This window comes from Aspergillus oryzae, chromosome 3, assembly GCF_000184455.2.
Source record: "Aspergillus oryzae RIB40 DNA, chromosome 3".
In the NCBI taxonomy this organism is placed as follows: domain Eukaryota; kingdom Fungi; phylum Ascomycota; class Eurotiomycetes; order Eurotiales; family Aspergillaceae; genus Aspergillus; species Aspergillus oryzae.
Window position 1 is genome coordinate 4,086,728 of NC_036437.1, and position 212,191 is coordinate 4,298,918.

At 48.9% G+C, this 212,191-nt stretch overlaps 65 protein-coding genes and 2 non-coding genes across 67 annotated transcripts; 30 read left to right on the forward strand and 37 right to left on the reverse strand.

Moving 5' to 3' along the window:
• Positions 1-353: 353 nt before the first annotated feature.
• AO090026000362 (peptidase family M20/M25/M40 protein) lies at positions 354-2,747 on the forward strand (the record flags this gene model as incomplete). Its single annotated transcript, XM_023236096.1, has 1 exon — positions 354-2,747. One exon carries the CDS (start codon positions 354-356, stop codon positions 2,745-2,747), a length of 2,394 nt encoding a protein of 797 aa, XP_023091008.1.
• A 1,569-nt stretch (positions 2,748-4,316) lies between these two features.
• On the forward strand, positions 4,317-7,217 carry AO090026000361 (Sec62 family protein translocation protein; the record flags this gene model as incomplete). Its single annotated transcript, XM_023236097.1, has 3 exons — positions 4,317-4,461; positions 6,424-6,980; positions 7,035-7,217. The coding sequence occupies 3 exons, from the start codon at positions 4,317-4,319 to the stop codon at positions 7,215-7,217; spliced, it is 885 nt and encodes a 294-aa protein (XP_023091007.1).
• A 3,991-nt stretch (positions 7,218-11,208) lies between these two features.
• On the reverse strand, positions 11,209-12,504 carry gprD (the record flags this gene model as incomplete). The annotated part of the gene is made up of 1 exon (XM_023236098.1): positions 11,209-12,504. The coding sequence occupies one exon, from the start codon at positions 12,502-12,504 to the stop codon at positions 11,209-11,211; it is 1,296 nt and encodes a 431-aa protein (XP_023091006.1).
• Positions 12,505-15,630: 3,126 nt separating this feature from the next.
• Positions 15,631-16,101, forward strand: aspf13 (allergenic cerato-platanin Asp F13; the record flags this gene model as incomplete). The annotated part of the gene is made up of 1 exon (XM_001821773.3): positions 15,631-16,101. The coding sequence occupies one exon, from the start codon at positions 15,631-15,633 to the stop codon at positions 16,099-16,101; it is 471 nt and encodes a 156-aa protein (XP_001821825.3).
• Positions 16,102-16,338: 237 nt separating this feature from the next.
• Positions 16,339-18,092, reverse strand: AO090026000356 (NADPH-adrenodoxin reductase; the record flags this gene model as incomplete). The annotated part of the gene is made up of 3 exons (XM_001821772.1): positions 16,339-17,211; positions 17,272-17,706; positions 17,787-18,092. 3 exons carry the CDS (start codon positions 18,090-18,092, stop codon positions 16,339-16,341), a joined length of 1,614 nt encoding a protein of 537 aa, XP_001821824.1.
• Positions 18,093-18,470: 378 nt separating this feature from the next.
• Positions 18,471-20,702, forward strand: AO090026000355 (uncharacterized protein; the record flags this gene model as incomplete). The annotated part of the gene is made up of 3 exons (XM_001821771.3): positions 18,471-18,641; positions 18,700-18,891; positions 18,945-20,702. 3 exons carry the CDS (start codon positions 18,471-18,473, stop codon positions 20,700-20,702), a joined length of 2,121 nt encoding a protein of 706 aa, XP_001821823.1.
• Positions 20,703-21,083: 381 nt separating this feature from the next.
• AO090026000354 (uncharacterized protein) lies at positions 21,084-21,746 on the reverse strand (the record flags this gene model as incomplete). Its single annotated transcript, XM_001821770.1, has 1 exon — positions 21,084-21,746. One exon carries the CDS (start codon positions 21,744-21,746, stop codon positions 21,084-21,086), a length of 663 nt encoding a protein of 220 aa, XP_001821822.1.
• A 1,672-nt stretch (positions 21,747-23,418) lies between these two features.
• Positions 23,419-24,033, forward strand: AO090026000352 (uncharacterized protein; the record flags this gene model as incomplete). Its single annotated transcript, XM_023236099.1, has 2 exons — positions 23,419-23,623; positions 23,882-24,033. The coding sequence occupies 2 exons, from the start codon at positions 23,419-23,421 to the stop codon at positions 24,031-24,033; spliced, it is 357 nt and encodes a 118-aa protein (XP_023091005.1).
• Positions 24,034-27,646: 3,613 nt separating this feature from the next.
• Positions 27,647-28,156, reverse strand: AO090026000351 (uncharacterized protein; the record flags this gene model as incomplete). The annotated part of the gene is made up of 1 exon (XM_001821768.1): positions 27,647-28,156. One exon carries the CDS (start codon positions 28,154-28,156, stop codon positions 27,647-27,649), a length of 510 nt encoding a protein of 169 aa, XP_001821820.1.
• A 3,164-nt stretch (positions 28,157-31,320) lies between these two features.
• On the reverse strand, positions 31,321-33,622 carry AO090026000349 (DUF726 domain protein; the record flags this gene model as incomplete). The annotated part of the gene is made up of 2 exons (XM_023236100.1): positions 31,321-33,072; positions 33,584-33,622. 2 exons carry the CDS (start codon positions 33,620-33,622, stop codon positions 31,321-31,323), a joined length of 1,791 nt encoding a protein of 596 aa, XP_023091004.1.
• Positions 33,623-33,640: 18 nt separating this feature from the next.
• AO090026000348 (uncharacterized protein) lies at positions 33,641-34,231 on the reverse strand (the record flags this gene model as incomplete). The annotated part of the gene is made up of 1 exon (XM_001821766.1): positions 33,641-34,231. The coding sequence occupies one exon, from the start codon at positions 34,229-34,231 to the stop codon at positions 33,641-33,643; it is 591 nt and encodes a 196-aa protein (XP_001821818.1).
• Positions 34,232-34,596: 365 nt separating this feature from the next.
• sec17 (alpha-soluble NSF attachment protein SEC17) lies at positions 34,597-35,731 on the forward strand (the record flags this gene model as incomplete). Its single annotated transcript, XM_001821765.3, has 5 exons — positions 34,597-34,629; positions 34,693-34,816; positions 34,896-35,202; positions 35,263-35,437; positions 35,492-35,731. The coding sequence occupies 5 exons, from the start codon at positions 34,597-34,599 to the stop codon at positions 35,729-35,731; spliced, it is 879 nt and encodes a 292-aa protein (XP_001821817.1).
• A 452-nt stretch (positions 35,732-36,183) lies between these two features.
• AO090026000346 (small subunit rRNA maturation protein TSR1) lies at positions 36,184-38,687 on the reverse strand (the record flags this gene model as incomplete). Its single annotated transcript, XM_001821764.3, has 3 exons — positions 36,184-38,004; positions 38,057-38,526; positions 38,594-38,687. The coding sequence occupies 3 exons, from the start codon at positions 38,685-38,687 to the stop codon at positions 36,184-36,186; spliced, it is 2,385 nt and encodes a 794-aa protein (XP_001821816.3).
• Positions 38,688-39,083: 396 nt separating this feature from the next.
• AO090026000345 (WDR46/Utp7 family protein) lies at positions 39,084-40,752 on the forward strand (the record flags this gene model as incomplete). The annotated part of the gene is made up of 2 exons (XM_001821763.1): positions 39,084-39,719; positions 39,778-40,752. 2 exons carry the CDS (start codon positions 39,084-39,086, stop codon positions 40,750-40,752), a joined length of 1,611 nt encoding a protein of 536 aa, XP_001821815.1.
• A 285-nt stretch (positions 40,753-41,037) lies between these two features.
• On the reverse strand, positions 41,038-42,056 carry AO090026000344 (urease accessory protein UreG; the record flags this gene model as incomplete). The annotated part of the gene is made up of 3 exons (XM_023236101.1): positions 41,038-41,581; positions 41,732-41,791; positions 41,884-42,056. 3 exons carry the CDS (start codon positions 42,054-42,056, stop codon positions 41,038-41,040), a joined length of 777 nt encoding a protein of 258 aa, XP_023091003.1.
• Positions 42,057-43,188: 1,132 nt separating this feature from the next.
• On the reverse strand, positions 43,189-45,786 carry AO090026000343 (LIM domain-binding protein; the record flags this gene model as incomplete). The annotated part of the gene is made up of 5 exons (XM_001821761.3): positions 43,189-43,722; positions 43,779-44,045; positions 44,100-44,387; positions 44,448-45,361; positions 45,480-45,786. The coding sequence occupies 5 exons, from the start codon at positions 45,784-45,786 to the stop codon at positions 43,189-43,191; spliced, it is 2,310 nt and encodes a 769-aa protein (XP_001821813.3).
• Positions 45,787-48,731: 2,945 nt separating this feature from the next.
• On the forward strand, positions 48,732-48,820 carry AO090026t00005. Its single transcript has one exon. It is a non-coding gene; the product is annotated as a tRNA-Asp (tRNA).
• Positions 48,821-51,992: 3,172 nt separating this feature from the next.
• On the forward strand, positions 51,993-54,857 carry AO090026000342 (ATP-binding protein; the record flags this gene model as incomplete). Its single annotated transcript, XM_001821760.3, has 1 exon — positions 51,993-54,857. One exon carries the CDS (start codon positions 51,993-51,995, stop codon positions 54,855-54,857), a length of 2,865 nt encoding a protein of 954 aa, XP_001821812.3.
• A 580-nt stretch (positions 54,858-55,437) lies between these two features.
• On the forward strand, positions 55,438-56,658 carry AO090026000341 (DUF4050 domain-containing protein; the record flags this gene model as incomplete). Its single annotated transcript, XM_001821759.1, has 1 exon — positions 55,438-56,658. The coding sequence occupies one exon, from the start codon at positions 55,438-55,440 to the stop codon at positions 56,656-56,658; it is 1,221 nt and encodes a 406-aa protein (XP_001821811.1).
• A 585-nt stretch (positions 56,659-57,243) lies between these two features.
• On the reverse strand, positions 57,244-63,984 carry AO090026000340 (uncharacterized protein; the record flags this gene model as incomplete). Its single annotated transcript, XM_001821758.1, has 1 exon — positions 57,244-63,984. One exon carries the CDS (start codon positions 63,982-63,984, stop codon positions 57,244-57,246), a length of 6,741 nt encoding a protein of 2,246 aa, XP_001821810.1.
• Positions 63,985-65,403: 1,419 nt separating this feature from the next.
• On the reverse strand, positions 65,404-66,713 carry AO090026000339 (PAPA-1-like domain-containing protein; the record flags this gene model as incomplete). The annotated part of the gene is made up of 3 exons (XM_001821757.3): positions 65,404-65,670; positions 65,768-65,874; positions 65,933-66,713. The coding sequence occupies 3 exons, from the start codon at positions 66,711-66,713 to the stop codon at positions 65,404-65,406; spliced, it is 1,155 nt and encodes a 384-aa protein (XP_001821809.1).
• Positions 66,714-67,987: 1,274 nt separating this feature from the next.
• Positions 67,988-69,217, forward strand: AO090026000338 (peroxisomal membrane protein PEX14; the record flags this gene model as incomplete). The annotated part of the gene is made up of 1 exon (XM_001821756.3): positions 67,988-69,217. The coding sequence occupies one exon, from the start codon at positions 67,988-67,990 to the stop codon at positions 69,215-69,217; it is 1,230 nt and encodes a 409-aa protein (XP_001821808.1).
• A 1,371-nt stretch (positions 69,218-70,588) lies between these two features.
• On the reverse strand, positions 70,589-74,813 carry sec31 (putative protein transport protein (SEC31); the record flags this gene model as incomplete). The annotated part of the gene is made up of 8 exons (XM_023236103.1): positions 70,589-70,633; positions 70,693-70,991; positions 71,040-73,764; positions 73,824-73,910; positions 73,934-74,197; positions 74,237-74,366; positions 74,425-74,541; positions 74,605-74,813. The coding sequence occupies 8 exons, from the start codon at positions 74,811-74,813 to the stop codon at positions 70,589-70,591; spliced, it is 3,876 nt and encodes a 1,291-aa protein (XP_023091002.1).
• Positions 74,814-75,301: 488 nt separating this feature from the next.
• On the forward strand, positions 75,302-75,818 carry AO090026000336 (RNA-binding protein; the record flags this gene model as incomplete). Its single annotated transcript, XM_001821754.1, has 2 exons — positions 75,302-75,622; positions 75,678-75,818. The coding sequence occupies 2 exons, from the start codon at positions 75,302-75,304 to the stop codon at positions 75,816-75,818; spliced, it is 462 nt and encodes a 153-aa protein (XP_001821806.1).
• A 2,598-nt stretch (positions 75,819-78,416) lies between these two features.
• On the reverse strand, positions 78,417-79,615 carry AO090026000334 (putative mitochondrial dicarboxylate carrier; the record flags this gene model as incomplete). Its single annotated transcript, XM_023236104.1, has 3 exons — positions 78,417-79,121; positions 79,190-79,242; positions 79,480-79,615. The coding sequence occupies 3 exons, from the start codon at positions 79,613-79,615 to the stop codon at positions 78,417-78,419; spliced, it is 894 nt and encodes a 297-aa protein (XP_023091001.1).
• An 864-nt stretch (positions 79,616-80,479) lies between these two features.
• Positions 80,480-81,983, reverse strand: AO090026000333 (DNA-directed RNA polymerase II core subunit RPB3; the record flags this gene model as incomplete). The annotated part of the gene is made up of 4 exons (XM_023236105.1): positions 80,480-80,504; positions 80,830-81,210; positions 81,279-81,847; positions 81,930-81,983. The coding sequence occupies 4 exons, from the start codon at positions 81,981-81,983 to the stop codon at positions 80,480-80,482; spliced, it is 1,029 nt and encodes a 342-aa protein (XP_023091000.1).
• Positions 81,984-83,091: 1,108 nt separating this feature from the next.
• AO090026000332 (NUDIX hydrolase) lies at positions 83,092-83,718 on the reverse strand (the record flags this gene model as incomplete). The annotated part of the gene is made up of 2 exons (XM_001821751.3): positions 83,092-83,519; positions 83,667-83,718. 2 exons carry the CDS (start codon positions 83,716-83,718, stop codon positions 83,092-83,094), a joined length of 480 nt encoding a protein of 159 aa, XP_001821803.1.
• Positions 83,719-88,063: 4,345 nt separating this feature from the next.
• On the forward strand, positions 88,064-90,005 carry AO090026000330 (arginyltransferase; the record flags this gene model as incomplete). The annotated part of the gene is made up of 10 exons (XM_023236106.1): positions 88,064-88,115; positions 88,181-88,225; positions 88,300-88,401; positions 88,500-88,528; positions 88,604-88,932; positions 88,982-89,215; positions 89,266-89,363; positions 89,428-89,493; positions 89,547-89,815; positions 89,880-90,005. The coding sequence occupies 10 exons, from the start codon at positions 88,064-88,066 to the stop codon at positions 90,003-90,005; spliced, it is 1,350 nt and encodes a 449-aa protein (XP_023090999.1).
• A 350-nt stretch (positions 90,006-90,355) lies between these two features.
• cbpA (putative calcineurin binding protein) lies at positions 90,356-91,216 on the reverse strand (the record flags this gene model as incomplete). The annotated part of the gene is made up of 1 exon (XM_001821749.1): positions 90,356-91,216. One exon carries the CDS (start codon positions 91,214-91,216, stop codon positions 90,356-90,358), a length of 861 nt encoding a protein of 286 aa, XP_001821801.1.
• Positions 91,217-94,985: 3,769 nt separating this feature from the next.
• AO090026000327 (KH domain protein) lies at positions 94,986-98,313 on the reverse strand (the record flags this gene model as incomplete). Its single annotated transcript, XM_001821748.3, has 5 exons — positions 94,986-96,412; positions 96,466-96,790; positions 96,839-97,300; positions 97,432-97,713; positions 97,786-98,313. 5 exons carry the CDS (start codon positions 98,311-98,313, stop codon positions 94,986-94,988), a joined length of 3,024 nt encoding a protein of 1,007 aa, XP_001821800.1.
• A 4,581-nt stretch (positions 98,314-102,894) lies between these two features.
• Positions 102,895-105,375, reverse strand: AO090026000326 (uncharacterized protein; the record flags this gene model as incomplete). The annotated part of the gene is made up of 1 exon (XM_001821747.3): positions 102,895-105,375. One exon carries the CDS (start codon positions 105,373-105,375, stop codon positions 102,895-102,897), a length of 2,481 nt encoding a protein of 826 aa, XP_001821799.1.
• A 533-nt stretch (positions 105,376-105,908) lies between these two features.
• On the forward strand, positions 105,909-106,866 carry AO090026000325 (putative pyrimidine 5'-nucleotidase; the record flags this gene model as incomplete). Its single annotated transcript, XM_023236108.1, has 3 exons — positions 105,909-105,983; positions 106,143-106,641; positions 106,700-106,866. 3 exons carry the CDS (start codon positions 105,909-105,911, stop codon positions 106,864-106,866), a joined length of 741 nt encoding a protein of 246 aa, XP_023090998.1.
• A 404-nt stretch (positions 106,867-107,270) lies between these two features.
• Positions 107,271-111,394, forward strand: AO090026000324 (putative dynactin; the record flags this gene model as incomplete). Its single annotated transcript, XM_023236109.1, has 2 exons — positions 107,271-107,693; positions 107,855-111,394. The coding sequence occupies 2 exons, from the start codon at positions 107,271-107,273 to the stop codon at positions 111,392-111,394; spliced, it is 3,963 nt and encodes a 1,320-aa protein (XP_023090997.1).
• Positions 111,395-111,911: 517 nt separating this feature from the next.
• On the reverse strand, positions 111,912-117,670 carry chsE (chitin synthase class Va; the record flags this gene model as incomplete). Its single annotated transcript, XM_001821744.3, has 4 exons — positions 111,912-111,943; positions 112,008-117,247; positions 117,309-117,497; positions 117,558-117,670. The coding sequence occupies 4 exons, from the start codon at positions 117,668-117,670 to the stop codon at positions 111,912-111,914; spliced, it is 5,574 nt and encodes a 1,857-aa protein (XP_001821796.1).
• Positions 117,671-121,315: 3,645 nt separating this feature from the next.
• On the forward strand, positions 121,316-126,769 carry csmB (putative chitin synthase; the record flags this gene model as incomplete). The annotated part of the gene is made up of 4 exons (XM_001821743.3): positions 121,316-121,614; positions 121,677-125,288; positions 125,342-126,615; positions 126,672-126,769. 4 exons carry the CDS (start codon positions 121,316-121,318, stop codon positions 126,767-126,769), a joined length of 5,283 nt encoding a protein of 1,760 aa, XP_001821795.1.
• A 1,086-nt stretch (positions 126,770-127,855) lies between these two features.
• On the reverse strand, positions 127,856-129,628 carry AO090026000320 (HET domain-containing protein; the record flags this gene model as incomplete). Its single annotated transcript, XM_023236110.1, has 3 exons — positions 127,856-128,424; positions 128,504-129,026; positions 129,080-129,628. 3 exons carry the CDS (start codon positions 129,626-129,628, stop codon positions 127,856-127,858), a joined length of 1,641 nt encoding a protein of 546 aa, XP_023090996.1.
• Positions 129,629-130,076: 448 nt separating this feature from the next.
• AO090026000319 (uncharacterized protein) lies at positions 130,077-133,787 on the forward strand (the record flags this gene model as incomplete). Its single annotated transcript, XM_001821741.1, has 1 exon — positions 130,077-133,787. One exon carries the CDS (start codon positions 130,077-130,079, stop codon positions 133,785-133,787), a length of 3,711 nt encoding a protein of 1,236 aa, XP_001821793.1.
• Positions 133,788-134,802: 1,015 nt separating this feature from the next.
• AO090026000318 (ATP-binding mismatch repair protein PMS1) lies at positions 134,803-138,320 on the reverse strand (the record flags this gene model as incomplete). Its single annotated transcript, XM_023236111.1, has 6 exons — positions 134,803-134,812; positions 135,000-136,290; positions 136,762-137,844; positions 137,953-138,039; positions 138,129-138,225; positions 138,288-138,320. 6 exons carry the CDS (start codon positions 138,318-138,320, stop codon positions 134,803-134,805), a joined length of 2,601 nt encoding a protein of 866 aa, XP_023090995.1.
• A 545-nt stretch (positions 138,321-138,865) lies between these two features.
• AO090026000317 (serine incorporator domain-containing protein) lies at positions 138,866-140,489 on the reverse strand (the record flags this gene model as incomplete). Its single annotated transcript, XM_001821739.3, has 4 exons — positions 138,866-139,591; positions 139,648-140,236; positions 140,307-140,386; positions 140,439-140,489. The coding sequence occupies 4 exons, from the start codon at positions 140,487-140,489 to the stop codon at positions 138,866-138,868; spliced, it is 1,446 nt and encodes a 481-aa protein (XP_001821791.1).
• A 737-nt stretch (positions 140,490-141,226) lies between these two features.
• AO090026000316 (putative MFS transporter) lies at positions 141,227-143,296 on the forward strand (the record flags this gene model as incomplete). Its single annotated transcript, XM_023236112.1, has 6 exons — positions 141,227-141,307; positions 141,406-141,702; positions 141,733-141,841; positions 141,878-142,518; positions 142,621-142,752; positions 142,931-143,296. The coding sequence occupies 6 exons, from the start codon at positions 141,227-141,229 to the stop codon at positions 143,294-143,296; spliced, it is 1,626 nt and encodes a 541-aa protein (XP_023090994.1).
• A 1,173-nt stretch (positions 143,297-144,469) lies between these two features.
• Positions 144,470-145,516, reverse strand: AO090026000315 (putative GATA transcription factor (AreB); the record flags this gene model as incomplete). The annotated part of the gene is made up of 2 exons (XM_001821737.3): positions 144,470-145,180; positions 145,286-145,516. 2 exons carry the CDS (start codon positions 145,514-145,516, stop codon positions 144,470-144,472), a joined length of 942 nt encoding a protein of 313 aa, XP_001821789.3.
• A 2,942-nt stretch (positions 145,517-148,458) lies between these two features.
• Positions 148,459-150,859, forward strand: AO090026000314 (1-phosphatidylinositol 4-kinase LSB6; the record flags this gene model as incomplete). The annotated part of the gene is made up of 2 exons (XM_001821736.3): positions 148,459-149,952; positions 150,005-150,859. The coding sequence occupies 2 exons, from the start codon at positions 148,459-148,461 to the stop codon at positions 150,857-150,859; spliced, it is 2,349 nt and encodes a 782-aa protein (XP_001821788.1).
• Positions 150,860-151,373: 514 nt separating this feature from the next.
• Positions 151,374-154,190, reverse strand: AO090026000313 (uncharacterized protein; the record flags this gene model as incomplete). Its single annotated transcript, XM_023236113.1, is given in 9 exon segments — positions 151,374-151,458; positions 151,545-151,678; positions 151,778-151,828; positions 151,892-151,959; positions 151,999-152,255; positions 152,312-152,574; positions 152,646-153,400; positions 153,406-153,545; positions 153,574-154,190. Coding segments are annotated over 9 exon segments (2,370 nt in total).
• Positions 154,191-154,896: 706 nt separating this feature from the next.
• On the reverse strand, positions 154,897-155,731 carry AO090026000312 (uncharacterized protein; the record flags this gene model as incomplete). Its single annotated transcript, XM_023236114.1, has 3 exons — positions 154,897-154,929; positions 154,964-154,991; positions 155,058-155,731. 3 exons carry the CDS (start codon positions 155,729-155,731, stop codon positions 154,897-154,899), a joined length of 735 nt encoding a protein of 244 aa, XP_023090992.1.
• An 865-nt stretch (positions 155,732-156,596) lies between these two features.
• AO090026000311 (uncharacterized protein) lies at positions 156,597-157,400 on the reverse strand (the record flags this gene model as incomplete). The annotated part of the gene is made up of 1 exon (XM_001821733.3): positions 156,597-157,400. The coding sequence occupies one exon, from the start codon at positions 157,398-157,400 to the stop codon at positions 156,597-156,599; it is 804 nt and encodes a 267-aa protein (XP_001821785.3).
• A 3,529-nt stretch (positions 157,401-160,929) lies between these two features.
• AO090026t00004 lies at positions 160,930-161,019 on the forward strand. The gene has a single exon. It is a non-coding gene; the product is annotated as a tRNA-Leu (tRNA).
• Positions 161,020-161,703: 684 nt separating this feature from the next.
• Positions 161,704-165,291, reverse strand: AO090026000309 (uncharacterized protein; the record flags this gene model as incomplete). The annotated part of the gene is made up of 3 exons (XM_023236115.1): positions 161,704-164,498; positions 164,553-164,771; positions 165,003-165,291. 3 exons carry the CDS (start codon positions 165,289-165,291, stop codon positions 161,704-161,706), a joined length of 3,303 nt encoding a protein of 1,100 aa, XP_023090991.1.
• Positions 165,292-167,609: 2,318 nt separating this feature from the next.
• AO090026000307 (flavin-containing monooxygenase) lies at positions 167,610-171,040 on the reverse strand (the record flags this gene model as incomplete). The annotated part of the gene is made up of 5 exons (XM_023236116.1): positions 167,610-167,871; positions 169,364-169,992; positions 170,074-170,679; positions 170,776-170,807; positions 170,866-171,040. The coding sequence occupies 5 exons, from the start codon at positions 171,038-171,040 to the stop codon at positions 167,610-167,612; spliced, it is 1,704 nt and encodes a 567-aa protein (XP_023090990.1).
• Positions 171,041-173,046: 2,006 nt separating this feature from the next.
• AO090026000306 (uncharacterized protein) lies at positions 173,047-173,565 on the forward strand (the record flags this gene model as incomplete). Its single annotated transcript, XM_001821730.3, has 1 exon — positions 173,047-173,565. One exon carries the CDS (start codon positions 173,047-173,049, stop codon positions 173,563-173,565), a length of 519 nt encoding a protein of 172 aa, XP_001821782.3.
• A 240-nt stretch (positions 173,566-173,805) lies between these two features.
• AO090026000305 (fungal specific transcription factor domain-containing protein) lies at positions 173,806-174,261 on the forward strand (the record flags this gene model as incomplete). The annotated part of the gene is made up of 1 exon (XM_023236118.1): positions 173,806-174,261. The coding sequence occupies one exon, from the start codon at positions 173,806-173,808 to the stop codon at positions 174,259-174,261; it is 456 nt and encodes a 151-aa protein (XP_023090989.1).
• Positions 174,262-174,339: 78 nt separating this feature from the next.
• Positions 174,340-174,902, forward strand: AO090026000304 (fungal specific transcription factor domain-containing protein; the record flags this gene model as incomplete). Its single annotated transcript, XM_023236119.1, has 2 exons — positions 174,340-174,350; positions 174,500-174,902. 2 exons carry the CDS (start codon positions 174,340-174,342, stop codon positions 174,900-174,902), a joined length of 414 nt encoding a protein of 137 aa, XP_023090988.1.
• A 1,005-nt stretch (positions 174,903-175,907) lies between these two features.
• Positions 175,908-176,810, reverse strand: AO090026000303 (enoyl-CoA hydratase/isomerase family protein; the record flags this gene model as incomplete). Its single annotated transcript, XM_001821727.1, has 2 exons — positions 175,908-176,529; positions 176,620-176,810. 2 exons carry the CDS (start codon positions 176,808-176,810, stop codon positions 175,908-175,910), a joined length of 813 nt encoding a protein of 270 aa, XP_001821779.1.
• Positions 176,811-177,625: 815 nt separating this feature from the next.
• On the reverse strand, positions 177,626-178,583 carry AO090026000302 (uncharacterized protein; the record flags this gene model as incomplete). Its single annotated transcript, XM_023236120.1, has 3 exons — positions 177,626-177,672; positions 177,753-178,438; positions 178,564-178,583. 3 exons carry the CDS (start codon positions 178,581-178,583, stop codon positions 177,626-177,628), a joined length of 753 nt encoding a protein of 250 aa, XP_023090987.1.
• Positions 178,584-180,128: 1,545 nt separating this feature from the next.
• On the forward strand, positions 180,129-180,920 carry AO090026000300 (uncharacterized protein; the record flags this gene model as incomplete). Its single annotated transcript, XM_023236121.1, has 4 exons — positions 180,129-180,153; positions 180,184-180,205; positions 180,293-180,386; positions 180,441-180,920. 4 exons carry the CDS (start codon positions 180,129-180,131, stop codon positions 180,918-180,920), a joined length of 621 nt encoding a protein of 206 aa, XP_023090986.1.
• A 433-nt stretch (positions 180,921-181,353) lies between these two features.
• AO090026000299 (FAD-binding oxidoreductase) lies at positions 181,354-182,851 on the reverse strand (the record flags this gene model as incomplete). The annotated part of the gene is made up of 2 exons (XM_001821724.1): positions 181,354-182,519; positions 182,593-182,851. The coding sequence occupies 2 exons, from the start codon at positions 182,849-182,851 to the stop codon at positions 181,354-181,356; spliced, it is 1,425 nt and encodes a 474-aa protein (XP_001821776.1).
• Positions 182,852-184,704: 1,853 nt separating this feature from the next.
• AO090026000298 (uncharacterized protein) lies at positions 184,705-185,300 on the reverse strand (the record flags this gene model as incomplete). Its single annotated transcript, XM_001821723.1, has 2 exons — positions 184,705-184,940; positions 184,997-185,300. 2 exons carry the CDS (start codon positions 185,298-185,300, stop codon positions 184,705-184,707), a joined length of 540 nt encoding a protein of 179 aa, XP_001821775.1.
• A 2,233-nt stretch (positions 185,301-187,533) lies between these two features.
• On the reverse strand, positions 187,534-188,227 carry AO090026000297 (med21 domain-containing protein; the record flags this gene model as incomplete). The annotated part of the gene is made up of 2 exons (XM_001821722.1): positions 187,534-188,118; positions 188,186-188,227. 2 exons carry the CDS (start codon positions 188,225-188,227, stop codon positions 187,534-187,536), a joined length of 627 nt encoding a protein of 208 aa, XP_001821774.1.
• A 264-nt stretch (positions 188,228-188,491) lies between these two features.
• AO090026000296 (uncharacterized protein) lies at positions 188,492-189,600 on the forward strand (the record flags this gene model as incomplete). The annotated part of the gene is made up of 2 exons (XM_023236122.1): positions 188,492-189,439; positions 189,550-189,600. 2 exons carry the CDS (start codon positions 188,492-188,494, stop codon positions 189,598-189,600), a joined length of 999 nt encoding a protein of 332 aa, XP_023090985.1.
• Positions 189,601-189,654: 54 nt separating this feature from the next.
• On the reverse strand, positions 189,655-190,355 carry AO090026000295 (kinetochore Spc24 family protein; the record flags this gene model as incomplete). Its single annotated transcript, XM_001821720.3, has 3 exons — positions 189,655-189,832; positions 189,883-190,280; positions 190,329-190,355. 3 exons carry the CDS (start codon positions 190,353-190,355, stop codon positions 189,655-189,657), a joined length of 603 nt encoding a protein of 200 aa, XP_001821772.1.
• A 293-nt stretch (positions 190,356-190,648) lies between these two features.
• On the forward strand, positions 190,649-191,298 carry AO090026000294 (mitochondrial fission 1 protein; the record flags this gene model as incomplete). Its single annotated transcript, XM_001821719.3, has 4 exons — positions 190,649-190,667; positions 190,735-190,753; positions 190,809-190,902; positions 190,969-191,298. 4 exons carry the CDS (start codon positions 190,649-190,651, stop codon positions 191,296-191,298), a joined length of 462 nt encoding a protein of 153 aa, XP_001821771.1.
• A 679-nt stretch (positions 191,299-191,977) lies between these two features.
• Positions 191,978-193,501, forward strand: AO090026000293 (putative RING finger domain protein; the record flags this gene model as incomplete). The annotated part of the gene is made up of 3 exons (XM_023236124.1): positions 191,978-192,085; positions 192,159-193,213; positions 193,267-193,501. 3 exons carry the CDS (start codon positions 191,978-191,980, stop codon positions 193,499-193,501), a joined length of 1,398 nt encoding a protein of 465 aa, XP_023090984.1.
• Positions 193,502-193,941: 440 nt separating this feature from the next.
• Positions 193,942-195,633, forward strand: AO090026000292 (amidohydrolase; the record flags this gene model as incomplete). Its single annotated transcript, XM_001821717.1, has 2 exons — positions 193,942-194,123; positions 194,226-195,633. 2 exons carry the CDS (start codon positions 193,942-193,944, stop codon positions 195,631-195,633), a joined length of 1,590 nt encoding a protein of 529 aa, XP_001821769.1.
• A 205-nt stretch (positions 195,634-195,838) lies between these two features.
• On the reverse strand, positions 195,839-197,366 carry AO090026000291 (putative aminotransferase family protein (LolT); the record flags this gene model as incomplete). Its single annotated transcript, XM_001821716.3, has 3 exons — positions 195,839-196,559; positions 196,648-197,239; positions 197,294-197,366. 3 exons carry the CDS (start codon positions 197,364-197,366, stop codon positions 195,839-195,841), a joined length of 1,386 nt encoding a protein of 461 aa, XP_001821768.1.
• Positions 197,367-198,123: 757 nt separating this feature from the next.
• AO090026000290 (uncharacterized protein) lies at positions 198,124-198,983 on the reverse strand (the record flags this gene model as incomplete). The annotated part of the gene is made up of 4 exons (XM_023236125.1): positions 198,124-198,136; positions 198,244-198,302; positions 198,359-198,519; positions 198,722-198,983. 4 exons carry the CDS (start codon positions 198,981-198,983, stop codon positions 198,124-198,126), a joined length of 495 nt encoding a protein of 164 aa, XP_023090983.1.
• A 1,346-nt stretch (positions 198,984-200,329) lies between these two features.
• Positions 200,330-205,305, reverse strand: AO090026000289 (uncharacterized protein; the record flags this gene model as incomplete). The annotated part of the gene is made up of 4 exons (XM_023236126.1): positions 200,330-200,628; positions 200,693-204,530; positions 204,610-205,045; positions 205,214-205,305. The coding sequence occupies 4 exons, from the start codon at positions 205,303-205,305 to the stop codon at positions 200,330-200,332; spliced, it is 4,665 nt and encodes a 1,554-aa protein (XP_023090982.1).
• Positions 205,306-207,747: 2,442 nt separating this feature from the next.
• On the forward strand, positions 207,748-208,902 carry AO090026000288 (putative alcohol dehydrogenase; the record flags this gene model as incomplete). The annotated part of the gene is made up of 3 exons (XM_023236127.1): positions 207,748-208,082; positions 208,108-208,549; positions 208,606-208,902. 3 exons carry the CDS (start codon positions 207,748-207,750, stop codon positions 208,900-208,902), a joined length of 1,074 nt encoding a protein of 357 aa, XP_023090981.1.
• Positions 208,903-209,318: 416 nt separating this feature from the next.
• On the forward strand, positions 209,319-210,121 carry AO090026000287 (uncharacterized protein; the record flags this gene model as incomplete). Its single annotated transcript, XM_023236128.1, has 2 exons — positions 209,319-209,897; positions 209,921-210,121. The coding sequence occupies 2 exons, from the start codon at positions 209,319-209,321 to the stop codon at positions 210,119-210,121; spliced, it is 780 nt and encodes a 259-aa protein (XP_023090980.1).
• Positions 210,122-212,191: the final 2,070 nt, after the last annotated feature.

Here is a 212,191-nt window from a genome sequence, read left to right on the forward strand (position 1 = left end):
CTTTCAAATCCCATTTGATACCACATCTCTTTGATTCTCCCCAGTTGGTGATCAATGCACTATCTAGTAGACACCGTGGGTCCATCCGATACTGCAATGCCCATTATCCCACCGTCTTTTGTGGAGAAAGAAGACCTACTTCGAACCGCACTTTGTGCTCATTTCGTCATTCGTTCAACCACGCACTGTTTGCGCCAATTGTACACTCCCTACTAATCGCCTCCCCTCGTCTCAATAGTGATTCGGCTACATTGGAGCGCATGACAAGAGGACTATCGCCCATCTCGATTCGCACGAGACCCAACCAGTTTTAGGGCCCACGAAAAAGATAGCTGTCAATCGAAGGCAGCAGAATGACAGTGAACACCGAGCCTCCTAAATCATCGGTCAGCGAGCGCAGAGGTCAAACCCTAGCCCCGTTACAAACCAACTTCAGCCGCCCCAGCGCCCGGCCGACTGTGGTCGCAACTCGTCCTAATCGGCCACGACCGGAGTACCAGAATGATGGCGAGGCAGGCGAGCGTGTTCCATTGCAGACCCCGGTAAAGCGACAGTCCTCTAAATCCGGCCTGCGTAGCATCTTCAGCCGTGAGAAACTACCCCACAAAGAGAGCACCGACTCCAAGCTCTCTGAAATCGAGGAAAGGCAGGATCCTGCGGCACAGGCTGCCCCAGATCTCGCTGTGCCTATTTCACCAACGCTAGCTACACCTAAAACAGCGTTTTCTACTCCGACAGTTATGACTTCGCCGATAGTGGACCCTCATCGGTCCAAGGCCTCAAAGTCTCGCCAGAAAACTAGCGAGGACAAGCCAGCGGCGGGTGAGATAGGCTGGAAACCTCCACCGCTTTTCCAGGCCTACCCACAGGCAATTAAACATGATAATCTCCCGACCCCTTCTCTATCTGCGGAATCCATTTTGCGCATCCAGGCCACAACTTCTGCGAAACAAAGCAGCACTCAGAACGAATCACCTCAGGCAGAGAATCCAGCGGCCCGGAAGAAGGAGGCCAAAGAGAAGAAAAAGCACATGCGCTCCTTGTCTGAGACTATCGGCAAGAGTGACTGGTCGCCGAAGATCTATGTGTTGGTAACAACCGGCTATATCTTGCAGTACGCTGGTAGCGGAAAGTATGATCGGCTCCCGGAGAAGATGTTGCAGCTAGGTCCCAAATCTGTAGCATTTGCGAGCGATGCGATCCCGGGGAAGCATTGGGTTTTGCAAATTTCTCAAATAAACGATGAAAATAACGCTACCTCAACCGACACGCACCGCCATCTATTCTCCCGCTTTGGTTTCCACCGTTCCCATGCTAGGCGTTTAACACGGAGTCTTCTTCTGGTTTTTAACACCCCGGAAGAAATGAGTTCGTGGCTTCTAGCTGTCAGAGCTCAAATCGAAGCGCGTGGAGGGAAGAAGTATGTCTCAGAGAGAGCGGTTGACGACGACACGGAGCATCAACTGGAGTCTAAACCCAGCACCCGACAGTTGGTAAAGAAAGACCCGAACCGTTTCTCGCAAGCGTATCTACATCCTCAACCAGTGATTGGTGTTGATGATAAAGAGTTCAGTGATCAATCTCGCCGAAGCTCATATATCTCATACAATCGACGGTCAATAGTTACTCAGGCTACTCCCGAGTCGCGCTCCGAATCAATGTCCACGACCCAAACGGAGGTAACTTCGCCAGTCAGTGGCCAGACACGTTTCTACTCTATGGGAATGAAGCCTGAAGCAAATGGGGCTAGCTCACCTCCGAATGGCAGCGCTATCTCGACGGTTCTATCTCCGCTAGATGGCCCGCCCAGAAGCCCAACGTTCTCGAACTCTACGAAGCGAGAGTCTGTGTACCCTTCGAATGCGCCAACAATAGCAGAAACCTCGGACCTTTCTGAGCCCCAGCAAACAGTGCCTGATCCCATCTTGCGGAGCGCTTCCCCCCCAGCTCCGAACTTCAGTGTTCCCTCTTTCAGCAAGAGATTTACGGCGAGAATGGGGCAAGGTCAGATACAGCAGGTTCCTCGGTTTCCCTCCACTCGCAGAGACGAAACAGACCCAGATGAGGCCAATCCTATCTCTGCATTCCCGTCTCCACCGCAGTCTCCGATCAAGAGCATCAGCAGCGTCGCAATGAGCGAATCGCATGAACAAGTTGTACCTTTCCGTGATTCCCCGCAGAGGAGGTCTTTACGCATATCCAATTCTGAAGATTCGCTCGGAGATTCTAGAAATTTGGACCCAAAACTGCAGCATGCTTCGCGCATTTCGAAGATCACCGGCGCAACATCAACTGCTTCGCAATCCTCGCGACCACCTAGCATTATCGAGCATGAGCCTGCCCGTTCACAAATCCCACAATCACCCCCGGAGGCTGGTTATCAAGCATCTCGTCGGGAACAGCAACGCCACAGAGTTTCTGTTTTCCCCACAGTCACACCAAATCGTCCTTCGACTGGACCCATGCTGCGTCGCAAGAGTATGCCTGGACTTTCAGTTGGACCGCCAGCATTACCTCCTCCTGACTGCCCTTTACCAAAAATTCCTTCTCCAATCGAGCCATCGCTTCCTGAAATAGCCGAGCAATTTCCGGACCCGCGTGTGTGCATATCACCGCCACCATCCAAAGGCAGCCGACTGCGTCGGAAAAGCCTGGCCAGTGCCGCACCTCGTCCTGCTCACATGCCTCTTCCACCGGCAACCCAGAGTCTTGGTTCTCGTCATCCACGAACCGTCAATGGCATATAAGCCATTGACCTCTGCTGTTTTTACTCAGCGATATCCCAATCCTTGATCACCGCATATGCATATAGAGAGCGACCTCTCTTCTTAACCATATACCATTATTCTCCTTTCTCGTCATTCATCACTACGCCAGAATCATTTTCTTCTTTGCCGGCTTTGATAGCCAGCAGTGTCTAACCAAAAAGCTTTATACCATACCATACTGCATCAGCGCTTTACAGTTTCGAACTTCATATAGCATCATGGCCTCTTTTCTTTTCTTTTCTCCTCTCCTTTATTTGCAAACCGCCCTCTCCTTCTCCCTCTTTTTCTTGCTCTCGAACCATTACCTTTATCTCCATAATAATTCCGTTATTCGCGAAACGTTTTTCTCTTTTATTCCTCACAGCGATGAACGAATCAGGATATCCCACGCTGTCAATTGCTTACTGGTTATATATGACTGATCTTCTTTTTGTGTTAACCGTGCCATGCTATACTATGTATGCCATGTTCCTGTATATATCGCTATATACCAGGTTTTCAGTCGCGACGAAGGTCGCTGTCGATGCTACTATTTTCAATCAAATCCTCTGGAAGTGAAGTTTCTTTTTGTCGAGTATAATTGATAAGATCCTGTGGATTTCGTGAGTTACAAGAAGCTATGAAGTGAATTTGTGACACGTAATACCGAAGAACTTTCATCTGAATATAGTCAATATATACACTCATCGGTGAAAATATATACAATCCTATAAAATAAATCCACTGATATACATTGCTCAATATAAGCGTACATTGGGTATCAAATAAATATAGCTTCGTGTCACAGAACGGCTTTCAAACGTCAGATTATGTGGGTAGAACATTGGTATCAGATCTGGCATCAGATACTCATGCTTTAAGAAGGGACACCTTCATATTCCCACCCATGGATGATTCTCTTGCCTCGTCTTGAGTTGCGCCTGTTGGTGTTACACTTGACGAATAGTGTCAGGGCGGTGATGATGCAAATAACGATGGCTGCGATAGCAGACACCAAAACTGTTTTTTTCTCCAGCTGCTTAGGATCCGACGCATATGGACATTTAGCACCAGGCCCACCAGTCACCCAACATGACGTAATATCCCGAGAGTTGAAGTCTAGCCAGACCTCACGTTTAGCGGGATCTGGAGAGGCGGGATCGATGATGCTGCTCGGTTGAGTCAGGAGGTATCGGTAAAGATAGGTATTTTCTAAGCTTGTGCGAGGAACTCCCATAGTCGTGTTGTCTGGGCAGGCCTCCGAGTAGGCTGTGCTGTAGCTATGTGCAGCACTAGATATCGTCCAGTTATACGGTAAGTTCGCAACTCGGCAGACTACACGCCGCACATCCGTACAGTTCGCAACACGCCAGTGACCGCTTAGTGACACGTCCATAATCGCACATCGGTTATGTTGGGGCGAATCGATATTGTCGGCCACATCTGCGCCCTGGGGTTCCCCCTCAGCCCATGCCCATGTAGAAGATAGAGAGATATTCTTATACGGTGCGACTGCCTTGTCGGCGGTCATGTTGAATAGGGTGTTATTGAGGATTGGTGTCAACCCACATGCGGTTAGATTCGCAACCCTGTCTGACAATTCACGCAAGGCATAGGTCTCATTCAAGCCTTGAGGCTGAGATAGGCTACTCGAAAGCGCCCAAGAGGAGTTCGCCTGAGATACCTGGGAAGCATCTGTGTCATAGATGCAACGGTAATCCAAGCCTCCTTCATCGGTCGGAGGCGCGGGTACTAAGGATGCTAGATATTTTGGAGGAAAAATGACCTCACTTTTACCCGCGGTCAAGTTATAGTCCTCGAGTTGTGGGTCCACAGAACCATATTCAAGAAAGAGACGGCGCTCTTTTGCAAGTTGCACATATTTTGAGCCCGGCCAACCATCCGGGGTACTTTGTGTACCATCCGAGAGTTCGTAAGTCGTGAAATATTCGGTAATAGGCTTGTACCCATCATCGACTTCATACCAAGACTCGTTCAAGTTACTGCGTTCGTTGGCCAGCTGTGATGGTGTGTAGATATAGTGAAAAAGACGGTTATCCATCAAAACATCAAGTCGTTCAGAGAAAGACGGCAGCCCGTCACCCGATACTCTTGATGCAGGCTGTTCCGGGGCGGCAGCGCTAGCAGCAACATGCAGGTTGAACGTTAGGTATCTGATGTACACATTCAACTGAGACGTTGTGTCTTTGAAGTAATCCTGGAAGACATCGATGAGACCGGATAGATCGAGATTCTCTGAGCACAGATAGGGGCCTATCTCATAGACCGGCCATCCTGGCGAACTGGAAACGACGGTAGCAGTGCTTTGAGAAGCACTGGCAGTTGCAGTTGGAGTCATGGTCGGTGTCGTAGAAACAGTGACAACGGGAATATTCTTTGGGATAGCTACTGGACAAAACGTCCAAGCCCGCGAGTCCACCGACCAGTACAGATCGATGAGAAAGCGTCGGTATCCAACCGATAACAGATTGGATATACATTTTTCAGCGGACTGCGTCTCGAATACATTGTTGCCAAAGCATGCCGCTGTCACGGATACACCAGAGCTTGTGATATAGTTGATCGGAATCTGACCGGAAACATCTCTCTCGCTCTATTATGGTGTTTAGCTAACTTTTTCTTTTTCTTCTTTCGCTGTATACTTCCCCGAAGTGGGCTAGGTAACTTACCAGAAAGACCGTTTCCCATTTCGTATTGATGAGGGATGACTGGTCAGGGTTGTAATTTAATGACATGGAGCTGCTGAGATCTTATGCGCATGGCAGATGAGCAATGCTAAAAAGGGTCGCGCAGGGGCAGCCATTAAAGACAAGAGGGAGAAGAGAAGAGAAGGGGGTAAAGGAAATGAAGTAAACGAACTGATAACACGAGCGATGACGGAGATTCCTCCGCCGCAGAGAAGGCGGTGCGGCGTGGCTTATGACTTTACCCTTTTGAGAAGGAACATTTATTATCTGGCCACTTCTAAAGTTCCCGTCGATCCTCGAGTTCCAACTACGACCATATTACTTCGTTCTCTCAGTCGCTGGACATATTTTCTCCCATCGAGTTCGAGGAAATCCTCGAGGTTTCCGCCCGCACTATCATTAATTGATTCCCACTTCATCTCCGTCTTTCACATTACTACAACATGGCGGCGCCCGGCCAGCCGTCTCCCCAGCAGATTGCCGCCATGCAGCAACAGTTCGCTGCTGAGGCCGCAAGGCGTGGTATGACTCCGGAGGAATTCGCTAAACAACAGCGCGAACAGCTGAATGCTGAAGCTGCGAAGCATGGCATGTCCACGGAGCAATACGTCCAACAACTGAGAATGCGAGCTCTCGCTGCTCACCAGAAGCAGGTCGAGGCCCAACGACAGGGCCAAGGATCGCCACAGCCAGGACAGCCAGGACAACCAGGCCAGCAAGGCCAGCAAGACGAGCAAGGCCAGCAGACACCACAACAGCCTCAACCACAACAGACTACGCATCAAGTCCCTGTGAACCCATCGAATCCCCCAGACCCTAAAGCCATCGCGGTTGCGCAGTTCTTGCGATCTCAGAACCTGAAGCCGAGAACGTGTATCATGGATGGACAGAGGAAGGACATGTTCAAAGGTGCTTATCCCATCAAATCTAGATCCGGTTGTCCGCAACACGGCTGATTGTCCATGCAGTGAAACGTGCCATTCGCGCTCTGGAGTCGCCCGCGTACGCTAAAGCAGCCGCAAAGAAGAACTCTTTACTCCCTCCCGTAACGGACCGTGCATCAGCAGAGAATGTTTTCAAGCTCCTCCCCCTATCGCTTCTTGCCTTGCGCGTGTCGAAAGTCGATCCCCATGCGGGTCACAACCACGCGAAGCCCAAGAACCGAGTCAAGGGGCTGTGGACCGTCAAGATTGAGCAACACCAGGAAACAGACCCTATGATGCACTACGTATGGCTATATGAGGGTCCGCAATGGAAACAGAAGGCTATGGCCGCCGCAGTGGTGGCTGGTATTTTCGCCGTTGTTCTCTTCCCATTGTGGCCCATGGTGATGAGACAGGGTGTTTGGTACCTGAGTGTTGGTATGATGGGTCTACTGGGGTTATTCTTTGCCATGTCGATCTTCCGTCTTATTCTGTTTTGCGTCACGGTCTTTGCTGTCCCTCCTGGTCTCTGGTTGTTCCCGAACTTGTTCGAGGATGTTGGCTTCATTGACAGCTTCAAGCCCTTGTGGGGTTGGCAAGAGGTATGTATTTTCTCGACTTTGTGCTTATGACTTTCTCTAATATCCGTACGACAGAGTAAGAAAAAGAAGAAGTCTAAGAAGTCTTCCGGCGACGCATCCAAGTCCGCCAAGTCTCCCGTCTCTCAACCAGCCGACTCTGCCCCTTCAGCGACCACAACGGCAACCGCGGCCCCAGATACTTCAAGTGCCGTGAAGCGCGATCTGGCCCCTCGAGTTGAGGAGGTGACAGACGAGTAATGGTATAGATCTGGCCACTTTGGGCTTTGTAGGTTCTTTTTGCATCGTATTGCACTGGATCATTGCTGCTAGGGATAAATTTAACATTCTGCATCTGTATGCTACCTAGTATTTATTGCTATCTTTGTTCGTCAGGTATTCCTTATCACCTGTTTGAAGGGTTTATTTATGTTGGTTCGGGTTATGGGCGAAATGATTTCAATTCCGTATGAAGGTTTCAACATACAAAAAATGAAGTTCTGCTTTTACATAAATAGCTTCGACTATTCATACAATTTTGGTGAGGGTGACAGTTCCCTAAGTGCAACAAAATTGTAATTTAGTTTGACATTACCAGTAAACCAAGTTTTGCAAGTGGTTTCCTTCGACCGCACTCTTTGGTCTATAATACCTTAACCTTCCAATAGCCAGCCGGCAAATTTCCAAGTTAGGTACTTAAAAGATGCATATCATATTGACCACGGTCTTACATGTATATCCTTTGGAGGCTGATCGGTTCTCAATGCAAACAAACATTGATAATAAGTGCTAACGCTCTCAATCAACTGTCGAAGCGCTCACCTAGCTAAGTATCTGGATATCAAGTTGTTACTGCGCCATAACACCACAAGATTGCTCCATTACACACTAATATCGAAACTTAAACGGCCTTAGTATGTGAATATGTATAAACTAGAGTAGCCGCAGAAAAAATGTCGTTTAGATGTCTGTCAGCTTTGTGCTTCAATCTCAATCACCCTTCAACTATTCCCGATTTGTATCAGATGGCAACCAGTGAGCTACTGGTAGATTACTACGAGTACAGATACATTAGTTTTGTGAAGTGGGCATCTATCACGGTGTAGTAGTATCACCTAGCTACCGTGTTTACATATTCACTAACATAATCCTTCATATCGTTCGGTTTTTATATTTTTTTTCTAAAATTAGTGAGAATAGGCCCAACTCCTTATCCTAATCACAAATGAATCTTTCCGCTAGTTAGTTCGACACCCAAGCACGTTCTTATATTCTTTACTAGCTGGCAATTCACCCTGGAAGATACGGCGGCGCCTCACCTGTTCTTAGCAGTGAGCTAGTCATGAACCAAGATATCTGGCATGTCTTTTATTCCCTAATAAAACTCATGATCTTGATTGCAAAGGCCGATATTGGCGCCACCCTTGAGAAATGACATATGTCTATTTGATCAAGCCCTTGATTGTGAAAGCTTCAATCCCCGAATCAACCGAGCTGAAATACCTACAATGTATGATATCAAACGTAAATCATCGACTGAATATGGCGGCACATGATACAACATAATACTCCACTGCCTCGCGCCTGATGAGAAACCGGGATATGAAGGACTTTGGAAAACATAGTCTGAAGTTGCTTGAGAAGTATGTACTTCGGGGACGATCCTGGGAGAGATTGTATTTGATTTGTTGCACTGGCCTTTAGCTGAGTGTGAATTGCATTCTTTCGAGCAGTATTTGAGCCAGACAGGAATCTATTCGTAGTGGAAACAAACCCTAGGACTTTTATTGATGAGGAAGTCGTATGTTCGAGATATCATCCCCGCAAAGTTGGATTTTCTCAATGCAGTAGGACAAGTGGTGGATCATATACTTGAGCCAAAGGAGGCATGGTAATAGTTATTGTGTGTCATGTTTGAAGGGTATTGATATGGTGATCTGGTTCAATAAAATCTTTTGGGAGATTCTGTTCCTCACCCGAGCTGGCATCACAGCGATCGTAAAGCTGCCCACGCAAGCGACCAGCAGCACTCTGCACGATCAATAGCGATACAAGTGGTTTGCTAAGGATGGTGATATAGTAACAATGTGGTGTATGAGTATTCCCGCGGAGAAATATCAGTCGGCCGATAGGAAATTTATGGGGAGGACTTTTGTAGTACGTACTTAATAGTCAGAAGTGGAGTTGTCCGACCCAAAAATTAGATGAAATTGGTTAATGAAAGGGCAAAACTCAGACTGGTCAAACTCTACATAGAACTATGAACAATTCGGGTCTCAAAATACTCAACATTTCTTTCTGTGAAGCTCACTTTTGCTTCCACATGCGAATATGCGAGGTCCAATCCGTACTTATGTCACCAAGACTAGTAGTCAGACTCGTCATAGATTATACTCACACCGTTGATGCATCATCTGCTCGTCCTTGACAAGATAACTATGGTCGATCAAGTCGCAGATGGGCATATTCCGCGAGCTCGGGGAAAAGAAAACTGCGTGCATAATTCTATTCAGTTGACATCTCACCAACATTTAATCAAATAGACCAGTATCACCATTAGTCAAAGGAAAGTCCAACCCACCAATAAAACACTTATGACATTAATTTCGAATAATACCTGTTCGAAAGCTGGTCTTTCCCGTATAGCCCCATCACGTTCAGCCAAGCCCCATCAAATACGAGCGATGGCTTCGCAACTATAAGCAGCACATCATAAAATTAGATGGGATCAGCCGCTTTAATTTATGCTTAGGGCACTTCCCTGTTTCATGCGTCCTTACGGAGAGTAGTTTACTTATTACCAATACTTGGGTGGGTCGATGGTCGAAATTCTTGTTTCCCTCGTTCGCGTTGAATTGCGTTAGTCTAACTTTACCTAGGGGGAGATACTAATTAGTATACTAGCCCGGGAAAGGGTGTAGGTGTTCTAGAAGTCCAGGGGTTAGTCCGACTAGGGCCTTAAAACTTAGACTAGAGCCACGGGCTCCATAAATTGGAGATGGCTTAAAGGGGAGAGGATCGCACGTAAAATCTCGTATAAGTTCCAAAAGGGGTTTAATTGAGTCCAGAAGGATATGAGTCCATGTGAATCACCAAGTAATTGAGATTGTGCTTGTGAGTTCATGTAGAAGAGCTGCGTGGGCTTGGAGAAGGAGAAATGTGTCGAGCAATGACCTAGGTACCTAGGCAAGTCCCTGCTTTGTACTAATTCGATCGACATCCTCAGGCACTTGGGGCTTTTCCTTTAGGTTTCCATGTTATCATCTCCTCGGCTTATGATCGACTCGGATGAATGGAACGTCAAGAGGCGTTTATTGACTGAGCACTATTTTGAGACGGATGTATGGCTTGCATTAGTCTAAGTAGCTTTGTTTACATTTTACTCACACTATTGACTTCTTAAGTTGAATGAGGAACGGCTACTATGGTATACCCCGTGCACGTCCATAACCGGGGTACAATGGACGGATACTCCGAGTCACCGAGATCGTTATGGAGCCGGGAAGAACTGCCGGGTTCTTTCCAGGAGAAGAAATAGCCCCATTGGGAAGGTCAGTACGAGGTAGATGGGTCGCGCATCCATGTTGATCAGCCTGGCCAGATGCGAACTTGTGCAGCGGTAGGCCCTCTGTGGGGAACTGGGACCAGTGCGCATCCCGTGTTGCGCCTTGGATGATTATGTATACCATCCATATGGATTGTCATTCGTACGCAACATATTCCGTATAGGAGGGGGGCTTGAAGGGATCGTTCATTGGTCGTCGGCAGTGGGCGCTACCAGAGTTCAAAGGACCCCTTTTGCGTGTAGGCCGTCGTGTGTCGGGTGCGATCCGACAATGTGGGCCCAGAACACGAATAAATTCAATGGACAAGCTTTTCCCAAAGTGGAGAGTGGTTGCGCAGATCACCATGCCGGATGTGCGATGGAAACGTTTGCCGAAGATTCGGCCCGGTACTAGACATTGTATGACAGATTTATACAAATCATTACGTACATTCCGGTTGAGAAGATCATTAGGGAAGAAAAAATAGCCAAAGGAACATGCTGGGGTATCATTAATAGTACCATTATAATCAATTATGAAATGATAGTCGAAATGAATGTACAGGGGAGAAAGGTGCTTAATGTAGGGCACAAGGGAGGGGAGGGAGGGATTGAAAAATAAATGAGACAAAAAGGAAAGGAAAGAAATGATAGTACATATGTTGAAAAGTCTGTTAGTGGAGATGTGAGTCTCGCCCAGCGCCCACATCATCCACTATTCCGTTTATTTCCGTGAAATTCGTCCGGGTCCGCTGGCTCGTGCGAGATCTCGATCGTAGTCTCCTGGTACACTCCGTGGCCCAGATCGGCCATTTCCATGTCGCCATCCTTGCGCAGGTCTTCAGTGGAGTCCCCATCATTTATCGTGTCGTTTATTGTCTGTAGACCACGGCGTAGCCGAGACCCCATACGCGGCTTCTTGTTCTCTCTTGTGGTAGTTGTGATGTGTGTCTGGTATGCGTTCGAGTTGGAGTAAGCGTACATCTTATCCGATGTGCTGATCTCCGTATCAAGCAGCAAGTGCCGCCGGGTCAACGTGTACACTACAACGTCTACCAGGCCTGACAACGCCATTAGGGACCCAGCCACGGCGAAGTACCCTCTGCTCTGAACGATGTGTCTGGCTGTTGACATACGGCCTGCTGCCAGTGGAAGGGATAAGACCAGGTATACAATCGGGTAAATAACCATGTAGATGACGACACGGTTTAGTCGTTTCAGACTTTCTTGGTGTCCTTGACGGAGCATTGCTGCCTGCTTCATACGACGTCGTAGGTGGAAGAATAGCATGCCGTAGAAGACGACTGTTCCAAATTCGGCAAGAAAGATCCATAGATAATGAACCCAGAGACGTTCCGTCTCGTGTTCGGGGCCAAGCCAGCACTGGAAAATTAAGAATGTAAGTACGTATTCCCTCTGTCCCTGCTTTTGTTGGGAATTACAACTTACCCAACCGGCCTCGGAGATTACGAAAGTCTTGGAACCAAATAACCCCACAGGGATTAATCCTAGCACGATAATGAAGGCCCATAGTCCTATAACACAACACACAAAGGTCCGGTGTGGAAGTTGCCGTCCTCTGAGTACGACGGCACCGGTGTGCATCGCAATTGCCATGATAAACAACCCACTTCCAGGATCACCAATCTGAATCCACCAACCTTGCAGGACGCAGGCCGCACTTGGATAGTCGACATGACCACGCGAAACCCAGTAGAGGCATAGCACGAAGGCAGTTGCTTGTTGGATATCAATCAGAAGAAGATTGTAAATCAACACGACGTATTGGTTGGCGGCGAGGGGACGTTTATAGTAACGTTTCCAAAAGATGAAACGGTAGGTAAGGAAACTTAACAAACAGAACGATGCAATAAAAGAACAGAGGGCGACCACCCCCATAGCAATAAACCCCGCTCTATCCCCGCCCGTGAGAGGCTGCTGTGTTGCATTTTGCCGTTTCGTAAGGTGCGTCTGAGCATCCTCACCATTAAGCAAGTGCAACATGCGAATGAGGGCGATCATTGTTCATCTCTTGAGGTGGAATGGTTGGGCAAGAAGTATCCGCGCCTAGAAGTCCCTGGGAAAGAATGAGGGTATATAACCGCTTATCATTGAGGTTTGGGGACGGTTCCTGACCCAGAATTTAGAACATTTTGTTGTCCCGGCTAAGCTCCTCATCAAAAGCTTTTTGATCCCAAGCTTTGGCCAGAGAGGGCTTCAACTCGCTAGATATATGGGGCACCTCATGGTTCCAAGGTTAAACATCTTTTGGTACGTACTTTGGAGTACCGATGAACAACCCATAAAAGCATAGTGTGGGTATTAGTCGGGTATAGTTTTACTCGGAGTACACAGCCTGCAATATGCTGATCCACAGTTGGGGTCAGTGGGCCCTTCCCCTAGTCAACTATGGTGCCCAGAAACTTGAAAGTAAGCAAAAGTTTTCGTACATGATCGGCATTCCCAATGGCTTGGATCAGGAAGATCCCGGTATAGTGTAAAGCCTCTAAGGGACAACTATCGCACAGAACCACCTGCGTTAGAGCACGAATTGGTGGCCATATGGCAGATCCTGCACGAAAAACGGCGCCCTCGTGAGCATGCGTTAACCCCTGTGGGTACACATCGCAAGGTCTGTTGTCAATGGCGACGCCCCTATGCAGAGCTATGTCTTGTCAAAAGTAGGTTGTCAGGAGACCAGCCTTACCCCAGAAAGTTTCAGCAATTGATATTTGGAATAGCTCGAGGACTTTCGAAAGTGCAGTCATAATGACAGAGCATCTGCCCCTCATGGCCGGTTTAACGGAGTGCGATCATTACTACCTTTGAAGTTTTAGATGCAAGCTAATTAGGCCCAGTAGATCAATATATCCTCCGATGAGAGAGTAGGGATCGACAGTCAGCGGAGCCGAGTGCCTTACTAGTAGACCTGGAAAGCCTCGGTGTACCTATCGGTACTTTGTAACGATCGCACGAATTAGCTGAGCACGTCTACCGAAAGACTGGGACTGGATATATGATCCGTAAGCGGTAAAATAGTCAAAAAAAAAAAAAAAAGGAAACGTACACGATAATAGAAAATGACATCCATTGTATCGTTCAAGTAGAAGCTTACACAATAGGAAAGAAACGACGGTGCTAAAAAGCTTCATCGTGCCAAATGATGTGATAAATGCGCAACCTGGGAGCCTGAGGCCATTTATTGTCGCCAAGTTCCAACAGGTTCAAGGTTCAATGTGTCACGGTGTGTCGCTTTTTTACCCGACACGGAGTACATGCTAAGGTTTACTTTCTATGGGGTAAACAAGCTCCCCTGCAGGTTTCGGTCTTTCCTTGCCGCTGCAAGAATCACGCTTTTACTATAACTATCTAGAGTATAGTATCACCCCAGGCGCAGAATAGAATAAGGGAATCGTTTTTCTCCTTTCTTCTCTTCTTTTCTTTTTCTTTTCCCTTCTGAACTTAAAAAAGAGGCACCTTATTGTCGTTTGCTGTGAGTTGCTCTCGTTGCTGAAAGATTTTCACGGGATCGACCATTTATAAACTTCTAGTCCCCAAAGCCAGGAGATATTCGCACGACAAGATTCTTTCCAACCATACATTCAATGCTGTCTTATTCTATCGATTGTTCAGACCATGGTTCGTTATATTATTGACGAAACTTTAATACCTATGGAAAGTACCAATCGGGTTCTTGAAAACGAACCATGGGTTTCCATTATGGCAGGAGTCGGAAAACGAGGATGCTTCCTCCGACAGGATAGCAATGATCAATCTCAGGCTTAGGGGGATTATATAGGTACACTTCTCGATCATTGGGTCTGTCGGCCTCTCCCGACCATCCATCGGTGATCAGAATTGCCGAATCCGGCAGTTCGGCACTCCCCTCGACGAACATGTCTGATGCAACTATGCTCAATAAATCCGTGAAAGGATGCTTATGGTAGGTCACGCTGAGATCCTTTTCCACCAAATATGACGTGGTACCACATCGTCGATAATGACAGCATATATGAATTGCCGGATTTATTCTTACTTCCGAGTAATTCATGCAAGGCCCTCAGTGAATATTGAACGGTATGATTGATTTGTCTTTGCAGACTTCAGGCGTCCCAAGCCTGCATATTTGAGACATACAGATACGATTAAGGCAACAAAGGTATAATTAGTTATGGAGAGATACCATACCCAATATATTGAAGTGCCACGCATTTTCATGAGTTTGGTGGCAGCTTTCTTGGCACAAAGATACTAACTGCCTTTCAGGTGAACCGTGAATCAGATCTCACCGCTCGAAGCTTCTTGAGCTCATTTACTACTAGTAGTAAGTTCTTCTCTGGATTAGAGATATTAATCAATAATCCACACTTAACATGGTCCGACATGACATCACTGGCGGCAGGGGAGGAGGCTGGTATCTCACCATGTGCAACCCTCGGAGTTGTCGGGTATACTTCGTGCCCATGGATCCGAGGATGCGGGATAGGAATGTCCAATTCCTTGGCTTGTTGCGTTGCATGACTCGATCGTATCACGCCGTCGATGGAACCTATGAATAGAAGTGGCCAACGGAGTGATCGTCGGTGTCATCCCGCATTAGGACAAGCAGAGCTAAAACGGACGCCTAAAGCTATGGCCTAGTATCTGTATGTCTCAATTAGGGTCCAAAACAGCATCATCTGACTGGCCCGGAAAACGGAAAATCCCCCAGTGACTGCGCCCCCGCATCGATCTCCGCCCACCGCATGAATCAAATCCCATCAATCCATCAGCAGATGAGGAGACTGTCTCACTTTACCGTGGGTATTTCCCCGCCGCTTCTTGTCTGCGATTGCTCCGGTTTCAAAAATATGTCCAGGAAGGTTCTATCAGGATGTCTCCATTCATGGTAACCGAACTATACACGATACCGATGTAGTATCTCGGAGACGGTGGCGAGGCAACCGCCTGTGAATGCTTCGATATGTCCTTGAAAATGGGTATATAAACCCCCTCGGAGTCCCTCGAAGAGGATTTACAATCACAAGCAACTCGAGAACACTCTCCAAGACACTGAAGCCAGAAACCTTCCTACCACCTTCCTCTCAAGCCGTCTTCAAACGACCATCTTTCAGAACATCCATCATAACAATGAAGTCCTTCACTGCCATCTCTCTCCTCGCCCTCTTCTCCTCGGCTTTGGCCGCACCTGTTGAGCAGTCAACCGACGCTTCCACCGCCGCTACTATTTCCGTGTCCTACGACCAAAAGTACGATGTCAGCGGCAGCTCTCTGACTACTGTTTCCTGCTCGGACGGTGTCTACGGCCTCATTTCCCAGGGCTACAGCACCTTCGGATCCCTCCCGGGCTTCCCTAATATCGGAGGTGCTCCTACCGTCGCCGGCTGGAACAGCCCCAATTGCGGAAAGTGCTACCAGCTCCACTATGCGGCCGGCAACGTTGACAAGTCCATTTACGTGACTGCCATTGATGCGGCACCCGGTGGCTTCAACATCGGCCTGCAGGCCATGAACACCCTGACGAATGGATTGGCCGAGCAGTTGGGCAGAGTCAATGTGGACTACACTGAAGTTCCCCGCTCGAACTGCGGCTTCCCTTAATGGATGAGGTTATCTGATGGATGGTCACGATGAATCATGAGTTACATGATCCCAGTATCTAATTTTATCTTCTGATGTCTCTACTTCAGCATGTGATATAGCATTAATGCGTTACGCGGGATAATATAATCAAAGAACGTTGCATTTGATTCTGAAAGTGGAGATGGTATCTTCGTGATCTATTGTGGTAGTTCTATATAAATAGTGTAAGGGGTCTATCGTAGTGTACATGCGTCCTTATTGCACAACTTCAAGCATCTCCTCCACTCTGCCGAATTTAGAACGGATTTTACCGATCTGCTGGCCCCGCTCACGTTCGGCAGCATCAATACGCTGCCAGTCCTCCCATGTTGTTGCCCGCAAACCACGCTTCTCGGCCTCGGGGCGTACTCCCTCCCAGCCAAGGCCGGTGCTGTGCCCGGGACCATTCAAAAGAGAGCCCTTACCTCGGTGGCTGCTCAAATCAGCAGCCACCACATCTGCCGTCGTAAATGCGTCTGTCATGGTCGTCGCGATAACGCCGGTGGGTCCACGCTTGACCCAGCCAGCACAGTATAGACCCGGTAGGTGTGAGATAACTGACCCATCAGGGAGTTGTTCGTTATCCCCCGTATTCGTGGGGCTTGTGACTCTACCGAATCCGTCGTTGGGGATGACACCGCGTTTCGTGTCAAATTGAATCCCAAGGTCTTCTAGTCCAGGCAAAGGGAGTGATTTGTATCCAACACTTCGGAAGAATGTATTAGCGGGAATGTTGACCTGCGCTCGCTGGCCGTTGGAAAGATACTTGGGCGACACTTTAGCACTAGTAATATATGGATCCGCCGGGTCTAATTCATTGCGGGAGAATTTGACGTGTGACAGGCGGTATGGATGAATTGGGGACCAGTTGAGGCACTCTGGCGAGAGAAGGAAATCTAATGACCAGGACTTGGCGGATGTTGCTGGATCGTTACTGGATCCCTTTGCGAGGAGCTGGATGAGCCGTTTCTGGGCTCTAGGGAGGGCATTCATGACATCGTCTGGTGGGAATAGTTCCTTACGAACTGGATCGAACGACACACCCGGTAACTGGAGCAACTCACGAAGCTCCTTGATTGTGAATGCAGCCTACACAATGTCAGTAAAAATATGCTGCGCTAAATGATGTATCTGAGCTCATCAACATACCTGCATCGGCCCTCGACGGCCAACTACGTGAACTCGTTTGATCTTGCTCTTGGCCAATGCCTCCACAGCATAATCTGTTATGTCAGTCTTGCGCAGAGTATCCACATCTGATAGTAAGATTCTTGCTACATCTAGCGCAACGTTGCCCTGGCCGATAATCACAGCGTTTTCACCGGATGTCAGGTCTGGTGCTAGGTCGCGGTGCTCGGGAAGACCATTGTACCACCCGACAAATTCGCGAGCTGAGTATACATTCCGACAGGCTTTCTCTCCGGGAATACCCAACTCTTTATCCTTCGGAGCTCCGTATGAGAATAAGATAGCATCATAATGCGGCTTAAGCGCTTGTAGAGGGAGATCCTCGCCCAGTTCAATATTGCCGATGAAATTGAAACGGGGAGATGCGGCAACTTCGGTAAATTTCTCCTCACAATTCTATGGGCCGGTCAGATTAATCCATCTATATAGCAAGATCGGTGGGGCACAATATTTGTGAACAATTAGCCACGACGTACCTTGACTTCCGGATGGTCTGGCGCTACCCCATAGCGCACCAGCCCGAAGGGCACGGGTAATTTTTCGTACATATCTACCACAGCATCGTCCACTTTTGCCAACAGTCTATAGGCTGCATAGAAACCGGCCGGACCCGACCCCACAACAGCGACGCGAAAAGGTTGATTAGTCTGAACGGACTGACTGTTATGACGTCGTTGCCATACTGGTTGCGGTAGAAGACGATGCGGCGAGCGGCGGAGTGGAGAGCGGCTGATCTGCACCGTGCATTGCGAACAGATGTAAGGCACACGCTGGAGGTTCATTGTGCCTGAGACGGATACGTGGTGGAGTTCGCAATTAATTGATTGATCTGATTGACTTTCCCCGAGATCGATAAATGGCCATGACGGCAGTGCACGTGATCCTTATCGGGACGGTTGCCGCGCCGACTATCGTGATGTTGACGATCCGGAGTAGATAGAGAAGGGCTTTTGCACGGGTCAGCTCGCAGGAGCTTCTCGGACACTTTCCTCCTCTGACATTCCATCGTTCCATGGTTCCGTCCATTGTTCCTACATACTTCATCTCCCCCAGCATTCTTTTTGTTAAGGTTATTGCGTCTACCGCCACTCATCTCCCCGCTCTCTCGCGTGGGTGGATGTATTGATATAGACAAATTAAGAGATTCTTCCATCGCGACAATGGGAGAGTCGCCTCCATTCCTTTATGGCACCCCTTCAGCGTACAGATTTGATGGACCGACGGATCGCCCTTTCAACCCAAAGGCTGTGACACAGGCGAGCTGGACTCGTCCACCGTCCAAGCCCAAACCAAAAGGGCCACTGGTGAATTTCAATCGGCATCCGGACTCTGTAAGTGTCTACGATATCTTGTGTAAGACATACATACTGACGATATGGTACGCTGAAGTATTGTAATATCCCCAGTGGCAAGTCCAAATGGACCCCAATGCACCCAAACACTAAGAATAGGGTGATCTACGGGCGAAAGGTACAGCTTGGGCTGCGCATTCTCCAGCTGATTGGAGCTCTTGGGTCTCTTTTTTGTGCCATTGTTATCAAGAATGCTGCTGCGGCCCTTATATGGATTGTCCGTGTCGGAGTAAGTACAGACCGAGTTTGATCTGGTTAAATGTTGCCCTAACATTTTATTAGCCGGCTGTGGCAATTTTACACACTCTTTATGGTATCTATCACCTCTGTCGCTCAATTACACGACCTGCTGGAACTCAAGCCAGCTACATGTTATTTTGCGGGACCTTCGACCTCGGCTTGGTCCCTTTTTACGTGTTTGCGGCATATTTAGGCTTCAACCAATACACTGACAATGCATACCATTGGAGTACTTTGCTCAGTCCCGACTTTGAGGTCTCAACCAAGATTGCCCAGGCCACATTCCTGCTGAGTGTCATAAATGGCGGATTGCATGCAATTTCTTTGGGCATTTCGATCTTCTTGGGTCTCATTTTCCGCAAAATTACCCGTCTTCCCCCAGATCTGAACCCATTGGAAGATAACTTGACAGCCCGTCCTCACAAACGAAACAAGTCCGAGATTACCAAGAAGCATACTAGCAGCTCTACTTTAGATTCCACCATGTCGGGCGAGACGCTGATCGGCGCACCCCGCACTATGTCGTTCATGCACACGCGGGCCAAATCATCCGAGGGCGGTTCTAGTACCTCACCGTTAGACGCGAGGGAAAATAGATTATCCCAGATGACCATGGCTTATGACCACGATGAACTTCCTGTGCCGCTGATGCCATTTGGCCGACAAGCAGACACTGCGGAGCACATGATGTACCAGCTTCCGGACCAGGACGAAGACATTCTCACGAGGCCTACAACCAGAATTTCCTACGCTTCACCTGTACGAGAGCGATCTCCAGATGTTCCTAGCCGATCTCAGTGTGCGAGTCCAGCTTCGGAAAATTGGATTGCTTTTCCATCTCGATCCGCTTCACCGGTGGAAGAAGGCCAGAAGGAAAATCTCCTCCATCGCGACCCCTCCTCTGTGTACAGTAGAACTACCAACACGCCAGCCTCTGGAAATAGTGGACCCTTGGATTGGTTCAACAATCAGCGTATTGGATGGGAACTTGAAGATACAATCCGAGAAGACGTACGGGGCGAATATGAATCTGTCCCTATACGGGAATACTATGGAAATGATGATGAGAATCATTATCTTCCACAACGGGACAGATTCTACGATAATGCCGAAGAGGATATCAGCGACCATCCCATCCATATCTTCGAGGACCATAGCGAGGTTAGGGAATCTTCTGAGTCGTTACGCGTCAATCCTTTAGCGCTGAACCCACCTACCCCGCAGCCTGCCTTTGTTGAAACGCCTGATGATGCAACGCAAAATGGCCGTATGGTGCTTGTGGATATCCCTAATCTCTCCCCTAACCCAACAGCTTCGCCACCTCCTGTTGACAGCCCGGAGAAGAGCGGTCGGTTTTACGGTGAACTTGAAAGCAAGACTGGACTCAGTATTCCCCGGAATGTCAGTAACCACGATGAGGACACACGCGGCTTAGGGCGAAAGAAGAGCAAGCTTATGAAGCGCAGAAGTCAGAAGATGAACACTTACGGCGCTCTCAAGCAGCATGACGACGCGATCAATGTCAATGAAAACGGGCTTGTAGTTCCGCCTCAGAGCCCTATGACAGTCGAGAGCGATCGCAAGGGCCGTGTTGTCAGTAACTCTGGAGCTGATATCGGTCCTAATGTAAGTGGTGGATCAGCTCTATCATATGGTAACTACATTGCGGGGCTTGGAGTTGGAAGAAGACGTGATGTCAGTGGAAAGGTTGCGGAGGAAGGTCGAGGTGGCATGAACAAGGCCACAGACGAGAAGCAAACCATACGAGCTGCTGGATGGGCACGTTTTGCTGGGCTGTAGTGCTTTGGTTTAACGATGAGGCGCAAAACAGATGTTTTTCGGTCATGGGACTAATGCGATTTGGGAATGCGTTTGGTATGATGGAATTTCTTTACGATGCTTGATGGATGTTTATGCTATGATACTCCCTTGATACATATATGTAGTAACGTAAATATTGCATGAATTCATAAGAATAAATATGCACTCGTCTACCTGATCAGGTAAACAGGACATCAATTCGAGGGTCTTCTACCTCATTCTTGGATGATTTTTAGAGCTTGTAAACAACGCCGGACTCCTGTATAATATTCCCGTTGTATCTTCAAGAGAATTCCGCTCGAAATCACGTTTGGCGATAGATTCCAGCCCGGCCTCTTCTTAAACAAGGGATGTGGCCGTTCACCGGAACCCTAAGGCAGGAGGGACATACCTCCAGCCACTGGTGTTGTGCTTAGCAATAGCATCGTATATCTCACGCTCCAACCTTAAACTAGCCTGCTGGTGATCTGGGAACTGATGGTCGCAAAACTTGCCCAGCAGCAAACTATATGTATCGTCTTTCGATGAATTGTCATCAGTAGTCACCTTAGCTTCCCCACGTTTCGTAATCCGTAGGCAATTCTCTAGGAACCGAAAATACTCGGGCGAGTTGAGTCTGATCTTCCCCTTCCATTCTGTCCAGGGCGCATCCTCTGTTGTAACCTCAACATACCATTTCACTGTCTTTGTCTTCATGTGTGGGTTCTTCCTGTAGAATGCATCAAGTCTTGCTTGAATATCATCAACCAACTTTTGGTCGGCTTCCTCCTTGCTCGGTGGCTTATCCGGGTATGTCTCGCCGATCTGAATGGAGTAGATTCCAGGGCTGTGGTCTGTAGGTTCCTTTGTACGCTTCCCTTCTCCCTCCTTGGCACGCCGTAGACATTCCACCAGAAAGCAGTTATAAATTTCTTTATCGTCAAGTACTTTGATGACCCACTTGTATCTGACTGTAGATTTGAGCTTGATATACCACATCACTTGTGTAGACTTGTCGGTCCCGTGCTTCTGTGGTGTATTCATGTTGTATGTGGATACTCCAAGTGGTGGTAGGTGTCCATACTATTATATCGTAATAGTGGAGGGGGCGTTGTTCGTATAGAAATTATAAGCATGCGTAAACAAACGGAATCGATAATCTATAGCAATAAGCTTCGAAGCCTGAGTCGGCTATATATTTTATCCAAAACCTAAGCCCTTGTCTGCAAGAAGCAAGAAGCACCCTTGACAACGAACCACAACACAATGGCTTTCTTATTGCATATAATGATGGACAATGACCTAAAAACAAAAGGATCTCACACAAGCCTACATCTTTGTAATCGCCTGAAGTCCTTCTCAATCTTATCCCTAATTATATTCAGTTGCAGTTACACAACCGGGTTTAACTGAAACGCAGCCCTAACAAACTTCGGCTTCTCATCTAGTGGGCACTTACCCAGACTAAGAGACAGTATAAAATTGTCACTGTTATCCCTATGTATAACCGTGACGGCATCACAGTTTGTAAAGTTGGCAGCATCCATGCTTATGAATCCTGAACATCGTTCCAGGAATACCTTCGCTGGAATAGATGGCGTGCTGGGAGGAACGTGTCTTGTAAGTATATATCTATTTCGTCGGAGGTGCTGTCTTGGACTTAGACTAAGTGTTCAATTATGCTGCTGCAGAGTTTGTTAAAGTGGTGTTTCCATGTTGTGCTGAATGTAGTGTGAGCTTCATTTTCGTTTTGGGCCTTTGGTTGCTATGCAGAGGTGGATTATGGACAAAGAACAAGGCATTACGTTATAACAATGAATTATTAGGCTCAAACAAAGAACAGCATCATTCACTCTTCCAGGCTGGCAGCTGATCTATTTCTATTTGTCCCCCTTGCCTTCCTCCTCCAGTTTTTCTTTCTTTCCCCTCCATCTTCTTAGATCCCCTTCAACAATCAAACTTTTGTAGCCCCAGAGGCACTTGATCTCACTGCATCACGTTTGGTCAGAGTCGGTGTTGGATAGCTCCCTATGCAATGGCTGGACTAGTCATCATGACACCCATTTTAGTGGGCTATCGAGAGGGCCGCTATCTTTCGGCTAAAGTCAGTGGACCTCATCTTATTGCCATATAATTTGCTAATCCATATTCTGTGGAAAACTGCTTAGGTTGGGGCGGGCGCCACTACACCTGAGGATATTGTTCAACAGGTGGCTTCTAATTTAGATTTCGTGGTGCCGGACCACTTTGAGCTGTACGAAGGAGATAAGCTACTCGACAGAAAGACCGCTGTGCCAGGACCAATCAACGACGGCACTGTGTTCCAGTTGATGCTCTCGAATTATGCAAAGAGGATGTATCTGGAGATACTCAGTCAATGTTCTCATACTTGCATTCACAATGGGCAACGGAGAAAACTCCGAGACGTTGCGGCAGAGATACAATAGAGCGAGGTTACTATCTATTTAATGATACCCTTGTCCTCATTCTATTGCTAAGACAGACATCTAACTATCTACACGCAGCTCACCTCTCCATACGTATATGCAACTGAGCTGCAGACATACTTCATGTTTTGATATATGACTTCCCCTTGACATTGTAGCGGGTGTGCAGCCAGTAGACGTGCCAGAATATCGGTATGCTACTAATGAAGATCCGTGCTTCCCCGTACCGTCACTGACCGAATTATAATTAAGACTCTTCCGGTACAAATATGTTGCTAGCTGATGTCCCGCAAAGTAGTATGCTGCAGCAATACCTTGTTGACGGGATGATTCTCGGAGCCTTAATCCATATTGGGGATCTATTCACCAAGAGTCCTGAATACCAAGAAAGAATGTCCACGCGACATATCCTCAAAATTACATCCCAGACAGCCCTTGAAATGAAGGAGACAGTGGTTCAGAACGGTGAGACACGTGAGTTACATGCTAAAGAACGATGCGACTGGGCAATCCGTAGTACAGCCGCTGTATTGAACCCCTTCCGCCTAAGTTTACTCGCGTGTGTTGTGGTCAAACCCACGGATACATTTGAGCAAGCATGCACTCAGCTGATGCTCTACATGGTTATCTAGCAGCACAACCGCAACAATACAACTTACGACGACCTTCCCGTGTATGGGATGTGCACTGATGGCATCGACTATATCTTTATGACGCTGACCCAGGATAAAGTAATTCACAAGAGTCGGTTTTTCACGAGATCCAAGAGGGACGATTCCAAGATCATTTTTAGTTATCTGGTCGGTCTTCTACAAAAGATAGTGGAGGATGTCGAAATACGCGAGCCGAAATCGAAAATCATACACCAAGGGGCAGACTACTGATCTTCCTCGTCGTCTGAAGGTCTCTTATCCATTGGCTCTATCAGTCTATTGTTTTGTTGTTTTGTGCTAGCACAGTTTTATTCCAATCAGACGAATCTGACAATGAGTCCGTTCCGTGACGGAAGGTACACGCCGGTTCCTCGGAAAAGCCCCTTTTAGCAGACCGGAAAGGTAACAAAAGACGAAGGAAATAAAGCCGGTGATAAGAAGACTACGGCATGAGTCAGTCTTCCTTTCTCGCAGCGGATGGACATACTTGGTTTTTGATGGCTCTAGTTACTTTCTTTTCAATGAAAAGTCACCGGTTTAGTACGTGTGCGTTATAGTACATACATGTCTTCATTTAGGACAATTCGTAGACAAACGAAGATTTACATGGGAGGAATATCGCGGATCCTATGCGGGGTCTGACCTTGAATGTAAGTCGACTGCCTGGTTGTGCTACGAAGGGCGTCCGAGCCGGTATGATCGTAGATCGAAAGACGTCTTTATACTTCTTTGAAAGCTTCTGGGGTTACTGTTTTACAAGAGAAGGGATGATCTCTGAACCTGATGTTATAAGGAGATGAACCATGATCAAACACTAATATAAGGGACTCTCAATAACTCAGGCCCTCATATAGCTTCACCCACAAGGGTCTCAGGCAACATCTACAATATCAACCTTGAAGAATAACCTGTAATAGACTACCCTACTCTATACATGGCAATTAATAACAACTTATTACATGCACCAGAATATCAAACTTGCTCAAATATTCAACCTTGGTATTCTCTACTTAAAATATCAAGCATACTGTCCCATCAAGCTCTCTTTGTATTTCTCCGCGTAGTACGCCCTTGGATACGACGTCACATACAGGTCTCTCATCCACCGGGAACTCGCCAAGGTAATATTATATGATGTTAACCTGGTTACTGTTATCCTTGTGTGTGACCGTGATGGCTTTGTATTCCACAGTATCAGTTTATCCAGGATTTTCAAGTATCGTTTCAGGAATGCCTTCCTGTCACGTAATTGACGAGCTATGTCTTGTGGGCTTGTTTCATCACAATTCCAGCTATCATTCATGTCGGCTTTGATCTGAATATATACCTCTATCTTGTCCAGATTCTCGAGGCCTTGTTTAAGCCCATCACGGTATGTGTAACGTTTGTGATCGGTTACTCAGGTCGTCTTTAAAGAGATTGATAATGAAGACAACGGTGTGGAATACAAAGACATGGTTGTATATGATAAAAAATACCTTTGTTTTCAAGACTAGGGGACGACTTTATACTACAATACAGATCTTGAGGTAGACTTTCAATAATGGAATCTCCTGTACTGTATGCCTTAATTTTATTAAGGCTCGGATCTTTCCATCGACCTGTTATGGATGGTTTATATTACTCTTCGGAGAATTAAACCATCTTTGTAAACTTTTTGGAGTAAAACTGTAAAGGCATGGCGGTATTAGCCTTACTATCTGGCTTTTTCCCGCAGCTGTATGCTTTTCTTGAGATTCCCGGGTCAGGAAGAAATAAAAATTGATTATTTCATAGAACTTGCATAAATTTAGATGTTTTAGGGTTATTTTCATGAGCGGAATCTTCCTATGCAATGGCAAGTAAGCAGAGCTAGAATACAATACCCGAGTCTGATATATTCCTGGTCATGGGAACTTCATACTTACTCTTACTTTCAGGCGTTTTGCAATCACATATAGATGTCTTACGGCAATATATGGGTGTAGCCACGGGAGAAAGGTCGGTGGGTTTGCTCCGGCATTCCCAGGCTCTTAAAATATGGTATTTCCCCTCTTTACGCCAATAAGGGGGAGTAATGCAGCTTCTGTGTCTTGGAAGATATGGAGTATAAGCTTGAGTCTATTCTTTTGTCTAATTTCTGGTGTAGCATGCACCATGTCGTCTCAGACAATGCCTTGCTTTGGGTGCCTGTAGCTAACTCTAAACGTCGTTATCTTTTTACATAACCCGGGAAGGGTCTTTGGTTAAGCAACCATGGCGGGGTGCACTTTCATACTTAACAGCAATGATACAGATGTGCTAATGATATAAAAATTCAGAAAATGTCGAAAAATCATTTGAAAACGCAGGACCGCCAACTAAAGTACGCGGGGCTTTTCTATATAATTGGGTTTTCACTTTAACCGAGTTACTATCCTGTAACCTTCTCACTATTGACTATCAGAAGCCCTAAGAACACAGTTTGCACATTGGTTAGTGTTGCCTCTCAACCGAAAATAAAATAGTAGACCTTTCCGAATACGCATATAGATGACCGGCACTTCTCCCTGCTAACTTTTACAAGTTTAGACTGCGTATAGTATGCGAGTTTGTCACGATTGCCGGCACATCTTACCTTGATGTTGGAACCTCAGTCGAAACCGGAGTCCTTTAGTATCGTTTCCCATCAATGCTGACCATTCTACAAACGAATTTATTATACTTATAGAAGTACACGTGAAAAACTGAAACCCTATAAAGACACTGTTTCACAGAAGAACAAAGACTTATATTTCTTACATTATTCTCTACAAGATCACCCCAGGACAAAGAGCCGTCTTGAGAATAACATAAAGGAAACTGATTCACAGGCTTACCAGCCACTGTTGACTCAGTAGTATACTTCGTGTTCAAACCAATCGTCGGATGTATCGCTCACGGTTTGATGTGATACAGTATGGCTGTCCTCGATTTGAGGCCTACCTAGAGTACGAAGTTCTTCCTGTGACCTCTTTTTGGTATCAGGTGCTGATTTTCCGAGGAACAGACCTTCAAGGTAGTTCAACATGGCCTCCTCCGCCTTTTGTTGGGTTGGCCTTTCGCGACTGGACATTTTCGTCGAGAATATACAACCAGGGGCCGTGTACGTTTCATTTCTGTGCTTTTCTGTAACGCTCACATGGAGGATCCCTTGCTTGATATATTGTATGACATGGGCTGCATTTTTCTCTGTCTTATCGCGGTCTTTGCGGTCGCACCTTGTATCGTAATCAATTATTCTCTTCCCATGGCGTAGTAGATTGACCTCAGCATAGTATACCTTCTGTAGAAAATTCCAGGAATCCATTGTGGTTGAATTCTGTATGAAGCGCTTTCTGAAACTTGCTCAGAGTGACCCTCATAGGTAGCCAGTAGTGGAAGTGTAGGAAAGTTATAATAACCGTTCACAAGACTGAGGAACCTCATTCCTTATAAAGTAGTTGAAGATAGCTATCAATGTGGTAAATTCCATTTACTATATTCATTCATTGCACTAAGGGCATACAAGATACAAAACTGTCTCAACTGCTTACTTGAATGTCAAAACAATTGCAGAGGATTTTCGGAATACGCCTATGTTAATAGATTTAGAGGAACTTGAAATTTATCCGATATCTGGGTTATCTGGTATTCGTCATAATCACTATTAATCATTTCATAAAGAACATTCATTAATCCTAAAAGAAAAGATCGAAGTGATTGATACTACATAGAATAAAGAAATTGTCTCATGATTTCAAAACAAACCGACAAAAGAAACAAGACAAGGCAATACCTCTCCACATCCCCATTCCTCACCAATATGCCACCATACCCGCGATTCCAGACAAAAGACTGCTTCTCCTCATAGCCAGCAATCAGTCGTGTCTTCAGGCAGTTCATTATCTTCTAATTGCCGAATTCGAGGTGTTGGAGGGGTTTCAAAGGGTGCAGGGGTGTCTTCGCGATACAAACCTTCTTGGCGAGACTCGGCTCTCTGAGCCAACCATTCTCGGGAACGGCGCCAGAATTCTTCAAGTATATCTAGAGTTTCTGATGGAGCCTTCCACTCTTTGTCCAGATGTTCCACCATCTTTTTCTTCGCCTCTTCCTTGGTAGGTTCCCTACCCGTCGGGTACTGACCTATCCAAAAGGGGTAGCATATTCTTTCTTCAGTTCTATCCTTTGGTACGATGCTCACTTCCATGATGCCAAGCTCAATAATCTTTTTGGTTATGGCTGCGAATCTTGTCTTTTTCTCATGGTTGTTGCCATCCGCTATAGGATCAAAGTTGTGTTCAAGGCTGCTGTTGACTCCCGAGACATCAATCTCGGCCCACCAATTGTTGCCTTCAAGGTTTATTTGAGAGGCCATTGTCTGGGGTATTTTGAATGGATCTCCTTGTGGTAGCTCTCGAACCTATTGGGGAGGTAACTATAAACATATGTATTGAGCTCTAGGGAACAGGGTGTTGACTTGTTATCATAGTCCTCTGAAGCCCTGAAGGAGGTTATATACTCCAAAAGCAGGCTCGTAAGACCGGGTTTGAACAGGAGAGTATATAGTCCTTGAGAGCCAAAACAATCGTTTCGACTTTCTATTCAGTTGCCCGAAACAGTCCTAGAGATGTCTCGAGACAAGTCCACTCAAAGATGAGATATTTCTCTTAAAGATGCACACGTAGGAGGACGTGTCTGTGGTCGCTGGTGTTTGAGTTGTTTTCTGAGAATCGCTTGTAGGAGTAATCTGAGACGTACGTTGGCTTTATATATCCTTGATATCGTTATTATCCGTCTTGTTTGGCAAATGTAGACGGCGATCTTCTGATAACTTGTAGGATAATGGCAACTTCCATGGAAATTCAGTACGAATATTAACAATCAGAACGGAGTAATCCTTGGGGTGAAAGCTACAATGCAGGCAAAAAGCAAAATGATCGAATCCGCAGGGAAATCACCGTCTAAGATCTCTAGTTACCGGAAGATGACTTGCAAGTAGCTCTGCAGTATTACTATATGCTATAATCTTAGAAATACTCTGCAGTTGATTATATTAAGAGCTCACAGAGGTCTCGAACTTAGATGCTACCACTTTGAATGCTAGATACAATGTAGTACACTACTAGATGTCCCTAACAATGCTGATGGCAGAAGGAGTACACAGGTTGCATGACTAGTAGTGTGCAGCGTATAAATTCTATCTTTATCCCTCTGTCTTCTTGTCTCTAGTCTTTGGGAAGGCATATGCCATGTGGTCGTCTGAATGGACAGTCCCTTCGCGTCGCAGGTTAGTCAGGGCTCATCATATGCCATAAATAAATGCCAGAGAATTCGTAAGACAGCTGACCCGGAGTAGAACAAATACTGAGCTGTCAGCAGGTCATCAGGTACTGTAATAGGGCACGGAAAGATTGTCAGTGGGACTTTCAAGCTCATTGTGGGTAAGGGCATCACCCCTGTAAAACCCGAGGAGCCCAGCTTTTATTCAGTCAGAGAAATACTCAAGTCAAGACTAAGAATGAACCTACTGAAGTACCGATAGGCATAAGCAATTCATCCATAGTTAGGATGGAAGACCTCTAGCCTTTACACCTGTAAAGATCAGGAGGATCGAAGTGGCGATACCATTCTATATCACCAGAATAGGATGATACTCTTTTTCATGAATAAAACACATAATAGTAAGACGATGATGCAAGAGGTACAGTGGAAGCTTTGTCACGAGATCATCCCCGGAGATATGGTAGAGTCCGAAGGTGGGTGATACAGGCACCCTGTCAATGAGAGATTCCTACATGCCGCCGGTGAGTTGAATGATGCTATGGGGAGATGACCTCGACAGAATGAGTATCCATTATACAGTTAGAATCCCTTTGAGTGTATCTCTGTCTTGGTAGCTGCAGGTACTGTGCTTCAATGTACTGTCCTTGTCCTTTGCCAAGGGGACGTCGGATGTCAGCTTCGATCTCGACAGACCACCCTTTTGCTTCAAAGTTGTCTTCGGCGGAAAAGCGGCAACTTGACATGCATGACATACACGGTATGTTCTAACAGCCTCATAAGATGGATTTCTGGTATCAAGAAATTATCTAAGTGGTTTTTCACGAGCATGAGATCAATCAATCCGTTTCGATTTCTAACCTAAACAACCTCCATACCCCCTACCCATCCAAACACTCATACAAACGAGACAGAGCGACAACACTGAGCTGTTTAATCAAAGAATGCCATCATTCTCATACATCTCGACCTCGTCCGTACGGTTTAGCGAATTAAACAATTTGAAACAATGGAAATCAGCCTCTCCTTCGCTTCCTCCACACTGGGCTCCGAACCTTCCTCATATTCTCCCATTTTCACACAAAAGTAGTTGACTTTATGGTTCTTGTTCTTCTCAGAAACCGTGGTCTTTGCGTGATTCCACAGCAGCCCGTTCATGCAGCCGTCCACTACTGATTTCAATTCCTTGGGATCTTTCTTAGCGTCCTTCAAAGCTTTGTCTTCGCCCACGAGATTAGGAAGTTTCATTCGTGCGAACAGCTTCACTTTTTCCTTTTCAGGACTGGAATTCGTTACCTGCGAGCTCATCTTGTCGAAGTCCTTTTTCGGTTGTAGGGTGATAAAATAGCAGACAAAAAGTCAATTGAAAGCTGGGAAGGATGCAAAGGACTGTCTTGGAAACATGTCCAACGATATCAAGGTCCTATTTATACCTGAGGGATTCGCTTCGTGCCTACCAGAGCCTAACGCACACGCGGGGAGACATCCTCAATCACCGAGTACTCAAGTTTTGTCCTCATGGCTCGATTGAAAAATCAACTGGAGACATTCCTGCATTGCAACTATCTCATGGAATTTACATTCGGGGTTGTTCTGTATCCCGTCCTCTAGCGATACGTCGTTCACGGGAAAAGACCGTTTCATGGAAGTTACTTGGACGGTCTAACCATGGGGATGGGCAACAAACTACCTTATGGTAGCTAACACAATGTTTTCTGAAGAATGCCCATGTAACCGGCAAGCATCAATGGTGAGTCCACAACGGTTACATGGAAAATGTCGGCATGGACGGCTGGTCCAACCTTGTATTGGCATTTATCTAATGCACCTTATATAGTTTGGAACTTAGAAGATTTGGGAAAGGTCTATGTGTGCCTTGTTTCTACCTTGGGGTGGCGAAGAGTAGGGCGGTTTCCAGAAGGCCAATTCTTTGGAATTGGAGTAGGCCATGATCCCTTATACACTAGCCCTGAACACAATGGATTTATTCCGTTGGGATGCGGTACGTCATGTAAACATGCAATGTAATCGTGATGTTATAACAACAGTAGATGGTGGAAAGATAAAGTAACTTTGCCCAGGATGAAGCATCCATTGATGTCTGATGATCTATAACGTACGCAACTGAGAATCTCTGCTTTGTTCCTTGCGCTCACTTTAAAAATCACTTTGTTTAACCGACATGAGAACATTATTTGTTCAATCTCATCCCTTATATTCCTTTTCCATATCAGTTATTGATTGCTGATCCCGGCGCCCCTACTCGTTGTGACGCAAATGCAGACGCTCATGATTTCTCTCTTCGACCTGCTTCTGCAAGCGATTTTCCTCATCTTTCAGCTCGCCGCTCTCCAACTTCTGATGTGCCGAGTCACTGCCCTGAATACCTGCTCGGCGCTCATTTCGGATCCGTTCCTGTTCTTGTCTCTGATCCTTGGCGGCCAGTGCAGCCTCCTCGCGTTCCACCTCACGCACATCAATACTCTCCAGCCCGATCCTGCTGAGGATATGTCCGACCAGGAATTGGTACCGCAAGTGACCACTGATGATGTCGCTGGCGTCCAAGTTCTCAACACCGGCTACATCTTCGACGGGTTGTAGTCCCGCAACACCCAGTTGAAGACTGCTTGTACGATACAATAGAGCAAGCACAGCATCGTTCTCTGAGTAAACATTGACCAGTCGTCCGCTGACTACGTTTCGCATACGGCGCCAATGTTGGGCATTAGAAGGAGTCGCTGAACCCATTAAAATTGCAGAGTCCACGAGACCGTATGCACCGCGCTTGGCCAAGCTCTGGAGGCAGGAGAAGATCACCCGTGAGCCTAAGGAGTACCCTATAAGAGTGACTGATCTCTCGCCCTGCACCTTGTTGATCAAGGCATCGGCAAGAACCTCCCCAGCCTTGTCAGCCCGAACCTTCGCAACACTGAAAGGATTGTCGGCTACACGAGCAACCTTGAGCAGACCTAGAGGCAGAACCACCGCGCTCAAGAGGGATGCAAAGAACGTCTTCTTCAGTACTTGTTCACCGGCAGCCCATGCAGCGCTTGTTACCAGGAGATCCATTGCATTTCCGAGGTTCATCAACGGCTCTGTTTCCCAGCGGAGGCCAAAGACCTCGGAATCTGCGCCAATAACACGCCATGGAACGACAAAATTGTCTTCCTCCGTAACCCAACCCGTGATGCCGATGGTAACCCGTAGTCGGTGGTCCTGCTTAGCAGCTTCTTTTTCATCCTGGGGTCTATGCCGAGAACCACGGACGGGCAGAAACGCGAAGTCCTCCACTTCACGGGCATATTTATCCACCATACGCCCAGTCATTCGGCCTCCATAAGCACCGAATAAACCGCCAACGATGACACCACTTCCTGCAAGAGCACCCAGGTACCCTGCAGCTGCGGTAGCACCAAGTCCAATGCCCCCCAGGACAGTCCCCAGCCCAGCTGCAACTAGGGGCGCGGCAAGTCCACCAGTGATGCCAATGAGCGCTGCACCGGCGACTGAAGCTATACCAACCTTCCACTTTCTCGAGGAGTCGCTTTTCTTCCCATGATTTTGTGTTTCCGCATTCTTTGACAACTCAATGGCAGTGTCAAGTAATATACGTGCAACCTTGACCTCATCACCATTGAGGATCTTAACATCCAAATGTAGACTAGATGCGACGTACAGCATCAACACTCGCGAGCGAGCATTGTAATGCTCTAGGCTGAGCAACAATAGAAGCAGCGAATGGAGAATCAAGAGTCTTTTGGCTTCTGGAAGCTGAAGAAGAGGAGTTTCCACGGGAGGATAAACATCACGCAGCTTTTTTAATGAGCCCTGGTCTTCAGGCACTACAGGAGCTTGTTGTTGAGAGGCTTGCGAGCTAGTACTGGCGTGCTGTTCATCATCATCGTCATCGTCATCACCCTCGCTTTTGTTAACAACTTCACCAATCCGAAGGATAACCGAGTCCCTCCAGTCATCAAAGCTTGTGAGCGAGGTGGCCTCGGCTTTCAGGTCCTGCGCAGTAGGTTTAAAGTCGGATTGGTTGGTCGGATTCCCTTGCTGATCATGTGATATTGAAGCCGAATCGTTTTCTTTGTGGTCGGGAGAAGGCTGATGACTGTGTGACGGCGAACCATGAAAATTCTGCTCGATTGTGGCTCTCATTTGTTCCAGAATCGCAGCAACCAGCATTGTCAGGTCTGCCCGTTGGGACCGGTTCAATATAGTAGTTAGGTCTTGGTTGCCGTCATTCTTCGGAGCCGCAGGGGCGGCCGACCCGAATTTGCTGGCATGTTTCTCTTTCAAATTCTTCCACATTGATAATAGAAAAACAATGGGACCGGTGAAAAGTATCTATGGCTAGAAGATGTTGGGCAGACCAGCCACAAACAGTTTTGCGACAGGTTGTTCGAGTTGACAAAGAATGTAACGTTGACGCCTTCAGGGCGATGAAGTCACTATGCTGCTGACTCAGCTGCCCAGAGAAGCGCTGTCATCCACCTTCACTGATAGATGCCTCGCTCACCAGCATTCCCAAGGCTGAGCAGAGAAATCCGCGATTCATCGTCACCTGGAGAATCTATTAGTTACCTGTTTCCACGACGAAGAACTTGCCCTTCGTCTTGGAAGCATAGCCAAGGGCATTTCCGTCCCATGCATCTCCATCCGGGCGATCATTTCTCTCAGATTCAACGCGTTGGATCCTCTTATTTCGGCCAACCACTCGTTCTTTAGCTAGAGCGTCCTTCAGTTGTTCCAGTCCAATTGTATTCTCCTTCAATGCCTCAAGGCTTTCGTCCCGGATGCTCTGCAGCGGCTCGACACCCGTCACGTCGGCACGCTGTATCTCTTTCACGAAATGGATTTGAGACTCAAGGGTCTCAAGCATCTTAGCTTCCTCCTCTTTGGTAGATGGCAGCGGAAGGGCTGACAGGCGGAGTAGGTGATGGAGTTGCGCCGGCGTGACTGTCGGCGACGATTGTTTCGCGGTCTGGTCAGGGAGGAGAGAACGGACGGACCAGGATGGCTTCGCAAGTAGCGCATCGACGTCTACCTGCTCGGGTTTGGGGCTATAGAAACGGATTCTGCGGACTTCAGCCAGGTTGGAAAGTCGCGAAGTCCGAGGACTGATCCGTCTGGACAACTGAGAAGCCGTGGAGCGTAGACAAAGCATTGTCCCTTGATTTGTCGTGTAAACGGATACCCGAAGCCAAAATGATAAATGGTTCCCGTAGACGTTCTCAATGAGTAGAGATTGAAAGAGCTAACCCAGTCGAGGTTAAAGTAGAAAGGTCATGAAAATAAACATGTATTGAAATGAAGCAATTAAATAAATTGAACGCAAACCCGCCCACCGCCTACGTGAGCGGGCGGCAGATCAACTCCTAGTCCAACTTTCCGATTCCCCTCAGCCTAACTATATAATTTCATCTATCAGCGTCACAACCCCTCCTGATAAATTTTAGCCTCTAGTGCCGGAAACTGACCTCCATTGCATTGCTCTTACTTTGTTGCTGGGGCCGACACAGCTTACCCAACATGGCTCAAGACCCTCGTGTTCTGCTCCAGAAAGTAAGTTCAAAACCGTTACCTACCCCGGAATGATGATCACTGATGTCCTATGGTCACATACAGGCAGACAAAGCCCTGCAGGGCGCCAGCAGTGGTTTCAGCTTCTTTGGTGGACGGTCAGAGAAATACGAAAACGCAGCAGACTTGTACACGCAAGCTGGAAATGCATTCCGGGTTCAGAAGCAGAGTATGTCCCTCCCCCGCACCGCTTAATGTCCGGTGCTATGACGTGCAGAATATTGACCCGCGCCTTTGTGGGAATATAGACAAGGAGGCCGGTTTAGCATTCGAAAAAGCCGCCTCTATCCAAACACAGAACCTGAACGAACCTGATGACGCTGCCAATTCATTACAGGAGGCTTTCAAGGTCTACCGCAAGTCGGACCCTGAAGATGCCGCCCGTGTGCTCTCAAGCGCTATCCAACACTATGTACTAAAAGGCAACTTCCGTCGTGCTGCCACTCAGCAGCAGTATTTGGCAGAGGTGTATGAGGTGGAACTGGGTGATCAGAAGAAGGCGCTGGAAGCCTACGAGAAAGCTGCTGAGTGGTTCGACAGTGATAACGCTGAAGCGTATGTCGTCAATCCCCCATTCTTCCACAATGCTATTTACTAATTTTTCTGGTCGATTAGCCTTGCAAACAAGCACTATCTCAAAGCTGCTGATTTAGCTGCCCTGGAAGGCGACTATTACAAAGCTATCGAACACTACGAGAGAATCGGTCGTTCGTCCATCTCTAATAACCTGATGAAGTGGTCCGTCAAAGATTACTTCCTCAAGGCCGGTATCTGCCATTTGGCCACTAATGTACGCGTCCCAATCATTTCCTTAAGATGCCCAGTATATACTAACCATGTCTAGGATCTGGTTGCCACCAACCGCGCCCTAGAGAACTACCGTGATATTGATAACACTTTCGTCTCAACAAGAGAACACCAGTTGCTTATTGACCTCGTTCAGACTATTGAACAAGGTGACCAGGAGGCCTTCGCCGACAAGCTCTACCAGTTCGATCAGCTGAGCAAGTTGGACAAGTGGAAGACAACCCTGCTACTCCGCATCAAGAACAATATCGAGGAGCAGGCAGAGGATTTCTCTTAGATAGCTATATCCATATCTCTTTTTGCTAATTTGTTTCACATATACCTCCCCACATAAACTCTGAAGTAGCGCCCCTCGCCACTTGTTGGATGTTCGTTGCTATCATGATTATTACCTCAGTTTTACGGTTCGCTACATGTCTTGGTTTTTGGGCTTGCTCGTAAATATACATATTTCAGCTATTTCGGATAGGGTGTTACTGCGCTATTAATTCATTCAATACCCATACGAGGAAACCGGATCTCAGAAAAAGAAAGATCGTAACTCATTAAAGCTTGACCTGATCTACTTATTGAAATCTATATGAAATCCTAATGCTTTTAGAACACCCCTATCTTTCAAGAGGTGAGAATCGTCAATTCATGCAACCGACTTTGTGGTATCATATCATCTTTCCCTTTGAAACCGCCCATATCAATCCTAAATCCCAGCGGCAAGAACACAAGAAACCCTTAAGCAGTAACCTCTTCCAGAGCGCGAGCCTTCCGAGGGAAGACCCGCTTGTACAAGCTAATACCGATCGAATCTTGAGGGTTGATCTTGGCATCGAAGGTAGCCTTGAAGTAACCGTGAGTACCCAGACTCTCCTTGATGAAACCGCTGCGGCCTCTCCTGGTCCACAGCTGGAGGGCCTTGAACCAGCTGATGTCCTCTGGGTTGAAGAACATGTAGCGTACCGTGACGACCCTCTTGTGGATCTTGTACGGGTGACCGGTGAGGATTGCGCGCTTGGCGACAACGCGGGACGTATCGGGTGCCACGACTGTGCCGGTTGCGATGAGTTCCAATTGTTCGACATCTGGTTGCTCGTCTCCGTCCATGACCTCAGGGTCTTGGACGGTCTTGTTCTTGAAAACAAGAACAGGGACGGCGCCCCAGGTAAGGGGTCCAATCCATGTTGCTATGGCACTGCGGCCAGGGTGGAGGAAACGATCGAATTTGTGTACGTTGTTTGGGGTGTTGTCGTTCGAGGAGAAGATAGGGTTGACGACCAGGCGGCGAGGTCCGCACTGAACAATGAGCTCTTCCTTGGACTTCAGCGGCTCTTCAATGTTAGAGGTCAAAGTCATGTTCACGTTAACAACGGTATTCTTGTGCTCGTGACGGAGGAGGGAGAAGAGGCACAGCGGCTGTGGCTTGTTGCGAAGAGACGTTGACACGGCACGAAGGTGTACGTCCACGCGGATACCAGGGTTAACACCACCGATAAGGGCCTCCCTGACAGTCCTGTTCTTGGTACCCTTGTAATCAATGATCTGAAGCAGACGACGCCAGTCCTCTGGTTCGTGGGGTCGGTCTTCCCTTGTCTCCCAAGGACTGGTCTTAAAGTTCTTCAGACCTCTGAAGCGTGCTAACCGTTCTCTAGCAAGAACATTGGGGTGAAGTTCGATTTCATCGGGGAATTCCAGATCCTCCTTGGCTTCCTTTCTACGGCTAGCCCGATATTCCTCCAACTCTCTTTCCTCGTCTTCGGGTGACGGGTCAACAAACATCTCTGACTGGGGGTACTCGGTAGCCCCGGCTTCCGTCATCGCGTCGTGGTTGTCTGGGAAGATACCGTCTTCGGGCGCTCCAGCTGTGTCCATCGCCATTTCCTCATCCTCTCCATCGCTGAGGTCTGATCCGGAAACGGAAACATCGTCCAAGAACCATGCGGATTGGTACTCTGATGTACCCTTTGGTAGCTTCTTGGGTTTGGCAGGGATGTGAGAATCGTCGTCAGAGAAGTAATGGTGTTCATCAAGTAGGACACCCCTTCGTTCCTCCTCGGGGATTTCCATGTCATCATCCTCCATTTCGATCTCTTCCGGTGCCACAACAGCAAGATCATCGATGTCTTCAGTTGGGGTATCCAAAACTTGGGAAGATTCACTCTCATCAACATTCATAGCATCGTCACGTTTGCCTCGTGCTTGCGGCAATGGAGCTGCTGTAATTGAATCGATCTGGAAATCACCCCAGCCGGGGATATGGACTAAACGGTCCGCCTTCAGTCCTCTTCCACGTACAACACCGGTCACGACAACATCATCCACAACTTCTGAGTTGGTCTCGGGCCAGGCGACGTTTTCAATGAGCATCCAACTACGCTCATCGCGCCAGCGGATACCCTTGGGCGTAGCGGTACAGAGAGAACGTATGGCGTTTGAGCATTCTTGTCTAGAATCCACAGAAAGAACCTTCTCCACGGATGGGAAGAAATGGTTGATGAATGACTTCAGCGAAGAGGCGACCTGTGGGCGTTTCTTGGGTGGGTTGATCTTATCAAGTCCCTAAGCAGTCTAGTTAGCACCATAACGCTAAGAAGCAGGTAAAATCCCATACCTGAACAACCGCAAGGACATTGGAGATACCCTGGCCCTCAATCGAGCGCAGGATAAGTTCGCCTTGTTCCTGAACCTCAACTTCCGACGAGAGAGCCACAACCACAAAATCCGCCATACGACACACATCCAGCGCATTCATCAAATCAAACTTCGCGGGGATATATTGAACACTCTGTCGGAAACGGTCGATGCGCACGCGGGAGATGGTGTCGTGGGAGACCTCGCAAGAAACGTCCACGCTCTCGTTCAGGGACCGTATGATAGCGGCAACATCGATGTCGGCCGACAGCGGCACAATGGCGACATGGCGGGGAGCGCCACTCTGGCCGGAGAAGATGCTGGTCGCTTGGGCCTTCTCCTGGTGCTTCACTTGCTGCTTCTGGCGGGCTTGATTCCTCCGGTCGAGCTTCGACATGAGTTGTTGATGAGGGGTCTTGCGCGTGCCCCGCTCTCCTCGTTCAACTTTGCCTGCAAGACATCAGCAATAGGTTCTAGACCATTAAAATGTAAAGTAAAAAATGCGGTCCGGTCGTACCCTTCGCCTTCTCCTTCAGTGCACCCTTAGACGCATGCTTGGTCTTGAATGGCTTGTGGGAAGTTTTGGTGGTGGAACGGTGATGGTGCTGCATCGCTTGGGTGGGCGCCGAATTGGCACCGCTGGACCCTTTGAAACGGAAGGGGAGAGAGTCCAGTGTGAATTATTTACAGAGAATGTAAAATAAAAAGCGAAACTGAAATATTATAAATCGATACACAGTAAACAGCCCAGCAGGTCCCCAGTGGGCAATGAGATCGCCTGGCGGTCAGTTTGCAGAAAAAAAATCCGCTGTGGTGGACAAGCGAAAGGGAAAAAAAAGTCTTGGCATGAATTTTCCTGCGAAAGACCCGCAAAACCTCCGGATCGTTGCTCCAACACTTTTCTTCTTACCTTTACGCTTTTGATTGTTTTGCTCGGCTTTTTCACTTGATAGCTTTCCTAATTTTACCTATTTTTCTCACCTTCACTCTCCTGTATCTTTCTCCAGATGGCGGATAACCCGTCAACCAAGGCCGTCGCGCCGGCCAACAAAAAACGCAAAGAGAGTAAAGCACTCATTGAAGCGCGACAGAAATATGGACGAGGAAAGGCAATTCCGATGCAAACCGTGAGGGACAAGAAACTGCGCGCCAATCTCAGGGCCGTCGAAAACAAATTCAAACAAGCCGCGCTTAAGGCAAAGGATGCGGAGATTCTCTTGGAGCACGAAGCCGGTTTCCTCGAACCCGAAACAGAGCTGGAACGGACATACAAGGTCCGACAGGATGATATCAAAGAGGGCGTTGGGATCGAAACAGCGAAGAAGGGCTTCGAATTGCGACTGAATGACTTTGGACCCTACCGCGCAGACTATACGAGGAACGGACGTGACCTACTGTTGGCTGGCCGGAAGGGACATGTTGCGACGATGGACTGGCGCTCAGGACGACTAGGATGCGAGCTCAATTTGGGAGAGACAGTTCGGGACGCTCGGTGGTTGCACAATAACCAGTTCTTCGCCGTGGCCCAAAAGAAATATGTCTACATCTACGATCAAGCTGGAACGGAAATTCATTGTCTCAGCAAGCACCTTGAACCGCTCTTCCTCGAATTTCTTCCGTACCACTTCCTTCTTGCTAGTGCTGTGAGTATCAACCCTATCCGGGTCAATAAAGCTTGTCTAACGATCATGTTTACTATAGCAAATGAGCGGCCACCTTAAGTACACCGATACTTCCACCGGACAAATGGTCGCCGAACTGCCCACCCGTATGGGCGCTCCAACATCATTAGCCCAGAACCCATGGAACGCTATCATCCATGTCGGCCACCAGAACGGAACCGTCAGCTTATGGTCTCCCAATTCCCAGACGGCGCTGGTGAAGGCCCTCGTTCACCGAGGTCCGGTTCGTTCCATGGCGATGGACAGATCAGGCCGGTATATGGTTTCAACCGGCCAGGATATGAAGATGAATGTGTGGGATATTCGCATGTACCGCGAAGTGCACTCATACTCATGCTACCAACCTGGCGCCTCCGTTGCGATCAGTGACCGCGGTTTGACGGCCGTTGGCTGGGGCACCCAGGTCAGCGTATGGCGGGGTCTCTTCGACGCAGCCGCCGCCGATCAAGGCAAGGTTAAGAGTCCATACATGGCCTGGGGCGGAGATGGCCAACGTATTGAGAACGTGCGCTGGTGCCCCTTCGAGGATGTGCTCGGTGTCACCCACGACCAGGGCTTCGCCAGTATCATCGTCCCCGGCGCCGGCGAACCCAACTTCGACGCTCTGGAGGCCAATCCGTACGAGAACAAGAGACAGCGCCAGGAGGCCGAAGTGCAGGGTCTGCTCAACAAGCTGCAGCCCGACATGATTTCCCTGGACCCCACCTTCATCGGAAAGCTAGACACCATCAGCGACAAGAAGAACCGCGAAGAGCGCGACCTCGACCGCAGACCCGAAGACGTCATGGAGAAGCTCAAGAACCGTGGGCGCGGCCGCAACAGCGCCCTACGCAAGTACCTGCGGAAGAAGGGCCGCAGGAACGTCATCGACGACAAGATAGTCAAGGCCGAGATGCTGCGCAAAGAGCACCAGGCCCGTGCAAGGGACAAGCTCCGTACCGAGCGGGAGGACCTGGGCCCTGCGCTAGCCCGATTCGCCAAGAAGGAGATCTAATCCAGTCCCTGCTTTTTGGTGAATTCATGGATATTGCTTTTTTGCTTCTTTCCGTCAGGAGCTTTTCATATACCCGATGCTCTCGTAAGAGCTACAGCTCTTATTGGTTTTGTTCACGAACGAATTAACTCTGCATTTGTGAGGCGTTGGTCAAGGGTGTGGAATATGGGATTTCATAAACAAAAAAGTTTTCTTTCATCTTACGCCTTTTCTATGTAGTGAATAGACCACCAGCAATTGTACATTTAGGAACATGTCTCATACGAGAAAATCATAGATCATAATCTACTGCTCATCCACACTCCCAGAACCCCTAGTAGCCCCAGCATTCCACCTCTCCAAGCTCAGCTCATAAGCACCGCTTCCCTTCCAGGCACTAATTATCAAGTCAATAATATTCTGCACATTCTTCCCATTCTTCACCTCGGCAAACACAGTCGGACCCCCTTCCCTCATCTTCCTCGCATCCCTATCCATAACATCCAAATCAGCCCCAACAATATGCGCCAAATCACACTTATTCACCACCAACAGATCCGATCCCGTAATTCCCGGCCCACCCTTCCGGGGCACCTTATCACCACCGGCGACATCAATAACATAGATGATGAAATCAGCCAGCTCGCGCGAGTAATTGGCGGCCAAGTTATCACCCCCAGACTCGATTAGGAGGAGATCCGTCTGGAACTGCTTGTGGAGGGATTGCAGCGCAAGGAGGTTGGCGCTGATGTCCTCACGCACGGCGGCATGCGGGCAGCCACCCGTTTCGATGGCGCGAATGCGCTTGGACGCGAGGGCTTTGTGGCGGTTGAGGAATTCGGCGTCTTCGCTGTTGTGGGGTAGAGTTTTGTGTTAGCGGGGCATGTTTTGATTTTTTTTAGTAATTCGTTTTTTTTATATTTTTTACGTTTTTTGTTCTGGGATGGCTGAAGGTTTTTACCGGGTGAAAATGTCGTTGGTCACTGCTGCGATGTTATACTCGTCTCGGAGAGCTTGGCATAATGCGAGCATTAGAGCTGTTTTTCCGGATCCGACGGGTCTGTTTGTGATGTTGTTAGTGTCTTTGATTGAAATTCTTATGTTGTCTTTTTTGTTTATGCATTGATGTATGTGTTTGTTGAGAAGACGTACCCGCCGATACCGATGGTGAAGGCGCGATCTCTCCAGTCGCGGCCCTCGATCAATGGCATTTCACGGTTCACATAGGAACCGGGTCCGTCGAGGATCTCATGCGAGTGACCGTGACCACCGAAGTCATCGTGGGAGTGGCTAATGCCTTGATCATGGGAGTGAGAATGCGACATTTTAGTGGGGGGAGGGGGAAAGTGTATCGTTATAGTAGAAGGGTATATAGTCGGATGTAGTGATGAATTCGGTGTGGAGGGGTAGTTAACTATACTGGCAAAGGAGGGGCGTCCAGTTATTTAATCATTGATTTAGAGTTGCTGTCGGCCATGGACGGCATTCGTTCGCCGAACCAGCGGAGACTGCCGATACCACCTCCAGGCTCCATGACAGTTCTCTTCATGATGGTTTTCTTCTAAGCGAGGTAGCATTCCGATTGGACCCATGCTGACATGAATTGATATGTCATGGGATTTGATAAGAATGGATCTCCGAGCGGGTTCAAATAAGATCATTAAATGTAGGGCTCCGCAATCCATCCCCGAATGTCGATCCGCCGAAGATCTCCTTGGCCAGCAAGCTACCCAATATGCAACATGTTTCGTGTCCAATCAACTCGTCTAACTGTTATAGTGATAAAAGTACCAAACAAAACGAAATGAGTCAATCAATCAATAGAGCCATAACTACATTATCTCTTCAGGTACATTCCCAAACGGCGCGGTATGCAGTGTCAAACGTACAGCACAGACGAAATAGCAGCAAGAATTATTTCCAGAGAACAGAAGCCCAACGCCAGACACATCAATCGCCAATGGAAAGACATGGATATCAATAGAGCGGTCCGAATGGTAGAAAATGACCAGTAACGCTATTGGGAATCGAGCTCAGCGTCCCGCAACATCACCTCCATAAGATACAGAGGCAGAGCAAAGTCACAGGACATGAACTCCGAGCAAACAAACCACAAGCAATAAATTGGATGGTGTACAGCGGGAACGATTCGTAGTAGGCGATATAGACTTCAAGGAGGCCGGTGCCTCGCACCGCCAACAGAAATCGTAACGAACAGCCATACCGTATCCATCACACTACACCGACAAAAGACCGCGCATAATTGCAATGACAACGATAATCCGATATGTTCAATGGATAGGGGCCCCAGAAAAAAGAGAAGATCAGCATCGCAAAAGGTATCCAAAAACGGTACGCCAGTTCCCCGTCTCTTGAGAGAAATGAAAATGTAAAAAAAAAAAAGAAAAGAAAAGAAAAAAGAAAAAAGTGCGAACAAAGCCCATTGCAATAACTCCTCTAATTAGCAGTGCCTTTCTGTCTTTTACCACCCACACGTGGGCTGGCTTTTACCGTCTTTGGTCCCGGGGGAGCGGTGCCGTTAACCTCCGGAGCGCCGTCATCGTTTTCCATCTTGACCGTACTTGCCCGGCGTCGTTTATGACTAACATTCGGGCTAGCACTAGCGCTCGTGCCCTGGCCAACATTAGGTTGCATTTGACCCTGTGGCACCATACCTGGAGGGCCAGCAAGGTGGCTTTGCGCCGGGCTTGGATGGGCCGAACCGCCCAGATGAGGTGACCCTTGGGCGCCCGGCAGACCAAGGTGCGCCATGGCTGGAGAGGCAAACTGGTTGGGTACATTCATGTTGGGGCCTCGCGGGTTCTGCCCAGGCTGCATAGCTGGATTCATCGGAGCTGGCATAAACCCGGGAGTTGGCGTTTGAGTCGGCAGGCTATTAACGAGGTTACGCAGCGCCTCAGGGGCTGAAAGTTGGGGGTTCTGCTGGGAGTATTGGAATAGCAATTGCATTTGAGATATTGTTTCGGCGACCTAGGGCGCATCTGGGATTAGCTATATCACCAAAGAGACCACTTTTGGAAACTTACCTCTAAGAAGCTCATTACAGCAAAAGGTACACCATTGGCGGTCACCATAGATTCGGGCAAGGTAAAGGCAGGCTGTTGGGCCTGTTTTTGTTGAGCCCGCTTGCCCATATTCTTAGAGACTTTCGGACTTTGTTTTTGGTCGGCGGCCTCCAATGCTTGCAATTGGCTGCGAGGGAGGTACTCAGTATAACTCGTGACCTCGATATCAAGCATTTCAATTTTGTTGTTCATATCGAAGTGCGCCCTCAATTTCCCGTTGGTAAAAATCTATTTCCAAATTAGCGACCCGGTGTGCGATAGTCTTTACGTGGAGGAACACACCTGCGTATCGTTGACAAACCAATAAATGAATGAGGTTTTTTGACTTTCGACTATATGACCCCCATTTGGCGAGTCCCTCTCCCGCGCATTTTCAACAACCATTTGGATGTGACGAATTCCGCTTGTGAACTGGGTTAGGTAGTAGCGCGCTAGTGCAGGAGTTGCGATCTCGAACTGTTTAGAGCCGGTCTGCGGATTCCATACTCCTTGTCGCAAAACGCCAGAGGGGGAGTAGAATTTATCCACGAAAGACTGCCAGTATAACAAGTCGTGCGCCTCACCGCGGCTCTGTGAACAGTTAGTATTAATTTTTCAGAACTGGAATCTAAGCATGTAGGTAGTACACACCGTGAAATTACTGAGCTGTTCCGCAAATGTATTAAGGCATAGTATCGTCGCCCCTTTCATGTTCATCCGTTGCTGCATCATCATCGCATTCTGCTGTTGCTGCGCCTTCAATTGAGCCTCCTGGGCTGTCATCGGCGGTCCCTGCTGCTGCTGACCCTGCTGCTGTTGTTGACCCTGTTGTTGACCCTGCTGACCCTGCTGTGGCTGCGGCTGCGGTTGAGACTGGGGCTGCTGTGGTTGCGGTGGCTGTTGTGGCTGTTGCTGGGTTTGTTGCTGTGGCTGCTGCGGTTGCTGCTGCTGGCCTTGCTGGCCCTGCTGACCCGGTTGCTGGGATTGCGGTAATTGCTGTGGTGGTGGATTGGGCGTTGGCTGCGGCTGCGGAACGGCAGGCTGCTGCGGCGGCTGAGACGTAGGTAGGTGTTGCTGAGGGGTGGGCTGCGGGGTGGCACTTCCCTGATGCGGCGGCGGCATCGGCTGCGGTTGAGGGGTGACACTTTGGGCATCATGTACATTTTGAGGTTGAGGAGCTGGGCGCTGCTGTGGAGTCTGCTGGCCTGGTTGAGGCGTCTGCTGTTGCACTTGTTGTTGGGCCTGGTGTGCTTGCTGGGCTTGCTGCTGTTGGGCCTGTTGGGCCTGCTGGGCTTGCATAGCCAGAAAATGCTGCTGTTGTTGTATATTCTGCGGCTGTCCATGAGGCATCTGCTGAAGTTGCATTTGGGAGATGACCGGACGCATCCCAGGATTCTGCATGGCTGCCAGCTGAGCAGCATTCAATGGCTGCGTACCATTCGGCATTGACACGGGGAGCCCTCCATGCCGTTGCTGTTGTTGCTGTTGCTGTTGCTGAAAGAGCATCCGCTGTCTTAAGAGTTGTTGCTGCTGTTGTTGATGCATGAGTTGAGGGTTATTGGCGACTGCAAGATAAAGACACGTATCATTAGCCGTCAAATCATATCATCGTGACGTTTTGTAGGCCATGTTCGGGACAATCGGGCGTTTGAGGGACAGAAGAAAGAAGAGGGAAAAACTTACATTGTTGCGCAAAGTGTGGTTGTTGGAACAGATGCGCTTGCGCTGGGTTCAGATGAGAGAGAGCATGAGCCTGTACAGGACCGCCAGGCGCGGTTGTTCCAGCACCTGGTGGCATCCCACCCATCATTGGTCCACCCTGAGTGACCTGAGGGCCTCCCGGAGCTGATACTCCGGGATGTACTTGCTGTACCATTCCGGCACCGGGATGAGCATTTGGGTGCTGACCAGGGGCCAATGGGTGACCCGGGGGAATACCGGGATGCTGCGGGATCCCTTGATGGGCAGGAAATGGCTGCGCCATCATCATCGCTGTACAACGAAGTCGCCGATAACGGGACTCCTAGAAATCGATGGACAGGGGAGAGCGAGAGACGGCGAAGGGGGAGGGGAGCTGGGAAAAAGAATGTTCTAGGAATCAAGTGAGAGTTTGAGAATGGAGAGGTATTAAGGCGAAAGGAGGGAATTCAGAGAAAAAAAAATTATTAAAGATTGTCACAATATCGACAGTCGGTGATGAAGGCGAGCGTCGGACTCGAAGCAAAGCGCGCTTGACGTGGAGGCACAACAGGCCGCTTTTAGCGTCGGAGCGGAGGCCAAGACGCAGCTGACGGGTTACTGAGCCAGCGTCTGGTATCGTCCAAAGCCAGATGAGCGCAGGAGCATGGATCGAACCCGGCCTAATCACCTCTGCCCGCCAGATCGGTCGGCCCCTAAAAATGTTCAATGTTAGTTGTCGGGGGCGGTCGGGGGAGGGTGGGAAAGTTGGGAGAACGGGTGTGGAAAAGGAAGACACGGGTAAGAAGATAGATAAGTGGAAATGGGTTTAGGGAGGCCGGAGGTGTGGAGGGGCTAAAGGGCCAACGAAAGAGCAGACGGCACCTGTCGCGATCGCCAGTTCAATCCCTCACCCAAGAATTTCCAATCCGGTGGGCACGCAAACACCGCCACGAGTTAACCTGGAATAGCGACGCAGCGCAACTGCCGTGGGTTGATCAAGGCAAGAACTAGGCTACGGGGGAACAAGAAAAAACAAAAAAAAAATCAGAAGAGAAAGAAAGAGAGGCAAAAAAGCAGGAAAAAAGGGTCAAAGATTCATGGGCAGATCTGCTGGTCCTGAGGCTTTTCTTCGATTCTCAATCCAATCGTCCGGCGCGAATCATGCGAGACGCTAGTCCTCTTTAGGCAGGACTCACGTGAGATGATCCGCCCGGGAAAAACTTTTTTACCTCTTTAATTTTTTTTTCTCTATTTCTTTGTCGTTCGATTTCTTCTGCGCGAATTTTTTTCTCTTCTTCTCCTATTCTTCGACCTCTCGAATTCTTCTGACAAGGTTTCGCCCAAGTTACAGATCAACCGCATGCTTTGTTCGATAATGTCTGACCACATGCAACGATCGCACTGTCATTCCTGACGTGGCCAATGAGCACGGATTTTGCTCACCTTTCACAGCGGTCAATCGTACCACAACTCGACTAACAAAACAAAGATCAGGTCATATTAGCTGATCCTTCCGCGGTATAATGAAGGTCAGTTTTCAGTCTTCCTCTCCCATTCTTTCTCCCCTATCTTCGAAGATGACAAAACACACCTTTCTTCTTTACTATCTCTGAATCGCCCCTGACGAGACATTCGGACCTTCCTTTCCCGGTTGGTCTGCTACTTGCCAGTATATTTTGTCTGAGATTCATCATATACTATACATCGCTTCATTGACTTGATGTGCACTGTTCACTAACGGTTTTTGAGCAGAATACAGGTCCATCTTTAATTCATCGTGCTAGTCCATAAAGAGAAATATTCTAAAATAGCTGGGAATACTTTGAACAATGCAACATTTACTAAGAAATCAATTGACCGTTACCAGATGCCTGGCCCGTAGCCCTAGTAGACCTTAAATTTTATAGACCGTAATAGAGTTGGGCGCATTCAAGTACCTTCATCCTTCATCCTTGGCAATCGTGGTATTTACACTGTCACCGCTGGAAGTCCACGAAGAATCCTTCTTGGGGCTAGAACTTCACCTCGTCCCGAATATACCCAATTTACCTGATAATAAATTCACATAAGTGTAACAGATGTTGGGAATTGCAGGCCGAAACAAAGGGAACCGCCGAGAGTTCCAAACTTTGACAGGAGCAGAAGATATAATAGAACAGACATAAATTCAGGGCTGTCACCAATTATACAGCTCGACCGACTTGGCTGATGCTGCTTTAAACTTATCCATAAAATCTAAGTTTGTTCAAAAACTCTAGCAAATAACGCTGTCGAAGATATACAAGTACTATATTATTAGGACTTACTACCAATGTTGTGCCTCATGCTCGATACCCTACCTCAGGGAAGGAACAAGACGGATCGGAAGGATCAATTAGGTGAACATAGCCTTTTCTCTAGCATAGATAAACCCTGGTATAGCATGTTGTGAAATATGAAGGACGGAGAACGGAAACATAAGGTGAAACTATAATACAGAGAATTACATAAACCCAGAAGAATTAACGAGTAAATGAAAATGGCATTAGGAGGAAATACAAGTGAAAGGCACTTTATTGGACGGACTCTTTAATGATCCCTGATAATCTGACGACTATTAAGAACGGGGTTAGGGAGGCGTTATTGTAGATCATGTAGATCACCCCGGCTCTTTCTACCAAGGGCTTTGTTTCAACAGCGTCGGCACGCCTTCTGTCATTCAATACCTCGAATACCAGGCAGAGACAATGTCAGACATATGCTGAAACCAAATATATTCAAGGCAGTACTTCTCAAATTAAATGAAATTGGCTCAGATCGTAGCAATGATGACGTCGTATCTGCTGATGCAAGATCAAGGAGCAGCCGGAAACTTGGCCCAAATTATTTACACAGCCAAAAGCTGTGTCGTTGCAAGGAAGATATCTGCATCATGACGTTAGGTAGGTAGCTAACTGTAATGAGCGCAATAATCCCCGGGCACAGATGACACGGTGTGCTCCATACTGAAAAAATTAGCTTGTGTCCCGCTGAGCGTACCTCGTCCTGGTAACTCGTTATTGATGAGATTGTCCAGTACACTCCACCGGAGAACCCTCTCACCTATCCTCTACAGGGGTATGTGAAACGTTAACAGAGCCACACGGTGTCTTGAGCATACGGGATCAAGCGTTAGGAAGTTTCAGCTAATTCAGATAGATAAGAACTTGGAATCCAGTCGTAATGCATATAGTTTTACTTTATAGAACCAAAATGAATGCGGCCTTTCAATACAAATCCTCGATGGTCTAACGGTCATGATTTCCGCTTGTCATCCCTCACAGGAACAAGCGCGGGAGACCTGGGTTCGACTCCCAGTCGGGGAGATTTCTTTTTTGGGTTAATTTTGCTGTTTTTGTCCTACATTTTCCATTGGGGAATTTTTGCCTCAATCTCGACACTACTGGAACAAGAGTTTGGTGTCAGCCGGATTCTTGCTTTGACGCTGAGCTGAATTCGCAACCCTAAGAGGCTAAGACACATATCGCAGACTAATGTGTGCAACGCAATCCTTCTTTGGACATCTTTGTTTTCGTATACCCAGAGGTACTTATAAACATCTGGTCCCTTGTCAAGAAGTTGTCAGATACGAATTTAGGAGTAAGGGCTAATTTGACCTGTGCCCAGGATCTTTTAACAGATCCCTGTAGTATATTCCGGCGAGAGACAGCGGCAAGAGGAACTCAGCAAGGGCATAGGACGATTGAGGGGCTTCTTCTTCGAAATTATAGTGTAATATTTAATTCAGAAACTGACAATTGTTTTATTATCTCATTCACTGCCATTATAGAAAGCACGACCTGTTCTGAACATGTAGAGGCGTCAGCATTGTCAAGCAGGAGCCCTAGGGAATGCAGACATGAATAGTCATGCAATCAAGCCTTGCCGTTTTAGTACATTGTCTCTGGGGGCAGTTGAGAACAGTTGCAAGTGGCCTTGAAGTAAATTATACCATGCCATTAACGTTTTATCGAGCTATTGAAACTTGTTGATTTAATCAATGCGACTGTGCTGCCCTTCACGCCGTATATACAGTTCAATAAGAACATCGCCCATGATGCCATACATATATACTACACTAACAGTATTCTTATGCCAGACATGTCGAGTCATGATGAATAAAATAGAGCATTATCCATTCTGTATATATCAACCTCATTGCTGTAGGACGTCTAATAATTCTCACTGTTGGTATATTAACTACAACATCCATGGACCCGGTATCAATTGATATATTTGGATCAACTATAACGTTTACTCTTGCCGTTGTACAGATCCACAACTAGCGGAGATTGAGAGCTCCCTTTGACCAATTTGAAGCATGATTACTACGGCAGGCATGAACTCGGCACATTTTAGCCCTTATCTCATATCTCTCTTCTCAACGGGCTCCTGCCCGGCCTCCTCTAACCGGATCAAATGCCGCATCGCATTTTTCCGAGAAGTAAGTAATGATATAGAATCTTCTGCGTAGCTAAGTTTCTAGCATCTTCAACACTTATTACTAGACATTCATCTCGGTTCTCTGCCTTCGACTTGGGTTATTTCATTCATGAACTCTTTGGTAGTACTGCGCATTGCCTATTTTTCTAGATTTCATCCTCAGAGCCTTGGGTAAACGAGCTTGATGGACGGAAAATACCGCCGACAAGGTGCAGAATATGGACTACACGAAACATTACAAAAAGCAGTTAGAGTATATGCATCTTCAATAAGCTTACAGAACTCAATCGTAACTTATGTTCTATATACCTGAAACTCAAAAAGCAGTAAAAGCTCTCACCCCGGGTGGTATTTCGGCTACTCAGCCCTGGGGCTGGCTGGAATCATTCTGCTGGGAGCATTTTGCACCTGGTATAGTATCTGCTTATCGCGAGCTAAAGAGTAAACAACAACAAGCTCTAGTTTGCTTATGAGGGCATAACCGGGTAGCTAGCCATAGACTTTCTTGCTATATTTCTCAACAACCTCTGTCGCCCTATCAGCAAAAATATGCTGAAGATCTCGAGGAAGCAGTTGGAACCACAATGCATGAATATCAGGTCCATCTAGGCCTACCTATCAAGGTATCCGCGGACATGCCCATAGGAAGCGGCAGGTTCTGGTGTTGGCAAGGGGGTTGGTACAAACGCCCGTCTAATACTATGTGATAGAACCATATTTGCCATTTATTTTGAGATAATGCTATCCAAAAATCCATCAGAGAAAGACTCCGTAATTTCACAGCAATATACATGCACGTCGGTTGAATAACAGTTATTTTTTTTAAAAAGAAAAAAAAATTTTATTTGTATACTCGGACAGGAGGGCATTATAGCTATGAAGAAGTCGACCATTTGATAAGACCAGAATGTTGGGTTTCACCACATTTGTCAGAAGAATTGTGCTACGCGTGCAAATTATACCAAGTCCAATGATAGAGTGTCAAGATAGTTTGAGAGATAACTCCTCTGACGCTTGGCTAATTCACGTGAATAACCAAACTACCTGATAATTTAGCTGTAGATATAGTACTTATAAGTTAGTGGCAAATATGATCTAATGGCGACAAAGACAGCATTTATTCCAGGGGGGAAATGGTCAATATGATCAATATGGTCACTATGGCTAGATAGCCAAAGGACTACTATTACTGCTTTCTGTATAGTTCACGATCTAGAAGGGCTCAGGCTTGTATAACCACAATTTGAAAGTTAGACATACCAATGAACCAAAGATCTAAGATGGTAACCGTTTATATAAAACCATGAACAACCGACTCACCATTATGCCTGATATCAGGATATTTGGTGCATAATCACTTTTTCTTCTTCCATTGACTACAGTCATAAAATAAACTGATCTAATCATTGTGCGACTGGCAATGCTAGTCAGAATGTCGCCTAGTTCCTTTCTAAACCGTTCATTCTAGTCACACTTAAGCTCGAGCATATATTCCCAAAGATCGTGGCGTCGTTCAAGGTATCGATCTATTGCGTCTCGGGGGAAAATGTACTCCATGCCAAAGACAGCTGTCAGGGAAGATTCTCACCCCCATACCTCCAATCCCGATGAAAGAGTCTTTACAACGTTCCTAGCCGATGGTTGAGTTGTATATGTATTCACCGTCATCGGATAAATGGCAGTCTGGCACTCAGTTCAAGCAATGGCGAAATTGGAGGCCGAGAGTTGCTTGATACCACTTCATATCCGAGACATTTTCCCCGGGCACTTAAAATCAAGGCAGCAGTGGGAAATCATTAGGGTTGGGTATATGAGGTTGTAGAATTAAACAAAGAATAATAGAGTATTAGGGCTGCAATGACTAAGCAGCAATAAGTGCCGAAAATACGTACAGATCACATGATATCAAACTCCGGCGACCGCCCGAAAGGAGCAGTTATTGAACTGTTGTTTCCACCGACAACTCGACTGATACAACTACTCGCTGCCTGCGGTCGAAGCAGATCCAGCATTCATTAAATCCAGTGGCAAATACTGTCCTGGATGTATTCGTCAATGCAGCGAGGCAGGCTGCTTTCGTCTGTTGCACGACCCTGCCGATTTATTGCGCGCCGCCGATATCCCGCAGTTGTCTGCTCGACTCCTCGTCGATTCCATCTTTCACGAGGATGGCAATCATCAGCTCCCCCAGACCCTGAAGATGCACGCAGTTCCTCTCCGGCAAGTGTCACCAGTGATATTCCGACCCTAAATGCCGAACACACCGTACCCGGACATGATGCCTCGTCGATTGCATCGCCCTCTGCAGAGCGTGCCGGGAAAAAGGAGTCAAGTCCATATGGGTCGGCCGTGCGAAGAGCGTTGAGGAACAGGAAATCGCTCAAGGAATGGGCTGCGCCGGCTGCAACTATTCCTTGCTGGTTTTATGAACGTAATACTGTGGCCAACGGAGGCGAAAGTCATGCCGCTTCAGATTTTCCACAACAAGTCAAGATAAGCAAACCGGAACCGGAGACGGTCAGGGAGACAACTGATGGCATGGCTCATGGTGGTAGTGGTGATGGAGAGCCGTCGGAATCCAGTGGTGTGCCCGATACCGGGGAGCGGTACGCTTTGACCGAGGCGTTGTGGGAGGAGCTGTGCGCATCTGCGAAGGCGGGCTTACGACTTCCCCCTGCAAAATATGCGAAAGAACCTTCGGCACGAAAGTCCCATCTCGTTCTTCAGTACCCCGGTGCAGATGGCATTTTGTTTCTAGATGCGGTTGTAAAAAGGCTAGCGCAGGAACTTGGTGCGGATGTGGTGACGCTCAATGCTCAAGATATTGCGCAACTATGCAGCGAACAGGACCTAGAGGATGTCGGTACGACCTCTCCTATTAGATCTCTTGGTTACGATGTATACCGTCCAACGGCTCCGGAACCCTGGCAAGACGACAGCATGGGCGAAGGAGATGATGAAGCTGAGGTTGAGATCTCTCCGCGCAGTTTGCGATCTGGTCTGAAGGGTCCAAGGTTTATCACTATTGAAAGTTCTCGAGAGGCAGGCGACATTCCTCTTCCCGGTATACTTGGTCTGAAATCGTTAGTCTCTGCGTTCAACGGGCCTGTGGATGGCTCGGGAGCATCATCAAACCCCACGGATCGAGCAGAGGACCGACGGCTCCAACTCATCAATGAGCTCATTTCCTCCGCTAGTGGGCCGAAACGGAAGTCAACCACCGAAGTATCTTTGGACAAGCCTACGGAATCTAGAGCTTCTGAAAACAAACCACCTGTCCGCGATGTGATCGTGCAGATCCAGGACTATGGAGAAATTCAGGCTACTCGCGAAGGGGCTAGATTTATTTACTTATTGCAAAAAGCTATTCAAGACCGTAGAAGGGATGGGTCTCGTGTTCTATTTGTTGGAACTGCCTCACAAGACGCCGCTTCGGAATCAGATGCATCAAGACTAATGCAAAACGCATTTGATGACCAATTCTCTCAAATGCTTGTCATCACACCTGCTATGGGATTAGAAGCAGCAGAGAAAATTTTCACGGATGACCGGAAAAGACGAACCTTGGATATCAACATCCGCCATATTCAAGATATGCTTCGGACACGGCTGGACAATACTTCCACCCTCGAAGATGACATATTCCGAAACCGTGCTTGGCCTCTGGATGCGTCCGTTGTGAAAGAGTCCGGACTTGATGAACGGTACTGGCCCTACAGCCAGGTGCATTGGGCCACAACACTCGCACTTGGAAGTCTTGGCTCCGACGAACTCTTTGGTTTCCAGCATATTCAGAAGGGCATTGAAATGATGCAGAGAACAGATCGCATTAAGAATGACTGGATGCAAGAGAAAGCACCCAAAACGAAGCACACGGAGACTGGTAATGATCGAGAGCGGCTGTTGAGTTCCTTACGCAAAACCTGCAATTCACACGAGAAAAAGTTGCTGAATGGGGTTGTCGACGCCAAAAGCATACGTACTACATTCTCTGATGTTCACGTCCCTCCAGAGACCATCGATGCCCTGAAGACGCTCACATCGCTTTCTCTCATTCGCCCGGAAGCTTTTACCTATGGTGTTCTCGCTACGGATAAGATTCCCGGCTTACTACTCTATGGGCCTCCCGGCACCGGTAAGACTCTCCTTGCCAAAGCCGTAGCTCGTGAGAGTGGAGCCACCGTCCTTGAGGTCAGTGGTTCCGAGGTCTATGACATGTATGTCGGTGAGGGTGAGAAAAATGTCAAGGCTATCTTCACATTGGCCAAGAAGCTGAGCCCGTGTGTTGTATTCATTGACGAAGCAGATGCTATCTTCTGCTCGCGGACCGGAGCCAGCAGTCGCACATCCCATCGGGAGCTCATTAACCAATTTTTGCGAGAATGGGACGGTATGAATGACCTGTCGGCTTTCATTATGGTTGCCACCAACCGACCATTTGATCTCGATGATGCTGTTCTGCGGCGTCTCCCTAGGCGACTGCTCGTGGACCTGCCCCTTGAACAAGATCGACTGGCCATCCTTAAGATCCACTTGAAGGAAGAGAATCTCGATAGCTCTGTTGACCTCGCTGAGCTAGCTCGCCGCACTCAGCTCTATTCTGGATCCGATTTGAAGAACCTTTCCGTCGCCGCGGCTCTAGCCTGCGTCCGGGAGGAGAATGACCTGGCGGCTCAGCACCAGGGCGACGAGCCCTACCAATACCCAGAAAGACGTACGCTGACCTGGAAGCATTTCGAGCGTGGAATGGAGGAGATCAGCGCCTCAATAAGCGAGGACATGTCGTCACTCTCGGCGATCCGCAAGTTCGACGAGCAGTATGGCGACCGCAAGAGTCGGCGTAAGAAGAGCCCTGGATGGGGATTCACACCTGCTAGCACCGAGGAGGCTAGTTCCGATGCTGCGCGCGTACGGACATGACATGACTACAATATGGGAACATTTTAGACGGTTTGGTGTTCATTCTTGCGACAATAGGATTTGGGATCTCACGCGACGACTTTGTATACTATTAGCGATATGATAAACCTGTATCAATACATACCATAGGCTGAAAAGTGACACATAATTTGCTGAATTATATACTATTTATATATCCCGTCATCGTCAGAAATGCATCATGAAGCCCAACGGTGGCTGTTAGTTATAATATCCTCAGCCCTATCAGATCCGCAGACGATTTCGGCGATGACATCGACGAGTAAATCTCCACCTTTTTCGTCGTCGAAATCATCACCCGACCAACTCTCTCTTCTCACCCCCTCTTGAGAGTTACTTCGTGGGAAACCAGAAGAGGGACTCGAGAGACAAGAGTCTTACAATCTACTACTTATTATCATTAGAATCACCATCAACAACCCAATATCCCTATACTAACCAACTCATTTTCTCCTCACGCAACAACTCCACACGACCTTTTACCCCTCACAAAACGCTCCGCTAAACCACCAACACAAACCTCCACACACACAAAAATAACCCCCCAAAAATACATTTAAAAATGGCCACCGAAGCGCGCGACTCTGCAATCCGTGAAGCAAAGCTTTACGTCCGCGAAATCGTTCGCAACGACTGGACTTTCCATCCCTCTACCGACGCGGGCGCACCAGCTTCCGCAACCCCCACGCCGCCTGAACAGGAAGTCACAGCATGGCGACTGCGCACATACGACAGCTCCGCGTCGGAGCTGGAGCCGCTTTCTTCGCCTACGATCGCCAGTCCGCCTAGCGGGTATGACTCTGCGCAGATTGAGAGTCCGATTTTGTCGCCGGAGGGGGACGAGAGGACCGAGCGGAGGCGCAAGCGGCGCAGGCAGATGGAGGAGGAGATGCGGTGGAATGAGGGGCTGAGGACTTGGGTGGAGCGGCGGGATGCGTGGACGTGCGCGAAATCGAGGGAGGAGATTATTGCGAGGAGGCAGCTGAAGCAAGCGCAAGCTCAAGCGGAGGGTACTATTATCAACGAGGACCAGGGTGCGTCGTCTGGGTCTGCTTTTTCGAGGCCGGCTTCGTCTTCTTCACGAGATGAGGAGAATCTTGCGGCGAAGACCGAGGCCTCACTTTCTGTTGCGGAGAAGGAGGAATCGGGTCCGTCGTCGGTGTCTGCTCAGCCCCAGCAGGGTGAAGATCACAAGGAATCTACTGAGACGGGGGCCACAGAGCCGGAGATTGCTCTGCAACAAACAGCGACAGATGATGCTACGGGTACTGTCGCGAATGCTACGACGCCCGCTCCTGCACCCGCTACCGCTGCAGCTACCGCGACTGCCTCTTCAAAAGCCCACCAGGGCTCTGAAGACCCCTACGTCCCTGTCGTACCCTCACTGATCTCCACCTCTAACCCCATCCGCGCTTCAATCACCCCCGCCATGTACCCCTCCATCTACTCAAAGGTCGTCGTGCAGGGCCTGACCCCCACGGTCCCGATCAACCTGGCCGACGTCACAAAGGCAATGGTCCAAGGCTGGAAAGCAGACGGCCAATGGCCGCCCAAACCAGCCACCACCAACCTCGTGCTCCAAGATACCGCGACGGTGCCCAAGACCGCCGAGGACGGACAACCATCATCGCCAGAGTCGAAGAGGAGATCGGGCGTTGTCGGCGCGGTCCGCAAGGTACTGCATTTCTCGGGGTTCCATCCGCATCCTTTCCATCGGCGCTCGAGTCATAGCGCTCAAGGGGATGTTAGCGGTGCTGTGAACACCGAGACTGCGGGGAAGTAGATTTGATTTCTTTGTCGGTTCCTAGTTTACGATCTTCTCTTTCTTCTTCCTTCTTCGTCTTTTACTATTGCCGTTATCTAGTTCTTTTGGATGCTGTCATGTTATGGTCAACTACGCGTTCTCTTCCCCTCCACCTCATCTACTTTTTTCTTTTTTTGTGAATGTCGACATCTATCAGTGTACTATTGATAATATCTGGGATATGTACGATTGACGTGACGTCAGAAGCAATGATCCTACCCCTCCCTTGAATGTTCCTCTACGTGTATGTATAATGCGAATGATCTCCTTGCATAAACACCGAAGACGCATGTTTGGACGTCATGCTTGACGAATGAAAGTGGTCATTAGTCAATTCATTGAATGCGCTTCCTTCTATTCAATCACCCATACAAACAAACAAACACTAAAGTACATACATACATGGTTCATGCTATGAGTTATGATATGATTTCGGTAGTTCATCAATTCCATCCAACCTAAAAACACCATGTGCAGACCGTACCAAGCAAACCAGCATACGCCTCTTATTAACAAAATGCGCCATTATTAGCCCCAATAGATAATGGTGGAAGTGGAATTCACTTAATGGAAAGTATCAAATGAGTCAAGAGCCCGTAGCGTATCCAAGAAATTCCGAGCAGCATCGTCGAGAATCGCCAAGGGGAAATTCTCCAAGTTCGCAGCCATGGATGGCTCTAGGTTTACCTCCTGCGGATGGTGGCCGCCGCGGCGAGTAAAGTAGTATTTGCCTTGGTGTCTGGACCAGCTCTCGTTGATGTAGGTCCGGAGTTCGCGCGTTGCGGAGATGCGGATTTCTTGGAAAAATTTGGGGGCGTTGGTAGGTGTGTTCTCGGTCGTGAAGATGTTGGATGGGTGGGGGATGTTTTCGGGGTCGATTATGAGTAGCTGGTCATGCAGGAAAGATGTGCTGAACAGTATGAACTGCCGGAATGCGTGTATCTGAGATATGATGTTGTCGCCTACGTCGGTGGATCGATCAATGTAGTCCACTACTCGCAGGGACGACGTTATCATCTCGATGAAAGAAGCAACTGTGATTACCACTGGAGGTTCTTTGAGCATGTTGGCATTATCAACGATGCTGTGCAGAGCATGATACGAGGACTGGAAGACTGAGCCGAAAATACCCACGACTGATGCAACACAGTCCGTATCTGTGGCATCTATATGGAAGAGCAATTCTTTAAATGTGTGTGATATAGTCTGTATGATCGGTTGACTCAGCAGCCATGCACCGGGGTTGCTGAAAGCCGTCTGAAGATAGGCTGGGAACACAGACTGCAACAAGGTAGCCCTCAGGGTTGGCTTAACCGGATCTCCCGCTTCATAAGTATGTGCTATGGAAGTCTGTAACTGGTCGACAAGGTAGACCTGCTGACCGTCTATAGCAGCTCGCTCTGATATGCCCTGAACGAACATGATCAAGGTTTTTGCGACCTTTTCAGATGAGAGCTTCGGCTCGTAGCCCTTCAAACGTGCAACAATGTACGTCGGATCGGTTGAAGGCAAAGGAAACGAGGTTGGATCGGTAAAGAACGGGTCAACGGGACAGATATCTCTCGTATGCTGCTGCAAGAAGCCGACAACCCGGTGGACAAAGTCCACATAAGCCCCCTGTGCACTTGCTGCGCTGCTGCCCAGTTCCTGATAATTTGCCTTCATTGAGGACATCATTGTCTGGATGAGTTCACGGTACTCTTGCTTCTCAGTCGAAAGCGCTCTACTTGCTGTAATCTCCAGGTCTTGGACGTGTGCGCGCATATTTGACAGTAGACTTGATATTAGAGACAACCGACGTTGACTGAGTTGTTCCAGCGTGATTGAGTATCGACCATCCTTTCTATCCGCAGAAAAAGGTAAATTCTGCAACAAAGTGTTGTTCGAGTCGCAATTCAACAATGCCTCAGTCAAAGAGTGTTGGAATTTCAACATCGATACTCGTTCAACTAAGCTCGACATCCACATCCCCAGGACTTGCATTTTGCATTCACACATGAATCGAGCATCTTTTTCAATGCAGCTTGCCAAGAACTTAGGCGTGAACTTTCTAGTTTGCGCCGTCTTTCGAAGCACGGCCCAAGAATCACCATCGTAAAGGCTAAGATAATTATCCCAATGCCGGAAACCATTTTTCACAAGCACTTGGGCGATAGAAGTCCAACAATCGACAACATTTAGGAGAATTGCGTCTTCCGGGCAGTGGTCCTCACCAAAACTGTTAGATACAAGCTGGGATACCGCTGGGTGAAGGACCTTCTCCATGTATTCAATTCCTTGGGGATGAGTGGCGAGAGAAAACTCGTCCCCGTACATTGCCTCGATATCGGCCCAATCTCCGTACTCTTGGCTATCTTCATCCACTGGCGCTGGCGGGTTTGCTGATCCAGTAGCAGAGGCGGAGCTGCACTTCTGAACATAGGCCTTTAACAACTGCAGAGCCTCTGACACTGTCGTATTGACACGAGCAAGTCTAGGGTCGAACAGCCCCAATACTACACTGATAGGTGACTTAGAAATCAGTCTATGGGCATGCTCCAGTGTTGGGGCTGATTGAATTGCATTCTGTAAGCTATTCAGGGCGGTCTTCAGTAGAGACTCGATTTGTCTCTGATTCTGTGAAATCGTCCGTTCGATCAGCTGGTGAGAAAATTGATTGTCCTTTGTGTTTTGCGCTTCTATCTCTCTTCGAGCAAGCATGTGCTGTTTAATGAATTCACTAACAAAGTAACTATGCCAATCAGCAAATGCTTCTAACCCAGATACATCCTCATCTGTGGACAACTTGAAGCGCACAAGTCTGGCCCATGATCGAATGCTGATATTGCAAGTTTCGCGGTGCGAATTCGCAGGATGTACAAGGTTCTTTATCGCCTCTAATCGAGGTCGACACCCATCTGGGACCGCGAAGTATAACGTGCAAAGCAGATCGTGGTGGTTTCTTAAGGCATCCAAATCTGCCTGGTGGATAGGCTGTTCTTTTGGGTATACTCGGCCGTGGTTTGGTAATAGACGCCAAGCGAAATTCCGTACTTTCTTCTTATCATACCTCTTAGACAAGGAGCGTAAGCCACTAGCAATAATCTTTAAAAAGATGTGGAAGCATGGATCACTCGGTGTGACGTCAAGGGATGGGTTGTGGTCAAGCTCATCTAAAAACGAGGGAGATGTGTAGTTCTCTTCCTGTTTCAGATTATACAAAGTGTTTCTCGCAAAGAAATCGTAGAGCGTATCTAAGATTAGTTTGCAATCCCTCCACCCCCAGCCGTTGATAAGATGAAAGCATCTGTGAAACAAAGCTCGGCAGTAAGTGTTGTAGGAGATAGATGCTGAAGTATTGGGCTCATAGCTTTCCAAAACAGGGCACAGCAATTGTTTCACTATTTTCCAGTTGTTGCAAGTTTCGCTGAAACGTGATCCAATCCGGGCGATTCCAAGAGCGTCAATTTCGCCCAACGGTAGTGTAGTAAATAGCCAATGCCACCCGCTTTCTAAGCGATCGATATTCTTTGTATTGCTCTGGTCGCTGATTGCCAACAAAGAGTCGGCAATGAGCTCTTCAAAGAAGCCTTTCAGTGTTTCCGTACTGTACAATACCTGTCGAACAATGATATAGGCCTCAACGGCTGGGTATTCGTCTCGGACCCCTTTGTCGCGTTGTTCGCAGACCTTGTTATTTCCGAGGAATTTGCGAATATTGATTTTTCCTACTTCGCTCGAGATAACTGCAAAGGCTTGCCTAGAAGCTGACCTCATGAGTTCCAAGACCTCTTCTGTCACGCTGTCATTAACAAGGGTATGACAGGCTACCTGGTATGTTAAGTTGGCGAATACGACGTTGTAAGAAGCAATTCTTGTACGATACTCCGTCCCTCGACCTGTCGGCGAGACCATGGAGGTTAAATTATCATTGACCTTGGAAATAAGCGCATGGGCCCTCGTTATAAAGCCTGTTCTATCGATAGGATCGATAAACGTTAGAGCCTCCGTAATGTACTTGACCAGGGTCCTGTATATAGTGTAGGTGAGGTTGGGTGCGTTATCAGTGGCCGCCTCTGTGGACATTGTGTCGCTCTTTTCCATTTCCTCAAGCATGTCATCAAATGCAATGCCAAGTTCAGAGGACACAGCGTCATTCCAAGGTCCCCACCGAAAAGTTCGACCCCTAACATTTGCAGTAAAAATGCCAGCGTTTTGGTCGAGATCACGCTTGCCGATCTCAAGCGAACGATTGAATTCCCCACTTCCAATAAACGAAGATTCGTGGAAAAAGGTTCCCAGGCACAGAGGCGTGATGCTAAAATCCGTAGAGTACGAGCGTTGAAAGCCGCTTAGTCCGTCCGAAACTCCTTTACTGGGGTGTGCATCTTTCCCTTGCGCCCTAGGAGGATCTAAATCTGTGGACAGGATAAGTTGATTCGTACCTTCAGTGGTGCTAACATCCAATCTCATAGGAATACGTTTCTTCAACTTCCGCTTGATTTGAACTGGACGCTTTGGGAGCGATACGCTCGCATCATTCGACTCGCGAGTGAAGGTGCTTCCCCGCGCCTTAGCATGAACAGATGCTTGACCACTGTCGACAAGAAATCGATTCAGTATTATATTTCGGTCTACAGTATCGGGCAAGCGTTTTTGCCAAGTATTTTGGTTGAGTAGGGAAAGTGACCTTTGAAAGGATGGAGCTCGGGAAACGTTAAGACTGGCCATTTCAAGCCCGACAGGTCTTGGGTCGTTTCTTTTTAGGGAGGAAACAACAACGTTTCTCCGGACAAACCAGTTGTTGCCATACTGAATACGCTGCATAGGCTTCTCTGAAATGGGGGGCGCTGTAGTAGGTGGTGGAGCTTCCGGAGCTGGCATCTGACTCTGGACGACATTAGTATCGCCCTGTTGTGTCGCTGGTCCAGCAATGATGGGGTGGTCTTTGTTTATTTCCCCAGATACGTGGTTTCCGGCTCCAATTTTCATATTTGAGGAAAGGTCCGCCAATGGTGGTCGCCTGGGGGGCTTTGCATGGGGCCTGGGTAATTTCGACTGTCGAATACGCCCGGCGCGCCATTCACGCAGCGATGTGTTAGCATCTTCTGTGTCCAGGGCTGAGCTCATCTTGATGACTTTGTTTGAAGGACTTCGTCTGCCCCTATCCTGACGAGACCGTGCTTTGCGAGCAGCAACTCTGAGGAACTGTGGCTGCTCGTTTCGAGGCCGAGAAGCAACATCGGGAGCATCCAATATACCAAGCTTCGGAGGAGTGCGTGAGGATTGTCTCTTCTTTTCCCGCCTATAGATGGGATCGGTAAGCCTAGCTTGTTTTTGAAGGCGAGGCCGCTTAGCATGACTGTCGGAGCGAGTAAAATGGCTCTCAGGCCTTTGCCGTTTTTGGCCTCCCTTTTGGCTCCGAGGAGCTGAAGTCTCACGCGTTGCTGATGGAAACATGTAATCAATGCGATTGTCTTCTGGAATGTCCTCGCCCATATCTTCCGCTAGGAATGAGTCATCGAAACCGACCAAGTTGGCCAGTATCTGCCGCGCATTGCTTTGGCCATCATTGTCGTCATCTTCATCTGCATCACTACCATCAGAGTCAGCTAGATGCCATAGTGATGCTAAATGCTCGACCGGATTCGACGAAGTTGAGGGACCAGTTCTCTTGGTTATCTTTTTAGCGACACCCTTGGCGTTTTCTGTTCTGGAATTCTTGTCGCGATGCCGCTGTGTAGAACTCAATTGTGTATCCTTCTGTCTTTGTTGGTCTAACCTCAGCCATGAAGCCGGAAGTACACCTTTGATTCTTCGTTGAAATTCACGAACATCCTCTTCAGGCTCCTCCCCTTCGTCTTCTTCATCCTCTCCATCATTCTCGGAGGCGGAATGAGAATGATGAGAGGCTATCGACCGGGCATCAGCAAGCTCTCGATCAACGGGCCCGTTGCCTGTGGTGGTGGCATCTTGACCTCTCCGCCTCCGGACTGTGCTAGGCGTGTTTAACGTTGGCGGCGTGAACCCACGAGGGAACCGAAACTCAGTGGGATTCCATGGGGCCTGCGGTGAGGAATTACTTCCAGAGCGTGGCGGACTAGGCGGTATGTCCCAAGCCAAGCTATTGTTTAAGTTAATAGGCGATGTACGGTTGTTTATTACCACTTTAGGCCGAGACTGATGCCGTGATGAGTTCCGATGATCGTCTGGCCTTAATACTTTACGCCTCTTGGGCCCTCTGATTTCGTTCTCAGATAGGTTTTGATTGGGCGACTGCGGCTGACCTCCATGAAGATCTTGAGTTGCTCTTGCCGCAGAGGTAGAATTTCTTTCTGCTGGAGACGAAGGGGCATATTCGAACTCCGCAGTAGGGCTGCTCGAAGGTGGCAGGGTGCTATCAAAACTCTGGCTTTGACCTTCAGCCGCAGCTCGCATTGCTTGCTGGTATTGAGCGATGCGCACTGGTTTAATTCCTCTTGCCTTCATGAGGGTTTGATATTTCGCATCCTCCAAAAGATATGGGTGTAACTGGATGGGATTGCGCTGCCGCAGGGACCTTCGTGCTGGTTGAGACATCTCTCGCAATATATCTTCCGGGATTTCAAGAGGAGGGAGCAACGCCTCCACGTTACTCTCTGGCGGTGGATTCTCTGTATTCTCTTGATCATCTTGATCATTTTCGCCCAATGCCAAAGAGTGGAGGGACGACAGCGGCGAAGACAAAGGCGAAGGGTCGGCATTCTCGTTATTCTCCTGTTGCTCGCCAGTGTCTGGCACTTTCGAAGTAAGGCCAACCGACCTCCGAGAGATAAGATGGTCCAGCTGTAGTTCGTCTGGTGAAGAGCTAGGTACGTCCCATATGTCTTTGGGTTGTTCTCTTAACGGGGTCGCCGGTGGGCTTGGTCTTGGGCTTGGTCTTGGAGTAGCTGATAGCGTCGGGGATGGATGCGGCTTTCTCCTACGCGTGACATCCCCATCTTCCGATAGCGGTCCTTCAGCGATATTCCTAGCTTCCTTGTCGGGCACCTCCTTGGCCGTAGACTTTGCTTCCTCGTTTGCCTGGACAGACACATCGTCGAGATCTTGACTGGATGTGACAGGTCGAAGATCACTGACAATGCCGCTTTGGGGGCCATGGTGCTCCTCTTCCTCGGTGTCTTCGTCCTGGGGCCCCTGGCGAGTCGTATCGAGCGTATCAGGCGTCGGAGATGCTCCAAGCTCATCGTCACTACTCTCAAGATCCTGATTCACCTTTTCCGGGCTGCCCAACCCATCATCCTCGTCTGAGTCCGGTACAAACCCTCGTTCCCGCCATGATTCCATTGGTTTCCTTGGCGCTGATGGCCCATCTCCTTAATACCCCATTACTTCGTAGGCGTAGGCTGTAAACAAGGGATCTTCGCGCCCCCAGATACTAATTAGAGATAGATATCACCACTGATAGAAAATAAGTTTAGAGCGGTTAGTTACCAATCAAGTGGTGGCCAATTCAGAATCGCTCGAAAGTGGATGTCGGGAAGACGCGTTGAAAATGTGGGGAGACGCGACGGAAATTATTCATGGCGGAACTTTGGCGATTGATGCGGTAAATCTGTCAATGACTTCCTACTCTGGAAATCCTCCTTGGCTTCACTGGTCTCCCGCGAAACCGCCTTAACCAAAGCAAAGAAATCGTGCTGGACATTTTTCAATCTACATTTTCTTCTGACAGTACTATGAGTCGAAACTGGATCCCGGCGCTTGTAGCCATTGGAGTGGGAGTCTTTTCAGGTCGGTACTGTCCAAAATGCAAAAAGCCAGGACCTTTCACTAACATTCGCTCATTCACTGCAGGCTATTATACCTTCCAACCTTTACTGAAAGATTTGCAGATGGAGAAAGCAGGTTCCCAGCGGTACGTCGCTTTACCTACGCTAAGGATAGCTCGTCCTTCACCCCGTCCATAAGCTGATACGACGCCGTTGGATATATTCAGACTACAACTAAGGGAGCGAACTATAGCCCCTGATGGCGTTCAGACCCCAACTACAAACAACAAAGATGACTCGAACGCTCCAGACTCCGCTCAGAGCGGGAATCCGAAATAGATATCAATGGAAAGTACTCAGCTCAGTGGCGCTTGCCCAGTGCGGTGCTATGATGCTCCCAAGGCACACATGTGACCTGCCAGAGCTCGCGCTATCAGAACCCATTCTCAACTTTTTGAAAGGGCTCCCATGGAACATATAGAGTGAGTGGAAAGAGGTCCGCGTCAAACAACATCTACTGCCCTTTTTGGCAGTAAACCGGCCACTGGCGCTTGAACCCTCATGGTTAACAATCAAGGGTTAGTATGTGCGTGGTGAAAATGATCCCAAGAGCAATAGACCTTGGAATCTAGTTTATGGTGGCTCAGTTTGCCAACTAGCAAGCATCCAAACTAAATATCTCTGCAAGCCTGTAACTACACACAGTTCTTAGCCAGTATTCGGTACTAAATAGGTGTGACTTGGCATGTTTCTACGAGTGACAACCTCTTCAACGATCATAACTAAAAACAGGCCCTATTTCCTATATAAACTCCCCACTGACCCGGGTATGCCAATCACTAGATACACAGTAAGATGACCAACGGGCAGACCAGACTTCTTCAATATACAGCCCAATCCCGTTTAACAAGATATTGTAAATAGACCCACGGTTTTAAACTCGACTTTTCCAGATACGCCAGCTCCGTTTGCACCTGACTTTCAAACTGATCGGTCATACTTCTTCCACCAGCTTTCTAGGCCCAGTGCTTTCCAGGGGTGGTTCCGCAAAGACTCGTCCTGCTGGAGTACCGAGCCATTCCTCTGATACAATCATCTTGCTTCCCTCGCGCCCACTAATCCATCTGACCATAGTTGGATCCAGTCTCTCGAATTCCTGCATCTGTTGCTCTGCAGAGGCCGTTTCAGCCGCTTCAGCAGCCGGAATCCGACCACGCCTCTTCGGGGCTTGCTTTCGTAGAAGCCTATTGATTGTATCCATCTGTCCTCTTGCGTCAGTTTCCACTACATAACAATTATGGAGAGAATTTTGCCTTGATAACCATCAAATGGAGAAAACAAAACTTCATAGTACCTACTTTTTCTTCTTCATTTCGCTTTTCGCTAAGGTTCTTTCTTCGGCGAGCCATTTCAGCACGGCGCATGGCGCGCTCTTCTGCGGTCAAATGCTTCTTGACTTGTGGTTCTGCGCTGCATTAGACAAATTTTTCAGGGCAGACTCGAAAGACTTGTACAAGACTTACCCATTGGGAGTTGCAAGAAATCGTTGCCCAGGTTGCCTCTTTGTCGTTTTGTCATCCTGGCGGGATCGGCGGTAGGAGTATCATCATCACTATCGAGTTCTTCCTCGTCTTCTTCATCCTCATCTAAGTCCTCCTCGCCTCCATTGGCGTTTCCAATTCCACTCTCCTCCTGATCGTCAGGCTCACCTTCGGCATCCGATTCAGGATCAGAGAGCTCCTCATCATCTTCGTCGTCCTCGGCATCTAGTTCCATCTCTTTCGCCTCGACGCTTTTCACTGCTTTAGAAGTGGACGCGGCAGATTTGGCGTGTCTTTTTGACACTGGAGGTTGCGGAGGAGCATCATCCATATCTAAATCGCCATCCGCATCTGCATCCTCGTCGTCCTCACCGGGGGCATCTTCGTCGTCCACTTCATCTTCTTCCTGATCGTCCAAATCCTCGTCGCTCGTGTCAACCTCGACGAGCTTCTTCTTGGGCCGGCTGGTCCGTGGCCCTGTAACTATAGGGTTTTCTGTGAAAACGTTGACAGAGCGTCTTGTGGCACCATTTCGTGTGCTACTACTGGTAACCTCACGCAGCTTACTTGAAGGCATCTTAACAGTCAAACGAATAGATCTCCTTGACTCCTCCGGAGAGTCTGAGGGAGACCGGAAGACGGACACTGATGAAGATGCGACTGCACGGGTAACTCTGGTCGGGGTTCTGGGACTTGCGTTAGAATCCAAGTCTGGTGGATCATCCCGCACAGGGCGGGAGCGAAGTGAGCGACGCAGAGACATAATCAATCGACAAGATTGACTTGATATGAAGTATAGATGGAAAAATGATAAAGCAAAGGGTATAAAGGTAACCAGGTGAACTTCGCAAAAGTCTACAAACGAACTGAGGTTGTAGAAATGCAAACAGGAACAATCAGAGAAAACACAAAATGAGGCGGGGGTTTAGTCTCGTATAGGTGGACAATAGTAGTCAGATAGTCAACAATAAGGCTATCTGAGATGGTTGTGTCATCTGACGGTGAGGCAAGTTCGGTCGTGGAGGAGATCCAGAGGGGAAAAGAGGGAAATGATTGATGGACAAGGAAATAGCCATGCGGTAGTTATGACCAACTGACTACGTGGGCCAGTACAGACAAGTGGTGGTGATGCAGTTCGGGAAGGCACAGGCCATCAATCCCTATCACATCTTTTGACGCCACTTGAAACTTCCCATCCGGCATGAAAGACAGAACCAATGGGAACATTCTGAAGTAAGATCTCAAGCGAATACACCAGTCAAGAGCGGGAACGCGGTGAACGCAGTGTTGGTGCGCTTTTTCTCCTGCAACCCCGACAGGATAATACTGTCCGTTCTGTGCGCTGCGTGGACAGGGATCCCTGACCGGACGAGGGGGTGGATACAGCTTAAATATAATCGGGGAAAAGTGAAGGGAACGAAGCGGAAAAATAATTATGAAAATAATAAAAAAGGGGTACAGTAGTAGATTAAATCCGCGGGTAAATGGGGAGTGGGCTGTTGCCCTGAGTACATGGATGTATGTATACGAAAGGGAATAAAGGGCAAACTCACAAAGGACGTCGGATTGGTGAGGTACGTACCACCCAATCGTATCGAAATTGACGCTGCTATAAATATTTCCAATTGTTTCAGAAGGATCAATGTATATATTACCCAGTCGAACCAATGGCTCGCACATTCCCTGATGATCTTCTTGGTCTATTCCTGTCGCAAATGAACGATGGGAGACAATCGGAACCCGTCATGTTCATCGTTAATTCTGCCGCCAGGCGGTATCTCTATCTCGGACCGCCTACCCTGGACGGACTGGCCATGTGGCCCAGCAATACCAACGCATGACAATACCGAGATTAAACCTTCTCCGGAGGACAGCCGAGGTCGCTAGAGGTCAAAGCATCCTAGTAAGAGTAGTTCTCCCTCACATGAACTGCCTATCTTTTCCTGCCTCTCTCACCTCTTTCTCTTCCAATTGTTTCATTTCATCATACAATTCCTTAATCATAATCAACTCATTCTCCATTACTTTTAACACACCATGGCTGAAACCAAGCCAAAAACCCCATCAATCCCTCAATGGCAACAGCCATCCGCCACCAACTCCGCCTCCGCATCTCCGCCGAGCTCCGATGATACTTCACGATCGGATCTTCTACAGCAAGCGACTAAGTTTTTAGAAGATGAGTCCTTGCGCGATGCACCGCTAGATCGCAAGGTATCATTCTTGGAATCGAAGGGTCTCCGACAAGATGAGATTGACGGTCTGCTGGGTGTGTCGCGAAACTCCGAGGCAACCAGTAGCACGGCTGCAACCGAGGGCGATAACAAGACCACAGAGTCTAGCACCCCAGATGACACACCAAGCGGCTCTACCTCTTCATCGCCTTCTACTTCGACATCCCAATCATCCTCTTCTCCTGCTACCACCATAAACAATCGGCAATCATCGTCCGCTCGGGACGTCCCACCGATCATTACCTACCCGGAATTTCTCGTCAACCAACCCAAACCCCCTCCGCTGGTGTCCTTTCGCAGCCTCCTCTACACTGTTTATGGCGCTGCAGGTCTAGGAGCTGGTATCTACGGCGCAAGCGAGTATCTTGTGAAGCCCATGCTCGCCAACCTGACAAGTGCACGACACGAACTGGCCGAAACAGCTAAGGATAACCTCAAGAAATTGAACGAAAAGTTAGAGCAGAATGTATCAACCATCCCTCCTCAGCTCACGGCTCGCCGCGCTCAATCCACTGGCTTCAGCTCTGATGATGAGACCGAGTCTGTTACATCCGACCCAGGGGAGCTATTCCACCGCGATGTCGCTGTCCAGACCACGGAAGATTTCAACCTGGAGAAATCATCCTCGTTAGCCGCGAATACCGCAGACACAGAATCGTTTGACCCCAGTGCAGCTGTGAATACACATGTAAAGCGACTTGAGGTCATCAGGTCGAGTCTCCAAGAATTCTCCGAGATTGACAAGCAGTCGAGTACGTGCGATGATACCGTTCGCAGTAGCCTTAACGAGTTACATCATTACCTAGATGGACTACTATACAGTAAAGCTGGCTATGGTCCGGGGACCGGCTACGGGGTCTACAGTACGCCAGGCTTTGACAGTAGCGGAAACGCGGCTGGCTTGGGTAAAGGCGAGGAAGACGCCATATCCAACTTCAAGTCTGAGATTAGAGGTGTCAAGGGTGCTTTATTGAGTGCCCGGAACTTCCCTGCTAGCCGAGGACCGAGAATCAGCAGTGGTATCAGCAGATGAAGAGGGGATGATCTTTATGAGCTCTTTGATTTGAGGAGACGAATCAATATCATGTGAACATATATGTTTCTTTTGCTTTTCTTTCTTTGGCTTGGTTACGGAAGAATATATCGGTTTCCAGCAATAACCAGCATGGCGTTAGGTATTTTTGGTTCACAATGGTGTCGAAGATGTCTGCTATACTTCGATTGCAATGTATGCCTTGACGATGGTCTAAATTTGACATTCTGTTACACCTAAAGAGGTAGATATATCTTCAGTGTATACATATCACTACGAACCACATCCTACAAAGCCATGCCGAATAATGAATAACTATACCGAAGTTTTCTTATCAGGTATGAGAACGAAACCGTGTCATTGTGGCATACGAAGCACCGATCCTGAAACACAGGAAGATCAATGAAGCATTCAGAACAGTAAAGACGGGGAGAAATAAGTTATCTCTAACACAACGGCAGCAGATTCATTCCAGCGCAATACCACCATCACCTTAAGTCAAACCCTATAACTTTTCCTAGAAAGAACCCAATAACAGAAGCAGGTTAGAACGATCGTAGTAAGCGTAATATAAAGTAATCTGGCATGGTGTCCTTCCAGAAGGTCTCCATATCGAAGTCTCTCAGTTCCCGGGATGGTATTCCGAATACCTATCGTTTGAGTTTGTGCCACTTTTTATAACTGTCCTTGTTCCCCAAACGGGCTGAGAGCAGTTTTCCTTGAGAGGTAATAGTTTATCGTGAAATGGCCTGAGTGGTTTCATGTTGAGTTTTCTGTAGGTTTCCGAGGCGTCAAGCCGAGCGTATGAATAAAGCCGGTTTATGTCTCATTGTTTCTATATACGGCTTTCTGCGACGATCTGAATTATGAGGCCTCATGTCAAAGATGCTGTGTTTATTTGTTCGCCTCATATGAACTTATCCAAAGGCCTTTTGATCACTTAAATAGATGGGTTTAGTGTGCTACGAATTATCAGCTTTATAAGATTGTCCACAGCCTGAGTTGTTCTACATTCTCAGAGCTATTTTATCCTTATGCATTGCTACTGATACTCCAGCTTCTGAAGAGAGGTTGGGAGCTTATTCACTCTTCACAGCAGGTATGCGAGTGGTTTAAACACTGTAAAAACTGGATCTAATGTTGGGAAAATGCAGATTTGTTAAGATCTACTGCTGATATTCCATAAACAATGAACATAGTAATAACATTTAGACAAGAAGAACAATTTCTAGACCAATACCTGAGAACGTCATACTACTGGCCTTGAAAGATCACCAGCAACTACACGAAGCACATAGACCCTTCTTCTCATACGCACAAATCATGAAATTTGCCTCATACACCCTTTCACCGTTTACACGCTATAGCCCTTTATGGGGTAGCCTTGCTCATGCTGATGAGACGTTTCACACCAACCTATTCATCCGGTTAGAAGGACTCAAACGATATACACGACAATTTATTTGATAACTTACCATCCATTGACCACACTCATCAGTCCTATTTGTCAGGATATCCACGTGGATAGCACGTGCTGCCTCGTAATCACGCGCCTGAATTGCACGGGCCAAGTCTGCCATGTCAGAAACGGTGTTTGGTTTGAGCAGATCTCCATTGTTCAGGTGATCGAACAGAAGGTTCAACCGCCGGTCAGCATCTTCAACTTGTTGCTTGAATGATGTAGGCGCACGGCCCTTGATGCGCTGCATATCCGCCGAAAGGATCTCATAGATAGGCATTGCGTCTTCAGGAATATGGGAACGATCACCAGGTGCTAGACAAGTTAGATGACTGGAGTGAGGCAGTTCGAAGAGTCACTTACGATACTTGGGAGTCGCAGGAGCTGGAGTCACCTTCTGTGAAGAAGCTGTCCCGGGCCTAGAGGTTGAGGCTGGAGGCGGTCCCTGCTGCAATGGTGGTGTACTGGGAGCATACTGGCTCGCCGCCGGAGGCTGGGGGGCATATGGTGAGGCAGCTGCCTGCGGAGGTGGAGGAACAGGGCCCCGTGCCTGGAGCTGTGGGTTTGCCGCTTGCGCTGCTGGGCTCGGAGCGTATCGGTTAGTTGGGGGAGGCATAGACGGCGGAGCGTTGTAAGGAGACGGGCCACGTGGAATCGGCGCCGGAACCCCCATGGTGCCGGGGTTTAGCTGAGGAGGAGATTGAGGCAAGGATGCATAAGGGTTTGGAGGCGGGGTAGGTCCTGGGGGGATAGCAGATGGTGGAGAAGTCACCCGGGGAGGTGGAGCAGTGCCCTTTGGCGGAGGGGGAACTGAGGGTGTCCGCTGAGTAGGTGGAGCTCCGGGTGGTGGAGGTCCCTGAGCGATTGACGGGGACTGGTTCGGGAACGGCGAGCTGATAGGTGCAGCAGCTCCGGCGGGAGTTCCTCTCCGGGGTGTCGGAGCCTTCGCGAAGCCTTCGGGAAGATCGTTCCAAGCAGGGAGGTTGGTAGCTGTAGTGTACGTGGTAACAGTGGCTGGGGATTGATTCGACGCACGTGGTGGAGGAGGCACCGAGCCACCTAGGGGTTTAGCACCGTAAGACGGTGCTGGCGTGGGCTGGTATCCTGTAGGAGCATAGCTGCCTCCAGAAGCCGGCGCATATGGGTTCGTTGGCTGTGGTGGGGCAGCAGCACCAGGCGGGGCGTAAGGATTCGAAGCAGGGGCCGGAGGTGCGTACGGATTGGTAGCAGCAGCCGGGGGAGCGTATGGATTGGTAGCAGCAGCTGGAGGGGCGTACGCATTGGTAGTAGGAGCAGGGGGAGCGTACGGGCTCGGAGCTGCGGCTGTCGCAACAGGAGAGAATGTTCGTTGAGGCTGGTAAGCGTTGGTAGTTGGGAGAGGCTTGTTCAGTGGCGTTCCACGACCAGTAGTCGTTTGCTGTGTCTTCTGAGCAGTTGGTTGCCTCGTCGCCAGCTTGATACGATTCCTTGCAACCTCGGCCTCGGGGTGCTTCTCCGGAACAAGGTCCAAATACTTCTGGGCGACCTGTAGTCTTCCATGGGTAGCAACCACATCAGCATATTCAATATACTTGTCGTACAAGTTGCTGAGCTTCCAGTCAGACTCTTTGGTACGCTCCGTGTCCTGGAACTTAGTGACCTGGCGGAAGATTGTCACCTTCTCGATCAGCCCCTGCAAAGCACGAACATGGATCGAGAAAGAGGTGTCGTTCGCAGCTGTTTCAAGGGCCTTCTGCTCATTCTCGCGCAGCTCCTCGATCCAAATCGCGACAACCTTCTCCAGCTTAGAGCCAGCCAAGAAGCAGAACGAAGCATCTTTGCGAAGGCTCTTGTCGTCCGAAGCCCGAATCTGTTCCTCTAACCGGTCACCGAGAGCGTCACAAAGATCAGCAAATTCCTTTTCTTCGGCAAAGGTGCACAGCGCAGCCATAACTTCCTTCCAGTTAGACAAATCCGCGTTGTACACAACATCCCAGAGATTCTTGCCAACAATGGATGCCAACAGGCGAACATAGTTGGGACTCTCTGTCTGTTTGGAGAAATAGTGCTCCTGTGCCTTTGCGATGCACTTCTGACCTCCGCAGATAGCAATCATAAAAGCATCGGACAAGCGATCTTCCTTGAGAGAGACATCCAGTGCCTTCTCAAAGTCACCGAGGAGTAATGCTCTCGTGATGCCCTTGTCTGCTTCCGTCTCGGAGCCATTGAAGATATGGAATGGGTTGTTGGTCTTAGCTCCCTTCGATGCAGCCAGGTCCGACAAGAAGTTGTCTGCTTCAGGGCTCGCATCGAACATTGATTGCAGGCGTTTGTGCTTCTTCGCCCCCGGCCCGCGGGATTCTTTAGGCGACTCTCCATTAGTTTCCTCCTTACCCAAGCCAAGGTTAGCCAGCTTATCAGCAGCCTCATCAGCAGATTGGTCCTGGAATCCAAGATATTCGGCAAGTCCTTTACGGGGATTCTCAGAGATCAAAGCCTGGATGACCTTCCAGTCAGCTTTCTCTTCCTCGGTGGCAGCGTTTGCGGCTCTGGTTTCGCAAATGCTTCGAAGATCGCCCTCCTTGAGAGCATTCTCAAAAGTCTCAGTAGACTGACCAACAGCCTCATCTACTTCGAACGGGGTGATCTTAATCTTGGAGGCACGTTGGCCCTTCTCCACTAAGTTGACAGAAACAACTCTGCCTCCGAAACCAAAAGTGGCGCCACATGGTCTCTCAAGCCACTTAGGAGCCTTGGGCAATGAAAAGCTCGAGACCTGCGGCTGGGTCTGTGCCTTTGCAAAGAAGTCCTCCCCATCAAGTGCTTGGTTCTGGTCTGCGATGGCCTGAGCAGTGTCAGTGCTGGTGTTCTGAACAGTCTGGACCGCGATCTTGCCATCGAACGATGCTGTGGCGAAGAAGTTGGGGTTGTGGGGGTTCCAACGAGTCTGGAAAGTCCAGTTTGTGACGACCGGGAATTCGCCATAGGCGTGACCTGTTTGTGGGTTCCAGCAGAGCGTGCGATTGTCCTTTCCAGAAGAAAGAAGCAGATCGGGATCGTGGCTACACCATGAAAGCGATAAGACACCGGATTCGTGACCTTTGAGGACCTATGAAACGTCAGTGATATCCAATCCTAATGTGCTAACGGCAGGATATCCAAGCTTACCCTTTCTGGAGCATGGGAATTGCGGAGATCCCAAACATAGATCATGGGGTCCGACTCCAATGGTGTCGCCGTAACGAGTTTCGTAGGCTATATCATGTTAGAAGCCACACTAGATTCCAGGGTGATGGACAGAAGCATCTCACCTTCTCAGGATCCCAAGCAACGGCGCTGACAGCTTTACGACCCATATTGTTGAGAGTCAAACTCTCCTTCTTCGTCTTGACATCCCAAACAGTGACAAATCCTGCACTGCTACCGGTAACCAAGATATGTGCAACCTTTTTATTCCAATCCAAACACTCAATATCATCCGCACGGGCAGCGGTACCGAGTCTGTATGGGTTTGCGACATTGTTCAGATCGGAGATGTAGAGCTATTTCAAGCCATCAGCAATGCATCCCTGCGGGTTCACAATCCTGATTTGGTCAAATACCTCTCCTTTTGCGCCACCGGTGGCCAACAAATTGGAATGTCTGGGGTTGAATTGGAGGGCCTTGATGGCGCCCGAGTGTTTGGAGGTCCTCGAGATCACGGCGTCGTCACTTTCCGGTAATCAGCCAATGGAACAAAATATGAATGACGCTTTCCCCGGGAACGCACCTCGATCCATTGATCAGCTTATCGGCATCCCACAAGTCCAGCGACCCGCTTTCCAAAGCACCAGCTATTATTCCCCGTGTGTTGTCCTCGGATGGGGTCCACGCTAGGTCATTGAAACTGTATAAGCGGTCGTTAGTATATCAATCTTGCTTCGTGAGTTGAGGACGACGTGATAAGTACCCGGAGTCGGTGTCAAACTTCGCGATCGGCTGCAACTCTTCGCCGGTGCTCTGACGGTCCAGGCCCAGGTCCCACAGCTCGAGACATGTTTCATTGGAGAAGTCAACGTCGACTGCGCCGGCCCGAGTACCGGTAGCAATCAATGGCGATGCTGCACCGGGAGACCAGGCAAATGTGGCCGTCCGGGGAATCTCCCTCAGACGAACCATGCTGAAAGGAAAGGAGCGGAAGTAACGAGAGGTACTATAGATTAGGAGATAACCAGACTAAGGAACGGTCTGGCAGCAACTATCATGAAACAAGAAATCGACGAATTATTAGAACTAAAAGACGAAAGAGATATTTCCAAACGTAACCTCCCCTCCCTAACGAGACCAGAGGGGTGTATGAAAGTTGCCAAGTAGCAGCGGGATGAGATCGAGACGTCAACTGCACAGTTCCCAATCAACCAAGTGTCCTCCTGGAGGCACCGGGGCGATTGGCGCCTAACCTGTTCGGGCGCTCGCCAAAACACCCGCGGAGGCACGTGATATCAGGTTGCCCGGTCCAGAAAGTCTGGGCAAGGTATCATCCGTGGAGAGCTGCGAAAGAGCGTGATATTTGCGACTGGGGCAGAGCCCTCTTACTGTTAGCTACAACTCTATGGTGCGATAAGCTCTCCGGCTGTAATACTACCGAGCTTCCGACCAGACACACCATGAGCGAAGCGGCGCGCTTGAAATGTACCGTCTATGTGGGGGGTCTCGACCAGGCGGTTACTGTGCAGACGCTGGCCGAGGCATTCGTTCCCTTCGGCGAAGTTGTTGATATAACGCTCCCAAAGCCCGACGTTCCCAACTCGAACGAGCTCCATCGCGGGTTTGGCTATGTGGAATTTGAGGTACCCGAAGATGCAAAAGAAGCGATCGACAACATGGATGGAAGCGAGCTCTACGGGCGTACGATCAAGGTTGCTGCCGCAAAGCCACAGAAGGATAGCAATGAAGGCCTAGGAAGCAAGACAGCTATTTGGGAACAGGTGCGCAAGGTGATTCAACCTCGTTACAGGCAGATTTCTAACTACGCATGTGCAGGAGGGCTACTTGGCCAAATACGCAGTCGACGAGGAGGATAAGTTGGCGGCAGAGCAGGCTCAAGCAGCAACCAATGATCGTCCTCACGACCCTATGCAAGGATTGGAAGAGCTGGACGTCGCTGGTCCGAAGCCCGAATAAGCTCTAGAGACTCGAAGGTCATGAAACAGGAAGCCGTGCGACAGTAATATTGCAATATTACTCCATCAGAACCCTCCGTTCAAGCCGTACTATATACACGCGCTCCAACCGAGTTTTTTAAGAAGTTTCAAATTCTCCCGCGACATCAACTTTCCCGTGAATAATACAGACCGCCGACAAAAATCACACCAAGGATCGCCATTGCAATTGAAATATGGTAATACACTTTAGTGCTCACGGCTCTCAGGGCTGTTGCGGCTAAGACGGAGAGTCTTGTCGGTCATGAGCTTCCTGCCGCTGGAGTAGATAGCAGCTCCAACAGCGACGCTAGAAGAAATTGCGTCAGCATGAGCGCAGGCTTAGTCTGGGGAGGCAGTAACTGGGGGTCGGTCATGAAATATAGAGTTCAAAGAATCTCAAAACAGTAAACATACCCAAGAACGATACCTAATAGCAGAACGGTTAGACACACAGTGGTTCCATGCGAATAGCCTCAGATCCATGACATACCGAGAGGAATCAACTCCGGGGGGACCCGCTTGAGGGTGCGCAGACGCTGGGAGATAGTGTGAGCTGTAGCTTTCAGTTAGTCCAATTACATCCCTAAACACTTCCTCCTGCAATCGAGAATCAATTGCAGGCCGTTAGGGTTCCCATACCGCTGTGGGCCTCCTTCTATAGCGATCGTTAGCACACAGGACTCGAAGCCGTTTTTTCCCGGGACGAAGAACACCAAAAGGGACTTACAGGAGTAGGGAAAGCAAAAGGCCGAGAGGCCTGCATCCGCAAGACACGAGTGGGGAACATGGTGAGGATGGACGTTGAGGTGGGAGCAGAGATGGTGGTGGGATGAAGATCAGATGTGGTGACGGAAGCTCACGACGTTTGAAGGGGAGGTTTGAGTAGTACTGCCTTAGGCTGGATTCGGGTGTTTAGGAAATCTTGCCGCATGAGTGGCTCGCTAGACCGCCCGCGGTCACTCCCGGATTCACTGCTTCACGGGATCATTCCACCACTCCACTGGCGCAAACCTCACCCCATCTTCCTTCTCCAACTCCCCTCTCACCCACGCCCAACCCACCCCATATACCTCTTTTAAATTTATTCTAGAGACCTTTCTGTCTCCTCATAGTCAAAATGGGTGCTATTCCTGAGGCCGATCCCGATGAGCCCATGGAGACCAAGCCCTTCAAGTTCGTCACAGGTGAGCTTAATCGCAGCCAATCTCGAGGCTTAGAGCCTCAAATTGGAGTCAATTGCTAATTTAAGTGCAGCTGGTACGTGATAATTAGGTCTATTACCGATTAAATCGCTCGCAACGCCGCCGTAGTCGAGGTTTTCATATCGGGTGGATTCCATACGTGGTACTGACAACTTCTGATGTAACAGGCTATGATGCCCGCTTCCCCCAGATGAACCAGTACGTTAACCTCAATGATCTACGCCTCAATTCCTCGCAGGCAATTGCTAATTCCCCTCCTCACTACAGGACCAAGCACTGCTGGCAAAACTATGTCGACTACCACAAGTGTGTCACCGCCAAGGGCGAGGATTTCCGTCCATGCCGTCAAGTATGTCACTTTTCTCCGTATCCCCGACGTGGAACCCAAGGAATACCAACATTGTATGTAAAGATAGACGGGCTAACCATTGATACAGTTCTACCACGCTTTCCGCTCCCTGTGCCCCAAGGCGTGGACTGACCGCTGGGACACCCAACGCGGTATGTAAATTTCTTTCTCAGCTCGCCAAACTGCCCCATCAGTGACTAACCTTATTTAACAGAGGCTGGCAACTTCCCCGTTCGCCTGGACCACTAGACGAGTAACAAGTCATTGTTGATTGATTTTTCAAGCATTTTTTGTGTCAACATGTACTCTACCTGATTAAAGTGGGAATACAAATCCGTCCCTAGGATTGGCTCGGGAGAAAGAGATATATAGATTCGCCGTAGTCGAAAATCCATTGTGCTCCTATTTTGGTCGAGCTACTGTTCTTCGCACATGTAGAAGAGTTCACGATTCGCCTTATGGTGCCTACTATTAGCGCCTCTCACGTTAACCAATACCAGTAGAGATATCTGTAAGCGGAATATACAAGAACGACTGAGTTAATAGCTCCGATTGTCAACCCAGTAGGATTTATTCTTCTATCTGATATCCAAACTAACAAACCATTCTATCTATTCCAACTCACAATATAGCCAGTATATGACCAACAAAAACCAGTGCTGCAACCGCGAAGTCACTTCCGGCACTGAGACAGTCTATGATAGATGAACAATTGCTGAAACAAAGGACTGACACCCGGTATATTTCAACCAGGATCTTCCAATGCAAGGGTATCTCGGTGCAGTCAACGGACAGCACTCGCAGAAATCAAGCGGCCAAAAAAGCCAGCCAAACCACAAAGGGGCGAGAGAAAAACGAAAGAAGTACACAGAAAAAGGTATGTACACCAAATAAAACCAACTTTTTTGCCCACCCGATGCTTTCGCCAAAGAAACATATACAATAATAATAAAGAACTAGTTTATAGCAAGATCAAGCAAATCAGAAATATGTGAAAAGAGACCGAAGAAGAAGAAAAAAGGACTATCTATGCTGTGTGCTTCTCTTCGGAGACACCCTTCAGCAGACGATAGAGCTTCTTATGCTCTTCCAGGAAGATGAATGTAGCGATGGTATGGGGGCCCAGGCGAATGAAACTGGGAACCCAACCGCGGAAAGCCCAGGCGAAGCCTTCCTTGCGGGTGATGTCTCGTAAGAGACCCACGATGCTGTGGCCGCGGCTCTCGGCCGGAGAAGCGGTCATCACACGGGTCTTGATCACGTCCACGGGGCTGCAGACGGTTGTCGCGACGAAACCGGCCAAGAAGGACGCCGTGAAATGAGTGCCCAGGTTATCGGACATGCCGAACCTGTCGATGCAGAGACGCTTGAAGGTGTCGTAGGAAGCCAATTGCGAGGCGGTCATCAGCACGGCACGAGTCGAATTGGGCCAAACACCACGGAACAGACTTGCAGGACCTTCGTGGCGGGTCATCTGGACCAGTCCGTGGAAGGCATGTCTGTAGTTACGGCGTTGCTCTACGGGGAGAGCTGCGTCGGACTGCATGCGCACGTTCATAACGTCGGCCGGATTTCCTGCGATACCACCAAGAAAACCGGATGTACAGGCCATCCCGACCAGGGTGAGAGTGCTGGCGGGTGCATCGGGCGATGTGAAGCGCGATTTCAACTCTTCATATATACCGAAGCGAGTGGTGGAATAGGTCATCTGTCGCAAGAGCGCGGCCGAAAGCTACATGGTTGTTGCACTGTGAGCGTCCTCCTCCCGTTTCCCCTGGGACCCACACAGATTGAACGTACCCCTCTATATAAACCCAAAATACCATCACTCTTAATCACATGGCCGAAAGTGCCTAACATGGTGGTGGGCGCTCCGGGTCCACGTGTTTGCAAGCGAACCTATTTTTTCCCACACGCCATCGATTAGCGTCACGGTGACGCGAGAGAAAAAGAACATGGGCAGAAAACGCATAACACAGCCGATAATGGTCTATGAATAATTTACCTTCACTATGAGATTAATGTTAGCTAAGTCGGAATAGAGAGAAAAATAATTCAGTAGTGAAATTAGATTTATATTGAGGGCTTACCAAGATCCAAAGGGTGCGTCACGGCGGCCGCAAAACATGATGCAGAGCCACCAAACCAGAAAGGATAATGCACTTTTTTCACTGGCACAGCAGCCCGGGGGGGCTGCGACACCTCCAGCTTTGCGCTGCTTGCCATCCTGGAGAACAAGATGTGAACAATCCAGCGAGGGGAAGGGGAGTGGAGAGTGTAGGTGATTTCAAAAGGTAGGAGACTAGTTTGTACAAGTACCTAAATGTCTTAGACTAGTTTCGTACCTCACGGGAATTTCTTAAAATGCGTCGGAGACTTGATCTATCTCCGAGCCCGCAGCGGTCTTCGGCAGCATAACCGGTGCTGGAGGCAACCAGCCAATCATAGACTCGGTTTTGGTCGGGCAAATGGTAACCCTCGGTAATACAGTGGAAGGAGGCAGGGATATCCGCGGGCTCATTCTTCGCGGAAGAAGGCGTCTTGGAACCTTTGTCTACATCAACGTGGTCGGTCCTTGAATTACTGCCGATGAACTTCATTCCAAGGCTTTATGTAGGATACTATCACTTTTCCTGCATTTAGTTGACGGTAGTGTCTGATGTCTGCCATGTAGCACGGTAATCGCGATTGCAAGGATGTATTTTAGATCACTTTGCCAGCCAGAAGCAGATTAGTAGGCCATGTGGTGTTCTGGAGACCATGTGGAGTCGACGAAGCATCTCGAATACTTCGAATAAGTCTAAAGTAAGCTCTGTTTTGACAACAAAGAGGGATCTCCATCTACCAACATGAATCTATATCGAAGTACAAGATGCCCCGTACATATACTGGCACATAGTATTTATTGCCAAACATAGCTTTAGTAAGAGGGCATTTAAGGAAGCCAATTTCCTTCCACGTCTCTCTAGACCTGTAAATATAACGTAGGCTAAATATACATCAATCAAACATGCCAATCAGGCCAAATCCAGAGAAGATTAAGGTTACACAGAGGCACAGCTACGGAGGAGGTATTGACCATTTCTAGCCTCAAGCACCATAGCTGCGATTCGAACTGTTTCATTCATTTTAAGTTTCTATATTGTAATTGAGTGTGACATGTTTCATATAAGCCCTCGAGGATACAAAGCCAATATAACATTGACCAAGTCGACGGAAAGCTGCTATCGACTCGTATAAGCAAGGTGAAATCCCATTCGCGCCGCTGCTCCCTAACCTAAAACTCCGTCCAGATGCTTTGAAATAGCAATTATTGAATATGAAGGCGTGCTTTTCCTGTTAATTCTTGTTTTCCCAGTTTTCACTTTGTGTCCCTACCAGCAATGGCTGGGGTACACGTGAATATCTCAAAGGAAAGATAAATCAATCAAAAACCATACCCACCACCTCCATACGGGGTTGCACCGTACGGGGTTGCTGCGCTTGCTCCCCAAGCACTTGCACCGCCATTAGCGTAAGCAGTGAAGCCTCCATCAATACCCTCTGGAGGCTCATATGCATCTGGACTGCGTACACCCATCATATCTTCATCCTCCCCACCCATAACACCATTGTGGTCGCCGTCACCAGTGCCAGAAAGTGCCGAAATAACAGACGCAAGCTTGCGTTGTAAAACTGTGATCCCTTGCTGGATGATCATATCCGGTTCGAGGACACCGACGCTCTCGACATCGATATAAAAGTTGTTGGGTTGCGCATCGTAATCGAAGGGTTGGTCCGGGGGAGCGGCGTGTTCCCATGCAGCATTGTGAGAGACGGGCCTACTTCTATCAGTATGGAAAGCCCTTCTCCCAGAGATTTTCGATGAAAAAAGGGTGATGCGCATTACCATTCTTTAATAGGATCTTCTTCGTACCAATAATCCACATGTTTGAGGTTATTGTGCGGGTCATATTCGAAACCAACTGCTGCGGTGGGCATCCACTTGGCGTGTTCTTTGGCAATACCCTTCTTGGCGATACATGTCATTTTAAGCTCTTGCCCACGTCGCAATTTACAGATCAGGGGTCCATTGCCTTCTGGATCAGTGATAACCGGGTTTCCGACCCATTCATTCGCCCGCTCACCGCTGACCACCAGATCCCGCGCATACACGCGCATAATGTCATCGCCGGTGCAGCGCGCATGTAAAGTAAGCGTCACGCTGCACCGCGCGCAATGATCCTCACACTCGCAGTCGCGAGTGTACTCAACGTCCTGGTCACAGTTCTTGGAATTAAGAGGGATGAGACCCAGTCGGTGGGCAAGAAACTCGTCCGGAAGCACAGAGGTATTCTTCTCGACTTCAACTAAGTCGATAGCAATAGTGGGAACTTCAGCAAGCATGGCTCGGCGGAGAGAGTTGGCGAAGGCGAGATCGACGGAGCTGAGTTTGAAATCGACTCGGTAGGGTTCGGCCTACACTTTTGTTAATCCCTGAGGACTCGTTTTGGCGCTTCTCTCCATAATTTGACTTGGTGTTCGAGATTTTTGACCATACCTCTCGCACTGTGACCTGGGGCCCTGTAGGCTCGATGTCCATTTCATAGTCCATGTTGGCGACGAAGCAGCGGTGCGGGCTGCAAACTTTGAGTCGGAAACGGTGGCCTTAAATAATTTATTTATTACGCAGTTCAGGCTTAAAAAGAAAGTGGTTATAACAGACGACGTCTTAGTCGGTCAAAGATGAAAGGGAAGTGATAGGGAGCTGGGTTTGAAGAAGAGCGTAAGTCGCGAGCGTTGAGTTCGGCTTCAAACTGAAGTTCCGCGCTTTCCCTGTTTGGGTATCTATCACATTTACCTAGTATTGACGACCTCATTCACCCTAAGAACTACCAGTAACCAGATAATGCAGTTAACCCATGATTCTAACAAAATTATATTGTCTAATATCTATATCTATTACTTCGCCGGATGGATATCTATATGCTAGCTGATACGAATGAGATTACTCATGTCTACGTGGTCAATAAAGAATAGTTTTGCTGGTTAATCTCGCAACCATCTGAGTCACTTGGAGAATAGTCTTTTTTTGTGGGGCTTTCTTCTCTTCTTGACTCCTATTTCTGCATGAGTAAAAGGCCAGATCATCAAAGGCACAAGCGAACCCATGTCACCAGTAGGCCAGTTGCCCTAACCGCATAAGCGGTGTCGCAAAAAGAGCTGTAAGTAGATGGCTAAACCATGTCAGAGTCAAAAGCAAATTTTGGTATCCAGATAACCAAATATCCTCTCCACGAGTAGGATTCGATAGAATGATGATGTTCAAGCGACATCAGCTGCAAACTTTTCGTCCGTCCACGCCAGCGCTGTCCACTGCGCTTCTAACTCTCTATTCGACGGATCGTCATGATATCTATAGTGGTGAGCGTGTGAATCTGATGCCATGCGCATACCCTCCCAGATCGCGAAGTGGTATGTCAAGCAAGGCATGTAATGGCAACTCGAACTCCAGAACAGCACCGCCAACCATTACAAAAAAGGATGTTTAGACAAGAGAAGGCGAACAAAAAGGTAAACCGAGGTAGAAAGATTTTGTCAGGGAGAAAGGAAAGAATCACGTCAAATCGTAACGGGAAGACCAAGAGGTCGAAGATGATCTTCCAGAGGATCCTCGCCTATTCAGATCTGGGAATACAAGATCACGCAAGGTAAGGTATTCGCTACCGTTTCATGGAGCTGCGATTCAATGCCTCTAAGAGCTCTGGACGGCTCGCAAGAGCAGCTGCGGCTTGCGCATAAGAGACCCATTGACGCTTTCGTTTATGCATTTCTGGCCATTGCGCTTCCTCACGGTCAACGATGACCTCAAAGAATTGGTAAGATGCCTTGGGTGCATGCGACGTCAGTAGAGTAGAGGGGCGCATGTCAGGGATCATCCCCAGATCTCTGAGCACTGTGCAGATTATGCCGCCCTCTTCCCAGGCCTCTCTGCAAGCGGCTTGTTGGGCAGTTTCTTCATCTGTTTCCCATCCACCTTTGGGAAGCACCCAGCCACCTCGTCCCGCAGATTGGATCATAAGCACCTGTGATTTATCGGTCGACAAGGGAACCACACCGGCTACAAGACGTTCGCCTTTCGATCCATATCCTATCGTTGATATACGTTAGCAATGGTATGCGCGACATAGGCAACGATAGCAGAGAGAGGGAAAAATCAAAAACAATGTCCGTAGTTCGAACAGGGTATGGAGAGGGGCACAATTGGGCCCACGTGCCTCCAGGGACAAGCACTCACGTTGGTTTTTCCGTCCTGTCCGGGACTCCATTGACCGAGTTTGATCCACCATCTTGGATCAAGAGACAGAGAGATTAAGTCAAACAGTAAGGACCCTCTACACCACCTGGGCTAGATAGGCTATTGATAGAGGGATTGGATAAATCGGTGATTTGCAGCGCGAGCTGCAGTCCACGCGACAAGGAACCAAAAGAGTGTAGGGTTTGCGGAAAGTCAAAGAGAAGGTTGTCAATGACACAATGACGAGGCGAAGTATATGGGGTTAGAAGTCCGGAGATGAACTTTTTAAACTTCAAACGACGGATATTCTGAGCCAAAGAAGAACCAGAACTGGTGAATGAGAGCTGGTTCAGGACCCGTCGACCCTAATTTTTTTTCTACCTCCGGAACTTGGAAAGCGAGGCGGTCGAGAAAAAAAAAAAAAAAAAGTAGGGAAATTTTTTTGGAGGGGAAGGATTGGTAAAAAAGCTTCAGGAACTAGGTATCCCCGTTCACTCCCGCAGCGGACGGGAACCTCGAAGGAGATGTGAGGGTACAAGAAGACATGGTAATCAGGAGGGCAGCATAGAAATAAGAGAAAAAGGATAGAGGGACAGGAAATGGGAGGAACGGAGGGGGAGGCGAGAGAACGGGGAATCAGAGACAGCTTAGGTTGGGAGTATAATGGGCGGCGCGGTCCGGCAGGACGAGTCGCTCTCTCTCGCCCGGAGCGGACTTTGCTGGGCGGTACTTACGGGTACGTACGGTACCCTGATTCGGCCTCAATGGGTAATGGATTGGTCCGCATTTGTGTGTGCGGTGGGCATATTTGGTATTACCGAGACAATACTGACCTCCGGTATGCCTCCCCTTAATCCCGTCTCCAGTTATCTTGAATGTATTATAATTTATTTTGAGTCTTATTTCTGGAAATTCCACCCCCCAGTCTTCTCTTTAATTATTATTATTATTATTACTGCATGTTCTTTTCTTTTTGTTTTAATTTAGTAAACTTCTAGCTCTTACTCCTTTTTTTTTACTCTCTTACAGGGTCCATCTCCTTTTTCTAACCCCCAACCCTTTCCCCAGTCAACTAGTAGGTATCATATTGTTGTATGGAATGTAGCGATCTTGTGGAGTTGACCGACTACGGAGTAATTGTACCCAGGGATCTTTGGAGAGACAAACGGACAGGTGAGGTAAGCATGTTTCCATTTCCATAGTAATGACTCCTGAGTCTTCCGATGCATTGCGGACCTTGTCGGTTCCACAGTAACCTCTTGGTCACCCAAGGGACCACACAAATGGGAAAGCGAACTCGGGAGTACCACAGTGCTGGTGAAATGATCCCTCACACACCGGTATGCTACTCAGATCATGTCAGGAACTCGGCTCTTCCAGTACCTGTTGTTACAAACAGGCTTCTGTGTATGCATGCACATGCAATACAAAAAGGCGCCACATAAGAGCTCTCTCAGATCCGGTGCAGGTGGATAAAAAAAAAGGTCCTTCATCATGTAGAAAGGGACTAGATTAAGTTCTGTCCGTCTCCATCGGACTTAACCCTTTGTCTGACGAAGTAAACGACGATGGCCGCCACAAGCGCGCCGCATTCGTTGCTCAAATGTTCTCGGGGGTAAGTAGTATACTATGGACTTGGGTTAGTACCTAGATAGTAAAGTACTGGTCGAAACTTGAGGTAGGATGGAACTATAAGTTCCTCTAAATTAACCTTTTATGGCTTACGCTCGTCTAGCCTAAAAAGAGAAGAGAAAAGGGAAAAAAAAGCACATTCATCCTCGCATTTTGGTCCCAGCAATTCACTGGCCACTAGTCACACACTGCAAGCAAAAATAACTAATTACCGTGAGTCCTCCCAGAATTAGGATCGATCCACATGGTTAACCAACTTTGGACAGCGAATGGGTACAGTTATGTGATAATCGGGACAAATAGTTGTACTAATCAAAGTAATAGATTTTCTGTGGAACGAGGTCATAGAATAACCAGCAGAAGGCCGAGTTCCCACGATCTCCTCGGGACCTCGTTGCACGGACGCGCCCTTTGCAACCTGTGTCCATGGTTCAAGATTACCTTGGGTAGCAGAGTGCGCATCTGAAGCACCAATACCTGCCTTTTCGTGGATGCTAGTATATCCCTACATTGCATTTAGTTGACGTGAAGAGCAATTTATCGTACCTATATATACTGTTTTCTTTATTCGTGCTCGTAGAGGTGCCGAATTTTTGGTATTCTTGGGAAGCAGTATGTATGATTGTACCCGTCAGCTTTATTTTCTTTTAATTTATGTCTTCTTATGTGGTGGTTACTGGGCACTCCCGTTGTCATCCAGACAAGCCTTAGATTTATTGGGTACCATCCAGCATGCCTGCATACATCATTAGTCTTCAAAACTAACATCACAGAATGACTGATCCAACTAAATGCGGGGCTCCAACAACGATTATTCAGTCCTTGCCGCTCTCTCCTTTTACTTTCTTTATGTTTGAAGATACGAAACAGGAAAACAAAAATTGCCTTTCACACGTCAAAGTTAAACCCAGATCAGAGCTCGCCTCACCTCATACAATTTATTCAATGGCGATGATGTAGGTGTATGCCGGCATGTCCTATGCTAACCTATAGGGGATTTGTAGATCATAGCCGGGGGTAAGGAGGGGAGGGTTACTTAAGATAGTGCGGGCTAAACCTACGAAGGATTTCGGACTACCAAGAAGGTATGCCTATCGTATTCAAGGGTGACTCGGTCAGATTGGGAAAGGTGACGGTGGCGATTAAATAGTGAAGTGACAACACAGCAATTAGCTATTGAGTTAGTGCGGATCTTTTGTGTCCATACTTGAAGTTGGGGATAATCGACATGTGATGTCATGGTCAACTTCTGAAATGGTATATTGGATTGAATGAAACCGCTTGAAACCGAATGTTGGATCAGCTGAGACAAGGTTCAATGGATTGTCGCAGCGCAACATTCCAACGGCCGTCAATAATAAGGATTGACCGTTGGGACACTTGGCCAACTTCCCATTTCAGAGCCAGGGACGCCCAATGACATGGTTCTTTCGTATTGTATGTATCGTACCGGCAATTTTCATTACCAACCTCTGTGGCCTTGTACCTAGTATAAATCCTGGATAATGTACATACATCATCCATCCCTAGGGAGGTATCAGGTCATAGCACTCTGTAACTAGTTGAAAACGGCAAAACAAGTCAGCTAGTCTATGACTAACAATGGCAATGCCAGATTGGTGGTGCCACTCAGGCTAGGGGATTCGCATATACCTAGGTAGTAGTAGTCACGCTGTTTGAAGATCTCCAGGATCTTTTCGCGTTTTATAGGCTCAGGTACTGTACATACATACATACTGTATGGGGTACGTCCCCGTCCTACTACTAGTAGGTATGTACTGTACGGAGTACAGTACTCCCTGGGTAGTCCTATGTATATCACGATGCGGGCTTTGATATGTCCAGAGAAATGAGTGTATATTATTACATTGATATTGACATGGGTACAGTATGATCACATAAAATGGGCCCCTTCAAGACTACCCAACACAAAGTTTTCTAGCGAACAAGGATTATGCAAAATGGATTGAGGCAACTTGAGCTCTGCACGCTCGGATCCTCTTTCTAGAAGCATCACGAACGTCATTTGCAGCGCTTGGCAGCTGCTCCTGGTGATCTCCTGCGACCTTTGCACAGAATGATTCTGCTTATTTTGTATATATCACTTTTCTGAGCCATCCCAAACCTTGTACTCAGAAGGAACATCTATGACATGAGAAGGACGGTGTGTTTGTTTCCCTTGCTGCTGGTTGAAGTGGTATTACCGTACGTGTGTTCCTTTTGTATCCAAAGGCATATGAACTGATAAGCTGATAATCACTCTTCTTTAACCGCAAGCTTAAACATCCCTCTATTTTTCTTCGACGCTGAACCCCATTTGCAGATAGATTAAAACCTCGTCTGATTTGTTTTTTAACTTCCCTTGTATTCCCTTAGAAACACAAAAAGCATTTCTTCCCTGATTATCCCACCCCTCATTTTTTTTACCCTTGGGTTTCCGCCTTGAGCGCCGACAATAATAACCGCACCACATCCACTGCTAATCGAAACTATGGGATCCATCGTCGACGCCGAACAAGCCAGGAAATTGTCGCTTTTCCGACCTCTTGGTAAGCAGCCAGTCAGATGATATTCCCTTTCCCCGTGCAATCATTATTGGCCCTCATCCACCCTTCTTGAACCCGGGAGCCAAACCGATACTCTGTGCCCCTCAACGACGCATTTTACTGCCCCTCTTCCGCGGCGATGGTTTTCTTGGCCATCGCCCGTACGGCCCATCGTGATCCTCTGATCATGTCCCTCATTAGTGCCCTTCCTTACAACTAATGCATGCCTGTACTCCCTTTTCTTTCATCGCCGCTGCCGTTGGATCGATCGGTGACTGTCCGCCATGACTAACGGACATGGGAACCCCACAATCCATTGCTGATCTCAACATACAGGTTACCAGCGCAACTCATGTGGCTACTGTAAATCCGACAATGGAAGTGAGTCTCTCTGGCACATGTCCCTTCCCTCCCTCCCACAATGGATAGTTCTTCAGCCATCTATTGCATCTAAGGTCCTTCTAATATGTATCCACTGCAGGCGCGTCGTACTATACTAGCTCTGTATCAGTACGTCCCGCCCATTATGAGGAACTCGTCAACCGTGGGTGGAGACGGTATGTATCTATCACTCGCTTGAAGAGGCAGTACGTGGCATCCGGTCGCTAATTCCTACTCCAGATCAGGGACGCTTTACTACAAGCAGAACCTGCAGAGATCATGTTGTCCGCACTATACGATGAGGTATGTACAAGGCAACCAAGAGTAACCTACATCGGCTGTGGTCCACTAACCTATTAATTAGACTTGAGGCAACAGCCTTCAAGTCGAGAAAGGACCAACGCAAAGCGATCAATCGCTGGAACAAATTCGTCCTGGGACCGGAATACATCCGAAGGGCAGCTTATCTGTGCCCAAAAACACGGGAGTGAGTCCATCGACTATGACCCGAACATGAGAACAGGGTTAACCTCAAATATTTTCAGAGAAAAGAGGCACCGGAAATGCAATTTCGATCTGCTCACAGCTGTTCACGAAGCTGAATACAGCAATGTGAAGCGGCCCATTGATCCCAAGACCAAGAGATACTTGGAACCTGCTCATCGATTTGAGGTCAACATAGAGGGGGATTCTGTATCTCAGGCAAAGTAAGTGTAACCTAATTCCTGACCATATCACTTTTGCTAATAACCCAAGATACGAGCTCTTCCTCAAATACCAGACCAAGGTCCACAAGGAAGACGTCTCCACTTGGCAGCAGAAGGACTTCAAACGGTTCCTCTGTTCGGGCCTGAAGCGTTCCCCGGCTGATCCTAAGTCTACTGAAAAGAAACTAGGATCATGGCATCAGTGCTACCGCCTGGACGGGAAACTCATAGCCGTTGCGGTCCTGGACTTGATGCCGAGTGGCGTGAGCTCTGTATATATCTTGTAAGTTCTGTTTTCTCCAAGGTCATTCGAGCAACGACTGACAGCTAAAGCTATGATCCCGACTACGAACAATGGGAATTCGGGAAACTCAGCGCCCTAAGGGAAATTGCCCTCTCTATTGAAGGTAGTTACCAGTATTACTACATGGGTAAGTTATTACCAGCCTCTATCTACGGCCTATGAAACGGCCATCGCTGACAACCCTTATACAGGCTATTATATCCACTCGTGCCAGAAAATGCGTTACAAGGGATCCTTCAAGCCTCAGTACATCCTCGGTAAGGCCACCACCAGTTTTCAACAAACAAAACAGACATATTGACATATATAGACCCCGAAAGCTACACATGGGATCCGCTTGACGGCGAACTGGCAAAGAAGCTAGACGAACGTCCATACGTATCGCTCTCGCGTGACCGCCGTCTTGCGGCTGAAGGCACACCAGAGTCCGCCGGGACAGAGGCCGATGCCGAAATCAATGATGATGAGGTATCTCTCTTCGACCTGCGCATGCCCGGTGTCCTGTCTCTGGAGGAAGTGGAGCCTTTGGATTTGGACCACTGGCTACTCCTCGTCCATGGTAGTTTTGTTCATATGATTGTAAGTACATTTCTCCGTGAATTGCCCTTATCTATTGACCTTGTATTGACATGTACTGCCGCAGGACCTCGTGGGATGGGAGACGATGCCTATGGATAACCCCCAGTCGGTTAAAGGGATTATTGCTGAACTTGCCGCGGTGTTGGGGCCGAAAATTGTCAAGGAAAGTGCCGTCGTATTATTCGACTAATCCGCCTCTAGATATTACTCTTATCTATCCATATAGGAAAATCTCATGGGGAAAAAGTGTGTCAGAAAACATGTAATTCAACCTATATATAGCATAAACGTATATGTAAATTATTGCAATAAAAGCAAACCAACTCCGTATATGTCATGATCACAGCGTCCTCCAAAACGCCCCGCCAAATGGTTCAATAAAGCATAAGAGATAGACAAGCCATAAATGCATCCCAGGTAAAAACGTAGAAACCCATGCAAGTATGCAAAGATGGTAAAATAAGTCAAATGCACACGCTAAAGCATATCCCAAACGTATTCACAAATTGCCAAAACGATCACGTATCAAATCATGTGCATTCAACACATCAATTCAACAGGAGGCCGAGAGGTCTTGGGCGGGGCCTTCCGGATCGGCATCTCAATGGGACTCATATCCATTTCCAAATCGTCCACCATGATACTCGTATCTTCGACCATAACAGCAGGCAGGTTAGGGCTTCCGCCGTGGTCTTCAGGGTGGTAGATAAGGGTGCTGCTTCTGCTGCGCTGTCCGGACATAGAGGCGGGCCAGCTCCCCGTGCGCTTATCGGAGGTCATAGACATCGGAGTACCGGGTTCACAGGTCTGGCTGATACCCTCGTAGACACCGGATTGCTCGGTCTTCAACTTGGCCAAGGCGGTGGCGAGATCACTGGCGTGCACCTCCTTGTTCGGGGGTTCCTCGTTGCGCATGACCCATCCGTGCGGGGGGCTGGGTGGCGGGCTGATGAAGAAGAGCTTGTCGGCATGGGGGGCTTCCAGGAGCTTTGGGCGGCGGGATTCCTCGTCTAGGATTGGGGTGGGTTCGCCGAAGTAAACTCTCGGGCGGACGTTGTGCTCGAGGAGTTGGCCGTCAAGGAGTTTCCGGACACTAAGGGCGTCTTCTTCTGTGTAAAAAGAACAGATGAGGCGGCGGAGAGAGGGGAGTGGAGAGAATGAGTTCAGGGGCGCGATGGACTCAAGTTGTGCGCGGAGAGTGGCGAGGGAGGCGGGTTGGAAGATAAGAATGTTGCTCAGTTCGGTGATGATGAGGGTATTTGTTGGCTTGGTTGGTTGAGACATTGTTGGAAGATTGGAGAGATCAAGCGTGAGGGCTGGTCGAGATGACCGAGAGACCTGGTTGACGCTGGAGGGAGAGGCAGGAATTGACCCCGGAGGAGATGTGGTGAGTCCAGACATTATTGGCTTCGACGTTTGGTTTGAGGTTTTTGAGAGACGGAAGGGTATGTCTTGCGAGGTAAGATTGGAGGAGAGAGGAAGAGATGGAAACGGAGAGAGTTTATGGGTGGCGGGAGGGACAATCGATGATTATTGATAAGTCACGAGATAAGGCAAGACCGCTTTCAGATTTGGAGTTTCAACAGGAACAAAAGGAGACGTTCTTTGATATATAATCAGTCACCTCTGTCTTTTGCTGTTTGCAGTGTGGTTCTGGTAAATTCTATCCAATCTAAAGAACGATTCTGTTCCCAACTTATATACCGGAAATGTCCAATAACAGCATTCCCAACTGCAGGTTTGCTGCGCCTCCTCGAGGACGCACGGTCGGGATCCAACACTGCCCCCAAGTCCAGAAGCAGTAGCGATTACGACTTGTCCGCTGGCTCGGTTCCTGACGATCCATCCATTTTTGCTTTAAATTTTTTCTGCCTGTTTTTGAATCCTTGCCACGGCTCCGCTGTGGCTGGAGAGACAAATGAATGATGCTCTTTGCCACAAGCACTGCCGAATTCAGACCTTTACCATCGATTCCAAAATATGCTTTATGCTTCTGATGAATTACAATCATAATTCCTTCCCGGTGATTGCCGTGGGAAGGATGATCAGTTGCTCATGTTCCGAATCCACCGCCTGATTCTGTCATCAGCAGAAGTTGTTGGCTTGATGGACTAGTTAACCTTGTACTGTATGTCCAAAGTATGACAAGGCACTATAGCACTGCTGGACACATACTATACAGCCCCCCAAATCCTTCCAACGGTTGGAACTCGGAACAAAGTTCTGTCCCCCGTGCCAGTGTCATTCCGTGGATCGGTCCCGGAAAAGGGGGGACACTCCACAGATTCTTGGTCTCCATCGCAGCTCCGCCCCCCGGTGGAGGTCCAGATTGCCTCATCCTCCGCGTTGTGTCCACGAATGTGCGGTGTCGATGATGCAGCCCACGCCAATGGACGGTGAGGACTTGCGGGTTTCCACTCTAGGCAGTCGAAATCTAAGCTGGCTGACAGCATGCACTATCCATGCACTCCGCTCTAAGCCCCTACGCGAATGATCACCGTACTGCTCGGATATGGGCAGCCGTCTCACCCTGCAGGAGCCATAGCCATACTTTGGCTCCATGCCAAGTTTCAAGCTACTCGATCTCTTGACTCGTAATACCTTCGCTCTCAGTTGCCAGATATCGCTTCGGGTGCGGAGTATACTAGAGAGGATGCTCTCCATCAATTGCACGGTCACACCACGAGCCTGCTGAACAAGGCTCAGCGATGCTCCAAAAATGGCAGAGTCAACCATTTTCTTCCTATACATGCTATTCTCGTGAAGTTCTCTTTGTTAATTCTTCTGCCTTTGTCTTGCAGAATCCATCTGCCTGGCTGCGGAATATTGACCTAGTTGCGCTTTAAGGGTTCATGCATAGCCACCCCGGAATCTGTCATAGTATCCATCTTGAGTGATCCGCCCGAATCCGGTGCCGCACCAAACCATCTTGCCAATTCCCAGCATCACCCTATCCAACCTCCATGAAAGTATCATGTAGCCTAAAAGCCAGAAGTTCTTCAACGTGAGAGTTACGAAGCCTCAGTTACCAGGACGCCTTGCTTATCCTCAACCTCAAAGAGCAATCAATTGCCCTAAGCCTTGCACAGCGTTCAGTCGTTCACCTAAACTTATCTTACAACTAGCCCTATCCTACAACCGGGCAATAGCCTAAGATTTCTTCACAAAAGGCCCCCGTGACACCTCAGCCTGACTCTCATGACTCTCAAAAGCAGATGGCAAGCCAGAATTAACATGAAGCTGCAAATTAATATTCGCTTTCGCAACCTAGCCGCAAGGGCAATATCCTCAACCCAAAAGACATTCAACCCGCTCACATCAATATAGGCGGGGGCGAACTCTCTGGGCAGTGGGCACGGGTAGGCGCAGCATAGGCCTCGACCTTATCCCGAGCCGACAAAATCTTTACCCAAGGGCTTGGTCCAACCAGTGATATTATCACCCGTTTTCCACAAAACCAGGGGCTCTAACTCCGGTTGTAGAACCGTCACCCGATCGTCCAACATCAGATAGATAAATTCTGCAGGCCCGGCGATAGGCCTCGATCTTGCCATTAACGCCGACGCAGCGGCCAAGTGTTCACCTGTCGTAGCGATGCGGCTCGTGTCCACCACGAACTAGGTCCGCGTTCTTGTGCAACCACTTCAGGCCCGCGTAACAGTCCTCCGATGGCGTTAGGCAAGGCTTCTCCGGTGCTACCCGTTATCCTAGTAAGACCTGGGCGCGGGTGTCTTGGACCTGCCAGCTGAGGGCTCGTGCACATCGAACTGGAACATGCCTCCGCCATGCATATGCAAGATAGTCGAGGCCAGCGCTGTAAACGTAGGTTGTTCTTGAGCAAGAGGCGATGGATGGACACTGTCTGACAGTCATAAGTGAGCCCGTGAACTCGTGAACAGTCTACCTCACATCTAGGTTCAGGGAGCGCCTCGGAGGGCGCCGCATAGTAGGCGATGTTAGCCTTCCGTCGAGGCTCGATCTCAACACCGCCAGCTTAGGTGCTACTACTATGGCGGATGGGAAACCGACTGCGGCCGTGATGAAATCCGGGTTGTGCTTGAGAGGAGAGAAAGGGCAATCTCTATATTGATCAGAGTAAGTGTAACACATTCTGGAGTATGAATAACAGGCTTGGTCCGCTTATAGACTATATGAACTAAGAGGTAGGGCACCCGTTTCAACTCCTCTTAGATACGGTAGAATCCCTCACATAGGGGGCTTGTGGAGTTCTCATCGCACCGTATGTTATTTTAGTTTGCAATGGGTAGTCCAAGGGAGTTCTTTGGTCCTGTTTCCTTTTATCCGGCTGATTTTATATATTTTGATTAACTCCGTACTCGAGTCCGTCTACGCATAACCCTATCTAAGCTTATATGAATTTAATACAATGTGAACATATCTTCGTTATGACTCTCTTGTTTTGTCTACTATTGCTTCATATACTTGAAGCGAATACGATAGAGAAGTATGTCACGTTCAACTCGAGGTATAAAATATGGCTATGCAATGATTTGAGCATCCTATACCTACATATATAACTTCATGCAATAAGTACTGTACCCCACGAAGACTACTGCATAAGAAATAACATAGATAGAAAATCCGATAGCAGCACTCTCTCGCATTCTTCTCTACTCTCAAGTCTTGGGGATATCTTGTTCATCGAGGTATATAGAACGATCCAAAACCAAAGCAAGTGAACAGAACCGATCTGAAACTCCGAGATGAGGGGGAAATCGACAGATCACTTGAAACAGAAATGAGAAACACCATCATACACCATCGTTTCACTTGGTATCATATCTTATAAATGTTTTAATGAAAATTGCTCCCGCCTCCGTGGTTTTCCCCTTACCAAAGCCCACAGTGCTCTTCCTGCTCCCGACCCACACACTGTTTGCAAGATAGGAGAGTAATAACTAAAAAGAAAAGCATTGCTGAAAACAGAGAAATCAGAGAACAAAAGCCCGGGAGGAAGACGGCTGGGGTGGGACCTCGTAATCCGCTTTCCCAGCCATCTGTCATGCCCTTTTTTTCCGAATTTTCCCGCCATCTTTAACTGCGTGTTCCGAATGGTATCAAGAAAAAACAAAAAACCGCTGATTGCAAACCTAAAAGAAAATTAAAAAAAAAGAGGTCTTGGGGTATAGTGCTGCAAATTGACATTGTTTTAACGCGGTGGCCCAATAGGGGCCGGGTATCCAGAAGTAGAATTGGAAGTACTAGGACGACCACTATCAAAAGACGCGCGGGGGTCATGCTTGGGGGTCATGTCCCCCGGCGCGGTACCGAATGGAAATTTTGTGTCAAAGCGCGCTGGCCAGCCATTGCTGCTGCTGTGGCTGTGGGAGCTCCCCAGGACGGGCAGATCATCCTCGGGGAGATTCACGCCCGAATCGTTCCATGGGTTGCGGTAGCCACTATCCCGAGATTCCATGGAAACCAGTGAAGCTTTAGAGGCGTTGCTGGAGGCGTGTTTGAAGAACGATCCGGGAGAGGCGGAGTGGTTCTTGCGGCCGATGAAAGACGAGAACGACGAGATGCTACCAGGCTTACGGAGTCTTTCGAAGATCGATCCGCGCTCGCTAGTCTCATCGGAAAAGTTGGGTCTGGTGGGAGAGTCCGTAACAAGGGGAACAGGTGCATGTTGCAACAGCTTAGAGTCGAAGAACGGCAGAGATTCTTCAAACGAGTCAGATTTAGGACGTGGAATGGCTCCTTTGACGGTATTAGCATCAAGTCCATGTGCCACTAAGCGCGAGATTAGAAAATCGATCGCATCCTTGAGACCACCGGCATTGTTCCGAGTGTATCCAAGCACAACACGGTCCTCGGGAGGTAAAGTCGGTGAAACTGAGCCAGTTGAACTAGTTTCGGAGGAGGGGAAGTCAGCACTGAGGTCAACCGTAGTATCGACTTCATATTGCTCCTTCAGCTTGGCGCAAACGTCGCTGCGGAATTCGACAGACTTGAAGTACTCGCGAAGTTCGTGAGAGCTTTGGAAAAGGAGCTCATGGCTCTCCGGGACCATTCCAAGCAAAGCATCAACAGCTTGCGGAACCTGGTATTCAGGTCCTGAGATGGTCACCACATCACTGGCAAGTTCGGTGCTGGGGAACTCGATCTTGCAGTTCCATTTCTTTTCGAGCTCATCGATCTCCGTCATGCGAGCGAGGAGTTCACGGTGGTAGAGGCGGTTGATCACAACGCGCTCAGACACATATTCTGCGTCGACCTTCTCGACCATGTCCATGATCTCCTGCTTGACAAGATCCAAGCTCTGTGCGTTACGGGCTGGCGTGCGGCAGATGACATTGTCAACCTTGATGTCGTCATCCTCCTTGCCCATACCACCGCGATCCATAGCATTAGAAAACTTGACGAAGACCGAGTATTTTTTCATGATGCGCTGAATATGCTGGCCACCGATGCCAATGATCCGCTTGTGGTATTGATCGGGAACATGGAACGAGATCGAAGCCGGCATTTCCTGCTCGACGAGATCGAGACCGTTCTTCGTTGACTCATACTGGTTTCCGCACACATCGATGTAGAAGTTGTACTCGTTGAAGCCATCGAAGATAATTTGCACATTACCTGTTCCATGTTAGAAACCAAGACTACGAAGCGCAAACCGATGCAGTACTCACTCTGTCCCATGATCTTGTTGATCTTGCCGTTCTTTTTGCCGCTGACAAACTCTTTGTGCTCGTTTGCTAGTTCGATTTTCACACGCATCTGGTACTGGCTCCGCTGGACGAATGGGATCTGGTTGACGACCATCATAGCGGCCTTCACGGCGTCATCGGACCCGTTGATGGTGAAGGTCAGGTTGTCGAAGCTCACTTCTGCCGCTGAATTGGTGCAGATATCGGACAGCATGGTGCGAACATCGGCGGGTGAGGGGGCGCGGAAGGTCCCTTGAGAAGGATCCGGCATGATAATCCACCACGAGGCACTATAGAATTGACCAGCCTAGTCAAGTTAGCCAAAAGCTTGCAGCATGAATCCTGTTGAACGTACCAATGCCATGATCTCCCGAACAGTGCGCTCTACATGCAGCACCTCGGTGCCTTGGATACGGACAAGACCCCGTTGGCTGCCTAGTTGAGGGAAGAGAACGTAAGAGCCATTCATCTCCATCACCTTTCGAACTTTGTCCAAACGGTCCAGCAAAATGTTGTCAATCTTATTAGAATTGACAATGACATCCTTGACATAGATCTTGACGCCCATGACAAGCTCTCTCAACTTTTGCTTGGCTCGAGCAATCTGTTCTTGAGTATCACCGGTGATATAGACCTCATCTTCACTGCGACGGTGAGCGCCTGGTGGCGTGTAGCCGAAGATGCGAGGAAAGGGAGGCGGGAAGTAGATGGCAGTACCCGTGGCGGCCTCGATGAGCTTGATGTTTTTGCGAGTGCGACCACAGACTAATGTGTGCATGGTCAACTCTAGCTTCATAGCGTCCACATGACGTTTAAGCTAGGAATCGGTTAGTCGTCATTATTGCATGATGCCGGTGAAGGGAAATGGGTATTGTAGGGCCATTATTAATCTTTATGTTCGGAGATTTTCCTTTTCGAATGCGTGAATAAGTAAAATAGAAAACTTACGATTTGATCGATCATGATCAACACCCTGGTCTTGGCATGTTCTGCGCTCTCCATGTCACCGTAAATGGAAACACGGAAACGTTGGTCCAGCCCATTGTCAGAGGCATAGCCGTAAGAAGACACCACTGCGCTATCGTTATCTCGAAGTTTGGGGCTCAACAGGAAGATATCTGTTCCGGTGTATGCGGACAAGGTATCGAGGTGCTCTAATACACTCGGGCGGATTCCTTTCGTGGACCCATCCATGATGAGATGCATATCTACATCAACGGTCGCACAGCGCTATTGATTGGATCTCATTAGTAAGTGGATCAGGCATCCAGGCGATAGCCACCAAATTACGGACGAACATACCAACAGGATAGGTGTCTCGTTCAGGATCCTGGCCCGCATTTTGCGCACGGTCTCGCCTTCACCGGTGATACACACGTTTGTCACCAAGCCTTGAGGTCGCCGTTGTAGGGACGCAACGGATTTAGGCTCTGAGCCGAACACGACTGCCTCGATTCGCCCATTACTACTCTCGGTGATTTGGCGACACAATCTCCGCAAAGCTTCGACATTGCTGGTGTGAACGGGTAAGTTGTGGACCGGCGTGCCTTCGAGAGTGCCTTCAGGAAAAGTCCAGCGCTGCAGAGCACCGGGGCTCGCATGTAGCACATCATCCACATCGGGACCGCCCAAAGTCGAAGAAAACGGCACGTTGAAGGAAAGGTTCACGGTCGGATCGATACCGGTTGGCGGTGTCATGGGTGGTGCGCCATGAGGTCGACGTAGCGAGTGCGATGCCATATCGCTGTGAGGCCTGGACATGCCAAACGTGGGCGTCATTCGCTCCCAGCCATGACGGGCTTGACCCGTAAAGTTGGAGATCTTGTGCATGGCAAGGGCGGCGGGTTCGAATCTCTAACCCCTTGAACGAGTCGAGGGGAAAGAGAGAAACAGCGTCCGAGGAGAAGAATGGCGGAAGGACGGATAGGTGGGAGAGAAGGAAAGAGAAAGCAAAAGGAAGAGGACACGAGAGAGCAAGTGAATTGGGAGAGGAAGAGAGGCGTCAAGGGTGTGGATCGCCGTTCTCGACAGGGATGGGAGAAGAGGGCAAAGGAATGATGAGCGCGCGAAGGTGGTGTGGGCGGACAAGGGCGTTTCTGTCTTGGTACCGGAATGGGTTGGGAAAATGATTCGATTCAATTCAACGACCAAACGGGTATCGAGGGTTCGGGGGGAAGGAGGGGAACAAATAAAACCAAAGAAAATGGTAAGAAAAAAAAAGGAAGCTAAGAAAATAAGGGAAATTGAACAAGAACCTGAAGAGAAGGGGGGAAGGAAAAAAAGGGAATCGAAAATGAGATAGATCAATCAGAAGGGAAAATGTGTAAGTAGGTATGAGTAGAAGAGAAGAAGAAAACCGGATGATCCCAATGGTCAGACGTCGAGCTCTCCAGCGAAGGGGTTCTGGCTTGCCAGTGAATAATCAATGGTACTCCGTACTAAAAAATAAGAAAATAAAAAAAATAAAATCAAAATCATATAATGGAAAATAATAATAAAATTAGTCTCTGATCGATGGGTATGAACGAAAGGTTTGGCATTGGCTTGGGTACAGGAAAGGGTTTAGTGGGGGTTTGAGTCAGCACCCCGTATGGTCTGGTTTGTATGGATGTATCCCCGTACAGTATGTATTGATCAATGAAGGTCTCGTATGAATGGGGAAGAGCTGAGGGAGGGGAATAGGTATGTATGTGTGTATGTATGTATCTTCGTTGGTTCGGAGACACAAGGTAGGTTTGTTTGGTGTGGTTAAGAGAAAAAAAAAAAGAAAAAGTTCACCATCACAACCTCAGGCACAATGAAATTCGAACCGTTCAGCTCCTAGGGAAGAGAAACACAAACAAAACAATCTGATTATCATTGATTCCTTTTCCCCCTATTTCTTTTCAATACTTATAGAGGTTCCTTCTCCTTTTTTCATTTTATTTTTCTTCCTCGTTCTCCCTTCGTCTCCTCATTTCCTCTTCTTTTCAAGATAGCAAGTTCGACATCCTTCTCTTTTCCAAGCGGGATGTGCGGGTCAACCTCAGCCCAAAGTCGGCGTCTAGGCCCCCAATGTTTGCAGTGGACTAGTGACTTCCACCCTTCCACCAAGCTAACTATAGGACAGAACGCTCACTAACTGGTAGTACTGACCTAAACTAACCGTATCGAAGTTAAGATCCAAGACCAATTGGCCTTATTAGCACGTCGCGATGAATTTTCCAGACGACTTTAATACGGAACTTAATATGACTCGAATTAAAACATTCGAATGTTGAATCATGGTATGTCGGTTACACCTTGAATGAAGGTCCTATTGTCAGACAACATTCTTCAAACAGAGCTTGCTCCAGCATGACTCAATTATTCTCTTTCCCCCCCTCCCTTGAACAAAAGCTTCTCCCCGCTCGAGGTCAAACCCGATTTTCTTCACGCCAAAAGAAAGAAATGAAAATCACTTGAAACCACCTTCCCTCTCCACCTTCGGGTGCCTCCCATGGCTTCCGGTGGCACACGCACACACACAGACAGGAATTGATATTTCCACTGCGTTCATCACAGTCCCTGCACGGGCAAGGCCCACTCGTGTTTTTCCCTTTTGGGACCCGCAAGCGAGAATCCTCTCTCACCTGTAGTGTGGTAATACCGGCGCGTACGGTAAAGTCAAGCATCAACAACCGGACGATTCCGTCACGACTTTGAACTAAACCAGAACCCGGTATTGTGGTCTCCATTGAAAGACCCATCGCTGCACTGACACTGACAGGATCGGTACCTTTTCAAGGACAGCCCAATGGCTTGGATCCTCCCTGCAGAGAGGAGCCATAACGGGCTTTTTTTTTACCCTTTCTTTTTAAGGTCGAACCCGGCACCGCCTTCTACTCTGCACAATGAAACTCTACATGACATTTATAGGTTGGTGTTTTTCTTTTTTTTGGTTTTCGGCTAGTTCGGTGACACACCCCTGCGGACGTCGGAGGGGAGCAACCGTAACTCTGTAAATATACCTGCCTAACGCCTGGCATTGGCATCAATTCTGCTGATCCCTGAACAAAGGATCGCCATATCTCTCAGAAAGGCTCCAAGGCAAAAACGGAAAACCGTGGATCAGCATGAAACCCAATGGACAACACTCCATAGTAATCAGAGTAAACAATAGCCATGTCGACTTCCGAAGCGGAGAAGTGATGATACACAGGTGACGCAAGGCCGGAATGTCCCCCGATGAAACCAGGTCCATGCTTGGTGCTTGCGCTCATGGTTCACGTTCGGGACCCTACAGACGGTCAAGTCCAGTGCCACACCACCGTTAAAATCCTAGAAGGAGATCTCAATGGATGGAGTACCGCTTAGGGCCGGGACCGTCACTATCTACCACTATTAGTTTAGTTAGGTATCTCTCAACCCCCCTCACACCACCTCGCACACTAACGAAGGGGAGGGGAGGGGCCCCATTATCACATTGCTGTTGCCCAAATGCCACTAATGCACTGTGGAGGTACTTCCGTCCCGTTACCTGGGAACCGGCCAGTGATTGGTATGTTCTCTGGCCACTTTCTTTTCAAACGGAAGTGTGGCAAATGCATGTATGTCGGTAATCGTCGATACTCGAGTAGTACACACACCAACACCACCTGACCTCCCCCAGCTGAAGAAGAAGGATCGTATGTATGTACCTCACTAGTAAGTAATACATACTACACTACACCGAATGAGGTGCCCTCGCCAACGGCCGTGAGATAATAGACTGTGGTGCGTGCCAATTGCATCCGTGAAATCCGATGATTGAGTTCTCGTAATAAACTCAAAGATCAACGGTCGTGATAGGGTCAAAGAAACTGCCTCCAGCTGCTTCCCTATTACCCGATCTAGCGTCCTGAATCCTGGGGCCTTCACCGTTCAGCCTCAGGCAGGAATGAACTCTAATCACTTGATCCTGGAATCTTTCTCTAACTAAACCATTAATTGACCTCTCAATCACCCTACCACAAGACAGAGACAACAATATACCTAGCAGAAAATCACATAGATCAAGAAAAACCAAATCTAAGACAAGATCCCCAACGACGTCACGGAGTGGGTCAAAGGTCAGTGACTTCATCGCCTCGAGAACCGTCGTAGCACAGAAACAAAGTACGTAAATTTACCACCGACCACCTTCCCTTACTTTACCCATTCAGGTAGGACAAAAGATAAGACCAGCCAACAGGTAAGAACCCCTGACCAAGCACCGGAGATACATATTTACAGTACCTTTTATCCCCGTATCACGCGGGATCTCAACGAATGGATTGATTGTATATACTATTCTCACACCCCCCGCCTAAACACCACATATGCACATACTTATGCAGTGCAGTACAGTCCTGTCAAATATATTTACATTATGGTAGTACACACCAGTAGATCGTGTACCAACAAGTTACAACACCCACAATATCCCAGAGAACAAAGGTACTTCCCCAACAGGGTCCATATCGCGAGTACTGTACAAAATCAGTACCCAATACTTTCAACCCCCGGTCTCGAATATACATACCTACAGATAACATACATACCCTAGTAGCCGCAGAAACAAGGCACTGCCTACTAGGGACATCTACTCTGGAACCGGATCCCGGACGCAGCCGATCTTCATTGATCCCGCGAATAGAGATACGTACTAAGCGGCAGTAGGAACTAGTAGACAAGGCCTTGTCTTTGTGTCGCACAGTGAGGGGGCTGGGGGGATGTCCTTCTCACATGTAAAGATACATGATTAGTTAGGTGTCATCTATATATTAAAGCTTCTGGTCGGGCGCATGTCATGGGGAAAGTTAGGGATGGTTTACATACATGCACCGTCCGAAGAGCTTAACTTTGATTCTCCACCAACTGTTTGATTAGTACGTAGTACTCTGCCCTGTCGTTGCTGTATTTGTGCTGTTGACCGCCGTCCCCACCGCTTTTATGCGTGCTTATTACTAGTTAAGAGATATGGTCTTCCTTTCCATTTCATCGTAGACATGGACTGACTGTGTGCTATTTATGACTATTATTGAGTTTCCAAGTGATTCGTTGGTTGGATATGGTCATGGACATGCGGCAGTATAACCATTATGTAGTAGCATATACTTCCATTATTACACAGCTCCTAGGCAGGTAATTATAGACATTAGGCTATTCGATTGTTTGCGAAAGATGAACATCCCCGTCTGGAATACTTCGTGTCATTAAGCTGTTCTCTATGTAGTGGTATTTTCAATGGGCGTCCAGGTTGTCTTCCCTGTCACTCCAAGACGAATTAAATGTACAAGGAAAGAAGCGTCAATGCTCCGCTTGAATATTAAAAGAGATCGTACTCTGTACATGGACAATTACTGCAAACAGATGTCGCGAAAATAAAAGCTTTTAAATAATCGTGCGTTCATTATGGAGAAGGCTTCACCTTCAGTAGCGGTGAGGAACTCGATGGACTCCGCCATCAAGCACAACCCTCTCGGGTTCGCCGTTGTCGTAGTAATGTTCTTCTCTAGCCACTGGCCGTGTAGAAAGATAGACAGGCCGCTCAATATATTCTCTGGGCCGTCGGGGGTCATCGTCCATATATATGCTCACATCCCTGCCAGCTGGCCGGACACTCTCTACTCGCTGGATGACCTCCCGCGGTTCCTCGTACCGAGCGGTTGGTGGTCGTACGCTTGGCACTCGGACGATCCTCTCGCGTGGAACCTCGGCCTCTTCAATATAATGCGGGCGTCGCATAGAATAGTCGGTCACCTGAACACTGGCGCTGCGTGGCAGTGGTTCTCGCTCATCGAAGGGTGCTACATAAGGCCGATGCTCACTCGGGGCCGGGCGAGCGTAGTCGGTGACCCGCCGATAGGTACTTTGCGGAGGTGGCATATCCTGCACGTACCTCCGGCCACCGTACGGATCTTCGACGACAGATGGAGCCCGAACACTTGTATAGCGTACTGGCGGATGGTCGTCGTAGACCTCACTTCTGGGTGCCGGCATTCGACTGGTTGGGGGAGGCATTGCTTGCATCCTCGGCGCAGGCACAGTTTCATAGTACTGATTGCCCTGCTCATCAACAACGATTCTCCGTGTTGGAGGCGCCATCATACGGCTTGGAGGTTCTTCATCATAATATGTCTCCTGATACCGTGGCGAGGTTGGAGAATCTCCCACAGCAATATAGCGTCGCGCCGGAGGGGTTGCAATCTCGTCATAGTACCTGGGCGGGGGCCGCTCAACAACAGCGTAGGACGAAGCTCGCATAGCATGGGGACTAGCTTGGTCAACATATTCACGAGGATATTCAGGTTGCCGAGCTTGATGGAGACTCGCAACTCTCCGCAAATCTTGATCATCACGAATTGGCCGTCTGGTACTCAGCCGCGAAACGGTACGCGGCATCCCGGAATCGCCACGGATATCATAAGCATCTACATCATATGCAGTGTCTCTCATTGGGGGCTCTCTCCTTTCAATTACCGGTGTGTAGCGAGGAGACGCGATATCAATGTAGATTGGTCTCTCTTGAGCCGGACGACTACGGTATGCTGGGGAAGTGTCTGTGAACGGCGGCGGCGAAACTGGCTCCTCCTTGATGTAAGTGCCATCAGGGGCTCCAGTTTGCATTCTATATGCGACCGCGCGAGACCGGTCTCTTTCCTCATGTAACCTCCTGCGCTTTCTAGGCATCAACTGCTGGGGTGGAGCATCGGGACTTGCCTGATGTTCCGTACCGTACACTGGACGTGGCTCTTTGTGCTGATAAACGGAGGGAACTTTGGCGTTGGCCAAAGGAGAAACCCTGGAAGGCCTTGGAGCTGCCGGGGATGTTATATGGTTACGCACAACCCTTATATCGTCTCTAGGCGAGTTCGATCCAGGGGCATAACGGGGGCGGTCGGGCTGACGAGCGTCTGGACCGCGCCTTCTTGGTCCGCTGGGGTAACCTCGCTGAGGATCATAATTTTCCCCCCTCTCCATCGGGGGCACACCCGGGGCTGGAGGCGAATACTCCGGCTCTTCGAACGCGTCTGTTGGCTGAGCTTCTTGGTACTTGTGAGCGACGGAGTCTGCCGCAGCAGGACGCGGCTGTTTCTGGTAGGGTATTCCGTGGTCTGCAACCGGGTAAGTATCTTGCATATCCTGATCCGATTCAGTGCGGTTGAGGGCTTCAAGCCGTTGCAACTCATCTGAATAATTCTCTGCTGGAGCCTCAGTAACAGGCTCATCGGAATTAGAGGGAGGTGCAGGTGACGGTTTCTGTTGATCGCCCTGCTGCGGAGAGTCAGGGGCTCTACTAGAGTAGAACGAATTTTCGGAGTCACTGGGCTCGCCAGCACCACGGCCATCAACCGAGGGGGACGGCTTGACTATCTCGAAGGCCTTATTTAAGACATCAGAAACATCGAAGTCAGGCTTTGCGTCTTGTATAGAGGCTTTTTGCCTTGACTCTTGTCTCTTCTGCTCGAGTTGTTCCCGCAACGTCCTTTCCACCCTTTGACGCTGTAACTGTAGTTCTGCTCTGACTAGATCATCCGATTTGGTCAGGAAGATAGGATCAATTTCAGAAGTATGTTTCGGTACAATACGCGAGGGAGCGGTCGTGCCAGACAAACCGTCACCAGTATTCGTACTCAGTGCGCTTGCAGGTTTTGAAGGCGCTGAAACGGTCTGAGGTGCATTCCATGTGGAAGACCCAGGCCGTTCACTCGTTTTTACCTGGGCTTGAGTGGAGGTAGGGGGATTGCGCGACGCGGGTTTGCGCACAAACTGCTGGGGAACTTTCAATCTAGGGTGAGTTCCAGTAAATATATCGTCACTTATTTTCAGAATCTTCTCATATTCCTGGACTTCCTCATTTGTTGGTAGCCCCGTAGGTATACTACCCGTGGGAAGTTGAGCTGCTGTCATGATTTTGGGAGCTTTCACAAGAAATTATCCTTGCTAACTGAAGGTCTTTCTTAAACTCGTGACACTTCTAATTATAACGGCTCTTCACACCTTTCCCAGGCTGTAAACTCCTCAGTCTCGAATCAGCGTCTGACAAGTCAGACGGCCTGGGCGTGATCAAAGTCGGATTAGTTGGGGAAAGGAACGGGGACGTCGTGTCGAAGGAAAAGTACTAGTACAAAGTCCGAACGGGTCGCCGACCGCCAGCTCTCGTGAGACGCTAAACTCCCTCCGGACAGCGATGGCGGGTGGGCGTTTTATCCCGCGGTTATTGGCTATCGATCCACCCCCCCGATATAAGAATCAGTGTCTTGTACTCGTTCGACTCCTGCTCATCTTGCGCTATGAGTCATTTCTTCTCCCGGTCATTGCTGTCAAGATCTTCTCGTGCATGCTACTTGTCACCTAGACCTCAGAACCTGTCGCCGTCCCTTTTTACTCGCATCGGAACCGCCTCCTTTTCCAGTACTAGTATACATCAATTCAAAAAAGCCATGTCCCCATCAAACGATGCGACCAGCGCGGGCTCGGATCCTAGACCGGTGTTCTTCTTTGACATAGATAACTGTGTATGCGGTCATACAATTCTTCAACTTTTCTACCTTCTAAACTAACGTGCGATGCGTACAGCTTTACTCTAGAAGTACGGAAGTCCCCCCATTGGCGGGGAAGGTGATACTGAATGCTGACGATCGCATATAGAATGTAACATCCACGATGAAATGCAGAAGCTGATTCGTGAGTGGTACTTGCAATTCACACATATGGAGGCGGGACTAACCAAATACCGTTCTATTACAGATCAATTTTTCGTGAAACACCTCTCCCTCAACGGCGAAGACGCTCATATGCTGCACAAGAAATACTACACAGAGTACGGGCTCGCAATTGAAGGTCTCACTCGCCACCACAAAATCGATCCGCTTCAATTCAACAGCGAAGTCGACGATGCGCTGCCGTTGGACAGGATCCTGAAACCCGATCCCCAGCTGCGCAAGCTGCTCGAAGACATCGATAGGAGTAAAGTGAGGTTGTGGCTTCTGACCAACGCATATGTCACTCATGGAAAACGGGTCGTGAAATTGCTGGGAGTGGATGACCAGTTCGAGGGCATCACCTTCTGCGACTACGGGCAGCTCCCTCTGGTCTGCAAGCCAACACAGGAGATGTACGCTAAGGCGGAGAGGGAGGCAAATGTCCCGAGTACGGCAGAACGCTATTTTGTCGGTATGTATTCCATGGTCTAGGAGTAAGGTTTGTATACAGCACTGACTCGCTCTTGTAGATGACTCCGGTTTGAACTGCAAGCACGCCGCGGCTCGCGGCTGGCAGACGGCCCACCTCGTTGAGCCAGGGCTTCCTTTGCCTGATGCCCCGGTGTCGCAATATATGATCCGGAACCTGGAAGAACTGAGGACATGCTTCCCACACTTATTCAAGACTTCGAACTGAATCGAGTGTGAATAGATGTGTGCATAGAGTTTTTTGTACATTGTATTGTGTTACGCATATTATGAAGAGTACGAGCGACGGATATACATAGGGCTTATTCCTTTATACATAGATTTAGACGTATATATGTGTTGGTACGAACATAATCATAAATAGTCTATTATCATTGTCAACAGATCCAGATTAAGAATCAAAGGCCGGGCCCAAAAGCGCTAAGATATACTGATAAGATTATCTGATGCCTCAGGCTACCAAGAATCCTTCCGCGCGGATCGCGTCCTGAGGCTCCGAACGGAGGTCCGCCGACTGGTAACAAACACATCAACAACGGCCCCTATCTGACCGCCATACTCGATATTCAAGGCCATTGTTCGCGCAGGGGCTTTATCTCTGAATGCTTGATCATGGCTGATTTAACTCCCGGCCATGTGGTCACATTAACCGACGGTCGGCAGGCCACCGTACGGTTTGCTGGAGCCACTCACTTCGCTGCCGGGGACTGGATCGGCATTGAATTGGACGAACCCACAGGAAAGAATGACGGAGCCGTCCAAGGAGAACGCTACTTCGACTGCGAATTCGGATATGGCATGTTCGTCCGACCAACTGCCATTGCGGCCATTATTGGCCCGCCCACAAAAGAAACCAAACCGGCTGCTAAGGGGACAGCGAATGCTCCGCAGACCAGAGGGCGGGCCCAAACTGGAAGTGGACTGGGGATCAAGAAACCGAGCGCTTTGCAAGCCGCGAATACGAAAAGACACAGTGGTAGCTCGGCTAGTCCGAGTCCTGCAGCGAAGCCTGCGTCCCAGCGGTTGGGCTTGAAGGTATGTACATCACGAACTACGGAGCTGATGGGACTGCTTGCTCATTGACCTAGCAACCGCAGTCTCCTACAAAATCGCAATCGCCGACGAAGCAGCTTTCGGGTGCATCTACGCCACGCTCCTCTATTAGCGGGCCCTCGCGGCCGTCTGCGACATCCAAGGGTCGGCCGTCTATTGGGGCTAAGTCGACATCAATGGGGCCCCCGCCTCCCCCATCTGCGTCGCGGCCCTCCCGGCCATCGATATCTGGAGCTTCGAACAGAACTGTTAGACCAGGTCTACAAGGAACTACGACGGCGCCCGCTGGGGTGGCCAAGCGCCCTGCTTTGCGGCCAACCGCTTCCAAGACCTCGGAGGAACAAGAGAGAGGGAGTCCACAATCAGAGGATATCGATACTGCCGATAATTATGCCGAGGGTGATGAGATGGAAAGCGAGGAGCCAACTGCTAAACCGTCTAGACTGGCTTCTGGTTCATCTCGGGCAGGTGCTGCTCGCCCGGGGTTCTCCCAGACCTCGTCGCCGCGACAAGCTCAGAGTACCGCGCTGTCAAGGGAGCTGGAAGAATTGAAAACAAAGCTTAGGGTGATGGAGAAAAAGCGGACTGAAGATCGAGAGAAGCTCAAGGCCTTGGAGACACTTCAGCAGGAGCGGGATAAATTCGAAAGTATTATCCAGAAACTGCAAGCTAAATACCAGCCGCAGCAACTTGAGATTAGTGACTTGCGGAAGAAGTTGAGAGAATCAGAGGCCCAACTCGAAGAGATCGAGCGCATCCAAGCGGAGCATGACTCGATTCTGGAAATGGCAACCCTCGACCGCGAGATGGCGGAAGAGACGGCCGATGCTTTTAGGCACGAGGTTGAAACATTAAAGTTGAGGGTGGAAGAGCTTCAGTTGGAGGCGGAGGTCCTGCGTGAGGAGAATGAGGAGCTCGGTCAGACTATGAGTCCGGAGGAGAAGTCCAGTCATGGATGGCTGCAAATGGAGAGAACAAATGAGCGTCTCCGCGAGGCCCTCATACGTCTTCGCGATATGACACAGCAGCAGGAATCCGAGTTGAAGGACCAAATCAAGGAACTACAACAAGATTTGGAGGAGTACGAAAGCATCAAGTCCCAGTATGAATCCACCAAGGAGAAGCTGCTTGTAGCGGAAAACAATGTTGAAGATCTCAAGCAGCAACTGGAGACTGCTCTCGGTGCGGAGGAGATGATCGAGGAGCTCGCAGATAAGAATATGCACTACCAAGAGGAGATCAACGAACTCAACGCTGCGATCGAGGATCTCGAGGCGCTGAAGGAAATCAACGATGAGCTCGAGTACAACCACATCGAGACAGAAAAGCAAATGCAAGAAGAAATCGACTACAAGGACTCCCTATTCAATGAGCAATGCCGTAAGGTTGCCCAGCAAGACGAAGTCATCGAGGACTTGGAGTACACTTTGGCGCGATTCAGGGAGCTAGTCTCTACTCTCCAAGGGGACTTGGAGGATATGCGAGCCTCTCAGCAGATCACAGAAGCCGAAGCTACGGATCTAACAACACGTTCTCGTGCCATGATGGACCTGAACTTGAAGCTGCAGGCATCGGTTTCCAAAGCACAGACGAAGACCATCGACATTGAACTCGAACGCCTGGACGCTCAAGAAGCTGCCCAACACCTATCCATCTTGAAACTATACCTTCCCGAGTACTTCGAGGGAGAGAAGAACGGCATCCTTGCACTTCTACGTTTCAAGCGTGTTAGTTTTAAATCGTCTTTAATGATCAGCACCGTCCGAGAGAGATTCCCCGAGCAGACATCCGATCCGGCTGCAGTGGAAGATGGCTTCACGGCGCATGATGTTCTCGAGAAACTCATGTGGATCGGCGCCATCTGCGACCGATTCATCAATTACATCACCAACTGCTCCGCAGAAAGCTTCGACAGGACCAAGGCGACATTGTTCGAAATGGAGCCGGTCGAGCGCACCGTGAACTTCTGGATAGAATCCGTAAGGAAGAATGAGCTGAACATGAAGAAATGTGGCATTGAGCTGCAAAGGTCCATTGCACTACTATCCCATCTGGCGGAAGTCCACCTACCAACTTCATTAGAGACGTTCGCCGACGAGCTCTGCATGCGCTCATCCTTAACTCAGTCATACATCGACCACGCCGCATCCTTGATATCGCGCCTCAGAACTTTGTTACAGTCCAAGATCACAGTCCTAGAAGGCGAAGATGAAGAGCCCAATTTCCTCTTCAGCAAAATGGAAACCCTAGTAACTCAAGCGCGGGGGCTGAAAGTAGCCATGGGCAAGATCTACAAAGCCCTTGAAGATCTCCGATCAAGGTCCCTTGCCCTGTCCCAAGACGTAGCAGGCCCCTTCAAGGAAACAGAGGAAGCCGCCAAAAATCTTTCCGAGCTGGCCCGGCACCTAGGAGAGAACATTGCGCTTATCGTAAGCGACGAAAGCCGAACGGAGCCACTGACGCTGGAAGAGGCAACGAAGAGCATGTCCCAGGTCTCGACCCTCTACGCGCAGCCATCGGAATCAGGAAGCGAATGTAGCGACACAATGTCCTTCATCGCGAACCGACTACGCAGCCTAGGCGGAAACCTCGAGGAACTCGACTCAATCTCAACCGACTTGTCAATCACATCAGAATTCGAAAGACTCCCCTCCCCGTGGATCGCACGAGCCTCAGAACTAAAATCCAACAAAGCAGTGTCTCCAGACGCGGATGAAGAAATCCGACGTCTCAAGAACGAAATCCATGAAGCCTCAACAGCCCTAGGCGTCAAGGACAAGACGATCGAAGAACAAGCGCTGAAGGTCGAACTCGTCGAGTCCAGAATGCAAGAAGCTAGCAAAAAGGCCTCCATGGTCAAAGAGCTCGAGACCAAGATCGAAACCATGCGAACAAAAGAAACAGAACTGGAGGGCATGGTCGAAAAACAACGCAAAGAGCTCCAAGCGCTGGAAACAGAGCGCGAGGAGATCAAAGCTCGACTGGACAGGGTCAAACGCGCGTCCGGCACAACCGGAATCACCACGACTGAGGGCGTGGTGGTCGACAACGCCCTGTCTCTTGCTACGATGCGCGAGAATGAGGCTCTCCGCGCCGAGGTGGAAAGTCTGCAAGCGGCCGTCCGCTTCCTGCGTGAAGAGAACCGCCGGGGCAACATGCTCGATCCGTACTCTGTGCAGCGCTCAGCGGAGATGTACTCTTGGCTTGACGTGCCCCTTACACAAGCCAACGGTAATGCTCAGCATGATAAGATCCAACAGACCGCCTCGGAGAGCAGGGATGTCTTTTCTCATCTTCTCAAGCTAACCAAGGAGTCGAATATCTGCGATCTGAAGTCCACCATGTCTCAAGAGAATGGTAATCGTGCCAGTTGGCGCCCTTCCAAGACTAAACTGCGCTATCAGGTTCTCCAACAGCGGGAGAACTTCGAGCATTGGACTGAATGGCGCGATGATATCGTCAACCAGGAAAGAGAGCAGGACAGACTGGTTAATACGAAGAAAGAGCGCCTTGCTCGTGATCGCGCCCGGAGACACGCACCCAAGAATTCGGTATTCGGTGGCTTTCCGCAGGGGCTAGGACATGGAATGATGGGCCGCGCTTGGGAGATCCTGGGCATGCAGCAAGATCATCGCAAACTGGCTGATAGACCGGTAGAACCTTCCATAACGCCTTCGTTCTAGATAGTACGTGGGATGGCAATCAGAATACTATACCCATTTGTTTCATATATTAATTGCATTATACATTGATTTTCCCTTGTGTGTATGTGACTCGCTGTAAATAATTATTTATTGTAAATGACATTCAAGATGTGCAGTCTCAACGCTCAACGATACATTTCAATCAATCAACAAACACCGCAGAATAAAACTAGAAACAAAGCAAGTACTGTACAACTCCAGATTGATTCCGTCAAGTCTAAACAAAGCGCTGGCAATGCATCCCGAAAGACGTCGAGTGATTGTCATGAAAGAAAGACATCAAACAAAAGCTGGTGCAGTAATGTTGCGATAGTCATAGACATCATAGATCGCTGTCGAGAAGGCCAAAATACGAAGCTGTAGACAAACAATCACAGCTGCGAGTTTATAAGTTGCGACAATGGATATGCGAATATTAAATCAGATAAGAAATTTTTATACACCGTGGAAAAGGTAACGGTCTTCCATGCAATACACATCGAGCTTGACCCTCAGATTAGAGCGCGCCCGATAGAACAGCTTCGGTGGCTATAAGGGTCACAAACAGTTAGTAAGACTCTGTGGTAATATCTTAACGGGGAACATCTCTTACCTGAGTTGATATATGGACGCTTGGCATCGAGATTCACACCAAAACGCCTCTCTAGCTCTTGTTTGATACTCTTCTTCGTTACGGTCATCAGGTCGGCTGTCCGCAGGATTTCACGGATTTCCGCGAGAATGGCATCGTCGCTAGGCAGATGTGAGAGATCCTCCATTTCCATGTCCATATGACGGCTCATCATCTCGGAAGGAGCTAGAGACATCCTGGACCCATAGCGAGGAAGATCGAACTGCGACATTGGTCTAGCTCCAGGGAACCCGTATTCGGACTGCGCAGGGTGATACGACTTGGTACCATATGAGAAGCCTGAAACTTCTGAGCGGTCGTCTCGCGACGTCTGGGCCTCCCAGAGCTCCGCTTGATACTCCTCCCATCTCTTTTTCGGGATAGAGGCGGGGTCAAACTTTCCTTCATCTGAAATGACGACTTTGCGGCCCTTTTCTCCAGTGATGACGCGGGTGTTTCCCCAAGAGAAGTCATCCATGTGCCAGAACGAGTAGAAGGGCAAGGCCACGGAGAATATAGGCATGGCCAGGAGATACACAATCATCCAGCCAATCATTTCCCACTTGCGGCGGAAGATGAAGATGAGGGCCTGAAGACCATAGATCGCTGCGATGAGAACAAAAGACGTCCATGGAATGGTGGACGAATCTCTGGCAAGCCAGACAATCAAGTAGATGATATAGGCGAGCGAAACAGGTTGGATACAGGTACTGAGAAGGTCAACGAAGACGATGAATCTCATACTAAAGCAACAGAAACCACAAAGTTGCTGAAGAGGGATCAGTTCAATCAGATTGTGTACAGTTGAGTTGATCCATCTACGACGTTGCGATAAGAAGACTGAGAAGCTTTCAGGTGCGATCGTCCAGGCCTTAGCTGCAAATAGGAACTTCGTCTTGAAACTAGGATGATGCTTCAAGAGAAGGGTTGTTAAGTACCGATCCTCACCCAGATGTAGCAGGTTCTTCATATGGAGTGTGTCGACGCGAATTTCCGAGTAGGCTTCCACAACCTCCTTGCTAACGAAAAGCGGTTTTGCGGTTTCTGCAGAACGAATACGGTACATGGTGAAGCAGCCCGGCAAACATGTGACTGACCCGAAAAGACTTTCGAAAGCCTTGATCAGATTGTGGGAGATGAAGTACTCGTAAACTTGGATCATGGTCACCGCTGAATGCTTAGCATTTGTCAAGCCTGTTTCGCCACAGATACCGATAATGCGTGTGTCGGCAAGGCAAGAAGCGACGAATCGAGTTCCGGAATCGGGTGCAACCACCGTATCAGCGTCGACTTGCAGAATGAACTCGTAGAACGTGGGATTGACGCCAATGATGTTACGAATTTGGTGATACATTTCCAGTTCCATGGGACTCATGGGAAGGTTGTAATGCACGCGGTTCAAAAAGCGCATGAGTACCATCTGGGAGTCACGTTTTCCACGGTTACCGGGTCGGGAGACTTCAGAAGGCTTTCCGACTTTAACGACAACAAGGAAAGGTACGATATGTCCCTGTACCTCATAGAGACCAGAATAAATTTTACCCATGTTGTGCTGCTTCATGCCTTCGCCCAAACTCTCAAAGCTGAGGGGCTCGGGATCCACTGATTCTGGGACGCCCAGGATATCTAATACAATCCGTGGAGTAGGTCGATCGTTTCCTTGTCCAATAATCATACCATCACAGATGACAACAAGGAGTTTGCGCTTGTCGTCATACTGCATGCGGGCCATAGAATCCATTGCACGACGAAGGGACTCCTCATCTTCAGTGTATGCCGGCACCTGACAAATGATGAATTTATCAAGATTCTCCGGGACATTTTTCTTGCCAAATTGTAAAGCGGCAGCAAATTTGAAGATAACAACAGCACAAATCAAGATTGAGATTGCAAGGATGAAGTAACGCGCGAATTGACATTGAGCTGAATTACGCGTATCAACCTTGCCGACGAAGAAAAGGTTATCCAGACACATCTGCATCCGATCACGCATGCCTGCATCTATCTGCAGCTGTTCCCAGTGTTTACTCAAATCCTGTCCGGGAAGATCTTGAAAGAGCGACACAACCAAAGGATCCATGAACTCTCGGTCGACATTAGCCGGGACCTCTTTTCCGGTAGGAGCTGCGACCCGTCGACCTCCACTGATATAAGTTGTCAAATCGTAGACTTTTCCGTCTATGCTTCCAATGTTCTGGGACTTTTTGGCTAACGTGGAGATGTATTGTGGCGTATAACCAATGTATCCTTTCAGATAAGTCGCCCTCAGTTCTTTCATCTGCTCTGCGAACCAGTCTGGACGGGAGTCGTTGGTGTAGTAGCGGAAATCATGGTATTTTGCGTTGAGATCTCCCGTGCTGATGGTTGTGGCCGATCCGGAGATGTTCGTAGGGGTGTAATCCAGAAGAACAGTGGGATCGATCGACCCATCCTTACCTTGGCATAACGCTGACACTTGCACAGGAAAGAGACCGGTAGCGTCCATGCCGGCATATTTCTTCAAAGAAGATTGCGGCACAATGTCGGGATAGTGTCGGGGCATGAATTTATCAAGGTCAAAAACCACGCCGCGAATGGCAATATAAGAATCATGGCCATTTTTGCCGTTATGAGATTCCAATTCCGCGGCTGAATACACATGCTGTGTCGGACATACCAAACCAGGGAAAGCGACGATAAAGAAAATGGCGACGGCACAACTGAACCAAATAATCAAATTGATCGCAAATTTCTCACGCCAAGCCGTTCGTACGTCCTTGCGTTTCATCCGACCGAAGAGCCTGATGGCAAAGTCCGGAATGTAGAATGTGAGCAACCAGACGATTGCCATCCAGCGTTTGCGACTGCCAGAAACAGGTACTTCATCCACCTCTTCCATCTTCTTCTCATTCCCTTTTTCCAACATCTGCTCTCTTGTCTCGAGATTGTGGAACATATCACCCGAGTTCAGGCCAGAGCCACCAGTGTCAGATCGCCCATCAATATCGCGACTCCCGAAATATCCTTGCTTGCTTTCATCGCCATATATAAAGTTGCCCAGAGACTGGTCCGCCGGGTTGAGAAGACGAACCTTGGAATCCCCATACCCAGCAGTACGTGGATGAAGGAGACCATCACCACCTTCGTCCGAGCCGTCGGCATGGTAGACAGGAACAACACGCTCGCCCACCTTTGCGAGGTCTGCCCAGCAGCGTTCGCTCAGGAAAACACCCGTGCTGCCAACACGAGCTTCATTACCCGGCCACCGCTTCTCATCTAGCACAACCTCTGACTTTTCTTTATCACTTCCCACCACGACGTTGCCTACTTCGGCCAAACCAAGGAATTCCTCAAAGGGAAGGAAAACGCTGAAATCCGCGTTCCTCAGACGTTGGCTGATCTCAGCAATACCAAATGTTTGCACCTGGGCTCGCACACATTTGCTGTCAAATTGATTCGCGATTCGCCGGTCGTTTGGCTTCAAACAAAAGATGAAATATGGATTCAAACTAGGGGAGCTGAGACACTTATTGACGATCTCAAGCGAGGACAGGAATTGTCCGGCAGCACCCTGCATGCCGGTCATAGACATCGCGCTCTTCCGCCTTCCGGAGCTCTTGGCTGTACTACCCCCATAGCTCTCATTGTCTTCGGGTTCTTCCGCCGTAGGTGCATCGAAAGTAAGACGAGATGCTGGGCTGGCTTTTCGCCTTGCCATGCTAGGCATTCTCAAGGGCTTTGAGCTTACCTGAGCTTGCATAATAGCGGTCTTCTCCTTTGGGTGGGTCACTGTCTGTAGTGCTTCTTGACCAAAGAGCTCTCTCACGAAGTCGCTCCGGGTGGACTTCATCAAGTTCATCAGGTCACCGGAGATAACTTCTCCATTTTCCTCCAATAGACCGGAGATGGAATAATCAACTTCACCAGCAAAATGTTTCACAGTAAATGCCGAGCGGGCTTGCTGCGAGACATATCCAGTTCCGTGAGTAGATCCTGAGCTTCCGACAACAATAGCTGGGTTTTTGTTTTCGAACCGTTTCTTCAACGACTCGGCAAATTGAGCTTCCGTTCTACCGCGCCTGGTTTGATCATCGAGGATGCTGAGAAGCCCATTGCCATGCTTCAACAGCCCACGGACAGCATCAGTGTTGTCAAAGTAGCTTGTTGCAGGGACCACAACCTCCTCGCGCTCTAACATATCAGCCTTGCGGTCGAAGAAGGACTGTAGGCAGAAATTGTACAACGATTCGGTGGCTGCATTGCTAAGAAGTTGATCCAGTGTGGATCCGGTTGAGCATGCTTGGGAGAAACCAGGGAAATCAACAATAGAAACGGTGTTGGCAACGCTATCCTCCGCCGCGCATATTCTCTGATTGACATTCTCGAGAATATAAGCCACTAGTAGGGAGTAAATGGTGCGCGCAAGTTCATCAGCATTTTGCCGGGCACCCTTTGGGTCCAGCATCACCGTGACGCGCTCCCGGTGGATGGTCTTGGTCCGGTAGCTAAAACTATTCTCAAGTTCATCAACTCCAAGACCCAAGAATGCGGCAACGCTTGATAGGACATCCTTATTCTTCACTACCGTGACAGTCTCCCCACCCTCGTGGGAATAGCCGCCAGACTCCTCCGCTGATGTCAAAGTAGCTTGTCCGCTGGCGAAGTCTAGTTGGCCGATATGAAGTATCACAGCGAGAATTTGGCAAATCTCGGCTATCTCACTGCGTGGAAACTCGAGTTTCCTGAGCGCTGTCTTGAAATGTTGGAACCCCTCCGCATCATTGATGCCCACCTTTAGCTGAGTTGGATGGCCCAGATATCTCCACCTCTTGTGACCTATTGATGCGGACGAAAGCTTGCCGGCATTCGTCGAAACATGGATAGAGTTATCGAAGCCCAAGTGACTCTTTTCCGCCGCACTTGTCCCAGCTAAGAGGTAATAAAGGACATGGAAGCTTCTTTCACCTGTGGGGACTGACGCAATACGACTGCGTTCGAGTCTGTGGTCGATAATTTTACCACCGATCAGCGTTGGGTTGACCGATGACGAACCGTCATACTGTAGTTCCAAGAAAAGCCCCGCCTTCGATGCCGTGAGTGTGGTCAAAGACTTGGTCGTTGTCAATGTGTCAAAAATAAAGGAGGCGTACGACAATTTGGATGACAATGGCGTCGACGAGAACGAGAGAAAGGACGACAACACATGCGCTCGAAGGGTAGTTTTGCCAGCCCCGCTCTCCCCGCTGCAAATCGTCAATTAGAATCTAGAGCATGTAGGTGTGTATATGTCCAAATTGCGCTTACAGAAAGACAATAGCCTGATTCTCTCCACGGGCACCTAGGCGAGTGAAGGCACGACGGGCGAGGTCTTCCGCCTCGCCCATAGCACTGCCCTCCTTGCCGCCATCAGGGCCCTTTGAAGATGAAGTGTATGTGTTGAGACTGATCAGAGCCTGAGAAGACAGGCGAGCTGTTGGTAAGCCGACATGAAACCTAGAAGAACACCCACGATGTCAGTTATAAATGGAGATACAGTAGATCGCAGAATCATACCGGCTGGCTAAATGGGCAGTCAAATGCGTGTCTGATTGCAGATGGGCTGGTAACGAGGGTAGCGACGACTGCGCATGGGACGGAACTGTCCCAGCTGGCGAAGGCCCGACCATATTATCAATGGCTCGAAACCTCGACGCTGGGGTTTCTTAAGCACCGGTCACAATAGTTACGATCGGTATGGGCGTCTTACGGAAGATCGGTAAGGATGCCGGTGAAGGATATACGGAGGGAAAAAGCCCAGAAAGCGATCTTGCCTGGCGTGTTCTCGAACTGGATAAGGCCGTTCAGTTATGCTGATTTAGATGAGGTGCTGGATGGCTTGGAATGTGGGAACGCCCTGGAATGGAGAATATGTCTTATCAATAGAGAAAAGATAGGCACATTGCTTAGACGGCAAACGGGTCCTCAAACAGCACGCGGCTCGTTGATTTTCTGCGGAAATTTGGTGCAGTGAATGCGAGATGAACAGCTGGCGAATTTCAAAGCGAGAGTGGCGTGGAAGAGAATTGTAGCGATCGTATCTGGAGAATGACTTGCAGATGGATGGAACGATGGTTGAAACCGCGGTGATTATGATTATTACTCTGGGAGGATATTCGAATCCAGTCAGGAAAAGAAAGGCTCAAGCAAAACAGAGGAAGGAAAAAGGGAAAAATGGAAGATGCAAGAATTACAACAAACGCAAAACAGAACTTGAGCAATTCAAGAGAGGTGAGCTTTTCGGGAGAAAAGAAACAAACGATATGAACAGCTTCTGGGGAAAAGACAGCTGAGAGTGAACCAAAACTACGAAAGTCCTGGTGGACACTAGTGGCAGTTACTTTAACTGGGTAAGTGTGGTATTGTTTGAATGGATCTGTTACCATCAGATGCTTGCTTGGGTAGGTTACTCGGTGGGCCACACTTGTCTTGCATTTGTGGTTTTTCAAATTACTCGTCTGTACATGGTTCGATACCCTAGGTATGCCTGTATCAAACAACTGATGAAAAATCAAAATTACTAGTCGGATCAGCACCCGATGATATAAATACTCGGATTGGCCGTCTCGCCTAAGGAATTTATCAGGATTAATCTGTGTCCTGTCCGACGTAGATTGAGTGAGCGGATCGGATTGTTGTTATTGCCAGAGGTTCCCCCCAACAACCGAGGCCAAGTGGACGTAGCGTCTTCGAGCCGACCACTCAGACTACAGTGGAGTTTGACGAACCCAGTCGGCCGAACCTTGAACTTTACCCGTTCCCCTCCTTCCAATTATTCAGAGTCAGTGAATATGAACATCATACCGAAGCTGGTAGGTCCTGATAGACAATATCCTGGTACTACGCGGCACGGTGTGCGATGAACCTTGGAAGATATTAACAAATGCGAAACCTGATTACACCCAGCACGAATTACAGTTTCGGCTCCTCGATTTCAATACCTTGGTTGATTCAAGATACCAGCCGTACGGGACTACATCAGTTCTTCCCATGGTTAACGCCACATGCTCTTGACAGGTTACCGAACGGCTTCAGGGGGCGCTGCGCTAGACATCCCTTGAGCATTACGGTATGCAAGTTTTTTATGTTTTAAAGTTCATTCATTCCGTATAGAAGACACTATAAATATCTATTGCAATCAATAAATGCATGATCACCTGCAATATAGGAGGTCTTCCCTCCAGAGTTAGTAAGTCGTCTCCTTTATAGGTCACAATCATGTGGGCAGACGAGAGAAGGGACCAGACCCTGAGGAGTTTAAGGGGAAGAACGCGAAAAGGAAAAGAAAGAAACAATTTAGGTCGGGTGGGTCGGATCATTCGATTGACTTGTCCTAATGAGGAAAGGTATGAAACTAGGGCTCCCCATCAGTCCTTTGGCTGGTTTTGGTTCCATTTTCATGTTTTGAAATTCACAGTGGAAGATGATGGAATGTGTCTTGAAAATTTTCACGTTCAGGTTTTTGTGAAAAAGGTTATAATCGCTGTGGCCCTGTTCAATGGGATCCCTAATATATCCCGTAGATTACGTTTCTTGTAGATGGCCAGCTCATATGTATTGATCAGTGGACACGGTCGGATGGATTTGAGCACCAGCACATACCTCCTTAACTTCTCACACTACGTACCTCTGTAGGTTTCTTGAGATTCACTAGTGACCGACTAAAACTAACGAAATACATAGGTCGTATGTAATCTGTACAGTGGATGTTCTGCAGAAAAACAATGACTAGAGCCGCCACAGATGCCTTGAAAGAGGCGCAATGATCTGACTTGGTATAAAAATAACAACACCGTTAAGGCGGCCAGTGCCAGATGCATGCTGCATGATTCTGGATACTACTCGACTTACTAGTATGAACTAAACATATGACAACTGGGACACGCCTGGAATAGAAAAAATGTATCGGAGCGAGATAACCTTGATTGGCTTTCCCTGAGACACGGGTGTCCTCAGCAAGGTCGGTTGACCCAATCTTTACGGTATTCGATACGGAAATCTGCTGGCCACGGAGTGCGGGTGAGACAAAGTGTGCCATTTTTAGCCATCAGAGTCTCTCAGGGTCTAGGGCCATGGATCTTACTCTTCTCGCTCCCGCCATTGGCCAAGACAAAAAGTTCTGATGCACGCCACCTGACAAGTTTGAGGGGGGAACCGAAAGGAAAAACAAAAAAGAAAGAAAAGAAAAAGTAAAAAAAAAAAAAGTAAACAAACCCACCTAAGCAAGAAAAAAAAGAAAAAGGATATGTAAAGTGAAAGATTACACTACGATCATGATGTATCCTATGAATCGAAAATTTCCTTTTCAACAGATCCCAACCCCGATTCCGAGCAGAATGTAGCGAGGAAGAAAGGGGGGAAGAATTGCCCATTTTATGACCCAATTCAAATACCAGATATGATTTACTAGCTAAATGTGAGCTACTATCAGTAGTGGGGACCACACTACGTACTCCATTTTTTGCACTCTGCAGTTTCAAGGACGTCAATCAGAATTACCAATTGAAATCAAGCGAAGGGGGGAATTAGCCAGGAAACAACAAAAAGCACCAAGCAAATGGAAAATGAAGTAATTTTCGTATGCTCGTACCGACAGTACCAAGCCATATCCAGTTAAGCTTCTGGGACGACAACTTACCTTAGGCTGGCTGGCAACAAACTCGCATCACAGGCGATCGTCTCGTTCTCTTCTTTCTGTCTGCTTCTTCCTATTCTATCCGCCTTCCAATTGTCCGCCTCTGTTGTTGTTGTTGTTTGGATCTCTCTTGCTTGCTTTTTCCTTCGTTACGGGAGTAGTGCTTTCGAGTGTGTTTGATCTTTCTATCTTATTTCATTTCTTTTTCTTTTGATAACCGAATCGTTTAGCCCTTCGCTTTCGCCTCATCGGTTGTAATTATAATCTCTGGGCTTTACAAACGTCGCTTTGCCCAACACTCGCTGCTCATACACATTCCCGTCACTCGCTTCATAACCTGAAGAATACTACGACATCGTTTCTAACGATCACAGCTTCTGAATTTACTATTAATCACTTCCCCGCTCAGATTGTATTCGCATATCCTTCATTCGGCTCACGACCAAAGTGACGCTAGGACCGTGTGCGCATACCTGGATCCTTCACCTAGGGGTGAAGTCAGAACTGAAAACAGGAAGGCTGTAGTTTCATGCTCTGAACGTATAAGATTCGGTTCGTCGTTCGTTCCATCGCTTGGTTGACGTTCATTACGAGAGCACATCGGTGATAGACCGCCGATTAACCTCGGGGTTACACAACCATGTCAAATCGTTATTCAGTTTACTCCAGCCATTCGGCTGCTTTCTCCACCGGTGGCCGAGCGCCCCAGGCAGGTGGGCAGGTGTCAACGACGACGTTGCTGAATGCGTTGCATGCGCACTATACGACGGGACAACCCTACCAACTCGACGCGGGAACCAGTCTAGTCGTTAATACATTGCTTACTGCAACACAATCGTCCCCAGAAGGCCATACCGGGCCTACAATAGATCACGAACTAGCAGTCCGAGCCTGGGAACATGCAAGGAGAAGAGCAGAGGACGGTTGTATTGTTCTATGGTTAGCGTTCATCCCGAGATCCAGCAGTATCGGAAGATCAACTAACATTCAATCATAACCAGTTCTGCCCACCACTCAGCACCATCCATTTTAGAGCCATTCTTAGCAGCACTACCTTTGTCCACTCCCAGTATCGCCTTCACAGCGTTGGCCGCTCTCCGTCCCTTTTTGACGGCTGTAACCACCTTCAACCCTTCATACTCGCTCTATTCCGCGCTTTCAGCATGCTATAACTTGACCCTCAAGGGCGACATCACCGGGCTATCTCTAGCACTTTCGACATCAGGGATCAATGTCCGCAAAGGATTCCTCGACATTCCTTCTGAGCCGGGGTATCGTGCCTTCGATGTGTTCTATTATCTCTTAACGTCTGCATCGACACCAGCTGAGCGGGAGTTTTTGGACCTGAGAGACGCCTCTTCCTACGCTTTGCTCCGCAAGTCTGGTACATATACACCCCCATCATATCTTCCTACTGCCGACGACGCTGCCGCTGCCGAAGACTTTAGATCTGCTCTCAAGGCCATCGGCATCAAAGGTGCATCTCAACGAGGTCTTTTGTCAGTACTTGCTGGGTTACTCAAACTTGGTAATGCGGCTGGCTTCCTAGTTGACCAGGAAGACCTGGAGGAGGCGTGTGAAGATGTAGGTGGTTTACTGGGCATAGATCCCGAAGTTCTTCTACACAAGTGCTCCACCGACGACAGAGAGGTGTTGATTTCTGGAATCTACGAGGCTCTGGTTGATTGGGTGATCGGAAAAGCCAATGAAGCCATAGCGAGCCAGCTTCAGGCGAGCTTGGATGATAGCAGTCGTGGTTCTGGACAGGCAGCTCAGTGGACCGACGATGACACGGTGAGCATCACCGTGGTTGACCTCCCTAGGCCTGCGCTGGGAAAAGCTGTGGCGATGAGAGGGATATTCGACGATACCCTCGGTATCAACGCTGAAATGAAAGATGACGGGGTCGTCGTTCCTCCAGCTGGCCCAGCCGTCCTGAATGATATGACTGCAGCGATTGCCCAGGTTGAAGTCGATCTGGGAATAACCACTGGCCCTACGTGGCGCGAACGAGAGTATGAACTTGACAAAAAACACGAAGTCCTGGAGAAAGTTGGGCTTGAAGTCGAAATGGACTCGTTTCTTCGGCAGATTTTGTTTACCGCTGAATCCGAAGGAATCACACTGGGTAAGAAAGGCCGATTTGATTTGGCTACCACACTAGGCAGCAGCCGTGTTTGGCATCATATTTCCATTCATCCCACCGATGACTTACCTGAGAATCTGAGCCCTGGTGTGCCGACTGCGGCTTGGTCTGCAGGCGCCGTTTCCCGTCAACTACGGGAATGGCGACTCGCGGAGTGGGCAAATCGTCGCCTTAAACAGATCGACTTCACAGCCGACTTTGACATAGAAGAATTCATCGGTAGATACTTCCGACTTGGTTGCGGGGAAGGAAAAGACGGTGTTGAGAACTGGTTAGTTGAAAGGGGGTGGATCAACGGCGATGCCGTGGTTGGCCATCAGCGAATCTGGGTGAGAGAAAATGCGTGGTGGGAAGCAGAGACAATGCTCGATTTGAAGCCTGAAGAGCCACCAGCAGCAAGCCCTTTCATGTATGGAGGTGGCATGCTTGATCCTGGCGTTCCGCATTACGCAGTGCCTCCCATCGCAGAATCTACGAGCCTTCTAGGGAGCCGGGATAATCTTCTCAACAGACAAAGTACACTGGTTCCCAGTGTTGCTGGTGGTGCCAAGTCGATCGCGCCCAGCGCTCCGCATACCTTGCACACGGGCGGTGATTACGGCTTAGGCACAAAGGGAGATGATAAAAAGTATGACAGCCACCCCTACTACGATGACGAGGGCCGCTACTTAGGCGAGCTTGACCCCGAGTATGCCGACCCCAAGCATATTGAGAAAAAGGAGATTACTCTCGGTCGACGTATATGGACTGGCTTTGTCTGGGCCTTGACTTTCTGGATTCCATCGTTCGTCCTTCGCTTCGTGGGCCGGATGAAGCGTCCTGATGTGCGAATGGCGTGGAGAGAAAAGCTCGTCCTCGTGTTCCTCATTCTTCTCTTCAACGCTATTGTCTGCTTCTATATCATCGCCTTCGGTAACTTGCTTTGTCCAAACAAGGACAAAGTCTGGAACGAGAAAGAGGTCAGTTACCATCAAGGGAATAATGACTTTTACGTCAGTATTCACGGCAAAGTCTACGACATCAGTAAGTTCTGGAAGATTCAACACAGTGATACAAGCATTGAGACGACCACATCGAACATGGAGCCTTTCATGGGTGAAAACCTTGACGCTTATTTTCCTCCTCCGCTTACTCGACTCTGTGGTGACTTTGTGACCGATGAGTCTATCACACTGAGAAACAACGACACAAACGCGGTGTTGTATTCAAATGCCAAACACAGTTGTGGCCCTCTCCAGCAAACGGACCCGAACACAGCACTGCACAAGATCACCTGGTACGAAGATGTCTTTCTGCCAAAGATTGACGAGTACTATAAGGGGTCCCTTGTATGGAAGCGGAGTGAGGTGTCAAAACAAGCAGACAGCAGCTCCCGGTACTGGGTCATCAAGGATGAAAGCATTTATGATTTGACAGACTACTTCTATACCCTCAAGCAGATGAACAACATAGACAGTTACAATTTCCTACCAAGCAGCATCACGGAACTTTTCAAAAACTATCCAGGCACTGACGTGACAGACAAATGGCCAAACAGTGAAAATGCCACCAAAGCGCAAACATGTCTCGATTACGTGTTCTATAAAGGCAAAGTCGATTTCCGTGATAGTGCGAGATGCCAGGTCAATAATTACATTCTGTTAGCATTCACGTGTCTCATTTGTGCAGTCATTCTCGTCAAGTTCCTCGCTGCTCTCCAGCTAGGATCCAAACGTCGACCTGCCCCGCAGGACAAGTTCGTCATCTGCTTGGTGCCAGCGTACACTGAGGGCGAGGATTCATTGCGAAAAGGGCTTGATTCATTGACAGCTCTTCAGTATGATAACAAGAGGAAACTCATTTATGTCATCTGCGACGGTATGATTGTCGGTGGCGGTAATGACCGCCCAACGCCTAAGATTGTTCTGGACATTCTGGGAGTGGATCCCAAAATTGACCCTCCTGCATTACCGTTCAAGTCAATCGGACAAGGTAGTGATCAGCTCAACTACGGAAAGGTCTACTCCGGACTTTATGAATACGAAGGCAATGTTGTGCCCTACATCGTTGTCGTGAAGGTCGGCAAAGAGTCAGAGCAGAGCAAGTCCAAGCCTGGAAACAGGGGTAAGCGTGACTCTCAGATTCAAATTATGAACTTCCTCAATCGTGTACATCATCGCGCCCCAATGTCGCCTCTTGAGCTGGAGATTTTCCACCAGATCAACAATGTGATTGGTGTTGACCCTGAGCTCTATGAATACTGCCTGATGGTGGATGCGGATACAAGTGTCCGAGAAGATTCACTCAATCGCCTGGTCGCTGCCTGTGCTAATGACGCTCGTATTGCCGGTATCTGTGGTGAGACAAGTTTGCAAAATGAGGAACGAAGCTGGTGGACCATGATCCAGGTTTATGAGTACTACATTTCTCATCATCTCTCAAAAGCATTCGAATCTCTCTTTGGCAGTGTAACTTGTCTTCCTGGATGGTAAGTACAACACAACATTGCAATATACATCACGCAGATGCTGACTCGTACAGTTTCTGTATGTATCGCTTGAGGACGGCGGACAAAGGCCGGCCCTTGATCATATCAGACAAGGTTATCAAAGAATATGCAGACAACGACGTGGACACGCTGCACAAGAAAAATCTGCTTTCTTTGGGTGAGGATCGTTACTTGACTACATTGATGACGAAGCACTTCCCTACCATGTCCTACAAATTCATCCCGGATGCCTACGCTAGCACCGCCGCCCCCGAGACGTTCTCCGTCCTGCTGTCTCAGCGACGTCGCTGGATCAACTCCACTGTCCATAACTTGGTGGAACTCGCTGCTCTGAAAGACCTCTGCGGCTTCTGCTGCTTCAGTATGCGCTTTGTCGTATTGGTCGATCTTCTTGGAACTATCATCCTCCCAGCTACCTGCGTCTACTTGGGTTACCTAATCTACAGTGTTGCCAGTGGTGGGCCAATTCCAATCATATCTATCGCCATCTTGGCTGGTGTGTACGGCCTCCAGGCGATTATCTTTATTGTGAAGCGGCAGTGGCAGCATATTGGTTGGATGATCATTTATATCTGTGCCTATCCGATCTATAGTTTCGTTCTGCCGATGTATTCCTTCTGGAAACAGGACGACTTCAGCTGGGGTAACACTCGTGTTGTTCTTGGAGAGAAGGGAAATAAGCGAGTTGTTGCAGTAGAAGATGAACCATTCGACCCTCGCAGTATTCCTCTCCAGCGCTGGGACGATTACGCTCTTGCCAATAATCTGCCTGGCCGCCGTGGAGATTATAACATGAGCCAGGAGAAATTCTACGGAGGTCAATATGGAGATATGGGCATGGAGATGGATGATATGCATTCCCAGTATTCCTCGGTCAAGCCTGCATCCACAATCTTAACCGGATTTCCAGGAGCAGGCCGGAATGGTAGTCCTTACATGCCGCCGCAGTCGCCCGCCCCGTTCGGTGGAAATACCCCAGGCAACAGGCATTCGCACCTGTCCAGCTTTAGTCGGTATACCGATATGCCGCTTCAGCCAGGGCACCAGTCTCGAAACCTATCGGTGGGAAATCTCAGCCAATTCCAGGATCCGTCGAACCGGCATAGCGTGGGACTCATGCAGAGCACTGACAATCTCCTGGGGGTTCCCCGGCCAAACTCTCGGAGCCCTGTAGGCGGTTATACCTCCCGGCCTCAAAGTGCGTTTGACTTCCGCGGAAGTGGTGGGCCTGATGAAATGGCCATCACGGATGCTATTCGTAGCTGCCTGGCCGAAGTGGACTTGGACACTGTAACGAAGAAGCAAGGTGAGCAAATGAATACAGCCGTGTGATGAGATACATGCTAACTAAACTAACCACAGTTCGCGCATTGGTCGAGCAGCGGCTTCAAGCGACATTGACCGGAGACAAGCGAGCATTCCTCGATCGCCAGATTGACCAGGAATTGGCAAATATGTAAATTTGTAGAGTGTTTTCTCTTCCTTGTTTGTTCTTGCACCCGGTACCTTAATACATATATTCGTGCGGGAAAATGTTGATATTTCGGCTTGGCATGCATGGCGTTTGGGATGATCTGAAGCATTCAGCGAATTTGAACGAGTGTAATAGTTGTTTATGAGAGTTGGAATGTACTCTGGGTGTTCACCTGTACATGGAGCATACTAATGTTGTCGGACAGCATCTAATGATGAATTTGCAACATGCATGTGTTATACATGGTAGATTATAGAGATCTGGAATATTCAACGCCCATTCACGTCTAAGTCTCTTGATTCCTCACTGCTGTGTTTCCCATAGCGTGTATACTACATCACATATTTAGGAAGACATAGTAAATCAACAACTCCGCCCACCAAATACTATTAAATATATAAGAACGAGAAAACCCCGTCCACCAAAGCATCAAGGACATTGCTCCGCCCCAGCACCAACGAGACTCTCCTTCTCCCCCACACCAGTCTGATCATCATCAATACGTCCAACACCCGGATCACTAGTCGACCGTCGAGCTTCTCTCAACACGACACCGACAACAGCGATACCATTGACAACGAGCATGATTTGATTCAACCAATCCGCAGAATTCCGATCGAGCCAGCGCGACACGGTATTCGCAATCAGGTTCATAAGAGCCAGACTTGGGGTTCGGGTTAGTTGGGAGATATTGTAAGAGAAGGGAGGTGGTGTATATTGGGTTGGACGTATGTGCATACATAGTAGCGTTGTTCGGACGGTGATATAGCCGGTTCTTTAATGTTTGCCAGGTCATGGCGAGGGCTGGTGGGATTTTACTTCGATCGGGGTTGGAGGAGGGTGGGAGAGTTGTATTGAAGACCATCTGGCAGGGTAACTTTGGCAAATAGTAGCCTACGCTAGGAAGTGGGGGCCTTTCTAGGGTAATCTAATGTGATGGAATGGTGATGGAATGGAGTAGTATTGAGGCGAACCAAAAAGTTGAATGAGTATGTGATCTATTGGGGTCGACAGCGGGAGGATGGATACAACTCGTCAACATATTCTAAGTGGTTGGCAGGGTCACTCTTGTTTATTCGATCTGATCCCATAAGTCAGTACCTTCTTGATCAAGTTCTGCGACTGGCATAGTCTCACCTATTATATCAATTCCGAGCTCTTTCATGGCGCTATATCCCCATGCGCGACTTATTGCTGCTGCCAAGTCGAATTTCTCGCTAAGTGGAAGTTTGGACTCCTGTAGATAATTGAGGAGCCTTGTTGCTGCAAAGCCCATGTCCATCTTGACTAACGTATCTCTCACAATAAGTGTCAAATCATCGAATCTTTTGGTTTCTTCAGAATCCAGTCCCAAGATTCCTGGTGTTGTATCGTTTGATTCCATTGGGATCTCCAGCTCTTGCAGTTTTCCTGGATTTGTGTGGGATGTCTCCCAGTTCCAGATGAGAGACATATCGCGTATGGGGTCGTGTCTTGAACGCAGAGTCTCGGCAATTTCATCCCACCTCACATCTTCTTCCTCCTGTAGCGGAGTTGCGCTGGTCACTATAATACTGAGATAGCCTTTATAAGGCCGAATGATACTCGGCTTTGAAGCTCCCTCCAAAAGGCATACAATGTCGCCTTTCTGAATAGGCTTGGCTGAAACATGGAGTATCCATATTGTTCCCTGCATGTTTCTCCCATACAAAGTACGCCTGTTGTCACCCCTTCTGGTCACCACTAGTTGTAGCGTAATATTCCGAATGCGCACTATGTGTCCTGTCATGTTGAGACTCGTCACTTTTCACTTCTATTACTTGGCCCAGTATATGTCCCCTGCTTTGAATCAGAGCTAAATCCCGATGGGGCCAAATCCGTATAGAAGCTTTTTCTGAGAAAATATAAGTAATGACTTGTTGGAACACTGTACTCCATGGAAGCTTGTAATCAGGTAAGAGAGGAGAGTCAGAGCTCATGCCAAGTAATGCATACACTTTGTCATGTTTCTTGGTTGCCGCCCGGGCGTGATACATATCAACCAGTTCACCAAGAGACAGTGTTCCACGCGAAGATGTCGTACCAGGTCGGAAGATTGCACCCCTCATAAGATAGACAATCGAGCCAACCAGACTCTGTAGATCTGGGCGAGCCTTAAGAGAGAGGCTTAGACCCTTCAAGCCTGAAGAAAAGGTATAGCCATGGATCTTGACGTCGCCACATATAAGTAGAATATCTTGTGCAGCATGGACCTCCTGGAGTACCTGTACTAACTATTTAGTAAGTTCTAATAATATCCGTGTAGAACTCTTCATACCCAAATGCGCCGAAACCAAGGTCGTTCTAGTAGCCTCACAATGGCAGTATGATTCATTTCCTGCTGTATATCTGTAGGCTTATCCTCGGAAGGCTCGTCATCTGCAGCAAGACGAATCGTTTCGAGTGCTTTATCACTCTGATCGGCCGTCTCCCCGAGCCAAACAATCACTTGGCTAGCTTGACCGTATATCATCGGCATGAACTGGATTTGCTGGGCTTTTTCATCCTCATCTCCCTGGTTAATGCAGATCGCATCTATCCAGAGCAAGCGTTCAAGCTGACGCTCTCGAAGATATAGTAATGCTGTATAGAGGTTCTCTGTAACGGATAAAGTTTGGCCATCTATAATAATATATTGAGGTGTGTTCTCACTGCCCCATACATACGATAACGCTTCATACGGATAATCTTCCGTACCTGGTGTTGGTAGGGTGTAGTTGACGAGCTGACATTGGATCTGAGCGGTATTGTCCTCACTTGGTAAGAGGCGAAGCATGCGAATTGTTTCTGGCCTCGGCGTGAGTAGAGAATATTTATATTGAGACATATTGGTTTGTTTGGGGGTGTGATTTGCATCGTCAGGCTGGTTTTATTGAAATCGTACAACCGGGTTGTAAATACATAGCCTCGCGGCTCTGTAGTTCAAGAGACCACTATATTCATTCCGGTGAGGGTAATGGGGCTGAAATGCAGTGGAGCGGGGTGTAAGTGCGTAAATCAATTTAATAGAGGAGCCGCGTCGGCAGTCGGACCCGTTATCTCGTAATAGTGCTATACTTCTTTTTGGGTGTAAGTATACTCTATCTCAGGCAACCCCAAGGCAGAAGCACGCTAAGGCTACCAAAGTTCTGGAACGCTTGAACACAAAGTCCCCACTCTACCATCAGTGCAACCTCATAGAATGAAATATATAAACATGTACCCCTTCCTCGAGATAGAGAGTATGGTAATTTGTCTAGGTATCATATTCTCCCCACGGATATCCTGATACTGAAATGTCTGATGCAAACCCTACCGTTCAGGCCGCATGTGCCTCGAACTCGCTTGAATCTCTCAAGAACGCAATCCCTACGGCATCTACGGAAGAACTCAACTCGGCTCTTTGCGATTCCTGTGCATCTGGGAACGTCTCCTTCGCGGAAGCCCTACTAGAATGCCCCAGGACGGATGTCAATGCCGTCAAAGATGGCATGACCGCTTTGTTCATTGCAGTGAGTCATTGCTACTTGGATGTGGTCAAGCTGCTCGTGGACCACGGCGCCGACGCACGTTTGAAATCATTGGCAGAGTCCACTTCATCTTCACATTCTAATACAGAGCCCATCTTTACACCCCTCCATGGCTTCCTGAGGCCGCGCCGGGAGAGACAAAAGTCAGATCCATTGCCGAGCGAGATCTTTCCCGAGCTACTGTCCTTACTTCTGCGCGCAGGGTGTGATCTGAATGCCCGGGGCCCAGCGGGAGAAACTGTCTTGCATCAATCTGTCCATCTCAATCTGCCGTATACGAAGTTGCTTATTGAAAGTGGAGCAGATGTGAATGTTGTGAACGACTCTGGGTCTACGCCTCTACATCTTCTGGATTTACAGAAATCAGAAGATATTTTCCAACTGTTTCTAGATCGTGGGGCCAAACTCGATGTGAAAAGAGTGTTTGATGGCCGGTCTCCTTTGCAATGCTTTGCCGCTGGGGGTCAGTTAGGCGACCTTTCTCTGTTTCGACCTCATGTATCCAGCTGGGGTGAGACTGATGCTAAAGGCGATACACTACTACATCTTGCTGTGAGAAGTCATCGATCAGGGAGTCAGACGATACTTGAGCTGCTTAAGCTAGGCCTGCGTGTCGACCAGAGGAACTTGAAAGGCAAGCTTCCGTTACATATGGTGGATGGACCTATGGAATGGTTTGAGGAAGCAGTAGATATCCTTCTCGCTGCTGGTGCTGATATCGAAGGCAAGGACAATCAGGGCTTCACACTGCTAGCATATACCATGCAGCGAGCTGTCGATCACGAGCGAAAGATTACTTGTTTAATCAAGCGAGGAGCCAATGTTAACACACAGGACTACAAAGGCAACGGAGTAATACATTATAAACGCGGAAACGGTCATCGAGGAATCGAAGCGCTTGAATTTCTGTTATCCATCGGGATAGATCCAAATATGGCAAATTATGAGGGAAACACCGTTCTACATCGTCTCGTGGCCGACTTTGCCTCATTCTCGGACGAAAGCGAGATATATTTCATCCAGAAGCTGTTGGATGCGGGACTATCCCCAACCCAGGCTAACTTCAAGGGTCAAACACCACTACATCTCCTATGTCACCAAGTATCCGAGTATATGTTCTTGCCTACAGTAGCCGGTGATAAGAGAGCGATCGATTTAGTTCTCGATGCAGGTCTAATAAGAGCGTTAGAAATAGCGGATCATGATGGCATACGGCCAATTCATCTGGCAGCTAGCTGCTCTGAGACGTTGGTGGCCAGACTTATTGATCTCGGCGCAGATACCACAGCGGTGACTGGTGACGGCAGAAATCTGCTTCATATCGCATCCACAGCACGTCAAGTCAATATTGTTGGGCTTCTACTTGAGCATTATACCTCGATAAACCAACTTTCACTCGTGAACAAACGGTGCAAGAATGGCCGGCCACCTTTACACGATGCATGTCGATCAGGGAGGTTGGAAACAGTAAGCCTTCTGCTTGAATTTGGAGCCGATGTCAACGCAGAAGTCGAGGCGAAGTTTAGTCGAGGAAAGACACCTCTGCTGGTCTGCTGTGAATATGCGAAAGAAGAACAAAGATGGCCGGTCCATCTAGAACTTCCCGCACTCGATGGCAGGGTCAGCGCCGCCGGAATCTTATCAAAGGACGAGAAAAGGCCCAACCTACCACAACTCATGGACAAAAAATCACGGAATCCCATACGACGATTGGAAGTAACCTCTGAGAATGATACTACAAATGTGACTGGGGTTCTTCGGGCTCTCGTCGCTCATGGGGCTACACTCACTTATGAGCCCTCCCGCATGCCCCCTATGGCGGAGGCTGTCTTTAGTGGATCCGAAGAGCTAGTGTCAGAGCTTGGACGACTGATGAAACAACATGGCTTAGAACCCATGCGATTCCCAGATTTCGAACATATGTATCTCACACTCACTTCTCGGCATCTTCCAGATATTCTTGGCGTTTGCTTCAGCGAGTTCGTTAGCGACCATACGGTTGCTCGCCTCTTACTCCTCCGACAGTATAACGCCCTAGCTGAAGGGTTGGAGAAGCATGCAGACGCCGCACATGTACAGATCGCTCTCCCTGGGATTCTAGTGAACCTCGCAAAATGGGGCTACACGGACCTCTTCAAACGCTTAGGCGACCTCATGGCAGATCCGAGTTGGATTAACGGTGGAGTAAACAGGTTCAAGAAGCGATTGATGCCGTATCTTCTGATAGCCGCAGAGCGAAAAGTCCCCAACCTGGACGTAATCAAGGTTATAGTGGAACACTTCAAAGCAGACATCAATCTCCAATTCCAACCAGGAATAGAGATTCGGCCAAACCTCCCCTTCCAATCAACAATCTGGCTAAGACGTGCCTACAAACCTGGCGAAAGTGCTTTACATTACTTTGCCAAAGGAGGCCAATGGTGGCACACAAAGGCAGTTCGCTACCTTCTCCAGCACGGCGCTGACCCCAACCTCCAAAGTACCAACGGCAGCACCCCATTGCTGAATGCAGTACACAAATCTCTATCAGAATCACATCAACGGAAAGAAATTATCAAAATATTGCTCGAAGCCGGCGCTGACCCCAATATCCCAAGCCATAACGGCTGTTCCCCACTGAGTCTGGCAACGTACGATATTAACATATTCCGCCTGCTACTTGAGAACGGGGCATCACTGGAAAATTGCATAAGCCGGGTAATGTTCACCACCCTGGACAACTTAAACCTCGATATGCTATCTCTCCTTCTGGAGCGCAGCATCGACTGCAACACGACTACTTTACAAAAGGAAGGCAATATATGGTATACCCAACGCTTCCACGACGACAGAAACCTAACAAACTTCACCCTCCACCCGCTCCACTACCTATCAATGCCAAAATTCAACGAGTCAAACACACGAGACCGCGCAATCAAGTTAATCCAATACCTATTACAACAAGGCGCAGACCCCTTTCGCGCCTGTAGCGACGAAACTACCATCCTCCACCACATCTTCGAGCACGGCGGAACCATCCAGCCCTTCCTCGAGATACCAGATCTAGACCTCGAGCGCCGCGATGCCCAGGGCCGTACACTCCTTCTCGCTGCATCGCGTTGCGAAAACCTCGGTACAGATTCCTTCGCAGTCATGTATCCCCTCCTCGAGCCCGTCCCCAAGTATATCAGAATCGTCGCCTACCCAGAGGGAGACATCACACGAGCCATGACGTTGTACAACCGCGGGGCGGATATCACGGCCGTTGACCACGCAGGAAATAACACCCTCCACTATCTGGTAGCAGGGAGCTGTGACAATTTCGCTGGACAGAAGCAATACCGACAGACGGTGGAAACCTTTGTCCGGAAAGCGCCCAAGCTACTCCATCAAGTGAATAAAGAAGGCAAAACGCCGGTTCATATCGCCCGGAGTGCAGAGCAGAAATGGGCTCTGGAGGCGATTCGCAATGCCGGTGTGGAGATTGAAGAAGCTTAAGCGTTTGCCTATAAAAATATCTCATCTTAGTCCATGAGTATATAATCAAGCACCGATAGATACCCTTCGTATAATAGACCCTAGTATAGCTATAATCCCAGTACCCAATAGATTCACTTCCACTATATGCACCTCATCTGCACGACAACCTCTTAGCGTAACCCCCCAAGTGGGGTCACCAACCAATTCCATACATAAAAACGCATCTAAACCCCATTTACCCACTCCCAAAACACCATATCTATCTATACTCTCTACAGTATCCAGACAACCCTGAACAGCACAACATAACCACCAGACCCCAACCTCAAACACACAAATAAACCTTCAACTCAAAATCCAAAATGTCCACCTCACCACCACCACCACCAACAACCACAACCCCCACCACCACAACGACATCCCAAACAACCACAACGGAAACAGAAATAACCGACCAACGCACCACCGAAGCCAAAACCGCCTTCGAAGCCTCCCTCCGCTCCGTCGGTGCAAACTACGAAACCGCGCTCCGCGATCGAGCCCGCACCCTCCACGACAACTCTACCGTGCTCGACAAACAAGAGGCCGATGTGCGGCGGGCGACGGAGCAGCTCGCTAAGCAGAATGATCAGCTGGCTAAGGTGGCGGATCAGGCGAGGGATGGGTTGAAGGAGATCGGGGACGTGCAGAACTGGGCGGAGTTGATTGAAAGGGATTTGTTGATTGTGGAGGAGACGGTTAGGTTGGCAGAGGAGGGGGAGGGGGATTATCATGGTCTTGGGAATGGGTATGGGCATGGCAATGGGGAGGATGGGGGGTTGGAGGGGAATGGCAGGGTTAATGGGTTTGGGGAGGAGGTTGAGGATGGGGATAAGAATGGGAAGAAGGGGAAGGGGTGGTTTCAGTGGTGGTGATTTGTTTTTGTGGCTTTATGTGTTATGGGTTAGGGTTGAGGATGTGATGATTTATGTAGTTGGGTCTAAGGAATATAGGGAAATAGCGCTCATTTAGTATCCAAGTCAATTTTGTTGATCTATACATTCCTATATAGATAGGACCCGTAACCAAAAAGGATTATAATGTCAATCTGCTTCATCTTCATCTTCACCCTCACTTTCCTCTCCCTCGCCGGTCATTTCCTTAAAGTAATCCTTCCAGATATCCAATGTATCAGTCCATGACCGGCGATCCTCCAACTCACTCTCTTCATCGCCGTCGAACTCATCGTACTCGTTCCATTGTCCCAGGCTCATCAGATGTCGCATGGTCGGTCGCCCATGTGGGCAGTTCCATGGTTTGTCAATTGTGCCCATGTTTCGCACCACTCGGGTCATTTGCTTTTGGGACAGGTTCTTTCCGATCATAATGCTGGACCGACATGCCCGCATAGCGAACATTTTCCGCACCTTACTTGGTCGCGGAACATACATGGGCCCCGCTGTGCTGCTAGCTGGCATCTCAGAAAGCAGGACGATGAGCTCCTCCAGATCTCGCACGCCGAAGACGACTTCTTTGCTCAATGGTAGCGAGACCAGCTTGCACCTGCGGCCAATCGGTTCATTGCCGCTGTCATCAACTTCCACGACGAAGCCATTCTTCTCCAGCGCAGATTGATTCTCTATCACAATTTCCTCTTCAACCGCCGTCAGATCCAGCTGCTTCGGTTGCACAAGGCGTTGATTCTGCACCACGGTTTCCGCCTGAAGTCGCTCGAAGTTGAACTTCTCGTCAGAAGCGTGCTGGTCAATGATAAAAAGTTCATCCTTCGAACTGGGTGGTGCTGAGTCAGAGACACCTGTTGACGACCGGGTGGCTAGGATGAATCCTAAGTTGAACTGCCCAGCAATCCGCATCTTGCCAAAATCGTCCTTGGAAACAGTTAGCGACAACCGCTCCTCAGCAGTCTCCAGCGAATTTTCAGCCTCATTGTCCTGAGAATGTACAGCATTCGAGCCGTGCAAGCGAAGCCTTTCCTGAAGCTTGTCCATCTGAAGCTGGATCCTAGAAAGTGACCCATCGATAGTGCTCACTAGGTTGACTGTGGAATCGCGATGAGCAGCGCCCTTATTCAGCTTGTTCGCACGGTTGATATTGCTTTCTTGTGGCAAGGCAGCTTTTTCTTCTGCCTGTCGAATCAGCCGCTGAACTTCAGCTTCTTCGTGTTTCTTCTTCTCTTCGTCGCTTAAGGTCTTTTCCACAGGAGCAGTATCTTGCTGAGACATTGCGGGTTCATCCTTGACCTCAGCCTCAGGTAGAGCTTCATCGTGTGATTGAACACTATCTTGGTCTGAAAGAACATGAGATCGAGAACCACCCCCAGGCTCTTCATCTTCGATCTCCTCCTCTTCATCCTCCACGTCCTCAGCTTCTTCTTCTTCTACTTCCTCTTCACATTCATCCTCTTCCTCCTCGGCCTCACTGCTCGCGCTGTGCTCTACCTGAGCCCCAGGTGCTGCAAAGCCCCTCATGTGCTTCCCAAATATACTAGGACGAGATGGAGTGTGTATACGTCTCTTCCGAGCTGTGGAGCTAGTAGTATCGACATGGTCAATATCACGTTTTCGATAAGGACCACTCCCTACTAAGGACGTTACAGTCCTGTTTCCGATGGTGATCGTCGCCACCTCCGCCGGCGCTCGTCTTGGTCTCATTCGGTCGAACGCATTCTGTATAGTATTAGGTATTTCCACAGACGGCTCCCGTCCCTGCGTTACTGTCCGCTGCGAATCTGGTGGTGCACTACTCTGTGGAGCATCATCATCATCATCATAAGCAACCTGCGATTTTCCATCAGCAGCGCGTTCTGGTTGCATGCTCTCGTCTGCACCGGGAGATGGCTCTTCATATCGGTCATCATCGGTAACGAAGAGCTGATTGTCTTCTTCTGATAAGCCGGGTTTTGATTGGGTAGGTGTGTTTGGAGGCAACAATGTCGGATCATGCGCAGGTTCTTTGTCCACACGAAGAGGAGATGATGGTATGCTCGCTTTACCCCCAGGTGACGACCCGAGATCGCTCAAAAAGCTCCTCATCCTATGTTGGGGGTTGAGCCTGTTTCTGCCATTGACTTGGCTTTCATCCACCTCTGGCCCCTCATCTTCCGCAGCCTCTGCGCCTCCAGACGAAGATTTAAGAGTTAGAATGTCTTGCAATTTTCCGGACTGCAGTTTAGTAGTTGACTGCCTAGCATTGTTGACCTGAGATTGGGGAACGGTCTGATCCGACGATTCAAACAACTGCGTAAGAGATGTTTTCAGAGACTCGATCAAAGCTCCTGCATCGTGCAGTAAAATTGTGCGCTTATCGGGTGAAACATTGACATCGTACGCGTTAGTATCCATATGGAAGTCCGCAAACACAAACGGTGACTGTGACACGTTGAAAGATTTATAGACCTCGTTGAACGCTTTGGCTATTTGCGGTAACCCACAAGGACGAGAGTTGACAAAGAACATTTGACGATCAGGTGTTTGCCTGCCTTCCCCGGAAACGGGCCTTGAGATATGTCCCCGAACGAAGATCTTATTCGACTCCCGCTCTTCATCCACAGCGGCTCGCTTTCCAGCCGCAGATGGTTCAAATTCCAGGGTTAGATCGAGTGGAATCAAAGCCAGGAGAGTCTTCGCGCCGTAAACGTTGGCAATGTTCTCTTTTGTTGTCTGGTTACCGTTCGTGGAGAAGACCACGACGTTGCGGGTTTTTGCGACAGTGTTCTTGACGTTGAAACGTACGCCTTTGCTGACACATGCGTACGCATGAAGAAGGTTTAAAACCTTTCCATATTCACGTTTGATGTTCTTTTCTAGCTCACGGCGCCGCACGGGTAGTCTCTTGAACAGTCCCTCCACCGATACCGTTGTGCCCTTCTGGCCCGCGACAATTTGTGTCTTCTTCAATTTCCCAGAATGCTCAAAATCAAGACGGTTGGCTTTGGGAGCCTGGTTGGCTTGGGCGGTGACAACATGGAACTCGGACAGGGCGCATAGAGACGACAGTGCTTCGCCGCGGAAACCGAACGTCTGTAGCCGTGATAGGTCCTCGTAGGAAGATAACTTCGATGTGTAATGTTTGAGTGCTAGTAAACCGCAGAGTTAGATACTTCCCCTACTAAAATAAAATAAAATAAAAAAAAAAAAAAAAAAAAAAAAAAAAAAAAAAAAAAAAAAACTGGAGAAAAGCTTACCGACATTCTCATAGTTCTCCGGAGATATTCCACTACCGTTGTCTTGCACCTCAATCAGGTCCAGTCCATTATTCTTGAAACGGACCTCTGTTTTGAAAGATAGATTGATCAGTTTGCTGTCTTATGAAAATCATATGCAGGTGCATATTTATATCAATTATAAGGGTCCTATTTACCGATCGATGTGGCACCAGCATCGAGACTGTTTTCGACCAGCTCCTTAGCAACAGAGCAGAGGTCGACGATGACCTGACCGGATTGGATTTGGTGGACCTGAAAAAAGCGCAACACGACGAAGTTAGGGACTGCACATTCACAGATCCATAGGTACGTACCGAGCGGGCCTCGATGGCCTTGATGGTCGCCATATTCATCCCATGATGAAGATGGTTGATGCGAACGCGACTTACGCGGGTTGTCGGCCACTTTACGCGATACCGCGATCAGTAAGCATCGGACAAGATAAGATAATGTACCCCCATTGATCTCCATCGACAATATATAACAAGCCCTTTACACACACTTCGCTCATCGGCTTGAAATTAACTCCCTTTTCTTGATTTTACTGCGTTTGACAGTCCAATTCTTCACAGTCCTTCTACAGTATATTTGATAAATTCAGTGCATTTAGCATAACTGGCCCTAGATCGACTCAGGTTGCTCGGATTATTCAGATGCTAGGGGTAGAATAACAGGCTGTACATAGCACTCTTCCATAGTCGGTCAAGAGTTATTCTCATATATGATGATAGATAATACAGTCTCATTCATCGTAACTACAATTTCATGCAGTAAACTGATAACAGCCCAGGAAACAAAATGCACCCTGGATATCGGAATAACTCTCAATGCTCGTGAACGCCCAACTCCGCTGTATAGTCAATACAATTCTAGGTGACTGTGCCCGACAATTTCAGTACACGCCGAAACGATCAGGCATAACCACCGGGGCGATCAGCGTCCACAGGTAAATCGCGTAACAAACCCAAGCGCTGATTATCTTCACCCAGCTGGCCCAGTAAGTCCGCCCCACAGCGGCAAAGTCATCTGTATTCTCGACTTCGGTCTCCAAGCCCTGGGTGAGAAGCGTGGCCACCCATGTCGTAGCCAAGAAGAAGATCACGTGAAACAAGGAGTAGTTATACTGTGTCGAACCTCGTTCATCGTCCTTGGTGTTATAGTCATCAGATTCGTCGTCGCTGTCGTCGTCGAGCGCACTGGCGGGTAAACTGCCACTAGCCACGGCGGCACGAAGAACTTCGGCACGCATCTCGCGACGACTGGTCGGCTGTTGGGTCACAAGACCATGTTCGTTGTCATCCGTCCCCAGCGGCGAATAGTTATGGCCCCCCTTGGACCCTAACGCAAGGCCCTGAGTGGCTGCACGTGTTGTCGTGTATGCGATGGTGGCCATGGTAAGAATGGCTCCCAAAACAATACTGGCCGTTCTTGTCCCGCGAGCGCGCACTAGAGGATTGCACTGGCGGTCATCTGGTTCCATTGAAACAGCCGACATGGTCAAATACGTGCAATACACAGTCACCATGGCTGCTTGAGCCAGACCCGCTCGCGGATTGGATTCTTGAACTATAGGCTGAATGGACACGAAGGAAATGATCAAGAAAACAATGAGGTTAACCTGATTCGTCAGCCGAGCCCCAGCACGACAAATGTAACAAGTGATTAATGACTTACCGTAATCGCGGCTTGGTTCATGGCGCATCCACTACGGGCGAAGAAATAATACATCAGGACCGTCATCACGATCGATGCGATGTACATGCCAATAGTTGAGCCAATGAGCAGCCCGCGCCAAAGTCGAGAGTCGCTATCCTCAATCTTCTGCAGACAGATCTCAGCCCAGGAATGCGCTAGATCAACCAGGAGGATAAGACCAAGCAACAAGAAAAGCATAGCGCAAATAAAGGCGATGTAACGGCCATAGACGAAAAAGAACGACTGCGGGATGAAGAAGGACACGACCACGAAGGCGATCCATAGGATGATCTTTGGGCCCCAGAATCCATTCTGAAGGACCGCACGGCCATCTTTAGATGACCGCACCCCCAACAGGAACAGCGCAAGAACCAAGTGAAAGAGACCGAGACCGAAGTTAATACGGTGGACCGCCACCCAACCATGGCATGCTTTGCCGTCGCAAGTGATTTCCATATAGTCCAAAGTCAGGTGTTGTAGCTTCTTGAGTGCCCATGGTGTGAGCATTATCCACGAAACGATTGAATTAATCAGAAGGATAAAGGCGTAGGCGATTCTCGTAGCCATACTGAAGTCCGGGGGCCCCGGATGTCAGTCACTGAATTATCATATACTCAACACAAGAAAGAGATACTTACCTATTTTGAAACTTCCCGCACGCACTACATACTGCGGAGCAAGTTGCAGCCCCGCAACATGAAGTTGCAAGCGTTAGAAGCTGGGTTGATATCAGTTGAGGTCCGATCAGGTAGCAATGGAGATGTACGTACGGTACTGGCACTTGGCACCGCCAAGAGTGGTAGAGAAAGTAGAGCGCCCATGTTGTTGAAGCTCCCCTCTCGGGAAAGGGATTGCGATCTTCAACAAATGATATTTAGTCGTAAGGTTTAATGTTATATAATAGTCCTGGAGGTGAGTTTGCATAGACCGATAGAATGATGCGATGGAGATGCAAGCGACCGGAAGAGTCGCCGCCGCCGCCGCCTTCGTCATGTGCCGATAACGGTTACATAAGCGAGGACGGGGTGTTATCAGGGGCCGATAACGCTGTTCTTGGAGTACTGTACCTGACCAGTACTTGTGTAGCTGTACGTATACTGGTGGTACCTCCGAATACATTTGCGGTCGAGGACGATTTAGTCCGGCAACGATTACGAGTTCAACGGCCACTTTGCATTTGGTCGTCGCGTGCTTTTCTCCCTGTTCAATTTGCCTTCCCCTCCTTTTTTAGTTTTAAATTTTTTTTTTTATAATCTTGTTCGTCTCTACACTCGTTGGATTGTAAAAATTTTTCCCCCTTCTCGTATTTAATTTCAGTACCACCCCTTTGCATTCGTTCGTTGGATTCGTTTCTATTCCTTCTCTTATACCATCCTGACGTCTGAGACGCTGATAAACTTTATCGTCCCCATTCGCCGAAAGTAATCGGCATTTATCTGGCCCCCCCTTAGGGCCCCAATCTCAATTCAATTGCTTCCCCACGCAGTGTATGCGCTGGGAGAAATACTTATAGCCCTTCGCTTTACGATTTGGTGCAACGGCACCGTCACAATTCACCATGGCTGAGTCAACTCATAAAACCAAGCGCATTATATCCGTGGTTGCGGGCACACTAGTAGCCCTGGCCTGTGGGACCAATGTATGAACTTGATGCTTATCCCTGCCTCCAACACCTCCCTCTTGAACTATACTCATGGACTAGAGCATTTCCTGAACGGACGTACTGATTGACCGTAGTATGCGTACTCAGCATGGGCGCCACAATTTGCGGAACGAATGAAGATCTCGGCAACCCAGAGCAACTTTATTGTAAGCTGTCTTGTTTCCCTCGGAAAAGCCGATGTATATCGTACTGATGTCTCACAGGGCGTGGCTGGAAATTTGGGAATGTACGCATCGGGGGTTCCGTTGGGATTGTTAACTGATGCTCGAGGTCCACGACTCACAACTTTTATTGGTGCTGTGGCCCTCGGTGTAGGCTACTATCCTATATATATAGGTTTGTCTGTCTGGTTGTTACCGGCGCTTGATGATGTTTGTGCTAATTATCTTCCGCAACCATAGCCTATGAGCACGGAAAGGGCTCGCTCAGTGTTGGCGTGTTATCCTTTTTCTCATTCCTTACTGGCCTCGGAAGTTGCTCCGCCTTCTCGGCTTCAATCAAGACAGGTGTGTTGATCTCTCTGCCTTACGAACGCTCGGAACTAAGATCCGTCAAACTTAGCCGCGACGAACTTCCCCGATCATCGGGGGACAGCGACAGCCTTCCCCCTGGCTGCTTTTGGACTGAGCGCTTTTTTCTGGTCTAACGTCTCATCTTTCATATTCAAGGATGATACTGGTCGGTTCCTTCTTTTGCTGGCACTGGGGACTTTTTTCTTCAACTTCGTCTCCATTCCCCTCCTTCGGCTTATGCCCCCGGCTAAAGCGTACACGGCATTATCACGGGATCGATCGCCAGGAGTAGAGTCCACTCGACTGCATAGGACGAAGTCCTCTGATTTGCGTTATGTGCCAGAAGAGTCTGATGAAGCAGGTATGCAGAGTTCTACAGCTTTTGAATCCCACTCCCCGATGCATGTAAGATCGCAATCTGGCGCGTCGATCAACTCCCACTCTGCCAATCACAATCCCGACTTGGATGAAACGTCATCGTTGGTATCCAAAAGCACCCCAAGGCAATCTCGGGAGGATGACCATGAGGAGGAAGATGATGCTCTCCTTGATGTTGGCGTCGGCTCACCTCACCCAGACATTAGAGGCTTGGCGATGCTGCCCAAAGTAGAGTTCTGGCAGCTTTTCTTGACGATGGCTCTACTTTCTGGAATCGGTTTGATGACGATCAAGTATGTTTAACTCTACCTCACTTCGCTCCACTAAGATACTAACAATGATGGTAGCAACATTGGCAACAGCGTAAGACACCCATATTACAGGCATGCTTATCTATAGACTAACCCCCACAGGCCAAAGCATTGTGGAAATACTACGACGATAGTGCTAGCTCCAGATTCATCCAAAAGAGACAAGTCATGCATGTGTCCGTCCTATCATTTGGCAATTTCATCGGCCGACTCTCCAGTGGTACGTACTATCATACATATGGCCCATACATTCCCTAATGACAGTCATCATTTTAGGAATTGGATCGGATCTGCTAGTCAAGAAACTTGACATGTCACGTTTCTGGTGCCTATTCATCTCCGCAGTTGTATTCACCGTAACCCAACTGGCAGGAGCCGCGATATCCAACCCACACCAGTTGATCGTCGTATCAGGATTCACGGGCGTCGCATACGGATTCCTCTTCGGTGTTTTCCCGTCCCTGGTAGCTCACACATTCGGTATCGGAGGCCTCTCCCAAAACTGGGGCGTGATGACCCTCGCCCCCGTTCTGAGCGGAAACGTCTTTAACCTGCTGTACGGCAGCATCTACGACCGACACTCTGTTGTCGGTCCAGATGGAGACCGGGACTGCCCCGACGGCTTGGGCTGCTACCGGACGGCATACTATACTACATTCTTTTCAGGAGTCGCTGGCGTCATCGTATGCTTGTGGAGTATCCTGCGTGAGAGGCGGGTCCACGGCGCGATTCGCAAGAAGATCGAACACGACCGTCTTGCTTGAAGCGGGGTGGGATATATATGTGGCGCCTATCCATTAATGGGCGCCTCTCCATCTTTCCAAGGTTGCCTGGCTGGAAAGCCATTCTTGCATTTTCTTTTTAGCTATATACCCAAGTCTGAGCGGTATCTGCGACTATCTTGATAACTCATCTCATATGTCACTACTGGGTTATGTATAGACGGATGATAATTTTGGGAGGCCTAACTCTCGTCCTTAAAGTATTCATTCTGCATTTTCCTTGATCATTTCCACGCTCCTTCACCAATCAGGGGACAATGTCCTTGTATATAGTCAAAACATCCAAATCATACATGTTCGCTTTTACTATCCACACATGACGCCTTTATCAGAAAACATCAGTAAGGAGGAAGTGCCCTCCGCAATAGCCGAGGTAAGATAACCGAAGCCGGGGTGAAACCATTGGCAGAAGATAATAGATAAAAACAGGGAAAGATAAGATAAGACAGGTAACGATAAATGGCCGGATCGGGCATTCACACATCATACACTATAGAGTCACATCAAGAAAAAAAGACTAGCTAAAAATAACACGGTAGAATAGAATGGAACGCATTTTAAAACAGCAAGATATCAAAGTTTTTTCAACACGAGTCATGTCCCTGCTGGGTTGACAGATTCTGACCTCTCTCCGAAGGATAAGAATTCAATCAATTACCACGTAACCACTGCAGTCCTGCTTGCAATCCTATCGTCATCCTGCCAGCCTGGTCTTCGACGATCCGAGGGAGCCAAAGCTAGGAGGTAAAAGAAACAAAACAATTGGGAATAATGAACACAAAAAATTGAACTAGGCTGCCCCCCCCTCTGGTTTTGGAATTCCCTTTTCTTCATATGAACGGTTTCGCGAATCCGCGGTTTGCTGTCCCAAAGTGATCTCCTCCGTCCCGTACCAGAATTCAAAGTGCTCCGTAATCCAAGAGCAATAAAGATGTGAAATAGAGAAACGAATGAAGAAAGAATTGAAGTATTGGAAGGGAGAGTTATTAGTTTTAATCCGATATACATCCAGCCAAATGACAAGACACGTAAAGGGTATCAAAAAGACCAAGGTAGATCAGAGAATTCAGCAGAGCGGTTGCATTTCGTTTTTGCACGAATCGAGGGGGCCGGTGAGATTCACGAACCGTCGTTCGATCCCTGTGATCCCTGTCGTTAGACGCTCTTTGGCGATTTGGTAGGAGAAGTGGAGGGTTGATCTACCACATCAGACAGCCTCATCCGTTTCGCCATCGGCTCACCAGAGCTTTCATCTCCTTCAAGGTTGCCATTACTGGCTTCACCGATGTGACGTTCCAGTTCAGACACCCGACGCTTCAGGTCTTCTTCACGCCGTTGCGCGTCCTCGAGGGCTCGTTTAAGGCGCGATTCCGAGTCGCGAGCGATCATCTCGGATCGGCGCGCGGCAGCATCGCTCTGTTCGAGTTCCGTTACCCGGCCCCTAAAAAGGTCATTGACAAACTCCAATTCTCGCACGCGGGTCTTCAATGATGTGTTCGCGGCCAAGAGTCCTTCGATGGTCTGAGGAGACTCGTTATGGCGGTCCACGGCTGCAGACGTCGAGGTGGGAGACTGCTGGCGAAGTTGCCCAGACGACAGGCCATTCGTCAGACCGTGATCTCCAAGGGTAACGCTATCGAACATGTGCTGCGGTGCGATGTTGGAGTTGTGCTGCGGTGGGAGCTGCTGCTGTTGCATCGAGGGAAGACCAGGCGTTTCTGTTCGGGAGACTGGTGAGTTGGAGCGATCCGAATGGCCCGGTGACATCTTCCGCGACGCGCGACGATATCCATGAGATCCAAGTGGGGGAGTACCGGCCTCTGATCTGGACGTGGAGAGTCCATTTGCATCGACGGCACTGCTGGACTAATTGAGGCGATTCCATATCAGCGTCTTTGTACCATTTCGGGGTTGCGAGCTACGGCGGAGCAACAAGAATGAATGGAAAATTCTTCGGGGATTCCTGCTCACCTTACGCTTAGGGCCCTGACCCGCGGTCTTGACCCTATTGCGACTTTTGATCACATCGGTTTTCAAGCTTATCGGACGGGGTCTTCCGTGGAGCTTTAGGAATAAGCCACAGGCGTTGCAGAGGACCGAACCGAGTTCATCTCGGCGCCACAAGGGCGTGGTGGAAGTACCGCAATTTTGGCACACGGGCTGTAATTGAGGGCGCTTCTGATCAGCTAAGGTCGTCGCCATTGTAGAAAAAGATGAGGGGATCGAGAAAGGAGGGTGGAAGCGAATGGGGTGGATGAGGTATGGGGCTGATAGTGGAATAGAGGGAAAAGAGCGACGGTTGATAAGATCGGGAGAGATTTGACGGGCTGGCGCGATAAGAACTTGACACGCAGTGGTGCGGTGCCAAGACACCATCGGCTGCTGATAACAGATTGGGAAGGACTGTCCAAGTTTCCCCCGGAGAAAAAAAAATAAAAATAAAGAGAGAAAAAAATACAAAAATGGGGTCGCATCTTGATAAGCGCCAACGCAGATACGATAAGAACACATCCTCAACACTCTCACTCTACTTACAGGGCTATTGCCTTGTCCACCAGTAGTTGCTGCGGGTGATGATGTCGCGTAAGTCATATTGGTCATGGGCTGCGCATTACTACCGGAATTCCTATTCGCGTAAAAATCTTGTCAGTCACCCAGGTGTGGTTCGTAGGATGGAAGCGTAAGATAACAGATATTCCAAGGCTACTAGATTCGCCTTCGACATAGGCGTAACGCGACAGCAGCACATCACACCACTCCAAGTACATACCGCAGATTGGAAGTTGGGGCTGATGCGACCGAGGCCAGAGCAGACAGTCCTGACAGCGATGGGCCTAGGGAACCAGGGAAGCTGCTACCGTTACTATCGCTGCTATCAGGGCTTTTGTCCAGAGAACCAAACTCAGGAAGCGCTCCAAAATACTGCGACGATGCTGACGATGCACTCGCTACCGCGTCCGTTGTCGACTGACGAGAGGCGGACGGACTGTCAATTGAAGAAGTGGTATTGTTGTACTTGAGATCGTGCGACTGAGAGGCCGATGGCGACGTAGGACGCAAGGCTGGGTCGATGGGCGACGCCCGGAACAAGAGTGAAGCCACAGTGAATGGTATCGTGAAGAACCCCCTACAAATCCGGCCTGGATTGACCGAATTAAGAGCAGTACGTGACTGTTGTCGAATACGACTGAGAGGGAAATCGGTGCCGTTCGGAAGGACCAGCCACGTAGAAAAAGGGAGGAAAGATACGGAATGTTCCCAATTTTCTTTACGCAAAATTGGACTGTCCGTATGTAAGGTATACTGAAGTAAATATCCTTTCCTATTCTTAGCGTTTTATAATCGAATCCGAAGAGCTCAATGGAAAAGGAAAAGGTCTGAACGGGAGGAGATAGGAGAATTCGACCAGATAAAGGACGAAGAGTAGTAATTGATTTAGATTTGGGAGCAATAGCGAGCCAACCAGACAGCAAATGTTGGGAAGAGCATACCTCTTTTAATTCATAGGACAGAGAAGTCCAGTCGCGGTCAGGAAGTTCGTTACACGAGACGGAGAAAAGGTGGAAGAAGTTCTGGAGAAAGATTGATTGATTATCGGAATCGCTATCGCGCGTCCCTCGGACACTATCGATTGTTATTTATCGGCGGGAACAGCAGCAATGCTTGGCTGTGGTTATTAATAAAAAGTATTAATCTAAATCAGCTGGTCCCTGCTTTTTACCCAGGGTTGTATTTATTCATTATTTTCAATAATTTACTATGTTGGCGTTTTAATCCCGTATGGCTATCGGGGCTATGATGAAGCTCCTGCGGTGCTCATTGCCTATTAACTCCTTCCTGCCTCCAGGATTTATGCGACTATGTATGCAGCACGCAGGGCTAAGAATGAATGAAATGACAATCCACGCGATAGTCGCACCTCGCCCCTGCATCCCCCTTTCTTGTCCAGCTCTCTGGGAGTTAGATGGCGAATTTATGAAGTAGCAGTATTTCATTGAGTGATTCCTAGATGGTTTCATATTGACACGAGGGGAGCGCCAGGGTAGTAATATTGGCATAGCAATCAATAAAAGATTATCACATACCTCAGTTCGATGACACTAGTGATGGTAGATGGTCTTCAGGTCTAAGTGCGCTTAATATCAGGAGCTAGACCGGAACACCGGTCCGATCTCTCATCCGTTTCTTGTCGAGAAGATATCTGAATATATTTGGTGATCTTGGTAGCAATGCCATTCCAGAGCGAGGATAAGAACCGAGACATGGACCGTGATAGCCACCAATGCAGGTAATAACCGGGCTCAGAGCCTCGCATGGATCAGATATCAGCTACGGAACCCCCAGTGCCTGTCGGTTGACTCAGTTCTTTAAATTGATTCAGACATGACCGAGCTCTCGGATGGGGTCTGTCCAATTCGTTACTACTTTTTAAAAACAAGGATTCTCTCAGTTCAAACTTGACATTTGCGATTTGCCATGTAGTTGTATATAACCAAATCTAGCGGCTCAATAACGAAGAGGGTTGTATACACGGCGTATGTTTACTCCTTGGGTCGGGATCTGGCCCTTGAGCAAATGAACGCAACCGGTCATCTCGGATCGTCCTGCTGCGCATACTCTGGCCGAGGATAGGCAACGAAATAAGTATGAAGACAAGTTGATCCTCTAAAATTCAGGGGCTTTTTTAAGCTCCGGTGGAGCCACACGGGACAGGGCTGTGGCGGTGCGGTACGGTAAAGTACCCGCCCTGTGGCTGAATATAGACTAGCTATTCGCCTTTGGGCCCCATACCACGGGACTTCGCGGTACGGTACAGTAAAGAGCCACTCTGTGTGTTGGCCGTTCAAGTTCTCGGTGGATGACGGCGACGGTCTTATTGGAGGGATCAAGTAAGTTCCCTTCCTCTCACCACCTAATCTACAATTCTTCCCTCTTTTACTCCCCAGTGGGAAACCCTTCTCGTACTTGCAAGTTCTCTGCTGTTATTGAGTAATGCCGTGATTCGAATTCGCTCTTCTTCTTCTTTTCCCTCTTTTAATTCTCTCTCTCGCTTCCTCCTTCCTTTCCCTGCCATTCCTTCCTTTCCTCAAATGCAACGACCTGCATTTGCCTCCCGGCCCTTCCATTAGACCACAAGATACACCATGCCGAAGAACCGACCTGCGACCTCGGGCTACGCCCGTCTGGCCCAGGAAGAAGAGGATAGAGCCAATGACTTGTATGACTATTCCGATGACGATGACCAAAACGATTCCCTCGGCACAATTTCCCACTCCGCTCCCCGATATGCCCCCATCTCCTCCCGCGCGCAAATGGATGCGTCCATTTTGTCCTCACCCCCAGGACATCGTCGGAGACCGAGTGGCTACCATCGCCGAGGCCGGAGAAACTCTGGGGTAGATATCAAGGCCATCAATGCGCGCCTTGAGCGGTGGGCCGAAGAGATCGCCTCCAAGTTCAAGATCCATAAGGTCAAGGGGAAGACTTTGGAGGAAGAAAAGCTTGAAATTTACCACTCCGTATTCCAACCCCCGAATGGTGTAAGACCGATCTCCGCTGAAGAGCTCGAGTCGGATGAAATTGAAGGCGCGGCGCGAAGGGCTCGGGAGGAGTTTGAGGACGTTGTAGAGAGTGTCCACTCAGCGATACGGATGGGGATGCACCCTCGCATGATTTCCCAGGGAAGCTCCGGTAGTTACTTTGCGCGCAACGGCGAAGGCAAAGTCGTGGGGGTCTTTAAACCCAAAGACGAGGAGCCTTATGCGTCCCGCAATCCCAAGTGGACGAAATGGATTCATCGAAACCTGTTCCCATGCTTCTTTGGTCGTGCCTGCCTGATTCCTAACTTGTCCTATGTCTCTGAAGCAGCCGCTTATGTCCTCGACTCTCGTTTACGCACTAATCTCGTCCCTTACACCGATATCGTGTGGCTATCCTCAAAATCATTCTACTACGATTTCTGGGACCGGAGAAAGGCATGGATGGGCAAGCGACCCCTTCCCCCTAAGGCGGGTAGCTTTCAGGTTTTTCTGAAGGGCTACAAGGATGCGAACCTCTTCCTACGAGACCATCCCTGGCCAGACCAGACCAATACTGGCTTTCGCGCGGAAGATGCCCCGAAGCGCAAAAAGAGGCCCTGGAACGAGGCTTGCCGTCCTTCTGGAATGCAGTCAGATGATGAAGATGACGATTATGAGAACGGAGATATACAAACCCCATCGCCAAGGGAGGAGAGTAGGGAGCGGCGGTTCTACTGGACCGAGGGTCTCAAGCAGTCATTCCGTGAGGAGTTGGAGAAGTTGGTGATTTTGGATTATATTATGCGCAATACCGACCGTGGGTTGGATAACTGGATGATCAAGATCGATTGGAAAACCGAAGAAGTGTCTATTGTCGCCGATCCACCGAAGCCTAACGGGACTCAGCAGGACGATGACGACGACCATCTTCCTCCCGCTCGCCCCGTTTCTGTCAACTCGGAGCGCACGGGCTCTGCTCGTCTTCCCTACAGACGACACGAGGCGATGGTGGCTGTGAGTCGCACCGGCACTCCGCTGAACTCGTCGGAACCTCAAGCGTCTATTCAGATCGGAGCTATCGACAACAGTTTGTCCTGGCCATGGAAACATCCTGATGCTGTAAGTAGATTGTGAATTAGCCTAGTCGCATCAAATTGCTCACACCCTCTAGTGGCGAAGCTTTCCGTTCGGCTGGCTATTCCTTCCGGTTTCTTTGATCGGACAACCTTTCTCTCAGAAGACTCGGGACCATTTCTTACCTCTCTTGACCTCAACCTCCTGGTGGAGCGGTACGCAGATGGCGCTGCGACGCGTATTTTCTCAGGACGATGATTTCAAGGAGAGCATGTTTGCGAGACAGATCGCAGTCATGAAGGGACAGGCTTGGAACGTTGTAGAGACGTTGAAGCAGCCTGACCATGGACCTCTAGAGCTCACACGAAGAGCCCGTGTGTGTGTCTGGGATGATCTCGTGGACGTTCCTGTTGCTATTCCTCTTCGTGGACCATCGACGGAAGCCCAAAAACGTAAGGTGAAGAGTTACGAGAACTACGACTATGACCCTGACCACGAAGAGATGGATATTGGTGCATCCATGTCGCTGGGAACCGGCCCCGAGAATGATTTGCTGGGCCTTGGATCCTCCCCGAATGAGCTACCAAACCCCAACCGATTCGAATTGTCACGTGGCCGATCTCACCAGCCTAGTACACGAAGAATACCGAACGGCAGTCCTGCCACTATTGGTGACTACAGGGTCAGTCAGGACGGCATTGATAGCATGATTCATGGGCGAAGTATGGACCAAAGCTGGCCTTCGCTTCCCCCGCGACCTGGAAACAAACATCAAAAGCACAGTTCGATATCCAGTGCCCGCGGTCAAGCGCAGCTGATCTGGAGTAGTGACGATCTCGAAGGAGATCTTGGATATGCTGCTGCGGAAGGGATGGAGGGCAATCAGCGCAAAGTGATCGTTGAGCGGTTGGAAGCTGTGAAAAGTAAAAATCCGGTTTTCACCTGGTGTTGAACGAACGTCGACATGCCATGTTTCCATCTCACCCTTTGTCCTTTGATTTAGCCTTGAAGGTCTCTTTTTCTTCTCTTCATCTGTCATCATGATCTTGATATCATCTTTTAATTTAGCGTGTTATGTCAAACGGCATGAGGAGTCCTTGTTGCTGCAGGGTGCAGCCTTGGTTGGGAAAAATCACCTCCATGTTTGTATATAGACTTTGATGTCACTCCTCCCATAATATTATATGTTGGCCCGAGAGGATGACATTCTTTGAACTTCGCTTATGTAGATGCATTCGATAGCGTTAGAATATGCAATATGAACATTAATAAATAAATTCCAAGAACGGACGTATACTAATGAAGTTGTCTCCGTTGCTCAAACCATATACAAATTCAAGACAGTCCATCTATCATACGAAACACAACACTACACACTCTCCCATGCCTAGCATAGTCTTCTACATGCATATGCAGACAAACAGACCCGCTCATAAGCCAACATGCTAAGACCGCGCAATGACCTATCATATTTGGCCCGAGAAGTCTGGAACTGATACATACAAGCTTTGCTTGGCCTTGCATAGATAACCCCAATAAAGTTGGATTGGTCTATTCAGGTATTTTTTTTCTTCCTAATTTGGTATTAGGCTAAGATGTAGATATATTCGTTAGCTAAGTGATACAGTTCATCTAACCCCTGTTCCTTAAATGCTGAGGCCATCCGACAGAAAAGTCCATCTTTCGCGAGATGGCGCTGTGGGGTGTCGAATTCAACCAGGTGTCCCGCGTCTAGGACGGCAATTCTGTCGAAATTGATGATTGTGTCCAGCTATTTGAGTCCGTTAGTTCGTAGTAGATCATTGACTGATGATGAAGTGAAATAGAATGGCAATGTGGTTACTGAACAACGGGGAAAAAGAGATCATACCCTATGAGCTACACTGACAACCGTACAGCCTTCAAAAGCATCCTTTAAGACCTGTTAGGTTCAATGATCCGTCTCGCTATCAAGGTTGCTGGTGGCTTCATTCAGGATCAGGACCTGACATTCACCTTGCCGGGTTCGTTTCTTGAGAATGGCTCGTGCTAAGCAGAATAAATGCTGTTCTCCTTAGAATAATGGGTGGTCCTCGAGTATGGCATCCAGACCTCCTCGACTTTCAATGGCTTCCCAAATGCCAACTTGCTTCAATGCAGATATGATTTCTTCGTCGTTGGAAGCGCCCATGATGTCTGCGTTGTACCGCATGGTGCCCAGGAATGTGAATGGATCTTGTGGGACGGTTATTAGCGCTTCGCGGATTGCTGATGGGGAGATACTTTCAATATTGATTCCGTCAATGGTGATTGAGCCGTGGGATGGGTTTATAAGGCGGAGTAAGGAGAGTATGAGAGAGCTTTTACCACTAGAATAGTATACAGTTAGGATAGTAGTAGAGTTGATGATGGTAGGGAGACATACCTGCCTGTACGGCCACAGATACCAATTCTCTCCCCTGGTTCGATGCAGATCGAAATGTCATGCAACACTGGCGTACCATTGGGGTAGGAAAGAGAGAGACCCTGGATGTGGATTGCTCCCTCCTCAGGCCAGGACACCGGTGATTCTGGAATTTCACCATCCCGAAACTCAGACGGGGTGGTCTCTACAAAGGACTTAACGCGGGCGATTACTCCGAGGGAGGTTTCAAAGGTAGTCCAAGATGTGATGAAGAGCGATAGTAGCTGATTGAATCCCAGAATATTGTTCAAGGCAACGCCCAGAAGGCCCGCATTAGTGCTTTCATGTAGCCCACGGCTAGTGCCATGTATGCTGAGCCTGTCGCGATCAAGCCTACAGTGGCGATGCATTCGAAAAACGACTGCCCCAAAGACATTAGAGATATAGGCAACGCCAGATCTACCAAGGTCATATCCTGACTGAAACGGTTGAGTGTCATACCACTATCGGTCGTGGAGAAGAAGGACAGAGGTGCTCGAATGACGGCGTTCAGCAGGCGCCAATGCAAACGGATGGCCGACTTCGGCATCAGTTCGAGGAAGATAATCCAGATACAGCCCAAGACGAGCATCGATGCGGCCAGTGCCAAAGTAATATAGACGGATAGGTATAGCGAAAGTTGGCCGCCTCCTGCCTCAGTCCACTTGCTTAGCCATACTCGCGGAAAGTTCTCGGCGAAAGCTAAAAAGGCATGGGCAAGGAGGAACATGGTACAGAGGAATGGACCAACAATTCGTGCGTAGTAGTAGTACACCGATAAATCTCCGATTTGCCTGGCTCGGTCCTCATCTTTCACCTCATTCACCGGGTCGTCTGACGAGTCGGCTGCCTTATCCCAGGTCTTTTCATTGAGGCCGCCCTCTCTGGCATCCGTATCTTCTCTTCCATGAGGTATAGCTGCATATGGAATGGCATCCCTACCCGTTGTCTGAAGCTCGACCTGCCCATCTGCACTAAGTGAGATTACGCTGTCTGCCACCTTAAGCAGTTGGGCTAGAAATATATCAAGGGTTAAAAATCTTGGACAAAGCATAGAAGTAGGCAGGAGAGCTTACGGTTGTGGGTTGTCAGGACCACTGTTGTTCCCAGTTGACGAAATATTCCGTCATCTGAAAGGAGTCGTGCAATGATCATCTCCCGAGTCTGCATGTCCAAGGCGGATAAAATGTCATCTAGCAAAGCTATATCCTGGCGACTGTATACCGCACGAGCCAATGTCCTACTCTAAACAACATGAACGTATGACGGCTTCGTACCACTTCTCATACACTTGGTGATTTGCAAGGCCAGTTATGCTCTTCTTGATTTTTGTATTCAGCAACCAGGGGTCCTGACTGTACAAGGAGATGCGCTTCGATTGCACACAGACAGTCCCTGACTGACAGCCAAGTTCTCCTAGGATTGTCTTGAGTAGAGTTGTCTTGCCTGAACCGACTGAACCTGTTACTGCTAGCAGATTACCCCTCGTTACTTTGAAGGACACATTCTTCAGGGCGACAGGTATTGCCTTTGGTGAGGGTAGCACTGTGACATTGTCCAATTTGATGGCAACACCTTGCTCTTCATCGTCAGTTCGCGGTGCGAATTCTTTTTCATCTGCGTTGGCTGGAGAGATCGCCGAATTCAACATTAGGGCTTTATTATGTCCTAATCTACCGTCCTTGACTGGGTCAGATGTGATATACTCGTGAATGCGTTGAAAGCAACTCGTGGCCGCTGCCAGCTGTGGTAAAACGGCGAGGAGCTTTTCTGCGGGTGTCGTAACGAGAGTGATGATACTCAGCGCAGTAATGCTTTCACCGTAGTTAGTCGTCGCCTCGGATCCGTGCTTGGATCGCATAGACGATGAAGGTGATGACGGGTGCCCATATTCGGGGCAAAGTTGCTGCTACTATCAGACCAACAGCCACTTGCAAACGGGGATCAACATACCTAAGCCGTTGAGCCACATTATTCCTTTGAAGAATGCTCGAGATACAATAGCTCCCGTTCGCGGTGCTCTTGCAGGTTTTGGGTCAACGCTTTGGAAAGCCCCGAGACCTTGGTTGCCTTCATGGAACCCAGGACGGCTGAGGTATTCTTCACCTTCTTCTAGATCTCCAAATTCCAGTTCTGTTGATCGTTTCCAATGGAATTTGCCACGAACTTCTGGCCCACTAGGCATGCTAGAAAAGGAGGTAAGTACTATGTTGCTTCGTTGATGGTGTATACTCCATCTATAACTGACCTAGAGTAAGGAGTAATGGAACGATGCAAGTCGCATCGAGTTGGAGACCAAGCAAGGTTATGCTAATAGCCACCTCTCGTGCGGGCCCAGACGTCGTTCATGTTTTCCAAATGTTCAATGATGCCATCAACATCTAATCGAAGCCATTTCTAGATAAGCAACTACCCCAGTTTGTCGGGGCATAGGAGTGCACTGATGACTCACCAGTACTCATCAATGTGAGTGCAGCACTTTCTGTGTAAAGACCATCCTGAAGTCTCAATGTCCGGTCATGAATGAACGCGATCATTGCGCCTCGGAATAACAATCAATCAATCAATCAATCAAAATTCATTAACCTGATGTAGCCTAACTATTGAAACGTTTAGCTATGCAAGGCGTCTCACCAGAGGCAGAATCTTGGCCCGGGAACGCCTGAAATCAAACCCATATTATACATAGAAACGTAGGAGATATAAACGAAAAGCTTCCACAACTAACTTGCCTGCCACCGCACCCCCCCTAGTTTCACCATCCTCTGCGTCAATCCTCGGAATAACGTGGACACCCGCGAGAAGCGCTGTCTGTAGTGGACATTCGAAACCTGCAATTGCAATTAGAGATGCACTGTACGTATAGCACAGTAGGAGCCTACCGCTATACCCAGATAAACCAGGAAGGTGGCCCCAATGAGGCCATAGCCACGGTTTCGGGTCTCTGTAGTCATCGGTCGCTCTACATGCTGGACCGCCGCCATGATCAGAAAAGGCTGAGCGAAGCTGAATCCAATCAGACAAAGTCGAGGCCACACCACGGCGAGAAACTCCATCCAGAAACAGCGGACAAATACACAAGGGGGAGAGAGCTTGCTTTTCGCGGGCCTTCAAGCTTGTTAACATATTGCACATGCGATAGTTGCAACAAGTATTGGAGATGAACAGACCATGATTCTCCCACTCTCTCTTCAGTCGTTCGCCCGCAAGGCCAGAGGCAAGCCCGGGCTCAAGATCATAGAGGTCTCGATTCCCCATGAGCTTTCGGTACCCCGTCATGAACAGCCGGTTTATCCACCAGACAAAGCTGAGGTTGACAATACCACTGGTTGCTTCTGGAGGATAGTCCCTGTAGGGGGCCTGGAGATAAAAGGTCTTCTCTCGCATCTCCAATAGTAACATGGCGAGTTTTGTCCCGGTACTGGCGCTCTGAACGGCTGCCGTGGGAATTCGATGCGTTAGCCATAATGTCCGAGCCTGTGTTGCATCGAATAGTATTGAGAGTAGGAGGTAAACGGTTAGTAGGGAAGAAGGCCTCGTTGATTTGCGGTCTTCAACGTAGGAGAGCCCAATAATTATAATGGCATTGGCGAGGCCTAGAGTGGCGGCAGGAATGCTCGTCGAAGTCCGCGGTGACACGCTCCATAAGACCAGTAAAGAGAGTTGTAGAACCAGATTGATAGACGAGGCGACCTGGAATTGATCAGCAACAGCAGCGTAAATACGGAAGTATACTCTGTGAGGTTGTTCCCACCAGCTTGCAGAGATATTGGTTCTGCTGGGAACAAGTTTTTGAGCGGCACCGAGTAAGATAGAGCAGCCGAGGTGGACCTGCCAGCAGCAAGACTGTGGATGGGGAAGATTGACAGGACAACCTACTCGAAGGTCAATGTAAAGTCAAACCCACGCACGTGACTGGCAGGCCCGAAGGCGTCCTCTGCCCACGAGATGGTGGAATCGTTGGCCATTGCTCGGAGGTGTGGGGAAGAGTGATCTCCAAGGTCTGCAATGGAGTTCTGAGGAAGACGTCGAAATAATAGTAGGTCCTGATGGGCTCGCCAAGGACGCCGACGCGCCGCAATGCTGCCTGAACAAAGAATCCCTGCATTTAAACGGGGGTATAGAGGAGCAAACTTGGGACGTCTATACGATGGTTCTTTTGTCTTTAATGTCTCTTGTGGTATGATTGGTTGTTCATGATTATTATCCAGGACGTCCGCCAAAGAAAGCAATCATGTATGCACATATAGAAAAAAAAAAATCACTACTACTTGATTCCACAATTAGGGAACTTCACGCGAATCCGAGTGTTGATATCGCTCATCGCATAACCTCCCCCCGGACTCAATATCATTTTTCCACAGTGCTCAGTATGGCTATAGGGGCCGATATACGTGTCGATTGCCGCTTTACCCGCTCCCAGCAACCCTCGATGCATCTTCTCCCACATGTACACACAGTGCTGCACAGAATACTCCCAACTTACATACAGTCCATCCAATTCCCCCTGCAGGGCTTCTTCCTTGGGGACTGGCTGTGTCTTGTTCCGGTCAAGGTACCACTTCCAGTCGACCAACTTCTCCAAGGAGTCCGATAGTTCCGCATCGTAGCAGCGGTCTGGTAGCCAGCAAAAAGTGATAATGTCAAAGTGACAACCTCGCGCTCTAGCTTCACCAGCGGTATGGCCACAGGGCGACTTCATAACTCCTTTCATCGCTGGAAAGGATGGGTCATATGTCTTTGGTGATGTATCATGGTGGCCGTGGGAGGAAGACGGGTGTGATGACTCCAGTGCAAACGAAGCCGACGATTCCCAGCGCATGAGGTTTGAGGTGGAGTAGGCGGTTGAAGTAACGTCGACGGCGGTAAGCAGGAGACCTCCAAGGGTCAACAGGAGGTATATTACGATAATCATGTACTGGCGAGAGAACGCGCGGCGTCTCCTTTGGTCGAACACACGTGGATCAACATAATCATCGGCTATGGTGTTGTCCGAGTTTTGCTCAAACTTCTCCTCATCCACAGATAGTGAAGGTGGGGGTCTCTGTGAATGGGATGCAATGGGAGACATTTTTGGAACTTGGTGATCGAGGGGGAATGGAGAGGTCCCCGTAAATGAGCAATTAATAGCCCAAGGTTTGGAGGCTTCTGCATCACAACCCACATCATGAGGGGGAAATCGCGCACTGTCTGCAAGCGCTTACTGTCTCTGTAAGGTCTAAGCCTCTACCTTGCAAAAATGCCGGAATATCAACGGCTTTTGAAGTGGGCGCTGTCTTCTCAAAGTCAAGGCATCTACTATGCAGTAGCGCAGCCAAAAGAGACAGGTGCCCAGGATAAGGTGAACCTCCTCCAAGTATGACTGCTGCTCTTTCTTACTTTCTTCCCCGCTAAATGCCTCAGTGCCCTTGGAAACGAAGAAGTTCGGTCCATCGGAAATTTTTACTGAGCGCTCAAGCCCCCGAAGCAACGCTGCCTGGGAGGCACTAGCGGGACGTAAGATGCCTCTGTTCTCTGACATGATATAAGTGACTGATACAAGGATTGCAGCAAATCACGAAAACCCTGGCTTTATCTACGTCCCCAATTGGGAAGAGCTGAAGCTGCCGCCGGGAGGGGTCATCCATGGAGAAATGATGTACGGCATTAGCATGTTCCATCAGCTCCATTGCCTGGTACGTGGTCATTCGGTCTTATCCCCAGCGTGAGACTAGTGTTGACAGTGTTGACATCAACGACTTCTCAGGGTGCTATCCGCCATACATTTTGGCAGTTGATGGAGGGTAAACTTGACCCGGAAGCCTTGGAAGCTCTTGATGGGGACACGACCGATCCCAATTTTATCCCCAACGGTCATGGTGTGTGGCACATCGAGCATTGCTTTATCTATGTCAGGCATGCCTTACAGTGTTGCGGGGACACAACCATCGAAGTTCGAACAGATTTTAATGGCCAGTTAATTTTTATTGGGTGGAATTCCACCCATCAATGTCGTAGCTTTGATGCAATCTGGGACTACACGATCAAGCACTCCACCTTGAACAGTCGAGACTGAAGATGGAGGGTAATTTAGCAGAGAGGTAAATCTAAGAATCTACCTATACGGGCATGTATGAATACGAAGTTACATCTGCTAGTAAAGCCAAATGGGCGAATCACTGTTGGCATCACCTGGTGTCGAGATCAATCTAGTAGAAAATAGTTTGACCGTTATCCCTGCATTACTGCTGCTGTGTAATGGCGATTGGACTTTCATCTACTGCATTCCAAATATTAGGGCTGATAGTTGCACACGAGAGCCTCTTCCCCGCCCCAAGTAGGGATCTTCCAATTCAGACCTTGCGGGGTTTGGACATCTACAAAGTACGATATGGTCCTGCTGATGTGGGTTTGGGGTCTGGAGGGGATTGGCAACCAATGTTCCAGCATTAGAACCATCGATGATCAATTAACACAGGCTAGAGATACTGAGAGATCAATTCTGGGCTGTGCAGAGTGCCCGGACCTACATCTCTACATCCCAGGATATGCTTCCATCCAACTGCATTGCAACATCCCAAAGACTAGGTACTAAGATTTCTACTGGCCATGTCATTTGTCTGTTCCAAAGCTTGGGGAACTCCACCCCAATTCTCCAACAAAATCCGCCCCTTCGTCGTTTGCTTCCCAGTGGTGATTCTTGGCAAGGATTTCTCTCTGATCGGGATCATTCTTTGCCCGTCACTCCAAGTTACAAAAAGACAGGCGTTACTTCATCTAGCACACAGATGCGATGCAGCACACTCCCTCCGCTTCGTGCATCATGGGTAATCACAAGACTCGCGGGGATTGGCTCCACTCTTGGTCCGTTATCATAGCCTTCAAGCCTAAGAGGATAACAAGGGGAACAACTCCACTTCTATGTAGAGTGGCTAGGCTTATATTACAACCCCCGAAGGCAAGGAACTCAAGGCTTAGCAGTTGAGGAGTCAAATCAGCCAGCTCACACAATTGTCCGCGCATACTAGATGAGGGGAGTCCCATCGAAGAATGGCAAATTCACAGCAATGAGGGGTTAAAGCCTCGTTCGCGTGGAGTATATAATAGTTGTAGCCTTATCCTCAATTGTAGCAGACAGAGAAAGCAAGTCTTATTATTCTCTAACAATCCCATACACTGAACCTTGTGTGCACCATACGAACCACCCAGGCAACTATGAAGGCCATGTATAGCTTCTCTATTCTCGCTCCTTTTGCAGCTTTAGCTATCACGGCACCGGCTGCGGCTGCATCCATTAATTCGGGTATGTTCAACCCTAGAAAGGAAGGTTGTCGGGTCATGCTAACTGATTTGTACGGTACAGCAAGCACATAGCCCAGCGACGGACGATTATTCCAACGATCCAAAGCCGCTCAATTGGATCAAGCTTGGGGATGATGAGCAGGCAGAGCCCCTCAATTGGATCTGAATTGTCATGAGACTCGAGGGTGCTCTCCGCTACTGATTAGGCAAGTTTGCTACGGAGCGCAGTGGCAGGGAGTATGAAATTTAGCATGGACTCTATTTATACTCTTTGCTACCCTGTAGATGAAAGTGCAATGAAAGTCCTACTATCAGAGCTTGATTTGATCGCCCCGGGCACTGTTGTAACACGGTATGTAGCTGCCATCATCATAATCAATAACCTATTCAGGCCTTGATGGGTTTGGTCAGGAGCTGGTCATACAAGCATTGACCAAATGGGTAACATACGGAGCCTTACCTAGAAAGCTCATATATATAGATAGTCCAATAACGACTTAAACTTTGACAATGACAGGAACGGCGAGGGAAAAGAAAATAACGGTTGATTGTCGGCCTGAGGGCTCATCTCACCCATCCCGACTATCTTCTGAGGCTAGTTTCTAGCTGTAGTCTAGGTCTGTCATAAAAGGTGTACTATAGGCATATCATAGGACACGGCTTGTGAAACGTCTTAGGAGTAATCAATCTGCCATCCCCCATTTGTATGCGGGGGCCCCCTTATGTTGTTATTCTTCTGTAATCTAAATTTCTAGAAAGGTATGTTCGTGTTATTGTAAATAGGAAGAAGAAAGTTTACACTAAATTGTGTTAAGACATACAACTTTGTCCAAAAACATGGCGGGAGCGGCTTTAGGTGACAGTTCAAGTCGGCTAACCAGTCCACGGGCAGAAATAGATCAGAATCCCTTTCCTTAAGGGAAGATTTCTATACGAGTAGTATATGTGGTGTGGCCTGTATACTACCAGGTTGATCAACCTCCTCTGCCACTGTCATTCCTCAACCGCTTACAGCAACCAGGTGTATTGTAAATGGTTCCCAGCTCGACAGATATATATATATATATATATAATGATGAGAAGGATAAAACTCGATCAGGAATTACCCAACTACTAGTGGCACATATTAAAAATATTGATGAAGAGCATAAGCCAAATTACATGTTAACAATTAAATGGAGAATGAGATTGGTATATACAGTGATCACTGAAATGTGTTGTGGTTCGAAACAAATGTGACTTAGGGTTAGAAGGGAAGTGTGTCAATTTATTTTGATTTAGATATAAATCAAATACTAAAAGCTTTACTAACACTTCAAGGCAAGGTGGCCGAGTGGTTATGGCGCTGGTTTTAGGTCTTCACCAATCACCAGTGGGAAACTTCGCGGGTTCGAATCCCGTCCTTGTCATGTCTTTTTAGTCTTCTTCTTTACCCCATCGCCTGTCTGTTATTTCGGTGTTGGGTGGTTCTCCATCTGTTCTTTATATTCCATTTCTTTTACCACCTTTTTTTTATGCTTAACTCTGCTCCATGCCTATTGGCGCTTGACCTCTTGGTTCAGGTGCAAGCACACAGCCAAGTTAGCCATTCTCTTTTAGTATTACCACTTTGGTTTCATCAGCGAGCTCCATGTCGCCAATGGTACTTATACAGCGTCTGTATAAATGAAGGCATGGACGTCCTCTGCCCGAGTTCGCCATCTACAGCTTAACCGATGAGTTTCTAATATTAACTTTGAATCGTTCACGATGGCATGACTTTACAACTCTTATCCTGACGTCCATAGCTGTAGTAGAATACACCTTTTGTGGAAAGAGTAAATTCTTGGTATCGCATTTATCCGTGTATCACAGCTGTATAAATCTTCCGTCTTCATAGTAAGCGCCAGAAAAAGCAAATGTAAAACCACGGGGAATATATGAACGCCGAGTGTAAACCATTGGGTATCAGGTATTATCCATATTTGTATCAATTGCAGTATCCGTCTCTATGGTGTGCGCGTCAAGGTGGACGCAGGTAGAAAAAGCGAAAAGGAAATCAAATGAGATACCGGAAATAAATAGGGGGAATCGTGAAAAACAGGGTATTAGTATCACTTGAATAAACTTCGATATTCACGCATCCGTTGTTCTTGCACCTCTCTCTTATCAAGCTTCCTCTGATTCATGCTCATATCGGCCAACTGCTGCTTCTTCTTGGCCAGCTCGAAGATCTTCTCTTCGATACTATCCTTCATTAGGAATTGTACTGTAGTCACCTCGCGTGTCTGCCCAATTCGATGCACTCGATCAACTGCTTGTGCCACGGCTGCGGGGTTGTATTGTGGTTCCATGATATATACTCGAGATGCAGAGGTCAAGTTCAGACCGACGCCACCAGCCCCGATAGTCGCTAGGAGGATAGTGATGTCGTTATTATCGTGAAACTCCTGGAGGGCTTTTTGGCGAGCTGATAGAGTCATCGTCCCGTCCAGACGGGTAAAGCCTGTGATGCCGTTGTCTTTTAGCGCGATTTCGATCAAGTCCAGATGCGACGTCCACGCAGAAAAGACCACACTTTTGATAGGACGTTCGTCTGTTAAACCCTTGCTCTCGTCCATCGTTTCCAATAGATACGCTATTAGCGCCTTGGTTTTCGTGTGCGGGCCTTCGTACTCTCCTAGGGTCTTTGCTTGCTTTTTGCTCTGCTTGGCCTGCGCCTGACCCATCATATAGTCCTTTAGCCCTCCAGGGGTAATGGTAGAATATGAAACAGGGATCCATCCATCACAGACCTGGCATTTGATGTCATGAATTGATGGCCCAGTTTGGCTATCAAACGCTTGTTTACAACCAGAGAAACACTCGGGACAAAGCACATCAAAGCAAGGAAGTATGATCGCCATTGGTGCTTGGCGGTCCGTGGCACCAGAATCAGTATTTGGATCCTCAAGGCGTTTGCCACATACGGCACACAGATCTGCCGAGGACTCCTGCATTAAGGTGAACATCTCGTACGCTTTCTTATCTACCAGCTCCGGTGTGTCATTCCCGCCATCTTCGAGGTCGATGGCGTCGTGGACGCTCAAGCCCTTAATCCTTGCGCGATCATTACTGTCGAGAAGCTCTTTGCCATGGGCACTGACTTGGCGTAAAATTACCATTGCCTTTAGGATATGATGATACATCCGACCTTTCAGTGCAGTCTTATCCTCGCCGGCAATTACCTTCATCATCACGTTCGACTCTCGTCGGAAGAATTCATGCAGCTGCCTCTCTTTCTCAGAGAAGTTGAGCGTTATGATCTTGTCGTGCCGGGTAGGGATGTCAATTTTGTCCTTGACACGACGCAGGGTAAATGAGTCTACAAGCACCCGCAAGCTTGCTAGAACCGTGGCATCCCCAGTCTTGAATCGACTCAAAATGTGCATTCCGAATTGCCCTCTGTCATCGTAGGGACTCAAGCCAAGGAACTTGGTCACCGAGAAGAGGTCCTCTAGGCGGTTTTGGATAGGTGTACCAGTTACAGACCACTTGCGCTGAGAGTTCAGCTTGAAAATAGCCTGTGTCTGTGCTGCACTCTGCTCTCGGATAGTATGCGCTTCGTCCAGAACAATCCGAAACATATTCATCTTGGTCAACGGGCTCCCGGGGCTCCCATTTCGTTTCGACCCTCTTCCAGAAAGCTCGCTGAGGATAATGCTGTATGTCGTGATGACTAGGTCATATTTAGACAGCTCATCCACATCGGTGATTCTCGATTGTCCGTGAAATACGTGGTAAGATATGGCATTCTCTTTTAGATGCTCCTTGACCTGAAATGTCCAATTGTTAACAGCACTCAATGGGGCTACTAGAAGTGTTGTTTTGGTGTTGCGGATGCCCGGCAGATTTCGAATAAGCTCTGAATTTGGTGCCATATTTGCCCACTCGTGGGCGTCTCCCAAAGAGGATACGACAAGAGAAAGAATGCTCAAAGTCTTCCCCAGACCCATCATGTCTGCTAAAAGGCCACCTAGGCTCTGTGGAGGTTCGTCATCGCGTACAATGCCACTAATAATCTCTCGATACCGCCTTGCCCCATTCGAACGATGCTCCAACCTCCAAAGTGAGTTATTATCTTCCTCTTTAGGCCCAAATTTGCGTGGCTTTTCCTTTTCAGTCATAAACCAAAGCGCCTGCTTCTGGTGGCGCAGTAGTGGAGTTGACAAAAGCGAAGGAGGTTCCAGTTCGGGTATATTCTCAGCGCTCTGAAGTTGATCGAACATCTTCATCACTGCATCGTTCACCTCTTCTGCTGTGCGGACTTCGTAGTTGACGGTCGATCGGCCCCTCGCAGCCACATTTGGTAAGAAGGACGCGGCCGCTTGGGCGCGCCTTCTCTCGGCGTGTGGGTTAAATACAGGGACGCCCTGCTCTACAGAGAACGGGGTACCAAGCCAAACATTATGCTGGCCAAGGTGCTTTCCGACTAACTCAGCATCCTTCCGAAGGCCGTAGAGGTTGATAGACGCTCGATACAGGGCTGAGCAAGGCGCCCACGGCCATTCGTTTGGCAGCCTCCTTCGAACATCCAACCGAGCGGTCACATTAACTTTCAAAGCGGGTGAATCGAGTAGAGGAGCAATCACTGCAGCAGTCTTTGAATCTACTGCCCCAAATATTTTTCCATGGGGGTCGGAAACCTCAATCCGATTATTGCCTTGATTGGTTTGTCGGTGCACTCCTAATTTGATTGAGGGCCAATCGTGTGCCGAGTCCCCAAAGATGGTTTGGGCTGCTGGCTTTGGGACCAGCACTGCTTGCACCATTGCATTTTCTAGCTTGCCATAGCAAACTCTTTGGATACTGAGGTTATTTGAACCCGTGACTTGTAGATCATCATCATCAGTTGCTCCAGCGGATGAATCTACATCATCAATTAGCAATACTATTCTATTCGAAAAAAATGTGTGTTTCTCACCAATCGTTAAGTCAACGACGTTTGGGGTAATTGGTGTGGAGGAATTCGACTTCTCTTCACCATTCTTCACCCATTCACCCAACCCGGTGGTCCCAGTCGACGCAAATATCGCCCTTTTCCCGCTCTGAGCCAAGTCTTTCTCCGTCTTTATCTTCTTGTACGGTTGGTTTAGCCGTCTTTCCACACCATACATATCCTCGATGAGGTTCCCATGGCGCACTTCATCGACATGATCGGAACTCCGCTTCCCGTCACTGATTTCCTCCTGCGCGCTTGTAAATACCACATCCACATCAGGTTCACGCGTATCGCTACGTTGTGGGGATGCTCTTGCACTATTCCCACCGCGTGAGGAAACCGACTGTGGTCGCGATCTCGACTTCGGGCTACCTTTATTGGAGGGCTGTCGACGCTGCGGGTTGAGAAGACGATGTGCCGCTGAAGCCGTACCTGCCGGCGCAGCGGAAGAATTCGAGTGGCCTGAATCCTGGGAGCCTGTCTCGTGGATAAATGAGCTTTCGGTAGCAACAAGGCTAGGGTTCATAAATATGGGGTCCTGGGGAGGAGAGGGGCAGTCTCTGGACGTTGAGGGAAAGCAAAATCGTTTATATGCAGCTCCCAAACTCGCGTCGCTGCGACTGTATGACGAAGGAGAAGCAGGTTCTGGGTCATTACCATCGTTTTGTAGCTGTTTTCTGTGGGCCCGTGGGTCCAACAGCATGGCGGCGTTAGATGCCATGATGCAAGCCCCTTATGCAGGTATCCGACAAAGGCCTGCGAGTTCGATTGTGGTCGCGCAGTAGAAACAAAAACGACCAAAGGTCGGGGCGAAGTGACTCGTTGGCGCTGAGGGCGGTCGAAGAAATCGCGACCGGGCGAGAGGCTGCAACATAGACTTCGACGGTTATGACGAGATGAAAGGTGGAAATGCGGAGGGAACGTAGGAAGAGACCTGGGAAAGCACTTTATTGCGCGCTCCACATGAAGGCTTGCCAGGCCCCGTCGAAAGTAGGGTGGAGAGAAGAAAGCGAGGGGAGGGCAAGACAAAAGCAAAGAGAGGGGCGTGACTTTGTTAAGTACAGTATTAAGTAACAGTAGGAGAAGAAGAAGAGGGACTCCGCCTCGTTCGATATCGCTCCGATAAGATCAATTCCATTAGTTCGGGATCACCTGCATCTCGGATCACGCGCTAAACTGCTTCAGGTTTTCAAGTTGTTGTCACTTTCGCCTCAATGACAACACAGGGAACGCAATAATACTTCCTCACTTGATGTATGTGTTGGAAGTGTATTTTATTCCACTCTCCATCTGTGTCAGAACTGTGTAAGTCTTTTTATCGCCATTCTAGTGTTTACCAAGTGGACTGTTCCTGCTAACTTACATCGCTATAGATCGTGACATCGGTTACCCATTAGAATGGAACTGCTCGAATGGCCATTAACTATCGGGTCGGCCATGTACCTTAAAGAATTCATACGAGGACCCAAAATTCCAATGTATTGAATCCTAATGATCAAATATCTCCCTTCGGTGTGGAGCATGGCGCGGAACAACAATATTCTCTAGCTACCTAAGAATGCGGAAATTCGGCGATACAAAACACATCATATTGGTATAAAGCGTATACCAGACGCCCATGCTATGTATTCCAGTAACCCGAGAACCGAAATGACCGGTTCCCTGCTGTCAGGTTGTATAAGTGCTCGGTGGGTCGATTCGCATGCCCGTGTTAGTCCAAGAGGAACCTTGCGCTACCGGTCTGCGATTCTGCTTATGTCGAGCTATTCCGACTGGAGCAATTACTACCAATACACCACCTTGCAAGTCTTATGTATTTTTCACCTGCATGGATAATTGGCACGCTCCTAACAGACAACTTTCGAAGAAGGCTCAGCTCACGTGACCAAGTCTCATGAGACCAAAAGATGACTTACAAAGTGAGAGTCGACTTTAATCTCCACTTCTTGGTCTTCGAGACGAAATGTCAGCTTTGTGAAGACACCTCTACTCTTCACTTATCATGCGTCCTATATGAGCCTGGTACCATTGATTCCTTATAGATCTGCGACCAGAGGATGTGGAACTCCGGGCTTCCCGTCCGCAACCGTACTCAAGCCACACGCTAACCGTATTGGGCGAGATAACCAGGTTGAGTCCAAAGTGGGTGGGGAGGGTGGTTTTAACCTAAAGGGGAAGGCTAAATTAATCACTGAAGTATAGTATAGGGTTTACTGGAGAGTACCTCAAAAGTCCACTATCCAGCTAACCATGCCTAGTGTTGTCAGCCAAGGGGATAGGTTGGACCCATTAGTAACAGTCTGGCTCATAATACACACGTTCCGGAAAGGAATTAGAGCTATGTGCAGCAGGAAGTACTACAGCTCGCTGAACACTGATGCTCTAATGGCCCTAGGGAATCATGGGCAAAGTCAAGAGACTTAAGTCGGCCATACCGAGTATACTAGACCAAGATGGCGCTATCGCTATCATGATCGGACTTCCGAAGCTGAGGGAGTTGGGCTGAGAGTTAGGATCATTCACTATACATGGAGAATCATACTCTAGGTTGATGTTGCAGAGGATATATGTCAGCACAATGTCCGTGGCGAATGATAGTCATGAGTTCATTGCCGCCAAAAAGCATTCGGATCTCCAGGCTCTGAAGGTGCCGCCTTATCAGGTTCGAAAGAACCCTGTCCGTGGGTTCGCAAGAAAACTTATAGGAAAGCGGGAGCACAAATAATATGGGTGAGAGGGAAGGGATAGCATATCTAGTTAGTGGAGATTGGAGAGAGCCCTCTTGCCAAGTAAGCAGACGTTGACATATTCAGAATTGCATGTAAAGTCTATATCTTCCAAAATCAGTCACTATAGAGCAAATAGAATGCACAGTTCACTGTGCTAGGCTTGGATAAGTAGCGTCCTGTATTGCATACATCTCTTGGTCAGTGTACAGAATCACCTTCAGACTCCCTCGTCAAAAGTTATCGAATGGAAAGTGACTTCGGACTGCAGTTACATCATGAGCGGTTTTGGCTGCTTCAAGCATTTTGGCTTTCATTTTCCGTGCAACTTCTTTCGCGGCCTCATATTCGCTACTTGGAACCCGACCCAATACGTCGACGCCCAACGCATGTCGCATTTGTTCCATAGAATATCAACCTCTCTTAGCCGAGAGTCCAGATCAAATGTGTCTTGTATAACTTTGTCCGAGTACTGAATAGGAGGCAAACATAATGTTTCTTTGGCAAATGGGACCGATTCAGCTGAGAGCAAATGCCGCCGATTGTGGATGGTGTGAGTTATATCAATATAGCCACTGGACATGTAAACGTACTGATGCGTCTATATACATTTGTATACTTTTCTTGTAATTACTCTGAGCTAAGAATAGCAATAGCACAAAGTCAAAGGACAACTTTTACGTCTAACATGTTCGCTGGGTCAGAGATACAGCCATATTCACCCGAGAGCCATGAAAAGCCTCCACTGATAATGGTGCCGACTACTCCTACACAAGGGGTACGGGCTCCCACGACTTCATGAATTATGTCAGTCTGGATCTTCAAAGCAAGTCTTGATGGTAGGTTGCATAATCTCACTTCCATAGTTCGGCGCTGCTTCTTGCAATTTACGATAGACCTCTGCCTATGTTTGTCCAGCGCCGATGGTCACCAGTTCAGAATGCTTGTCGAGGTGAAAATCATCGAGGGACGAAGTGCTCACGAGGACGTCCTTTGCTGACGCGGACATAAAGCCATGTCCGTAAATAGCAAATTCCAAGCTCGAAGAGTATAGGTAGGCAATGGCCTTGCTCAGAGATTCGGTAGAGTTGGGTCAAATGAGAAGGCGAGGGTTCATTTGCTTTTGTGATGCCCATGTCTGTACGAGTGTTGGGTGTTCTGGTAAATCTGGAGTAATTATTTTGTCGGAATGTAACAGCGACTGCAGTGTCGTGAGTTGATCTTCGCCTGGGTCAGAATTAACCATGTTCACTTTGTGCTCGTAGTATGGAAAGAAATCTTTTTGTTCGAGGGAGTGTATGGGTAATGTAGGACTCGGTTGGCGCAGTCTTTCTTGCCAGGTTGTCAGGTTATACTATCCAGAGTTAAGATTACATGGTGTGGACCGTGTCCAGTATGTCGTCCAATATATTCGAATTGTTCATGAGGAATACGGGCATCATCACTCGACTGCCGCGTTCGTTCGGAAGTCCGAACCGTGGAATTATGGAGGTAGTAGGCATATAATCATCACAACTCTCGTTGGGTTTCAAGAAGAAAAATAGAAACCAATGATACGATTGATACATAGAGCATATATCGGATGACCAGAATCAACAACAGTATCTTATGCCTGAAAGCAAATTCGGCTGTGCCCTGAAGATAATTCCAGCGAAAGTCCCAGACATCTGGCTATCGTAAGCATACTCACTGTTTCTTCTACACCTCCGACTAGTTCTTGGGGGTACGCTGAAGAACCCACTCACGACTCTCCTGCACTGTCCGAGAGACGAAACTCATCATGCTCGTTGTTGTATCCGCTACTCGATCGATAATCCCACTGTCAACGGTGTACTTCCACAGTTCTCGGTAAAAGATAAGGGCACAAGTCAACACCCCCACTACCACCACTCTTCCCATACGGCGCCACAGCTGTCGTTCCCGACCCTGAGGCTTCAACATGCGGTTCATGTCAGACAGCCGAGGGAATCGACATCGCAGGTAGAAGTCTAGCTGGGAACGACTAGTGAGTATTAGCTTCACTTCACCCTAGGTAGCTTGATGGAAAAAAGATTGAGGGCAACATACGGATACATTACTGAGTTGTACCGACCGCCACCGTTGTACCAACTCTGACAGGACGCAAATACTGTGCTGGCCATGTCGCGTCGTATACCGGTCAGCCAGGTTTGAACCGCGATAGTCTTGGGCTCAATACTCTCGACCTGACCGTCCAAAATAGGGGCAATCAGTCGCATTGCATGGTCTACACTGTTCTCAATCGCCATAATGACTGATGTGTGGCCTGAAAATGTGTTTGGTCCCAAAATTAAGAAGAAGTTGGGGAATCCATCCACTGCTGTGCCTAGATAGGCATGTGGGCCACCACGGGTTGCCCACAGCCCGTGTAGGGAAAGACCGTGTCGCCCCACGACAGAGATCGGTTGCAGAAACTGAGTGGCCTCAAAACCCGTCGCGAGAATGAGCGTGTCAGCGTGGTAGGTCTTAGCGTTGTCTCCATCACCCACGGTAATGGAGGTATCGGCTACGCTGCGCCAGGGCCGTGACTCGAGCATGAAGCGCGGATCGTGCATCCCTCGCAGCCAGTCATTGTCATAGATTCGGCGCTTGCATCCTAACTGGTAGGTTGGCGTCAGCTGGTCATGATATGTGATGGGGGCAAGTGCACGCATGTGGGCAAGACACGACGCTTCCTCCTGCTTCCGCAGTCGGCCATTAGGTCGCTGGAAGGCTGTGTACCACAGGAGCTATGATACTATGCAAAGTAGCATGCGCACCGTATACCTCAGTCCAGGGATCATGCCGTAGATGCGTGGTGCCCACTTGGCATATGCATCCCTTCCACCAGGCTCCTCCACACGTGGCACAAGCCACGGTGCGGTGCGCATGATCTGCGTCAGCGATTTGACTTTGGTCTGCAGAAGAGCGGGGGCAATCTGAGCCGCGCTGCAGCCCGATCCGACAAGCACAACATCTTGGCCATCAAGGCTGATCTTGTCAGGCCATCGTGCTGAGTGTAGCAATTGTCCGTTGTAAGTATCGCGGCTCGCCACACTGGACGGCCATTCGGAAGACTCGGCCAGTACGCCCACGGCGCTGATCACCACCTTAGCCCGGACGATTTCAACAGCTTCAGTTTTCTTGCCCCTTGAGTCTTGACCATAGACCTGAGAAATATATTGTTCCCATTCCGCATCCTTTTCAATCCACTCCAACGATATGACTTCTGTGTTAAGTTGGATTTTATCCGCGATGCCAGCGCGTTCCACCACATTGTACAGATAGTCGATGTAGTCTCTACCTGAAGGAAAGATAGTCTTGGAGAGATAATTTGGTGCGAAGGAAAAAGAGTAAAAGAATGCCGGTCTATCCTGCATAAGTACCTTCTCCACGGACAGCCACCGTGACTTACACATCACAGGCCTAGTACGCAGATTAGCACACCGCATTATCAATGCAGCAGGGAAAAAGCAACTTACCACGCCAGGATACCGATTCCTCCACCATGTACCTATTTTCCTGCGAATGAATCCGGGTCTTGAACGAATGCATGTCCTGTGAACACTCACCTCCAATGCCAGACTGACGATCAAAGACAAGGAATTGGTCACAACCACACTTCTGCTTCAGACGACATCCGGCAGCGATACCTGATGCACCGGCTCCAATGACAACCACGGGGTAGAACGTGCGGGGAGCGCCATCATAGGCGTTCTCAACACGGATGCGTAGCGAGCCCGCCATAGCAGTGAGATCACAACCCGAACAGACACGACACGGTTGAGAGTGCAAGAGCTCTGAGATGAAAATGAAATCAAGCATAAGGTTATTCTTCGATGTTATGGTCGGACCTAAATGGGGTGCAGCGAACCTTTGTAGTGATACGATAGGCATCCCACCACAAGAAACGTCCCATACTTGCTTAGCCCTTAGCCTCTATGCCTTGTCTGACCCTAAGTTGACTCCAATGCAAATCGCGGCAGCCACCAACCGCCAGGCAAATAAAACATCCGGAAGGCCCCTAGATCTACCGCGTATTGGTACTACGTACGGCGTATTGTCCACTACCTCGCTGACGTTTTGTTTGTCTGAGCGCCTTGCCGCTGGGGTGCTTGTCTAGTTTATTTGAAATGACCAATTTCTCTATAGGAATGTAGGATTTTCGGTGTTTTGCAACTGTTTTGTCTTCAAGAGGGTGATTAAGGTCATAAGGTACGTAGCCCACTTATAGTTTAATTATTGATTATAATATAGTATTTGTACATATATTCGAAGTTAATACAATACAGATCCATTGAGGTATGAGTATTCAAGATTTGGGTAATTTAAATATGTATGTATTTTATTTAGGAAAGAAAGAAAAGGAAAGAAAAGGAAAACGATTTCAAATACGCCAAAACTGGGTATCTTTGTCTGTTCTCTGGATGGACTTGACCAATGTTTGCCTCTCTTCCTGTACAGCCAAGGATTGATGCAGCCACCGGACAGGGGTTATTCGAGGCCTAATAGGAGTTACAGTACTAAGTAAGAGCCCAGAACCTCAGGCTAGAAGGTTCAAAGATCGACCCGTGATCGTCCAGCCTTACCCTCCACTTTTCTCCACCTCTACCTTTGCTGTGCCGATGCGAGGATGGACAAAAGCCATCCATTCCACTATTTTCACTTGAATCCTTCGCCGCACTCCATATCACCTTTATATTCCTCCAAAACACATTTGTAGAGCTACGGGCAGTGTAATTGAGATCTCGATCAGTTTTCCTGTCATCTCCCCCTTATAGATCGCGCTTAGTCAGTTATGATGGACTTCCAGAACGCCCAACATCTGGTGGCCGCCGCCCAGAAGGTGCGCGCCGAATACCTTAAGGGGGCCCACACCACCGCCATCTCTGTCCAGCAAAATACCACCTGCCGCGACGATCCCGTTAAGGGTCCTCTTTGGGTCAGCAAGTTTTCTCTCCCCTGTCCAACTGACGATTACTCCCGCGAGCTTCTCCTGCGGCTAATAGACGAGGCGAACGAGCACCTGGTGCGCTATGATCGCTCGGCGTCGGCCCCGCTTGACTTCGAGTGGGTGGGATACCGCAGCAATGTTCAGAAGGACACTCCGGAGCCCAAAATTGGGGAGCAGGAGAAGTTTGAGAGGTTGATGGCGGAGACCAAGAGCCCCTTGACGATACTCTACCTCTATGGGGGCTCCTTCGTGTCTGTGCTTCCATTTCCCTTCACTCTATATGTATCAGTGCAGCGGTCCTGACGATGATCGATCCACTCTGGCGACACTTGAGCAGCTGCCCTATTTAACGGCCGTGGTACAGGAGGGGCTGCGTCTGTGTGACCCCGTTACCCACCGGATCAGCCGCCAATTTCCCGACCAGCCGCTTCAGTGCCGTGGAATTTTCATCCCCGCCAACTCGACCGTGGGGATGACGGCCATGCTCACCCATCTCAATGAGAAAATCTTCCCCGAACCTCGCGTTTTCCGGCCCGAGCGGTGGTTAGGATCCGACGGCAAGCGACTGGAGCGATACTTGGTGCCCTTCAATCGGGGTACGCGCTCGTGTCTGGGCATGAATCTGGCCCGTGCGGAGCTCGTTTTGATTCTCGCAGCAGTCTTCCGTCAGTTTGATTTTGATGTTTCAGGCGTAAACCGGGAGCGTGATATTGATGTGAGTCGTGATTATATTCTTGGGGCGCAGGCGCGCGACACGCCGGGAATCCTGGTGACGGTGAAGGGGTGTTAGTAGAAGGCTATGTTAGTTCATGTATACCTTCAAATCAACGTCGGCCAGTTCAGGCAGCTCTCCAATGATTTAAAAAAGTTTATCCGCCAGATTCGATGCATCCCAAACCACACGCCCTTTCGTTTCGCTAATACGTTTGGCGATGCCCTGTACGATCACCGTGTCGGGGGTGAATTCGGACCGTTCGCTGAGACGTCAGACTTCACTTCGTATTCGATTCCTGAGCACACATCTTCCGAAACCAGAAATGCAATCCCCCCGGTGCTTTCACGCCCATACAGATCATTCTTCAGTCATGCGGCCCTTCATTCTACAAATATTCTCATTAGCCAAGGTAGATTGTCCGGGATAGTAGACTGGGAGTGTGCAGGATACTTTCCCGAGTATTGGGAGTTTACGAAAGCAATATTCGGAATCATCAACAATGAGGCATTGGAGAAGATTATGCGCAATGCATTCGATGAAGACTACGGGGATGAGCTGGATGTGGAGCGGACGCTTTGGAGAGACTCTCCATTTGGTATTTAGGAATCAGAGAAGTCTCGTTTGCTCCGCTGTTAGAAGATTCTTACGGCGCTTGCTAATGTATAACATCATAATACCAGTATCTCATACTATGTAGGCCAAAACCTGACGGCTAAAATGAGATCAAAAGAACCTCGGTAACTTGCATATGACAAGCTGACATAAGCCCATAAATATAGAAACCCTAACCGCCCCCCAAAATGTGGAAAAGCCGAGTCCCAGAGAGAACTACCGACTTCGAATATGGACGTATATGGTGCTTATAAGTCTCATCTGGACTTGCTGGAGGATGAAGAGCGAACAGTTCTAGAGCTTAAAGGAGCTCTCGAAATTCCCCCTCAGGCAGTACAAGATGAGCTGATTGACGCTTTCTTCTCCTGGGTCGCCCCTGTATTGCCTGTTGTCAACCAGAGAGTCTTTCTGTCCATGTATAAGGATCCTCTAAATCCTCCTTCCCTTCTTCTTTTACAAGCCATATTCCTCGCAGGGTCGCGGGCTGTTAGGGAGAAAAATCACGGAAAGGAATTATCGCCCGGCGCTCATAGCTCAATGGTATATCTTCAAAGGGCAAAGGCTCTTTACGATGCAGAGTTTGAAAAGGACCATACTACAGTAGTACAAGCGTTACTGCTGATGAGCTGGTATTGGCAGGGGACAGAAGGTGAGTCTGTCGGTCTCTCGAAAGCTGGTATCAGCTAAGCAGTTCCTTTAGATACCACTGAAAATGGGCTATTCTACTGGAGCAGGCTGGCGATTGGTGTAGCACAAAACTTCGGGATGCACAGAAGGTTAGAAATCACAGTTCATATCTTATTCTTTATCTTTCTTTCTTTCTTTCTTTCTTTGTTTCTTTCTTTTTTTCACCCTTGTACCCTTTCTTTCCCTTTATCCCCTTCTTGATATATTATATTAGATTATGGTTAACATTGATTTCCAGCAATGAATTAGAAATGTCACTCTCCGAGCGCCGGCTCTGGAGGCGGATCTGGTGGACTCTGTACACCAGAGACCGTGCCATGGCTGCCGCATATGGCAGGCCTATTAGCATAGATGCGGATCTCACCAACGTAGATACTATCACGCAGGATGATTTTATCGAGAGTGAAGGGCACCAGCCTGACTCGGTTCAAGTCCAATTCTTCATCCAGTACGTCAAACTATGTGAGCTGATGGACCTAGTTGTTGGCCGACGGAGAAGAGCTGGATCACTTACAGAATCTGAATTCGCTCAATGGGAGATTCGTCTTAGCCGATGGATGATGCAATGCCCTGAACAAATGCACTGGGCCCAAGCACGCCATAGCTTTTGGCCTGCTATTCTACATTCCATCTATTTGTAAGTGTGAGACTTATTCTGTCCTAGCTAAGCTAACCCAGAGATTCAGCACGATGGTATGTCAACTCCATACCTTGCTCCCGGCAGTAGCTCGCCCATCGACTTCATCTGCCGTAGCTTTGCAGGCAGGCTCGACGATTGCCTCTATCATGCAGACTATCGTATCCCACGGGCAGGTAACTTATGTTCCACCATCAGTGTACGGCCCCTTCTGTTTGACATATCCTTCCACGAATACGACCTAACCTTCTCAAAGCATCTATAGTATTCTAACTGTACTAAGCGCCGCCAAAAGTCAAAAGCTTACATCCAGTCCCACTCTAATCCTTCAATGGCGCGCGAACATCGAAACCTGCCTTCAGGTTTTAGAGCTTATATCAACGGTCTGGCCAATAGCACGTTCGATTCGCGAAGGCGCTGGACTCATATACAGCGAGAAATACTTCGACTCGCTGCTCAACGAGGCGCTGACAAATTTAGAGACCCAAAGTCAAGAGACTCAGGTGGGACAACATCGAAGGATAAGATATAGTCGACCAAGACGAGGAAATCCAGATCTCCTTCTGCCCGAGAGTCGGATCATAGTCAAGATATCTCCAGGCCTTCCTTTGACACAACGTACATCGATGGGACACCGGAAAACGCCAAGCCATTCACACGGGAAGAAGACTCATTTAGGGGGAGGCGTAGATGATTCTATGTGCGCTGCACACAATACATCAGAGCCTTGCTCTGCCTACCCCGACCCAGCGGATGTCCTTCATTCATTGCAGGTCTCCATTGGAATGAGGCAAGGAGTACCGGAGACTGAGCCAGAAAACGCATAATTACTATTCATAGACAATGCGAATGAGCACCTCCTAACTTTTACCCCATAAACGGGCTAAATTGAAGCACAAAAACTACCATATTCAGAATAGTCTTTTCAAAACAATACTCCTTTAACTATCTCGATAACCCTATCTCTCAAATACATCCATCAACCACAACCAAACTAAACCCCAACTCCCTAAAGCTTATGTCTCTTCTCCCCAGTAGCAATCTTCCTGAACTCCGCCTGAGGAATCCCATCCACAAACCTCCTCAACCCCCCAAAAACCTCCTGCACCGCCTGAGAGCCAAACTCCCTATCCCCAGGCTCCCGAAGCAACCTCTTAATCTCCAAAACACTCGAACCCACCAAATGATCCCCAAACCGACCCCGAATCTCACCCAACACCATCTCCCTAAACCTCTCCTCGTCTCCACCAGCATCCAACACCTGATTCACAAACCCAACCTGCTGCAACTCCTCAACCGGAATCCTCCGGCTGGAAAGCAACGCCTCCTTAGCCTTGCTAATCCCAAGACGGCGCACAAAGGCGAGACTGGCCCCGCCCTCGGTGACAAGCCCGAGCGACGAAAACGGGGTAAGGAGGTATGCGTTCGGTGTTGCGAAGATGAAGTCCGAATGCGCGATGACTGCCGCTGAGAGGCCTATCACGGGGCCGTTCAGGGCTGTCACTAGGATCTTGGGATGGGTGTAGAAGGCATCGGCTAGGTCGATGTTGTTGAGGACCAGGGCGCGGAGCCAGTACTGGCGGGGTGGGGTTTTTTTGGCGTCGGGTGGTGGGCGGGTTACGTCTGCGCCTCTGTGTTGATCATATCTTAGTATTCTATATATGTCTTGCTAATTATAGACCATGGGTGGTCTTTGGATAGATGGTGGGTATGGTACGTACGCGGAGAAGAAGCGGCCTTTGCCGATTAACAGCGTGACCAGGACTTCGTCGTGCTGGGCGATTTCTCGCAGCGTGGTGGCTAGTTTGTAGTAGTCTTCTTGACTCAGGGCATTGAGCTTCTCTTGGTTGTTGAGAGTTACGATGGCGAGGTTGTCGTTGTATTCGACTGTGACGGTTTGGGGTGCTGCCATTTTGGAAGAGATGAGTGGGTGAGATGTATGCTTTGGAGATCAGTGATGATTTTTGTGTGAATGGGGTTTTGAAGAGCAAGAGGTTTTGTCGATATATATATCCATTTCTAATGCCGTGTTGAGGTACATTAACCACGCTATGGAGGGAATGCCGAGCCGAGCGTCGGTCTACAGATTTCGCCCAGATAACCCGACATTCGGCTCGGCAGGATTTATATTAGTAGAAATCGGATACACGCCATGCACAGGAACCCGAGCATTCACGATCTTACTAGTACGATTGCTACCGAGGGTAGAAATCTCAGATTACTGATAGATGTCTATATCAAGACTAGTACGACCGTCACCTTAAGCCGGTCCCGCGGGCTTGTCTAGTTTGATGCTACAGTTTTCATGGCAATGCCATTTCCACCCTCTTTCGATAGTGGTATGTATATTCAATAGTGAAGATAGTGCAGATGAATCGTCAAGGTACTATGTGAGTAGCAATGTAGCTGCCAAGTAACCAAAGTGGATTGATCATAAAGAACTAAGCTTAGTACATGAATGAGTGTCCTTAAGCGCTTAGATCCCAGATACATAGTTAACCCATTCAATGTACTCCAAGTGAGCCGGCAAAGCAGCAAATTTATCTTATTTACAGGCCTACACGATGAGTTATGGAACTCGAGCATGATAACCATGGAGAGCGGAAAGTTCAGTACCGAGCTCTAGGGAGAGAAGAGCAGTGCGAATGCGTCTTTAAAAGATTAAGTAACCCAAGTTATTCCGTAAATCAGTACACGTCTGCCCTCTTGAATTCCCAGTCCAGCTGTTTATATCGAGCAGATCGACTGTAGACAAAGCTTCCATGCAAATATTCCTGCATGACATATCCCACTGCCCCCTCTTCATCCTGGATTGCTTTCCATTTCTACCAGTCTGTTTCATCCTCATACTCACTGCGGAAATTACATAATGCAAAATCAATCATAAACCCCTTGAATTTCCTTCCTGGATTCTCCTGCACAATAAAGTTCCTCATTTTCACATCCTCATTGAGAATTCCCCTATCCCCTATACGATTGACAATCTGAATAGCTTCATCACAGACAGACTGCCAGACCTCTCGTGGCGCGTGCACAGCAATATCAGTTAAAAGGAATCCGTCGATATACTGTAAAAGAACCCCAGAGACATCGATATACTTATTGACCGAAGGTTCCTGCGATGAAGAGGAGCTAGGCACAGTGAGGCACGCAAATAGCTGAGGGATGTCTTTCCCTTGGATGTCTGTTACGGTGTGGAATGCCTCGACTTCTGTCTCGTAGAGATCCTGCATGTGATCATGCAGATACGCTTCATTTTGGGGGTCATTCCATGTATGTCCTTCTTCCTCGGCCATTTTACCGTCAGTATTAAGTCTGGTGATGAATTCTGAAGCAGAACCATCGAGGATAAAATCATGATACTGCCGTTCGATTTCCGGCGTCCAGGGATCAAGTTTGTCATCCTTTCTGGGTTGGGCCGCAAAACGTCGGTCGAAGAGCTTCAACACTAGATAGCCCGCTAATCTCAGAGCTGGGTGGTCCAAAAGGACCACCATTGCACAATAAAGCGTGAATGGTTCAAAAAACGGGTTATTTGGGCTGTTATATCTTGTTGGTTGTATGGCGCGCCTAACCGCAGCTTGATCGTATTACCGACCACATAAGGACATCTGGAGTGATCAGTTTATCAATTCAGTAGCTAACGAAAGGCATGGGCCACCCACTTCTCTTCTTGATGTGCCATTTTGAAGGAGGGATAAGTAGAACAAAGGGAGACGACGGGCCTTTGGGTCATTAGAAAGGGACCAGAGCAGCGAAAGAAAGCATTTAGTTCTTACTGGGTTGCGCAAGGACTTCCTAAAAATAAAATTTCCTGTCAGGAATGGCCCTGTAAATATATGTGATTGGAGTTAGGGCACGGATTAGCCGCCGTTCGAGGTGCATTCAGAATTTATATGGTGTATACAAATCACACCTGTATTATTCCCCGAACTGTACTATAACATATCCAGCCTATTCTGGCTTAGTTGTAAATTGCTCTGCTTCTAAGAATAGTCCTTTTCTTTCTTCTTTTCTTTCTTTCTCATGAAACCCCCTATAAACTCACCATCCATTCGTAATTCACCACCGGCTGTCTCATACAGCACAATGATATAATGCCGTGATCATTCACTCCTGGAGCGATCTGAATGATTCCTGGCGTGTCTACAGGTATAAAAACCTTTTCCTACTACCCGGCTCTTGATATATATCGGGTGTTGCCAGAATTTGCGTCAGATCACCTCCCCAGAATATGTAGATTGTTCATGGACAAGCAGGACTAGGTGAGATAGGGCCAATGAGGTATGTCCCTTGCGATCCACAATCTCCTCCCGATGAGTTGTATTCTGACTCTCATACTGTTCGAGCAAAGTCAAGCCAATCCCAAACTAGACAGGAATTTCTTGAATATATCTTGATCCAGAAACGGGCATGTGGCCAGCTCCGGTACGTCCTGCAGGTACTGCCTCAAGTTCTCAGTATCGGAGATTGGCATGTTTTCGTACATCTCCCATTGGCAGCGGCCATCATAAACTTTCTCTTCAAACATAGGAAGTAGGGGGCGTAAGGGATCATCATCATTCTCAACTTGGAGACGGTTCAACCATTCCTCGTACGGCAATCCCTCCAGAGATACTTGAATGGTCTTTTCAAGCATGCGGAACATCTTCGTCATCTCTCTCACAGGCTGCTCACCCATCTCTGGCACCATGTTATAGGTTTGTCCTACGCTTTCATGCAGCTGGGAGATAAGAATTATCGCCTCAACCAGATAGTCCACTGGGATGAAGGTTTTGCTATGGTGCAGCATCATCAGAAAGCAGCGTATCCGCACGCAACTGGCTACCAAATGGCTCACAAAGTCAGTCGCGCTACCTACTTCGGTTATACTAAGACTTTTAGCATTAGAAATCACCACTACCTTCCTAGAACGAGGATTTCGAAGGTAAATCAGCAGAACAAACGCTCTCTGGGGTAAAAGAGAAGCTGTAGACTAACCCTCATTGTACACTGTAGGTAGTCTAAAATAAGCCCAAAAATCGCCTAGTCTAACGAACCCAGCACCATTCTTCGATACAAGTATGTAAGGCACAAGGTCCTACTAGACACTATCGTTTACGCTGTGGATCAGACCCGTGCGGGAGATTGTGGCTATGGGCAACATGTAGGGTAACATCGACTACTGTCAGATTAATTTCGCTGTCTTATAGTGTAGGGTTTCCTCCTATCTCATTGGCTAGCCTACAACATGTGTGACCTGATTCGAGACTGGGGTTATATTAACTCCTATCAAACTAGATAAGCGGGCTCTTTTCTAACCTCCGAGTGAGCCTCAGCCTCGTCATCTTTGTTTCGTGGAAGACGTTTAATATCCACCGTAAACCTTGCTGCCTTGCCTATTTTCCCTCATAGCCTCACTCCGACTTTGATTCGGTACGATCTTGGCACTCGAAGCTTAGTATATCGAGAGCGATTCAAAGGATTCGTTAACATCGACGCAAATCACGTAAGCGGCACCTCCAACCCACAATAACATTACTACCAGCTCACAACCCAACAGACCCATAAAATGTTTCTAACCCACATTTCTGGAACCCTCGTTCTCTTTCTGCTAATCATAGCAACGACCCTCGCAACCCTAACCAGATACACCATCCCCATCCCAGCAGAAACCCTAATCCTAGAAACCCGCCAGCAGCTCAACGACATGGCAGCCGCATACTCAATGGGGACACTGGATGATCGAAACGGCGGGTATTACCTCCTAGACCACGATGGTGAAATTCTAGCCGTGGCAGCAGATGGCCTATGCGAAGAGCTCGACAATTCGATGGCATCGGCAAGAAGAGTCTACGAGCAACATTCACGCTTCGATTTATATAGCGGAGAGGTCCAGGAGGTTACCCTTCAGAGCCATGATGCACAGTTACGGAGAAGTGGGGAGAACTCTTGTTCGCACCCTCGTTGTTATACGCATGCGCTGTGTGAAACTTATAGTGATTGCTTTGTGTGCTCTTCTAGTCATCATTGGTGTTACTGATGTTGGGGTTTTGTCTTGGATGGGGCTTGCTCGCTTATGCTATTAACATATACTCAAGCCTTTACAATGTACTTGTGTGTTATGCAGTCTCTACATTCTTCTGTTCTGGGTTTTCTTTTGGCCATGTAAGACGCAGTTGCTGTGAGCTACATGAGGTGAAGTTAGGGAGTACAACTGCCGCTGTGGATAGTCTTAGTTATTGTTATATTCCGCGTCAACTCCGTAGGACCTCATCTTCTCGTTGTGAATAAATTAGATGACCTCTCGTTTGATTAAAATAAGACGCTTAGTAGTAGCAGAAAGAATCAAGCCTTCAATCGAATTCTGTACAGAGAAGTAATCGCTAAATAGCATACAGCACACCTGTTAGGCATCAGATGAGTTATATAGTAGGTCAGTACTCTATGGTGGCCAACGGCCGAACTCTCTCATCTCAGGCTGGTAAAATACCCTGAGGATTATGGAAAGTGTCCTTTGGATCAAGAGTCTCTTTCAACTCCTCTAACCGGGGAAGATTCTGTCGCCAATATTTCTGTTGCGCATTCGCCATCTTAGGATCCGGGCATCCGAGATACGCATGCCCCTCACTCTCGGGCACTGCCTTAGTGAGGACATTGTAAAGGCCATCGGCAAAGTCGTACGTAGTTGAGGAAACAGGGCCCGTGGGACTGACCATGAAGATCTGAACCCAGAAAAGCACATCTCGGTGCCCATAGGCCGTAGCATCTGCAGGGACATCATTGATAGCTCCGCCCTCCAGGCTCAGTGTCACAAACCAAGTCGAAGTGCCAGCCTTGTTGTTCTCAATATATTTGAAGAACTCGTCGATGCCAGAAGATGGTATCAGCGTGTCGGGTGTGAACCCAAGGGATTTCGCATAAAACCAGGTTGGAGTATTTCCGACCAGCCGCAGGATGGTATCCTCCAGTGCGTGGCCAACCATACCTAGCCAGTCCGTCAGGACCAGGATATTCCCTGGGTTCTTCGGCACAAAACGCTCTTCCAGCCTTAAGGCCTCGTACTGTTCCTTCGAGCCGAAGAATAGCCCTTCCAGGATAATGTCTCCGTCGAATATTACCATGTTAGTATAGAATTGCCGGGTAAGGTTCTTTGCCGAGACGAAAGATTGCCAATCCTTAATGAATTGCGCTTTTTCGGCGCTGCTGCCGAGGTTGAAGGTATATGAATACTGAACGGCTATTCCAGGTGCCGGCTGGGTGCGGACCTTGAACTCAGTCACAATGCCAAAGCTGGCAGCAGCACCTTTGACAGCGAAGAAGACCTCTTGGTTTTGCGTATTCGAAGCCCGGACAATGGAGGAGTTCGCTAAGACAACCTCAACCTCTTCGACATGGTCCAGGGCCAACCCCCACTGTCGCGCTGTAGGGCCCAAGCCTCCCATTGTGAAATGCCCTCCGGTGCTGATCGTTGGACAAACACCGTGTGCCATTGCTCTCTTCCCGTTATTGTAGAGCTCGACATCCACATCACCAAGGGTCGTCCCTGGGCCAATGACAGCCTCGTATGTCTGATCGTCCATCGAAAATTGGTTGAAGTATTTCATATCTACAACCACGGCACCATCCGTTCCTCCAAGCCCTAGAGTCCAGTTGCAAGTCAGCTGGTGTTTTTGGCAAAGGAACCTGACATGTTAATCGTGGAGCTAGCTTACCATAATTTCCAAAGCTATGGCCCCCGCTGCGCGCCTGGACCTTGTAGTCATATTGCGAGGCACACTTGACAACTGCAGCTATCTGCTCTGCGGTCTCAGGGTAAGTAATCGCGGCCGGGGTGACTGGGATGTTGAGGTTGTATTCATGCACCGCGGTGGTTTGGTAAAGGGGCTGATTTTGAAAGGCGACGAGACCCGCATTGCCTCCCAGGGCAGAGACGAGGCAGTCACGCCCAGCTATACTGGTTGTATTTCCCATACTAGAGGAAGGGATACTGGGATTCATCAGAAAGAAAATACCAGTGAGCAGATCGACGAGAGACGGGGGCGCGTGTCATCCATGCTGTTATATTTTCAATGCTGGGCTATATGGGCTAGCACCCTAATTCAGTTCAAGCTGGCGCTCAAGCATTAATAGGGCTTGGCTGGATCCTTTTTAGCTGGAGGCGTTGAACTATTTTCTCTTAATCCTTGGATCTTTACCCAATTCCTTCAGGTACCGATAGTGTTCCTGGCTAAGCACCATGATAGCCGGCCCACTTCGTGTACTTTGACAATGGTCCAGACCCGATAAGCCTTAACTATTGAAGTCTAATTACCCATGCTGAGGACTCAATATCCCGGCTCTTTTTTCAGACCAATTACCTGGCGAGCGCTTCAAAACTGGGTGGGTCTTGTCCTTAGAATCTGTCATTAGAAGAGTCATTGCTCCGTGAAGAATGCGAAGCCATTGAACATCTCCATTTATCTCTCCTTTTTTCAAATGTAAGATAGTGAGGAATAATTTAAAAAGTAGAGATTCCAAATTACAAGTAACACATATATAAAGTAAAGATCAAGAATCCAAGGATCATTCCTTTTTTTTTTTTTCTAGATTATCCAGTAATTAAGCCACGGTCTAATCCCCCCTGATTCGGAGAGCTTCGTGACTAGGAGGAATACCGCTGATCTGTAGAGGGACCAGATGGTATGCATGAAGAGTAAGTATTTTCTGTATATACTATGCTGAGGGACTGAGACTGATTTATTGCTGTGAAAATGACTTAGAAAAAAGGGCAGGGCTGCTGTGGCTGAGGAGGTGCCGTTGAAAGTTTCTTGTCAAGTGGATAGGATCAGTTCGCTTGATAGCATGACAGGCTAGATTGGGGAGGCTATCTCGGATGGACGTGGTGATCTACAAGATCTAAAGGGGACAGAGGAACCTGGGGACGTCACACAACTTGCAATAGTATCGTCAAAGATACGAATGCTATCCAGATCAGCAGAGCTATCACAGGTTGGTTGGTTAGATAACATGTCCGCCGGAGGTTTACATATGATGAGCCATATAGGGAAGATTAGTAAAGTTCTGTAGGAATATTTCACGTGAAATACAAAGGTCAATCAAAGTAATAACCAAACGCCATGGCTACGATTGCAAGGAGTGTGAGAAGGATGCTGGGTAGTCTCAAAGAACGGAGTCGACCTGTCAGAAGCACGAAAGACGGACCTCCTTTTGTGATTCGCATTCAAGATTAGGAACAATTACTGCAATGCTACCTTACAAGATACAAGTAGTAAAACCTGTGGCTACTCCAAGCGCTCAAGCCACAAAGGAGCCAAAGCGTATGAAGGATGTGACACCACTTTCGTTAGGCACGCTGTCATTTGAGCAGGATAACAGGGGCTTAGAGCTCCCTGCCAACGACGAGGTGTAGCTGCAGAGCTCAGGACTGAACGGCGAATCTGTTACACGGCCTGTCTAGCAGATTACGGACGCCAGCAAGTCGGGGATGCTACGCCTTCTGTACTATGCACATGCTTGTTTTCTCACTCATCCCTTTTATATCGACTACGATTCCCTATGAAGATGTGGTGACTGTTTCTCCAATTGGTGGTTTTCAAGTTCAAGGTCAGGTATGTATTTGGCTGTTTGTAGTGTCTCAATTTCTATCCTTAAATGCCACCTACAGATGTTCCCTAAGGTGGTGATATTTAATTGTTGGGCTGGTTTTAAACAGAGAGGTACTTGTACAGCTGATTCAAGGCTGAGCGGCTCCAGGCAGACCAGCCACCGTTCGAATAAATACCCCAAACAAAGAACCTCGTCAAGAATAGCCCAGCACTCCTATATTACAGGAAAAAAGGAGGTTTGAACCGACGAGTCGCAGCCGAGGTAGAAGTCGTGGGAGTAGCGCCCGCTGAAGAGGCACTTTGGGACACACTTCCCGACTTAGTGGCAGACGCAGTGCTGTTCGATCCGGGGGTAGCGCTTGCAAGGCTGATCGAAATCGACGCAGACTCAGTCTCAGATGCCTCCTTCGTATAGGCAGGAAGTTGATAAACAGACCACGCCTTATCGGAACCACCTAGAGCAGCCTTTCATTAGCATGTATTTATGTCTCCCAACAAGTGCAATGCTTACACTTATCGTCGGGCCATCCGGAACAGGATGTATTGCATTTGTCGTCCGACTGGAGAGAGCTCTTGTCCGGCAGAGAAGTACCGCACCAGCATTCGGTACCATCATGCAGGGCCATATACGGTGTCTTCGCCTTGCCACAGAGCTTGGCGCAATATCCCGGACTTTGGTATGTGTATGAGCCCTTGTTTTGAAAATTGGCACTGTCGGTGTAGCAGCCAACCTGGGTCACTGTCTCCCTCTGGGCGGAGACAAGCAGGGCCATGGGGATGGCCAGGTAGGTGGCCGAAACTGAGAGGAGCTTCATTTTCTGGTGATGTTTGATATCAAGCCGGTATGGTATTGGGTGACAATGGACGTAAGAGTATGGAGAGGCGAAGAAGAAGGGGAGAGATGATTAAGAATAAACCAATATAAGACCGGACATAGTGGAGACGGCCCCCAAATCTACTAACATCGCTAAAACGAACCCCCAATTTTATCGAGAAACCCGGCGTATTGCGATGCTGATGGGGCCCTAACCGACAGCCGGTGGCCTTTAGTCGCGGAGTCTAGCTGCTGGACTGCGCCAATGAACGCCCCCGAAAGTCTAACAATAGCCCTATGTTACATTAACGGGGTCTTCTTTTTCTTTTTCGACCCTAGTTTAGCATAGCCATAAGTACTGCCGCCTTAAATAGAATGTCACTAGGGGATAACATTCCGCAGATCACCAGGCCATTGCCGCCGTGGTTTAAGACATGGTGGGGGTCGGTCATCTCCAACAGGGTCCGGGGATAATCCAAAGCATCTGTCGCATGTTAGAATTAAATCGAATGAGCAGCTCCGTATGGAACGAACCGAATCATACGGTGACTGCTAAATCTTCAGAAACCATCTAAGCATATCACCAAGGCATCCTAAGGGCCATCGCCACCCCGGTCCTCAGGGTTTCGTAACTATACAAGGATATGAATCCATCCGCTGCCCATCATCTCATAGGCGGCAGGATCACGGTTCTAATGCAAGCTCCCATGAAGCCTCGAATAAGATTAGTCGCTACATAGCCACACCCGTCCTTAGGGAACGAGATTAATTTGAATGGCACCCATCACACTCGATATATCAGTTCCGGTAACTCCCTGAGGAAGGAACTTTAGGACAGCACTCAGATTGTGGATATCTTATAGATTCCATCCGGTTTGGACCGTAAAGTAGATAATACAAGTTTGCACCTCACACGGTAAGTCTCCGACGTGAATAACCCCTGCATTAGGGTGATAATCGAGGTTGGTTAGCTTTGCCACACCCGCTGCAAGACAGCCACCGTCTCAGTCCTTTCCTGAAACTACCAATATGCTGACCATCTTCCTGAGTGTGTCGGAACTTGGAAGGCAATATATTCTGCAGAAGAGGGGATAAGCATGGCAAAACAGAAATTGGTTTCCTCGGCCGGTGATCATTGTACATGTTCCACTGCCTGTAGGGTTTTCCCACTCAATATGAAGCATGACCGCCACTTCATCTCTTCCAGTTACCGTTTGCCATGATAATCGACCATTTGGGCCAGGAACATTCTAGGTCACTGCAACTTCTATATCGAAACCTGGCCGTGCTTATCTGATCAGTGAGATATGAGGGACTAGAATGTTTTAACCCGCAAACCTTGCACTCAAACTGTGCTAGATGTCCGTCGGCGGAGACTATCAAAATGTAGTTTTATGTTTGGAAGGAGTCCCAAGGCATAACCTCAATTTAGGCACGGTCAAAGAGATACAGAGGTGCTTGGCCTGTTGCTTCTGCCGATTGCTGACAGTGACATAGGTCGTACATTCGTTGTTGGGCAATACCTACAGTAACGTAAGAAACTACTCCCCGTAAGAAGAAGTGTTGTTACAGTAGTACCCAGTGCTACTCACGACACTTTGGAGCCTCTGTGCGAGATATGAAACGGATTCTCGACACAATTTTGAACATCCACATTGGCCCCATGGGGCATTTGAAGGTAGGTGGAAGCCATTCCGGGAGGTTCATATAATTGTGTTCACGGGACGTTCTATCATCTGCAAACCAAAATCCTCGCTGAAAAGCGTCGTACATACGAAGCATATTGGCGAGGCGCATTTGGTACATCGAATACCCAAGCTACCGTTTCGCCAAGGAGACTCAAGGTTGTTTCCATTTGTTTCTTATTGGCTTGGCTAGGAATCGATCAATCCCTCTATTGACTGACGTCGATTCGCTCGGATCTTTGATCACTGAGTCATAGACTCATGCCACAGATGAGATGCTTGGGGTAGATATGAGCAGAGGACTGGTTCACGTATACCCCTAACCCAGATCCTCATGGCTGCAGTGTGGAAGGGGGCAACAGATACTACTCATGACCTACCTGAACTCAAAAGTTTTCGGAGTCATTCACAATCAGTTAGTCCGAAGCTTCGTAGGTAACATTAAACATCTATGCGACCACTCCATAATCTATAAAATCGGGACTGGGTTCAAATAAAACACGCTTCCTACCGAGGAATATCCCCCAACCACTGTAGGAAAATTATCAATCACCTTCTAGACGCCACAGCCCCGCGATCCCCATAGATTCCCACCTCAACAGCTCCTAAAACATTCTCCAGCTTCTTTCGCAACTTCCTCAATTCCCGCACTCTTTGTTCCCTGTCCTCCTCCGCACTTCTCAGCTCCTTCTCCAACTCTTTAATCCTCCTTTCCTGCTCCGCCTCCGATGAGTCAATTCCAGGAAGTACCGAGATCAGATACTCAATCTGCTGCTCTTTGATGACCAAATCCCTCGCCAACTCCCGCTGCCGACTCGCAAACGTCCGCGGCGAATCCGGCGCAGGCGGTAGATTCGGGTCGGCACCCGCCCCTCCAGTTCCTCCTCCAGCTCCTGGTGTCTGTCCTGCATCACCGCCTCCTTGCTGCTGTTGACCTGGGATTTGGGCCGATTGTTGTTGTGGGGATGCTTGGGAGCCTGCAGGCGCACCAGCGGGGGCGGGCGGCGCGGTCGAGTTCTTGGTGATTTTGGCGAGGGCAGGCGCGGCAGTGGGGTCATTTTGGGGTGGGATTGCGGGTGAATTATCGTGGTAGGTTACGAGGTAGCCTATTGTGGCGTAGAATTGGGTTGCGAGCTGGTTGTCACGGTGGTTAGTTTGCACGTTGTGTGGATGTGGCGCGAATCATGGTTGGGGGACTTACTTGATCGAGACAGGTTTGGAGCTGCGTTAGAATGTCTGCCATGGTGGAGGATGTAGAGCGGACTTAAAAGAAAGTGGAAAGGTGAGGTTGGATATCCAGTTAAGGTGGTGACAATTGAATCAAAGAGGTCCTGTAGCTTTGCCTGAGGTTGATCGGCGATAAATTGTAGATCGCCGGCGATAAGATTTCCTTTCATGTCGCATAATTTAGACTCAACTCCAACTTTCTCCAACTGTCAATTTAATGGCAACCCGCATAAGCAAACATTAATTACTCCACACGTGTAACATACCATGGGAAGCTGATATGAAGCTACATCGTCCTTTTTATTCCTTCCTCCGACTCAATCTCACCTCTGTCGCTCGCCGCCAATGTCATCGTCAACTGCATTCCTTCACGCGCCGTCTCTTCAAGCTCCCCTCCCCTCCACCACACCCATCTGCACACCATCATGACCTCCCCTCCTTCCTCGTCTATGCAGAGCGGACTTCTCTCTCTCCTACCACTACGGCCTACATAGGCACACACTACGAGTATATCGTTCAACGAACCCTCCGTTCCTCCGCCTTCACGCTGCACCGCGTCGGCGGCCGCGACGATGCAGGCATCGACCTCGTGGGAACCTGGCACCTCCCGCGCCGCGAACATCCTCTTCGCGTGATCGTTCAATGTAAATCACTAAAAACTAAATTAGGACCGAACTTGGTCCGCGAATTAGAAGGGACGTTCAATCAGTCCCCAGTGGGGTGGCGGACAGGCGACGAGGTTGGCATCCTGGTTAGTCCGCGGGAAGCGACGAAGGGCGTTCGAGATGCCCTAGCTCGAAGTTCGTATCCGCTGATATGGATGATGATTGAGCGGGACGGGACATTACGCCAGGTCTTGTGGAATGGGAAGGCCGAACATCTAGGCTTGGTGAACTTGGGCGTTGAGGTGAGATATTCGGCGGACGAAGATGCGGACTCATCGAAGGGGGTTGTTCTCACCTGGGATGGGGAGGAGATTCCCAATATGGGACAGGTAGAGAGTCATGTCAGTGCGGTTGAGGATAGCTGGTTGCGGTCATGGGGTGATGGTTTCAACGAAGGGCAGAGGGACAAGTCGGAGCTGCTAGATGCTGTTCAGGAGCTTTTCCCGGAAGAGAAGCCTTTGCTTTTTGGAACAGGGGGGTGTAGTACCTTGACTGATGCGGATAGGGTGAAGGTCATACAGTTTCTGGACAGCAAGAAGTCTGCCCAGGTTGAGGCAGCATCCGTATGAAGCATATATCTACGTGACACATAAGGGGCACGTTGGTACTGCGACAAGTAAGAGCCGCTAAAAGGTAATTATGTATATAGTGTATATTATTTGCACAAAACCAGGGTATATCCAGACAAAATGAAATCATATCATCATCACCAGTTAACGCCTAGACATCGCACCGCACCAAGCAGTAAACGCCGTTATATGACAGGGCCTTCCTCCGGCTAACCTTGCATGGTCGACCAGAAGTAGTTGGAGTAGAAGAATCGCGAGAACTTGGGGTCAATGTTAACGACGTGCACGTCCCCTTTGCGACTATTACGGATGACGGCTTTGTTGAAATTGCCCGCATCATCGGCCTCAATATCAACGCCAAGGGAGCGATAAATTTTAAGACGAAGGCTATCTCAGTCAGCAGTGAGCACGCAGTATACAGCATTGTGGGTACCCACATTGTCGCATCGTCCAGCTCCCTCTCCCGTCTCGTGGCTTCATCGCCTTCCAGCCCCTGAGCCTCCAAATCCGCCAATCGTTCCTTCAACATCTCCAGCTCACTCTCCAGTCTTTCGCTCTCAATTTCAAGTTCCGTGGCTGCTTTTGCGATGCGAAATTTCTTCGTGTCCAGTTCAACCATATCCGCCGCATGTTTACTCGAGTCATGTGCAGCTACCGCTTCTTCATGCTGGGCGTTCAAGGAATGGAGGTGCCGGGAGAGCTTTCGCAGAGAGGACTCGGCCTCGCGCATACGCAGCTCGCGCGACTGCTGAAGGGTCGATAAGGAGTCATTGATGCGGGTGACGGCTTGTTTGTCTGGTTGGATATTGAAGTTTCCAATGGTGTGGTGGATGAGCTGCAACGCGTCAGTGTTCAGATTCCACAATAAGTTTGAAATACATACCGTGCCTGGGTTCTCGTCGAGCAACATTGTGACTGATTTACCTGACTTTGGTCGTTAAAAAGAAGCTTGCAGTTGGCTTTGACCGATATATGCGTGGGGTTGAACCCGACGGTGATGTTGATATGCGGCGTTGGTGGAGCAACTGATTAGATCAGCCACTATGCGCCACTTGCACCGCCACCCGTGACGGAGGGTCAGATTCATGCGCTTGGATTTGGATGCCTATCATCTTCGATACATGCGGAAGTTTGCTTCAGATTTTCTTCCTCCTTATTTATTCGTTCGATTTTGAGTTAGTGAAAGGCTGTCTATCTAAAAACATGGGTTCCAACCTGCCCTGTACGTTCTTGACCCTACCCGTGCTATTGTTTTGGTTTCCTTAGCGGCGATACTGACGGTTCTGCAGATGCCGCCGATGCTGAAAGGTTGGTGATAATGTCGACGCTACTTCTCATGATGATTTCAGCTAACATATTGCAGCCCTCTAAAGCCAGCGGAGCTCCAGGTCTTGCGGGCGCAGTACGAAAAGGAAGGTGACTATGTCGGTATTCAAACCAAGTTCAACTTTGCCTGGGTATGTCCTAGCTAGCTTTGGCTCTGGCTTTCCAGTATTTATACTAAATGATGGCTTTTATTGTAGGGTCTGATCAAATCCAACGCCCGACCGGACCAACAGGAAGGAGTCCGTTTGCTATCAGAGATCTTCCGTGCTGCTCCGGAACGTCGACGGGAATGCCTCTACTATCTAGCCCTCGGTAACTACAAGCTCGGAAACTACGGCGAAGCCCGACGATACAACGATCTACTTCTCGAAAAGGAGCCCGCCAACCTTCAGGCCGCCAGCCTCGGTACCCTGATTGATGAAAGAGTGTCCAAGGAAGGATTGATGGGGTTTGCGATCGTGGGCGGACTTGCTCTCGCCGCGGGTTTGGTGGGTGGCATGGTGTTCCGGGGCGCTAAGAGGCGGTAATGTGGTGTCTTCTCCTGGTGAATAGCTTTGTGCCTTGGGAAAGTCGTGAATCTACGCTGTGTATATATGGTAGCTCTTTGTTGTTGCTCTTTTGTTGGTGGGATGTTTCGCATGCGATGGCGTTGTATTGTCCATGATCATGCTGGCTTTTGTGATTATAACATGACTCTTTGAATGGCCGGCAACGTATGCTATTTTAGTTATTAGTTTCTGTAATGATAATCGAAGGCAAGGGAAGGGAAAGGAAGGAATTCCCAGAAACTATACAAAATGGCCAAGTCACTTGATTTCATTGGTTTCCAAGGGTAAACGTCATCCGCCTGACACTCCGGCTTTCCCCAATCATTTATTCTCTTTCTTTCTCCACCAACTTCAACACGATTCTAAACCATCGCCTCACCTTATAATGCGTGTCTTGAAACGCTAGTCAACAGAAAGATCAACTGATCTGGCCTGCAAAACGTGCATGGTAGCCCCGAAACAATGAGTGACGTTGCAGTTCGACAGAAAGCATTGCGACTCTTCGACTACTAGTGTACAATTGTCCGACGGCTGACATTCTTGTACAATCTTTCGATTCCGTCTGCCTAGTGATACTATTACTGAATCTCGTCGTGTTGAACGCCGTCCTCCTTATCTTCACCACGACAACCTATCTCTTTACCTTGACACAATCACCATGGCCGATGTGGGGGATCGCATGTTTTGTCATGCCTGTGGCGGGGTATGGCTACGCAGAGATCATGGGCTGGAATGCCCACACTGTCACTCTGAATTCACAGAAATTGTGTGTCATCCTTTCCCCTCCCTCTTTTCATGCTATACAACCGTTTATTTGGACACCAATACTGACGGGCCAGATCGAAATTCCGCCAGATACGGAAGAGGAAGTCCCCGACCCTCCAACATCAGTGCCCGAGGACCGGTCAGCTCCTCCCAGAAACCCATGGGCAGACCACAACCCTTGGGATCATGATAATATGAACACAGATACCCCTGACTGGGGCTCGGGCAATGGATTCCGTCACCACACGTACAGATCGCCGGATGGCCGGTTTACTTTTTCCAGCACTACATACACACGACGTGGTTCGTCTGGTCAGCAAATGCCGGTGGATCCTCTTATGCCTATGGTCCGCGGGTTGGACACTATCTTTCATGGATTGGCCGACACCTACCGGCAAACGGAGTACCGGCAACCGAATGAGCGAGATTCATCACCGGGATTGTGGAGGACTGACAGACAGAACCAAGGGTTCGGCCCGAATGGTTCGAGGATATACAGCACGTCGTTTGATATTGACATGAACACGCGGAGCAATGGGGGCGTGGGGTCCGAGTTTCATACGACAGGGGGGCTACATCCTCGTGATGCAGATGGTCCACAGCCTATGGGTACTCCTCTACGAACTCTGGGCGAGTATGTTCTCTCCCTTGGATGCGGCGAGATAGAAAAGGTGACTGACTTGTATAGTATTCTTGAACTATTCCGAGCCGATTTTGGAAACAATGGTCCACCAGGAGGTGGCCCCGGAGTCCGTGTCATGACCGGGCCGAATCCCATTGCGATTTTATCGACTTTACTCAACCTTGACCGGCATGGCGATGCAGTCTACTCGCAAGAAGAGCTAGACCGGGTAATATCACAGCTGATCGATCAAAACGCACGGGGGACGGCGCCGCCACCCGCTGCTCCCAATGAGATCCAGTCTCTGCCGAAGAAGAAGGTTGATCAGGAGATGTTGGGTAGCGAAGGCAAGGCGGAATGTTCGATATGCATGGACCCGGTGGAATTAGGCACGGAGGTCACGGTACTACCCTGCAAGCACTGGTTTCACTACAACTGCATCGAGATGTGGCTGAGCCAACACAATACGTGTCCTCACTGCCGGCGAGGCATCAACATTCCGGCAGGGTAAGTTTTCGATCACACTTGTGTCCGCGTCAGTCACTGATTGGGCCCTCTAGACCCGAAGGAAGCAGCGATAACCCGGTAGTCATTAACAGTAGTCCGGAGACGTCTCCCCGTCGGCCGAGTGGCGCTGCTCCCGAGCATAGCGGACAGTCGCCGCCACGGTGGAACGGGCCTGGTCCCGAGACGGGAGGACAAGAACAGGATCAAGGACAATCCAGTCGGAATGATAATCAAGGTGGAGGCTTCGCCGGCTGGGTTCGAAGCCATTTCGGAGGAGGCAACCAGTAGGCGTGGCCTCCGTTTTTCACGATGCGATGCCCTTCATGTTCCTTGCTTTGCTACGGCCATGGCAGGTCTCCCTCCAGCTACGGGAAGTGCTATAGAGCTTGGATCCATGGTAAATTGGACAATGGATGGAATGGACATACAAGAGCCACTCTGGAAGTGTTACGCAGTAATGAACCGTTTATTTTTGGATATCAAGCCGGAGGGCAAATAGATAAGTTGATTGTGGGATGGATAATTCATCAGATCATATTTAATCATTGAACTCCACATTGATTGATACCCCACATGCCATGCGCCCTAATCGCGCCCTACCATAGATTAGATTGATATACCATCTTTACCCCTCATACACCTTTTCTCACTGTCTCCCTCTGTCTCTCTCTTTCTCTTCTCTTCCTCCTAGTCAATTCCTATACAACACTTCATAAACAGTCTTCACCATGAAAACCCTCTACAAAAACGGCCACTTGATCACCCCCCAATCCCCCAACCCAACATGCATGGTCACGGAAAACGACCGCATAATCTACCTTGGCGAGGAATCCACCGCAAGGACCCTCCACCCAGACAGCAAGATCCATGATCTGGAGGGTCGCAAAGTCCTCCCCGGCTTTATTGATGGGTACGTACATACACAGAAATACCTCAATTCTACACCACCCAGCCATCCATATACAACATCGCACCAATTACCAGAAACCAGAAACTAACATAAATAAAACAGACACATGCACCTCCTCCTCTTTGGCGCCAGCCTCTCCAAAATCAACCTGGGAAACTGCACCTCCCTATCCGACATCCGCACCACCATCAAAGCCGCAGCAACCGCAAATCCAACCGCCCCCCGTCTCTTCTGCCGCGGCTGGATGCACTCCATGACCAACGGCGAAGCCCTAGCCTCCATGCTCGACGACCTCGACCCACGTCCCATCTTCATCGACTCCAAAGACCTCCACTCCGCATGGTGCAACACCGCCGCCCTAACGGAACTCAACGTCCACAACACCCCCGACCCAGCCGGCGGGGTCATCCACCGCGACGAGACCGGGAAACCAACCGGCCTCCTCAGCGAAGCAGCAGCCGTGAACATCGTCTGGCCGCACGTCGCGAAGGTAGCCACCCTCGAAGAGAAACTGGGGTTCGTTCGCGCCGGGATCAGGGAGTATACAAAGGCCGGGTATACGGGTGTCGTGGAGATGGCTACGGATGAGAATCTATGGAATACTCTTCTTGCCCTCCGGGAACGGGAGGAAGCCAATATCCGGGTCGCGGCGCATTGGATTATTTCCCCGAAGGAAGATGAAGAGGAGGTCTTGAGACAGGTTGATCGAGCGATTGAATTACATGGAAAGTACAACGTGACAACCAGTCCCGATTTGCGGATCGCAGGTATTAAGGTTATTTGCGATGGTGTTGTGGATGCCTGCACGGCTGCTCTGACGGAACCCTATGCTTCGAACGGGGATAATTGCGCCCCGCTTTGGGGTGCTGATATACTGAAAAAGGTAGTTAGGAAGGCGGACCAAGCGGGTCTCCAATGCGCATTACATGCTATCGGCGACGCGACGGTGAAACTTGCCATCGACGCCCTTGAAAGCGAAGGCACACCTGGATCCCGTCATCGCATCGAACATCTCGAGCTCACTGCCCCCCACGACGCAAAGAGACTCGGTGCCTTGGGCATCACGGCCTCCGTGCAGCCTGTGCATGCCGATCCGGCTATCCTGCGCGCGTGGCCCCGGTTACTTGGGAAGGAGAGGTGTGGTCGGGCCTTTGCGTATAGGGAGTTTCTGGACCACGGGGCGAATCTGGCGATTGGGACGGATTCGCCCACGGCGCCGCATCTGCCATTGAGGAATTTGTATACGGCTACTACGAGAAGGTCGGCGAGGGAGCCGGAGTCTGTGGAGACGGTTAATGAGGGTTTTAGGTTGGGGTTGTTGGAGGCGGTTGTGGCTGCTACGGGGGGGTCGGCGTATAGTTGCTTTGCGGATGGGTTTACGGGGCGGTTGGAGGTGGGGATGAAGGCGGATTTTGTGGTGGTGGATATGGTTTGGGAGGAGGAGAGATTGTTGGAGGCGGAGGTTTGGGAGACGTGGTTTGATGGGAGGAGGGTTTGGGGGAGGGAGTAGGTGGTTTATGTATTGTGTACTGATTTGATGCTGTATATAGGGAGTATATTGGTAGTCTATAGATGTTTGCAGTAGATGTGCTGGATAGAATAACGTATATGGGTTACGTGCCATTGTATTGTAGAAAAGCAATATCTTCTGTACTCTATCTAACAATATCAACATCTAACAGTGGCCTAGCGCATCTAAACAAGAAGATAAAATATCAAATCTTCGCAGAAGAAACCCCAACCTCCCCCTCAACCCTCTCACAACACTCCCTCAAAACACCCCCCAACCACTCAAAATCCCCTTTCTCCAAATAAACCTGCGCACAGAGTCTGGTCCACAACCACCCCCCATGCTGAAACACCGGCACAAACGTCTCATACTTCTCAAACAACGTATCCCGAAACCAATTACTGACCGTCGCCACCAAAGACGCCTGAATCCGCAGATACGAAGTCCCATCCTCACCCTGCACCCTCATAACAGCATCCCCTCCACGACCAGACCCAGCATCAGAAGAAGAAGACACAGCAATCGGCAACCGCACAGTAGCCATCCCACACCTCCTAAGCTGACTGGCCTCTCCCTCCTTCAGCCCAGCCTCCTGCATGACTTCCGTCCCGAGGGCGCGGGCAACGATATCCCCGGCCTCGCGGGCTAGGGTCTCCAGGTAAGCGTAGATGCGGTCTTCGCCGCCGCAGACTTCCGTTCGGAATTTCATGGCCGCGGGGACGCAGAGCCAGGGCGTGTCGTCGGTTGTGGAGATGTATTCGAAGAGGTATTCGAAGGCGGATTTACCCTGCGTGGTGGTGGGGGTTATCTCCCCGGATGAGGGAGGGGGGATGTATCCCCATGAGGTTGGGAATGTGGTGCGGATGAGATGTTGGTTGCGGAGTGGGACGTGGAGGACTGCGCAGCCGCGGGGGACGAATAGCCATCTTTTTTTGGTTCCATATCAGCATCCCAAAACTGTATTCCCACATAGTAATCAAACGGAGGAAAGAAGGAAAGAAGGAGGGGACATACTTATGCAGATTACTAGTAAAGAAATCCGGTCTCAAAGCCCCCAAATCCAACGGTATGTGGCCAATACCATGTGCCCCATCAACAAGACTGAGTATGCCCTCCTCCCGACAGACCTCTACCAAGGCCTCAAACGGGAACCGTACACCAGGCATACTGACGATGGTGTCGAACACCGCGACCTTCACATTCAGCCCCTCACCCCTTGCACGACTCACGACATCCTGGAACCGTTTCACCAGGTCCTCATGGCTAACAGGCAACGCATACTCAACCTTCCGGGTAGTCACGGGGCTGGACTCCATAATAGAGTGTACATTCTTCTCCACGGCGCCATAGATCGTGTCGAAGTAGACGACTGTGTCTCCCTTCTGGAAGACTAGATTACGGAGCACGGTGGCGACACCCGTGGTTGCGTTCTTGACAAAGACGCATTCGTTGACGGGGATGTTGAGCAGGTTGGCTACGATGCGGCGCGATTCGTCGATGCCTTGGCCGCGGGTGATGCGGTAGAAGAGGTCTGGACGGGCCTCCGCCGAGTGTTGGTGTTGGCGGAGGGCTGTTTGGACGGCGCGGGGGTATGTGCCGAAGGAGCCTGGATTATAGTTAGTTGGTGTTTGTACTTGTTACTTGTAAGGTTGAGTTATACCATGGTTGAGGTTTTTGAACTTGGTGTCGAAGAGGAAGTGCTCTCTCATGGGGGCTCCGAAGGGTGTGGTCATTTTGTTGGGGGTTTTGGAGGGGCTAGTAGAAATAAGAGACGGTGAGGATGTTTGATTCTAAAAGAGTTCTGAGTTTAGACACAGTTCAGGGCCCGGAAGACTATTTTTATGTAGAGATGATATGCAGTGAGTCATCTTGTTTACGAGATGCGGAGACGGAGAATGAAGGTTGGGCAAAGTAGGCTATCCCACCATCGTAGTAATGACTTTGACTTTGCTTGTAGCTATGAATAAGGGACAGCGATAAGATTAGCTAAATCCAAAGTTCTAGATCTAGAACGAACAGAATTCTATAAATTTAAGAAGAGTGGAAAGTCAGTGTTTAGAATTCAAAATACTCCGAACTACGAATATTGGTTTAGTTGTCTTTAAGTATACAATGACACGGTTAGGGCACCCAGTTTCACCGAAAGTATAGATATCTTCTTTTCGGAAACCATAAGACATATCATATGGGGAATATCTGAAGTTGTGGCAGGAACGTAGGACGGGATTTTACTAGGTGATTTGGTCTACATGAAGCCCTCGACTGGCCGCGTAAGCCATTCATCGGGTATCACCTCGATAGACGTGACTCTCTTCTCGGGATCCCACGTCAAGATTTTCCGTATGAATCTTAGAAACTGGTCCTTCTCTTCCTTGGTGGAATGGTCGTGACAAATTCTTCCAGGGATGTTTTTGGGATAGGGGGCTCAGATATCCAATTGCCTAGTAGGCCATTAGATGAGGACTCCTGCTTAAATGGAACAGCGATAGATTAAGAGACGTACCTTTTGAATCGAAGTATGTCTGGAAAAGTGGACTCTTCTGTATGATCTCCAATGGAGGAGGACCGAGATAACCGATGTATTGGGCCAATGCTAAGGGGAGGACATACTGGCCATGAACACGATACACTGGATCGACAAGGTTCTTACCTTCTAGCAGTTCCAGTGTCTATTTGATGGATTTAGTGGAACCTGTGGTTGAGAAATATGCTTATGGAAACTCACCATAACACCAATCGACCAAATATCCACAGGGTACCCCCAAGGAAGCTGTAAAAGCACCTCCGGTGCGCGATACAGATCCGACATCCACCAATCCTGATTGATGCGTCCCTCTACGACACGCATTTGACCAAAGTCTGTAAGCCACGGGTGACCCGATAGCTCTAACATCGTTGAGTTTTGTAGACATTTGTAGCAGCGGCTCCAGTACCCGTGGTAATTGGAGTACTAGGATACTCAGTCTCCTGTTGCTCGACATCTTTGAGAATTGTGTCGTCTTCGATGTCCATCACAATGTTTGCCGACGAGATGTCTATTGAAATCAGTCTAAGCATTTCGAGCGTCCCGTGAGTACATTTAACATACCTGTATGTGCAACACTACAGGTTGCATGTAGCCAGTTTACCGCGAAGAATAAGCGGTGTATTATGGACTTTACGAGATGCTTACGCAACTGGGCGTTGGGGAATGTTTCCTGCAATGTGCGGACGCTATTGCCCTGAGGTTTGAAGGCGATACAGTAGTGGCTCCCCGAGGGACCGTCGATCTCAAAGATATCCCTTGCAAGGCGCGTAAAATCCAGTCCTGGGTGGTCTTTTTCGGCGAACTTCTCCAAGCGGTGGAGCATGTTAATCTCGCTCAGCACGGGAGAAGACTCATTCTCCTCAGTTTGAACGCAAACTTTCAATGAGGCATATTCTCTTGCTCTGCACGCGAGTCAGTAACAAAGGAACAAGATTGGTGGGCTGACGTGGACCAGAAACTTTTCATCCCAAACAAGCCAGACGGTGGAATACGCTCCATAGCCTAGTTTAGCAATTGTGCAATAACGATCCTTCAACATCTCGCCAGGCTGGACTGGGTAGTACTGCTTCTGATCGTAGAAAGGCAGAGTCTGTTCTTCAATTGCCTGGCGGTCGGCCATCCTGTGAGTCCATCGGTGTGGTAGCAGAGTTCTACAGCGAAAACACGGTCGCAGACTCGGTTTAACTAAAGCACGCATGCTGTATAACGTGTGAAGAATCGTTCAAAGGATCGCATGGTTGCAGTTCACGCTGACCAGGAGAGAGCGTTGAGCCTGAATCTCTGATATGATCCAGAGTAGTTGTCAGGGACTCGGAGGCAGAATGATCATTCGAGTCATCAACACTTCTACCAAAGTTAGCAGGACTCGTAAAACGGCGTCAAATGTACCCTTTGTCAACTTCTGGTTAACTGTTCCATTGTGATAATTACCGATAGAAAATTTATGATATAAACATTCCATATTCGTGTTCTACCGAATATGGCGGAGTAGTGCGAATAGTCTACCTCCATTCTATCGTAAGTGTATAGCCGATTGGAACCTATATATAGCGTACATTCTAATTGAAGCGGTATAATCCCATTGCAGTCAGACGTCATATCCAACTAGACCATCGGGGGTTTAGAGGTTACAATAACCTTTGTTAAACTGACTTATCATGGTACATAATATAGAATTGCATGTCTATCACAACCGAATACCTTCACCATTAATTCAATTCTTTCCCAATCAGACCTAATTTGATAATAACCAGTCCACGATCTTCTGGTTTTCAAAGGCTCATGAGCGCCTTGACAGCTTAGATGGGTCCGTCTTGTGAGGATCAATCGTGTCTGATCCATGTCTGTCCGATGGTGAGGAAGAAGTATCTGCAGACGATCGGGACGGAGGCCACGAGTAGTACTGGTAAGGTAGTCAAGCCAATCAGGGTTAATGCACTCGGAAACTGTTGGTTTCGCTGAAGTAGTGCCAAATTAGTCACTACTTGAGTTACTCCATACTGTACATCCTACCGACTCCAAGAAAGAAAGAAAAAAGTACGAAGCAAACGTACGCGTGCAACTCATGGCCATTTTTAAAATCGCCAACTCATGCTGGAATGCAAAACTACAGTACATCTCTCGGGAATATTCACAAGACGCGGGAGATATGCCACTATTCACAGTCGTTCACCGCTTGCCCTTCTTACGAGGAGCAACAACCTTGAACGCGGCATTGCTGCTATCCTCTTCACGATGGGCATTCGATGAGCCCTTCTTGGCCACCTCACTCCATCCACTGCTACTCTTCTCCGCAAATGCGCTAGCTGCGACGGGGTCCACGATGCCCTTGTCGGCCAGGGTACGACGACGGATGAACTCCTCGGCGAACCGGCGGCCGTCCAGCGTCTGCGAGTTAGCATACACCGAGTCCGAGATGATCTCCGCTTCGGCCGGCAGGAACAGAAGCTGCTGAACAAAATCGTCAACTAAAATAAACGTTAGTACTGTTTTTCAATAAAGTAAATCGTACGGTTTTAACGAAAGACTTACCATTGATGTTGCTGTTCAACCCCTTGCCCAGTGCCAGCTTGGCCCATTTGGTGAACTCCTCGACCGCACGGTTAGGGTTCGCCGGGGTCACGGTGTTCACAGTAACGGCACGCGGAGTGGAAATTGTAGCGGGCTTGGGCTTCACTGGAGAGGCCGCCAAGGGAGTCGTTGCGGTAGTCGAGCGCGGTCCGGAGGGGGCAGCAGGAGGAGCTTTGGCCTTACCGCCGGCACCAACTGTGGTCCAGGCACCCGTAGTCACGGGAGTGGTAGGAGCAGCAGGAGCAGGAGCCTTGCTAGCCAGATCGGCATACCGCTTTCCAGTAGAAGAAGGAGCTGGAGGACTAGGCGCTGCTGCAACGGCACTCTGAGCAGCCACGGCAGCAGCAGCGGCAGCGGCACGCTGCTTACGAGCCTCCTCCTCTTTCTGGATCTGCGCGAGGGTCTTCTTAGCGCCGCCGGTAGCAGCGGCTGGAGCCTTGCTGTTACCCCACACCGATCCGGTGGACGCGGGAGTAGACGGGGATCCAGCACTGGCCCAGTTGGCAGTCGATGGGAGACCAGGAGTCTGGACTTGAGCCTGGCTAAGACGCTCTTGTTCTGCGAGAAGCTGAGCACGACGAGCAGCGGCAGCCAGTTCTTCTCTCTGAGCAGCGCTACGAGCCTCAGCCTCTTGGATCTCCTTCAGAGAGGGTCCCTTGGGCATCTCATGCACCTCCTTGGCCCATGGGGCAATGGACGTGGCTGGGGCTTCCACAGGTGTCTGGGTCTGAGATCTCGAGTTTGCGGCGAGCGATTCCGCAACGTTCTGGCGGTTACGTTGTGCAGCGGGAGCTGGGAGCGGCGATGCAGAAGGTGGGGGAGGGAACGGCTGGGGCATAGCTGGGTCACCCTTGGCGGTCCATGCTGCATCATTCGCAGCCTGGCTCTGCTGCTGTTCTTGCTCCTGCTGCTCCTGCTGCTGTCTCTGAGCGGATGCAGCCTTCTGAACCTGCTGGGAAAGAGTAAGGACCGGTTCTTCGTCAGCGACAGTAGGTTGGTCTGCTTCCACCGTGGGGGAACCGAGGTCAACATCCTGGACAGACTCGGCTTCAGGCGGGGGAGAAGGGCCAGTAGTGGGGTGAGTTGGAAGCCCCTCAGCAGTGCGCATGCCGAATTCATCTTCCTGTGCCCTCAAAGCATGAAACTGGCGGAGCCGTTCTTCACGGGCCTGTTGGTCGAACAAGCTGTCACCTTGAGTGCTGTCAAATTGTTCTTGTTCCTGTTGCAGCTGAGCCCGATCTTGGAGCATGGTAGCAACCTGCTGTTGATGGAACAAGTTGTCCGGCTGCCGAGTGGCAAAGGGCGCGGCGCTGCCAAATGCAAACGGGTCCGGTCGGTTGACGTTCAAACGCTCAAGAAGGGCAGGAAGCTGATCTTGGCTGCCGCCCAGGTCTGTTCCAAGCATCTGAGGACCAACATTGGGCAGGTTCTGCCTGATCGGACCGGCCGCGTCGAAGAAGCCAGCGAGAGGCTGCGGCTGCGGCTGCGACTGCTGCTGCTGCTGTTGTTGCTGCTGGATGGGTCCCTGAATAGGCGATGGTTGGAAACCAACAGGCGAGGCAATGCTACCGAAACTTGGCTGGCTGTGAAGGCTGTGAGCGCTCGAATGATGCTGGAGCTGATGGGGGTGGATCGTCGGGGGGAGCCCCTGGAATTGCATTTGCTTCATCATGGCCTGTTGCTGTGCGAGGTGTTCCTTCTGTCTGGCCATCAGGTACTGCTCCTCTTGCTTTCTCCGCTCCAAGGCATTCTGCTGCTCGGCGGTCAAAGTAGTACCAAAGCTAGGAAAACTGCCAGGGAAGGGAGGTTGAGCAGCACCTGCCGTGGTTCCTGTCCAATGACCAGGGTTCGGATCTGGTCCATGAGGGATGCCGATCTGAGGAACCAAGAAGGGCTCGCGCGAGTTGCCAATGCGCCGCACCAACTGAGCCAGCGGCTCAAATTCTGGGTCCTCGAGCTTCTTGATCTGCAGGTCAGGGCTGAAGAAGCCTGCCTTGAACCAATCGTGCATCTCAAGACCCGTCCAAGGGCCTTGGATGTTCCCCTGCGGATCGCGATAAATCCAGCGCATACGATCGGGCATCACCATAGTACGCTGTTGGGCAGGAGGAACAGAGCCAGCATTGCTTCCAGGTTGTCCAGGAGTCTGACTGGGTGGAGGTGCGTCAGGAGCCATGGAAGTGGGGATGGAGCCAACGGCAGAAACGGGAGTTTGGGACGTAGACGTAGTTGTTGGTTGGTTGGCTTGACCAGACTTGTCTGCCTGCTGGAGATCTTCTCCATGGGTTAGTAAATCATGTGGCACTGTTGGCCTCTCGGGGATCATACCTAGTTGCCGGGATCCATCGTCCAGGCTGCCAAGCTCAGCCCGTGCTTGATCACCTTGCATCTGCTCCTGCATCGCAGCAGGGAAGAGAGACCCTAGCTTGCTAGAGCGGCCGATGCTGCCAGTGCCACTGATGCCAGGGCTGAAGAGACCGCCTCCTCCCAAGGTTGATAGACTAGGGGACTGAAGATCACCCATCGTGCCAAAGATAGGATCGCCAAAGCCGCCGCCGCCAAAAGCAGATCGTTCTCTGGTTGGAGTACCAATGGCACCGCTTGCAGGCCATCCGGCCGCCCCTCCAATGGAGGGAAGGCCACCCAAACCACCCAAGCTCGAGAAGCTGCGGTTTCCGGCAACGCTGGAAGTCGCGCTCCGATCGATCGAAGGCAAATCCATGCCCGAGCCGACTCGTCTGATCGAGCCAAACGCGGTAGTATCACGCAGTCCAGTGAGGCCCGGATGGTGCGAGGTTTGGATATCAGAGCCGTCAGTCTCCACATCATCGACGTCTCCTCTATCACCATGGGGGCTTTGATACGGGTTCGTGTTGGTCGGGCTGGTTGGCTCATGACCCTGGAGTAAACTCGGGGTGGGGTTACGCGAGTTCTCGTGGCTCTGGATCAGCTCTCGAAAGCCGGGGATACTAGACGTCATTCCAAACGCGGCGAATCCGGTCGGGTCGGCACTCTGGGATGGAAGTTCCTGAGACCCCCCAAGCGCAGCACTCCCGCTCCGAGGTTCCTCCTGGAAAGGGTTCGTCTCACTCCGTCCCGTGCGGGTCTTGAGAGTTTCCCCCCAAGGCGACTGCGAGCGCTGCTCACCCTCTCCTGCCAAGCGTTCGAGGTTGCTCAGGGACGACTTCTCCTTCACCGAAGCTGAAATATCCTCCGAGCTATCCTTCGAAAAGAGGCCCTTCAGGCGACTTTCCCCGCGAAGACTGCCAAAGCCTGGTTTTTTCTCCGTGGGGTTCGTGCCGAGAGAGAACGCTCCAAAGGCACCCATTGGCGAAAAGCTGGCAGTTTGCGAAGCCGAGCCCCAGGGCGAACTTGTTGTCCCCGGCGCTGCACTCAAAGGATTAGTCGAACTGCGTTTCAGGGAATTAAACGGAGAGGCGGCCTCCGAGGTAACGTCCCGACCCGATTCTTTCTCTTTCTCCTCCCACCGGGCGGTGGACGACGTATCTCGAAAATCGGTCTTGCGACGGAGGAGAGACGGGGGTGGGGTAGAAGTATTCGGCTCGTCACGGAAGAATCGAGAACCGCCCGTTGTAGGAGACATAGGGTTGCCGGCCGAATCGCCGGTCTCCCGACGCCTGGGCCCAGGTCGATTCGAGCTCGGGGACGAGGTGTTGTAGTTGTTAATATGACCCTGAGAAATCGACCCCTTGCGTCCTCCCGGAGTAGCGCCCGTGTTATCCTTGGGTACATTCGTGGGTGGTGGCTTCAGTGGGGAGTTCACTGAGAGGGAAAACAACTACGCCCGTTCAGCACAGCTCTTCCCAAACAAGGCACTAGGGCCATTCGCAAACAGGGAAGGTAACAAAGACACGAACCTCTTTCTCGTCATCAGTCATGTCCACTAGGCTCAACGGTTCCATCTGTCCTCCGTGATCCCAGCACACCCCAGGCCCAGAGGGATTATCTTTCGAATCCTCCCGCCTGCCCCAGGCGCCGTTGGCAGCGGATGTCTCTACCTGCGGATTCCAGTCGGCGGCGAGATATTCTGCGAGATTCTTACCCAAAATACCCGTGTCCCGTTGAGCCTTATAAAGTTCTAACAGCTGATCTTTGGAATACCGAGTGTCATTGGTTGCCCCGTTGCGGAGTGCGCTAGACTGGTAATTCGAGAGCATATGTGGGGGAGTGTAGGTACCGGCCGTAGGAGTCGTGGCGGATGCGGGCTGGCTAGTATCCCGGCTGTGGGAAGGGTTAGTCGCGACTGACGGACGGCGGAAGGTTTGTGTTGCTCCATTCATGCGGTTTCGAGCCCTGGGATTCGCGTTAGGCGTGGTCGAATTTCAATCACGATCCAACGAGGGAGGGAAGGCGATCACGCCGCTAAGAGGAACGAGAGAATGCAGCGTGGCAACTCTACCTCAAGGGGAAGGGATAGAAGTCACAAAAAGAGCGGGACAACAAGGGCATTTTTTTTCATACCATTCTCCACTAGCAGTTCCATCACCTCTTCGAGAGGCATCAGTGTTGCCAGCAGCGGCCGAAGCAAAACTAGAAGGGAGTGGCGTAGGCATTATGAGATGGATAGCTGGGCGATGGAGAAAGAATTCCGAACCCAAAGCAAGAGAAGTATCCAAGTCGAGTGTTGTTGTTCTTTCGGTGGTGGATGAACGTGCGAAGGAAGGAAGTGATGCGAACGTTTGAGGTGGAACGACGCAAGAGGACGATAGAGCTAGTAGTTGGGGGGAAAGATCAGCTATGGGTTTTTAGAGCGAGAGGGAAAAAGAGCATCCGTGAATGACGGGTGGCACGCAAACGCACCGTTGAATTTTGGTTCGACTTTCGAGCAGTTTGCTTTTTTCTCGTAGCAAAGGGAAGAGAAATTGAGGACAGGCCAACAGCAAGAACGCTAGACAGATCCAAGTCAAGATCAGAAGATCGAGTTTCGACGAGTTCCTGAAAAATGAAAGAGGCTTGCGGCGAATTAGCAAGGGGTCGTGGAATTACCACAGGGAACCGCTGTCGCCCGATTCAGTCTAGTCGGGTACGTTCAGGTATCCTAACAGCTGTCCATGACTTGCTTGGCTATCTTTCCGTTGCCAGCCACTTTTTCTGTACATACTGTACCCCAAAGTTACCGCATCATTACCAGAACTGCCCATATACAGTACCCGCACACACAAAAAAAAAACCCACACAATCCACCGCGATCCTCTATATTTCATTTCTGGGGAGTTGCCAACTCTGATCCAGAGAAACAAACAATTGAGAACGAGAAGGAAAAGCTTTTGAAATTCTCCTCTGGTATAGTATCCATTCAAGGTCAAGTACCTGTCCCCGTTCGTCGCATTTCCAATCCCTCCTCCATGATTTGGTATCAACCCAGTCAAATCTTTTTTCTCTCTGGGGTGAGGGGTGCGTGGTCGTAGCACCCCAGACAAACCTATGTCGACTACTGCCACGCGGATGTCATCAATGGCCGCAAACGCTTCGGTTGCCCTTCAATTCGGCGTGTCATTTCAACTTTCACCCACCACCGGTATTTTTAGAAATGAAAATGAATATTAAAAGAAAAAATACAACAACAAAATGATCAATCAATCAAGACATCAAATACAGTAACTAACTAATAATGTTTGTCCAATGACAAATCCTCCAGACCAAATTACAATCCCATTGCTACACACAGTACACACTCTCCCTTCGCAGCTGCACTCTGTAAGGTCAATCTTTGTGGTGGGTGAACGGGAAGTGACGTTATCGACTTTTCCATTCCCACATACCGTTGCGTCTTGTTTGGTTCCCCCAACCTCCGCAGATCAGCCTCCCTGGATAACATCCGTCGCGTTTTCATCCATCTTTTTTTTTCCAATCTTATTATTCATTTTTTATGCCGTCCTTGTGCTACTCCACTTCAAGTGTCTCTCCTGACAGAAGACCGTTCTAGACAGGGGTTGTAATTGCATTGGGCTGTTTTCGTGGCTAATGGTGGCTAATTTGCATGCCGGGTTGCATGTGACTTGATATTGGATCTTGGGATGTGGTTGGTATGGAGGATTGGAGATCTTTTGCTGTATTCTTAATTCTTAGTTAGGGCGGAGGAAGAAGTAAAGGGACCAATAAAGCGTATCGAATAAGTATAATATCTCCCATATATACTGAATTAGAGACAGTGGAAACTTGATGTTCGCTGCTGTAGAATTACTATCACACAAAGTACTCGCGAACAGGACAGGGGAGAGTCCCAGCAGAGGATAAATACTAAATTATATGTGTCCTTTGTCGCCGCGCAGAACGAGGGCTTTGCATGGTCCCTGGAAACAAAGACTTCGTTTGTCATAATGGGGTTGATCTAGTCTTGCAATCAATGTGGTTTGTTCTGAGTCAAAAAGATGATATAACCTTATATTCACTAAATAGTAATATACAAAGAATAGACATAGAATACCTAGAGCTCAGCCAGCCCCTCCATGATTGACAGATTGACAGGCTTTGTTTAGTTTGTAGATGAGATCTTCTGTGAACCTCGGACATGATATGTTGATTATAGTAAAGTGCCAATTTCATATATTAGGCCATGTACATTCATCTAGCTTTCTTTGTCTATCCAAGTGTACTTGGAAAGAAGCTACATGATCGATGTACTGCTACTGAATGTTCAACCTCGGTCCAATGCCGCCAAGCCGTGGTTACCTGAAGAAGAACCCAACAGAAACACGGCTTCATTCAGATCGAGGATCTATTTGACCGGAACTAAATTCAGGCTTATATAGAACTATCTACTTATACAATCCTTTCTCGTCTTGATCGTGCACAATCTGATCAGACTAGATATTGTAATCGGACAACCGGCAGTCATCGGTTATCGATAACCCAAACCCCAAGCTTATATAAATATATTCCCCGCACCGCCGCTGCGTAAGACCCCTACGAACAACAAATTTAAGGACATCCATTACATCCTTTACGAATCCACCGTGTAGAAAACAATAAACAAAAGCAAACCCACATTCATAATGTCAAAAGCAATCTTTCTCTCCCAGATTGAGGGCAAACCGGGGCAGGTTTACTATCCCCTCTCCGTTCAGAACCTACCCCAGCCGACACCGGAAGGTCGCGAATTGCTGGTGAAAATGACCGCGGCGTCGCTGAACCATCGTGATGTCTTCCTGCGTCAACACCTTTATCCCGGTATCACATTCAACGTTCCTATGGGGGCAGATGGTGTGGGTGTGGTCGTCGGTGCTGGTCCCGCAGTGTCGAACCCTGAGCGTTGGCAGGGCAAGCGGGTGATATTGAACCCGGGAACGGGCTGGAAGGATTCGCCTGATGGACCGGAAGATCCCAAGGGGTACCGGATCATGGGCGGTACCAAGCTCTACAAACAAGGGAACGATGCAAGAGTACCTCACCATCGACGAGTCTGAGGTAGAAGAAGCCCCCGAGCATTTATCCGATGCGGAGGCCGCTGCTCTTCCCTTGACGGGATTGACAGCATGGAGAGCCTTGGTGGTCAAGGCTGGCGAAAGAAATTCGGGCAAGGGTGCTGCGGTTTTGCTTACTGGTATTGGAGGGGGTGTTGCGTTGATGGCACTTCGGTTCGCCGTGGCCAAGGGCGCGGATGTCTACGTGACAAGCTCCAGCCAGGAGAAGATTCAAAAGGCAATTGAATTGGGTGCCAAGGGCGGAGTCAACTACAAGGAAGAAGCCTGGGAGAAGAAGCTTCTTACGATGCTCCCCCCGGGAAAGAAGGCCTTCGATGCTATTATTGACGGCGCCGGTGGCGATTCAGTCGAGAAAGCGGTCAAATTGCTCAAGGTGAGCCTCTTGATATCAATGCACCATATCTATTTGCACGTCACTGACAATGCCAGGCTGGTGGTGTGCTCTCCGTTTATGGAATGACTGTCTCTCCCAAGATGCCTTTCTTGATGCAAGCTGTCTTGAAGAACATTGACGTCCGTGGCTCGACTATGGGTTCCCGCAAGGAATTCGAGGAGATGGTTGAATTTGTCAAAGCAAACAAGATCCACCCGGTGATCTCTCGCGTCCTGCAGACTGAGCTGGGCGATATTGCCGGGCTGGACGGGCTGTTCCAGGACATGAAGGAGGGCAAGCAGTTCGGGAAGTTGGTCGTCGAATTTGGGAAGGCTTCGGAAAGTAAACTGTAAGGGCCTAACTTGGTAATTGAATCATTAGCGAATTTCATCATATGAAGTGATGTATGTGTATATGTCCCGGTCGGGATGGAATGGCCTCACTGTGATAGCCGATGAACTTGGCACATAGCAGCCATAAGGGCCTAGAACGAGTGATGGAATAGATATCATTTATATTCAGGAGTACTCTTACCTTTGATATGATCTATTTCACCGGGTCGCGCTTTCCTTGCTAGGAATTCATCCCGTCTCGCTATATAGACCTAGCTGTAGGACCTGGCGCAGTAAGACCTCTTCAAAGAGCATCCAGTATAGCGCTATCATTATATAGCCTGTGGCACATATATCTTCGTATCTTAAGGAAGTGTCACTCCATTCATTAGTCTCTTGTTATTATATCCACGAAGCTTCGGTGTCGAGACCCGGAGATGAGTGTCAATATCGTGCAGTTATATGGACCCGGTCTATCCTTTTATCTAGCTCACGGAAAACCTTCAGCACGAATGAATGCGCCCGTGGGTTCGTCCGGCATGTCACTTAGGGATGTCGCTGTTTCCTCTGTGATGAGATCCAAGAGGTCAATCGGCACCCTGGATGAAAGAAACACAGACATACTAACCTCGAACGTCTGCCAGAAATACTCAGCGACTCTGAAGGCACTGCACGCCAGCAACGAGTTACTCGAAGGCAAAGCAAGAAAGCTAAGCAACAATACTGTTCTGCTTGAGCTTGATGTTATGAGAGTCCAACGCCACATCAAAGCCTTTCACGGGGAGCTTCTGATGACATGGCAAGCCGATATCCTTACGCGTCTCATCGAGGTTGTGTACGAACGGAGTGGGTGGAAGATGCCGGGAGGTATCACCTCCAGTTCGCATGCGGGCATGGATGAGGCGAAAGTTACTCTGATGTATAGGACTGCGGCGCGGAAGATCAAAAAGGAGACGTTGAGGAGGAGGTTCAACCTTTCAGTGCAATACTATCTTGCTCTGCAAAGGTATGACGAGGTGAGCTATCTATTCATTGAAAGTTTTGCTGGTCTTTGGTCTTCTCTTCGTCTTACCTCATTGTAGGTTGTCTGTTTTCGAAGCACGAATCCGTTTCGCTCAGAGCGCACGTTCGCTCGATGGTTGATGTCGCAAAAGGAGAATCACGCTCGAACCGGTCTGTTCAATTTCTGGGCAAGATTGTTTCCCTTATGCTACGGTCGGACTGTAGACGAAACAACTGAGATGTTCTAACGATCTGAAAGAGGGCGGCTGTTCATTCATCCATTCATTCATTTTCCTTGTTTCGATGGCTATTTTGAGCTTCGGAAATTGCACCAATGAGGTTCACCCATGGTCGGCTCCGTGGCTTCAGAGTCGCTGGGTGAGACATTTTAGATAACATGTTTCTCGTTAATTGAAAGAGGAGATTACTCTTGTCCTGGCCGTCTGCCACCGAGAGGCCAAAACGCCGGTGTTGTGTATTCTCATGAGGGCAAATGCAAGATCCATTGGGTTCATGCCTTTGAAGGCGAGTATCTAGTCGATACAGTCGCCTCCAGAACGAATATACCTATTTTCTCAGTAGATGCCCCAGACTGCTCTATATTCCCTGAAGGAATTAAGTAGATCGTTCTCTCTACAGTATACTTAGGCGTACTTTTGATCTTGGGCTGCTAAGAGGTGATATAGAACGAAACGTCTCGATACTCAGATCGGTTTGACGGCTTGAATTGATCAGAACAGCCCCGAAGGTAGGGATTATATCACCTCCGAAGCCACAGACTCGACCGGCTTCAAAACTGTATATGCTCTAGTACATCCATTCTCTCTAGTACGTGCTCATTACCTACATAGCATGGAGCTTCGTGTAGAATACCTGATAGAGCACCCCTATTTGATGATAGTCTATAATGGAAGTATTGTCTGTAGTTGACATTAGTCTGACCTCATTTTTGGTCAATTTTTTTTTTGGCAGAATGTCAATGATTCCTGATTTCTAGCGCCACGCTGGCTAGGATTCCACAGAGCCATGGCCGACCAAATCACGTCGTGATGTGGGTTGACCGACAAGTGGCGAGCTGTCGAGAGATAGCATGACTACCCTGTCTCGCAGAAAGTTCTGATCGACAGCTGCAGGGCCTGTTGCACCGATAACGCACCCTTTTCCGTTAATGAACGAAGCGCCCGCTGAGGGACTTCGCCGTGGGGGTATATCGGAGTTGACAAGAGCGAATACAAGCTCAACCGCACAAATGGCCGCGAGACACCACACCCCCGTATACGCAGACTAGTGAGTCCCTAGGAGGACTAAAAAAACTCAAGGATGGTCTATGAAAGGACGACATCGTGCTCTCATCTACACCATAGGTACCCAATCTGCAGTGTGCGAGCATCCCACCGGCGCATATGGCTCAATCAGAGCTATCGACGCCAAAAATATCAGAAACCCAGCCACTCAGAGGTGCGTTCGCATCGGTAGGTCCTGGGATCGTCTCTCAACCGGGCGGTGCGGGCTGAGTCCCTCTGAGCTGAAATATGGGTCTTCTTTTTTCCAAAGGACAAGTTATTCGGTACGAGGACTCAGTCCTGTCTCTTTTCCCACGTTTGTTGAGCAGCGTTAAATGGAGTCGAGATGGATATTTTGGGGATACGTCTCACGTAGCCGACTGGTACGCCTGAACACCGTTCTGCTGATCAGTGGATGGTACCGTTGGAGGAGCCGGTTTTCCGCACGACCCCTTTCCCTCCGTTGCAACTGTTTCTGCGACTAGCGTGCGTATATTGGGGATATGATGTCTCTTTCTGTGTGGTGTGAATGGGTTCATCTTAGGTCATTGCCGAAGGTCGTCCCGGAGGTCTCCCGCGACGAGGGACGGGTTGGCATTCTCTCACCCACGGAACAACACCGAAGTAGTATCCAAATTGCTAAATATATCAACAGAACAATATGGGGTCTTTAGCCAAACTCCTCTTCTCTTCACTTGAACGGTCAATTGCAAAGTACCTTTGGGAGTGGTTTTTTTTTTAGAGATAGACTAGACGAGAATATTAGCCGAACCGTAACTTTGTCAGTGGGTAAGATGGGTAGTGTTTTGGGTATCGGTACCCTTCTTTTTCCCTAAAGACGATACTAAGAATAGAATCCCGAGGTAGCAGCAACAACAATGGATGTCAGCTTGAATTCCTTAGGGGATGTCGTCATGTTCTTTTGCACACAGTCGATGCATCCAATGCAACCCTCTCAGTTCCACGAATATATAATTAACATAGTATGTCAGAGTTAGATGCATATATGATTTAGTGTCATGCGT